Source organism: Misgurnus anguillicaudatus, chromosome 8 (genome assembly GCF_027580225.2).
Source record: "Misgurnus anguillicaudatus chromosome 8, ASM2758022v2, whole genome shotgun sequence".
Lineage (NCBI taxonomy): Eukaryota > Metazoa > Chordata > Actinopteri > Cypriniformes > Cobitidae > Misgurnus > Misgurnus anguillicaudatus.
Window position 1 is genome coordinate 19812494 of NC_073344.2, and position 288358 is coordinate 20100851.

Consider the following 288358-nt stretch of genomic DNA (forward strand, 5'->3'; position numbering starts at 1 on the left):
CCACATTACATTTCCTTTCTCTTAAGCACATGACAGGCAGTACTTATCACATTCATAAAAGATATATGCGTAAGTTCAAATGAAGGACACTGTGGTTGTTTTTAAGTCATCTTATTTTAGACTGGAATATAGCTGTACACTCGAGAACATTTTAAACTCATCAGTTTGTCTGTATAATGAATGTGGCTTTGGGGTTTCTTACTCCAAAACTCATAAAGTAGCATTTCACCCATAGAAACATGAATCTTTATTGGAAGTGCGTCATATTTGTAGTCGAAATGTAACATAAATTTCGAATTTGGTGCCTATTTGACAGAGAAAATGGGTGTTTGTAGTCTCACCCGCTCAACAAAGATATTGGACTTCCTTCTTTCAATGATGCAAAATGTTGATTTTTACATCATTGAAAGAAAGAAGTGCAACACTGAAATCTGTATTTCTCCTGTCTCAGCTGCAACTGAGAAAATTATGCGCGACCATTCGAAAACATGACTGGGTTTCTAACTATACAAAGCTTAATGCAAATGGGTGAAAGTGTCCCCTTAAAATAAGGGGTAAGGATATTCAAAGGAGATATGAGGTACTAACCAGATAGGCCTACTGACTGGTTTTCAGACCCCCCAAAACATTAAAAGTGCACATTTTATAGTGGCCTTTTATTGCGGCCAGCCTAAGGCTCACCTGTGCAATAGTCATGCTGTCTGATATGCCACACCTGTGAAGTGGATGGATTATTCTGACAAAGGAAAAGTGCTCACTAATACAGATTTAGACAGTTTTATGAACAATATTTGAGGTCTTGTCCACACGGACATAGGTATTTTTTATAACCGTGACTTTTTTTACGCGGTTCAGCCGTTCGTCCACACGGAGACGCAGTATCAGGGCAATGAAACGAACATTTTTGAAAACCCCTGCCAGGGTAAGGATTTTAAGGTGTAGGCAATAAAACCGGGTTTTTTGCCTTGCGACGTCACTTTTGTTAGGCTTCTGATTGACCAAGGTGACTTTACGATTTGGGTATGATTTGGGTTTCGCCGCCTGCTAGTGTGGCATGCTCTTGACAGGGCTTGATAGCGTGTTTTTGCTTTTTCGTGTGGATGGAGATTTCTTTAAAACCGAGCATGTGTGGACAGGATATTTTGGGAGTAAAAACTCTGGTTTTAAAAATACCCGTGTTCATGTGGACTAGGCCTGAGAGAAATAGGCCTTGTTTACATTGAAAAAGTCTTAGATCTTTGAGTTCAGCTTATGAAAAAAGGCATCCCCATCATACCGATGTCTCACATCTCACCATCACGCCATGCATTGCCATAACCTCTATAATTGTGTCATTTCTCAATTTTGTCATGATGCTCTGCTGTCATTTCATTTACAATGTTACGTGACCAATGAAGCACCTTCAGTGTAAAGGTTGCATAACGCGGTTTCACAGACATACATCCATCACTGATAATAAGGACAAATACTGTACCATTCATCTTCCCTGATACATGCATAGCTAAGAAAGGTTATATTGCTTAAAATATTGTGTTTCTTTGCATTACAATGCCAAATTCTTGTGACTGTAATGGAAAAAAATCATACTCATCGCTATTTTGTGAAAATATAAATAATTATTTCAATTGTAAATAATGTTTAGATCACAAAGTATTGATTGTATTTGAATAATGAGAATCAGTTGAAAAATACAGGAATTCCAAACAAATGCTGTACATTATGATAATGCAAATTTCATAGGAATCCAACCCATGGCCTTGGTGTTAGAAGTATATGTACTATTTGAGCTAGGAATGCACTTTAAAACACAGCACAGACTATTTTTTTTAATGGACCAACAGTGGACAACAGCAAAAGAGGATTGATTGTTTCATGCAGGGCAAGAGGTATCGGGGTGGGTCTTGTTTATGATGCTGGTAGAATGTCTGTGGTCATTAGAGGTGAACACTAATGTACTGTGTATCATCCTTGAGCCAAAGCAATCACTGACCCCATTGATTATTCCTCCCATCTGCTTCTTATGGAAGTGGGAAGCCAGCGCAGGTCTGATAAAGTCATAACAACACTGCAATAACCATATGGAACCCTTTTATGAGTGAAACCTAATGGAGACTGAAAACAGCGGAGGCAAATTCTCGCCATTACTGAACCGAAAAATGACAATGCGAGCCAATTCCAGAAAATAGATATTCGTGCAATATCACATCCAATCTACGTTTCATCAAAACCTTTGAGTTTTAGCATCTACAAACAAATAATGATCCACGTTTTCTCCAAATTAAAGGCGGGATGCATGATCTCTGAAAGCCTAAACAATCATGCCCCTATACCCAATAGAATCTGGAACTACTTTTGATAGACCCGCCCCACACATACGCAACCCAGGCAACAATGTTGGTTAGTAGACATGCAGGGTAGACATGACTCAGCCCGACTCCTTTTTCCAAAGTGTTTTCAAAAATCATGCACCCCGCCATTAACTTTAGAAATGCAGTTATTTTTAGCTGACTGCTCCCCAAATCATCTTTAGCATGAAATCAGTTTATCGTACCTGTTATGCATGAACTTTTCAGCCATTCTAAAATATGTTCTGGTCAAGCTCAGAAATTTAAACTTTTTATATTATAATTCAGTTAACAGGATGGATAACAAGATGAAAACTACAGTAAAAGAAAGAAAATAAAGAGCTATTGCTCAGATGGATTTTACTTGTCTTAAAATAATAATAATGATGATGATGATGATGATGATAATAATGATCATGATCATGATAATAATAATAATAATAATAATAATAATAATAATAATAATAATAATAATAATAATAATAATAATAATAATAATAATAATAATAATGATAATAATAATGATGATAACGATTATGATTATGATAATAATGATAATGATAATAATAATAATTATTATTATATTCATAATAATAATAATAATAATAATAATAATAATAATAATAATAATAATAATAATAATTGTTATTATTATTAATTATAATATTACAATTATAACAGTTATTATTGTTATTATTATTATTATTATTATTATTATTATATTACAATTATTAATTATAATTATTTATAATTGTTAATAATAATAATAGTAATAACAATAATAACAAATAATAATATTAATGATAATAATAATAATAATAATAATAATAATAATAATAATTATTATTATTATTATTATTATTATTATTATTATTATTATATTACAATTATTAATTATAATTAATTATAATTGTTAATAATAATAATAATTATAATAATCATAATAATAATCTTAATCATAATAATAATTACAATGATTCTACTGTAAAAGTACAATAGCACAATATAAAATATAAAGAAAAGCTAAACAACAATGAATTAAATAAGGTATGAAACAAGCCAATTGAAGACCTTTTTAAATATTTAAAGCTTAACAAATTTCTTAAAACACTCTAGACTTGGAGCATTTGTCATTTTAATGGGATTGGCAATCCATAATAGGAGCTTTAACAGACTTAATTTTAATAGAAAAGCAAGTGCATTAGCAGAATGGTGAGTACATTCCGTAAAGGAGAGATCATACACTAAGATACACATTTAAAATCAGAATTTATTGAATCTATTGCTTATATCTACTGACCCAAACTGCAGACAACTCTGGGCCAGATCTGCACCGGATTCACACCAGAGCTGCTACCTTCCTACACAAATGCTGGGTTGTTTCAACTCATGTTTGGGTAAAATATGAACAAACCCCATCCGCTGGGTTTAAATCAACCTAAGATGGGCTGATTCAACCCATGTTTGGGTCAAAGATGGATGTTTTCTAGGTTAATTAAACCAGAGTTTGGGTTTGTCCATATTTTACAGCTGAAACAATTTTTTTTTAGTGAAAAAAACTGATTTTTGTTAGTTATAAGATATCAAATAAATTTTTGTTTATTTGGTGGTTTGCCCAAATAGTCAGGCAATTTAATATCAAAAGTGCCAAGGGATATAGCAAAAAGCAACATCTAATCACACCAAAATTGACTTCTTTCAATTCAAACTTAATTAAATCTGTTTTAGCTTTTCTTTCAAATAAATGCTGCTTGGTTTATTATATCCATGTATTGGACTTTTTTTAATCCACCAGGGGGCGCCGTTCTTCCGTAAAGCAGAGCGCCGGATCTCCCTTGGGTTTCGCACTGATGCTTGAAGCGCTGAACACTGGAGATGCGCGGAGTCTTGCGCTCTCAACCCAACACAGCGGGCATCCACATCCTTAACTCATGACTGCAGCAGCTGAAACCCTTTCTCTTTACCCATATGACACGGCTGTGATGGATCAAAGGATTTTGCACATCTGAACCCTTTGCGACAAGAATTGCAACACGAGATCTCACCACCAGTATCCAAGTGTTCTCCAGCGCGCAAAGTTCACGCGCATCTGAAGGAACTTTGGAGCGTGGGAATCCGGACTAATTTTAGACTTTGTAACCTGGCACAATTTCCTCTCCAGGAATCCCTTTTCCAGTTGATTTACACTGTGTTCTCTCAGTAGGTGATGCTTTTCTCGGGCTCGTTTTGGCGCAAAGGGAAATTATCCGCGCCCGGGTGTTATTTCTCACAATGAGAAGCAAATGAGAACGTTATCCCATCACTTTTATTGACAGCACAACGACAGGTAAGTCCTGGATTATTTTACACGAGAAAGTATGCTTGGTGAGATATATAAACACCGCGCAAACATTCTTGAGTTTAAAAAAGACAAAATGTTAAAGCGATCGGATGTTTTATATTAAGATGCGCATTTGTTATGATATTGTTTGGAAACAGATTAAGGGGAAATGCTATTTATAAACAGTTCAGAAATACACAACAGTTAAAACATGTGTAGCTTAAAGCATAATTAAGTTTCAGTATGAACCCACATCAGGTGTGAATCCCCATCAGATGTGTATTGATGATGTTGCGGTGGATCATCAGTGTAAGTCTGATTTTCATGATTTATTATATCTATTGTGCAGTATTTCCTAACTGGTTTGCAATTTTGGAGATGATAAAGAGGATGGTGATGATGGTGGTGGCATATCAGAGCCTTTATAATGTAATTTTTGCTTAAAGATCTCCCTTAAGGATAAGGGAGAATCTGACTGTGACGATCAGGATGTGGTTGTTAAGTAATATAGTGCCATTTAAAGTTGGTGAAACAATGGTTATGGCTGGTCATCAAGCTGGTTTCCACTGGTCAGGCCGGTCTAGTTTGATGGTCTCAGAAGGGTTTTGTCAGGCATTCAGATTGAGACCAGATAAAAACCAGCTTTGCAGTTGGTCTAAGGTGGTCTTAGGGATCTATATCAATGCAGAATGGTACATCAGCAGGATCCGAAATATTGCTGATTTTGGTTGAAAGTCAATGTTACAGTATTACTGAACACCACAGCTTTATTTCAGGCCAAATTGCAAAGGGGGTCTATTCGAAACCCCCCCAAAATCAGGCAGTATGCGATGCTACTATTCAAGCACGTCTAAATCTTGCTTACGTCTTACTTACTTAATACATCTTGGTTTTATTGTACATTATTGATTGGTTTATTCCCAAGAAAGAACTGTTTGTCTTTGTAATATGTAATAACTCTGAACAACTTTCCTTTTTGGCTGACATCACCCTTCACTTCTTTCCATGACTTAATCAGTTCCCATTGGATAAAATAAAGTCCCAGCCCACTTTCTGGTTGGATGTCGGCCAATCCGATTTGTTTCGTGTCCCATTTTGTTTTTTGACACGCCTCCAACTCAAAGAAAATCCTATCTGTCGAGTTTCCCACTGCTGATTACGTCATCGTGGAGCCTGTTATGCGCATCCATCTTGTAAATACAATCATTACTCGAAGGCCACAGTTTGAAACTAGCATGCATACTTTATACAAAATGATAACAGCATGATAGCAGATGATTATCTATATGTTTGAATTGGTATATATCCAAATATAGTCGCCTATAATGTCAGCAGGGCCGAGAGTGACTTCACACAACTTCTCTCTTCATCCTTTTCCTCTGCCCTTCGTCTTCCTCTTTCACGTCTTGTGTGCGGTCAGCTGTTTTTTTGCAATTAGCGCCATCATCGCATTTCATCCAGCGGAACAGTGGCGGTAATAACCTTACGGCTTTTGTTGCATGCTGATACTATTGGCTGTTGATTAATTGCGCTCCCGGGAGAGCAACCGGAGAGCCGCCGTACATCTTCCCTTTCACGCCCCGTGACAAGTGACCCATTACTGTTCTTTATAGATCGCCATCAGCAGCCTTTGAAAACGCCTGTGGGCCTGTTGGGCGATGATTTTATTGTGCCGTGTTATTTGTGGCAATTGCTGACAGACGGACCAAAGGGCAGCTACGGATTTTTTTTTTTTGGAGGGGGGGTCGCAGCGCTGCTGTGTTAGTTTAACAGAACGTGTCTGGCGGGCAACTTGAATTGGTTATGATCTGCGGGTCAGGCAAACAAAGGTCACCGCTCCGCAATCTGTCTCACATCTCAGAGCATCAGTTCACGTGAGTTGATGACAGATTAAGGCGCATTAGGACGATCGGTTTTATTCGCGTATTGACATTTTAATTCATTTTCTTCAGCTCCATTAAGATCATTTGTTACTTCTGTCAATAAAGGACTAGCTCAACCATAAATTAACATTTTTATGATTTATGATTTTTGGATGAACTATTCCTTTAACAGGTCGCAGCATTTTTCATTTATTTTGACATCCAAGCATTTGATTTCTGCGCAATGCAGTGCCCTAAGGTGACCACATTTAAAGTGCATTAAACTAATAATACTGCACATAATTTCTCCAAAAATGACACTTTACTCCTCTCTTCATCCTACCAAAATGACTTAAACAGATGTTTTTCATTTGTGACCCTGATCAAGCTCAGGTACAATCCATTAGAGAGAGTGTGACCTTACGTTCGGTGATATATAGAAAGATAGCACCGAAGCTCGTAGGAGGAGTTTATGCTGTCTCTTGAAGGCAGGTCAATGCACCAATCGTTAGCCGTAATAGGATGACAAGATAGTTTTTTGCAGACGTTTGTGCTGCAATTAAACAGGACTTAACATTTGCTTTTAAGGTCAGGAGCATTAGTACGAGATTAATGCACAAGCGAAGCACGGATGATGCATGTCTTTATCACATTTAGTCTCTCGGCTCAACTATACGTATGTGTGGAAAGCAGGTGCATGAATCATCATCTCGCCATTGCACGGATAGAGGCTTCTGGAAAGCAGGTGGTGCCGACTTTAGCACCAAACTGCCTTTTTAACCGCCACTGCTTGATTATGGTTCTGGGTTATGGAGGGAAAAATGCAACTAACCCATATAGTTGTGTATGGTTAGGTTAGGCTTGCAAAATATATGGGCTAATTAACTTTGAAAAGGAGAAAATAATGGCATCATATATCTACTCTTGTTCCATCTAACCAAACTCTCTTTTTTGGTGCAAATGTATATTATTTGTTAGGACAGGTTGCATGATATGTTTAACACAATATAATGTATTACACAACCCAGAATGATTATTTATTGCTTTACATGAGGATAAACAAGGTTGATGCCAAGTGTTTGCTGTTGAGAGCAAAGAAATTGGAGAGATGTTTAGGACTGCACAAAATTGGAGAAACCGACGTGATATTTTGCTTTCTGCGATTTACACAGTGGCGGCTCGCGACTGCTCTTAAGAGGGGCGCAAATTCATGTGTTCGGAGTGTCACGTGTGTTGCTCGTGTTTTCAAAGTGTGTGTTTGTTGCGTCATGTGAACCATGTGCATCATGTGTTTTGTCAAAATAAGTGCCTGCTGCACACACGTCAAAACCGTTTATGATAAAAGAGACGCTCACGTTCATAAAATACACGCAAGACACTCCCTTAACATTAAACTCTTTTTAGATTATGCAAGTATCTGGCAAACGCGAGCGTCTCTTCAGATGCGTATGCAGCAGGCATTTATTTTGACAAGACACGTAGTGCACATAGGATTCTCGACGCGCAGAACACATATTTTGAAATTACGAACCACACACATGACGGGATACATGATGTGACAAACTTTGCATCGAGCGCGCTCAAAAAAGAAGTCACCGGCCGCCACTGAATTTACAGTGCGATATTAGAAATTCGGGATGATTTTGTCAGATGACTTGAAAAGTTCTGTTTGAGAGGAATTAACTTCTGCTTTGCATTTCTTGTATAGTTGTGGGATACCATGTGTGAAGCGACCAGATTGTGTTATTAAAATCTTCTATTTAAGCGAAATAATTTAGCACCACATATTTCAGGATGTGTTACTTCTGTGATTTCTCTCTGGAGTTTGAAAGCGTTCTGCGATGTGACTATTGTAGGTGTGCATATTGCGGTGTCTGTACTGAAGCGATATGTTGTGCAGCCCCCACTATATCTCATGGCAATTTGTGCATATTTTACGAGATGGCTTATTTGTATTAATTCGTACGACCACATTCGTACATTTTTGTACGATTTGCCTTGACCCCTGTGGTGTTGGGATTAGGGGTGGGGTTGTGTTATTGTTTTTTTATGATAATCCTACATTTTTGCACGATTAACTTCGTACAAATTCATATAAATTATCCAACTCATAAAATATCGGCCTGGTGCAACCCTATGTCACGTTCTGTACTATATAATTTAAAGTAGGGATGCACTGATAGGATTTTTTTGGGCCAATACTGATACCGATTTAAACAGACAACTTCTGGCCGATACCGATATTAAACACTTGTATACAATACTATACAGTTGGTCTATTAGCTAGTTTATTTCTGCATCAACTGAAGATGCGATTGGATCTAATTAACATTCAACTGACCAACATAATAAGAGAGGCACAAATTAAGCTAAAACAAATATAATAAGACAGCATGACAACCTTCAAAGGTGGTTTTTGCTATTCAGCATTTATTTTATTAAAAACATTATTATTTTTTTTACATATAATAGATTTCTTTATGCCGTTAATTAATAAACAATCGGTATCGGCCTTTCTTGTGCTATTGCCGATATGCCGATGGTTTCAAATTCATCAAAAATCGGCAGATAAATATCGGCAGCTGATACATCGGTGCATCACTAATTTAGAGCTATTTTTAAGAATTTTGCTTGTGTATAATAATTTTGCATACAGATTTTATTAAAATCATTATAAGACACTACATAAAATATTTGCATTTTTGCAAAAAAAAAAAAAAAAACCCATACATTAATTTTAAGCGTCACCCCACCCTATTGAGTTAAGTCTACACTCTTGGAGCTTTCAAACAATATACAGTTTGTCATGATTAGATAAGAATTCATATGCAAACATTGAAGTAAATGTAGGTGTCCTGCTGGTGGGACAGTGACATTTAGCAGAAAATACATTTTTTGAGGCACACTCTCTTCATAAATGAATCAATTACTCTCCCTACATAATTTATTTTATAAAACACTGTTGAAATGTCTATTTTGGAGGCTTAGACCTTTCCAACAATATATAGTTTGTAGTTATAGATTAAAATTTACATCAACAATATTAATGCAAACTTAGGTGTCACGTATTCGGGACGGCGACGCTTAACAGTTTAACATTTAGACACTTTAATCCAATGCAACTTACAGGAGCTACGTATATACTTTTCGGTAGCAGTATCAAAGCCCCGACCTTTGCGTTGCTAATGCAAAGCTTTACCAGTTGCGCGTCGTATATTCAATTTAGTAGTTGACAATAAAATATTTGTTGACAAAAAGTCAATTAACAACCTTCTTACATGTCTAAAAAATGCTGGGTTATTTTCAACCCCAAAAGGGATGAACCCAGGGTTGCCAGATTTTCACAGCAAAACCTGCCCAATCATCTGCCCAATTCATCTGCAAAAATTTACATTCCCGGGGCTAAATATCACATTATTGAGGTTGCTTCAACCCGTGGACACGAAAAACAGCCTGTGGCAACAATATTAGTAATACAAATACAAATTTTGGGGAAAATGGTTGACTTGGCAACCCTGGATGAAACCAAACCGTTGGGTTAATTTAACATAGGACGGGTTGTTTTATTCCAAAATAATGGATTGTTTTAACCTATTGTTCTGTCGGATATCAACATTTTCTGTGTTAATTTACTCCCAAAGTTGGGTTTGTCCCTTAACGGACATTTTTTTAATTACATGTTTGTCCGGTGGCAGCTACCGTAGCTTCTCTGCGTTTCAAAAGCAAGGGGTGAGCAGTGGACTAAAGCCGTTGGTTGTAATTCGCAACCTCACCGCTAGATGCTGCTTATATTTACACACTGCACCTTTAAAATCTATGTACACCTTTTCTTTACTTTTTTACTCTTGATGTCCACTGTCTGACTCCTTCGGTGAAACCATTTGAGATCCACCAATTTTTTCTCCTTCCATTATGCCTACGCTTCCAGGCACGGTGCCTGATGGTAGCTCATCTTTCGGGGGAACTTTCTCTCAGAGTCAGGGTGTTTAAGATTACTTCACATGCATGAGATGGCTGGTGATTTATTGCTGAGGCGAGGCAGAAATACAAGAGCCCCTTCCACTTGTTTAGTTTTTTCTGAGGAGCAGACTGTTGTAATCGTGTCCTCAGCCTTTGGCCTGTAGTATTGTAAAGGCAGTAATTTGTAGATATTGCTTTGCATCCTTGCGAGAGGAAAGCGCAACCAATGCGGGATGGATTTGCTATTGTCTCTGTGCCTCGGAGATGAGTCTCCGCTCCTCGCAATCGCACCATTGCTGTGTCAAATTGAAATCACGCAAGCGCTCTGGTCGGTGTAAGCTAAGCATCCGAATGGGTGAAGAGCGTGGCCGAACCATCTTAGAGAGACAGTGTTTTGTTCATTTCTTCAAGTCTGGATGATTTTTATGTTCTCATGCAGGGCCAGCATAGGAAGTGAAGCGATGCTGGTAATGTTTCCTCCATTGAATCCTAATGGTTTGGTTTGTAATTAAAGATACTAAAGCGGTCTCAGAACAGCATGCTTGAATTACCTATTTAGAGCAAATATAGCAGCTACGCAAAACATTAAGATGGATGTCACACTCTTTGTAACGCTTCCAAAGCTCGGTTGCATAGCCAATTGAGGAAGCTGTGACGGCTCATCTGAGTCGCGGCTTATCTTTGCATCTGTGTGCGCAGAACGATGACAAAGCATCAACAAAATAGCAATAAACAGCCAGGCGACACAGCACAGACTATGAGTGTAAAGAGAAGTACATGTAACAGAACCCATAAGAAAAATAACAGAGGAGATCTCTTTTTACTCTGTGAGCATCTTTTTAAGACAATTTTGAAGACACTTGACTTGGACTGTAAATAGATTATGATAATTAATCACTATTTGAATCCAGTCGCGGCCTGTAACTTCTTTTTTTGTAACATGTATTTAGCCCGTTGTGTGTGTGGCTCGCCATTTCAAAATATGTGTTCACCGTGTCATGTAAACATATGTGCATCATGTGTCATGTCAAAATACGAGCCTGCTGCAGATGCTTCAGAGGATTTATGATAAAAGAGACGCTCGCGTTTGCCAGATACTCGCTTAAAGAATTAGTCAATTTTCTTTAAAAAAATCCAGACAATTTACTCACCATGTCATCCAAAATGTTGATGGTCTTTCTTTGTTCAGTCGAGAAGAAATTATTATGTTTTTTGAGGAAAACATTCCAGGATTTTTCTGATTTTGATGGACTTTGGTGGACCCCAATACTTGGCAGTTTTAGTGCAGTTTAAAATTGCAGCTTCAAAGGACTCTAAACGATCCCAAACGAGGCATAAGGGTCTTATCTAGCGAAACAATTGTCATTTTTGGCAAGAAAAATAAAAAATATGCACTTTTAAACTACAATTTCTGTGTGACGAGCCAGCGCGACCTCATGTAATTGCTTAATGCCGTGGAAAGGTCACGTGTTACATATATGAAACGCACATTTGCGGACCATTTTAAACAATAAACTTGACACAAAGACATTAATTAGTATCATTCCACATACAACAACGTCGAAACGGTCCTCTTTCTCCACAGTTGTAAACACGGGGGCGTAGTTTCGATACGTCATCCGTGACCTCTTGACGTGACGTTTTAAACTGCATTAAAACTGTTAAGTCCATTAAAGTCCATTAAAACAAGAAAAATCCTGGAATGTTTTCCTCAAAAAATATAATTTCTTCTCGACTAAACAAAGAAAGACATCAACATTTTGGATGACATGGTGGTGGTGAGTTAATTATCTGGATTTTTTAGTCCAAGAAAATTGACTAATCCTTTAATCTCATGTGTAATCAGAGTTTCCTATTGAAAAATCTAGCATAAACTGGTGAGCTTGTTTTAGCTGGTCTCCCAGCTTGGTTTTAGCTGGTTTTGCTGGTGTAGCAAGCTGGTCTAGCTGTGTTTTGGTCACTTTTTAAGCTGGTCTAGCTGTGTTTTGGTCACTTTTTAAGCTGGTCTAGCTGTGTTTTGGTCATTTTTTAAGCTGGTCTAGCTGGCCTAAGATGGTAAGACTGGAAGACTAGCTGACCCACGAGCTTGACCAGCTTTGCCAGGCTGGGAGGACCAGCTTAAACCAGCTACTGCCACCTTAAACCAGCTAAAAATCCTTTCGATTTGTGTGCAGCATGTATTTTGATAAGTTGCATGATGCACATGGTTCAAATGACGCAACAAACACATATTTTGACATAATGAGCAACGCACATGTTGGGCTAAATACATGTTTCGACGAGCTTTGCATCGCGTGCCCTTGAAAAAAATTCACCGGACACCACTGCTGGTAACAGTTTTACTTTTCATTGGACAGTCGTTCACAAAACTCTGGCAGGCTCTGACCCATACGTCAGAAAATATATATATTTTTAAAGAGCACCTACACTCTGATTCACGTTTTTAAATTTCCTTTGGTGTGTAAATATGTATTAGTACATATGTTAACGATATGCAAAAGGTACAAACCCCAAAGTAAACAATGACACAAGTTATCGTCTCCAACGTAAATCTCTTTTCTTGGACTACAACAAACACACGGATTGTAGGCAACAGTTTACAGTTTACATCCTGGAATTGGTGATGTAGACAAGACCGACATTATCATAATTCCTCCCGCTTCGAAGTTCGGACTCAGCCTGTAAGTTAACTCCTGTTAGCAACCGAATCTTTCACACATGGTAAGGAGCATCACATTTCCGGCTGATGTCAGAGGTATTCAGGCCAATCACAACGTATAGATTAGCTGACCAATCAGGGACACAGCGCTTTTGAGATTTGTGTGTTTCAGGAAGAGAGTGAAATCTGGAGGTACAAAAATGTACGGTATGTGAAAAATAATGTGTTTTTTAAACATAAACCACGCAAATACACTCTTAGAACGAATGTGTTAAACACAACACATTAGTGTTGATTCTGGGACAACACACTAAATGTGTTGTCCCAGAATTCACCCATCACTGTGTTATTATTGAAACAACACATTTTGTGTTACTTTTAACACAACTTGTGTTATATTTTAACACAAAATCAACACAAAATGACACATAATGTGTTAAAATTACACATAATGTGTTAAAAGCTTAACGCACAAAGATGTGTAAAAAATTAACACATTCTTTCTAATTGTATTATACAAAATACACAAAATAACGTTTTTTTAGCAATGAATAAGGTGCACTTTAATATATTTTGGAAAAATATATTTTTCACCAATATAGTTTAGGCCAGTGGTCTCCAACATGGTGCCCGCATGGAGTCTGTGAGTTGCCAGCCAAAGCACATTCTATTAATAGCCTTTGTTTATTTATTTATTACATATTTTTATATTAGCTTAATTGGCTTCTTTTATATACGTTAACATTTTGAACAAGTTAAATAAAACAGTTTTAAGTAGACTATATAAATAAAGTAGCCCCTGCATTGTGGTAGACACTTGCTCACAAAAGGTTGGAGACCCCTGGTTTAGGCCATGCATATTTTAAAAAATCTATATTAAAAAATACTATATTTTAAAGCATTTAAAAATATATTTCAGTCCAAGGAAATATTTTCATGTCACATTACAAGAAAATCTTTGTTTATGTTACAAACCTGTTAACATAAGAAGTTTAAAATTAAATATATTTTTAACAACAAAAATATACTTTATAAAATTAACTTGCATTTAGAATATATTTAAATTATATTTTGGCCAAGAATACATGGGTTGTAAATTTAGAAATGTATTTGCTTGCCCTTGAAATACATTGTGAAATATATGTTGATATATGTAGGTTAAAACTATAAAATATATTTTCAAATTCAAATACATATTAAATTAAGTTTAAATCTACAAAATGTATTTGGCATATATTTAAAAATATTTTTGGACAGATAAATGTTTATTTTTTCTGCATGGGTCTGATTTACATACAGAGTAATGGGTGTATAACAATGGCAATTAGGGATGCAAAAATGTGACAAAAAAATCATAATTGTAGATTATTCACATTAATATTGTAATTGCGATTACTTTTTTCATTTTACATTTAAGTTTTGAAATGTTTTATAACTTTTTGTGAAACAGCTGCATTGTAAATTCTAAACATCCAAAACTAAATAATATAACAAATAAATATGGGAGTTATGTTTTTAGTAAAAAAACTAAACGAATGGCACAAAGATACGTCAACTTATCACTTTTAAAATCTCTGATTTACCGCTGTATTTGGTGCTCAAACATACTGGCGAAACGTACAGACATGAGCACAAATGTACAGCTGTGATTGAGGCTTTTGCCGATTATGTAATAATTTTACCGTAATTGTAATCACGATTAGTTTTTCGATTAATTATGCATCCTTAATAGCAATAACAATAATACTAATGAAATAATTATTTTAAAACAGCAACATCTTTGCAATTCCGGTCACATACTGTAGCTTGCACACTGCCGTGTCATTATTTACATAATTTATGTAGCTGCAAATATTTAATCTGATTTTCAGACACGCTTTACGAGTCTATATAGAGGAATGAGCTTGTTTAACAGGGGAAAGCCTCAGCCTACACAAACCCTTTATGAGTTTTTTGTTACAATTAATGATCACGCTTTATTTCATTGCATCACAAAACCCCATAAAAAGCTAGCTGGCAATCGTTACGCTAAACTCCCATAGCACATATTACGCAACGCAGTAACCTTGCAGATATTTTGCAAGCGATTATTCCCCGCGCCGACTTGCTCTTTGTTGAACGCGGCTCCGTGTGTGATTGGATTTAGCAGAGAGCGGGGAGGCTTTGTGAGAGCTGAGATTGCGAGTGGGCATCCTGGAAGCATCTGTGCCGCCGCATAATGCTTGACGGATGTTACGGGTGAGAGACAAAGAAAGACGAAAAGAGAGAGGAAAGAAATAAAGGGACACGGAGTGAAGAAGATACAGATATGTGCGTGAGAGCGATGGGGAAGATGGAGGAGTGGGGTGGCATGTTTTATAGATGCCATTTAAAAGAGCGTGCTGGAGTGGAGGCAGGCTGCAATGAACTGTAACCAAGACAAAACACCAAGTCAATAAACAAACAAATTGGTTGCCTGGGAGTCATCAGTGTTCCCGGCCTTGCTTCCACAGGCGCGAGAAGATCCCCGAATACCGCACGGCATGCTCCTTTGAGATGAAACTTGAAAATTCATTTTAGTTTGATTCTTTCTTTCTATTTGTTTGTCACCACTGGAAAATGGTTTTGCTCTTTCATCACTCTTGATATTCTCGGTTAGTTGTTAAGTTTTGTCTTAGGTGTTTCTGCTAAAACTAAAACTTTATCGAATTGATGTTCACCTAAAAATTATATATGGCCACCAGTGTCAATGTATAAACAACCCACACCTGACCAATGTTTTCAGCTGACCCGCCCGCAACTCGGACCACAATTTTTTTTTACCCAACCACTTCCTGGCCCGCATTTTTAAAAGTAGTAATTGTTTAAAATAGTTAATTGGCATCTTTATTTCAATCAACTCGACCGGCCGCGACCCGAAAATTGTTACAAATATTTTTGGATACGGTTGGCCACTATACCATTGGAAAACCAGCAGTGGCACGGTGACCACTTTTGGACAATGTAGCCTACTAAACATATACTATAATTACATAGGTATTCCTCTAGGCTACATTGTCTAAAAGGGGCCACCATGCCACCGTTGGTGTTCCAATGGTATCAGTAGGCTAATAATTACCTGAAATGACTCAAATTAATTTATACCCCAACTTGCATATATTTTTTATTAAAAGAAAGAACAAACTGAGACAAACATGAGAAAATTAGACACGATTCCGACTTTGGCAACTTCTTTTAGCCGACTGGACCCGAATGTAAATGGCACCGACGTGTGTGCAGTCAGACAGAAAGAAACCCCGGTGGGATCGCAACCCATTTTGCCCGCTGCTCCATTTATTTTACTTTGTTATCTGACCACGACACCAAGGTAAACGCTGAAATGTACAATGTACAAAATTTAAAATTTAAAAGGTGTGTGAGTCTTTTCTGGGTCATGGTGCTGCGTACCCATGTCTTCAAAAGACGCAAGGCGGAGAAAGCGGTAGATGGGTAGGCACATACACGTAATGAAATTAAAATCCAAAATACACGTAATAACCGACGTGTGTCAAAAATTATTTCCTAAAATATTCATAAGTAATATATAAATTGTGCAAAATATTTTTACTTAAAAAAAAATCTCCCTCTCGCCAACAGGGGGTGCTGCACTTCCCGCGGGCATGGATTGACAGGTCTGTCTCAACGAAAATTAACTCATTCGCCGATAGCCTTTTTTTAAAAAGTTGCCCGCCAGCATTTTTTTTTAATTTTTACAAAAATTTCCAAAAAAACCTTCCAGGAAATTTCTAAAAATATATAAACATACAAATATATCAAATAAAAAAGAACAGAGCCTCTGCTTTCAAACAAACAATTAACAAATAAACAAAAAGGGGAAAAAACGTTTCTTTCTATCTATATTTTATTCTCTGCTTATAAACTCTTAAAGGTGCAGTGTGTAAAATTTTTGCGGCATCTAGTGGTGAGGTTGCGCATTGCAACCAACGGCTCAGTCCACTGCTCACCCCTCGCTTTAGAAGCGCATAGAGAACCCACGTTCCCCGCCACCAGACAAACATGTCATCGTATGGGACAACTTAGTAAAAAAGTTTGTCCGTTAAGGGCTTCTGTAGAAACATGGCGGGACAAAATGACGACTTCCATGTAAGGGTACCCTCGGTGTATGTAGATAAAAACGTCTTATTCTAAGGTAATAAAAACATAAATGTTCATTATGAAAGGTCTTTATACACCACTAATAATGTAGTTTTGTATAATATTTAGCATTTATGTCATGAGATCCTTCTAAAAATTACACACTGCACCTTTAAATATGGGTATTTTTCTTAAAAAATATTTTTTAGCAAAAAAAGCTGAAATAATTGCATTTTTGTGAATGAATTTTGTTAGATATCAGAACGATTATCAAAACATAAACGCAGCGTTTAATAAAAAAAAATTTGCTTCAGTTTTTTATAAATTAGGGAATCTAGTGGATAATCGCGGTATTACAGATTACCCTAAAAACTCATCAGGAACAGTTTATTTATGCAAATGTTTTCTCTTAAATTAGGAGATATCTCGTCAATGGCGGGAAAGAGTTAACCTACTAACCTCGATGCACACATCCAAGATTGTTCAGGTCGTCTTGGGTCCAACTGACAAAAGCACATTCAATTTTTAGCAACCCGATGCCTTCCAGAAAATTTTTCTCCTAAAATTATTTAAACATACAAATCAAATAAAAAAGAACAGAGCCTCTGCTTTCAAACAAACAATTAACAAACAAACAAAACGGGAAAACAGTTTCTTTCTATCTATATTTTTTCTTTGTTTATTTTTTCTTTGTTTATAAACTCTTAAATATATTTGTCTTAAAAAATATTTTTTTTTTTAGCAAAAAAGCTGAAATAATTGCATTTTTGTGGATGAATTTGTTAGAGATCAGATTCAGAACGATTATCAAAACATAAACACAGTGTTTAAAAAAAATTGCTTCAGTTTTTTATAAGTTAGGAAATCTAGTGGATAATCGTGGTATTACAGATTACCCTAAAAACTCACCAGGAACAGTTTTTTATGCAAATGTTTTCTTTTAAATGACGAGATATCTCATCAATGGCGGGGAAAGAGTTAACCTACCAACAGACACACGATGTCAAGGAGGGGTTGGAAAAGGACTCGATGCACACACGCAAGATAGTTTGGGTCGTCTTGGGCCAATTGGCAAAAAAACATTCAATTGAGACCCGATGACTTCCAGGAAATTTTCTCCTAAAAATATATAAACATACAAATATATGAAATGAAAGAACAGACTCTCTACTTTCAAACAACAATTAACAAACAAAACAGGAAAAACGTTTCATCCGATCTTTATTTTTTCTCTGTTTATAAACTCTTAAATATGTTTTTTTTCCTTCAAAAATAATTTTTTTTTAGAAAAAAAAAAACCCTGAAATAATTGCATTTTTTGGGAAGTAATTTTGTTAGAGCTCAGATTCAGAACGATTATCAAAACATAAACGCAGTGTAAAATAAAAAAATATATATTATTTTTTATAAATTAGGGAAGTGGATTATCTAGTGGATAATTGTGGTATTACAGATAACCCTAAAACCAGTAACACCAGTAAGCAGTAATTTTTTCACTTAAATGAGAGATATCTCGGCGGGGAAAGAGTTAACCTACTGCCAGACACATGATGTCAAGGAGGGGTTGGAAAAGGACTCGATGCACACACGCAAGATAGTTTGGGTCGTCTTGGGTCCAATTGGCCACTATTATACCCAACCCATGTCCGAGGCACACGTGAAACTTTTAGACCCGAACCCACTTGGTCTCTGGTCGCACCTCAGGTTTTTAGATCTTAGTGGACATGTGGAGACCTCTAACATATACACAAAATGTCATTTCATACATACTTGTTTACTGTAATAGCCACTGTATGTTACATTGTCATGAATGTTATTCCTTTAGTTCTGTACCGTAGCTGGCCACTGATTGCCCTGGGCTTCATCACACCGAGTTTATGTGGCAGCGTTGTTGTGAGACGCTGTGTAAACAGAGTGAAATTGCTCAGGGCCGGATTCTTCTCCCCGCACTCCCTTTTCGATCCCGCCAGACTTATTTTCAATATGCCACTCTCAAAGCAAACCACATTACCATAAGCTCTCTCAATATAGCAGGGGTTTGCAGAAAAATATCGTCCCAGACTGAAATTTTGATGATGAGCTTAGCGGGACTTTTTCAATTTTCCGTGCACCCACCTGATTTCCGATCGAAGCTTCATTAGTTTATGGTTTGCTCGCATATTCAAAAGGCACAGATGGACAAATTGAGATGCCATCGACATTTAGGTGTCAAATAAGTTTCTGGTAGAGTCGGGTTGTTTCGATTGGTGGATCGAACGGCTGAGTGACTTACTGCCCCCAAACCCATGATGCCAAATAGATTTGTTCATTTGTTAAATTAGGCTACACAGATTTCATTCTTACTGTAAAACAAGATAAACCATCGCAATGAAGACTGTTAGATATACTGTACAATTACACAATATGCATTGTGAAGAGTGCTATACAAATAAATTTGAATCGAATCTTTGCAAATGGAGGCCTTAAGCTTTAAAGGTTTTCTTCATCAGTAAGTTCCAGATGTATGGCCCATGATCCTGACAGCAGCAGTAAACTCTGCCCTCCCTTTCTGTAGCTTCTCTTGTGCCACACAGCCATGCTACGCTTGTTGTAGCGTGTCGCCGTTTGGCAGCTTTATACTTCTGCTTTTTGTTTTCCAGAATCTCCATTATCTCCAATGCCGCAGAACGTCCTGGGGCCTTTACCGTCACCCCTCGCCGCGGCTCTGAGAGCTCCGCTTCGCTTTGCGTTTTTTAGATAAAGTAAGAGTTGCGCAAAGCGACAAAGCTGAGAAAGTTGTAATTGAATGTTTTTTCAATTTTAGGGCAGTTTTGGCCCTGCAGACTTTTAGGACTGAAGCACACTTTTTCCACTATATACTTGCAGCGTATATTTATACATCACTTTTTTGTCTTTTCTTCTAAACATCACAGAATAATGTCATCTCCATGAAATAGCATTTTTGCGACAAAATGACTTGTTAACTTTGAACTTTATTAAGCTTTATATATTTACTGTAACTTTTGTTTAACTTTTATACAGTATTGCCCAAAAGTGAAAATTTGTGCAATATTTGCTTTTACGTAATGCCTCATCTGGTTTAATAACACCATCAAAATATGAGGTGTATCATGGTACAAAATAGACAAAATGTTTAACTTTAAATAATTATTAGACAAAATAATTTGTCAAAAAATTAAACTACAGCGTATTACACTGTAAAAAGTGAAAGCTGCTCTACTCTACTTAAAGGCGGGGTGCATGATTTTTGAAAAACGCTTTGAAAAAGGGAGTTGGGCCAACTACCAAAACACACCTGTAGCCAATCAGCAGTAAGGGGCGTGACTAATAACCAACATCATTGCCTGGGTTACGTAATTGTGGGGCGGGTCTATCAAAAGATGTTCCAGATTCTATTGGGGTAGGGGCGTGTTTGTTTAGGTGATTTCAAATATCAACATTGACTTTCAGAGATCGTGCATCCTGCCTTTAAAAAACATACCTTAATTAGTAACACCTAAAAAAGTTACGTTTTTTAAACTTAATTTTTTTCACTTACAGTTAAAAATTTTAAGGAATAGTATTTACTCAAATGTTGTTATAAACCTGTATACATTTATTTGCTCTGATAAACAAGAATGAAGATATTTTGAGGAAACAAATCAGGGGCCCCATTGACTTCCATAGTATTCTTTATTTATACTATAGAAGTCACTGGGGCCTCTGATTGGTTTGGTTCCAAACATTCTTCAAAATATCTTCATTTGTGTTCATCAGAAATGTATACAGGTATGTACCAACATGAGATTAAGTAAATCATTTTTGGGTAAACTATCCCTTTAAAGAGTAGTCCACTTTTAAGATGGGGTCCTTTTCATAGTAGGAAAAAATACCTTTAAGGTAATACCTAAAATATTTAAACAATTTTAACTTAAGATTTTTACTTAAAATAAAAACATTTAAGTTGAAAATACTTTTAGGTATTACCAATTGAATATTTTTTTTAAGTTGATCCAACTTTTACTTTTTACAGTGTAGAGAATCTGGATTTTATTAGAATCTACAAATACAAAAAAATACATAGAAAAGTTTGTAATAAAGCATACATTAACTGCAATTTTATCTGTTATTAATATTTGTTGATTATGTTTTTTTGGTAATATTTTGTAGTCAATGTACTGGGCTGTGTCTAATGTGTTATTTGTAAGTTTTTTTTGCCAAGCACCCTTAATTTTTTCTCAAAGCTATAGCAGTTTATATTCTTTTTTATGCATTTTTATTAAAATATTTGATGTGAATTGTTAAAGTTATAATAATAAAACTATTAGCACTGAAAAAAAATATCATAAAGCAAATTTGTAATTTGTGTAAACGTCACATTAATTTTTTTTTTTACATAAATATAGATTTTTTTCAGTCTAGCTTTTTCAGATTATTAGTTTTAAAAATGTATCACGTATTATCATTTAAGATTAAAAATTCTGGCATTTATTCATTTACCAGCCGTAATGTACACATAAAAGCACATACATTTTTTAAAAGCTAAATGTTTTAAAACATTAAAATCCATCAGTTTTTATCATAGACTGTAAAAAATATGGACGTAGTGTCCGTGACGTCACCCATTGGTTTGTGAAGAGCATTTTTGAAGCTTAAAGTAGGCGTTTCCTGCCATCGCCATCTTGGCCGCGCGTCACCATGCATCACCCGCGGATAACCGAGAATGGGTAAAGAGGCGCAACGTGGGTGAAGCTGAGGTAGCTAGTTGCTTAAACCACGCCCGCCTAGCTCGATTTTAGTGACAGTAGTGGCTGTTTAACCGTCACTCAAGTGGCCACGCCCTTAACTATTCAGATCTTTAAGACTTAATATAATTTAAAGGATAAGTTACAAAAAAATTCACCCCCTTCAAAATTAGCTATACAGACCAAAAACACTTTTGTACCAGGCTGTAAACATATTTCTTTCTACTGTAAAGTTGGCCATTTTAACATGGAGGTCTATGGGAATTGACTCCCTTTTGGAGACGAATTGCAGTTTAAATCACTTCCGTATTGTCTTCATCAGAAAAATCGGAAGGTTGCCCCTCGGTTTTCATACCAAAATTGAAACACCCCTTTGCTCTTTACCTCCCGTTGCTCTGCTCGGCACGCGCTCAGTGTCTCCATCTTTCTCCCTCTCAAGCAACGTTTTTGCTCCCAGCGCCCTCTTCCAGGTCCGCCCCACGCCTGTAATCATTAGGTTGCAATTTGAGCCTGAAAATCACAATTATAGGCTACGGCAATCGGTTGTTATTTTTTTGTGATGCTTGTTATTTCTTTGTCGGAGCTGAAAGGGCCGCTCTCTGATTGTAATTAGAGGAATTCGAGACAATAAAGCACACAATTACGGTAAATGTTTCACATTTGGCGCTTTTCACAGAGGTCTGTGGGCGGGATTCCCCGGGCAGAACCTGGAACAGTAAGCAGTTGACAGATTAAAATAGGAGCCTCCGGCAGTTTTTGACCCTCTCATGTCTAATAAATAAGCTGGCAGAGGAGAGATCGAAAGCTCAAAAAAGGAAAAGCCTCTTTCTTTTTCACCGCCTGCTATAGGGCACTTTTTTATCTGACCTAACATAGAAAGTCTTCAAGTTACTCATTCTTAAACAATTCTTTGAAAGAACGCGAGAACATCAAAGCAGGCCTCTCATCACAAATTCATTGCACGGAGCCTTGTCTTGGCCTTGATCTATGACAAAGAATATGAAACAGATATCGGAATATTCGGTTTTTGTTATCCCCACCCACGTGTTGGAGTTGGCTGAAGGGCAGCTTTGGGCACACGCTCTTTTGATCAAGCTGTTATATGTACTGTATATTTAAATATGCTTGCTACGTGCAAAGATAAGACTTGATGTGATCGAAGTGATTCGCCTGTATTGAAATGGAGCTGTTCCATATCGCTGGCACGTATTGTGAGGGAGGGAGGTCAAATGCGTTACGGCTGAATCAGTCGATATAAGCAGGCAGATGCAAGATTAGACATGATAAGAAGTTCTAGAAAAGATTAGAAGTTGCGGGTCAAAATAGAAAATATTCAAATTAAATGAAGTATCCTTTTATTTGCACAATGCTTTGAAATCTGTGAATTGCAACCAATGGCTCAGTCCACAGCACACCCGTCCCTTTCGAAGCCACAGGACAAACACACCATCGTCTGAGACAATGTAGTGACAAAATGCGCTCTATTGAATAGTTTGTCAATTTGGGGCTTTATATTGGAAAGACGTTTTATCTTATTAAAATGTCTGCACCTGCTATCTTTAGCATTTTTTGACAATTGACTCTTGAACTTTACACATTTTTAATAACTTGATGTATTAAATCACACATTCCAGTTTTCTGTGTTAGATTTTTTTTTCGTAAAACAGAGCAGCTTACAGGAAAGCACTGAATAATCTCACCTAGAAATATGTGTTTACCTGCTATGCCTTAAAAATAAAAGTATTTTGTCAACATATTCTTGTTAGTTGTGCTTGATGGGGACGTTGTACTGTTATAATGCATGCTAATTTTTAGAGTACAATCCTAGTATTGCGTAATGTTTTTTCATGGTGAATGGTAGCATAGGAGAAAAACCCATACAGTAAATAGGCTTACATATGAGATTTAAGTCTCAGGGAAGCAATTGTGGGTTGACTTTTTTAACCTTTCTAGAATTTTCCTGAAACCTCAAGAACACCCTTGCAACCTGAAGACTTAAAATTTAGTCTTTTATTATTAAATTTATTCTTTTATTAAAATGTATTATTTTAATATGATTTTATTATTATATATTATGTATCTTATTATTATTCTTTATATTCATAATCAGTTGTGTTATCTTATGGAGTGTTAAATGCATGTGTTTGAATGCATGAGACTATAGATAATATGGATCACATGTCAGGGGATTGAAAGAGGGTAATACACTTCAATGATATGACATGTCAGACATGTACAGTTTGCAAAGCACCACAGAAGTATACACTAAGAATAGTATCTTAATATAGGAGTGGACTGTGCCATGTGTTAGCATGACATATATGTTCTATATTTGAGATGCTTAAGCAACATGTTTTTCTACCTTACAAGGAAGTCTTTCTGTGATGTATAAAAGCTCAAACCTTACTGTACCACCCCAGAGAAACTGAGGGATGACGGGGTGAAAGGAAGGAGAATCAAAGAAATGTATAGGCTGTCATAAATAGAACATCTTTACTGGTTTCTCTCCTGACATATATATATATTAAAGATTTTTTCTTGGCAAGACAATTGGTGTCCGGATCCATGAATCAAATAATAAAGGGGAAAAGGCTTAATTCCAAGTCTACAATTTGGCGTCACGAACAGGATTGCATCTTCAGGCATTTGTCTCAATCATTTCAGGTAAGACTTTATTTTATTTCAAAATAATTATAAGTCTGCCTGATGATTGGACTTTGACTGAAACTGCTTAAAAGAACTGTGTCATTTAAACATCAGTTGTGTTGCCAATGAATATATATGTCAGTAATAGGAAAATAATTTAAATAATATAAATTTGATGTGGCTTATTTGAGTTGCTCTGATCAGTAAACCTCTAAAAAATATTGAATGAAGCTGGGGTAGTCTTTTCTATGTTTGAAAAGGCTTATAAAAAAGTGGATCTTTTTTAGAAAGAAGACCATTTAGTCAATATATTGGGATAGCTGTAAGGCGATTTAGCAATCAGCTGTCATGACTGGGAGGTGGTTGGAATATGGCGAGACTGTAAAAACGATGGCAGAGTAATCTCTAAAATATTTCCAACACACCGAAGAATCGTTTCAGAAGGAAACGAGGATAGTGTGACAGTGGTGATTTATTGCGATTTAAAGTGGCGGGTCTGTGCTCCGAGTTAGTGCAGTGCAGTATAGAAGATACGAAGAAACCCTAAAACGTTTAAATACGCTGGGAATTGAACCCTTAGAAGAAGGGAATCAATTAAAAGGAGCTAGAATCGCGTGCATTTCAAATTTGACAATGAAGCTGTTCAGTGTTTAAGGAGGAGACTGATCTGAGAGCAACTTGGAAAAATTTTAATAAAATAAAATAAGGAAAAAATAGAAGAAAAAGGAAATATAAAATTGATTTAGTTACTTATAAATAATTAGTTAATTTTATTTTGTTTTTTTTATTTCCCCCTTCTTTGTTCCTCGAGTAAACTAGAGCAGGTTAGAGAGAAGAGAAGCAGAGAGAAGCTGAGAGGCTCCCCTGAAATTCACACACACGCACACACACATATAAATAGCCTTGCTGCTGTTGGGGCCTCCCTTGGAATTCACACACACACACACACACACACACACACACACACACACACACACACACACACACACACACACACACACACACACACACACACAAATAGTCCTGCTGTTTTGAACACACAAGAGACTGAGAGACAAATAATTTTGCAAGATGGCAAGTGCCTGTAACAGCAAAATGATATCTGTTTGGTATTTGGATAAAAAGAAGAAGAAGCAAACTAAGTTTTTAAAAAAGGGACTGGATATCAACGCATCTATGGATGTGCAGCTAAGCTGGTTCGAGTCGCAAAAAGACTCTATCAAGACAAAAGTATTCCCAATACTGGCTGCTAGTTGGATTGTGAAACAAGGAGGAATTTGTTGTGGCATTAATGGGTGTCCAGTTTCACTTGTTGAAGCAATGAAGCCTCAAGTTGAAGCATATAACAAGTTGAATAAAATCATGTCTATTAAATGTTCAGTTAAAGAAGATGATGATGATTCATTTGATCCAGATTGGACAAATATAATAACTGAAGCCGAAAGGAAATATTCACAAACACCAGAAAAATCCACAATAACTGTAACATCTCCTCCTTACAACCCAACTTATCCAACATTGCCTGAACAATATAGAAGTTCTTCTAAACCTCTGATGCAGCCTCAGGCTTCAAGATCAAATGAAGGTCCAGTTGACAAAATGTATATTGCATCTGCACAAGCAGCTCCAATAATAATGAGATCTAAATCAGCCCAGCCAAATAGAGACATGCTACGATGTACACCAGCTCGTGATAATGGATCTGACTGGAGTGATGAGACAAGAGATGATGACATGATCACAATTGATAAAATCGGTCCTGAAAGTTCTTCACCTGCAATTAAAAGAGAAGAATCTGAAATGATGACAGAAGAGAGACCATTCACACCAGGAGAACGTCAAGCCATTCTCACAGCCCTGCCTCCTTTAAAGAGACAAGATCCAAACACAGAGTTTTGGAGAGAATTAGACTCTCTGGTTGAAGCACATCAAATGACATTAAGAGATATACACACTATTGTTAAAGCTAAGATTCCAAGAGACAGATGGGAACGCTTGCCAGCTTCGATAACAACAGCCCAATGGATGGATTTGTGGGTTGATGGCCAGGGACGACCCCTGGGTCTTTGGCAAGCATTAGATGGGTTCCGAAAAGAAATCCAAGAAATCTTAGGAAGCGGCAAAATTCCTTTCACGTCAGTGACATTGATTAAGCAAAAGGATGATGAATCTCCAGATGAATATGCTCTGCGTAAGTGGAATGCTTATGAGAGATGGGCACTTTGTGCTAAGAAACAACCTGACAGAGATGATGTACAGTTTACCGACACACTTGTGGATGGACTGAGCGCAAAATACCAACAAGCCTTGTCACTTGGAGTCAACCCAGGTGAGACATTTGACCAAATTATGCAATGGGCTGGCCGCCTAGAGATGGCTATGAGATCAAACAAGGAAGAAGGAAACAAGTCATATCGAAGAGGAGTGGCGACAGCTCAATACAACATGGACACAAAGAAAAAGCTGATTGTTTGTCTCAATTGTGGAAAGCCTGGCCACGTTAGAGAAGATTGCTGGGCTAAAGGAGGTGGATCAGAAGGTCAAGGTCCATCATTTAAACAGGTCAGTGCGAAAAATTATGATGAAAACTCTCAAGGGAAGACATGGACTGAAGCACAAGTTCGTCAGCTCATTGAGGGAATTATGCGTCCGCAATAGCAACCAGCGGCCCCCTGTATTAATAAGAAAAGAGACAATCGCCTTTTCATCAATGCATTACTAGGGGGCCACCCATGTGACATTTTGGTCGACACAGGAGCAGCAATTTCAATAACAGATCTGAACCTACCTACAACAGATGAAACTATGGAAGTTGAAGGAGTTGGAGGTGGTATCACAAAATTTCGCAAAAGTATACAAGTTCCTCTGCAAATACACGAAGATGAAGTTTTATGGACATCTTTCTGGGTGGGACCGAATTCACAAGGAAGCCTTATTGGCATGGACATCCTTCCATTGTTAAACATGATCATATTCACTGACAGCCGTCAAATCACTACAACAGCTGGGATAATACCACATGAAGATCGTACTTGTAATCTATGGACTGTTGGTACAGCAAAGCCAATTATTAGAGACTGGGGAAAAGACGGTGTGTGGGGTCTTCTGTGCAGTTTATATCCAGATGTTTGGGCTAAACACAAATTGGATTGTGGCAAAGCCAACATTGACCCCATTGTTATTAAAGGACCAATACATGCCCCTCATAAACAGTACCCCATCCGACCTGATGCAAGACAAGCCGTGGAAGAGATAGTGGCAGACTTGGAAGCTGAAGGAATTATCAGGCAGGCTTCATCAACCACTAATAGTCCTGTATGGCCTGTCAAGAAATCAGACAACTCATGGCGATTAACCATCGATTACACGAGACTTAACAGTGTAACACCAAAACCGCATCCTATTGTAGCCAATCCTGCCACCATTCTAAATGATATTCCAGGAAATGATGCTTTAGGCCTGGTCCACGACTATCTAGCCCTGTGGAAAAGACGTGGACTTATCACTAGCAGTGGAAGCGAAATACAGCATGCTTCCATAATTCGTCGCTTGATTGCAGCTTGTCACTTACCTAGAGAAGCAGCCGTGATCAAAGTAAAATCACATCAATCTGACAAGTCCAAAGAAAGTCAGGGTAACACGGCAGCAGATGCAGCAGCTAGAGAAGCAGCTCTACTTCCTCTTACTCCTGTTACCTTGGTAAAGGAAAACAGCAAAGATAATCTTGAGCTCCACCTTCTGTCATATCAAATGGAGACAGATGAAGAGAAAGAACACTGGATAAAAGCAGGAGCAAAAGAAGATGATCAAGGTATTTGGAGAATTCCAACAGGACAAGTGGTAATGCCTATCGGAACAAGAAGAGAACTAATGCAGCTGTATCATGGAAAAGTGCACGCTGGAGCAAAAGCAATGAAAGCTCAAATCAGTGAGACTTGGTGGTGGCCACGAATGATGAGAGACATTGATGATTACTGTAGAAGATGCTTGATCTGCATAAAAGCAAATGTGGGAAAATCTGTAAAGGTGCGAATGTCACATGCACCTAGACCTACAGGTCCATGGACACATCTGCAAATCGATTTCACAGGACCTTTATCACCCAGTGGAGGGTACCACTATATTCTAGTAATTTTGGACAGGTTTACTAGGTGGGTTGAAGCATTCCCTACGAAAACTTGCACGGCTGAAGCAGCAGCACGAGTAATGGTGGAGGAAGTCTTTCCCCGCTGGGGTCTTCCATATGAACTTGATTCTGACAATGGAACTCACTTCACTGGAAAACTGATGAAGGAAGCAATGAAGTTGATGGGGATTAAACAGAAATTCCACATTCCATATCATCCACAAAGTTCAGGAATGGTAGAACGAATGAACCGATCACTGAAAACATCTCTAACCAAGGCTATTCTGCAAACTGGCCAAGGTTGGCATAAACTATTACCTGCTATTTTGTGGAATTTGAGAGCAACTCCAAACAGAGTTACAGGACTAACACCTTTTGAATTAATGACTGGAAGAGCAATGGTTCTACCTCCTGATGCTCCACCACCTGCGGGAACAGGAGGAGATTCTACTTTGTTCCAAGAAAAGTTACGACGCTATCTCGCAATGCTGGACAAAGCTATTAAAGACAATAATAAGAAAGTGCGAGAAGCTCAACAGCAATGGGACGCAAAACACACCACTACTGATATTCCACATATTCCCGAGTTAGGCAGTTTTGTTATGGTCAAACGCATTGCTAGGAAAGGTTTAGAGCCTAGATGGGAGGGACCATATGAGATACTCTTAACAACTGATACAAGTGTTTGCCTCAAAGGGAAGGGTGTAGGGACAGATAGATGGTATCATTGGTCACAAGTTAAACCTTGCTTAGTGAATGAACAAAATGATGATAATGTCTTATGGCCTGAGATTGAGCAATGTTCGTCCATAAGCTTTAAAGAATGGGAACAAAGAATTGATGTTTAATTATTTCTCTATTTCCGTTTCAGGAATCAATTCCATTGACATTGATTAGAGATGGTTGGAAATAGGAGATTTTACACATACTACACAACCACGTAACAATGCACACTCGCTTACTGATTTTCAACCCTAAGGAATAGGATGATTGGGGTTCATTTTAAATGCTTACACATAGTCGTTAATTGACACATAGTATACGGGGACATACCATGGGTTGGGGTTCTTTGTTTTGTTTTCCTTTCCTTTCTTTTCCTATTCTTCTGTCCTTTCTGACTATCTCTTGGTCTGCAATTTCTTCTCCTCACTATAACTTCAATAGGTTGGCCACCTGAGAGTAATGGTGTGGAACTGACGGCCGTAGTTCCAGTGGAGGGAGATGAAGACTTAAAATTTAGTCTTTTATTATTAAATTTATTCTTTTATTAAAATGTATTATTTTAATATGATTTTATTATTATATATTATGTATCTTATTATTATTCTTTATATTCATAATCAGTTGTGTTATCTTATGGAGTGTTAAATGCATGTGTTTGAATGCATGAGACTATAGATAATATGGATCACATGTCAGGGGATTGAAAGAGGGTAATACACTTCAATGATATGACATGTCAGACATGTACAGTTTGCAAAGCACCACAGAAGTATACACTAAGAATAGTATCTTAATATAGGAGTGGACTGTGCCATGTGTTAGCATGACATATATGTTCTATATTTGAGATGCTTAAGCAACATGTTTTTCTACCTTACAAGGAAGTCTTTCTGTGATGTATAAAAGCTCAAACCTTACTGTACCACCCCAGAGAAACTGAGGGATGACGGGGTGAAAGGAAGGAGAATTAAAGAAATGTATTGGCTGTCATAAATAGAACATCTTTACTGGTTTCTCTCCTGACATATATATATATTAAAGATTTTTTCTTGGCAAGACAATTGGTGTCCGGATCCATGAATCAAATAATAAAGGGGAAAAGGCTTAATTCCAAGTCTACACAACCTTTCAGAATAATGACACAGACTCATATAACACCCTAACAACCATCCAGAATATCCCTACAACCTCACAGAACACCCTAGCAACCATTTAGAATATTTCTGCAACTGCACAGGACTACCTAGCAACCACACAGAATATCCCTTCGACCTCACTGAACTCCATAGCAACCACCCAGAATGTTTCTGAAACCACAAAGACACCATAAAAACCATCCACAATATCCATACAACCTCATAGAGCACCCTAGCAACCATTCAGAATATCCATACAACTTCAGAGAACACCACAGAAACCATTCAGAACATCACTACAACCTCAAGAACACCATAGCAACCATCCGAAATATCACTACAGCCTCAAGAACACCCCATTAACCAACCAGAATATTCATACAACCTCAGAGAACACCATATAAACCATACAGAACTTTACTACAACCTCACAGAACACCCTACCAACTATTTTGAATATCCATACAACATCACAGAACACTCTAGCAACCATCCAAAATATACATACAACCTCACAGAACACCCTAACAATTATTTTAAATATCCATACAACCTCACAGAACACCCAGCTACCATTAAGAATATCATCTGACCTCGCAGAACACCCTAACAACCATCCATAATATCACTACAGCTTCAAGAACACCATAGCAACCATCCAGAACACCACTACAACCTCAAAGAACACCCTAATGACAATTTTGAATATCCATACAACCTTACAGAACACCCTAGCAACCATTCAGAATATCCATACAACTTCAGAAAACACCATAGCAACCACCCTAAATATCACTACAGCCTCAAAACACCCTAGCAACCATCCAGAATATTCATACAACCTCAGAGAACACCATAGAAACCATACAGAACACCACTACAACCTCACAGAACACCCTACCGACTATTTTGAATATCCACACAACATCACAGAACACCCTAGCAACCATCCAAAATATCCATACAACATCAGAGAATACACTAACAACTATTTTAAATATCCATACAACCTCACAGAACACCCTAGCTACCATTCAGAATATCATCCGACCTCACAGAACACCCTAACAACCATCCAAAATATCACTACAGCCTCAAGAACACCATAGCAACCATCCAGAACACCACTACAACCTCACAGAACACCATAGCAACCATCCAAAATATCACTAAAGCCTCAAGAACACCATAGCAACCATCCAGAACACCACTACAACCTCACAGAACACCCTAACAACAATTTTGAATATCCATACTACCACATTACAGAACACCCTAGCAACCATTCAGAATATCTATACAACTTCAGAGAATACCACAGAAACCATTCAGAACATCACTACAACCTCAAGAACACCTTAACATCCATTCTAAAAATCTCTGAAACCTCAAGAACACCCTAGCAACCATCTAGAATATCCATGAAACTTCAAGAAAACCTAGCAACCATCCTGAATATCACTACAGCCTCAAGATCACCATAGCAACCATTCAGAACACCACTACAACCTCACAGAACACCATAGCAACCATCCAGAACACCACTACAACCTTACAGAACACCCTAGCAACCATTCAGAATATCCATACAACTTCAGAAAACACAACAGAAACCATTCAGAACATCACTACAACCTCAAGAACACCTTAACATCCATTCTAAAAATCTCTGAAACCTCAAGAACACCCTAGCAACCATCTAGAATATCCATGAAACTTCAAGAAAACCTAGCAACCATCCTGAATATCACTACAGCCTCAAGATCACCATAGCAACCATTCAGAACACCACTACAACCTCACAGAACACCATAGCAACCATCCAGAACACCACTACAACCTTACAGAACACCCTAGCAACCATTCAGAATATCCATACAACTTCAGAAAACACAACAGAAACCATTCAGAACATCACTACAACCTCAAGAACACCTTAACATCCATTCTAAAAATCTCTGAAACCTCAAGAACACCCTAGCAACCATCTAGAATATCCATGAAACTTCAAGAAAACCTAGCAACCATCCTGAATATCACTACAGCCTCAAGATCACCATAGCAACCATTCAGAACACCACTACAACCTCACAGAACACCATAGCAACCATCCAGAACACCACTACAACCTTACAGAACACCCTAGCAACCATTCAGAATATCCATACAACTTCAGAAAACACAACAGAAACCATTCAGAACATCACTACAACCTCAAGAACACCTTAACATCCATTCTAAAAATCTCTGAAACCTCAAGAACACCCTGGCAACCATCTAGAATATCCATGAAACTTCAAGAAAACCTAGCAACCATCCTGAATATCACTACAGCCTCAAGATCACCATAGCAACCATTCAGAACACCACTACAACCTCACAGAACACCATAGCAACCATCCAGAACACCACTACAACCTTACAGAACACCCTAGCAACCATTCAGAATATCCATACAACTTCAGAAAACACAACAGAAACCATTCAGAACATCACTACAACCTCAAGAACACCTTAACATCCATTCTAAAAATCTCTGAAACCTCAAGAACACCCTAGCAACCATCTAGAATATCCATGAAACTTCAAGAAAACATAGCAACCATCCTGAATATCACTACAGCCTCAAGATCACCATAGCAACCATTCAGAACACCACTACAACCTCACAGAACACCATAGCAACCATCCAGAACACCACTACAACCTTACAGAACACCCTAGCAACCATTCAGAATATCCATACAACTTCAGAAAACACAACAGAAACCATTCAGAACATCACTACAACCTCAAGAACACCTTAACATCCATTCTAAAAATCTCTGAAACCTCAAGAACACCCTGGCAACCATCTAGAATATCCATGAAACTTCAAGAAAACCTAGCAACCATCCTGAATATCACTACAGCCTCAAGATCACCATAGCAACCATTCAGAACACCACTACAACCTCACAGAACACCATAGCAACCATCCAGAACACCACTACAACCTTACAGAACACCCTAGCAACCATTCAGAATATCCATACAACTTCAGAAAACACAACAGAAACCATTCAGAACATCACTACAACCTCAAGAACACCTTAACATCCATTCTAAAAATCTCTGAAACCTCAAGAACACCCTGGCAACCATCTAGAATATCCATGAAACTTCAAGAAAACCTAGCAACCATCCTGAATATCACTACAGCCTCAAGATCACCATAGCAACCATTCAGAACACCACTACAACCTCACAGAACACCATAGCAACCATCCAGAACACCACTACAACCTTACAGAACACCCTAGCAACCATTCAGAATATCCATACAACTTCAGAAAACACAACAGAAACCATTCAGAACATCACTACAACCTCAAGAACACCTTAACATCCATTCTAAAAATCTCTGAAACCTCAAGAACACCCTAGCAACCATCTAGAATATCCATGAAACTTCGAGAAAACCCTAGCAACCATCCAACATATCTGTATAACATCAAGAACCCCTTTAGCAATCATTCTGAACTTCTCACTCTGACAGACAACCAGAAACCAAACAATATCAAATGTAAATGTCACCTGTGTCATTCCCAATTTAGCTTCTAGAAGAACTCCAGCAAAGTCCCACAGTTTTTTTTTTTGGGAATGATTGGGTATGATTTCGAGCCAACACACATTTTCAGACCCCGTCAAGAATGATTATGTAAGGAGACAAAAGCCAATGTCTTATCTTTTGTGTATGCGTGGAGGTGACTAATTTCTCCAAGATATGAAAGCATCACCTAGTGAGTTGAGAAGAAAAACTGATACTGATTGGTTGAGCTCTGCTCTTCTTTTCACAGGAAGGAAGAGCTTCCCACATCACTGCGATTTGACTCGCTTTCTTTTTCCACCCTCCGCATATCCGTGGCCTCCTGTCTGTTTGACAGGCTGATCCATGTTACTTTCGTACAGAAGCTTTGGAGAAATCATAGATGGCCACTAACGCCCCCTCTTCCTCTCCTTCAATCTTTTTCTCTGTGTGTGTGTTAAGAAAGCCCACCGTAATGTTCTCTCTCTCTCTATCTCTCTCTCTCTGCCATATTTCCACTTTCTCAGTGCATGTCAGCCAAGCGAAAAAGACCTGTCAATCAAAAACAGCATGTACACATGTGCACGTCTCGCTGTTTCCTGCAAAATTCTGGTTTTGCAGAAACTTCCTCTCAACCTTAGTGACAACCTATTGGTCTTAGGAAAGTGCAAATATTATTAGTATCAATATTTTTTTAAATATGTATTTTAAATGAATAGTTTAACAAAATATTAAAATTCTTGCATGACTTCCTTTCTTCATTACATTCTTCATTCAATTTCATATTAAAATAATGTCATGTTATCTTCTTATTTGGGGGTCAACATCCCATGGCAAAGCTCTATCCATCATTAAAAAGAATCCATTAATGGCTTAATTTATGATTTCCGAACTGAAACGAAATGTTTTAAGAGAAATCAATTAATATTTCAAGCTTTTTTATTGAATGATACATTACATATTCATGGAAACTCACAGATCTGCAAGAAATATTCAAATATGGCGGTACGTCGATAATGCCGAATCTCACTGATTCATATGAATTGTCATACAGTATGCGTTTTTCGTCACGAGACACAACAACACATGCAGATCTTCAAAACATTTGAAGTTTGTCAACAGTTAGATGTTGTTGATGTTGACTCGTGCTCTCATCTTAACTTGCTCTCTTGAACGCACACAAAACCCATTAAACAAAACGTTCTTGACAATATCTCTCCGGAAGGGCCAGAATTTAACATCAGACACTCGTAAGTACCCATCCATCATGATGGAAAGCTAATTACTTTTATTACACATAAAAAGTTTTGTCGGATTTAATTGAAAACACTCAGAGCAAACACGCAGAGATAAACATAAAGGACACCTTGTGTTTAATGACTACTGCGATGAAGGTTTCTGACATCAATTTGGCAGCAAAGGTGTACAATCTGATTAAATTGCCACTTACGGGTTTTTTAGTGAGCAAAACCCTAAATTAGCTTTTGAACACCTACATCTCCACTGCCATAATCCAATGACATCAAAGCAATGGTTGGGAATTGGTGCTTCATTTCTCTGTGCGTTTCCGAACAGCTCCTGTTGAAGGATGGATATTTTCTACGGCTGTGTCCGAAAGCTTAGGAGGCTGACTTGTTGCCTCTCTGCCTCATGAGGCAATGACTTCGGAGCCATGAAGGTAGCTCCGAGAAACGCATTCGGACAGATTTCATATAGGCAGAAAAATTAAATTCTGTTTGAAATATAAACAGAGAGCTCCTTTGTAAAAACGAATCCCATATTTGAAAACGACAATACTATTTTCTCACTATAAATGCAATTAAAAGGTGTAAAAAGTCAAAATATAACTTTATTTACATTAAATTTGTGCTCCAGCTGCTTTCTTGGCGGCCATTTTATTTTTTGAACTCGACCAGGCTCGACCAATCACATTCTCCATGCATGCCCGCGCATAGAATTGTGGGACAGGACAATGAAGGTATCTCAGGAGACAAGAAGTAAACCGGATCGGATTGGATGCCTCACGAAGGCAGCATTTTATAGCTTTCGCAGTACAATAACTTATTCTTATTCTTAAACTGATTAATCCAGGTGTACCTGATTATTGTTGTTGTGATTACTGTCAGGCACACATGGATTAATCAGTTTGTCCAATAATGGCAGACAGGAAACCAGGAGCTGGCTGAAGTTCAGGAAGTAGTGCAGCTGGGCATAAAGCCTATTGACATAAAATTGCCATCAAGTGCCTTCTGGCTGGATGCAAACACGTCCTAGAATTGATCCTTGGATCACTCCTGGAATAGGGATCTAACAAGATATTTTAAAAAGTCAAATGGATTTTTAAAAACTCATAGCATTGTCATATATCGCATATTATCATGAATCCTTACCGTCTAGGACAGGGGTCTCCAACCTTTTTTGTAAGCGAGGTGCGGGGACCCTATTGTTCTCCAAAGAGTTATTATTAACTTTTTGTTTTTACTTGCTTATTTTATTTTATTTTATTTTATTTTATTTTATTTTATTTTATTTTATTTTATTTTATTTTATTTTATTTTATTTTATTTTATTTATTTTATTTATTTTATTTTATTTTATTTTATTTTATTTTATTTTATTTTATTTTATTTTATTTTATTTTATTTTACATGTCGATATGTTTTATCATTGTTTAAAATGTTAACATACATGAAAGAAGCTAAGCTAATATAAAAAATATATAATAAATAAATATAACAATTGAGAGTTTATAGAATGTGCTTTGGCGGGCAACTCACAGACTCTGTGCAGGCAACCAGCCCCCGGGCACCATGTTGGAGACCACTGGTCTAAGATAAATCACTGTTTCCCTCACTTTTTCTTTAGATAAAAACACATGTTAATGTAATGTATTGAACCTGAACTGAGTCTTTTTAGTGAGTCTCTGATGAATGAAATGCTCACCACTAGTTTCTGCACGTGCGGCTACACACACACACACGCACGGACAGACATGCAAAACAAACATCTTGGTGTTTATTTAACCTTAAAAGCACTATTGTCCATTATTTATACCGCTGCGCATCAGGTTTACAGTGCAGGCAACAGAAAAGTGTTTGTGTGTGCGTTTTTGAATGCAGGTGTGTGTGTGTGGATGATCATTAATGGCTGTGAGGGATCCCGAGCTTCCTAATGCACTTTCATACCTTGTTCTTTTCTCGTCCAAACTCGACCTCTGCCTTCCTCTGACAGCACAGAGCTGCCACTCAACGCGGGTGTGATGCTCGACAGACAATTTAGCTGGTTTCTTTTCTTCAACCTCTTTTCCCCTTCGCTCTCTCGGGTCCCAGGGAGCGCCGCCTCCGCAAGACAGAGGGATGAAGCGGGCGGGAGAGTGGATAAAAAGACCCCTATTCTTTTTCATTCCTGTCTTTTCCATCCGTATTCCTGCCAGATTTTTCTCTGGCTGGCCTGGTTTCTGGTTCTCCAGAGTCGGGGCCTATATACGGCCGGCTCGGTGTGGGCCCGAGGCTCCGAATCTTCGGCTTAATCAACATTCAGTGGACTGGTAAAGCTTAAAGTGAAATTCAAAGCTTTGCTATCTGGTTTATTTTTTATTCCGTTGTGGTCGACCAACGTGTGGTCGATTATAGAGATATGTTCATTTAGAGAGATCACTTTTTTAATTTTAATAAAAGCAAATGAGTAAATTTACATAAACTACTGAAAGGTTTAGACAAATTTGTATGACATACTGATAATCTTCACCAGAAACTTTATTCTCTGACAATCAAATTGTTTCTTAGTAAAGATGCAGCGATATATCGACCTATAATCGGTTTGTATAAGCCGATTGTTTTAAAACACCCAATGATCAGGACAAATTATGGGTACAAATCCAGTTTGTACAAGTTGCTGTGCATTTGTATGATTTCATGAGATAATAATTTGAAAACTACCGATAACTATCTGTGAAATGTTATATCGTATCATAGCTCTTACCATGGTTCCCACGGTAAAGTTTGTGAATCTGGGGGGAAAATTCAAGGCCCTGGGAAGTTTTTGAAAATATACATACATCGATACAAGTCATTGAAAGTGCTTGAATCTACTTTATGCAAGAAGTTTTCTGAAAAAAAAAATCCATATTATTCCCTGTATACTGTAGTTGTGTAACTGTTATTCCCTAAAAAGGGAACGAGGCGCTGAGTCTCCTTTGCCATATTTCCTGCATCCCTGTAACGCCGTATTTCAGATAGCGATATACTTCCTGGCTCCCGTGTCACCCTGTCTTTGTCGTTAAGCCTCACCATTGGTTAAATTTGATATATACATTCAGACGCACTCACCCTTGGAGACGTCCCCAAAGTGTCACCGCAGTGACGCAGCGCGAGTTCCCTCGAATGGGAACTGTAACAATGTATCTTAAAAGGTAACACGATGTAACCTTGCTCTCACTTGAAATGTGTCCCCACATTTAGATTTTGAATTTGAGGGTATTGGACCTGGAAAGTTCTTGAATTTGAAGTTAACTAAGGTGTCGTACACAGATGTGTCTTGTTGTAAGGATGCTTGGATATCTATGCTTATTCATAACAGTTGTTAATAATTGATAATCATACTGGCTGCTATTCCTCTGCTGTGTGCAATAATATTTCATGCAGTGACTCCTTGAACCTTTATGTGCATTTACCTTTATGCATTTGGCAAGCACATTTATCCAAAGCGACTTACAGTGCATTCAAATTAAAATTTTATCTATATGTTTACTCCCTGGAAATTGAATCCATGACCGCTGCAATGCCGGCAATGATTTTTTATTAAGAAACTTTTTTATTAACACCACCATGATCGAATTGTGTACGCCTGCAGCCCCAATTATTTGTTAAATGACAATAAAATAAACAAAAGAGCGAAATGACGACTATTGTCGTCTGACTAATAAAATCTTCCTCAGGTCTGGCCCCCGTAATGAGGCTCGGGCTTACATAAGCCTTTTGTAAACTCCTGTAAGTATGTAAATGGAATAAATCCGAGGACTGCCGCACAATGGCTGTCAGCAAAGTCTGCAGCGAGAACTGTATTAAACTTGCACGGGAAAATCAATTCGGAAAATATAGAGGCAATTATTTTGTCTCCCACACAGCCTGACAAAATAAGTGCCAAGCAAAGCTGGGAGGAGAAATAAATAATGAAAAAGAGAGAATGAGAGCGAGCAGTGAGGAGACTCAACTAACATGAGACAGATTATGATTCCCGAAGCCACCCGCAGTCACTCCAACCCAAACAGTTTTACACGTCGAAGATTGTTACTTTTGAAAGTAAAGCGTTACATTGTGGGACACGGTAAAAAGGTTGCAGATAAAGTGGTTTAGGTGTAGCGCCCCCTGTTGGTGGAATAATAAAATTATTATTAATAAAACATTATTTAGATTCTGTTGTTTTGTTCTTAAAGAGTAGATTATGTATTAGTGATGTACACCTCCCACAGTTCATTTCTTTGTGTTTTTGATGCCTGACTTGGATACTTTCTGGATTTTATTTGTTGGGGTAAGAGATGTTTGGCAGATGTTGCTGTCTGGAGGAAAGATTGAATGCTGGTGGGCTTTCCGGGGCAAATAACATTTAATAAGTTGATCAGGGTAGTTGGACCGTCTGTTACTCACAGCGTGGTGTAGACTTGGCAGTGCATACAAGTCAGCTGACATCTATTATAAATTATTCAATGAGTTTTCACACTGCGTCATACTGCTAATATTTTGATTTATAATTTTTTGATCTGCTATAATAGTTTTAGATGTTTTATGTCTCTCGTAGCACCCTGCATTCTACTTTCTTCTGGCATATTAAGATAATTTTTGTATTTAATATATTATACAGTCTACCAGTTTTTTGCAAAATAAATATTATAATACACAAAAACATAAATATACACCAGCCAGCTTATCCGGAATATATTTATATTAGTGCTGGCAAATCAATCGTTTTTTGATTTACAAATTCAATTTAAAAATTTCAATTTGAATTTCAATTACAAACAGAAGATTATGAAGGTAAAAAAGATATACACTCACCTAAAGGTTGTTAGGAACACCATACTAATACTGTGTTTGACCCCCTTTCGCCTTCAGAACCGCCTTAATTCTACGTGGCATTGATTCAACAAGGTGCTGTAAGCATTCTTTAGAAATGTTGGCCCATATTGATACGATGGCATCTTTCAGTTGATGGAGATTTGTGGGATGCACATCCAGGGCACGAAGCTCCTGTTCTACCACATCCCAAAGATGCTCTATTGGGTTGATCTGGTGCCTGTGGGGGCCATTTTAGTACAGTGAACTCATTGTCATGTTCAAGAAACCAATTTGAAATCATTCAAGCTTTGTGACATGATGCAATATCCTGCTGGAAGTAGCTATCAGAGGATGGGTCCATGGTGGTCATAAAGGGATGGACATGGTCAGAAAAAATACTAAGGTAGGCCGTGGCATTTAAACGATGCCCAATTGGCACTAAGGGGCCTAAAGTGTGTCAAGAAACATCCCCTACGCCATTACACCACCACCACCAGCCTGCACAGTGGTAACAAAGCATGATGGATACATGTTCTTATTCTGTTAACGCCAAATTCTGACTCTACCATCTGAATGTCTCAATAGAAGTCGAGCCTCATCAGACCAGGCAACCTTTTTTCCAGTCTTCAACTGTCCAATTTTGGTGGGCTCGTGCAAATTGTATCCTATTTTTCCTGTTTGCAGTGGAGATGAGTGGTACCCAGTGGGGTCTTTTGCTGTTGTAGCCCATCCACCTCAAGGTTGTGCGTGTTGTGGCTTCACAAATGCTTTGCTGCATACCTCGGTTGTAACAAGGGGTTATTTCAGTCAAAGTTGCTCTTTTATCAGCTTGAATCAGTCGGCCCATTCTCCTCTGACCTCTAGCATCAACAAGGCATTTTCGCCCACAGGACTGCCACATACTGGATGTTTTGAAAACCAAATGGTTGTGCGTGAAAATCCCAGTAACTAAGCAAATTGTGAAATACTCAGACCGGCCCGTCTGGCACCAACAACCATGCCATGCTCAAAATTGCTTAAATCTACACCCCTAAATGCATTGAAGCAACTGCCATGTGATTGGTTGATGAATTACATTAATGACAAACTGAACAGGTGTTCCTAATAATCCTTTAGGTGAGTGTATAATTTTTTATATAAAAATTATACAAATATATAAATATTATATCACATTTTTAGCCTCCTTGATGGTGTATCGGCCCTTTGATAACTGCAAGCACATTACATGTATATGGACGAAAGGTGCAGCATGGGGGTGTGGCTAACACTCAAGCCCCTCCCCTTTACACCCTTTCTGTCGATTTCTCCGGGCTGATGTAACTGGGTGACAGAGCTGTGAGGATGGAAATAAGAGAGGATGTTGTGATGAATTTGTCATAGGAGGAGTGTGAGATCGTGAGGACATGAAGACACCATGTGGGAAGATCTTTTACAGGACGTCTGATTAGACCGGGAAATCACGACGGCAATTCCCTAGGGCTCGACTGCCTCTTCTGCTTTTTTTAGCCTTGTACGAACGCCAAGGAATGAAGCCTCAGTTTTGGCAGATGTGTCACTTGCAGTGACTTAGAGGTTGTAGTATTTGACTGACAAGCCATTCAGACAATCAGAGACAAAACCAAAGTAGTTATACCTCTTAGTATTTACTATTTACTGACCACCAATCCAGCTTAACCATATATGAAGCATATACAGTTCTTTATTTATTTTTTTAATATATTTTCCATTTATCATAGTACCAGTTATTAATTAAATAATGATGATAAAGTTTTGATACGCGATTATGATAAAGTTTTAATATTTTAAGACCTGTCTTAGGTACCGTATGTCATATTGTGGTAGTCCTATAGACTTGCAAGACCATGTTTTTTGCATGTCTTCTTCTGTTTTTTACCAGTTGCTACCTGTATAGTTATGGCATCTACTGGCAGCTAACTGACCATGACTAACCAGCCAAACTTTGATCATTTGACTGCAATAAAGAACTATAGCAGCCCCCTCCACTCAGGCAAGTTGACACGTCCGCTTTCTTCATATCCGCAGGACTGATCTTATTTTGTGTTATTTGATTTTGAGTGAGGTCTCTTTACACTAAAATGATACGGTGTGTTTTCGTGAAGGTTGTTATTTGATTTAATAGCCAGTATGTCAGTGAGCTTTGAAATATTCATATTGCGTGATTTGACAGCCCTGAGAGGTGTAATAGAGGCGCGCGGGTTCTTACGACAGCTGACGGCGAGATAATAACGAAGTCGACAGAAAGGGAGGAAAAGTCGGTCAATTTTGTGCCATTGAGTGACTTTCATTTATTTATTTACTTATTTATTTATTTACTTATTTATTGCTGTTGCTTATACTGTAGGTGGTATACGCTGCATGCATCAGAACGTAGAGTAGGCCTTCAGGCACAATAATATATCCATATTTTTAAGCCATTTGAAATAGCTTTTCATATTTTTGTATTTCTTCAAACTAAGTGTCGTTTTCTTTGGTTAAAGGAACCACCTTCCACACAGCAACTTCTCTGTGATTTTGCAATTGAAAGACATCTAATAGCCGTATAAGGAAAGTCCAGACATCTAGGCTTAAACAAGGCAAAATTTTAATACTTAACTATAGCACAAAATAAATAAATAAATAAATAAGGAAGCCAAACACCTTGTTATTACTGTTGACTTTGCTTACATACTGGAATATCATACATCTCACAAGTTATTTTGGCATGCAACGACGTGCAACCAAATTCAAGCTTAGTTTGGCAAGAAGTGGGTAACTCATTGCCAAACTTAATTGGGTCTATTGTTAACCTAGACGGTGAAATGACGGCTATTGCTTGCTGGGTTGTTAGAAAGTAGAATCATAAAATCTACTTAAAAATAATGAATGGATGTTTTCCACACAATTTTTGTCCACACTATTAAAGTTGAGTAAATAAAAATATAAATCTTATTCCTAGTTACTTTCAAATTAAAAAAGCAAACAAAAATAAAATTGTATATACAAACATCTTCTTAATGATAGAACTACAGATATATTGCACATGAAAAAACATGTTGTGACACCATAGTGCAAGTTTTAGACATTCAAGTTCAATTAACATATGTTAGCATTTAGAAAATTAAATTAACAGTGCAAAATTTTACTTCTGTTTAATTAACACTATCATACGGCGGAGGGAAACTGTGTTTTTGTATGTATTCAGCAGGCAGTATCAAAACCTGAATCAAACTTCATGACATACAACAACTCAAAAGCAAAAAGCATGTCACATATCTTTAAAAAGCTATGTGTAGTTTCACAGTAAATCCATGATCTTGCAGGTATTTTATGTAAGTAATAGTTAAGCCCACCTGATATAAAGTATGAAGCATTTTTCAAAAATTCATTTTTTCTTAATTTTTGTAATCTAAAGCACCTTTTTACTACAAAGAGCCTTTTGTGAAACAGAAAGGGTCTTCAAATGGTTAAGGGGGTCTTTATGGAACCGTTCTTCTATGGCATTGTGATGCATCTTCATTTTTTATTTTAGTTTATATATATCCTGAAAGAGGAGATATCATGAAAATATGACTTTTCCATGTTTAAGTGCTATAATTGGGTCTCCAGTGCTTCTATTAACCTAAAAAGTGAAAAATATCAACCCAGTAACTTAGTTTTAGTAAACCATTCACTGTAAGCATGTGAAAAAATAGGTCATTGAAATTTGGCTGCCCTTGTGATGTCAGAAGGGGATAACACCGCCCCTTAATCTGCACTATCCAACCACAGCACTGCAATTTAGTGCAGAACTCATTTTTACTTACTCATTTTTCGCATTTTTACTTACACCTACAGAGTGGCAAATTTAACATGCTATAATAAATTATCTATATGGTATTTTGAGCTAGAACTTCACATATTTACTCTGGGGACACCAAAGATTTATTTTACATTGTAGAAAAGTCTTGTGAAATGTCCCCTTTACGCCTAACATATTTATACTAAAAGAAAAAAAGTTTGATTTTAATTTCATGGGGACTTTAATGATGTGCCATTAGATTGCGTAAAGCTGTGTTCATTCCTCATTCCTGTGTTTTGTTTTCTTCCTGTACTTTTTAAAAAAAAGCGGATACATATTAAGCTACCAAGGCTAATCAAGGCTAAAAACCTAAAGAATGACTTCTCAGGTTTGATTCGGCCACTTCTGTATCTGGTGGGAACTGAACATTATCCTTAAACTGTATGTACACAGGACCAGTTTTGCCATCAATCCTTTTTTTTGCCCTTTCTCTTTTGTTTACTAAACTAAGCACTGACTTTAAAGGCCATCAATACATGGCTATAGGATTTTCTCTCTTTCTCTTTCTCTTCTTTCTCTCTGTCTCTCTTGAGACATCTCAGTATAATAATGACTTTATTAACATCATTTAAGTAGCTTAACAAAGCCCTTGTAGAGACCAAATATCCAAAACCAAAATATCACATTTTTGTGCAGCCTTTTGAATGGTTTCTAGTATAAATCTTCATTTAATTTATATCCCTGAAATAGTTTAAGAGAGTTAATTTATGTCAAACAGTCAACTCATTGTAACCGAATTCTTTCATATTGCCTTGAAATCATTCTGAACATATTATGAATATTCATTATCATCCCATGTTAGACTGGATTGTGGGTTGTGACTAAGGGACAACCATGTTAAAATGCCCAACTTTACAGCAGAAATAAATGTGTTTACGCCCTGTTACAAAAAGGGTTTTTGGTCTAATTTTGCCCTTCATGACAACTGTTAGGGGGGTGAATTGTTTTGTAACCCATCTGTTTAAATTATATTAAGCCTTAAAGTTCTGCATAATTATGGGCGTGACCACTTGAGTGACGGGTGAACTGTCACTACAGCCAAACTAGGCGGGTGTGGTTTAGCAACGAGCCACTTCAGCTTCACCCAAGTCCCGCCTCTTTACCCATTTTCAGTTTTCCGCAAAGGCGGGGTCCATGATCTATGAAAGCCAATGTTGACATTTGAAATCACCTAAAAATACATGCCCCTAACCCATTAGAATTTGGACCTTGATTTGATAGACCCGCCCCACACATACGCAACCTAGGCAACTATGTCAGTTAGTAGACACCCCCCTTACTGCTGATTGGCTACAAGTGTTCAATTCAATTTTATTTATAAAGCGCTTTTCACAATTGTTTAATTGTTTCAAAGCAGCTTTACATTAACAGATGCAGGAACAAAAACACATAAAAGTCATAAATCATAAGCAGCAACAATGTGAGTTTTGGTAGTCGGCCCAACTCAAAAATCACGCACCCTGCCTTTAACTCATTTCCTGCCAGCATTTTTTGTGATTTTACCAAAAGTTTCACAAAATGCCTTCCTTCTAAAAATATATAAACATACAAATATATCAAATGAAAGAACAGACCCTCTGCTTTCAAACAAATAATAAACAAACAAACAAAACGGGAAAAAAACTTGCATCCTATATTTTGTTCCTCTACTTAAAAACTCTTAAATATGGGTATTTTTCTTTAAAAATATTTTTTTTAGCAAAAAGCTGAAATAATTGCATTTTTGTGAAGGAATTTTGTTAGAGATCAGATGCAGAACGATTATCAAAACATACACAGAGTTCAAAATTAGTAACTAAAGTTTTGGCTTTAAATAACGTATTGCAAATTCTTTTAATTGACGAGATAATTCGGAAATGGTGGGAAAAGAGTTACGTGATGCACGTTGACACAATGCCAAGATGGCGATGGCAGGCTCTGCCAATTATTGTCTTCAAAAAACCTCTTCACAAACCTATGAGTGACATCACGCACACTACGTCCATATTTTTTTACAGACGTTGGTTGTGACGTTTCAAATTACGATTTATAAGTCGAGAGTTATGCAGAACCGCGTGGCTTTACTAAAGTAGGTTTTTACTCAAAGGCCTTTCAAGTCACTTCTATCTAAAATGTTCACGCTAGACCGGCTAAAGCATTTCCAATATAAAGATGGAGCTGTAGGATGACATTCTGCTTTTGTTGAGATGGTGGTTGCCTCCCTATAGGTTTGATCCATTTGAGAACCTGTCTTGCTCCCGTTCTCCGTGGTTGAATTGAAACTGCTCGGCGTCCCCAAAGCGAGACGCTTGCGGATCAAGCTATCTCACCTCTGTCTCTATAGCAGGTTTGGTCTCTTTTAGGATGCTTTGACTCGACGGTGCCACAGTGTTGTTTGTACCTGGCTTGTCAAAGGACTAAACCTTTCTATTGTTGCGTATGAATGCAGATCGTGCTGCTGTGATGCCATCCATTGTCTGACCTTCTGCCCAGGCATCTGTTGTGCTTTTTGCTAATAAATTGCCTTTTTCGTAATTAGGAATGCCACGTTCCACTCGCTGACAGCTAATAAATAAAGCGTACCCACGCAGAAAAGCAAGGGGTCTTCTGTATTAGAGAACAGATGCTTGCCGGGTTGCATCTTGCTGTATTTGGCGGAAGGCTGTGAGGAACGCTGCCAGACGATTAACAGCTTCGTTTGGCAGATTCGTTGTTTTCACGCCTTCCGATGTGAAACAAAAGCGGATGTATGACATCACACAGCGCTTGACAGGAACATTCAGAGCTCTCGCCTGTCTTCTTGTGAGTTGTCCTATCAAGCCACTACACGATACGAAGAAAGTGTAAAGCAACGCAAGCCTGTTCGTTAAACTTTATCGATCAGTCACTAACCGGAGAAAGAAAAGCAGGTTTGGGCTCGGAGCTCACCTCCAAACCTCATCAAAACCACCGGCATCGTCTCGTCTACCGTTAACATTCGCCTCACTGCCAGTTCAAACCCGAAAGCTGACAGATCATAGGCTAACTGTGAGTTAAAGATTTGTTTCCCTGCAAGGAATGAGTTTCTCTTTTCAAACTAATGAGAGGGGCTCACGGCATTCTTGCCCTGAAGAAACATCTCAACATGCTCATTCAAAAATATCTCTGTGCGCTCGGTCTAAGGGCTTTCCTGAAGGTGCCTGTAGTGAAAGCATTGATGAACCGATTACGGTGCCACAGGAACTTCAGAGTTGTGATAAATAAGGAGGGTTCTGGAAAACTCTGTTCTTTGTCTTCCCTGCTAAGAGAATCGCGGAATCACAGGATCATGGTGTTGGATTCCTGAAAAGATAAATGTCATGTGGTGAACAACTTGTGCTAGGACTGCACAATTGTGACAAAGCTTATTATACTGTATCAATGGTAGATACAGCATGCAAAATCTCCTGTTAAAGGGATAGTTCACCCAAAAATTAAAATTCTGTAATAATGTCTCATGTCTCATAACCGGTGTAATTTTTTCCAAACATAAATTTATTTTATTTTGAAGCATGTTTGTTAACGAGGCGATCTGGGGCACCATTGACTTCCGTAGTAGGGAAAAATAATACTATGGAAGGTAATGGTGCCCCAGATCTGTTTGGTCAAAGTATTTTATTTTGAAATGTATGCAGGTTTGTAACAACATGAGGGTGGGTAAATAATGAGAGAATTTTGATTTTTGATTGAACTATCCCTTTAACATCATGGTAACACTTTACAATAAGGTTCATTAGTTAACATTAACTTATAATGAACTGCACTTATACAGCATTTATTAATCTTTGTTAATGTTAATTTCAACATTTACTAATACTTTATTAAAATCTTGTTAACGTTAGTTAATGCACTCTGAACTAACATGAACAAGCAATTAAAAGCTTTATTTATATTAACTAACATTAACAAAGATTAATAAATACTGTAACACATGTATTGCTCATGGTTTGTTCATGTAAGTTAATATATTAACTAATGTTAACTAACGAACCTTATTGTAAAGTGTTACCAACATAATTTTAAAAGTAATTGAAAGTATTGACCCGGTTTCGCAGACAAGACTTAAAGGGATAGTTCACAGAAAAATGAAAATTCTCTAATACTTGATTCACCATCGTGTTGTTCTAAACCTGTATACATTTCTTTGTTCTGCTGAACACATAAAGATATTTTGACCAAACAGATCTGGGGCACCATTCACTTCCATAGTATTATTTGTCCCTACCAGATGCGGCTCGTGACTGCTCTTCCAACGTGCGCAAATTCAAAATAAGTGTTCGGAGTGTCATGTGTGTTGCTCATGTTTTCAAAATGTGTGTTTGTTGCGTCATGTAAACCATCTTGTGTTTTGTCAAAATAAGTGCCTGCTGCATAGGCGTCAAAACCGTTTATGATAAAAATGACTCTCACATTCAAAAAAGTACACGCAGACACTCCCTTAACACTAATCTCTGATTACGCATGCGATTATGAGAGTATCTGGCAAACACAAGCGTCTCTTTTATCATAAACCCTTTAGATGCGTCTGCAGCAGGCACTTATTTTGACAAGACACATGATGCACATAGGATCACTCGACGCGCAAATATTTTGAAATTACGAACCACACACATGACGGGCTACATACATCTTGTGATGAACTTCGCATCGTGCCCCTTGAAAAAAGAAGTCACCGTCCGCCACTAGTCCCTACTGCGGAGGTCGATGGTGCCCCAGATCTTCTTGGTTACAAACATGCTTCAAAATATCTTTGTTTGTGTTCAGCAGAACAAAGAAATTCATATAAGTTTGGAACAATTTGAGGTTTGAATTTAAATTTTTCTTTGAATTATACCTTTCATTTTTGTCCCAGACTAAAATGCACATTTAATGTGCCTTGACATGTTTTAAAATATTTATACATTAACATTTATAAAAGCTACTGAAATGTCCTAATTTAAAGGTGGGGTGCATGATTTTTGAAAAACAATTTGGAAAAGGGAGTTGGGCAAACTATCAAAACACACTTGTAGCCAATTAGCAGTAAGGGGCGTGTCTACTAATCAACATCATTGCCTAGGTTGCATATGTGTGGGCCGGGTCTATCAAAAGAAGATCCAGATTCTATTGGGGTAGGGGCGTGTTTGTTTAGGTGATTTCAAATATCAACATTGGCTTTCAGAGATCATGCACCCCGCCTTTAATATAAGCCTCGTCTGTGAAACCAGGCCTATATTTTGTATTAGAATTTTGTATGCTATAGGCTGTACATCCAGAAAAACAAGCTAAGAGGCATTTGCATTGTTACAATACTATAGATCATGCCGACCCGGTTATATTTACAGATTGCGGTTAAGTGTATTTTATTATAAATGAGCTGTCTGCATCGCAAACAACACACTGCGTTGTAGTTTTGTCCACATTGTTAACGAGTGATGCAACATCTATCTAGCTAATCCAAAAGTTTGGTTCGTTTTAAACGCTCCTTTCTATAAGCAAGAACAAACTATGTTAACAATATATTACTTTAAGACATCAATCAGATTAATTGGAAAACGAATGAAAATGTTTGCTAAAGTGTCTGTTTCTCCTGAGAAATGACCCAGAAATCGATTTTGATACAAACTCAAACATTTCTCATAAACAGATTTTTTATTTTACCTATAATTCTACATAAATTTGTTTTTATTTTATTTCACTTAAGCAGTTTTAGTACAAACATCTGTGAGTAAGTTTATACTTAAATAAAACTGAGATTCAAATCTCCTGAGCAACATCTGAGCAATACAGTTTTCGTCTGGGTTTGAGTAATAATACATGTTCAGCCTTAGGTCATGCCTCAATACCTCAGATCTAGATTGAAATGTACGTTACATAGTGTGCTTGATGTTCTAGTCAAGGTTTCTTTTTATTATTTGACAGCTGCTGATGATTTGGTGGCTTGAACTCAGATTTTTTATCTCAATAACAGCACGGCAAAGCAGGGGAAAGATAGTAATTATGCTAAAAACGAACCCATGGCACACAAAGCGTTCACTGTGGGAGCGTACTAAATCTGCTGCATTCTTTTGTTTGTTTGATCCATCAGCTTTCAAGAAAAAGCTTTGGAAATAAGCTGTGAATTTCGTTGCCGTACACGGCTACGTTATGTTTTTGCCTCCAATTCCAAAGCTCAAGATGCTTCCCCCGATACATTCTAATGTTAGCATGCTAATATGCTTTACGTTTGTCGCTGTCAGGAAATGAAAAACAGTCGGTCAGATGCCGAACTCTTTCTCTCACCTTATCTCCAAACCCGGCCACAATACGGGAATGAAAACCGCAGGCTGTTCCTTTCAAAGCTCTGCTTTCTTAGGGTGATAAGGTAGATGTGAATACAATGTGAAGGGCTAATGGATAAAGATGTCCAATAGGTTCATGCTGTCATGCAGCGGAATTAAATAATGCCACCATAAATCAAGAAAAGCTGCCACGCAACTATAAATCTCTGTCATTTCGCTAACACACTCGCACTGCTAGCATTTTTCTGCATTGTTTTGCGTGTGCACGTTTGTTCTTGATGGAAATACACAAAGCTTTTCCCTCAGGCTATTAAAAGTGTTATTATTCTTTTTAGGATTTTATTATATTTATTAAGAAGAGACTGGGTCTGGTTACCACACTTTCTCTGTAGTGTATCCTATAAGGAAAGGTTTATACGTCTGTGCTAGATACATAAATAAATTAGATTTAAATTGACACATTTGATACAAAATGACATGTCAATGAAAATGTCCATTATTATTGCTTAAAAAAGTTCATTAAACACACGTTGAACCTTTGTGGCAATGTATCCTGATAGTGGGGCATGTTGTCACACTATAATGTGTCGTAAGTCGCCAAACTTTGTGTAATTGTACCTTTACACTTATAGTCTACTACACTGTCAGACAAAAAGGTTCAAAACGGTACATTTTCTGTCGCTGGGGTGGTACCCCCAAAAGTTCATTTTTGTATCTTTATGGATATACAACACATTGAAATGTTGTACTTTTTAGGGTACGATATTATACCCTAAGGAACTATTGTGTATCCTAATGCACAATTTTTTACCAGTTAAAATTTAGGGGTACTAAACTGTAAGTGTACATTTAAAGGTAGACAAAACATCTTGAAAGGAATTAACCACAGTTTTTCAATATTTTACCATGTTCTTACCTCAACTTAGACTAACTAATACATACATATTTTTATCCAATGCATGCACTTAATCTTTGTACAGCGCGTCATGAATGTGTTAGCATTTAGCCTAGCCCCATTCATTCCTTAGGATCCAAACAGGGATGAATTTAGAAGCCACCAAACACTTTAATGTTTTTCCTATTTAAAGACTGTTACATAAGTATGTGGCACAAAACAAAATATGGCGAGGTCGAAGTGATGCAAACTTCTCATTAGTTCTCCTTTTATATCCGCTTAAAATATCGCCCTGTTTTATTTTGTGCCACCATTCCTTGCTCGTGTAACTACTCATGCAACAGTCTTTAAATAGGGAAAACATGGAAGTGTTTGGTGCCTTCTAAATTTATCCCTGTTTGGATCCTAAGGAATGAATGGGGCTAGGCTAAATGCTAACACATTCACGACACGCTGTACAAAGATTAAAGGAACAGTATGTAGAATTGTGGCCAAAACTGGTATTGCAATAACAAAACTTGAGCCTAAAACTGGAACACCAATCACACAACAAGTGCCCAATAGACAAAATGACAACATAAATATCAGTTGAGGGCTGCAACTCCACTTTTTAAATGACAATATCCTGACCAGACCACTGTTGTCAGTGATATAAGTATTTGAAATGAAAATGATTTCTTAATGTCTAGTGACATATCACGGCCATTTTGTGATTAATTGATATAAATTTCTTACATACTGTTCCTTTAAGTGCACGCATTAAAAAAAGATAGGTATGTATTAATTAGTCTAAGTTGAGGAAAGAACATAGTAAAAAATTGAAAAACTGTGGTGTGGTTCTTTAAGGTACAGTGATGTACCCCAAAAGGTACAACATTGTATTATGTTTAGTATACCTGTAAAGGTACAAAATGAAAGCTTAGGGTATCACCCCAGCGTCAGAAAAGGTACAGTTTTGTACCTTTTTTGACAGTGTAGATGGATTAGACAGTTTACAGCTCTACATTATATAAACGTATACCATATATTATATGATTATGGCCAATATTTGTTAAAATAGGTGCAGGACTAGCAAGTACAGTATTTCTAGTACTTTTTACTTTGAAGTTTGCTCTTGTATGACCTGATCTCAACGAATGACATTTAAAAATTGAACCATGAATAAAATTGAGCCGTGTTACACAAATAACATTTGCCTGCTGTTATTGCATTACAGACACGGCCGACATCAATGTCTCTGCATGCCACACAGTGGAGAAAGAGAAATCATTGCGTTTATACAAATGGAGACTAAATTGCTTTAGATTTAGTTTCATTCGTACAGTAATAAAAATTAAATAGAGTAGTATGCATTTATTTACTTTTTGCTTTATCCATCTGTTTTGTTCAACCTATACTGTATAGATCTTAACTAGGTTTAACTTTGTCAATAAGAATGATATTTGTGCTATTTTGAGCATTTGATTTGGGGATTCAATGAAATTCATTTACTTTATCTCACGGATGGTAGGGCTTATCATTTTCACATTAAATGTAAAATCTGATAAGCCCTGTGGAAATAAATCTGCGGAGAGCAAATTATACTTATGGATTTTCTGAACAATTTATACCTTCTGCCAGCACCAAGAGGAATTTAAGTATTTATTCTAGTAAATATTTGCCTGTACTGTTTCATAATAGCCAGCTTGCTGTGTTCGGTTTAATTGCAGTGATGTTATCATCTGACTTTTTCCATGTATAAGTGCTATAATTGGGTCCTTAGTGCTTCTATCAACCTAGAAAATGTGAAAACGAACAACCCAGTAACTTCATATTGGTAAACCATTCTCTGCAAGCATGTGGACAAATAGGTCTCCTTGTGATGTCAGAAGGGGATAATACCGCCCCTTAATCTGCACTATCCAACCACAGCACTGCCATTTAGTTCGGAGATCAGCTCATTTGCATTTTAAAGACCACACCCAAAAAACTGCACATTTTTGCTCACACCTACAAAGTGGCAATTTTAACATGCTATAATAAATTATCTATTTTGAGCTAAAACTTCACATATGTACTCTGGGGACACCAAAGATTTATTAGAAATCTTTAAAAAGTCTTGTGAAATGTCCCCTTTAAAAGGTATCTCTATCGCCCCCTTGAGTACTGAGGTTTACCACAGTACATTAACACACATCCATCTTTAACTTTTGCTCTTAATGCATGTAAGCTTTAATGCTGATGTGCATTAGCCGGACACTGCTTAAACCCATAATAAACTATCTGTTTGTTAAGTCTGACATCAAATTCTGTGTCAAAATGCCTTAAAGGATTAGTCCATTTTCTTTTAAAAAATCCAGATAATTTACTCACCACCATGTCATCCAAAATGTTGATGTCTTTCTTTGTTCAGAGAAGAAATTATGTTTTTTGAGGAAAACATTGCAAGATTGTTCTCATTTTAATGGACTTTAATAGAGCCCAACAGTTAATCCTTAATTCAACACTTAACAGTTTTTTTCAACGAAGTTTCAAAGGACTATAAACGATCCCAAACAAGGCATTAGGGTCTTATCTAGTGAAACGATTGTCATTTTTGACAAGAAAAATAAAAAATATGCACTTTTAAACCACATCTTCTTGTCTAGGTCCGGTCCTAAAAAGCGCCAGCGCGACCTCACGTAAATGCGTAGTGACGTGGAGAGGTCACGTGTTACATATATGAAACGCACATTTGCGGATCATTTTAAGTGTTGAATTAAGTATTAAGTGTTGGGCTCTATTAAAGTCCATTAAAATGAGAAAAATCTTGCAATGTTTTCTTAAAAATACATAATTTCTTCTCGACTGAACAAAGACAGACATCAACATTTTGATGACATGGTGGTGAGTAAATTATCTGGATTTTTTTTAAGAAAATGGACTTATCCTTTAAACAAATAACAAACTGTACTAATAAACCCTCACAGTGCAGTGTAATCGTGATCCTGCCTTTATCTCCAAATCCCATATGGCCAGAAAGTAATGAATCTTTTATGAATGATTGTCTGGAACGTTCTGAGCTTGGAGAATGGCGTGTACACCGCGAGTTTATAAAAATATAGCTTATTATGTGTGAAATGAATAAATATTGCTCATAAATGCTGTTGAGATTGTTGTCTCATATGAAGCAAGCGGAGGCTTAGACCAATAAACGGTATTTTTACCTCATCACTTACTGTAACAAGCAGATAGGCGCACAGACGAAATTTCAATGCTGCTGTGTTTGAGTTTTATGATATTAAAAATGTCAAATCCATCTGGGAGTGAGAAAGTGTTTTAAAATAACGCTCAGGACTACAGACAGCACACAGCAAATTTTACTTTGAGATGATGCTTTTATATAAGATTTGTAATGAATTCAAGCTTTACATTTTATTCAGAAGTACATGCTCTCTGTAGCTGCGTTCCCCCTACCATTTAACTCTTTCCCCGCCAGCATTTTTTATGATTTTCACAAAAGTTTAATGCCTCCCAGAAAACTTCTTTAAATATGTAAACATACAATATATTAAATGAAAGAAACTCTGCTTAAAAAAAAGTTTCATCGTACCTTCATTAGTTCTCTTTTTATCACCTCTCAAATATGGGTAGGTTTCTTCAAAAACACCAAATTTTGAGGAAAAAGCTGAGATAATTCCATTTCTGTAAAGGACTTTTGATAGAAATCAGATGCAGAGTGATCCTCAAAACTTAGACGGACATACAGCTTTTTGCCCTAGGCCGATACTTCCGGGTTTTATAAGTTGCGTAAGTGCACCTGGTGGATAACAGCGGTATTACGGATTGACGCTTACCTGCCTCCTATCCCTACCATATCTATACATATAAATATATATTAATTTCTCCCAAGGGTTTTTGTCTTTCTAAGAGTTTTTCCCAATGGGTTTTCTCCTAGGGGTTTTTTTCGTCCCAGGGAGAGTCAGCCAACTTTGGCTTAACTTAGCACTTTACTGTATACGTTACATTATTAATACACTCGCTTGTACGGTCTAACCTTAGCCGCTATATTCTACTTCTTATATTATATATCTATTGATTTTCTGTGTTCTCCTCTACATCTACTCATGCAAAGCTGCTTTGCAACAATTAACAAAAAATTGAATTGAATTGAATTGAACGAGATAACTCATCAATGGCGGGGAAAGAGTGAAATTGCGCAAATTTACATTGCGGATTGAAAACACGTCAATTTTGCAGTATATCTCAAAAAATCTTAGGTGGTTTTTCAGGCAATTCTGAAAAGGTGCATTTCGCAAAACTGCAATGGAAACAGTGTATTCGCATTTTCAGTTCACCTGATGTAAGTAAGTCACATAATTATTATTTGGAGATGACGCAGTATCCCAGAAAACACCTCAATACGTATTATCTCCCAAGTATAAGAGGCTTTCTTGCCCGAAATGTTTGAATAACACTCCTACATCTCTTTTGATTTAAAATAATGCACTATTACATCCAAAAAACACCTATACATTGCCGCTACTAAGTATAAGAGACTTTCCTTGGCATTAATGTAAGGATAATACTCTTACGTCTCCTTCGGTTTAAAATATTGCCTAGTTCGTTGTATGTGATCTTAGAAAACTTACCAACATCAGTCGACATAATGTTTTGAAGGACTTATCGCAAGAGGAAAACTATGTTTCAGTCGCATATAATCGATTAACGGAAATGCTGTCATTTCGCAATAATCTTCTGCCAACATTTAGAAAATAACAATTAAGTTAAATAAAGTGTCTTTCTATCTCTTTCTCTCTTTCTCTCTCTCATTCTCTCTCTCTCTCTCTCTCTCTCTCTCTCTCTCTCTATATATATATATATATATATATATATATATATATATATATATATATATATATATATATATATATATATATATATATATATATATATATATATATATATATATATCCCTTGGGACCATCCTCTACCAGTTGAACCACAAGAGCAAAGCAGCACTCAATTCCAATACTGTAGGCACTGCATATTAAAAGCTGTGTTAAAGCTGTATTAAAGTACTGTGGTAATTCTACAGAATTATTAAATTAGGAACAAATGGTGTATAATTTTAAATAGTCAGTCTAGCAGTGGTACTTACGTTTAATGTTGTACTAAGGCTTCGTTGGTGCTGGCATGCAGTGGAGCTAACACAGAGATCTCAGTAACTGAGACGCAAACATGCGATACATTACCTCAGTCCACATTATGTGTGTTACATATTAACATGTGGCTTTTAGATACAGTAGATGCTTACACCAGGGATGTGCATAGGTTTAGATACGTAGATACTTAGACTTGGCTAATCTGTCCAAAAATTAACATCAAATAAAAAATGGAAATACAAGATATCTCAATAAAGTATTTTTAACCTCTTTCATCTTTTTTGTAGATTAGATTAACTCATTCACCGCCAGCCTTTTTGAGAAAAGTTGCCCACCTGCATTTTTGTGATTTTAACAAAATTTTCACAAAATTCCTTGCAGGAAAAATTATTTTCTATAAATATATAAACATACAAATTATATAAAATTAAAGAACACACCCTCTGCTTTCAAACAAACAATAAACAAACAAACAAACAAACAAAATGGGGAAAAAACGTTTCATTATATATTTACTTTTTCTACTTAATTTAACCACTGAAATATGGATATTTCTATTCAAAAATACAACATTTTGAGCAAAAAGCTTAAAAATTGCGTTTTTGTAAAGGAATTTATGTTAGACATCAGACTCAGAATGACTATCAAACATAAAGGCAGTTAAAATAAATCATTAAGTCTTTTTAACTTCCGTTTTTGATAAATTCGATTTGGCGCCATCTGGTGGATAAAAGCGGTATTACACTTTCACTTTGAAATTCGTCTAGAAAGGCTTATTTATTAGTAAAATATGAACTCATAAATGACGAGATAACTCGTCAATGGCGGTGAATGAGTTAACAATTGATCTGTGACTAATCCTCAGTTTAAACAAAATAATCACGATGTAGTAGTTTTATAGTAGGCTTACTGTATGTGAGGTAAAACATGAAGTAATTAAAAAAATCATCACAATCTTTCCTCAAAGAGTTAATATATGCAGTGAAAAAATATGTTAATTGTTCATTATTATGTTAACAGGAATATTCTGGGACTACCGCAGGCAAAATTTGACTTGTCCTTCAGTTTGTAAAAATGACTGTAAGTTATGCATGCAGTAATGCAATGAGAGTCTATAGCAAGGCATTCTTGAGATTTGTTGATTTCTTTCAAGCCAAAAAATGTCTTGTTTTCTACTCCTAAGAATTCCAGTTTTCCAGTTTTTCTCCATCGTAATCTGTTTCTGGTAACCAACAATTATTTTGTGAAAGTATCCGAGTTATAACAGCATAGACACAAGACATATAATGCTCTGACTTATGACAAATTTATTTATCTCAAAATTGCAGTGTGTATACTGAAGACCTTCATTTTAAGTGCATTACTGTTTTGTTTTGTTTTTGCGCATTAGGGGGTCAAAATCCCAGAAAAGATACAAGAACGTACAAAAGTTGTCACTGGGGACGTACCTTTTCAAAAAGTAAACTTTTGTACATAAAACAGCATATTGGTACTTCAAACATACACATTGGTAACTTAAGCCAGGAGTTTTTTTTACGTGTATGCGAACGCACGCGTATGGTTGAACGCACAGCCTTGCAAAGTATAGTTTACTGGTACGTGTACACAGTCGTTGACGCATGCGCATTGCGACAAAATGCAACGCATCTCCAGGGCAACATACTACGTTTCTTCGGTAGGCGCATGCATGACCTACGCGTACAATGAAAAATTTGGTGTAGCACGTACAGTACGCACGTACAGAACATTATCTTCTGATGACGAAAATTGCATCACGCAAACTGTATGGCAGTGTTGGGGGATACGCATTACAAATAACATGCATTATGTAATATTTTTACTCTTCTGAAGTAACGAGTAAAGTAACACATTACTTTATAAATGTACACATTAATATTCAAGTTACTTTTTCAAAAAAGTAATTCAAGTTACTTTTTTAGTTTAATTAATTCGATTTGAATAAATATGTAGGCCTATTATGCACGCTATGCGTACACGGCTGTGTAATAACAGTTTGAGTCAAAAACTGAGATGGCTCGACATTTTTGTGATGAAATATACAATTTCTGAATGCACCACTTTTCAGTCATAAAAAACATCTGCAAGACCTGAAAGAGATCAAGCCTCAGCCAAGAAAAAGTATCGCAAAAGTAACTAAAAAGTAACATAAGCATTACTTTCCATGAAAAGTAACTTAAGTAACGCAATTAGTTACTTTTTTAGAAGTAACTTATTATTGTAATGCATTACTTTTAAAAGTAACTTTCTCCAACACTGCTGTTAACTTAGTTAAATAAACTTCATATGTTGTTGTTCCTAAAAGTCGAAAAGGTACAGAGAACTAGACAAGGCTTGATATTTAGCGAAAGAAAGAGTACACGGTGACATACAGAGAAATAATGAGAGAACAAGAGTATAATCTCGCCCTCACCTGGGCCACCTCTGGGCTACGCCCCCAAATTCCCTTCTCTGAAACTGCAATTGCGGAGGCAGCGCCCTGCCCTGGGCTACCCGAAAGGGGTTAAATGGCAATTATGTCTGTTTAATGCGATGTCAAAAGCATCTACTCACAGGCGATGAGAACGATTGTTCCCCCTCCTCACCCCCAGCCCTTTTCTCTGTTCATTTCACACATAAGCAAGCACATACTCGTGCAGATGGCTTGCCGACAGCAGAATCCCTCAGTAAGTCTTTGAAAAGAATAAATTTGTCCAAAAAAAAAGTATTAGCAAGTGGTTGTTTTTATAGTTAAAAAGAAGTGCACAGTGATGAATCCTTTTAAGATACGATTGATGTGTATGTTGTGGGACAGACGAAATCTCAAAGATCCTTTGTGCCTTTTTGTATAAATTGTTTATCTGCTATACTGTAGCGTGACAACTAACCCCCCTCTATAATTTCTCTATCGACGCAGCTTCTTTGCAACTGCAGTTGCCCTAATTGAATTATGAATAATATATGAAAGCAATGTATATTACTCTAGTAATGTGTTTTATTTGTGAAGTTATGTATATAGGCAATGATAACAGCCAAACATTTTGCGTTTCATATAACAGCCGTGCCGTACACAGCTTTACGTAACGGTTTGATTTTGTAATATGCTTTATGATGATATCCAGTCGCGATTTCCATAATACTGCGGGGGAGTTCGCATTTGCTTTAACAAAGCTATAGTCAAAATATATAAATAACTGCAAACGCTTTAGATATTTCATATTTGTGCATTGTGAAAATGAAACAGAGGAGGAATGAGTGCTATATAACAACTCAGCAATAGACACAGTGTGGGGCCAAACAAGGGCCACAAATATTTTAAAGGAACCTTAGGAAGGGAAATTCAAACATGCCTTTTCTTTATTATCATTTATGAAAATCATCATATGCACATGCACACACAGTTTTTGGAGTTACAAATGACTCTTGCACCTGAACGCACTGATCGTAACAGATTTACGTGCCGTGGGTCGCAGCGACTTCATTTTGGTTTATATGGGGATTCGTTCATGCGGTGGTCCGGCTGAGGCGTTGGCTTTTGTAAGCTGATCTGTATTCACCAGGAGTGCCCCTTGAAAACTCCTCCTGTGTAATGATTTTAAAGAATTCAGGATTGCGGTATGCTAATAACCGAAATAAAGGAATAAAGGCTGGAAACTGCTCTGAGAATTAGCTTGTCCAAACATGCCAGAGAACTCAATTACTTGTATAATTAATGTCAGCGGCGTCTCACAAGGGTAAGAGCCGTGGCAATTTTATTAGCTGCCCTCAAACGAAATTTCACATTTTGCAAACAAGCAAATACGTCGTGCCAGTTCGGTACAAACTAATGTCATCCAGAAGGCTTCACAGATGCGATTGTCTGTTGTCTTGAATTGCATTCCCTTAATCTATGAAGTACCGAAAATTGGTGGTGGTTGTTGTGAGGCTTTACAAAACTCATCCCGAACAGTTTATGTGCTGTGAACGTAAATTCTTAATCGAATATGCTTCTTGATGAGATATTATTCAGACATACAGTAAGTTTGAATCAATGAAAACAAATCAATTAAAAATTGCATTAAAGGAGTCACAGGGCTCCAGACTGCCCCCAAATGGTGGCATTTTGCCCCTAAAATTTGAGAGTGTGCCACTGAATTTTACATCCAGTCGCACATGTGCAACCAGTAAATTTGACCTTATTTTCCAAAAGTGCACAATAAAATGTGACACTGAATTTGAAACAGCACATTGTATTTTCTGCATCTATCATCAAGTATTTATTAGTAATACAGTGGAAATTAAAAGAATTGTGAATATTTGGTTAGCATGTTGATTTACAGTGTGTGCCCCTAAATTTTCTGGTTGTGCCCCTAAAATTTTCAGTTGGGGGCCACTGTGCTCCTAGTGAAAAAAGTTAGTCTGGAGCCCTGAGTCATACTGTAGCGAATCTCTAGGGTCCTGAATGTTATAGATTCAAATTTGGCCCCATCACTTACTGTAGCATCCACTGAGAACACACTAGCATCTCCACAGGAACATACCAAAAACTCTCAAGATACCTTAGCAACCACATAGCAATGCCATGGCAGCCATCTTTTTAGAAAGAAAGGACCACAATAATCTGGGATTGGTTTAATTTTATAGCACTCTTACGGTACGTTTGACGAAGGCGTGTCTGAAGCTTTGGCGCTTGAAAAGTTGAGAAATGTTAAAATTCTGCTGCGAGCAACGGCAGTCGCAACGTTGACGGATCCACAATTCAGTTCGGCAAAGCATGAAGTCACCCATTAATAGTAAATAAGAAGCATTAATGCTGCGTTCACACCAGCTGCGGGAGAGGCATCAAGCGCAAGTGATTTCAATGTTAAGTCAATGTGAAGACCGGCACTAATGTGACGTTTAGCGTGGCGCTGTAGACGTGATTCCACCTCATTCGTGCATCTAGTTTGCCCGAAAGCTGCAAAATGAGCGTTGCCATGAGAAAGGCGCGAGTTGAAAAATGTAAACTTTGCCGGAAAAACGCACTGTGTTAACCAATCTGGAGCTTGCTCTAGTAGTGACGTGATTACAGGAAGCGAGTGGTGTCGCAGGAGCCCCTCCCATGACGTGAATTTCCACGTTAATGTCTCGATGACTAGAATGTCAAGCGCGGCTTTTACACCTGAATGAAGCAAGTAAACGCAAAATGTTCAGGCTGCAAACTTAGACGCGGTAGACGCGAATTTGATGCCTCAAACGCGGCTGGTGTGAACCCACAATAACTCTTACCCCCCATGTGAATGTACTGTCACACTTTACTCAACTATTCTGTCTTTAAAGTTATAAAAGTCAATGGGGCCATGAACCGAGGAAGAAAAATTTGATGCTGCACAAAAACTAAAAATGCATCAAAGCCAATGTTTTTTACTGATGTTTGACATGGCCAAGACTGTAAAAAAAGATTACAAAAAATTCCAGTCCACAATTTTTTTATTGAAAGTCTGCCATTTTGTGTTTTTTCTCCCATATCAGCGACACAAAACTGACAATACTTATTTTTTAATGTAATATTGCAGTGTTTATTATAAACAATTTATTCAATCAATTCATGAATATGCCCTTATAAACCTCAATCAAAATCTGAAAATATACTTCCGCACTCTTATAAAAAGTTTCTCAATTAAGAGAAAACATTTGCATAAAAATGTGTCCCTGATGAGGTTTAATGTTAATCTGTAATACCACAATTATCCACAAGATGGTGCACTTACCCAATTTATAAAACAATTATTTACTAATTTTAAACTCTGTAAATGTTTTTAAAATCGTTCTGAATATGATCTCTAACAAAATTCCTTTACAAAAATGCAATTATTGTTAGCTTTTTGCTAAGAAATTTGTATTCTTTTAAGAAAAATATAACCCATATAAGCAGAAAAGAAAATATAGATAGGATGAAAAGTTTTTTCCCCTGTTTTGTTTGTTTGTTTGAAAGCAGAGGATCTTTTCTTTCACTTGATATATTTGTATGTTTTTTTGAAGAAAATTTCCCTGGAAGGCATTTTATGAAACTTTTGTGAAAATCTGAAAAAAAGTTGGCGGGCACCTTTTCAAAAAATGGCTTGCGGGTAATAAGTTACGGAAGTTGCACCACTCAGCGGCCATTTTTGCGACTTATTTCAGTCATGCAAGACTAAAGTGTATCTATATTTGAGTAAAATATAGTGTATATACTCTAAAATCGTGTGCTAAAATTACAATTAAACAACATATTTCTAAACAACAAGCAAATTGTGCTAAAAACGCCTCATTTCGTCTACTGCGCATGTGCACAGCTTGCAAGTGCCCGGTGACTGTACAGAGCTCCACCCCCAGAGAATCATAAGTCTTTTTTGATTGGTTCTTTTAATTGAAAGGCGGAACTTGCGGCACCAGAGCGGCCATATTAAACAATTGCATTGTCCCCTATTCATAGAAATAGGAGTTCTCAATCTTGGCAATCCAATATATTTGCTTAAAAATACGACTTGCATTATCTTTAAATTGTAAATGTAGAAATGTTTAATTTTTGGCTTCAGGTCACTAAACTGTTTTTTTGATTATTTTCTGGTGAGGATGTAGGCCAATAAACTAAATTAGGGTAACACACACACAAAAAAAAAACCATAAATATGAAGAGTCCTTTCCCAGTTAAACTGTTTATTCCAACAACAAAATAATCACAATGTGTTATTTTTTAGTTTTAATGTTTCTTTGTTCCATGTGCTTACTCGTCACTTGACACATTTATTGCTTCTTTAAACTCAGATTATCCTGCTTTACCCCTTTGTAGACTCTCCTGTCTCTCTTTCTTATCTTGTCTGGGTTTCCTTTGCAAGCAGCATTGGTCAGTGATGTAAGACTTCATGCGTACTGCTTCCTGACAGCAGGCCAGTAAATGGAGCAGCCAAACCTGTCTGCCGCTTCTGTGAATAATGCAAGGAGGTGGTTCACCAGGCACCGCTGTTTCAGGGACGCGTCGTCTTTTCACGGCTTGCTGACTAAGAATAATGCCAAAAGAAACGCTTCTGATCCTAGATCAGCATTCTTCCTTTCCAGAGCTTCACAGCGGGTGATGTAAAGAGGACTATTAGCAGAGTCAAAGCAGTCGCTGGGGTCTCTGCATGCACCTTTGCTTTCGTTTGTGTTTCCCTCTTTTGTTCTTCACGAGTTTCTCTTCCACTCCTTTCAACCCATTCATTTAAATCATTTGTTTACTTACTTAAAGGTTAGTGCGTCATAAAAGTAGTTAATAGCAGCGGTCGACTGATCTCTAGAGAACACCAATATGGCTAATTCTTCAATCCTGTCATTGTAGCTTTTAACAATAGACAATAGCATCTATAAATGGTTTTATTGTATTTCTCTAATTACTTTCTTAGACGGTGTGTTTAATGGTTAAAGCTGCAATCCCTATCTTTTTTCGTTTAAATATGTGAAAAATCAGTACATAAAAAACTTTCTACAAGATTGAAAAAAAGATAAGCTTTTAATAATGATTACGGCTATCAAGCGATTAATCGCATGCAAAATAAAAGTTTGTGTTTGCATAATTTAACCCAGTAACTTAGTTTTAATAAACCATTCTCTGTAAACATGTGAAAAATAGGTAACATCCCCTTTAATCCCCCTGTGATGTCAGAAGGGGATAATATTGCCCTTTAATCCGCACTACCCACCATTTAGTGAGAACAGCTCATTTGCATGAGTAAAAATGGCACATTTTGCTCACACCTACTAAGTGGCAATTTAAACATGCTATAATAAATTATCCATATGGTATTTTGAGCTATAACTTCCCATACGTACTCTGGGGACACCAAAGATTTATTTTACATCTTAAAAAAGTCTTTTGAAATGTCCCTTTTAAGCAGTGTTCGAGTTATGTCAAAGCTTATTGGGGGGTCCCCTACCTAAGCCCCACCCCCTGGCCAAGCCCCACCCCCCTCATTATAGGGTCACTTTGATTTGACAAAGTAAGATGTGATTCTGGATCAACAATCATCTGATCCTGGTTTTAATCAAAGAAACCCCAAATAACCCTTAACTCAAACCCTAAACGTTTTTAACCCCTCAAATTAGTGTGAAACACTGCAAGGCCAGAAATTTTCAACAGAATAAGGGTGAAATACGGTGGACTTCATTCTTAAATTACATAATTTTACTATATAGTAGTGGTTAAATGGATTACATTGCGTTTTTTAAATCATAGATCGAATAATTTTCGGAACAGCAAAACTGGGGCTAGGAAAATAAAATTAGAACAAATTAAGAAATTATGAGCATATAAAAATAGAAAAGAACAAAGTTACAAATAAAGTAAGATCTAACAGTAGTATTTAAGTATAAATAGAATCAAATAAACATTAACACTGTCTTCTTTATTATATAAATTAAAAATAATTAATCTTTTTATATTTATTTTAGACTGAAATCATTTGAATTAGTTTATTGCAAAATCGCTTTGTGACAGCGCAACATGAGAATTTTAAATGTTGTATTTTAATTTTTATAAAAACCAGGGGACCCCCCTAATTTATATTTTTGTGGTTTATGGGGGGTCCCTCGAGGCTTATAGCAGGTCCGGGACCCCCCCAGACCCCCTTCAATTCGAACACTGCTTTTAAGTGTTGCAATAGACTACTATGTCAAAACAATGGTGTTTTTACATTGTTTAAATCAAAAATTAAAATAGAAAATCCAAAACGATTAATTGCACAGCCCTACTAATACTTTGACTTAATGCATGCTGTTGTGTTTTGACATTGGAATGCACAAATATAAAATACATACTGTAAACAGGTAGACACGGCAATATGCTGTAAATTGGCTGTGGGAATCTGAGGATGTTTCATACATGTCATTTATTGCATCATTCTGCGGTATACAGAAAAAAAACGTTGCTGTTATTTTCTGCACAGATGACATGTGTGGCATGCCAGACAGAAAAACACAATTATCGATCAAACGCTCAGTCGTAGACTGAAGATCACAAGACATCAAGCTGTTCAAGTACTTCTCTGATACAAACAAACTCTGCAGTGTCCATATGAATTTCATGGTGGTCTGCTTGTGAAGCCCTTCAATAAGGAGGATGTATTATGCACTGATCTGATGGTAATAAACAGTGAAAAATACTTGTTTATGCCAGTAAGAGGAAGGCAGGAGGTGCTTGACATTTCCAAGTACAGAATATATGATGTTGTACTGTATGCCTCTTAAAATAACAATGGACAATGTTTATGGTATTGAGTACCTTATTAGGGCCAATGCATTTTGTGTATTGGCCCTACCCAGACGAGCATTGTATTGCATAGATGTTGGACTTTCATGTCTCAGATGTAATGCAATTTTCAAATGAATATCAAACTTCAGACTTACTATGATTTTGGTGATCATTATGTTCCCGGTATCAAACCCATGACCTTTGTGTTGTTAGCACAATGCCCTACCACTTGAGCTGCAAAGGTTTTCTTTTGAAAGTGTTTATAAAAGATAGAAATGGACACAGATGAGACATTAGTTGAGTTACAGTAAGAAAGCTATAAAATAGTTGCATAGCTCAGATATTTTGCTCTTAGAAATTATTAATTAAGAATTTTTGTATTGATTTGAGCTGAAATGTTTCCGAAAGAGATCTCATTTATGTTTTCTTGCAGGGTATTCCCGATAGCACACCATGTTTATTTTCTTGACATGTTTATTCAATGTAGTACATGGGGCTTGCTAAAACGTTCCCTCTGAAATATTTGAATGGTATTCAGCAGGTGTTTTTGTTTATGATATTTTTGCGGCTTTTATAAAGGTTCATCAGATGTTTGCACACAAGCGTGATGTTAAAAATAGACCACGGCGCTATCCAGACAATCTGCTCTTTCACAGACCCAGTCTGAAAGCATGAGTAACTCTTAAATAGATATCCATTTAAGGATAATGCTAATACTTACATAGCATTTCAGTTTGCATTTACAGTATAGATTTGAGTGTTAAGATGTTTAACTTATTTATTTCAACTACCCAGAATGCACGTCATCACCACATTTTACAGTTGTGCATTTGGCAGACATATTTGTGAACCTGGACCACAAAACCAGTCATAAGTAGCACAGGCATAATAGCCAACGATACATTGTATGGGTCAAAATTATCTATTTTTTATGCTAAAAAACCATTAGGATACTATAGATCATGTTTCTTAAAGATATTTTGTCAATTTTCTACTGTAAATATATCAAAAATGTATTTATCATTAGTAATATGTGTTGCTAAGGACTTCATTTGGACAACTTTAAAGGCGATTTTCTTAATATTTAAATTTTTTTGTACCCTCAGATTCCAGATTTTCAAATAGATGTTTCTAAGCCAAATATTGTCCTATTCTAACAAACCATTTGAAGAGTTTGGTTCCAATACGCGATAAACGCCATGTAAAAAAAATGAGTGACCACCAAAATCAGTATTGTATCAGGTCAGTATTAAAAAGTAAATTCTTCATTTTACGCAAAATCCAATAGCTGCCTTGTTATTCTGTTCGCCAGTCTTCATTCTCTGCAGAATGCAATAAATCCGCTCAACAAATCACAGCGCACCATTCCACGCACTGTAAACAACAATGGCAGCGCTTTGAATTCACACGAAATCGTAGTTTTCCTAAAATATGGAAAACTTTCCAGTATTTTACTCAAAGTCAACGAAAATCGAGCAGGACCAAAACATTTTACAGCTGATCGCCGTCAAAAAAGTTCAGCGACGACGTCCCAAGGATGACTGCAGCAAAGACAAAGTGTTTTGATTAATGCCATTAATGTTTATTTTTTTAATCAGTGTATACCACTAGTCAACTAAATTAATATAACATGGCAAAGATGAATGCACATTTATATATTGATTCAATAGATTTATAGCATTTTGGAAAAAAATAATGGATTTATTGCATTTTGCGGAAAAAATAATACGTTTTTATAATAAATAAAAAAATCTAATTATGGGTTTTAATGTTATTATAACCTAAAGATCCTACGTTAAAGTTTGTAACAGAAAATAGTGCTTTTCATCTTGTCACTTTCTTGGTATAGAAAACACGTTTTTACCGAAATGAGTCAAAATGGATTTATTGCGTTTTTGAACCAAACTCTTCATATATACATCAATAGAAACCTTTATTCAGCTTTCGTATGATTTATAAATCTCAATTTCAAAAAATTATAACTGGTTTCGTGGTCCAGGGTCACATTTATTCTAAGCCAATTACAGTGCATTCTTGTTTTGTTTTATCAGTATGTGGGATTAAATCCATGACCTCTGCGTTGTTAACACAATACTTTACCAATTAAGCTACATTTGTCTAGTATTGTCTACCAAACACTACAATGTAAACACTGTTGTGTGTATTACAATTTAGAATCGTATACACATCTTCATCTGGAGTTTATTGGCTCTAAGCAAGTATTTATTTCAATTCCTGGCTCTAGCTAATGCCAATTTGTGTGGTCTATTATCAGTATCAGAGCTATAAGACTCCAGGGTCTGCATTCAGGAGGAGGAGTATTTGTCTTATGACTGACAAAACAGAGGCATAATTTTGTACTCGGCTAAGACACAGTGTCAGTGAAGGGAAAGCCTGCAGATCTGCTCAGTATGCCTTTGATCGCATTAAAGCTCCTCTGGCCTTCAATGCTTTCAATTTGTGTCAGATTTCCCCCTCGTGCTTTTAGCATTAGCATTTAGCAATCATCTGCTTGAGTGAAATCTCGCTCGGTGGAGGAAAGTGATTGGGCTCCTTTGATAAAAAAAAATGCTGGTAGTTTGCAAACAGGGAAGTCGAGAAGCCAAATTTTCAGATCAAAGACACATTTAAAAACACTCAGGCCAGCATGCCGATTGCTTTGGTTATTTCAAAAATTCACTTTGCTTGCGTCCTGGAGACTTTTGCCCTGAAGATGAACTAGATGATGCTCCGAGATGAAGTTAAAGGTGATGTGTGTTTTCAGCCTAACAATATTTCTGTCGAATATGTCAAAACCTCTGCCAGTGTCCCAAAATGGTCGGATCCTAGGGAGTTAACTTAATGTTGCAGTGCTAGTACGTGGACAAGTACAATGCTAAATACGGCTGCTCTCTAGTGAATGAAGTCCCGCCATCCACTTCCAAAAAGATCCAGTCATGAATTGTTGAAGACTGGTGATTCTCTAGGGGTGTACAGAGTGTTGGAAACCTTTGCGCAGGAACTAAACCTGGAATAAAGTGTTGGTTTAGTGACTTGAGAAACTAAATTTATGGTACAGTTTGTCAGGTTGGTCAAGAATGTGGTTTCATTGTGACATGAACAAGCAATTTTAAAGATATCAGTCTTCCCCCATTCAGGTAAACTTTGTCCTGTATAACTGAAATAGCTCCCATAGACATTGGAAATATGCAATGTGTTTTAAGATATCTTAAACATATCCCAGGCTATCATATCGCTTAAGATTTTAAAACATCTGTCTTACCTTATTCAATAAATAGGACTTGGTCTTGTATGATTGAAATTGCTCCCAGAGACGTTGCAAATATGCATTTTCTTTTAAGATATCTTAAACATATCTCAAGCTATCTTATCACTTAAGATTTTAAAACATCTGTCTTACCTTATTCAGATAAATAGGACTTAGTCTTATATGATTGAAATTGCCACCAGAGTAAAATATGTGACTTCTTTTAAGATATCTTAAACATATCTCAAGCTATCCTATCGTTTAAGATAGCTTGAGTAAGACATCTGTCTTACCTTATTCAAGTAAATAGGACTTGATCTTGTATGACTAAAATTGCTCCTAGAGACGTAGCCAATATGAATTTTCTTTTAAGAAATCTTAAACATATCTCAAGCTATCTTATCGCTTAAGATTTTAAAACATCTGTCTTACCTAAGTTATTTAAGTAAATAGGACTTGGTCTTGTATGATTGAAATTGCTCCAAGAGACGTTACAAATATGCAACTCGTTTTAAGATATCTTAAACATATCTCAAGCTATCTTATCGCTTAAGATTTAAAAATATCTGTCTTTCCTTATTCATATCAATAGGACTTAGTCTTATATGATTGAAATTGCCACAAGTAAAATATGCAACTTCTTTTAAGATATCTTAAACATATCTCAAGCTATCTTATCGCTTAAGATTTTAAAATATCTGTCTTTCCTTATTCATATTAATAGGACTTAGTCTTATATGATTGAAATTGACACCAGAGTAAAATATGCAACTTCTTTTAAGATATCTTAAACATATCTCAAGCTATACTATCGCTTAAGATTTTAAAATATCTGTCTTACCTTATTCAAGTAAATAGGACTTGGTCTTATATGATTGAAATTGCTCCCAGAAAGGTTGCAAATATGCATTTTCTTTTAAGATATCTTAAACATATCTCAAGTTATCCGATCGCTTTAAGATTTGAAACATCTGTCTTACCTTATTTAAGTAAATAGGACTTGGTCATATATGACTGAAATTGCCACCGGAGACGTTGCAAATATGCAACTTCTTTTAAGATATCTTAAACATATCTCAAGCTATCTTATTGCTTAAGATTTTAAAACATCTGTCTTACCTTATTTAAGTAAATAGTACTTGGTCTTATATTATTGAAATTGCTCCCAGAGACGTTGCAAATATGCAACTTGTTTTAAGATATCTGAAACATATCTCAAGCTATCTCATCGCTTAAGATTTAAAAAAAATCTGTCTTTCCTTTTTCATATTAATAGGACTTAGTCTTATATGATTGAAATTGCCACCAGAGTAAAATATGCAACTTCTTTTAAGATATCTTAAACATATCTCAAGCTATCATATCCCTTAAGATTTTAAAACATCCATCTTACTTTATTCAAGAAAATAGGACTTGGTCTTATATGATTGAAATAGCTCTCAGAGACGTTGCAAATATGCATTTTCTTTTAAAATATCTTAAACATATCTCAAGCTTTTAAAACATCTGTCATGTTGGTGCTTGGCCTTCACATCATCACAATAATGACAATGACAATGTGCACCATGGGCACATCATTCTTAGGCAAGATAAAGATTTTATCCAAGTGCCTGAATGCAGACGTGATGCAATGCAGGATGCAACATGCACTTGAAAGCATCTTGCATAGAGTGTGTTTCTTTTTTAGTTAAACTGATGATGTCTGGTAAGCACTTTTTTCGGTTTGAATGAGTATTGCGAGTGAGGCATCTGAGTAGAGCACCATCTTATGTCTTTAAGCATTTCTGCTGATGTTCAGATGAATGCTGAATGTTTTCACCGAGTGTCTGTTAACTACGGGAAGCCAAACACATCAAACGAGGAACGGCGCAGCGTAACTGGCGCAGCAGAGCTCATGGCATGTGAGAAGCAGATAAAATAACAAGACGCTGTGCATTTATATGAAGCCAAATGGGTCATACTTCACATACACCGTATTAAGGTTTAAGCGAGGTAAAGATGTTGTCTCTGCTGACTTACTTATTTGACTGTCAGATTTTGGGTTTGCTAGGTAGAGCAGGTGGCGGTAGGCATGCAGTGAATTTGTATTCTAATCTTGCAAAATAATTGATGTACTGTTCTGGTTCATTTAGACATTAAAAAAGATCCAGTGCAGTCAGATTAGTCTAAATTAAATTCTGTGTGGCTGAATAGTATTTAAGGACAACAAAAACCAAATTTTTACTGAAAAAGCAGGTTTGGGATTATCAGACATAAGAAATTGCATGCTTTCACTGTAAAAAAAAGTTCCTCCTTACCATCTTTGATGTATTTTGCTAATTAAATGATCTGACTTGCCGTATATTCCTAACATTCTGTAAAGGACGTTGGGAATCAGATTTCCACGATAGATTTTGTTGAAAAGATCGTGGCACTTTTTTCGGTAGATGATGGTAAATGCAAAATCTAAATTTGTATGCATGTGTATGTACATGGTTGAAATAATAATAGTACTAATTTGCAAAACTGCAGAATTTATAGTACAATTTAATTTAATAAGGTTTAAGGATAATTACTCATGCTTATTTAATGTATTGGTTAGTTAAACAAAATTATAGAAAATTAAACAAAATTAAGATTGAACATAATCGTATGGTTTGATTCCTATATAGGAAGTACATTTCTTCCAACAATGTTTTTTGTCATTTAAAGCAGTGGTTCTCACACTTTGTCAGCATTCGGCCCCCCTTGTGCCCTTCGTTACCCCAAGAAAATATATGACATAAAACATTCATAAAACAATAAAAAATTTGAATCAAACAAAACTTATTAAGTTATTACAAAATTTATGATAAAGGAATCTATTTTATAAAATGTCGTAAAACTGGGCCCCCCGGCACAATCTTGGGGCCCCCCAGTTAGAGAATCACTGATTTAAAGGGACTGTTCACCCAAAAATGAAAATCTGTCATCATTTACTCACCCTCATGTTGTTTTTAACCTGTATGTGTTTCTTTATTCTGTTAAACAGAATTGAAGATATTTTAATAAATAATGGTAAGCACACAGTTGAAGGTACCCATTGACTTCCATAGTAGAAAAAAAAATACTATCGAAGTCAGTGGGTACTATCAACTTACCACAGTTTATGAAAATATCTAGGGATGCACCGAATATTCGGCCACCTACAATTTTCGGCCGAAAATGGCTAAAGGAGCATTTTCGGTTTTTGGCCGAAAGACTTTTATCACTGAAACAATACGGCTGAAATGTGTCTTGTGTCTTATACTGCAGTCAATTATCATACATTTGGCGAATAAAGCAATATAAAACAATATAATGTATTTATGTGGAGCGACTGTTTATGCTGCGCTGTTTGGGATTCGCCCTCTGTCTCTGTGTGCGTGCGCGTTTAAGTGCACTCAGTAGTGCAAACACGGAGAGACGCGTTTCAAAAAGCAAGCAAACATAAAATCTTTCTGTTATTGACAGGGCACATACAAACAAAATGTTCTCCACAGTATTCTTTTTCTAATAAAAAATGTGATTATTTGGTCTTAAAGAGACAGTAACCTCAATTAACCTACTTAAGTCTGTGTCATTAATGTTAATCAAACCACCCAAGACAAAGAGAAAATCACCTCTGAAGCTCTAAAAATAACAATAATTATATTTAATTTATTCAATAAAGACTTTATTTCTGTAATGCTAATTTCAGACCTTACTTAATGTTCAACTTAGTTGTTTTTTATAAATGTTTGCAATTTCTTTTTGTGTTTTTCCCACCCCCTTTTTGCTTTTAGTTTTGGAGAACTATCCCTTTAATTTTTGTCATCATTTATACAATATCTCCAATTTTAAATCTTATCAAAATAACCATAAAAAACAAATTGATCAAAATAATGCTTTTGATTTGTTCAAAATATATTTTTACCCAAAGCATAAAGTAGTCTGACCTAACATCAAATTTGACATATTTTTCTCAAATCCTCTTGGTAGTAGTGTGCCAGTGCATTTCTTAACCTTTGACTTTCGTCTCTCAGTGGAAATCATGAGAAACCGGCATGAGTCAGACACACTCACAGATCCACCCGAGACGAGTGAAGCAAAGCATGACAATTGTGTGTGTACTTGTGTTAAATACGCTCTAAACAGATGAAACGATCTTAAACTGGATCATGGAGATGAGGTGAGACTCGATAAATACTAACATGTCCCATTTCGCATCTGTACAGCAACAGCAGTAAAATCACCCTCGCATACGCTTTCATTCCATCCACACGTTTGCAGGGAGACTAAGAAAAGGTTTGCAGTTGCATACAGAGTGTTGTTGCAGAGTCATTCACCTGGAACAGTACAAGAATATTTGCGAAGGGTTTCCGCTGTGCTGTAAAGTGAAAAGACCACCTGGAAAATGTACGAGGAAACCCCTGTGTGTTCTTGACTTGAAATGTATGGAATATATTTTGCTAGCCTCCTCGGTATTGTAACCTCTGCTGGAAGAGATGTACAGGACTCGAATTCATATAACGAAATCTCTTTTTGTGACTACAAAGCGTTCGGTTAGCTTAGAACAAATTGTTCTGTTCTGTCAATTCATACTGTACACGCCTGCCAGTAAAGCCGCTTTTCACTCTGAACTTTCCAATCCTTTAAATCAATATTTCATGTCTACTTATTTATTCATCTAGTTATCTGAGCAGTATGAGATAATGTACAGTCACTTGGTTTTGGGTTTGCATAATAATCAGCTGAACATACGTTATTTCTTACGCACAAATGTTTGAGTGACCGTGAAAGTCAGATGACAAGTTAATGTATTTTCATGTGGAGCTAAATATATGCCTGCAAACAACGGTCGTCTGATGAGGTAACCATAGCAACAGTACATGTTATGCATTTAATGTGAAAAAAGCTAAAACTTTGAAAAGTACACTCTTAAAGGGATAGTTCACCCAAAATGAAAATTCTGTCTTTATTTTCTAATCATCATGTTGTTTAAAACCTGTAGGAATTTCTATATTTTTTTAAACACAAAAGAAGATTTTGATAAATATCTTGATGGTAAGCACACAGTCGACATTACTTATTGACTTCCATAGTATTTGTTTTTCCTACTATGGAGTCAATGGGTGGTTACCATCATTTAGCAAAATACTGTATCTTTTTTTATTTGTGTTCAACAGAATTAAGAACCTCATTTAAGTGGGTGGCTGGGTAAATAATGACAGAATTTTCATTTTTGGGTCAACTTTCCCTTTAACTCATTCCCCACCAGCCATTTTTTGAAAAAATGCCCGCCAGCATCTTTTTTTTTTTAATTATATAAACATACAAATATATCAAATGAAAGAACAGACCCTCTGCTTTTAAACAAACAGTAAACAAACAAACAAACAAAATGGGGAAAAACTTTCATACTATCTATATTTTTTCTCTGCTTATAAACTCATTTTTATCAAACTGCATTTTTGTGAAGGAATTTTGTTGGAGATCAGATTCAGAACGATTATCAAAACATACACAGAGTTTAAAATTTGTAAAAACAAATTGCTTTAGTTTTTTTTATAAATTGGCCATCTAGTGGATAATCACGGTATTACAGATTAACATAAAACCTCATCAGGAACATGTTTTGTTATGCAAATGTTTTCTTTTAATTGACAAAGAGTTGAAAAAAGGCTCTATGGGCTTTATTTGCAGCGATGCCATAGGAGAACCATTTTTTGTTCCCCAAAGAAATGATCTGTCAAAGTTCTTGAAAGAACTACGTCTTTCTTAAATTCTTATATAGTCTGAAAAACTTTTTTCACTATCAAAAACTTTTGTATAAGGAGCCCCTAAGGCAGGGGTGGGCATCGAGGGCCACAGTCCTGCAGAGTTTAGCTTCAACCTTAATTAAACACACCTGAATGTCATTTCCAGACAGTCCTGAAGACTTCAATTAGATTTTTCAGCTGTGTTTGATTAGGGTTGGAGCTAAACTCTGCAGGGACACTGGCCCTCAGGACCAGGAGTTGCCCACCCCTGCCCTAAGGGGACATGAAGCAAAAATTAAATAAAGTTTAGTTTCACGTGCGCATGTGAAACTAGGCCTGTCACGATAACAAATTTTGCTAGGCGATAAATTGCCTCGGAATTTATCGCGATAGACGATAACATTGATGCTCCGGGACCATTATAATAATGCAGATACACCTTTTCAAAGATCTATAAACTTTTGTTTCTAAACAATAAGTAATACTGGAACTGGAAGACATTTTAAATATCCACAAGAAATGAACAAAATAACAGGATGATTGCGTTTTAGGTGCATATGCATGTTTGTCGTGTTGCCACTTTTAAGTGCTACGTTTTTACCACAAATGCGACAAAACGGCTCGTTCAGGTTTAGTGGTTCACCTCGGTCATTAGGTTTAAATCCAAAGTACTCCCACACTGCAGCTGTAGCGTTTGGTTTTGAAACTTGGCTGTTTACACGTGGTATAAGTGGACGAGAGAGACATATCACGTTTACACCTGGTATTTAAATCCGTCTCTTTTGTCCACTTTCGACCGCTTCTGTCCTGAATACTGTGAAGGGGTGGTCTGTCGAGACGGTGGGCGAGTCTCTCTGCTGTCATTTAAACGCCAGCGGGAGTAATTATGAGTTTATACGGACCCAAACTAATATTATGTCCACTGCTTGTTTAGCAAGTAAACATGCTGCACAGTATTTTCTACATGTATATGTTAGAGCTTTCTCTGAATTTTCAGCACAATTGATGAAATAAGATCGCGCAACTTTCACACGCTTGCAAAATGAAACTGCGGAGATCACCCGCTTTAGTTTATCAATGAAAGGCTAAAAATAGCACTGTTCACCTTGTGTCAGAAAAGACGTAAAACATTGTGATCTGATCGATGAAAACGCATGTTAATGACAAGGGTAAACAGCCTCTAGTAAATCCATCTTTTTCTCCAACTCTCGTCTCAACTAGTGTTTTCTCCTGCTACACTCCTCACACGGCGCTCATCCTCCTCAGTACGCCTAGTGTGATAGGCTACGCCAGGAGTCCCCCCTCCCCACACAGATCATGCGACTGACAAATGACTGACGAGGGTTCACTCCTTGTCACTCGTTGCACGGAGCGGTCATCCAGTCTCTTTGGTAGAGAGAGAGAGAGACAAGGAAAACAAACAAGCATGCAAATGTGAATTATCGCGGCCTAAAAAAATGATCGAGCTCATTTTATTTACCGTGCGATTAATCGATTTATCGTTTATCGCGACAGGCCTATGTGAAACTATCGCATGCTCACATGAAACTTTCGCGTGCACACGTAAAACTACTGCGTTTAGTTTCGCGTGCTCACGTGAAACTTTCGCGTGCGCGCATGAAACTATTGAGTGCGCACGTGAAACTTTCGCTTTTACGTGTGCGTGGACTAGTTTCAAGTGCGCGCGATAGTTTTCACGTCCACGCGTGATAGTTTCACGCGAGCACGCAAAACAAAATTAAAAAAAATAATTTAAAATTCTGCACATGAAAGTTTCACATGAGCACATGAAACTAAACTTTTGATTTTTTTTACTCCAATGTCACCTTAGAGGCTCAGTATTTGTAAAACAGAAAGTATCTGTGTGTTAAAGGGAGACTTCACCCAAAAATGAAAATTCGGACATTATTTTCTTATCCTTATGTTGTTATAAACTGGTATGAATTTCTTTTATCTGATGAACACAAAAGAAGATATTTTGATAAATGATGGTAAGCACACAGCTATTTGTAACCATTGACTTCCATAGTAGGAAAAACAAATACGATGGAATTCAATGGGTACCGTTAACTGTGTTTTAGGGTTCCTTATGGATATCATGCAGCTCAAAAATTAACATTTCGGGAACCTTTTTTTAAAGAGTGTATATACTTGATGTGTTGGTTTCAATCCAGCGTTGGGTGAAAAAGGGACAAACCCAGCCGTCGGCTTAAATGTTTATATTTGACCCAACAATGGGTTAAAACATCCCGGCATAGGTTAAATTACAACCCAACAGTTTGGGTTAATCCCTTTTGGACCCAACGCTGCATTAAAAATCCCAGCCTTTTTGTGTATGAACCATCATAATTGGGTATTCATCACACTTCCGTATTCCCTGCTTTAGTTGACATTGATTTTACCAACTCTTTTATTTTATTGAATCTGGAAATGATTCATTGTTTTGAAGGTGCCATATTGGTTAGCATCAGAATTCATCATAAGGTTTGAACCAAAGGTCTCTTTTGATGCATTTGACAGTGCCATACAAAGTGTTCTGATAGCTTGCCCACCATATGTAGACGTATTCATTTCAATACAACCATATGTGTTGATGTTTTTTTATCAGTCTTATTGTTAAGTCAATGGTACGCTCACGTGTGTTGTTTGTTTACAACATTTTTGTTTAGGGCATCTTGAAACCAAAGAGCGTTTGAAGATGATTTGTAGTAAAAAAGTTTGTGCGCAAGCTTCTGTTTTCCCTCCTGGTTTTCTCTCATCAAGGCCCATCAGTGATGCTTTGGACCCGTAACTGCACCTGAGGCACGCGCATCCCTCCCTTCTCATTCTCTTCCATCTTTCCCTTCTTCATCTCAAACCTCCTCCTTCTTTGATTCCCCATTTCACCCAACAGATGTTCCGAATCTTAAGTTGGCAGATGCGAGCCTCGAGCGCCCGGTTCCTTGAGTCCCGTGGGGAGGCGCGCACATACCTGTGCACCCCAGTCTCTTGTTCTTGCGTATTAGCGCAGTTACATCCACGCAGCAAGGTCAAGCAAGCCCGGAGAGCTTGTCTACATCTGCGAGATGAGATGCTTTTTCCGTCTCTATTCGTACGAGGTGGGTGAGCGTGAGAAGTGGAGAAAGGAGAGAAGGACCAAAATAAATATGTCAGACATCTTGCCATCTGCATGAGGGGCGTTCCAATGGGACTAATTAGCCAGACGCAGTGGGCTGGATTGCTCGTTTTGAAAGCATTTCTTTCTTTGACGGTAAAACAGGTGGAGGAGAGTTACTTTTTTGTCACACTTTATTGCATTTGAGTGCTTTGCCAATTGCTCCTTTTCTCTTAGAGCTTGTTTGTCTCTGAATATATCTTAAAGACCTTTATTTCTATCTTTAACATCATTAGTCACTTGCTGCTGTGGCGTGTAGAGTTTTACAGATGATGCAGAGAGTCATAGGAGAGTCAAATTTTGTTGTTTCCCAGATGATCTACTACATTTATTACAATGTACAGTTTATTATAGCATAACATTGTTGTATTATTTAGCCCTATTCTTTATTCTATTCTATTCTATTCTATTCTATTCTATTCTATTCTATTCTATTCTATTCTATTCTATTCTATTCTATTCTATTCTATTCTATTCTACTGTATATCCTATCCTATCTATTCCTATTCTTGTTTTGTTCTATTCTATTCTATTCTATTCTATTCTATTCTATTCTATTCTATTCTATTCTATTCTATTCTATTCTATTCTATTCTATTCTATTGTATATCCTATCCTATCTATTCCTATTCTGTTCTATTTTTTATTCTATTCTATTCTATTTTTTATTCTATTCTATTCTATTTTTTATTCTATTCTACTCTACTCTACTCTAAACTTTTCTTTATTCTTTATTCTATTTATTCCATTCTCTATTCTATTCTATTCTATTCTATTCTATTCTATTCTATTCTATTCTATTCTATTCTATTCTATTCTATTCTATTCTATTCTACTGTATATCCTTTCCTATCTATTCCTATTCTTGTTTTGTTCTATTCTATTCTATTCTATTCTATTCTATTCTATTCTATTCTATTCTATTCTATTCTATTCTATTCTATTCTATTCTATTCTATTGTATATCCTATCCTATCTATTCTTATTCTGTTCTATTTTTTATTCTATTCTATTCTATTTTTTATTCTATTCTACTCTACTCTACTCTAAACTTTTCTTTATTCTATTCTTTATTCTATTTATTCCATTCTCTATTCTATTCTATTCTATTCTATTCTATTCTATTCTATTCTATTCTATTCTATTCTATTCTATTCTACTGTATATCCTATCCTATCTATTCCTATTCTTGTTTTGTTTTGTTCTATTCTATTCTATTCTATTCTATTCTATTCTATTCTACTGTATATCCTATCCTATCTATTCCTATTCTTGTTTTGTTTTGTTCTATTCTATTCTATTCTATTCTGTTCTATTCTATTCTATTCTATTCTATTCTATTCTATTCTATTCTATTCTATTCTATTCTATTGTATATCCTATCCTATCTATTCCGATTCTGTTCTATTTTTTATTCTATTATATTCTATTTTTTTATTCTATTCTACTCTACTCTACTCTACTCTAAACTTTTTTTTATTCTATTCTTTATTCTATATATTCCATTCTCTATTCTATTCTATTCTATTCTATTCTATTCTATTCTATTCTATTCTATTCTATTCTATTCTATTCTATTCTATTCTATTCTACACTTTTCTTTATTCTATTCTTTATTCTATTTATTCCATTCTCTATTCTATTCTATTCTATTCTATTCTATTCTATTCTGTTCTAATTCTATTCTATTCTATTGTATATCCTATCTATTCCTATTCTGTTCTATTTTTTATTCTATTATATTCTATTTTTTATTCTATTCTACTCTACTCTACTATACTCTAAACTTTTCTTTATTCTATTCTTTATTCTATTTATTCCATTCTCTATTCTATTCTATTCTATTCTATTCTATTCTATTCTATTCTATTCTATTCTATTGTATATCCTATCTATTCCGATTCTGTTCTATTTTTTATTCTATTCTATTCTATTTTTTTATTCTATTATATTCTATTTTTTATTCTATTCTACTCTACTCTACTATACTCTAAACTTTTCTTTATTCTATTCTTTATTCTATTTATTCCATTCTCTATTCTATTCTATTCGATTCGATTCGATTCGATTCTACTCTACTCTACTCTAAACTTTTCTTTATTCTATTCTTTATTCTATTCTTTATTCTATTTATTCCATTCTCTATTCTATTCTATTCTTTTCTATTCTATTCTATTCTATTCTATTGTATATCCTATCCTATCTATTCCGATTCTGTTCTATTTTTTATTCTATTATATTCTATTTTTTATTCTATTCTACTCTACTCTGCTCTACTCTAAACTTTTCTTTATTCTATTCTTTATTCTATTTATTCCATTCTCTATTCTATTCTATTCTATTCTATTCTATTCTATTCTATTCTATTCTATTCTATTCTATTCTATTCTATTCTATTCTATTCTATCCTATTCTATTCTATTCTATTCTATTGTATATCCTATCCTATCTATTTCGATTCTGTTCTATTTTTTATTCTATTATATTCTTTTTTTATTCTATTCTACTCCACTCTACTCTACTCTAAACTTTTCTTTATTCTATTCTTTATTCTATTTATTCCATTCTCTATTCTATTCTATTCTATTCTATTCTATTCTATTCTATTCTATTCTATCCTATTCTATTCTATTCTATTCTATTCTATTCTATTCTATTGTATATCCTATCCTATCTATTTCGATTCTGTTCTATTTTTTATTCTATTATATTCTTTTTTTTTATTCTATTCTACTCCACTCTACTCTACTCTAAACTTTTCTTTATTCTATTCTTTATTCTATATATTCCATTCTCTATTCTATTCTATTCTATTCTATTCTATTCTATTCTATTCTATTCTATTCTATTCTATTGTATATCCTATCCTATCTATTCCTATTCTGTTCTATTTTTTATTCTATTATATTCTATTTTTTATTCTATTCTACTCTACTCTGCTCTACTCTAAACTTTTCTTTATTCTATTCTTTATTCTATTTATTCCATTCTCTATTCTATTCTATTCTATTCTATTCTATTCTATTCTATTGTATATCCTATCCTATCTATTCCGATTCTGTTCTATTTTTTATTCTATTATATTCTATTTTTTATTCTATTCTACTCTACTCTGCTCTACTCTAAACTTTTCTTTATTCTATTCTTTATTCTATTTATTCCATTCTCTATTCTATTCTATTCTATTCTATTCTATTCTTTTCTTTTCTATTCTATTCTATTCTATTCTATTCTATTCTATTCTATTCTATTCTATTCTATTGTATATCCTATCCTATCTATTCCGATTCTGTTCTATTTTTTATTCTATTATATTCTATTTTTTATTCTATTCTACTCTACTCTGCTCTACTCTAAACTTTTCTTTATTCTATTCTTTATTCTATTTATTCCATTCTCTATTCTATTCTATTCTATTCTATTCTATTCTATTCTATTCTATTCTATTCTATTCTATTCTATTCTATTCTATTCTATTCTATCCTATTCTATTCTATTCTATTCTATTCTATTGTATATCCTATCCTATCTATTTCGATTCTGTTCTATTTTTTATTCTATTATATTCTTTTTTTTTATTCTATTCTACTCCACTCTACTCTACTCTAAACTTTTCTTTATTCTATTCTTTATTCTATATATTCCATTCTCTATTCTATTCTATTCTATTCTATTCTATTCTATTCTATTCTATTCTATTCTATTCTATTCTATTCTATTCTATTCTATTCTATTCTACTCTACTCTACTCTACTCTACTCTACTCTACACTTTTCTTTATTCTATTCTTTATTCTATTTATTCCATTCTCTATTCTATTCTATTCTATTCTATTCTATTCTATTCTATTCTATTCTATTCTATTGTATATCCTATCCTATCTATTCCTATTCTGTTCTATTTTTTATTCTATTATATTCTATTTTTATTCTATTCTACTCTACTCTGCTCTACTCTAAACTTTTCTTTATTCTATTCTTTATTCTATTTATTCCATTTTCTATTCTATTCTATTCTATTCTATTCTATTCTATTCTATTCTATTCTATTCTATTCTATTCTATTCTACTCTACTCTACTCTACTCTACTCTAAACTTTTCTTTATTCTATTCTTTATTCTATTTATTCCATTCTCTATTCTATTCTATTCTATTCTATTCTATTCTATTCTATTCTATTCTATTCTATTCTATTCTATTCTATTCTATTCTATTGTATATCCTATCCTATCTATTCCTATTCTGTTCTATTTTTTATTCTATTATATTCTATTTTTTATTCTATTCTACTCTACTCTGCTCTACTCTAAACTTTTCTTTATTCTATTCTTTATTCTATTTATTCCATTTTCTATTCTATTCTATTCTATTCTATTCTATTCTATTCTATTCTATTCTATTCTATTGTATATCCTATCCTATCTATTCCGATTCTGTTCTATTTTTTATTCTATTATATTCTATTTTTTATTCTATTCTACTTTACTCTGCTCTACTCTAAACTTTTCTTTATTCTATTCTTTATTCTATTTATTCCATTCTCTATTCTATTCTATTCTATTCTATTCTATTCTATTCTATTCTTTTCTTTTCTATTCTATTCTATTCTATTCTATTCTATTGTATATCCTATCCTATCTATTCCGATTCTGTTCTATTTTTTATTCTATTATATTCTATTTTTTATTCTATTCTACTCTACTCTGCTCTACTCTAAACTTTTCTTTATTCTATTCTTTATTCTATTTATTCCATTCTCTATTCTATTCTATTCTATTCTATTCTATTCTATTCTATTCTATCCTATTCTATTCTATTCTATTCTATTCTATTCTATTCTATTCTATTCTATTCTATTCTATTCTATTGTATATCCTATCCTATCTATTTCGATTCTGTTCTATTTTTTATTCTATTATATTCTTTTTTTTATTTTATTCTACTCCACTCTACTCTACTCTAAACTTTTCTTTATTCTATTCTTTATTCTATATATTCCATTCTCTATTCTATTCTATTCTATTCTATTCTATTCTATTCTATTCTATTCTATTCTATTCTATTCTACTCTACTCTACTCTACTCTACTCTACACTTTTCTTTATTCTATTCTTTATTCTATTTATTCCATTCTCTATTCTATTCTATTCTATTCTATTCTATTCTATTCTATTCTATTCTATTCTATTCTACTCTACTCTACTCTAAACTTTTCTTTATTCTATTCTTTATTCTATTCTTTATTCTATTTATTCCATTCTCTATTCTATTTATTCCATTCTCTATTCTATTCTATTCTATTCTATTCTATTCTATTCTATTCTATTCTACTCTACTCTACTCTACTCTACTCTACTCTACTCTACTCTACTCTACTCTACTCTTTTCTTTATTCTTTTTTTGTTATTTTCTTGATTCTATTCTATTCTATTCTATTTATTCTATTCATTATTCTATACTATCCTATTCTACTCTACTCTACACTACTCTATTCTTTTCTTTGTTCTTTTCTTGATTCTGTTCTATTCTATTCTATTCTATTCTATTCTATTCTATTCTATTCTATTCTATTCTATTCTATTCTATTCTATTCTATTCTATTCTTTATTCTATTTATTCTATTCATTATTCTACTCTACTCTACTCTACTCTACTCTACTCTACTCTACTCTACTCTATTCTATTCTACTCTACTCTACTCTACTCTACTCTACTCTACTCTACTCTACTCTACTCTACTCTACTCTACACTACTCTTTTCTTTATTCTATTCTTTATTCTATTCTATTCTATTCTATTCTATTCTATTCTATCGTATATAAGTCTATATTCTATTCTATTTTTGGGGACTAATGTATCCCACAATGCAATGTGCCCGGCTTGACCTTCCATTTCGAATGTAATGAATGAACAATACTGACAGTTCAATTACCAGTGAACTCGCTGGCCATATGTTACACCCTAAATCAGGTCATGTACTGTATGTTGCAGCTAAGGATTTGATTGGGCAACAGCGATGGCTTGTCATTGTTTGTTTCCTAAACTGTCAAAAGCTACACTATTGAAGGTTTGTTCTGCCCCCAAACCAAAACATGCCCACTTGGACAAGCTAAAAAACATTCTGACCTCTTTGGCTCCTATTTACCCATGTCTGTTTTTAATCGATACGTGCAAGCCCTTTGGGTGCATGAAGGGCGACATCAGCTATTTATTGTGTGTGTTTTCAATACCTGAACTACAGTAACTTGTCAACGACCTCATAAGCTCATGAACCCCATCGGCTTTGCGCGGTTATTGCGGGCAGAGAGGCTAATTGTGCTTATGGGGTTGAAAGAGAGCAAGAGAGAGCGCGATTAAAAAGCTGTGGTTCAGTCAACTTAGGATTTTTGATGTATGTTGTTTATATAATTTTAGGTAAAAAAGTTGCTTTTACAAACCTAAAGTATTATCATATTGCATATCATATATACATTTTTTTAGCAGGTTATATTGATTTTTTTTAATATCATGCAGCCCTACTATAGAGTTGTGTGTTTGAAGTCCCTTTTCTTCAATACTACTGATTCAGAAATGCCTAGCATATCAAAACCTCAAACCGGGTTATTTAAATGTTGTTGCCTTGAACGAATGTTTTTGTAGTTTTGTGTAATGAAGGACGGGGAAGTCTCCAGAGTCTAAGTTACTGCTGATCATATTGCTTTTGTGTGTTATGTTTTCGCCAAAGCTCAGTCAAAGACTGAGAAGGAAACGCTGGCCGGCAGCATTTTGATAGTATATCAAGATTACTGTGTTTTCAAGACATGAACAAACCACCGTGAAAGAATGAGATTGTGTCAATCGTTTGAGGGATGGGTGATATTTGAGAAAATTAATGGCTGTTCGGATCTCTGTCCTTTAGCTTGTGATCTTGTGTTTTCCAGGTCATGCTATTATTTGCAGGTGCTTGTTCCCACAGGAAGATTTTATTGTTCAGAGTTGCCTTTCATAGATCTCTCTGTCATAGAGTCCTCAACTAAGATGTTTCTCCTGAAATTGCTTAGGGGAAATTAAAATAGACACAAATAAGACATTTGTTAAAATGCTGGATTTGGGTAAATTTGATGAAAAAATGTTTATGAAATATTCATGTTGATTTTGATTGAAAACTTGAGCCCATCTTGTGACATCATTGGCATCTCTTCAAAAAGTCTTATGAAAACATTTCTGGGTCTTTTTCTCAGGAGACTTAAAGGTGCATTGTGCCATTTTTAAGGGCTTTTTTACACTGAGCTTAACCCTGGGTTATCTTCATTCTAAACCCCGCTTTTAACCCTAAGTTAAGGAGCGTTTCACACATGCAATTTAGAAACAGGGTTAACCCTGCTTTTGTGGGGTTAACCCCACGTTGTGGTGCCAAACGCATGCAGTGTGAAACGAAGTGGGGTTAGGATGTTGTGACTCGATGCTTAGCAACAGACAGCCAATCAGAAACTAACAAGCATGTACCTCATATCACAATCTGTGTACTAAAACACTTAAATTAGAGTAAAAATGACATCCCAGAGGCTTTAAACAGCCTAGAGAGATTTACTTTGCGCCCTGTTCTGTCAGTGATGTGGAAGCCTGAGACAAACGGTTATTTAAAGCGGCAGCGCGCTATTTTAATTCAGTCAGTTTGACATACGTTTTTATCCAATCATGACTGTTGACAACGCAAATATGCAAATGAAAACGTTCACTCATAATTTAGGAACGGTCAGTGTAAAACCTCAGATTATGAATACCAAGGGTTATCTCTTAAAGGTGCAGTGTGTACATTTTAGTGGCATCTAGTGGTGAGGTTGCGAATTGCAACCAACGGCTCAGTCCACTGCTCACCTAGCTATGGTAGCCGCCACCGGACAAACATGTCATCGTTGGAGACAACTTAGTAAAAAAGTTTCTCCGTTAAGGGCTTCTGTAGAAACATGGCTGCACAAAATGGCGGCTTCCATGTAAGGGGACCCGCTGTGTATGTAGATAAAACGTCTCATTCTAAGGCAATAAACACATAAAGGTTCATTATGAAAGGTCTTTATACAACCCCTGATAATATAGTTTTGTATATTATTTTGCATTTATGTCAAGAGATCCTTCTAAAAATTACACACTGCACCCTTAACTTTTTTACTAAGTTGTCTCCAACGATGAAATGTTTGTCCGGTGGTGGCTATCGTAGTTTCTTTATGCGTTTAAAAAGCGAGGGTTGGGCAGTAGGCTGGTTGCAATTTGCAACTTCACCACTAGATGCCGCTAAAATGTACACACTGCACCTTTAAGATACAAACAGAAAATACAGGAAATATGTACAAAAAATAAATAAATCATTTTCAGGACTAAATGTCTTCTTTGGGCTTTGTCTGTGTTTAGTGTGACCTCTCTTGGCACTAAACACATCTTGAGCGTTTTTGAGCAGAATGAAGTAAAAAGACTTATTTCTTTAAAATTTGAAATTAGGATTTAAATTATTTAAATAAATTTATTGTATAAAAACATTTAAACTCCTTTAAATAAATAGTAATTTTGATATTATAAAGACAGCGTATTGTTTCCAAATATTTTTTGGGGTCCCTTTAGAGCCTGTTTAAAAAAACCTTGCTTAAAACACCATATCATATTATTTAAAATACAGTACAGCTGAAATACAGTATTACCATATAACGTGAAATACAGTAAAATCATATTATATATTATTATTATATGATTATATATATATATATATATATATATATATATATATATATATATATATATATATATATATATATATATATATATATATATATATATATATATATATACCGTCAAGCAATGTTTAGCTTTATTCTTGTACTCAAACAATACTATGGTAATATGGTCAACAATATCTTTGTACATGCAGGAATCTTTACGATAAATGAGCTATTTACTGTGTGTTTTTGTCGTAGATCATTCAATGTCATAATAACTAAGTTTAATTGTGTTTTTCTGTGTGTTTGTAGGATGAAAGAGAGGGAGCTGCAGTGTGTGGGCAGGAGATTGTTGCTTTTGGGCATCTGTCTGCTGTCTCTTTGGGGTCAGCTGAGTCTGGCATCAACACACCGCAGTCATATTGGTAAGTCACCAGTAAACATATACAAAGTGTTATGTGGCAGGTGTTAGAGGACTCAGAGATCGTTCACTTTACTGCTGTATTTAGCTTCGAGTTAGCCTGACCTCCAGTTTCGTTTCGCCGGGAATCTAGGGACTACAACCAGCTTATGTTGTTTCAGAAGTAGAGTAACCTTGCACCGTTCAGTTTCAAAAAGATCTCTCTGACCCAAGAAAGAAAGAGCATTCCTGTTGAATTGAGTTAAAACTATTTTAAAGAACGAAAATGAAATGTCGAAATGTCCATGCCTACTTTAATGAAGGATTATACTAATAATACTCAAATGAAAACATTAATGACATCAAAGGTTCTCCTTTCAATCTCCAAAGACACTTTTAAGGCCTTAGTTATGTTTCTTTAAAGTTTCAAACTTGAAAAGAGACGCACGTGGGTTTTCTGAGACACCAAACTCCCTATCTGATCTGTATGTAATCTCACTGCTGTCGAGGAAAAACAATCGAGATTAAAGCAATCTGATTTGTATTTTTCCCTATGGGTGATAAATCCTAGCCAAATACTGGGCTGTGTTGGATAATGAAACGGCATTCATGAAAAATGGAGAAACGTATAAACATTCATTATTTTCACAAGTTGAATAATATGAATAAAGTCTGAGGTTTTAGTCTTGATGGAGGAGGGCAGCGCTGCGTCGTTGGACCCCAGCTTCAGGCCCGCAGGGATGCCAAAGGTCAAGGTGTCAAACTTGTCACAGAAATCGCATTAAAAAAATAAAAAAGAATGAAGTGAAATAAAACCTAAAGCGAAAGGTGGAAGATATGAATACACATTGCAATAATGAGAATCATCCACAGGGGCCGAGTGGCAAACAGCGGCGGTTCGTGAGCCGAAGAGGGAAAATAATGTTTGAGCAACCCAACCCGAGGCAAACACACACACACAACCGTTCGCCAGTATCCTGGTGAGGTTGCGTCTACCCCTTCTGTGTTCAGAAAGCCACAAGGACCCAGTGGGGGCGAAGGAAAGTAGCAGCGACAATTAATCTCCTGTTATCGAGCCAAAGGCCCGCGCTAAATAAAATCATGCTGCTTTTCGGGCACCGAGACAAAGATAGCGACAAGTTTGGAGACCCCCATCCTTTTTCCCTGCGGGTGTGTACGTGCGGCATGTTGCCGGTAGAAAGGGTGATTGATTACAGGAAAGCCCCCCGATAACTCGTCCCATGGTGCGAGGGGAGAGAGCGGATTTCTAAGCGATGCAGGTTGCACAGCTTCAGGCGAGCACAAAGCTAATCACAGTTACTCCCGATGGCTCCAAGAGGTCAGTCCAAGGTGTTACCCAGTAAACAAACCTCTTTAGCCCCAATGTTAAAGAGGAGTGGAGGCCTCCTGCTGTGTTGGATACTCAGCAAACCCCTTAAGAGGGCAGAGGCGGATCAACCCAATAACACCGGGAGGGGAACAGAACTGCCAGGACTCATTAGTTAATCACGAGAAAGAGACATGGCAGGAAAAATGAAAGCAGAGCACAAATAATGTTAGATTGTTGTTCAAGCTCCAGTCTTGTTTTAGGATTTGTTTCTATGAAATTGAATAAGGTCATGTCCAAGATTAAAAATCAATGATTCGAATCAAACTTTGATAATCTTTTCCCAAAATTAGATTATGAGACGTTAACTTGGATTTTACAGACAGGGTCTCTATTGTGCTTTTTTGATTTCAACATTTTGATCCTTAAGGGGGTCGCACACCAGACCCGCAGCTCAGGGCCTGGCCGTTCTAAAAAAAAATCGAACACATTGTTTTCTACGAGTATACGCACACCGGCGCCGACCGGTGGCGCCTCTCCGCGGTGCCCAGCTACGACTCAGGAAGTTGCGCAAATCCCTGTCGCGCAACAGAGCGCCACATAGTTTAACATTAAATAACATCATAATTTTCCCAAATCATTAACGATTAACATTGGCTGCTAACGTATATTTAGCAATTTGAAGTAGACGCTATCTGACTAAGTTCGCGCTATTTAATGTGCACTTTTAGTGTATGATACCTCCGAGTTGTCCAAGACGCGGCGCTGAGCTGCGTATCCGGTGTGCGACCCCCTTTAGAAAGTCACCAGCCTGGTTTTCGCAAAACTTTTGCAATATTTTCTAAAAACTATTAATAGCGTGATGACAGTGTTTCCATTTACCGATGTTATGCGACTAACGAGTAATTTTGTTCTGTCACGAAAACAATTTCCAAAAATATGCCGACTTAGTCGCATATGCTGACATGCGGACAACATCAAAATAGAGCAAGAATGATTAGAAAGCATATAGAGCAAACGATACTCTCGAATCGCTATCGCTGTGTTTTAAATCATGTGCTTGTTGGTTCTTGCGATGCCACATAAAGTTGAACACACGTCTTCTGCTTGGTCCTCCAACCAAACATACCTCACCATATTTAACAAATGATCTTTCATGAACATCATTGACCTGCAAATGCGAAAAAACATTGCAATTTTGCGATATATTCCTTTTTCGAATATTTGGGAGTTTTTGCGAAATGTAGGTGTTTCCATTGGGCGCATTTTTAATTTGTTATTTCAGTTTGTGCAATATGAAAAGTAATGGAAACAAGGAGTGTAAATTTCTTTGATGCAATTACGATTCGATTTGAATAGTTTATCGATACTTTAATATTACGAGACTATTTACGCAGTGACATTTTTAATAACTCACGAATGCAACCAAAATATATAACATGAACGTTTAATTAAACTCTTTAAAAAAGGCAAAATCTCTGTCCCAATTGGGACATTTACAACAACAAACTAAGAAAAAAATACACTTTAAAAAAAAAAGTGATATAAAATCAAGCTTTAGTCTTTAGCGTTTTAGCTGGTGCTGGCAAGGTTTTCTGCCAATCTGTTAGTCCAATCCATTTTCCAAATACAGAATATTTCCAAACCCACGACTTGCGTCCGATAGCAGTCACAACGCCTTCTGCCTTTTTCAATGTGTTTTCGCTGACCTGCAACCGCATTCACATGCTAAAACTAGCGCACGACAATAAGCGTAAATGCGCACTTTGGCAGAAATGCGTGGATTGAAGTTACGTCAAGGAATGAGGATGTGGAGAGTGTCAAAATAAAGCTACCACAAATTGATTTTTTATTTGTGGCATTGATGCATCGTATTGTAAAAAAAAGTAATCGCTGCATCGATCCATGTCAATGTAATATTACACTCCTAATGGAAACGCGAATAGTGGGATTCACGAGTTCGCATTAACACGTAAATATTGTTATTTTAGCATGCTGTCCGAGGAGGAGAGCTCTGAGCTCGAAATTTCTGCCCGAACCCAGAGCTCCCTCCCCTCTTTAACTGGCATAGATGTATTGGCAAGGCAATGGGGTGAAGTTGGGATGCTGTAAAAACGTGACAGAGGTGAGGGACGGCTATATAATAAACACCTCTTCGCTTTGATTGGTTGGATTACATGACCATACTCCTTTTTAAAATTTAGTTAAATAAACTTCATATAATGTTAAATCTCGTAATATGTTCTTGCAGGCCGATGAGATTATCTCTTGTTAATTGGATGAAGTATTTCTCTCCTCTTCTCTATAAATAGACGCGTCTGCGTATTAATAAACAGCAATCAAGCATTTTCAGATTTGTTAGTGTGTAGCTGCAGGGAGCGATTCAGCAATTCACGGTGGAATAAAGGAGCCGTGAAAATCACATCGCATGAGCTGATTATCAGATCTCATCTGACAGCTGCTCTCTTGTCTTATAAGTGATATACTGTGCAGGTCAAAGTAGGTACTGCATTTTAACAATTAATTATTTCAGACCTAAACAATCATTAAAACAAATATGTGACAGAAATCAGTTTGCACACACTTTCTGTTTTAAATATTGTACTTACCAGCCTAAACTTTAACACTTACAGTACACTATTATCTACTTTTGCAGTAGAAATAAACATTTGGGTGCTTCGAAAACGTTTTTAGACGTATTTGACATTTTTCAATATCATATCAATAGATTACAGAATATCAAATATATTTTTGTTTAATTTATGTCATGTTCCTGCACTAATATGAACTCTTTAGTTGCAAAGGTGTACTTTTTAAATGGTAATGCCCCAGTGACAGATAGGGACCATTTTTTTTCTGATAGCATGTAGCTCAATTGGTAGGGCATTGCATTAGCTGCACAAAACTTCATTGGTTCCAATTAGGGTTGCATACCGATTAATTGCAATTAATCTATTGCAGAATAATTGTTTTTGTTTATATCGTATGTGTGTGTGTATTGTGTATAATAACTTTGCATAAATGCATGCATGTATATATTTAAGAAATGTTTACATGTGTATATACATTTGTATATTTATGTATAATTTATATTATATACAAATATAAATACTTAATATTTTAATTAAAATTATACATGCATGTGTGCATATTTATATATACATAATTATTATTCACAGTTCACACAAATATATGATGTAAACCTTTATTCTGCAATAGATTGATCGCAATTAATCGTTATGCAACCCTAGTTCCAATGAAAACATCCTGTATACTGACTAAATGTAATGCACTAGTTGTTTAGGATAAATGCATCAAAATAAATGACATGTAAATTAAAAATGGCAAGTGATAGTGTCGAGTATGAAACTCATACTCAGAATGTGACCTCTGCATTTAACCCATGCCAGTAAGGAGGGCTGGGACCACAAATCATGCGATTTTGATTGCTATGCTTCTGAATGAATTACATGCCGCTACATCCAAAAGCCAGAGGGCGCTCTTGTGCAAAAAGTCAATATGCGCCGCAGAAGAAGTACCATTTACACACGCAGCTCCATGAAATGGCTATAAGCATATTTATGTGTACTGATCAAAGAGCCATTATATATAACATATATAACATTGCCTTTGCGATTCAGACATCGATATCAGACAGGCATTAATAGTATGCATCACGATTAATCATCCCAGCCCTACCAGTAAGTGAACACACGTACTGCAATTCGTGCACACATACACACGGAGACAGAGAGAGAGAAAGCAGTGGGCAGCTATACCTACCGCACCCAGAGAGCAATTGGGGTTAAGGTCCCTTGCTTAAGGGCACCTCAGTCGCAACCTGCCGGCCATGAGACTCGAACAGGAAACTTGAACTGGCCAGACTCTCTAAAAAATAAGCTATGACTGCCAAATAATGTTGAACTGCACCTGATGGACTAAACTTTTTGAACGTTCACGGAAAAGTCGGACCATGGGATCAGCTGGTTATTCCAAAATTCTAGAAACAGCAAAGTGAAGCAAGAAAATGCCTCGCATGCTCCACATTTATTGAATTGTGCCTGTAATGTTCAGATCTTTTTTGGGCCATTGTGGGCTTGAGAATTATGTTAGGCTTTTTGCTGCTGATTCTCAGTTAAATTCAGCTGTAAGGTTATTTCCATATTCATTACTTGTGTGCCGAATTGACTTCTGATTTTCAGCCTGGAGTGAGTTTTTATGTCTACTAGGGACACAATGTATTCTTCAGTGCACTTCAAATAGAACAGCACATTGTAGATATAGATTGTGTGTGTGTGTGAGAGAGAGAGAGAGAGAGAGAGAGAGAGAGAGAGAGAGAGAGAGAGAGAGAGAGAGAGAGAGACATAACTGTGACATTATAGTGTCTTTATAGTGTCTGCAGGACAGGTCATTTTTTCCTATGGGACATATGTGACACATTTCTCAGCATACAGTATTACTGTGAAGACAAAGTGTAACAGGTAACACTTTACAATAAGCAATATAGTTTTTCAGCATTTATTAATCTTTGTTAATGTTAGTTAATTCCCATACAATAGTTTATGTTTGTTTATTCTGCATTTACTAATGTTAACAGTTACAATTTATTATTTTAAAAATGTATTCATAAATGCTGAAATTAACATGAATGAAGATTAAAGCGTCCATAACACACGTTGTATCTGATTTTTATCTGGAGTATAAAGAGTAGTATTAAATCTTTCATATCTCCAAAGAGTCTTTAGTTTTATCAGATTTATAAAAGACAGATTAGCTTTACCGATCCTTTCCAATAACATACAAAATTCGGAAGGAGGAGTTACGAGCTGCGGGAGGAGCGAGTCACGAGTCAACACTTTATACAACACTGACTAGATTCACTACGTTCATGTCGTTTATATAATATGCACTTATGCACCCTTTCCAACACAGACGTCTTACCAAGTCGTGCCATTTTTGAGTTTTGATATAAAACAAAGCTGTCGCATGAAGTGATGCCTGTGATGCGTCCTCGGTTCTCGTGCCCATAAAAAGAAGTGATACGTATAGCTTACCCCTGAAACGTCACCCGTATTAGAAAAAAAAACTTTCCCAAACTTGTACGAACCCTGGCGAATACTCTGTAACACGTCCAACTGCTTTTTGACACTTTGCCTATTTTTAGCATGAGGAAACCAACTCTTAAACAGTGTTAATAAGCCAGAATGCATGAAATATCGTTGAACCGTTTTGGTTGAAACGTTCCCCTAATGTACATTTTTGGTTTCCAGAATGTTTTTTCCAAGGTTTGATTTTGGTTAGCTGGGAAAGTTTTCTTTACGAAAATCGCGATTTATGGTTCCAAAAAATAACTATTAAAGAACATTCTGTATATGTTATTTTAAGGCTATTTAAAAATAACCACCCTGCAACATTATGGGTACGTTATTTTATGGTTGCAAAAATAAAACCTAAAAAAAAAACATTCCCAGAACAATATTATTTGGTTCCCAAAAATATCCAAAAATTACCCAAAAACTACATTAGAGGAATGTTTTGTGATTGCTGGGAAATGCTGTAAAAGTATTGTTCACTGTTTGTTTATGCATTTACTAATGTTAACAAATAACCTTATTGTGAAGTGTTACCATGTAACATTTAAAGAGGTTATTAAACACACTGTAAAAAAATTCCGTAGAAATTCTGTAAAGATAAAGACTTGTTAATATTTAAAATTTATTCAACTTTGAACAAACTCTTGCCAGTAAATAACATATATTTAAATACGGTAATTTACCGGCAACCGAGCTGCAATACCATTTTTTTTTACAGTGCACAAACAATACTGTAGACACAGAAATAATGAATGATAGATAGATAGATACTGTAGATCAGTGGATGGATGGCTTAATAAATGTATACACAAGCTAAAACAATTCAGCCATGTGTTTGCATAATCAGTTTTATATACTTTTTATTAAATTGCTTCATTTGACATTTAATATGAGTAATAATTGTTTCATTTATCATATTATAAATGGCATTTGCCTATGGTGATGTTTGACCTGAAACGTATGATTGTGCATTCATCAGGATAGTGCCATATATTTGAGAAAACGTTAGTACTAGTAATGTAATATTAATAATAATTAGGACCCTAGGTGACCCCTCTTGAAGTGAATGCGGAGCTAATCGGAGAAACTTTAATTTGAAAAAGCAGAAAAATGTGTAGGTTTTCATACTCCTATGATATTCATGTAGCTTAATTGGTAGAGAATTACTCTAGGAGGGCAAAAGGTCATGGGTTCGAGCCCCAACAAACCAATACTGCATACTATTTTGTATAAAATGGCTGCATTTTGTAATTTATTTCATTTTGTAATTACAGAGTTTAATATTAATCCAAAAATATTTTATTGATACTGTATATATATACTGTAAAAAGTGAAAAGTTTGATCAACTTTAAAAAAAACGTACAGTACTTCAATTGGTAACACTTAAAAAAATTATGTTTTTTCAACCTAAAAGTTCACTTTAGTTTCACTTAAGGAGAAATATATAAGTTGAAACAACTTAATTTTTTAGGTGTTACCAATTAAAGTAATTTTATAAGTTGATCCAACTTTTCATAGGTTGTCTACACTTACAAATCAGTGGCGGAGTGGCAGTCGGGAAAGTCGGGACTTTTCCCGGTGGGCTGGTAGTGTTTTGAGGCCGTGAGGGCCGGTCTGATAATAGTTTTACATTGCGAGTTGTATAGCAACCCCGTCTGGCGGCCTGATGTGCGGCAGCTTCCTACCCCTCGCTGGTCAAACTCTGCAGCCTCTTTGCTCAACACAGTATATAAAAGTGTGTTCGGGAGGTCCAACCATGTCTAGGTTTTTTTTTAATATAGGGGGATTAGTGAGCGGTCCTCCCCAAATGGCATAGCCTGTCGGCCTTTGTAAAAACGGCTGTTTATTGCAGAACGTATGCGGTCTGATCCGTCACGCGGATAGACTATTCGATAGACAAGTAAAGGTGGATTACGGATGTTTAAAATCTCTAGCCTGGTGGTCAGGACATGAATGGATCAAATCAGCAGATTTGCAAAGGTTTATTTATCTCCACATAGGCTATATCATAAATAAAAAATAGAATGGTAACTTTGCAGCATCACATTATATATTTCCTAATATGTGATTTCTATATTATAGACAAGAGTTTTCAACGGCAATATCTTCACAACATTATTTTTTCTCAAAACTTTGACAAAAATATTTTGAAATGAACTACTATACTACTTCTGATGTAGCCATTTTTTGATTAAAAGCTTTTATACATTTATCAGGAGTGCCTCATTTTTTCTTTTTTATTAATGTTATTATAGGCCCGTTTTTGAAGAGCACCCTGGATTGTTTATACATTATTTATATTTTTTTGACCCAGAGAAGCATTCCTTTTTCTTTTTTCTGAACTATATTCTTACAGTTATTCAAAGATGCACACATTATTCCGCATATGATTTGAATATTAGATGAGAGTATTACAAGTCTATATAAGCAATAACAGTGGAAAAAACATTATTATCTCTCAAAATTTATGACAAAAATTATATTTAAAGGAAATATTCTTACAGTTATTCAAAGATGCCCACATTATTCCATATATTATTTCCTGTTTAAGGGCAGGTTCGTCTCTGGCCTCGCTCTGTTATTTCAAACAGGTATCCTTTTGTATAGTTGATCATTTAGGAAAATTAGCCATGATTTTATGATTTCATTATTATTATGAAAATAATAATTATCATGTTTCTTGGCAGAATGATTACAATTTGTTTTACCCTAGTTTTACTACAAATATAAGATACTTAGTATTTAATTTTTATTTGACCGTGGAGGGCCGGTGGTCTATGAAATTTCCCCTGTCACAAATAAAGCTGTCACTGGGGTGGTACCCTTTCATAAGAGTGCATGTTAGTACCTGAATATTAGTATACATACTGTATCTGTGCCAAAATGGTAAGTTTTACTAGCAATTAGCTTAGCCCCATTCATTCAATTGTACCTTTTAGAGATAAAGTTAGAAGTGTCCAAACACATCAACGTTTTTCCTATTTAAGACGAGTAGTTATACGAGCAAGTTTGGTGGTATAAAATAAAACGTAGCGCTTTTCTAAGCGGATTTAAAAGAGGAACTATATTTTATGGCGTAATAGCACTTTTGGGAGTACTTCGACTCGCCTGAAAAGTCCGCTCCCCTTCTCACTCTCATAATGGGAGAGGGAGGGTGTTACTGCGCCGAGTCGAAGTACTCCCAAAAGTGCTATTACGCCATAAATCCGCTTAGAAAAGCGCTACGTTTTATTTTGTACCACCAAACTTGCTCGTATAACTACTCATCTTAAATAGGAAAAATGTTGATGTGTTTGGTCACTTCTAACTTTATCTCTAAATGGTACAATTGAATGAATGGGGCTAAGCTAAATGCTATCGAAGCGTCGCAGCGTGCTCCAGCGCTTACGTGCACGCACACAGATGATAGAGGGATGTATCAACAGTTCTTAGTTAAGGTAATAACATATTTTAATATTGAAAATGAGTAGACTATTCCTTTAAGATGCGTGTCATGCAATATCCACTTCTCACGACATGGTTGTAGTATTTTTTACTAAATACTACAATAAAAACGTGAAGAAGGACCACCGGAAGCATTTCATATTTTGAGCTTTCAGTCGTGAGGTGTTTTTATTTTTATTGTACATGGGAATTTCTGCTCTAATCACGTGATAAATTTTGAGCTTTTTTTGTCATGATACCTAGTATTAGGGCCTTTTTAAATGGTACCAGCTTTTGTACAATTTTATTCAGAGAGCAGAGCATAGTTTCAAATCACAAATAATCTGTGAGCGAGCCAGTAGCTCTTGTTTCCTGATTAAACCCGTCTGACTTTTACATATAAATCACAGCTCAAACAGCCCACCATTACTCATCACCAGCATCTCATTAGTAGCCATTGAGACGTCCTGGCGGCCAGCCTGCGACATGGGCTTTTCTATTTTGGGTGAAATAAAAGAGGATCATAACGATTTTAACTGATGGAGGCAATTAGCAGAGAAACGCTGACACCGGTCCAGCGGTCAGCGCCGAGAATGCGGTGTTAATATCTCCATCGTGAAGCTCTCAAAATGACTTAATGCATTTTTTCAAAGGCTTATATTTGTAAAGCTGCAGGACCCAGCAATTATAGCAACAGTTTTGAGAGACCGTGACAGATTTTTTATTACTTGAACACTCAAAATAAAATGAATAGTAGTGAAGGTTGAAGTTTGTCAGTGTGCTAAAAGCTTGCGCTTTTGTTGTGCTTGTTCAATTAAAAGGCATGATTCTAATTAAAGACTATTTTTTATGGACAGTGTATAAATGCTTTTGCACAATAAGGTTGAGAAGAATTTGTTTTTATAGTAAATATTCAATACACATACTGTATACTGTACTGTATATTGTCACAAAATGGTGGACCTGCGTATGTAAATTTAATCATAGTTTTAGATTTCTCCATGGCACTACGATAATGAAGACTATTTTTTCTCGCGGTTGGTTTTACGCACCTCCGGTAGAGTCGCATTTCATGGTTGGAGCACAGTTATATTTTCAGTGGGCTGAGGATTTGTCAGGAAACTCAATATCTCTTTCTCAACTCTAATAAGTAATTCCTCGCTGTTATTACTGGAACAGATGGATGGCCCTAGATCGTAAATTAAAGATATTTGCTTTAATAACTGTCCCTTTGAAACTACCCACTCAATAAGTGCAAGTAATAATAGGATATCAATCCTGGAAGACATTTACGAGCATGCATCTTTGGCAGAAGGGGCAGAGGAATACAGCGTGAGGAGAGTTTGTGGCTTTTTCACTGCTTGTTGTTCACTGTACAGACAGTTCGGGTGAAATGGTTTGTTTTAAATGAGACTGGAATAGATGGTACAGTCCTTTACACTGTTAGAAACAATGGTCAAAATACGTACCCCAGCTGTAACTGGGGCAGTAGCCTTTAAAAGGGTCCTAATATGTACCATTAGGTACAGATACAGTATGTATACATCTGGTACCAATATGTATATGTATTTTTGAGGTACTAATAAGCTCTCTTTGGTACCAATAATATATGTATCTCTGAGGTGCTACTTTGAACTCTTTAGGTGCAAATGGTACAGCCCTAGTGACATATTTTGTCCATAGGCAATACATAACATATAATATAATGCACATCCACTTCACGTCGTGCCATATTACCACCTTGGGTGTGCGTTATTTTCTAATAATTCAACGGCTCGTCGTTGTCATGATGGATCCACTGAGATGAGACGAAGTTTAGATCCAAGTGCAGTTTATTAACCAAAACAGGAACAAACACAAAACATGGCGTGACAAAACCCTACAGCAGATACTTGTACACAATGTTCCCTCTAATTTTTTTCAGCACTGAGCAAATTCTTTTTTTTTCTGAGCGCACATTTCAGTACTGTGAGCAATTCGCAACCACACGACCTGCCGAAAAGGACCACGAGCCTGAGTTAACCATAGCAGATTCAAAGAGATGACAGTGTAGCGTGTAACGGGGTTTAGTGTATACACACGTATAATGTTCAATGTGGGCCTGTGTATAAATCCCAATACATGTCAGTGTTTCCCCTAGGTTTACATCTTTGGGGGGGGGCATAATATGCTACCCCAAAAGACTTAATTATCAAGAAAAGGTACAAGGTACACACAGTACTGTACCATCAACATGTCTTAGAAATTAGCCATAGAGATTCCCTATGCTGGTCAGCAGCTAGTAAAACAATCACTATAGGTTTGATTTGTGTAATCAAAATACATTATTTTACTAAACTATACAATGAGTTATATCCAGTGTTATCCAATTAACATACTGTAATTAGATGAATGACATACATACTTTAGTCTTCTATTAAGTTCTCTCAACGTGGGCACCATTCTTACCTCTCTCTTTCTCTCTCTCTCGCTCTTTCTCTCCTCTACAATGTCAAAAGATCCTGCGTGCTCGTTCTTGAAGCTGCTCTGAGTTTTTTCGCTTGAGCTGCATATTTTCAACTTGCGCGAAGACGTGTTTAAAGGGAAAAGCGCGTGTTTTCGCGGCAATTGCGCCGCCCGATTCGCGTCATTCACAAATTCAGAAATATGACAGCATACAATGTTACTGTTACACAGAGTTACTACAAAACACGTGCGCGCCGCGGTCATGTATAGCATGAGAGAGGGAGATAATGCGCGCGTGTGTGTGGGAAAGTTATGATAAACTCGATCAGTCGTCTTCTCTGTCAGTAACATCCGTGACTGTTGATGTTTACGCAGAAAAATAAAGTATACGGAGGCGGACTTTCAAAACACAGTCACCAGTTATGGGAGAGAGAGGCGCGCGCTGCACAGAGAGAGAGCATGCGCAGTAAATTAAGCCCAACAGTAAAATATAAATGTGCGCACTCAATTGGATAATTGTAAGTAAACGCGCAAACACTGACAGAATCATGCCATCGTGGAAATAAGATAAATAACATATTACTTGAGGGCTGTTTAGTTTGTTTAATGAAATAACAAATTGTTCTCTGGCACTTCAAAGATAATCAAATCAAATTTACTTGACCTTCAAGGGGGGCGGGTGAAGCCGTAAGGAGGGCGGGGCGCCCCCCTAATATAATGGTAGGGGAAACACTGCATGTAATTAACACTCTCTTTGAATTTACCAGGTACCTGGGTTTAGCAGATTGAACCGTTCAACTCAAGCCGAAAATCTGTTCTCATATACTACAGTGCAAATAAATAAATAAATAAATAAAATACTTGTTTCATTTTGTTTGTAATCCAAATTCTTGATTCACTTAAATGACTCAGTTGGGTTGAATTCATGAATCAATTGATTCGGTTCAAAGGACCGTTTGTTTCTTTAAATAGTTCGAATAGTTCAGTTCAAAGTCAGTGTCCTTTAAAGAAAATCCAAGAAAATACGGAAAATGAAGTTTCAGCGAATTCACGTCCTAGTAGTTGTCCGAAACAAAAAGAAAAAAATATCCTCCTACCAGTTCTGATGAGTTCAAAGCACAGTTCTGGTTGGCTCGCCTTTTTGTATACACCTTCAGTATATACTTAATTGTCTCGCGTGTCCAAGATGGAGCAGGAGAACTTCACAGATGTTCGCAATTCTCACAAAAAAAACCCAGCCTTGTAAAAACACAAGGCAGAACAGTAATTAATCTTCAATTCAACAGATTTATCAATAAGCATCATGTAAACATTTCAAATAACAACATAACTCAGGGTTTCAACACTTATTGAACATATTGACACTTAAAATGTTATTTTTTAATCACATTTACGTTACTTGACTGTTAACTTTCAAATGTAAATAAGTTAGCTTTGGCTCGTTCGTTATATACCAACGGCCAATGTAAACAAACTAATAAAACTCATTGTTTGCTGCCAAATTTGCAACACTTATGCCATAATGTCAAGTTAATATTTAGAATATAACTCACCAAAGCATCAATTTTAACTTCTTATTTAAAAGAAGAAGTTCATTCGCAGTGTTTTGATGCTCTGTGATTCTGCATCTGCCTCCGTTATAATTCTCTATTTTGCTCTCTTCTCACTCTAGCGACATCTTTTCCAAGTTATTGCATCACTTCAGGAATCCAATAATTTGTTTTAAATCACTGTTTTGAATCACTTTTTCCTCTTCATAAATATTTTAGTTTCTTGAGATCGCCCCGTGCAGCTGCTCATCTGACTCGCTCTCACTCTGTGCTGTGTGAACTGAATGCGCTGCTACCATTGGCTCATAAAAGTGTCTGTCACCGTAGCAAGATCAGCGATTGGTTGAAAGTTTCTTCTCCTTCTAGAACACTCGCTTTCTCTCTCTCTTAATTCTTTTACAACAGCAAATGCATCAATGTTTATGTGCGGTCTGAAAAATGTGCGCGGTCTGACAAATCTATTGCGCGACCACTTTGACTGGCCTGCGCGATTGCGCGTGCGCGCAGCTTAGAGGGAACATTGCTTGTACATATAAACAAAGCTTGACAAGGACATTGCTAAACAAGAGGGCTTTTATACAGACAGGGAACCAACCAGAACATGACACATCAGGGAAAGGGAAACAAAAGACAACCATGACAGTGAACACTTCAAAATAAAAGACACGACTATCGAACAATAAACTTCAAAATAAAACAACTGTTACAGTCGTCAATTATTTATTACGTATTAATGGTCCTTTACGATAACCATAACATTAATGATAACCATACCACTATGTTAGTGACCACACCAGGGGACTGTAACTTTGTTGATGTTATGTATACCTTATATATATATATTAATATGCCATCAGCATGCTGTGATTTGCGAATCTTTAGACAGTGAATCTAGTTTGTGCTTTCTCATCATTTTATCTATTGGTGTCAATTTAGTATAAAAAACAACGTGGTAGATTTTACTGTAACAGCATTGAATACCTGAGGTGATTTATGTTATTGACTTCACAGATGAGCTTTTCCACAGTGTTTTCTGCTATTTGAAATCTGCAAGCGCTTAACTCTTTCACTAGCGTTTTAAAAAAAGTTTCAGCCATTTTTTATGATTTTCACCAAAGTTTAATGCCTTCCAGAAAATGTTCTTCTTTAAACATACAAATATATCAAATGTAAGAACAGACCCTCTGCTTTCAAAAAAAGTTTCATCATCTCAAATACTGTATAGGTTTCTTTAAAAATACCAAATTTTGAGCAAAAAGCTGAGAAAATTGCATTTTTGTGAAGGACATTTGATAGAGATCAGATTCAGAGTGATTATCAAAACATACATGTAGTTTGAACTGTTTGCCCTAAGGGAATACTTTTGGTTTTTATAAGTTGGGAAGTGCGTCACCTGGAGGATAATAGCGGAAATGCGGATTGCCAGGAAAAACTCGTCATTGGCAGGTAGATGTTATTGGCTGTCAATGATTTATTGTTCATGATTCAGAAAAATATCACTATGAAAGAGATCCAGATAATACAGTTCGTTGTATCTTAAGTGTTATAGATGTGCTTTGAGATTTTAAACGTAGGACACTTAAAGGAATAGTCTACTCATTTTCAATATTAAAATATGTTATTAACTTAACTAAGAATTGTTGATACATCCCTCTATCATCTGTGTGCGTGCACGTAAGCGCTGGAGTGCGCTGCGACGCTTCGATAGCATTTAGCTTAGCCCCATTCATTCAATGGTACCATTTAAGTTAGAAGTGACCAAACACATCAACGTTTTTCCTATTTAAGACGAGTAGTTATACGAGCAAGTTTGGTGGTACAAAATAAAACATAGCGCTTTTCTAAGCGGATTTAAAAGAGGAACTATATTTTATGGTGTAATAGCACTTTTGGGAGTACTTCGACTCGCCTGAAAAGTCCGCTCCCCTTCTCACTCTCATAATGGGAGAGGGAGGGTGTTACTGCGGCGAGTCGAAGTACTCCCAAAAGTGCTATTACGCCATAAAATATAGTTCCTCTTTTAAATCCGCTTAGAAAAGCGCTTTGTTTTATTTTGTACCACCAAACTTGCTCGTATAACTACTCGTCTTAAATAGGAAAAACGTTGATGTGTTTGGTCACTTCTAACTTTATCTCTAAATGGTACCATTGAATGAATAGGGCTAAGCTAAATGCTATCGAAGCGTCGCAGCGCGCTCCAGCGCTTACGTGCACGCACACAGATGATAGAGGGATGTATCAACAATTCTTAGTTAAGGTTTTATAACATATTTTAATATTGAAAATGAGTAGACTATTCCTTTAAGGCAACGTTACCAGTTGCTCTCTATTTAATCTCATTGCTTTCTAAGAGAAACAACTGAAATTAAAGAGATGTCATCTGTTATTTTTATGATATTTCATTTACTAATTGAATTGCATAGTCTGAATCATATCTACTGGGTTGTGGGTACAAAATTTAGTATGTTTTACATGCATTTTATTTCGCTGACTGCGTGTTTACATACAGTATAGTGCAAAGCTACTGAGACAATAAAGAGACTTTATGATGGTTTCAATAGCAACTATCACATGCCTAGAAGTGAAAAGAAGTCACATGTTTAGTGACTAATTTAGTGTTCATATTTTACACGTTCAAATCAGTGCCTTGTGACCCAGAATGACCAGTGATACTCTGAGAAAACTGACACTGGTTAAATTATGACTAACAATGTGTTAGAGAGCAATGTGCTGTTTTGCTAAATTATGAATTAATTATGACCAGCAGCTAACATATAGCAGGTTAATGACTCTTGAACAGACCTCTGGTAAAGTCATTTAGACTGTTAAGAATTAATAATTGTAATATTTCACCTTCGTCTGGCGGCAGATTTGCTCACCGCTCGCTGTAATTTGGCCAATTAACAATTAATACTTGCAATATTTCACCTTGACCAAAAATGATGTAGTTGAATGATGAAGTCAGAGGGTTTCACATGCATCTCTGTGTTAAGATTTAATTGTTTACCTACAGTAATCTGGACTTTAAAGGATTAGTTCAGCCAAGAATAAAAAATTGTTTTTTGTTTACTCAACCTCAGCCTTTAAATTTCTTGATCTTAAAATTCTTTTGATCTGAAGGGATATGCTTGAATGTTTTAAATTATATTAGTAATTTAATAATAATAATAATAATTTAATTATTAAAGAAACATTTTGTTTAGTAAAAATGTTTTTGAAATGCATGACAAAGTATACTGTAAAAAATATTAGTTGTTTCAACTTAAAAAAGTGTTTGTGCTGCTTTAATTTTTTTTAAGCCTGTTTTATTGATAAAATAAATATTTACTATTATTATATATTATTAATATACCTTATTAATACCTACATTTTGAGTTAATTCAACTTAAAAATATTAGTTGAGTCCAAATTTCTTTCTCAATTTTTTTTTGAGATAACAAATATTGTTAAGTTGAATTAACTCAAAATTTTAAGGCAGCACCAAAACATACTTTTTTAAGTTGAAACAACAAATCTTTTTTTACAGTGTAATGAATTAAAAACCAATATAAATGCTGAATAGATGGGTAAACTTTAAAAAGCATCTTAGTGCCCCTGCCTGTCTGTCTGTCTGTCTGTCTGTCTGTCTATATATCTATCTATCGATCGATCGATCGATCTATTGATCTATCTATTAATAATAATATAGTAATAGTAAATATTTTTTATAATAAAACAGGCTACACTTATATAGATCGTGGTTATATGTCATACAGTTGTAGTTTGTGAGAAAGTTTTGTTCACATGGTTGCTTTCAGTCTCGCTATGAACATGACAGAGCAGGAAGCTGATTGGTGTTGTTTGTTACCACGGCAGCAAGTGTGATGACATCCTTGGTGTCAGACATGGTTTGTAGGCTTAGAACGGTGTGTATGTGTGTGCGGGCGCGCGTCCATGCGTTTGTGTGACATAAAACATTCTTGGCACTTTTAGGGTGGGGACAGCATGGTATTTAGAGCAAACATGACTTCAGCAAGTATGTATATGAAATTAAAGAAGATGCAGAAGATGAACATGGCCATCTGATTGTTTTCACATTTTGTTGTGATGTTTAAAAAAAGAGGATGCTTATTATTTATTGCTCTAATGAAGGTCTAAACGGAGATATATTTATTAAAAACTATCAATTCGGTTTTAGAGGTTTCTTTTAACACTTCTAAGAGAAAATCAATAAAAAGTAATCAATTGTTGACATACAGGACTGTAAAAGTACAGTGATATAAAATAAATATGTATAGCATTACACGGCATCTTTTTTTGCAATTTAAAGCATCGTTGAGATATTATATAAAACTCAGAGAGGACATAACATTTCTGGTGTAGTTTTCTCAGATGAGACATCTCCTTTTGATTGCATTTCTGTCTAGGAGAAATAATTGATCGCTTTTATTTCTCGGGTATAGTAAACAAGTTTATAGGAATGGTTTTAACTGGAAGAGACGTTAAAGCATCGATCTTTGAAAGTAATGGCAGTTATAATGATTATTACACCCATGGTAGACAAGATATTAATGATCATAATTTAACAGCTTTGGGATTTGTGGATAAACATCAACAGAACTTGAACACGGAATACACTGAAAAGGGCATAATATTAAACATTTTGTCTTTTTAAGATGTTTTCTAAGAATCACATTTTTGTTTTTTTACCCAAACTTACTTGTTTTCAGGATATTTAGGTACTTGGATGTTGATGGTATGCAAGATGACGGTGAGCTTTTAATGGGTGTGAAAAGTCACAAAATATTGAAGCTATCATCTTAAAAGCTCTTCAGAGTACTCACAAAAACACTCTGACCGTCAGGTGTAAAAAAATGAGAAAAGAGCACCTCAGTCCCCAAATAAACTACATGGCAGTGGCGTACAACTTAAAGATGCTTTTTTAATGTATAATTAAAAACCAATGTTAAGCTCCAGAAATCACATATCTTCAGTCTAGAATATATTTATCTTATGAATGTAAAGGTTTTCATATATTGTTACATTCATCAGGTATAACTATTCTGATTTTGCAGTATGAGTTTTATAAATGTAACAACATTTAGCTTAATATTTCAAGTTGCAGATTTAATTATTAATGTCTGCTAGTACTGTATGTTCTAGTATGTAGCTAGTATATACATTTAAATGGCACCTATTATGCAATATGTTTATGTTTGGACATAAATGTGTGTTGGCAGAATGCAATGGAGGACGGTGACTTCTTTCTCGAGGGCGCACCAATGCGAAGGTCATCAAAACATGTATTTAGCCCATCATGTGTGTGGCTCGTCATGTCAAAATATGTGTTCGGCATTATGTGAACCTATGTGCATCATGTGCAGTGTTTCCCACAGGATTTTGAGGAGACTGTGGTGGTGATGACGTCACCCGCTAATTAGCATATATGTGATGTCATCATGTCATGTTTGCGTTTGATCTGTGTTGGCACCTGAAATATGTTTCACTTCTACTCTTTGATCTGTATCTGTATTTGATATGTATTATATATCAAATTATATTTTATGCCGAATTAAGCTGTTTTAAATAGTGAAATAAAAATGTAAATGGGAATCATGAAAATTCAATTTGTGGGGGCCAGTGTTGATTCTGTGGTGGGCCACCACAAATAAATCAATGTATGGGAAACACTGACGTGTCATGTCAAAATACATGCCTGCTGCAGATGCTTCAAAGGGGTTTATGATAAAAGAGATGCTCGGGTGATTCTCACGTAATCCAGATTTAGAAAGTGTCCAGCATCAGATTTTTTTAAAAAGCCCTTTTTTATGGTCTGAACTTACTATAACCATTATTTTTAGAGGATTTAAAAAATATTATATAGAATTATTTACATTTTTTAGATTATCGTTATCAAAAATTATCATTACCGCAACATGATATTACATTAAATATATTTCCAAACTCATGTTTCGGTAATGAGAACTAAAAAGTTGTCTTTGACAAAAAAAATTCAACTTTTTCTGGAGAGAAAAATAAGAACTGCTTACCTGGTAGCCATCTTGAGTGTCACAGTCAATTATGTCCCTTCCAACATTTTTTTGGGTGAAAATTTTAGTTCATTGAGGGCTCAAACAATGATTGAAAATTGTTGCGGAGGATGAGAAAAATTTTCTTGGACACATTTATATTCCTTATTATTATTTACCAATGATCACCAAATACCACATGTTTCTTCACTGTTAATGTTTATAGTATAACATGCACTGAAGTTTTTTATTTTTTAGATTTTTTACTTATAAATATTTTCCATGTCAAAGAACCCAAATCCAGTCATGGACACACTGCGGTAATGAAAATTTTCACATTAACTCTTTCCCCACCATTGACGAGATATCTCGTCAATCAAGAGAAAACGCTTCCCCGCCAATGACGAGTATTTCTGGCTTTCCGCAACACCGCTATTATCCACTAGGTGGATTCCTTCCGCAACTTTTTAAAACCGGAAGTATTGCCCTATGGCAAGCTGCTGCATGTCCGTGTCTGTTTTAAAGATCGCTCTGAATGGGATCTCTATGAAAAGTCAGTCACAAAAATGGAATTATCTCTGCTTTTTGCTCAAAATGTGGTGTTTTTGCAGAAATCTACTCATATTCAAAAGCTGATTACAAAAGAACTACTGAAGGTAGGATGAAACATTTTTTTTTTTTTTTTTTGAAAGCAGAGGGTCTGTTCTTTCATTTGGTATATATATATATCATGAAAAACGCTGGCCCTGGCTGGCAACTTTTTTTAAAAACGCTGGCGGTGAAAGACTTAAATGTGAAAAAAAAATGGTTTGTATGATGTCATTTGAAATCATTTTGATACTCTTACTTTGCATTTACTTTTTTATCAAAATGTTTCATGACACCTTATAAGTCTAATTTCGCGAGAATCACCCGCTCGCGTTTACCAGATACTCGCTTAATCTCATGCGTAATCAGAATTTAGTGTTAAGTTAGTGCTTGTTAGTATTTCGTGAACGTGAGTGCATCTTTTATCATAAACCTTTTTGACGCGTGTGCAGCAGGCACGTATTTTGGCATGATGCACATAGGTTGCACCGAACACATATTTTGACATGAGAAGCCACACACATGACACATCATATACATATTTGAATCCCCATAAAACCAAAACGTTTTTATTCTCTTGTTAATGTGACATCACACTGATAAAGTTCCGCCCACGGCCACTGACTGGCAGTTCTGTATTATTACAGTCCGCCATATCTCAATAGTGAGGTACTGTTGTCTCACACTGTATTCACAGGAATCTATTTTTGAAAGTAACTCATTTGCATTTAAAGGTACACACACGAAAAAAGGCACGTTTTTGCTCATGCCCAAATAGGGGGATTTTGGACATTCTATATTATATTATCACGATATTGTATGCTTAAACTTCACAGACACATTCTGGGCACACCTAAGACTTATATTACATCTTGTAAAAATGAGCATAATAGGTGCCCTTTAAAGATTTAGGATTATCATTATTTAAATATATATACAGCAGTATATTACTTATAGTCTTTACAGAGCATGATTTTTATAGTCTGTAATTACAGCTCGCTTTGAATCTCTTTGGACCTAATACTATTGCAATGATGTTAGCAATGTTCTTCAACTTTTCCTTCATCTGCCATTTGCCAAGCGGGCGTCAAACAGTGACACCGACTCTATTAGTTTCGGGGTGTTGCTCTTTTTCACGACAACCGAAATGTAATAACATTCAGAGACCATTGACTGAGATGTGTGTGCGATTCCTCAGGGGAGAGACATTGATCAGAGGCAGCCATTAATGGTGCTATGTGGAGATGGATGGTGTTGGACTAAGGTTCATTTGAGCCTTTGGCCCATGTGTTCTGAATCTGTCGGCTACAGCAATCTGTCTCCAAATCTTTGGCTTGACCAAAATGTGCACCCTGGTGTCTGGAATAGGATACAGCGATGGAGAGAGAGAAGCAAGCCGGAGAGATCCTTCAAATGGATAGCGCTATGATAAATGATATTTACAGTAGGGGAATGGTAAGCAATGGTCCTTGGTCTATTTTGGAATCACTAGCCTTGCCTCATTAAGCATTATGGTAATGTGCTGACCCAAATTGCAAATATAATTTTTCTGAATCTGTTTAAGTGTTCGCGTGAATGCAGATTTGTCGATTATCGCATAATGATGATCTTGCATATTAGGGAGATATTGTAGTTTTTTATGACAAACAATCAAGCGATTAGAAACAATAGCACCAGAAAATGACTCTTTTAGTGTAAATCTTAATGATGTCACTAGTTTCTTCATTGCCGTGAGTTCATGAGGTTCAATCAGGTTTTTATTTGCAGTAAGACGTTCTTTTTAAAATAGCAATGACCTTGGATTTGCATGTAATAAAAACAAGGAATCTGTGTTATTGACCATGTTGAAAATGTGTATCCTAGTGAGATTATACATACAAGCTCATACTTGGAGGTAAACAAGTTAACATTTAACCTGCAAACCAATGCAATTCTGATTTACAGTTTGCATTTTTGGTTTGTTTTTGTGCGACTGCTCACGTGATCTTATAAACTGGACTGTACTGCTATTGCCATTGTTTAAAGAAAGTACCACAACTGCACCCTTACAAAATAAGCATACTTTATTCATGTAATTAAGTATACTAAGTAAAGTGTAAAGTATATTTTATGTAGTAAGTACAGTAATTATAGTGTACTAATAGTATATACTTAACTATATAATAGTATATACTGTGCTAAGTATACTGTACTATTTTACTGTAAGTGTACTATTTCAATCAGGGGCAAACTTAGTGATTTGGGGGCCCTAACAGTCAAACTTTGAACTCAAAACACTTTTTGTAGGGCTGTCAAAAGATTAACAATGATTAATTGCATACAAAAGAAAAGTTTGTGTTTGCATAATATATTTGTGTGTGTATTTTGTGTAATTATTATATATACAAATACATATATTGAAAAATGATATTTATGTATATATTTTAATTTATATATCATATAAATACATACATACATACAACACATGTGTGTATTTATATATTCAAAATAATCACAGTACACACAGTGCACACACATATATTATGCAAAAACAAACTTTTATTTTGTATGTGATTAATCGCGATTAATCTTTTGACAGCCCTACTTTCTCTATATATGAAAGTTTTTGTTTGCATAATATATTTGTGTGTGTATTTTGTGTAATTATTATATATACAAATACATACATGTATAAATTCAAAAATGATATTTATGTATATATTTTAATTTATATATCATATAAATACATACATACAACACATGTGTGTATATATATATTTAAAATAATCACAGTGCACACACATATATTATGCAAAAACAAACTTTTATTTTGTATGTGATTAATCGCGACTTTTTTACCTACTTTCTCTATATATGAAAGTTTTTGTTTGCATAATATATTTGTGTGTGTATTGTGTGTAATTATTATGTATATACAAATACAGACATACATGTATAAATGTAAGAAAAAAATTATTTATGTATTTATTTTTTTATTTATATATAATATAAAATATATCAAAATCTAAACATATATATATGTAATTGTTTCTTAAATAAAGAATAATTACACACAGTGCACACACATATATTCTATAACTATAACTTTTATTTTGTATGCGATTATTCGCAATTAATCTTTTGACAGCCCTACTTTTTAAAGAGTTCAGATGCAAAAGCAGCTAAATGCCACCTTTGTCAAAAATAAAAAAAATATGATAATGCGTTTCGACCAGAAAGCAGAATCATCACTCATTAAAATTAAATATATACTTCAATATATAGTTAAGTTGATACTATAGTTTACTATTTATATATCATTTTTGAATTTTAAGTTTATCAAGGATTAAAGATAAATAGGCAAACTTTTTACATAATTTTAAGTATACTTGTCGGAGCCGATGGTGTAGTGGGCAGAGCTCGACATGTGGTACTTTCGCACTCTCTGCGACACGAGGTCGATTCCCGGCTCGTGGTCATTTGCCGTTTCCATACCCTTCTCTCCTCCCTGCACTTTCCTGTTGTCTCGTCTATCTATCACCGTTTAAATAAAGGCAAAAATGGCCAAAAAATATAACTTTAAAAATAATTTAAAGTATACTTCTGTGAAGTCCATAAAAAGTAGAAGAGATTAAAACTTTTATATTAAAAGAAGTATACGAATAGCACACTTGAATAAACTTCTTATTTTGTACGGGTAGCCCAGATCAGAATTGAACATGTTGTGATTTTTGCGGATCACATTATCATTAAAAAAACATCATGTCAAAAGGAAAAAAATTAGCTAAAGATTCTTAGACTTGACAGCAGTCAGCATACAGTACAACTGCATAGGTCTTAGCATCAAAAGCAAGCATTTATCATTTACCCGTGTGTGCTACTATTGTGTACTTTTCAATTTATGTTTACACCAGCACAAGATTTTGGACCTCTGCCCAGACTCGCTTTTGTTTTGGGAGTGTTGACTTCATATTAGCCTTTGCTAACCACAAAGGTACTTTAGACTGGTGTGTGTGCGCTTTTTAGCGGGACCTCAGCGGCCGTATCCTGCAGGCGAAAATGTGGTGCGAGAGCCAGAGCCCGCGCTTTCATGGCTTGAGTCGGGTAAAAACTCAGCATATTTGTAGAGCTGACCTGGTAAAAGGTATTAAATGTGACATCTATTCATTTAGACTTTTAATAGACAATCTCACCCTGCCACACAAACACCCAAAAATCTCTGATCAGGTAAGTGGTGCGCCGTTGAAAGAGCGTGCAGAGTCGAAATGTTTGATCTTCCATTTCCGCAGACCGCAGATGGCTAGCTCTCCTATCGCCTTCATAACAATTTCATAAGTGACTCGCTGTAAATTGGCAAAGCGATGCTATGGTAATTGGCTTGCCACTCCGCTTCAATTTCTGTGCCTGGTCAAAGAGAGAAGTATTTCTCTTTCTGTACACTACAGTCACACTGAGTAATGAGTGTTAGGACAGGAGAGGTAAAAGTTTGATCAGAGAATCGCAGATAAAAGATGAGACTTGAGAAGGTGCTACTAATGTGCTACTCAATACAGTTCTGTTGAATTGAGCTTACCAACGTTTCTTGTACTAACACGAACACGGACCACAACCAGTCACATGTTGCTTGTGAAGCAATAGCAAACAGTAATTTGGGTAGCACTTTATTTTACAGTACGTGTACTTACCTTGTACATATATGGTAAATAAGTTGTACTTATGTGTGGTACTTAATTTTCGGTATCTACATGGTAATTAACTGGTATCAGTACTGTACTTACCAGTGGTACATACTTGGTAGATATTATGTAACTCTAGATAAGTACTGGGTAATAACAGATACATACTTATAGTGTAGGTATACTGTAACTAACGAGAAACATTAAATAAATGTACAATATAATTATTTAATATTTACAGGCAAGTTAGGACTGTAAAACTAAAGGACTGTAAAATAAAGTGCTGCTTTTTACACAGTTTTTACATAGGACCTACCACCTAAGATATAGCATCACATGTCACTGTGAGGCAAACCCAACCATTGACTATAATCTGCATTATCTACTGGGTACATTCACTAGTACACACTTATTGTGTATATACAATTTGTAAGTACAGTAGTGTTTGATATTAGTTATTATATATGTACACTATAAATACCTGTCATTTACCCTAACTTGCCTGTAAATACTAAATACTTATATTGTACATTTATTTGTAAGTACAGTAATGTGTCTCGTTAGTTATAGTATACCTACACTAGAAGTATGTATCTGTTATTACTCAGTACTTATCTAAAGTTAGATAATAACTACCAACTACTGGAAGGACAGTAACGATACCAATAAATTACCATGTAGATACCGAAAAGTAAGTACCACACATTTGTCGGTAAGTACAACTTATTGACCATATATGTACAAGGTAAGTACACGTACTGTAAAATAAAGTGCTACCATAATTTGTATGTGTCAAAATTATCACCAAAAATCATTAAAATATTAGGTAAAGATCATGATCCATGAAGATATTTTGTACATTTCCTACCATAAATCAAAAAAAAAAAAAAATTATTAGTAATATGTGTTACTAAGGACTTAAAGGTATAGCGGATGATTTTCTCGAATTTTAGAAAAGAACCGCCTTCTCCACTTTTTTAAAAAATGCAATTGCACAACACTCTTGATTGACAACTAGGAGGACCAATAGTCTTGATGATCCACCTGGAAATAGAAAATCCTCCGCAATACCTTTAATTTGGGCAAATTTAATGGCGATTTTCTCAATATTTTGATTTATTTTGCACCCCAGATTCCAGATCCATACATAAATGGAAAGCTTATTTATTCAGCTTTCAGATGATGTATAAATCTCAATTTAAAAAAATTGACCCTCATGACTTATGATTTTGTGGTCCAGGATCACATACGGATGGTAATAACTCCTTGATTCCTTTACTAATGCTATAAGGACCCAGATTAAATTTAGCATTTACATTTTTATATTTTTTTATTTAGAAAAGTGGGCATGTGACTGTATTAAAATATATATTTACATAATGTTATTTACAACAATAGCTTTTGCATGAAAATGCATTATATAATCTTAAAAAGCTGGGTTATTTTTAACCCAGCATTAGGTCAAAAAGGGACAAACCCAACCCACTGGGATGTAATTGAACTTTTAAATAAAAACAATTTCTGGGTTAATTTACCCAACATTTTGATCCAACGCTGGGTTGAAAATAACCCAGCATTTGTGTATGTGTGTGTGTGAATATATTTATATTTTTTATTGGCATGCATATATTCTGTATGTAAACTGGTAATATTGTTTATCTAATACATTTTTTCAAGATTTTTTTATTACTTTTCAATAAGCATATAGATTGCATTGTGGAAGCAACGCTTGCATTTCATTACTGTGGTACACGACTTGATTTTCAACTATGCTTACAACACAGTTAAAGTGTGACTTCTGTCTTTTTAGATTTTAAAGTTTCGACATATTGTGCAGTCACAATTGGTGACACGAGTTTGATTACTGGCAAGTGGTCCTTTGTCGATCCCGTACCCCATCCTGTACTTTCCTGTCCAAATAAAGGCAAAATGACCCCAAAAATAACTTAAAAATGAAATCAAAGGTGTTCTGTGGATGTGCTAGTGTGATCTGGTCAGTGCACCTTTAATGAATACTTCATGATGTTTTTTAACTCTCGGTTGACTAAATCAATATTACCCTTCCTCCTCATTGAACATAGATGGGAGAACAGATGATTCTGCTGTTAGGAGTCTGTCTATCTTAAACGTATCACACACACACAGACTCTCTTTCTCTCTCACACACACACACACACACACACACACACACACACACACACACACACACACACACACACTCGCACGCACACACACACACACACACACACACACACACACACACACACACACACACACACGCGCGCGCGCACGCACACACACACACACACACACGGTTCCTGCTCCATTGAACTGCTGAGGTTGATATTGTCTGTCAACCCCTTGAGTTTAAGAGTTTGACTGCTGAGGATATGTGGCAGTGATGTTGTGTTTGGTTGCAAACTGAATTTACTGACTTCACTACTTAAACTTGGATCCCCATTGATGTCTGTTCGTGATCTTATATGTTTATTTGGAAGATAATAAAATAGGATTAAGACATGTTATAGGCAAGACTTGAACCATTTAGGCCCTGTTTAGAATGCTCGAGGGTGAAAACGTAAACATATTTTATCAGATGTGCCTTTCGTTTACAAGGCCACAGCGTTTTTGGGGCTAAAAACGCAAAAAAGTGAAACAACCCTCCAGAGTGGAAAATTTAAAAACGCTCTAGCGTCGCGTTCCCGTTAAGGGTAAAACGCAAAAGTCTACTCATGGTGGTTCTCGTCGCTTATACGTTTACGTCACAGGCATGCGCCAGTTCAGGAAAATAAAAACAAACATGTCCGATGACCTTCAAGTTGCCATAGCAGCTCTGATAAATATACAAGAATCTTGCCAGCATGTGTCAAGATATTTACAGCTAGTATTACTGATCAGAGAAGGTGCATTAAGTACTTCTATCAAATTGTTGATGCGGCAATTTGTCGGAAGCAAACCAGACGGCTTTGGACAAGACCTGGGAGAACAAGGAAGAAGGTTGTACGCGTGGACTTGGTGTTGTTGTGTGTCAGTGCTTCACATTGCCACCTAGCCGCCTGGAGTGCATACTACATCGAATATCACACACTTTTGCGTCACCATATGCACGCAGATTTCCCCCCCAAAACGCTCGTATAAATGCGGAATAAAAAGTGATAATGCAACGCCACGTTTTTTCTTCAGACCGTTTCCGTGTAAACGTAGTCTTATACATTGGCACGATGTCAAAATGTAATCAATTGAAATTTCATTCATTTTCAAGTGTGGTTTCTCATAACATATATTTCAAAATATACAAAAATGGGAAAAAATATACGTAATAAAATATATTATGAAATGTTTACAAAAATGTATTTTTCTATATATTTTTTGTATATTTTAAAATATATTTAAAATAAATATAAAATAATATAACAAAGCATTTATTTTCATGTCGCATTGAAAAAAAAACTTTCTATGTTACAAACCTGTAAATACAGAAATTTCATTCATTTTCAAGTGTGGTTTCTTATAACAAATATTTCAAAATATACAAAAATGGGCAAAAATATACTGTGGCGATATAAAAAACCCAAGCTGTATACATTTTTTTTTAAAATGCATATTAAATGTATACCTTTTTTTACTTGCCACTAAATGGCGGAAGTTATGAAAAACGAAGTTTGAAAGAATGAAAACGGAAGTTCTAGGTCTGACATCATGACTAGTGTACGACAAGACTCATTGGTCAGGTTCCCGGCCTGTACTTTTAATTTGAAGTCAAGTTCAAGTCCGTGATGATGCATCAATAGAGCGACAACGGCGGGGTGAATCCAGAGCTCGCCACTCTGTAACTGAGGTCTCGTGGCTCGTTTCGGAGCTCTCTTAATGTGTGCGAGAGAAAGTGATCAACGGGGTGACGGATTTATGCTTTGCTATCCTTGCCGAATGCGGAATGTGCAGGCAACTATGACTGGTTGTTGAATTGCCGAGGAGATTCGCTATATCGGATGCAGGACTGTTCCGGAGGGTTTCGTTTGTCGCAAGTACTTTGTTACACACACACACACGCACACACTCAAGTTCACGCTACACATGCATTCTCTTTTAAGAGCGAGTCCCGCTGAAGAGAATCTTTACTTTGTTTCTTTTTTTTGTGTGTGACATTGAACTTTGAACATTATAAACTAAAAATTGTCTTTAAATGAGTTCGAGACGAGCAACTTTGTTTCATTTGCTCATAAAGTGAACTGATGGACAAAACTTTTTTTGTTTTTTTTTGTTTTTCTTATTCAAATTCCTTTTGAAGGTGTTTTGAATTTATGTGTAAAGGAACAATTGCAGGGCAACACGGTTGCTGATGCCTTTGGATTTAAATGAACAATTGTTTGAAAGTATAAAATGTCTGTGATTCGTATGGGTTTATTCATTGTTTGCTCTTTCATGAGTTTTCTTTAATATAAAATCTGTGAATGAATTGAATGAATACTTCATTGTGTTTCGGTGGCACTGTCTGATGTTATCCGGGAACTAAATAACTTTTTTAATATTTTGACTTGGCAATTTTTTCCAAGTCTGGCGCCCGAACTAAATAAATAAGTTCCATTTTCTTATTCTTTATATTATGCGTTCGGGGTGGCACCGTTACATAAGTGGCGCCCGAACAGGGACCTGAAACATTACAGTTGTAAAAACTCATAAACCTGAACTGAAAACGAAAACCCTCAGATTGTGGGGGAAAGAACTATCGAATTGTGTATTACATGATTTATTATTTTTTATTTTTGAAAAAAAAAAAAAAAAATTTGATTATAAATGTGTGAATGTGTGAACTAGAAAGCTATTTTTCCTGCTAATTTTTTTTTGGTGTGGAACTAATGTTGTTTTTTGTTTGTGAACCTCATTTATTTGTGAACCCAGAACATTATGGAAGGTGGTTGGGACAAAAACTAATGATTGTGTGGATTTTGTGCGTGTTTGTACTTCTGTGATTTAATCTGATTAATTGGGTTAATATAAGCGGTGCAAATTGTAATAACCTGCAACTGTGGTAATTGATTGCTTAATTGAACCAAGTGATGACTGTTGGGGAAAGTCAATAGACTTATTCAAACCACATTGGGTTGTTATTCTGTTTACTTTTGTTATTGAGAAATTTTCAAATTCTTTTTCATCTTTATTTCATACATTGACATTTATTTTGTGCATTTTACACACTGCACAACATTTGCAAACAAATATGGCTGCCACACCCTCATATTCTCCATCGACATTTGTGGAAATGGAACCACCCCCTGATATTGCTACTCCTCTCTGGCATTCTGCATTTCGTCCACACATTGTACCCCCTGCTCCCATTCATACTCCTCAGCACCCAAGTTTTATACAAGCTAGCAGTGTTAACACCCTAGTTGATAGTAATCCAGTTCAAACTCTCACATGGGAACCAGCAATGCCTGTGGACAACATGCAGATATGTACATCACCAGAGCCTTCCCCTTTATCTTCAGTATGTCAACAGGACTTGCCAAGAACCTTACCTACTCCTAGGAAGGAACTGCAACAACTAACCCACCAAGTGCAAGGGAATTGGGATATATTGGTGAACCACATACAAACAAATGAGAACACGGTGGATGCACTTACACAGGAACTCAAAACAACATCTGCACACCATGGTACCCTGATTTCTCAACTCAAGGATCAAGTAGAGAATAACCAGCAAAAAGTACTTGGCTGCATATTTGAAACTAAGCAGTTTGTTAAAGGAGAGGTAGATCAACTAGCTAAAACTGTTTCATTGATGTCTACAGAACTTCAAAAAGATCAAATTACCTTTGTGTCTGAGGTACGGTTTATGATGGAACAACTTCAGAATGAACTTAAACAGGATATTAAGTCCTACCTTGTCACCTTTCAGCAAAATCATGACCAAATGTCTTCAACCCTTACTAAAACCACTCAAACTACTGAAACACTGTGTACAGTTGTCATAGAATTACAAACCGAAATTATGAAGAATTTCGAAAATCAAAAAAAACAACTGTCTGATTTCATGCAGAAAGAACCTTTCTTGTCACCTGTATCAACTCCTGAATTACCTGCCATTCCCAACAATGATCTCTCTTCCCAACCCTCTGCTGTTACAAAGAGCGATCACCTTAAGCTTACTTTCCCTACTTTTGGTAAACCGTCAGATGATCCTGACCCACTGTTATATCTCGCCCGCTGCCAAGATTTCTTGGTGGTTCATCCACTTACAGATGCTGATATCATGGCCACATTTCGCTCTGTTCTGTATGGCACTGCCCGGGATTGGTGGGAAGTTGCACGAACATCTGTAAAAACGTGGAGTCAGTTTGAATCTGCTTTCCTTTCTGCCTTCCTTTCAGAAGATTACGAGGATGAACTCGCAGAAAGAGTACGAACCAGAACTCAAGGTGAAAAGGAAAGTATCAGAGACTTTGCATTCACTTACAGAGCACTCTGCAGGAGATGGAACTCAACTTTAACTGACAGTGAACTAGTGAAAATGATCCTAAAAAATGTAAAGCCATTCCTCGCTAGTCAACTTCGCAGTCGAGTCAACACAGTTGACGAACTGGTAAAATTAGGCCAACAACTTGAGAAAGATTTTCAACATCAGCAACACTATGAAAAACAGACAGGTTTGAAGCAAGTTTCCCCACCTCAAAGAACCATACCCAACCGCCCGACAGAACGAGTGAACCAACCTTCAGCACAATGTTGGAGATGTAAAGGCCATCACTCACCTGGGGCCTGTCCTCGTTTTATGACTGCTCAGTCATTTCAAAGTTCCCCTCAGTCCCATTCTTCTAACAACTCTCCACAAACCACGTTTCCAAGTTCTAAAGCCAGTGGACCCCCTACAAATCATTCGGTTACTGCTTTCACTAAAAAGACCTCAGCAAACAAGAAAACTCAACTATCTGTATCTGTTCCACAACAGTTAGTTGTACCTTTAAGCATTGGCTCCTGGAACGGAAAAGCCATTGTGGATACGGGGGCAAGCTACACACTGCTACACGAAAATCTCTGTAAAGAGATTAGTGCACAAAAGCTTCTTCCTTGGACTCGAGGTCCTCTTTACTTAGCCAATGGAAAGGCAGAGATGCCTCTAGGATGGATAAATGTTTCAATCTCTCTTCATAAGAAAATTTTCTCCATATCTACTGTTGTTCTTCCTGCCAAAGCCTTAACTTATGCTGTTGTACTAGGGTTGGATTTTATTTTTTCTAGTGGCCTGCAGATGAATGTGGCAGATCATAAATATTCCTTTAAATCTCACCCTACTGAAAATTATCCTTTCCAGCCTGGAAATGCCAGTCTGCCTGGCACTAATGACTCCCAACACCAAAAAGGGAAGACAGAAGGAACAGATTCCAGTCTTACCCTACTAAGTTCTGTTCCTACTCCTCAATGTGCTATACCTCAACCATCCACCTGCCTTGATGATAAGACATTGATAGACATTGCTGGAGATACGGCCTACTTACCTCCTGAAGACAAGCAACGGCTACGGCAAATTCTGGAATTAAACCCTCAAGTGTGTACACTTCGTCCAGGACGTACTGAAGTCTTCAAACATAAGATTTATACCACGCACCAAGTGCCTATAAAGCAACGACCATATCGCACCACCCCTGCAAAACAAGCGGTCATAAACGAGCAGCTGGAGGAGATGTTGACCTCTGGAATCGTGGAACCATCACATTCTGGATGGGCCTCACCAGTTGTATTAGTACCCAAAAAGGACGGAAGCCTTCGATTTTGTGTGGATTACAGGAAGGTTAATGCTGTTACTGAAAACGATGCCTACCCTCTACCAAATATTACAGAACTCCTGGAATCTCTCTCTGGAGCTTCCATCTTTTCCACCATTGACCTTAATTGTGGTTATTGGCAGGTAAGCATGGAGCCAGAAAGTAAAGCTAAAACTGCTTTTATTACCCCTACTGGACTATTCCAATTTAACACAATGCCCTTTGGATTAAAAAATGGACCCGCCACCTTTCAAAGGATGATGGAGACCATATTGGGAGAATTGCGTGGAAGTATATGTTTCGTCTATATCGATGACATCATCATTTACTCCCCCTCTGTAGACCAGCATTTCATCGACCTTCAGGTTGTCCTCCACAAACTACAAATAGCAGGACTAACAGTCAATCTCAAGAAAAGTAGATTCTGCTTGCCAGAAATAACTTTTTTGGGGCATGTCGTCAGTGGTAAAGGAGTCGCTGCAGACCCAAACAAAGTGAAAGCCATACATTCCTACCCAGTGCCCACCAACATCAAAGAGGTCCAACGCTTTTTGGGGTTAGCCGGTTGGTACCATCGGTTTGTACCTGATTTCTCAGGGATTGCTGAACCTCTAAATGCACTGAAGAAGAAGGGATGCAACTTTCACTGGACTCCTCAATGTCAAACCGCCTTTGAACATCTTAAATCATGCCTTATCTCTCCTCCTATTCTTGGTCATCCTGACTTACAGTTTCCATTTACAGTCTACACAGATGCCAGTGATACTGGATTGGGTGCGGTGCTGACCCAAAGAAAGGACCAGGGACTGGAACAAGTGATTGCATATGCCAGCCGAACCTTAAACCGTGCAGAAGCCAATTATTCGACCACAGAGAAAGAGTGTTTAGCTGTAATTTGGGCTTTGGAAAAATGGCAGCACTATCTAGAGTATAAATTGTTCACTGTGGTTACAGATCACTCAGCACTTCAATGGGTGATGTCCTCCACTAAAACCACTAGCCGTCTAATCAGATGGGCTCTAAGGCTTCAGAGATTTGATTTCATCCTTGAATACCGGAAAGGAAAATTAAACATGGCACCTGATGCCCTGTCCCGAATCCATACTGGTTATGGTCTCTACACCAGTAGTCAAGAGAAGTTGGAACTTCCTATTTCCCCAGCTGTCATCTGGAAGGAACAGCACAATGACCCTGCAATCATCACCATACTGCAATCTTTAGCAGAAATTGACAAAGATCCTGCTCTAAAGGACCGATATGAAGTAATTGAGGATACCCTTTACCACAAAACTTACCACCAAAACCATCAAGCCCATTACAGACTATACATACCTGAGAATCTTAAACTGCCTATCTTACACCACTATCATGCAAGTCCTTGGAGTGGTCATGTAGGCATATACAAGACTTACAAACGAATACACGATGTGGCATTCTGGCCTGGAATGTGGATGGACGTTAAACGTCACGTGAAGAGGTGCGTTAAATGTCAAACCCTAAAAGGCGAGAATCAAAAACCTGCGGGCAAACTGCAACAAACCGTCACTACTCGACCAAATGAAATGGTTGGTGTAGACCTTATGGGACCACTACCACGGAGCACTCAACAAAATGAGTATCTTCTAGTCTTCGTAGACTACTTTTCGCGTTGGGTGGAATTCTTTCCTCTACGTAAAGCAAATGCTCAAACTGTTGCAGCCCTTCTTCGGAAAGAAATCTTGACACGATGGGGAGTGCCGGACTTTATCTTGTCTGATAGGGGTGCACAGTTTATTTCTTCAGTGTTCCAAGAAGTATGTCAAAAATGGGGTGTGGAATCGAAGCTTACTACATCCTACCATCCACAAACGAATATGACTGAGCGAGTAAATCGCACGCTTAAATGTATGATTTCTGCATTTGTGGATGATAATCACCGGAAATGGGATCAATACCTACCGGAACTTCGTTTCGCCATTAATTCCGCGGTTCAAGAAACTGTCGGAATGACTCCGGCCGAACTTCAGTTAGGAAGGAAACTTCAAAGCCCCATGGATAAGGTGCTACATGGCACTAACTTGACTCCAGACTGTTCCTCATATGATACAGTTCATCATCTGGCTGAGCTTCGAACCAGAGCCATGGAATGCTGCCAAAAAGCACAAAAGAGACAACTTCGAAATTACAACAAAGATAAACGGGATGTTACCTACAAGGAACAAGACCGGGTATGGATACGAACATTTCCACAGTCTAGTGCTCCACACCACTTTACTGCTAAACTAGCAAAGAAATGGAAAGGGCCGTACCGTATTTTGAAACAATTGGGACCCCTAAATTATCGCATCTCCCTAGAATCCAACGGTGAGGACGTCCGCACCGTACACGTGACAAACATAAAACCTTGCTTCCCCACTGCAAACGAACTAGCACAACAAGAAAAGGAAAGGATCAAGGAAATATTTGATGAATCTTCAGAAGAAGAGGAGTTCCTTGGATTTTAAGTCTCTCTTTCACAACCATAGGTTGTTTTTTTCAGAGGGGGAAGAGTGTGGCGATATAAAAAACCCAAGCTGTATACATTTTTTTTTAAAATGCATATTAAATGTATACCTTTTTTTTACTTGCCACTAAATGGCGGAAGTTATGAAAAACGAAGTTTGAAAGAATGAAAACGGAAGTTCTAGGTCTGACATCATGACTAGTGTACGACAAGACTCATTGGTCAGGTTCCCGGCCTGTACTTTTAATTTGAAGTCAAGTTCAAGTCCGTGATGATGCATCAATAGAGCGACAACGGCGGGGTGAATCCAGAGCTCGCCACTCTGTAACTGAGGTCTCGTGGCTCGTTTCGGAGCTCTCTTAATGTGTGCGAGAGAAAGTGATCAACGGGGTGACGGATTTATGCTTTGCTATCCTTGCCGAATGCGGAATGTGCAGGCAACTATGACTGGTTGTTGAATTGCCGAGGAGATTCGCTATATCGGATGCAGGACTGTTCCGGAGGGTTTCGTTTGTCGCAAGTACTTTGTTACACACACACACACGCACACACTCAAGTTCACGCTACACATGCATTCTCTTTTAAGAGCGAGTCCCGCTGAAGAGAATCTTTACTTTGTTTCTGTTTTTTGTGTGTGACATTGAACTTTGAACATTATAAACTAAAAATTGTCTTTAAATGAGTTCGAGACGAGCAACTTTGTTTCATTTGCTCATAAAGTGAACTGATGGACAAAACTTTTTTTGTTTTTTTTTTTTGTTTTTCTAATTCAAATTCCTTTTGAAGGTGTTTTGAATTTATGTGTAAAGGAACAATTGCAGGGCAACACGGTTGCTGATGCCTTTGGATTTAAATGAACAATTGTTTGAAAGTATAAAATGTCTGTGATTCGTATGGGTTTATTCATTGTTTGCTCTTTCATGAGTTTTCTTTAATATAAAATCTGTGAATGAATTGAATGAATACTTCATTGTGTTTCGGTGGCACTATCTGATGTTATCCGGGAACTAAATAACTTTTTTAATATTTTGACTTGGCAATTTTTTCCAAGTCTGGCGCCCGAACTAAATAAATAAGTTCCATTTTCTTATTCTTTATATTATGCGTTCGGGGTGGCACCGTTACAATACGTAATCAAATATATTATGAAATGTTTACAAAAATGTATTTTTCTATATATTTTTTGTATATTTTAAATTTTAAAATAAATATAAAATAATATAAAATAAAAAGCATTAATTTTCATGTCGTATTGGAAAAAAACTTTCTATGTTACAAACCTGTAAATATAAAAATTAAATATATTTTCAACTGCAAAATTATACTTAGAATTTTATATTTTATACATAGTTATACATTTTATACTTATATATAGATTTAATACAAACTTGAATATTTTGGCCAGGAAAATATATTTTGCTGCATGGGTTGTAAAAGTAGAAATGTATTTGTTGCCACTGAAATACATTTTGAAATATATATTCATATATTAAGGTAAAAACTAAATATATTTCAAAAAAAACTTTTACTTTTTACAAAATTTATTTAAAGTTATTATTATTTTTTTTGCCATTTTTGCCTTTAATTAACATTAAGTTGAGGACAGGAAAGTACAGGGAGGACAGAGGGATATGGGATCAGCAAATGACCACGAGCCGGGAATCGAACTCGGGTCGCCGAAAGTGCGAAAGCACCACATGTTTTTGACACAAAATGTATTTAGAATATATTTAAAACATTTTATTGCCATATAGTTACTATACAATAAGTGTACTACTGAACTCACTGGTGCAAAAAATAGTACAACAGCTGCTGGGACGGTACCCTTTAAAAGGTCCTAATATGTGTCATTTAGGTACAGTACAGATATGTATACATTTGGCACCAATATGTACCTTTGAGGTACTAATATGCACTCTTTGGGTACAAATGTGTACTTTTGAAAGGATACCACCCCAGTGACAACTTCTGGGACTTACAGGTTTTAATCTGTCCTGCGATATTTAATGCCGATTAAATAGAGAAACTCTCATTGTAGGTTTGAGCTTTAAGGCTACAAACAAAGCTTTGTGTTCAAAACACTCAAGCAGAGTTAAGAGAGATGAAGAGGCTCGACACAGGCAATGAATTCACATTGAACCTTTAATGATAGCCCTTTATGTTTCTGTCTGCATGGCAACATAATAACCACGTTGATGTGCCCTCGCTAATGATGGTTTACTAATTTGTTTACCGCATTTTGTCTGAACTATATAGTGATATTTAGACATCCTTTACTTTAACGGTTAAGTACCTTGCACTTATATTCTCATTCGGCCTCTTTATCAGGGTGTTACTACTAGGTGGAAAAACAACCTTTGAATAACAATTTTGTGCGCACAAAGTCTGTCATCTCCCTCTCTCGCCGCTAAGCAGAGGGCGGCTGTGTTATGCTAATACCACAGGAACTAAGAAGGAACATTTTAGATATTTTTTTATTCGTCAATAGCGCTCGCTATTTGAAGAAAAAAGACCTCTTAGCTCCTAAAAGCCTATCAATGGCAAGCTGAAAAAGCACAAGGCATGAGGTGAAAAAATATGCTTGTATAAAGCTCATACTTGCATCTGAGGAAGCAATCTGTTCGGTTTTATTTTTAAATGGCCTTCACCCTCGCGGAGAACATCACACATCCCAATGTTAGATGATTTTACCCTTCAACTTGCATTAATAAGAAACTGCATGGAGACTTAGATCCTAAATACTTCTGACAAGCGCCAGAAACATTTGCGAACCCTGTGAAATACCCATATGCTTGTCATTGCTTGACAGAAATTTTTGCCGGCTGGAAAAACATATGTTTATTTTATACTTATGTTTACTTTTTGCTTTATTTAGTTTGGAAGGGTGGGCAATTTTGCGGTCATATACTATCTCACCATGAACAGTTAATGACTTGATGGGTATAATTACAGTTTAATACAAAATAATACAGCTTTGGTCTTAAATATGAAATTATATGAAGGATACTAAAAGTATGCAGACTTATAGTAAGTGTGCACTATAAAGTATGCAGAACTGCAGTAGGTGCACATTGTGAAGTATGCAGACCTGCATTAAGTGCACAGTGTGAAGTATGCAGACCTGGATTTGGTGCACAGTGTGAAGTATGCAGACCTGCATTAAGTGCGTAGTGTGAAGTATGCAGACCTGCATTAGGTGCACAGTGTGAAGTATGCAGACCTGCACACTGTAAAAAAATGCAGCATTTTTGTCAAATTCAACATATTTTTATGTTAATTTAACCCAAAAAATGAAGTTAAACAATTCCAACTTGTTTTTATAGGTTGTGTCAACATATAACATAGGTACAAACTTAAAATAGTAGGTTGAATTGACTTTCAAAACCAAGATGTTTTAACTTTTTTTTACAGTGCAGTAAGTGCACAGTGTGAAGTATGCAGACCTGCAGTAAATGCACTTGTGAAGTATGCAGACCTGCAGTAAGTGCACAGTGTGAAGTATGCAGAACTGCAGTTAGTGCACAGTGTAAAGTGTGCAGACCTGCAGTAAGTGCACAGTGTGAAGTATGCAGACCTGCTTTAGGTGCACAGTGTGAAGTGTGCAGACCTGCATTAGGTGCACAGTGTGAAGTATGCAGACCTGCTTTAGGTGCACAGTGTGAAGTATGCAGACCTGCATTAAGTGCACAGTGTGAAGTATGCAGACCTGCATTAGGTGCACAGTGTGAAGTATGCAGACCTGCAGGTGGGTGTGCAATGTGAAGTGCGCGCACCCAGAAGTGTATATATTTTTATGTTACTTTAACTTAAAAAAATTAAGTTAAACAATTGCAACTTGTTTTTTTAGTTTATGTCAACTTATCATAGGTACAAACTTAAAATAGTAGGTTGAATTGACTTTCAAAACCAAGTTGTTTAAAAAAAATTATAGTGCAGTAAGTGCACAGTGTGAAGTATGCAGACCTGCAGTAAGTGCACAGTGTGAAGTATGCAGACCTGCAGTAAGTGCACAGGGTGAAGTATGCAGACTTGCAGTAAGTGCACAGTGTGAAGTATGCAGACTTAAAGTAAGAGTGCATTATAAAGTATGCAGAACTGCAGTAAGTGCACATTGTGAAGTATGCAGACCTGCATTAAGTGCACAATGTGAAGTATGCAGACCTGCAGTAAGTGCACAGTGTAAAGTATGCAGACCTGCAGTAAGTGCACAGTGTGAAGTAAGCAGACCTGCAGTTAGTGCATAGTGCGAAGTATGCAGACCTGCAGTAAGTGCACAGTGTAAAGTATGCAGACCTGCAGTAAGTGCACAGGGTGAAGTATGCAGACTTGCAGTAAGTGCACAGTGTGAAGTAAGCAGAGTTACAGTACGAGTGCATTATAAAGTATGCGGAATTGCAGTAAGTGCACAGTGTGAAGTATGCAGACCTGCAGTAAGTGCACAGTGTGAAGTATGAAGACCTGCAGTTAGTGCATAGTGCGAAGTATGCAGACCTGCAGTAAGTGCACAGTGTGCACAACTTATCATAGGTACAAACTTAAAATAGTAGGTTGAATTGACTTTCAAAACCGAGTTGTTTAAAAAAAATTATAGTGCAGTTAGTGCACAGTGTGAAGTATGCAGCCCTGCATTAAGTGCTCAGTGCGAAGTATGCAGACCTGGATTTGGTGCACAGTGTGAAGTATGCAGACCTGCAGTAAGTGCACAGTGTGGAGTGTGCAGACTTACAGTAAGAGTGCATTATAAAGTATGCAGAACTGCAGTAAGTGCACATTGTGAAGTATGCAGACCTGCATTAAGTGCTGCATAAAGTATGCAGACCTGCAGTAAGTGCACAGGGTGAAGTATGCAGACCTGCAGTAAGTGTGCAGTGTGGAATATGCAGACCTGCAGGTGGTGTGCAGTGTGGAAACCAGCAATAGTATGCACTGTGGGGCATGCAGACCTGCAGTAAGTGTGCTCTGTGAAGCGTGCAGATTTGCAGTAAGTGCACAGTGTGGAGTATGCAGGCCTCCAGTAAGTGTGCATTGTGTAGACCTGCATCAGTGTGCAGGGTAAACTGCAGTAAATGTGCATCGTGTACCATGCAGACCTCCACAGAGTGTACAGTGTGGAGCACGCAAACCTGCAATAAGTGCGCTGGATGGAGCATGCCGAAATCAAGACTGGGCAAAGGGTGGCTATTTAAAAAAAAATATGAGAGTTTTGTTCGGTTTCAGAGTGTTCAAGAGCATTGTATGTTGTTTTATATCTTATGTTAAAATTTTAAATTGGATTGAAGTCTTCATGCTTTGTCCATTGCAACTCGTCCTCTTCATGCATTTATTTGCATGATGGTATGTGTCAATCTGAAATCAATGGTTGTTGTTATGCTGTTGTTGAAAGCAGTGCCTAAGAGCAGTGCCATCTCCCATCATTGTTAGCGCCCAGATCAGGCCCTTCCTGCTGTTACGGCAGACATTCCCAGACTCCACCGAACGACCTGCCCAAGCACCTTAAGTGAAGCGTATTGATCACAGCTATTGCGAGCCTGCTAAAATTTTGCACAGATGTCCAGAGAAAGAAAAAGGTCTTGGTACGTACACAGATCCATGAAGTATCAGTTTAATTCTCTTTGTTAGGCCCGGAGCACTGCCTCTGTAGCTACAGCTACAAACTCATCAAATGTTAGTGTATACTATAAAACCCAGTTTTCAAGCAGACTATCCCATCTCGTTGAATTGCCCACCCGAGTTTGTTATAGATTTTTACAAGCGCCGCGGTTTGAAAATACACAAGCACATCGAATTTGTCAAAGCAATCATTTTCTATAAGCTGTTGGAACAAACTCCACCATTGAATATTCAATTTGCATTCGCTCAAACTTTCGAAATTAACTTTGGCCCGCAGCGCGCACGGGCTGTGAGATAATCACACAAAAGGCGTTCAGCCCTTCACCCGGCAGCCCTTGCATCGGTAAATCTCTGTTTTCTTTTCCGAGCCCTCAATCGGCCTGCCGCTCGACAGACCCTTTTGTGTGCATGTTAAAGGCTCTTTATTGATCGGAGGCAAAATGTTTTTAATGTTGTTGATGAGATTTTCAGATTGGCCAGCTAATGGGAAAATGGAGGCCTCTTTTTCAATCAATTTTTAACTCGAGTCTTAAATTGAAAATCTTTACCAATGCAATTAAGGCTGTTTTGAAAGGTACACTAAAACTTTCAAAATGTTTTCATACTTTTCTACTTTGATCAAGTTCTCAGTTTGGGGCTTCAATGCGTAGACACCAGGAAATGTTCCTCCCTGTTTGATTAATACCGTCTGAGACAATAGTATTTAGTGGACTGAGTACAACTCGCTGAGGGTGGAAACTATGGTAATGCAGGGCTGTTAGTGGGTGTGACCTCACACTGATAAGAAAATCAAAACGGCATCTATAATGAGACTGCTTTGGTTTAACGGGGATTCAAGAACAAGGAGCGGGTGGATTTTTTCCATCGTAGGGTGGTTGTGTTCACACACTGCCAACACACATTGGGTCCTATTTTAACGATCTAAGCGCATTGTCTAAAGCGCATGGTCTAAACGGTGTGTCCGATTCCACTTTTGCTAATTTAAGGACAGGAAAAAATTGTTTATGCGCCAAGCGCATGGCCTAAATTGGTTGTTCCTATTCTCGTAATGAGTGATGGTTGTGTTTTGGGCGTAACATGCAATAAAACAATGAGAGTCTCAGCTCTCATCCTCTTTAAAAGCAAGTTGCGCCTGGTGCCATGCCTAATCCCTATTTAGGAAGCAGAATTTGTAAACTGAAAAACTAAGCGAAGCAAGAAGACGACCAGTTTAAGATAGATATAAAAAAATTGCATTATTTTCATTTGTATTGAAACTGTTATTTTTTGGTGTCAAAACCTTTAAAAGATGTTTTCTTTCAGTCATGTAAGTAAAATTAGCAGGCTTTTCATTGCTGTAAATGTATGGATAGCCTTCATGATCTGTGTTATCTCAAAAATAATTTACAAATATGCAAAAAGGTTTGTACTCTAAAAATACTTTATATTTGTAACAAACAAGAGATAAAGAATTTACAAACTTGTGGAGAGCCTTCAGCACTCGGACAGCACCAAGATTGCTTTGAAAAGCATTACTTAAAAAAGGTTCTCCTCATATCCACATGTACAAAGTCATCATACGCAATAAATCCGTGGGTAGCATTTAAAAAAATATAATTGAAACAATTATGCAATATTTGCTTTTGTTTAAAGCAAACCATTTAATTACTTATCAGGCTACAGGTGAAGCAGCACTTTGCGCCTTCTAAAGTCTCATAATCAGTCCTCATTTATGTCCAAGAGACTCAATAATAATCTTTTACATTTTAATCCTTTGATTTTTCATATTTTAAAACGTTTATGTGCTGCTGCGCATCCATGTGATAAGCAAACGCCTGTTGTCGCACCCATTTATAGGCGCACAATATTACTAACGCGCTCATTAAATAACAAAAACAATATTGCGTAGTATATTTTAGTTGCTTCAAAATAGCAACGCGCCAACAATGGGCCTAACATACTTCGTTTTCACACAAGAACACCCATGGTTACAAAATTGGGCAGAAATTTATTTGCTATTTTAACAATGTGGTGCTAAACGTGAAAATGATAATTGCACTGTGTTGAAACTAGCAAAAGAAACTTGCGTTGCGCATTGCGCTGTATTGCGCCGGGAGTATGATAGAGCCTAAACATTTTGTAAAAGTGGATTTTGCATAATAAGTGCCCTTTAAGACCTGCATTCAAAAATGTATACTTTATACACTATGGCTGTGTCCAAAACCGCTCTCTATCTCCCTATATAAAGTGCACAATATCTGGCATCCGCCATTTTGTAGCGGTGCCCAAAACCTGAGTGAACAACTTTATTTCCTACATTCATTTACCACTTTTTATCCACAATGCACTCTGACTTTGAGGGTCCATTCGATGTAAACTCACTCACTTACTGTTTACCATGATAAAACGGGATACAACCACGTAACTGGAATCAACTAAAGGATAATGACATATTTATTCAAAATATAATACTAACTTGATTAGCAGTTTCAGGTGTGTTTGATTGGGGTTGGAACTGAAATCTGCAAGACAGGTGCCCAAACTCTTTATACGAAAGTGAAACATACTATATAACAATCTACAGAATATCTAGTACTATATACTGCTGTGACCTGTGATAATTCAAACTGCATGCATTTGCACAAATGAAATTGCATTCACTGCAGAGTATGCATTCGAGCTTTGATGTATCCAGCGCAGGCGAGGGAAGGTTGAAACAGCTGGTTGATTTTAATAGACTCGGTGTCCTTGTTGTTTTTCCTCAGTGCACGTCAAAGCAGGAACCTGTGAGGTCATCGCAGCCCACCGCTGCTGCAACAAGAATAAAATTGAGGAACGTTCCCAAACTGTCAAGTGTTCTTGCTTCCCCGGGCAGGTCGCTGGGACGACAAGAGCAGCTCCCTCCTGTGTGGATGGTAAGACTGTGTGTTTTTTGTACTGCGTTTGGGGAATTACCGTATATAAAACAGAATGGTTTATGTTTTTTAAGTAAAAAATGTATATATTTATATAAATATGTTTGTTTGTGTTACATTTACATTTAAGCATTTAGCAACAGCCTTTATCCTTAGTGGGCTTTCACACTGGCAGTTCACACAGGGGCTTTCGGTGCATGGCCCTTCCCCTAAAACAATGCGAGCATTCATTCAGGTTGAAGAGGTATTCGAAAGTTAAAAGTGAAGCCTGCGTCCAATTAACCACACTTACGGTCTTTGCACTTGACCGCTTGAATACTTACATGACGTATTTCCTGTATTTTGCCCAAGTGGGCTTGAAGATCCCAAACGTGCATGTAAAAATTTTTCACCTGATGGGACACACTTAACAAGTGTTAAAATGTCAATCCAAGTTATGGCAGCAATTTGCACCGAAACATATTCATTTTAAAGACATGGGACAGTCTTGCGCCCTTACTTCCTGTCGCATACACGCGCTCTCAAGTGGCCAAGACCGCAAGTGGGGTTATTTGGACGCAGCCTGACCCCCCAGTCACATTAGCTACAAGAGACAGAGACAGAGCGACAGGCTACAATTCATTTTCAATGGAAGTGGCCGTTTGCCAGCGACAAGCGACGAGCTCGGCGCTGCGCGAGCAAGGTGGGGCCAAAACAGACAAGCAGGCTATTTTATGCAAATGCTGAGCAATGCGACAAAGCGACTGCCAATCGGAGTGAAGGAGCAGCGTGACGTAGGTCTGTGGTCGAGTCTGAGAAAATAATTCAAGATGGCGGAAAATGCGTATTTATGCATATATCTGATAAGTTTGGCATTTTATCTCATATGTTTTGTTACTTTTATCGAGAAATACATACTTTTAAATCCAAAAACACCGTTCTTGTAACTCAACAAGACCTCTAAAGTGACTTTTGATACCGCTTTTAGAAACTAGCCAAGGGACGCCCATCAAGCGAGTGCGTGTCGCTCGGTGTCGCTCACTTTTGTAGCTAATGTGACTGTAGGGTAAGGCAGCTTTCCTTCAAGTGGGCGTGGTTTCAGCACAGACAGCAGACACGCCCCCAGCATTTGTCCTAGTTTTTGTTGGCGATTTTTTTTTTAATCATTCAAATTTGGCTGGGTGGTAAATAAAACATTTTTCTGTGGCGTGACAAACTGAGAACACATTTAATATCAGACTTTACACGGACTTTGTGAATCGGAGCTTGATGAGAATTGGTCTGGTTTCACACTCACTCAATGCTGCGGGGGCGCAGAGGAACAATCGCACTTGGGCTCGGACCACAGCAAATGAGCCCAGTGTAAAAATGCCCCTAAAATAGTAAGGAAAACTATACGATGATTCATCTTAAAAATGCAATAAGATGTGCAATACATTTTAAATAATAATAGCTTATAAATGTTTTAAAAAAAATTGTTTTCTTTAACAATTACATTACCATATGTGTCAAATAAGACCTTTGGACTCATACCATGTATTTTTGAAGCACATAAACTATGGTAGGCCATTAAAAACATCCGAAATTTTTTTTTTATATCATGCCCAAAAATCTTTTAAACAAGATACATTTTTAATGTAAATAACACAAACATTGCCAACTCTGTGTTTTTGTCTTTTATTTTGTCTTTTTTAAAGGGGACATATCATGAAAATCTGACTTTTTCCATGTTTAAGTGCTATAATTGGGTCCCCAGTGTTTCTATCATCAGAAAATGTGAAAAAGATCAACCCAGTAACTTAGTTTTGGTAAACTTTGCAAGCATGTCATTGAAATTTGGCTCCCCTTGTGATGTCAGAAGGGGATAATAGCGCCCCTAAATCTGCACTATTCAACGACAGCACTGCCATTTAGTGCAGAGATCAGCTCATTTGCACTAAAAAGGACACCCAAAACGATACATTTTGCTCACACCTACAAAGTGCCAATTTTAACATGTTATAATAAATTATCTCTATATATTATTTTGAGCTTAAACTTCACTTAGGGACTCTGGGGACACTTAAGATTTATTTGACATCTTAATAAAGTCTTGTGAAATGTCCCCTTTAAAAGAATGAATGCTGAATCAAGAGATATCTGCCCACATTTCCATGCGTCTGGTCTGTCAGTTCAGAGTCAGGGGTCTGTTTGAATGTGACATCGTCATCCTGCTGTTCGCTGAAGTGCAGCGTGGGCCGCTTGTCTAATAACATGTCAACAGCTTTCCTCGCTAGACGGGTCAATCGATCCTGATCTTCTTTTCTGCCCTCTAATGCATCTGACAGGCCCTCGTAACCCCTTACTGAGAGCCAAGACAACAGCAAAAACCCACCAGATCTGAAGCTGAACGTAATTTTAGCTCACTGTTTTCTGCGTTTATGCTTGTGTGTGTAAAAATGTATAAAAAGTCAAAAGACACCAGTGGCGGCTCGTGACTTCTTTATCGATGAGGCACTAATAGGGAAACTCGTCAAAACATCATGATGTGTGTGTGTGTGTGTGTGGATCGTCCATGTGTCATGTGAACCAATGTGCATTGTGCGTCATGTCAAAATATGTGCCTGCTACAGACCCTTCAAGGGTTTATGATAAAATATATATAGCTAGATAATCGCTTAATCTTAATCTTAAGTGTAATCACGGTTTAGTGTTTAAAAGAATAGTCTATCCTTTTTCCATATTAAACTAAGTTATTACCTTAACTAAGAAGAGTTGATACATACCTCTATCATCTTAGTGCATGCACTTCATCGCTGTGGCGCGCGGCGACACTTTGATAGCATTTAGCTTAGCCCCATTCATTCAATGGTACCAAACAGAGATAAAGTTAGAAGTGAACAAACACATTAACGTTTTCCTATTTGAGACGAGTGGTTGTGCGAGCAAGTTTGGTGGCACAAAATAGGGCGTGGCGCTTTTCTGAGCGGATTTAAAAGGGTAACTATATTGTATGACGTAATAGCACTTTTGGGAGTACTTCGACTCGGCGCAGTAACACTCTCCCTCTCATTATGAGTTTCAAAGTAAGTTTAAAATGGAAAAAGGATAGACTATTCCTTTAAGTAAGACATGAGCATCTCTTTAATCATGAACCCTTTTGACGCATATGCAGCAGGCACGTATTTTGATATGAAACACGCAATGCACATAGGTTCCCATGACGCATCGAAAACGTTTTGACATGATGAGCCACACATATGACACCCAGAACACATATTTTGTTTCCGAGGAAGCACCAACCACCACTTAAAGACATTGAAATGAACGACGTAAGCCTTTTGTCTATACAGTTTACAAGATTGGCTGGACATAATGGGTGGCATTTTTATGCATATGTGACCCAGTACCCATACGGCAAAAAAAAAAAAAAAATTAAATACATTTTTAAATATATTTTTAAATATTTTGCTAAAATATAATTTTGAATATTTTTACAAAAATATATATTTAATTTATATTTATATTTATATTTATATTTATATTTATATTTATATTTATATTTATATTTATATTTATATTTATATTTTTGGCAATTTTTTATATTTTAAAATATATTTCAAAAGTAAATACATTTTAAAGCTTTGAAATATTCCAATATTTTTTTTAAATCCAAGGAATTTATACAAGTCGCATTGGAAGAAAAACTTAACATAACAGTTTTAAAAAGGTTCAAATGAAATATTTTTAACTTAAAAATATACTTTATAAAATTAACTTGTATTTAGCATATATTTAGGCAAAAAAAATGTTTGCCCTTGAAATACATTTTGATATATGAATGTTAAAACTAAATATATTTCCAAATTCAAAAATATATTCAAGTCAGCAACCCATTCTAAAACAATTATTTAGCCTATATTTAAAATATATTTTTGGCCAGAGAAATTTATTTACACTGTAAAAAATACTTTGCTGCCTTAAAATACCTTGCCGAATCAACTCGGATCTACAAGTAATTTCAACTTGCTATTATTTATCTTGACTAGAGATGAGTTGTTATAACTACACTGCCCTACAAAGCCAAAGCGCAGTAACTACGCATTTGGTCAAAATTGAGTTAAGGGTTAAAATGGGCTTTGTGAGATCTGTTGTGTCTTGTGACAAAGTCTCCTGGTTAAATTTTGTCCCAATTCAGAGAAATGTGTGTGCCAAAATTGCAGTAACATGTTTGACTGGCTGGTGTAAAAAACTTTAAAGCCGTTTTTCTCAGTTTCAGTGTTTGCGTAGATACTGCACATAGCCTTTGGAGGGCAGTACAGGTGAGTTGTTATAACTTATAAAATTAAGTTGACTTTTCTCAACTATATTTTATAAGTTATGACAACTCATCTTTGTTGACATGACTTGTAAATCTTAGTTAATTTAACAAAAAAAATTAAGGCAGCAAAGTTTTTTTTACAGTGTATTTATTTATTGCCGTATGGGTCTGTAAAATTCAGGCTAAAGTCCCTCAATCTAATTATGAGATTAAGATAATTGACGTTTTTTTTCCACATTGATTTCAATCTTTGTCATGACCTTACTCAGACAATATTAAAGATATTAAGGTTATATTTTACCAAATGTTTTTTTTATATTATGTATGACCTTATTTGAATCGTATAGGTACTCCATCCGTCTTTCTCCTTGGCCTAAATTAAAAATCGAGGCCTAAAGCTTGACTACATCTAACTTCTGCCCAACCTCTATCATCTTGACATAAAGGTAGACCGTTCTCCCTAAAGATATACTGTACGGTACAGCGAGCTCACAATGGATTGATTGATTCAAACTGTCGGCATGGAATCAAACATCCTTCTGCCGCATCAGAGTTTTTGGGAAAAAGAGAAGGAAAGACATACTGTAGGTTTATTTCTTTTGACGTGGATGAGGGTCAGACCTTCTAAGCTTTCTTTTGCTCTCAATTTTCACTTCCTCATCCTTCAACATATCGGATGGGTGGCGATTCAGGATTCCTCAGAGTGAGTGGTGTATTAAGATCTCTTTTTCTCTTTCTCTCTCTCCTCTTCCTCCTCCTCCCTTTCTTTCTCTCCATACAGCTTCTATAGTAGCACAGAAATGGTGGTGTCAGATGCAGCCTTGTATGGAGGGCGAGGAGTGTAAAGTTCTGCCCGATCTGAAGGGCTGGAGCTGCAGCACGGGAAACAAAGTCAAGACAACCAAGGTGAGAGAAGACGTGAATTCAATTTCATTTCATTAACTCAATTATAGGGCGCTTTTCACAGTACACACTCTAAAAAACGCGGGGGATTTTCAACCCAACGTGGGGTCAGAAAGGGACAAACACAGTTGTTAGGTTAGATTAACCCAGAATTTTTTTTTATTTGACCCAACCCAACATAGGTTCAATTACAACCCAACATGTTGGGTTAATCCCTTTTTGACCCAACGCTAGGTTGAATATAACCCTGCATTATATTGTTCCGATATACAGTAACTCCACAAAATCAATTTAATCAGTGGCGGCTCGTGACTGCTCATACGAGGGGCGCAAATTCAAAATATGTGTTCGGAGTGTGTGTTGCTCGTGTTTTCAAAGTATGTGTTTGTTGTGTCATGTGAACCATGTGCATCACGAGTTTTGTCAAAATAAGTGCCTGCTGCATACGCGTCAAAACCGTTTATGATAAAAGAGACGCTCACGTTCACAAAATACACGCAAGACACTCTCTTAACAGTAAACTCTGATTACGCATGAGATTATGCGAGTATCTGGCAAAAGCGAGCGTCTCTTTTATCATAAACCCTTTAGACGCGTCTGCAGCAGGCACTTATTTTAACAAGACACGTGATGCACATACTCACTCGACGTGCAGAACACATATTTCTAAAGTACAAACTACACACATGACGAGCTACATACATGTTGTGACAAACTTCACATCGAGCGCCCTCGAAAAAAAAAAGTCACCGGCCGTTTACTGCATTTAATGATGGCACAGTTCCTAAAAGTCATAGAAAAATAAATATTTATATACCTCTGCTATAGCAGTCAAGCTATATAACTCAAATATAAGGATTTAAAGGCCTAACCTAACATGAATAGGTACCATAATTCCCTTGTGACAACATAAATTATAGACTGGGGCTACGTCTGAGGTCTAAAAATACTGCCTAAAACGTGTGCTGTTACACATTCAAAAGACTTGAGGTTTCAGATCAGTTTTGTGCCAAGCAATTGCCTTTGATGAACTGTCAGTGTTTAAAGGGGTCATGTGACGTTGCTAAAAAAATCAGTTTTTGGTGTAATGCAAATTATTTTCCACATACACTGTAAAAATGATTTTGTGGCTAAATAAAATGAGTAAATTATTTTACAAATATCATTATTGTTTTTTTTTTAATAAAAAATAACACAAAAAAGGTAAGGTAATTCTAAATGAACACATTATTTAGTAAATTCAACTAAATTTTATCACATAAATTTGTAAGAAGGAAATTAAATTAATAATTTTGGGTTGAAACTACTAAATTATTTTAGTAAATATAACTAAGCAGGCAGTGGACTAAAAATAATACACTGGATTTACTTAAAAATATAGTTAATCACAATTGCTTAATTGCTTAAAATGTCATGTAAAACTTACTTTAAAAATTGCAATTGTTTAAATTGCTTACAAATTCCATGTAAAACTTACTTACAACATTGCAATTGCTTTAAATTTCATCTAAAACGTACTTTAAAAATTGCAATTGCTAAATTGCCTACAAATTCCATGTAAAACCTACTTAAAAAATTGCACTTGCTTAAATTGCTTACAAATTCCATGTAAAACTTACTTAAAAAAGTGGATGCAAAAATGATGCACTATATTTTAATATTTTTTCAGTGTACCACATTATTGTTACACCTCTATGCCGCGCCTTTCTGAAATGCTTTGATTTTTACAAAGCTCTGATTGGCCAGCTATACAGGGCATTGTGACTGGCCGAATACCTCAAGCGTGTGACGGAAATGATACGCCCCTTACCATATTTGGAACATCAGCTCCTAAAGCACAGCATCTCCACAACATGGCCACAGCGAGAATAAAATATATGCCTTCTGTCTTTGTGTATACATTTGGGCGGTGTTATGCAAATAGTGACAATATCACACAGTGACATGGATATGTGGGGGCGTGTTTGAATGAGGTGGTTTAGGAAGGCGTGGATAAAAATGGCCAATAGTAAAAAATGAGCAAACATCATTTGATTTATAATATGAGAGGCACAAGATATTTCTTAGTTCCTGACTGCTTCCGTTCTTGTGCCCTAGTTTTCAGCCTGTCAGGTTTTCAGCTTATTAGGTGAACAGTCTTGCATCTGACATTGCCTTTAAATAAAACACAACCTGGGACCCCCGTACAACTTTTGTTGCGAGAAAAAAAGGCCATGCAAAAGCAACACAACCCGACATTACATTTACGAAAGTCAACGTAGGGCACCGATGCGCTTCCCCAGGTTAATTCGAGTTATTGTTTTGATGTTTGCCGCCACGTGTTCGCGAACGCCTCTGTATGTTTCGTTGACACACTGGGCTTGTAGCCATCCATCAGACTGAGTTTGACTCACCAAATGCTTGCGCTCCAGTCGGGTTCTCCATTATTCATGGGGAGCGAGGGCCTGTGTGAGGCAGACCTTTTTTACTTTAGCCTTGTTAATAATTCATGGCGCTGCACTCACGTCAACAGCAGGCAGACCTCGGAGGTGTCGAGAGCTTCTTTTAAACCCCCGGCTTGATTTTGGAGCCCTCTGGGTCATCGGCCGTGCACACAGGCGTGCAAACACCTGCAAGCTGGAGATCCCAAAAAGTGCTGGGGCAGGATGGTATTGATGTACAGTAAAAACCGATGATGACATCAGGTCTTTGAAAACTGATTCATGGGTAATTTTTAAAGGGGTTCATTCAATCAAACAGTGAAGGGGTTTTTAAAAGACATTAGATTCCCAATCTTTATCCTGTCTTAAATACTTAAGATTATAAGTTTTTATAATGTAAATTTTATGCACATAATATTTACTTTAATTCATCTTTTACAGAAGTGATATAGGCCTACTAATAAATAAAACTGTATGCGCAAAATTACTTTTTTTGAGAGTTTTAATTTAAACAGTCCATTACTAATATTTTTTTTTATTAAAAGTTTAGCATTTTTCTACTGAATTCTATTTTAATAATTATAGTCATAATTTGACTGAAAGAAATTGAATACATATTATATATGATTGTCTCTAATGGCAGCTGACATTAACTTCATGTTCTGGTGATCTATGTTATCCCATCATGATTGAAGAATATATATGTTTATTAAAGTGCATGTTTGTTTATTAATGCAGGCAAGGAAGCCTGACCTTTTGTAAGGAGTAAAAAAATGAAAGGTGTTCTGGTTTAATATGCATATACAGAAATGTCTAGTGAGCATGTCTGGTTACTACAGAAACAGAAATTTTTAGGTCATTCCTAAGTGGATTTCCCTAAAGGCCGAAACATTGTGGCGATGTTGAGCACCACAACCAGCCTGATGCTGTGTGCACACTACCGCTGTGTGTCGCCCGTCTCTTTGTGAATAAATGAATGCGTTTTTGCCGAATGGGCCCGAGACGACCCAAACTATCTTGCATGTGTGCGCCGAGTCCTTTTCCAACCCCTGCTTTGTTGGCCAAGAACGCTAGCGACATTGTATGGCTAGCGGTAGAGTAATTTTTGTTGAGACACACCTGTCGATCAATTTTAAATGTACATTTTAGCATTTACCTTGGTGTTGTCATCAAATAACAAAGTAAAATTGAGCAACGGGCCACATTGGTTGCGAGGCCACCGGGGATCTTTGTGTTTGACTGGTGCGTGTGGAGCTGCAGACTGCACACAAATCGGTGCCATTTACATTCATGTCCAGTCGGGTTAAAAAAAATTGGCACTGGTTCGGGTCGGATTCGGGTCTAATTTTCTCGGGTTTGTCTCGGGTTGGTTTTTCTTAAAAAAAAAAAAAAAGTGTGCACGTTTGGGTAAAAAGTGATTCGGGTACATTTCTTTGGACCCGAGAAGACCTCTAGTTTATGGGGCATTAATAAATGTTAAAAGTTATGCTTGATTTTATAAATGTATTAGTAATGCCGAAACTTACATGAGCTAACAGCAATAAATTCTTTAGAAGTATTGCTCATTGTTAGTTCATGTTAGCTAATGCATTAACTAATTGTTAACAAATACAACCTTATTGTAAAGTGTTACCCGTATTGTTTATTGTTATTCTGCATACACATCAAATGCGAAGCATTGTGTTCCTCGCTCTAGATCAGTCGCGGGATTTAACTTTGTGCCATGCAAATTTTCAAAATTTGGTGTGCATATTTTCATTTTGCGCGGAAGACGCATTTGAGACGAGTAGCGTGTGTTCGCGGCAATCGCGCTAACCAATTAGTGCCATTCAGATTGCCCCATGCCTATTTGCGTCTATTCACATCTTTGAATTGACTTTGTATGTAATATATTTGCGCAAATAGTTAAAATCACTTCTGGTGTGTACGCCCCATTAGTTAATGTAAGCTAATGCAAAAAAACAACATGATCTCTTGGAAAGTTGTGTTATATTCACGCAAAATTTTATAAATTTATTTGTGTCCTTGGCACGAAATTCAGATTTTTTACGTGCCTTGAGCACCACTTTCTTTTTCGTGTCATTTTGTGTATTGTTTTCTCCTTTTTTCCCCCTATTTTTAAATCATTGTTGCTTGGGGTTATATTTGGCGTTTAGGTTAGGATACTTTTATGTATTGGTTTCTACATGTTTTTCTTCCGCTATTAAAACTATTCTCGCCTGGAGTTGGGGCGGTTTGGGTTAGGATGTCTTACAATGTAACAGAAAGTGATTCTAACCACAAGCGACAATGATAAGAAAATAGGAAAAAAACAATACATAAAATGAAATGAAAAATCGTGCAATGCACACAAAAAAAACTATTTATAGAAATTTGTCACGAAAAAGACATTCATAATAAAGCAAAATTTCGTGCCATAGACACAAATAAATTGCTACAATTTTGTGTGACTATAACACGACTTTCCGTGAGATCAGTCTGCAAAAAAACTACGTATAGACGGTTTCAGCAGTTACAACATAAACAAACAGCTTTGTGGAACAAACTAAACTTTCTGTAAACTTCCATAAAGAATCAATAACATCAAATTCGTTTTAGAGTAGTTTATTTCTGATAACAAGTAAAATAAATAACAAGTAGATTACTTTTGTTTAAATCATAGCTATAGCATATCAAAAACTACATTGAGCTTACGGTACTGTGTAAAATGAATGTATCGTCGCTGTCCGATGAAAACCACGTATGTCCATTTTGCCGATTTTGATATTTTTCGACGGATTAAATGTCCAGGTTTTTTTCCGTATACAGTATGCTTTACATAACTAAATGGTATATCCATTTGGTGTCAAAGCTGTCAATCACGCCGCGTATCTCCCGCCCTGTGGAAGCATCTCACCGGTCTCATGAAGTTTCATCGAAGCTCAGCACTGGATAGCCGAATAAACATAGCCTGGTGAGACAATGACTTTCCTTCATCGAGGTAAACGTTTCCCCCCTGACGCCAGACGTACGTCTAGGAGTGACAAAATTACGGTAGGACTGTGCCAACCAAATATCTGTCTAGCATTACCATGTCAGTGTATTGATTCATTGTCCCTTCATAGTTTGCAAGAGACAATAATTAAACCAAGACGTAGGCTCACATAGCTCCCTTTACATGATCACAATCTCTCGTCTTTAGGAAACCAAAACATTTGTTATTTTCGACGAGGTATTTGTTTAATAGTTTTAGTTTAGCCACTAGCCAGAAAATTAAACAAACAAAGACCGGAAGTTCAGTTTCGTCCAGACAGACGCTTAACCACGACAACCTGTGTGCTACTGAAGAAACGTCTACACAAAAATCCCAGACTTTCACTTCATCATACATCTCTATATTATGTTGCACATTTGCTCAGGTCTGAACTTGCCCGCCCTAAAATTTCTATCAAATTACCAAGTCTAGTCATGCCAACGCACTACATTTCTGAACCAAATAGAGGAAAGGTGTCCAGAACAGATTCAAAATCCTCTGTGTGTCCTCTGGCTGCCTGCTGGCAATGACCTGGAGGTGTAGATTAGACTGCGCTCCCCTTAGCTGCCTGCCAGTTTGGTCTCATTCGCGGCCATGGAGACCTGCCCTATCCCGGCCTCTGATCCCGGAGCCATGCTTTTTGTGTTAGAGAGCTGGAGCAGGACCAGACTTGCATGCTAAACCCTTCGGATCCAGAGGAACTAACAGTTTTGTTCCCCTAGCGTGCTGCCGGTCTATTTCCGGCTCGCGACCGCTGAGTTCATACTGGTGGTGTGGTTAATGACACTTGTAGGTGACAGTACATCATGCATGTGTCAATCCCCGCACCAACACCTTTTGCCTTAGAGGAAACTTCAGATTTTTCTATTTTTATATTGCTTGGAAAGTATACGAGATAATTAGTTAGCACTCTGTGCTGGTTGCCATTGCGTTTTGCTGACTTACGTTGCGGTATTGCGGTCTAATTCAGTCGACACAGCAATTTAAACATTTCTAACATCCTGAAAGCTGGGTGGGTCGTGGGTGGTATGAGTCTGAATATTATGCCATGTTAATGCTACACTCTCAAAAAAAAAATGGTACCCTTTCAAAAGGTACACCTAAAGTGTGCGCAATGGTACATAAGAGACATACTGCATTGGTACCACAAAGGTAGATATCTGAATATAAATGGTACATATAAAGATCTTTTTAAAGGATACTGACAGCCTTTATTTATTTTTATTTCTAACTGTGTACAGTATTTACTGTATATTATTAGAGTTATTATACTGGGAATTCAATGGACTAAATGATGTATATTATATGACCATACTGTATGGCAATGCCTAGTTTTGTATTAGGCCTATTCATAGATTTTAATACTTCGCAAATGCAGGCAAATTTATCTTATTTATTTCTCTTTCCATTTTCGATTTAATGCACAAACCAAATAACAGGAGATTCATAACAGATTTATGAATCATAAATCTGGCATTAGTGCAAAACAGTTTCACATTATGTAACACTTGCGTTAAAAGACTCAAAACAATAAAAGTTAATATTATATAACAGATATTTCTAATTCTAGTTTCATTTAAAGTGGATTTCATTCAGACCGCATATAATTCAGTTGAATTCAGTATCATTGCATTTTTGCTTATCGATATTTTAAAGGGATAGTTCACCCCAAAATTTAAATTCTGTCATCATTTACTCACCTTTAAGTCATTACAGGCCTGTATAAATTTCAAAGGAAGATATTTTGAGCTAGGTTTGTAAAAAATACATTTTTGAGCACCATTGACTTCCATAGTATTTGTTTTTCCTACTATGGAAGTCAATGGAGCTCCTTTTTTTTTTTGCTTGATTACAAATATCTTCCTTTGTGTTCAGCAGAATCTTATAGAGGTCTGTAACAACTTGAAGGTGAGTAAATGATGACATAATTTAAAATTTTGCGTGAACTATCACTTTAAAGGGATAGTCCATTTAAAAATGAAAAATTTCTCATCATTTTCACATCCTTTACGTTGTTACAGACCTGTATACATTTCTCTGTTCTGATGAACATGAAGGAAGATATGAGCAAGGTTTGCTAATAAAACATTTTTGAGCACCATTGACTTCCATAGTATTTGTTTTTCATACTATGGAAGTCAATGGTGCTCTTGTTTATTTGCTTGATGACAAATATCTTCCTTTTTGTTCAGCAGAATCTTATACAGGTCTGTAACAACTTGGAGGTTAGTAAATAATGACATAATTTTCATTTTTGCGTGAACTATCACTTTAAATTTCATTCAGACCGCGTATCAGTTGAATTCAGTATAAGTGCAAAAGTGCATTTTTGCCTACCGATATTTTAAACGGACAGTTCATCCCAAAATTAAAATGTTCTCATCATTTTCACATCCTTTACGTTGTTACAGACCTGTATACATTTCTCTGTTCTGATGAACATAAAGGAAGATATGAGCAAGGTTTGTAAAAAAACATTTTTGAGCACCATTGACTTCCATAGTATTTGTTTTTCATACTATGGAAGTCAATGGTGCCCCTGTTTTTTTTTTGTTGTTGTTGTTTTTTTTGCTTGTTTACAAATATCTTCCTTTATGTTGAGCAGAATCTTATACATGTCTGTAACGAGTTGAAGGTGAGTAAATAATGACATCATTTAAATTTTTGCATGAACTATCACTTTAAAGGGATAGTCCACTTAAAAAATTTAAATTTTCTCATCATTTTCTCACCTTTAAGTTATTACAGACCTGTATACATTTCTCTTTTCTAATGAACATAAAGGAAGATAGGAGCAAGGTTTGTAAAAAAAAAACATTTTTGAGCACAATTGACTTCCATTGTATTTGTTTTTCCTACTATGGAAGTCAATGATGCTCCTGTTTTTTTTTTTTTTTTTGCTTGATTACAAATATCTTCCTTTGTGTTGAGCAGAATCTTATACATGTCTGTAATGAGTTGAAGGTGAGTAAATAATGACATCATTTAAATTTTTGCATGAACTATCACTTTAAAGGGTTAGTCCACTTAAAAATGAAAATTTTCTCATTTTCTCACCTTTAAGTTATTACAGACCTGTATACATTTCTTTGTTCTGATGAATATGAAGGAAGATATTGTAAAGAATGTTTGTAACCAAATCGATCATGAGCCCCATTCACTTCAATAGTAGGAATAAAGAATACTATGGAAGTGAATGGATGGTTTGTTTCAGAATATCTTCCTTTGTGTTCATCAGAACAAAAAAATAATAATACAGGTTTGTAACAATACGAGAGTGAGTAAATGATGACAGAATTTATATTTTTGGGTGAACTATCCATTTAATAGATATGGAGAATAATGATATACTAAATAATACATTTTCTTTTTCAGGTCACACGATAGTTTGGGATCAATATGCATTTGGGATTAGCAGTGTTTTTTGGATCAAAGAAATGGATATGAAGACACATTGACTTCAGTGTACTTCACAACTATTTGAACTTGGACGTTGGATGATGAATACTAATATTCCTCGGAATGGACCATTTGAACACATGGAAAAACGTTTCTCTTCCCCCTCTATTTTTGGTCTGCCGAACTCCTGTTTTTTGTTTTATATGACATTGTTGGACAAGATTCTCATGCATTATGTAAAGTAAATATTTCATAAGATCATCAAGACACCGTTCGACAACTTCACAGCAATGGATTACATTTCTCCGACGCAAATGTGGACTTAAAAGGTTCACTTACTACTTGAATCATGTGTGTTTCAGGAGCACCGCTATTCAGTTCCCTGTCTTTTACCAGTATTTTCTTCTATGGGCAGATCTGTTGATCAGCGTGGGTGTTTGATTTTTGGATATGCTTGTGGGACACTCGGCCCTATTTCGAAATGGACTTGTGCAGGCGAGAGGCGAGTATAAAAATAAGAATTACAGTTATTAATAATGGATGAAAAGCCGTAGTGGTCTAGTGGACCGGTGAAAATGAAGATAGCAAAAAGATTTATTGTTTGTTTTTAAAAGCTTTGGTGGCCGCTATTGAGTAACAGTGTCAGTATTATCTCCAATAAAAGTATCTCTATGGGAAATCTCGTCCAGTCGTAACTTTGGAGAATGGGTACCTCTCTATCATACAAAAAAAATGCTTTTTATGGCAGGTAAGGAGCAACACACATCATTTTTACATCGCTCATACCTCATATCTCAACTGTAACATAGTAATAATAACGATAATAGTCTAAATAAGCTACAGGTTTTTATTAAAGGGATAGTTCACCCCAAAATGAAAATGATTCTGTCATCATTTATTCCCCATCATGTTGTTCTAAATCTGTATGAGTTTCTTTTTTTCTGTTGAACACAAAGATGTTTTGATAAATGATGGTAAGCACACAGCTGACCCATTGACTTCCATAGTAGGTAAAATAAATACTATGGGCAAAAAATAGTGAGCATTTAAAGGTGCAGTCTGGGATTTTAGCGGCATCTAGGGGTGAGACTGTTAATTGCATCCAACGGCTCAGGTCTAAGGTCACCCGTCCTTTTCGAAACGCATAGTAAAGCTATGCTAGCCACCACAGGACAAACACGTCATCGTCTGAGACAACGTATTGACAAAACGCGCCATGTATGTGGTTCCTTTTTTCAAAATATGTGTTCTGCGCATCGAGAGATCCGATGTGCATCAAGTGTCTTGTCAAAATAAGTGTCTGCTGCAGACGCGTCTAAAGAGTTTATGATAAAAGAGACGCTCACGTTTGCCAGATACTCACATAATCTCATGCGTAATCAAAGTTTACTGTTAAGAGAGTCTCTTGCGTCTATTTTGTGAACATAAACGTCTCTTTTATCACAAACCGTCCTGACGCGTGTGCAGCAGGCACCCACCTTGACAAAACACGCGATGCACATGGTCCACACGACGCAACAAACACATATTTTGAAAACGCAAGCAACACACCACACTCCGAACACTTATTTTTAATTAGCGCCCTTCGGATGAGCAGTCACGAGCCGCCACTGGTAAGAAACATGACGCGACTTCTAAGGGGGCCCGCAGTGTATGTAGATAAAAATGGCTCTTTCTAAGGTAATAAAAACAATGCAGTTCATTATATAAGGTCTTTACACACCACAACAAACATAGTTATGTATATTATATTCCATTTCTGTCAATAGATCCTTTAAAGCACCTTTAAAGATTTATCCAAGCATCTGAAATAATATAGTTCAAGTTCTTGCACCTACACTGTATGTTCAAACAACACAAACAAACAGCCTACGTCTACCGCAACAGATTCAAATCATCACAGGTATCAAGATCAGATTTTCATTGAAATTGACACAAAGTCTTATTTTTATACACATTTCTGCACAGACGCCGCATTATTAGCATGCAGTCTGTGAGACAGATTGTGCTTATGCAGCTGTCACTGAATGCTTCAGACTGACTCGTATAGGGCAGGGCTAATGTTATGAACATGACAGTATTTGCCAGTGATATTGTCTGGCTAATTCACTATTAACAACATCAACAGCAGAACAAGCAGAGACTGAGGCTAGTCAAGATGTCATTTACTTTGAAGATGTCAAGACCAGCTCAATGAAATAATGGAGCATTCATAACTACGAGCTAATGCATTAATGCGTTTATTGAATCAAAGAGAATGAGCACGCGTTCATCTGAAGTGTCGAGTGGGAGATGAAAGCATTGAGAATTGTGTGTGTAAATCAAAAGGTTATAGATGCGGTTAAGGTTTCATACTGTACAGCGGGGTGTCAAACATACGTCCCGTGGGCCGAACACGTCCCACAAAGGTGTCCAATCAGGCCCGCATGATGATTTATTATTAAATACAAATTTTAAAGAACACATTTCATTGCTAAAAATTAACGTGTGTATTTGGTATAATACAATGTGTTTGCATGGTTTATGGATTAAAAAACACATACCGTACATTTTTGTGGCTCCGGATTTCACTCTCTTCCCGAAACGCACAGATTTGAAAAGCTCTGTGTTCCTGATTGGCCAGCTAATCTGTACGTTGTGATTGGACTGAATACCTGTGACGCTCCTTACCATGTTTGAAAGATTCGGTCACAATGCAATGCTAACGGGATTTAATTTACAGGCTGTGAGTCAAAGCGGGAGGAATTATGATAATGGTGGTCTTGTCTACATCATCAATCCCAGGAAGTAAACTGTTGCCTACAATCCGTGTGTTTGTTTTAGTCCTAGAAAAGAGATTTACGTTGGAGATGATAACTCGCGTCATCGTTTACTTTGGGGTATGTACCTTTTGCATATCGTTAACATGTACTAATACACACTTACACACCAAAGGAAATGTTCAAAAAGTTATCCGGCCATCACATGGTGATGTTGTTTACCATCCGGCCCTCAACCTAAAATGAGTTTGACACCCCTGCTGTACAGTATGCATTCAGTACATTGTGCTAAAGGTTATGACATTTGTGTGAACAGTCAGTCCTTACTTGCACCAACTGGTATTGCTGCGCTTTCAATGTCAAGGTTAAAAAATTAGACCTTGAATACACTTTTATATAGTGTCTGGCAAATGCATACATATAATATATAGTCATAAAAGTAAAGGTGCTAAATGAAGGTTCTTAGCAACAATGCCAAAGAAGAACCAATTTTATTCTCTGAAGACCTTTTTAATATGAAAGAATTTTGCAAGAATAATTAAAAGAGTATATTAAACCCAACTGTGAAGCGTGATGAGCTGTTTCAAGCTGGGAACAATAGCAGACGCAGGACAGAGATGATACCTCACAGAGGAACCAGGATTAAGCCGGCATTGCCATGCTGGGACTCTCCACCATTAATCCATCCGGGCCAAGGGCAGACGCAGCAGTCCCAAAATTCACAGGGCCTTCCAGAAGATCCAGAATGAGCCCCTATGAATCATCACACCAGGGATCCTTATCTACATGCGATGCTTGCTCAGGCCACTATAGAGGACTCTGCGAGGGGGGATTTAGCGTGCAGGTGTATCTGCTCAAAGACACAGGTGAGAATCTGTTTATTTGCTCAATGTCACCTCATACCTATCACTGGTTTCATCTTCTCTACCCACATCTGAATGTTAATGAAGTTTATAGTAAACTTTGGAGGAACGCCATAGCGTGTAATCCTAGAGTTTAATTGCAACACCATAGCAGACGACTCTGGGCCAAATCCTGCGGTGCAGATCAGGTCTGAATCCGTCCTGCGGTCGTCTGCTGTCTCATGGAAACCAAATGGATCAAATCTATAGTGAATGCACTGTAAAGTCACTTTGGATAAAAGCATCTGCTAAATGCATAAATTATGCCTAAATGTGTGTGCAACAAGTCAGGAGATGGAGAGAAAATGGCAATATTGCATTTGAATTAATTTTCAGTGTCTGCTGCCCCATTAGGTTCTGAGAATCTGAAGTAATTGAGACATGGATTTGCATAATAATGATCATAAACCTCAATTAGGTCAATGGATGTTGTGGAAAGGGTTGTGATGTAGATCAAGATGTGGACACTTGCTGCATTTTCTTCGCGACCTCTCAGTGGCACCATATGAGACGAGAGGGAAGAATCTTAAGATGGAAGGGTAGAAATTTATGTAAATGATTATTACCATATTCCATGTTTATAAAGTAGCATCTAGAGCTTCCCATCAATTCCAAGATCCCAGAAAAGATTGCGTTGATGTGTGTTTAAATGGTGTGCTGCGTGTATCCACGCCTCTTAATTAAACTTGAAAATGGTTGATAAACGAGAGTTATTATAATATTTTCTTGAGAGTTATTATATTAATGTTTTTTTCAGTATTATATTTATATTATTTACTCACTTTTATTTACAACTAATTGTTATATTTATTATTTACTTGATCCAAATAAGCTTGTAACATTTGAATAATGTTTTTTTTTATTATTCAGTTTATATTATTTACTTACCGTAAAAATTTTTTAATTGTTATATTTATATTATTATTTGCTTGAACCAAATTGAAAGCTTCTCTAAATAGTTGATTATTGAAAGTTATTATTATAGTAATGTTTTATATTATTAAAGTGATATATTTACTCACCTGATAGTTAAAGATAGTAATGTTTTTTATTGTTATATTTATATTACCATTTACTTAAACCAGCCTTTATAGAAAACTTTTCCTTTAAATAAACATTCAATAATTGTTTATAATTATAATATTACTTAATCAAATAAGAGTTACATCATTTTTTAATATCATATTTAGTTTAATATTCATACTTAGTTTTAATTATATCATATTTACTCTATTGGGAGTTATTTTGTTGTTGTTTTTATTATTATATTTATAATTTTCTTACCCTTGTTTCATTCCAAATCCCTTAGTTTTTTTTATACTTATTTTATTATTCACTAACCTTGCATCATTCAAAACTTTTATGCACTGTAAAAATTCAGCTTTTACTGTAATTACTGTTACTGTAATTTAACAAATTAAGTAGTGCTGGGCAAAGATTAATCGCGATTAATCGCATACAAAATAAAAGTGATTTTTTTGCATAATATATGTGCGTGTACTGTGTCTAATTATTATGTATATTTAACCACACACACAGTCATATATTCATTTCAGAATTGTTTTATTTATATATCATTTTTTTATTAAAAATATAAATAAATATATATAAACATGTAAATGTTTCTTAAATACATACATGAATGTGTGTATATATATTTATACATAATAATTAGACACAGCACACACTCATATATTATACCAATAATCACTTTTATTTTGTATGCGATTAATCGCGATTAATCTTTGCCCAGCACTAAAATTAAGTTAAACAATTCTAACTTGTTTTGTAAGTTATGTTAACTTAAAATTTAGAATAGTAGGTTTAATTGACTAAGTAGTCGTTTTAACTTCATGCTGCATTTTTTACAGTGTGCTGTTATTTTCCTCAATGAGGCAAAACCTTCACAAAAAAATCAAAAGTTTAGTTTCATGTGCTCACGTGAAACTTTCATGTGCTCACGCAAAACCTTCATTTGCAGAACTTTTTTAAGTGTAGTTTCGCGTGCTCACGTGAAACTTTCGTACGCGCACGTGGAACTATCGCGTGCGCACGTGAACGCGAAAGTTTCATGTGAGCATGCGAAACTAAGCGCGGTAGTTTCACGTGCAAATGCGATAGTTTCACGTGCGGACGCGAAAGTTTCACGTGAGCACGCGATAGTTCCACGTGAGCACGCGATAGGTTCACGTGAGCATGCGAAAGTTTTCACATGCACACGTGAAACTAACGTGAAAGCGAAAGTTTCACGTGAAAGCGAAAGTTTCACGTGAAAGCGAAAGTTTCACGTGAAAGCGAAAGTTTCACGTGAAAGCGAAAGTTTCATGTGAGCACGCGAAACTAAGTGCGGTAGTTTCACGTGCACATGCGATAGTTTCACATGCGGACGCGAAAGTTTCACGTGAGCACGCGGTAAATTCACGTGAGCACGCGAAAGTTTCACATGCGCACGCGAAACTAAACTTTATTTAATTTTTGCTCCTTGTCCCCTTAGGGGCTCCGTAGAAACACCTGTAAAGCTCCAAATAAAAAAATTTGGTCACTATCAATGTAGGGAAAAAACTAAGGAATTAAAGTGAAGATTCCCCAAAAATGTTTGTGTTTTACTGAAACCTGCATATTGGTGAACAAAAAATGACAAAAGTTTTTTTTTTGTTGTGTAAAGTTCTGTCTTTATAACACAACATTATGTTAGATCAAACAGACAGAGTAGAGACACGTGCTGCAATTTGGCTCTTATATAAATGCTATCTGTTGACATTTCCCTCTGAACATGACAAGGCATTGATAATCATATCAGCATTATGCTTTGAATATGAATTCACGCATTAGAATGAAGGCTACACAGTAGATGTTTCATAATCCTCTGACATCCTGATTGAAATGCGAATGCTGTCATTTGAAGGGTACATGGCAACTAATATAATCTATTGGAGCTGTCAGACAGTATCTGTGTAGCCTTATAGTCCAAATTAAGCCACCCTCATAGTGTTTCGAACCTCATGCTTAATTGTTATCCAAATCCCCTTATAATCCTTACATTTTTATATCATATCACATTTACAAAGATAAGCAATGTTTCATGGAAGCTGCCTTCTTTTCACGAGCCCTTTGAAGTGAAACATGTAGTAAAGAATTGGATAATGTTTCTCTTATCAATGAAATGACTCAGTGGCTCAGTAAATCAAAGCTTTCATTTCAGTACTTAAAAATTCTGTTTTGTAGGAACAATCTTTCTTTTTATTATACAGAAGAGCTCACAAACCAGTAAACGGCTAAGTCTGTAACAAAATATTGGCTATACTATTATGCATCTATTCATATAGGAAAACTGAATAGTGAGGACACTAACTATTAAAAATTTAGCTATAGGCCTACACTAGTATTACCATTGCATTAGCAGCGCAAAAGCTAATGGGTTTGAATACCAGCGTACACACATACTGATAAAAATGTATACCCTTTGTCACTTTGGATTAAAGCATCTGCCAGTTTCATAAATATATAAATGTAAAATAAAGTTTGTAATTCATAAACACGGCCACTGTAGGTGTCTATACGAGCGTTCGTCAGACCTTTTCGGCATTGTTATGTCAATTTTGCCGTCGTAATTGAAACTGTGCTTTCACCACAGGGTAGTCGTGATAACGAACATAATTAATTAAGTAGAAATTAAGGAGACATACTCCCAAAGATCAGCCCCTCGGGATGCAGGGGAGGAGGCTTTGGGTTACGCTCAGTAATCTACACTGCAGTCTTGTTTGGTTTAAAGTCATTAAATTACAGTAATGACTAATTTCTTATTCGTGCAACTCACCAGAGACCACTGTGGGTTTTTAATAAAGGAACGAGGCTGAATGCGAAACGTTGCGATGCGGCGTGCGAGTAAAGAGAGAGAGAGTTTGCAATTGTGTGAAGTAATTCAAAGGCGCATTAATAAAACAATACAGAAACATTCTGAAATCGCTCGAGATAAAGTACATTTGCATAATTCATTAAGATTAATCAGACAGCAATATATTATGCTACCTCTTGGTGGAAAGGGCAAACATGGGAAGAACATTCCCAAGAAAGTCGTCTTAAATCTACAAACAATGATGCGAATCTAGCCTTGCATAGCAGAATTAACCTTATGACCCCATTAGTTTAGTTGGACATACATTTAGTGCTTTACTTTTACAGTGGGGCAAAAAAGTATCCAGTCAACCGCCAACTGTGCAAGCCCTCCCACTCAAAAAGACGAGAGGGGCCCGCAACCTTCATCACAGGCACACCTCAACTATGAGAGACAAAATGAGGAAAAAAATCCAGAAAATCACATTGTCTGATTTTTTAAGAATTTATTTGCAATTTATGGTGGAAAATAAGTATTTGGTCAATAACAAAAAAGCAAGATTTCTTTCTCTCACAGACCTGTAACTTCTTCTTTAAGAGGATCCTCTGTCCTCCACTTGTTACCTGTATTAATGGCACCTGTTTGAACTTGTTAGCAGTATAAAAGACACCTGTCCACAAAATAAAACAGTCAGAATGAAAACTAAACTATGGCCAAGACCAAAGAGCTGTCAAAGGACACCAGAAACAAAAATGTAGACCTGCACCAGGCTGGGAAGACTGAAGCTGCAAGAGGTAAGCAGCTGGGTGTGAAGAAATCAACTGTGAGAGCAATTATTAGAAAATGTAAGACATACAAGAACACTGATAATCTCCCTCGATCTGGTGCTCCACTCAAGATCTCATCCCGTAGGGTAAAAATTATCACCAGAATGGTGAGCAAAAATCCCAGAACCACAAGGGAGGACCTAGTGAATAACCTGCAGAGAGCTGGGACCAAAGTAACAAAGGCTACCATCCGTAACACACTATGCAGCCAGGGACTCAATTCCTGCAGTGACAGATGTGTCCACCTGCTTATCCCAGAACAGGGACTGACCCGTCTGAAGTTTGCTACACAGCATTTGCATTATCCAGTAGAAGAGTGCGAGAATGTCATATGGTCAGATGAAACCAAAACATAACTTTTTGGTAGAAACTGAACTTCTTGTGTTTGGAGGAGAAAGATGCTGAGTTGCATCCAAAGAACACCATACCTACTGTGAAGCATGGGGGTGGAAACCTCATGCTTTGGGGCTGTTTTTCTGCAAAGGGACCAGGACGACTGATCCGAGTTAAGGAAAGAATGAATGGGGCCATGTATCGTGAGATTTTGACTCAAAACCTCCTTTCGTCAGCAAGGGCATTGAAGATGAAACGTGGCTGGGTCTTTCAGTATGGCAGTGATCCCAAACATACCGCCCGGGCGAAGAAGGAGTGGTTTCGTAAGAATAATTTCAAGGTCCTGGAGTGGCCTAGCCAGTCTCCAGATCTCAACCCCATAGAAAATCTTTGGAGGGAGTTGAAAATCTGAGTTGCCCAGCGACAGCCCTAAAACATCACTGCTCTAGAGGAGATCTGCATGGAGGAATGGGCCAAACTACCAGCAACAGTGTGTAAAAACCTTGTGGAGACTTACAGAAAACGTTTGATCTCTGTCATTGCCAACAAAGGGTATATAACAAAGTATTGACATAAACTTTTGTTATTGACCAAATACTTATTTTTCACCATAATTTACAAATAAATTTTTAAAAAATCAGACAATGTGATTTTCTGGATTTTTTTTCTCATTTTGTCTCTCATAGTTGACGTGTACCTTTGACAAAAATTACAGGCCTCTCTCATCTTTTTAAGTGTGAGAACTTGAACAATTGGTAGCTGACTAAATACTTTTTTGCCCCACTGTATATCTATATTATATTAATATTAAACAGGATCATACACTTTGTCATTTTCCTATACCTTCGGATTAAACTGTCTGCTACATGCAGGGTTCCCACGGGTCCTTGAAATCCTTAAAAGACTGTAAATCTGGGGGGAAAAATTCAAGGCCCTGGGAAGTTTTTGAAAAGATACATACATAGATACAGGTCATTAAAAGTGCTTAAATCTATTTTATGCAAGAAGTTTTCTGGAAAAAATCCATATTATTTCCTGTGTAGTGCAGGATAATAATTCTAAACTGTTCACTTTAAATGCTTATATCTATGCGAATGTTGATTCATGCCAAAATGCTTTAACACATGAAAACGTCTCGGGTTACGTATGTAACTGTTGTTCCCTGAGAAGGGAACGAGACGCTGCGTCTCCCTTGCCATACTTCCTGCATCCCTGAAACTCTGTCTTTGGCAATATTTCAGATAGCGATATACTTCCTGGCTCCTGCATAAACCTGTCTTTGTCGTTAAGCCTCACCATTGGTTGAATTTGATATACACATTCAGACGCACTTACCACTGGAGGCGTCCCCAAAGTGTCATCACAGTGACGCAGCCGAGTTCCCTCGAAAGTGAACAGTAACAATGTATCTTAAAAAGTAACACAATGTAACCTTGCTCTTACTTGAAATGTGTCCCCACATTTAGTCCTTGAATTTGAGGGTATTAAACATGAAAATCTTTGAAAGTTCCTTGAATTTGAACTTAACTAAGGTGTGGAAACCCTGTACATGCCTAAATGTACTAAACTTTTACTTCATATCACTTTCTTTAGATCTAGTCAAAGAAGTTGAAAGAAAATTAAAGAGAACATATGCAAAATCCACTTTTTTAATCCACATTAAACCAAAGCAGTCTTATTAGAGATGCTGTTTTGATTCTCTTGTTAATGTGACATCACACTGATAAAGCTCCGCCCACAACCACTGAGTGACTTGTTAATTTTGCGCAAAAGCTTGTTTGTCTAAATGCCAGATTGTATTCACATGAATCAGATCTAGTTTTAACCAAACTCGCTCACTGTTTGTGGTAAGGTAGTATGGTAGTAGCTCATTTGGATTTTGAAAAAGCGCTTTTTGCTCCCACACAAATAGGGGCATTTTGGACATGCTATAATAAATGATCTGTTGCGTATTTTAAGCTAAAACTTCACAGATACATTTTAGGCACATCTGAGACTTATATTACATCTAAAAATGGGCATAATACTGTATGTGTCCTTTAAGACCACACTGTCCAAAAATATGGTTTAAAAATTTAGTACCCTTTATAAACCTCCTAATACTGTATGTACCATTTATCAACAGATATGTATACACTTGGTACCAGTATGTACTTTTGAGGTACTAATAGGTGCAAAGGTGTACTTGACAGGTGACAACTAGGGACCAACTAGGGACCATTTGGCCATTAGAAAAGGCCATTAAGAATATATAAAAAACTGATTTTTTATATATTGTTGCTTCCTCTTATTTCTAGACTAACCGAGCATAGAATCAAAAAGTGACAAACTTAGCCGTTGGGTTAAATTAATATAGAAAATCTTTAGATTTGACCCAACGTTAGCTTAAAATAACCCAGCAATTTGGGTTGAAATAACAACTCAACAGGTTGGGTTTGTTCCTTTTTGACTCAACACTGGGTTGAAAATAACTTTTTTATAGCACTGAAAAGGCATTTACAAATTCTCTAGTTTTCAAGTGGTATGTTGAGGCCTCTAGAACAATTCAACAACATTTGTTTGATGATTTGCTTTGAGCCATGAAATAAGATTGAGCGATTATTGTAAAAAGGAAAACAGAATTCTTGAAGACCGATTTTTTAAGGTAATAGTGCCCTTTAAGAAAGTGAGCATGTAGTTGGGTTTCATCTTACACAAACACCATCTGGTGGGCTTGTCGAGCCTGCACCTTGACAAGATGAATTAGTTTGAAATACTGTCAGATACACAGAACAAAATTAGATTTTCCAGTTCGTAATGAAACCTGACAGAGCCTAATAAAAAAGCATTGGATCCGGAGAACTGGGTAAAAGTCGGCACAAGAACTTTGGCATCGTGTTGATCTAATTGCCCGGCTCGCTCACTTTTCAATATCCAGATAGCGTTTATCTTCAAATTGTGTTATAATTTGGTTTTGGGGGAAATCATTTTTGAATGTTGTTTTGGTTGTATGTCTTTGCCTATGTGCAGAGAAGAGAGCTCTATTACATATACTGTGACGTACAACAAAATAAGCTCTTGAAAGAGACATCTCGATCAAAACCATCTGTAACCTCACCTTTGCATCATTTTCCCAGTGACTCACGGATTGCTCTTTTAGACTATAATAATATAATATTCCCACACGTATACAGAGAGAAAGGTGTTATTGTTGACACTGTTCTGAGTGTCTCGAAAAAATACTTTGTTGCCTTTGTCGGAAAAAGTGAAAGATATTTGTCATACCTCTCTCTTTGTGATAGGATTTGGTGAATTTTGACTGCAGATGTGCGACAGGATCTAAATTCCCAACCAAAAAGCCACTGACTTAAAGAGACACCACTTTATTTGAAAATATGCTACTCTAGAGTTAAACATTTGATTTTTGCCGTTTTGGAATCCATTCGGCTTGTCTCCGGGTCTGGCGGTACCACTTTTGGCATGGCTTGGTGTGGTCCATTGGGTCTGATTGGACCATTGGCATCGCGCTAAAAAATAACCAAAGAGTTTTCTATTTTTTTCCTATTTAAAACTTGACTCTTCTATAGTTACTTTGTGTACTAAGACCGACGGAAAATGTTGCGATTTTCTAGGCAGATATGGCTAGGAACTATCCTCTCATTCTGGCGTAATAATCAAGGACTTTGCTGCCTTAACATGACTGCAGTAGGCGCAATGATATTAGGCAGTGTCTGAAAATAGTCCCCTGGTATTGAAAGTTACCAAGGGGACTATTTTCGGGCAGTCCGTAAGTCTTAGTACACGATGTAACTACAGAAGAGTCAAGTTTTAGATAGGAAAAATATCGAAAGTCTTTGGTTATTTTTTAGCGCAATGCTAATGGTCTAATCAGATTCAATGGATTATGCTAAGCTATGCTAAAAGTGGTACCGCCAGACCCGGAGATCGGCTGAATGGATTCCAAAACGGTAAAAATCAAATGTTTAACCCTAGGGGAGCTGGAAATGAGCATATTTTTAAAAAAAGTCGAGTGTCCCTTTAACCTGATAAGGAACACTGTGCTGTACACGGTACACCCCCTCCCTTGCACGTGAGGCTGCATTACGTCATTATAACTTTGAAGCATTAAATTTTCAAAATATACGGTCATGCGGCACATCGTTGTAAAGCTTAGACTTTCGGGATTCCATTAAGCGCACACACAAAGCATAATATGATTTTTAGCAGTCATAAAACTGTAATCTAGTTGTTAGTTACCTGAACCGGGCGGCGCCGATTTAGGATATACTTACCTTCAAAATCTTCCCTTTATCCGCTTCGGTGAAATTGTCCAAAACAAATTGTTCATAAATCCCCAAAAGTCCAAGGAAATGAAATATCCAAGCCTTTTAATCCAAAACGATTTGTTCATCTCACAATCTTGACGTTTCTGACCGAATTACGATATAAATAGTGTATACAATTAGTTCACTAACACACATTCGTTCGAATCTCACTTTTCATTCATGATTTATAATGAATATATTCAGATGTCACGCTTATTGTGCAACGTTTGAGGAACAAATACGCCCCCTTGTGGAATTTCTGCCGTTCCATAAAGGGCTACAGGGAAAAATTGTATCAAATGTCCATGTTTTTAATTTCAGATTTATTTCTGAAAAACTGTATTGTGTGTTGGTTAATGTATGATACCATGCAGTCTACAAAAATCACACAAATGGGGGTGGGGTTATGAGTGGGGCTTTATTATAATTTTTTCCAATAATTATACGCTTAATACAATTCGCTTCGTACGAATTCAAATTAATTAGCTAACCAGCAAAATACGTATGGTTTCCAGTGAGATCTGGTTGGAACTTAATGTACTGCAGACACCTTTTGCGTGTGATGCAAATTTTGTCATCAGAATAGTTTGTGAACGCATACGAGTTGAATAAACTATGCACACGTAAAAATTACCTATAGGGCCTATAGGTTTAAGTACCCAGAAATACTCTTATTTCCTCTTCGATTCCTCTCTCTCAGCTTTATTTCCATCTGTAATGAATGCAATGTTTTGTGAGGTTTGTCCAGGCTGCCTAAGGAAGTTATCCTCAGAACCTTATTCTCCGCTTCCTCTCTCCATTGCCTCAATGCCCAGGGGTCAGCTGAGGGGGCCGCAGTCATTTGAAAAGGAAATTATCTTTTGTGATTCTTACTAAAAGAGATGGAGAGCGAGACCGAGAATAAGGAGGAGCGATAGGGTGTCTGGCAGAAAGAGAGAGAGAAAGAAATGCTTCCTTTCCGTGCAACCTGTGAACAGGTTAATGGGAGCTAGTTCTGGAATGAGTTGATACCAATCTGCTCTTTGAGGGAAAGAGAGAGAGATAGAGAGAGAGACAAACAGAATGACTATTTGATGGCTTCCTAACAGCTTCTTTCTCCTTGGCCCCATTTCCTGATGTGTGCGCATTTATTTATTTTTTTCTGCTGTGGTAAATAGCTTCTTGGGGAGAGAGCCAATTTTGCCTAATGGGCAAGTTTCCATAAGGTGGGTCAGAACATTGATAGCAAGGCTGATGAGTTGGCAGGAAAGGTGAGCGCTCTCATTCGACAACCCTCTCATTATAAGGCTCCCTCTAGAGAAGATGTTGATGCATTGTGCAAAGCGGGATGGTACATTGGGATGAGACTATACCTTTTTGATGCCTGTCAAGCATGTTTGGTTTTAAATTTGTCTTAAAGGCGGAGTGCACAATGTTTGAAAGCCAATGATGACATTTGAAATCACCTAAACATACAAACCCCTATCCCAACAAAATCTGGACCTTCTTTTGATAGACCCGCCCCACACATAAGCAACCCCAGCAAAGATGTTGGTTAGTAGACACGCCCCTTACTGCTGATTGGCTACAAGTGTGTTTTGGTAGTCGGCCCGTCTCCTTTTCCAAATCATTTTTCAAACATTGTGCACTCCGTCTTTAATGACAAGGGTCTTTGCATCTTATTATGTTTATAATAAACCATGTTTCCTTAGTGTGTGTACACACACGCACACACACGCACGCACGCGCACACACACACACACACACACACACACACACATATATTCTGTGCATTACATCAGTTAAGAGGGATAGTTAACTCACAAGTTGTATTTTTATTTAACACGGTTAAAAATAACGGTGCTACTAAGGAGAATTTTGGTTTTCCAAAGAACCATTTCTAAACCATAACTACCAACGCTATCTCACAAGAAATCGTAAATATTTTACGAGTAGGTTAATTCGTATTAATCTACATGACCACATTAGTAAGTTTTGGTACGATTTGCCCTGACCCCTGTGATATTGGGGTTAGGGGTTTAGTTCGTTGTTGTTTTATTTCTTGAAAATCGTACAATTTTGAACGGTTAACTTCGTATGAATTGATACGAATTAGCCAACTCGTATATGTACGATTTCTTGTGAGATCAGTCAATACCAAGGTTATTTGTATATTTAAGGATCTTTATAGAACCATAAAGCCCAAAATGGTTCTGCTATGGCATTGTGTAGTACCTTTATTTGCACAATGATTTGTTTAATCTCGTAATCAGAATTTTCAATGCTTTCCCCTACTGTATGTAAGTCGGCTTGGTTAAAAGCATCTGCGAAATGTATAAATGTTAATGTAATGTAAATGTCTTTTGCAAAAACAAAAAAAACATCATAAATGTATACAATATGTATTGTGCTATAGATGGAAATCAGTCATGTGACCTTTTACGTCATGCCGCCATCTTGAGGACCTACCGAGTATCACCAAACCACTGACAAGCATTGGCTAGCTTGATACGATTTACGGATTTCTTATCTTTTATGAAAAGGGAAAGGGCTACGAAAGACAACATGTTGCATCTCGACTGTCATGAAAAGAAACGCTACTTTAAAATATATCTTGGTTAGGGTGTGATGCCTACTTGATCCCTGATGCGTTCTTCCAGCCGCTGTCCGCTGCTACCGAACTACCACTATTTTACAACATAAGAAGGCACAACACAACACGAAACTTTGCTCGAAGTATCACCTGGATCTCTACGCATAAACGCGAGCATTGAGAACATTGTTTATGTACACAGAGTTTACTAAAAAGAAAGGTTTTGTACAACTGACTTTGGCTGTTATGGTGTCCGCTCGTCATCTCTGCCAGACGTAAATAATCGATTTCCCAATGCGAATGAATGAATCTCATAAGAGGCTCCTTTTTCAACTAGAAGGTCAATATTGCTTTTCACTTGCGACAAAACAACGAATTATGCGTGCATTTTTATGGAAGTATGCTTTAGGAGCTATCCATCTTTACTCTCCTCCCTCCTTACGTCGCAATTGGAGATCGATACATCTAGACTGGGAAGGGGGCGGCGAGCGGACCAAAATCATCCAAAGTCAGTTGTTCAAAACCTTCTTATTAGTTAACTCTGTGTTCACAAACAATGTTCTCAATGTTCAAGTTCACGTGTAGAGACACAGGCGATACTTCGAGCAAAATATAATGTTGTGTTGAGCCTTCTTAGTGTTGTAAAAATAGCGATTTTGATGCTCACGGCATATTGAAGGCATAGCTTGTAGTTCTTTTGCGACCACTTCAGGTCCTCAAAATGGCGGAAGACAAGTGAGTGACGTCAGCTGATTTTCATGTATACTTCATTTATTTTTTGTGTGCGCGTAAAGAACAGGATAAAAGTTATTATGGTGGGTAAACTATTCCTATAAACTATACATTTTATGTTTAAAAGCAAAGCAGAAAGTGTTGGAGTCATGCCCTGGTAAGCTCATGCTCAAAACACATTACATGATGGTCACTTGGATGAGGCAGGTTCAACAATGTGGTTGAGAATTACTGCATAAAATAAATAAATATATAATATATAATAAGTATATATAACCCCCTAAAATATATTTTTTACTTAACCCGAAGTGCTACAGATGTGTCTTCTAAAACAGGGGTTTTAAACTGGGATCTGGACCCTAAGAGGTCCCCCAGAAGGCTCCAAGAATCTGTGTAGTCAATTATTTAAAGGGACACTCCACTTTTTTTGGAAAATATGCTTATTTTCCAGTTCCACTAGAGTTTGATTTTACCGTTTTGGAATCAACCTGATCTCACGAATTTCCATGGCATAGTCACGGAATTTTGTGCTCATTTTTCCGTGGCATTCTCACGGATCTCCGCATTTTTCCGTGGCCCTGCTACGGACTGTCTTTTTCCGTGGCATTGTCACAGATTGGTTACTCAACTGTTTTGTCCTATTTTCTTACCATTTTCGCTTCGGTTTAGGGTTAGATTTACATGAAATGACATCTCTACCCAAACCCAACGCTAACCCCAACGCCAGGCGATAATTGTTTAAAGTTTAGAAAATATAAAAGAATAAATCAGAAAAAAATAGTATAGACCAATAGTTAAAGTGACATACTAATGCAAACACTAAATCTAACCCTAAACCGAAGCGAAAATGGTTTGAAAACAGGAAAAAGCAGTTGAGTAACCAATCCGGGAGAATGCCACGGAAAAAGACAGTCCGTAGCAGGGCCACGGAAAAATGCGGAGATCCGTGAGAATGCCAAGGAAAAATGAGCACAAAATTCCGTGACTATCCCACGGAACTTTGTGAGATCATGTTGTTTGGAATCCATTCAGCTGATCTCTGTAGCTGGCGGTGCCACTTTTAGCATAGCTTAGCGTAATCCATTGAATCTGATTAGACCATTAGCATTGCGCTAAAAATAACCAAAGAATTTCGATATTTTTCCAATTTAAAACTTTGACTCTTCTGTAGCTATGTACTAAGACTGACGGAAAATTAAAAGTTGCGATTTTCTAGCCTGATATAACACCGAAATATACTCTCATTCTGGCGTAATAATCAAGAACTTTGCTGCCGTAACATGGCTGCAACAGGCGCAATGATATTACGCAGCGCCTGAAATAGTCCCCTTGGTAACTTTCAATAACAGAGGATATTTTCGGGCACTGCGTAATATCATTGCGCCTCTTGCAGCAATGATATCACAATAACTGTTTATCTAACACGGTTTCAATGTTTCGTTATACAAAATTAAATATAAATGGATATATATTTTAAGAAAATGGGTCCCTTAGAAACATTTCATCATAATTAGGGGTCCCTGTCATCATAAATAAAAAATAAAAACCTTTTCTAAGACACACTGCCCTACATACTCTCTGCATAAGGAAGGTGTGTAACTGTACTACAAGACTGAACTTGATCCGTATTCGTTACCATAATCACCATCCAGTTCCCCAACAGGCAATGCAGCGCAATTCATCATCCTAAGCAATAAAGGCTACAGAATCCGCTGAAACCCAGAGGCTTATTCAAGCTCTCAAAGCCCTCTGCGTTTGGAGGAACCTTCTAGAACAGATGCTCCTCACTAATTATATGTTGTAGCAGAGTACCCTAATGCCCACTGCTGTCTCCTTGCGAGAGACCTGGTCATCCATGTCTCATATGCTGTCTCCACTTACTGTAGGGCACTTGCATCCATCTGTGTGAGACCAGACGAGTGTCAGTGGAGGTATCGAGCCTAGCCGAACTAGTGCAGCCGGGGATTCTCCTATAAGCCCAGGGCATTTGGTATAGGAAAGGGAATGACTGTTAACATTTATGGGTAATTAACAGATGAGATTCCCATGCCTGAAGTAGCAAAATCACTGCTGGCACATGCTTCTCATTAACATGTTTTGCCTGTTGTGACATTGGGCTAAAGTGTCAATAAATAATTCATTTTCATATTTTTTACATGTTAACAAAAATGACAATACTGTACATTCACCTTTTTTGTTGTAACTAAGACTTACATTAATTTATATTGATTTGCTATTGATTGGGTATTTTAAGAACACTCAATCAATAAGTAATCAATTATTTCACAAATCCTTTTCTGGTCTGCTTAAGCCAATAAACCCAAAGTACAAAATACTGGGACTTAATAATGCACATTATTTACACATTTGGCAGACACTTTTATCCAACGCAACTTACTGTGTCTTCAATCTATACATTTATCATCATGTGTGTTCCCTGGGATTAAAGCCATGACATTTGCATTGCTAATTGCTAATTTTGTTACAAAAAAAATTGTCAGAACTTTTTAATGATGCTGCATCCATAGTAATATCTAAAATGTAAATCTTGAGCATTAACATTATTTTGAGCAGCTAAATTGTTCAAAATTGGGCTTGGGTTTCTTATAACACATTTAAAATACTTCGGCAGGCAATCTTAATCCCTTGCTCATCACCACTAATGGTGACCTTTGAACCATAATTATATATTTACATGTTTATCAGATAATTTAATGGAAAATAATTGTATTTTGTAATTTATAAATGCATCCCTTACGAAAATTAACCATGTTTTTTGTGGGAAAGGTGTAGTAACAATGTTCTTTTGGTGTATTGATTACTATTGGCAAAACCATGGTTTTACTAATGGTTAAAAATTGTTAATTTTCGTAAGGGATGTAATAAAAATGTACTATCCCTGTATCCAAAGTGCTAATGAAAATTGAAATCAGTATAGCAAATTGTAGTACGATGAAATGAGTAGCTTATCCTTATTGTTAAGAAAAACTTTTTGCATGTGGGTTAAAGGCACACCGCTGAACTCTTTGGTCACTAGGGGGCGCTAGACATGTATTTTTCACGCCTAGCGCCCCTGGAGGCCGCAAGCGCTGCAGCACTGTCGCAAAGGAAAAGAACTGGCCAACCTTAAAACTAAACTAAAAACTAAACATTTAAAACGCTAAACGATCAACATTTTGAGGCATCAGGGAGAAACGCAGTCATGTTACAACTTTCTGATGAGGAACTCGTCGTGGCAGAAGCCATTTCTCAATCTGAAGGTTGCAGCCTCCGGATGTCATATTTCTAAGCTGCATACGTCATCAAGACTGTCTTATTTCAGAATATTAGCAATTATAAAGTTGACTATTATACTTAGTTAATCGTAAATTGTTGCAGTATGCTTATGCGAATGTAATGCTCAGTTTACCTTAATAAACCAGGCTTGATGACGTATGCAGCCTGCATATTTGACCTCCGGAGGCTGCAGCAATTGAGAAACGACTAGAAGTATTTCCTTGTCTTTTACGAAACAAATATTGTTGCATCGTCTCTCTCTCCCTCGCCACCAGGATTTTCCACAATGGCGCTCGTTTTTCCTCTCTTTTGTGTGAAAATTGTCGCTCCAAATCCAAGTAAACCGATGTGTTTAGGTCTGCCGCTTTGTGACAGTGGAACGCAGCAAATGAGGAAGAGAGAAGAGAGAAACGCTCGGATCTGATTGGTGAATGCATAGGGTTTGGTTTTACACTGTGTGAGTTTGAGCAAGTTTGACTGCTACAGCATCCTGGATTGTAATGTAAATACCATAGACAGTAAAAGAAAGGTAAATACGTGAACAATTGAATGCAGCATCTGAATACAGGGAACTATATGCAAGATAATCGCCGTCATTTATAAAAAAGATCGCATTTATGTATGAATCAAGTGAGTTTATATAAAAAATTGCCTTAAAGGGGAATCAATCCCGGGTCGCCTGTGTCATAGGTCCGTGACACTAACACGATGCCACAGAGTCACATAATAGAAGCTGCTCTCTACACTCCTTCAGTAGCCTCTAGCAAAATTCACATTAAAAAAATGTGTGGAGGAAGTGACGTATGCCGTAAAGCAGTCGAATTTTGTAGGTTTTTTTTTGTGCTCTGGTTACTACCCGAAACCCTAAGTTTTAAAGTACGAGTAAAAGCGATACAGACCCTGTCAGGCTATGGTAGACATGTCATTCAACCTATTTAAAGTCGATGTACTATCACAAGGATCTTGAAAATGTATTATGAAGGTTGAAAAACTACATGGCGTCGCTTTAAAGTCGACAAAGAACAATCCAATGAACTTGAAATATCCTGGATACGTTTTCGTCTCATTATTTCAAAATACAGGTATGTCGTTCATTTTGATCTTTTTTTGTTTTGGTGTAAACTTCTCCTGACACATATTGGTATATAAAAATCACCATAATGCTACTTTTATCGCAAAATATTAAAGGTACGCCTTAACGATCATACTGTAACTTACGCGTGCACATGTGGGTTTGTTCTGTAACATAACGTGTCATGTTTTGATAGAGCACATGTGTACGGGAAACACATCATCCAATCCAAAGATAAAGCATTAAGTAAGTCTGCGGCGCTGTCAGCATATTGTTAAATGAAATAAACTAAATTCGCAATGCTGTCCCTGTTGATGTAGCTAAAATAGAAATCTGAATTTAAATCTAACACCTGCTTTTTCTGCCCTAAACACTTCGCCAAGCTGTTAACTTGGTTAAAGTTGTGAATAATTTAAGGGGGAAAAATGACATTTACTTCCTCAGCAGCTTGGTGGAGAGAGTAGGCTTATGTTTTGAACTTGAGGAGGATCAAGCAAGCGATGGGCGGGGGTTGTGGATTGTGAGTTTGTGTTTACTTGCCCAAAAATAATGTATTAACTAAACTATCAGTGGAAGGGAAGCATGCGGGTGTTATAAGATGTTTAAGGGGACTTCATGCGGCGCTGCGCTGACCGATTGGTGTATGACATCACAGTACCATGAGAGCAATTCGAAGAGCGCTCTCTCGCGACACCTTGATGTCATATACTGAACAGTCTGCGCAACACCGCATGAAGTCGAAAATAGGCTTGTTCGACTTCATGCGGCGCCGCAAGAACCGACAGCCAGATGACGTCAAAGAACCGCGAGAGCGAGACAAAATGAGACTTTGTATGATTTCTCGAATCGTTCTCGCGGTACTTTGACGTCATCCGGCTGTTGGTTCTTGCGGCGCCGCATTCAGACAGCCAGCGACCAGCAGTAGCAGAGCGACGCGATCTCATTCATTTCAATGGAAACCTGGCGACATCCGGCGACACCAGCGAAAGTGACCGTTGTCCAGCGACGCAAGAAAATTAAGAAAAGTTTAACTTTATGCAAATGTTGAGCGAATTTTGGGAGCGACTACCAATGAGAACGAAGCAGTGGAGTCCACGTCATTCTTCTCTCATCATTTACTGGAGTGGATGGTACTAATTTGTTTATGACAAGCAGATCGCGTTGCTCGCTCTAGATTACTCGCGGGATTTAAGTTTGTGTCATGCGAATTTTTCCCTCAAGTTGAACATTTTCAACTTGGGCGAAGAAGCGTTTGAGGCGAATAGCGGGTGTTTTCGCGGCAAACGCGCCACCCATATCGCATCATTCGCATCGCCCCATGCAAGGACGCGTCTAATTGCGTCTTTGCATTGATTTTGTATGTAATCTATTCACGCAAATCGTTGAACTCGCGTCTGGTGTAAACCCACAGTAATATCTCTTGTCTTTAGTCATATAGAAGTCAGGTGGTGAGCGAGATATCTTGTTTTTGTGATTTTTTTTTCACTCACTCTTAGTGCCTGTAAAGAGGTTTTCAAGTTTGTGTGTTTTTACGCTGTCCATGCATAGGGTGGCAAATAATTTAGGTTCTTTGTTAACAAAGAAGGTCCTTTAACCTCAGACAACGTTGTTCCCTCCCCTTTTATTTATTGGTTTTGTAATTTTTGTTATTTTCTAGCATTAAACATTAGTTTACATTTTTTTTAAATTAAAAAGCTCATTTACAATATGTTAATAGTTTTAAAAAATATTATTACTTTTATATGATTGTAACTCTTATTTTAAGAATAAACTGGTTGGATGTGAGAGATTTGACATTGGTTCCAGGATGCCTAGCTATATAGCTATTTTTCATGCTGTTTATTTCATGTCAGATAATAGTTAACCTACCCGTACCATATGCATATTTCCATTTTTGTGCATCCTTAAGTGTTGCCCAATTTGCACACAATTTGCCTCAATCAGTTCAAGCTGGAGCACATGTAGCATGACAGTATGCCTTGTACTGTCAGTTGTTAGTGAGAAATCCTAATACAAACAGAATGTCCTGCAATGCACATAATGCTAAATTTCTGGTAAACACATACTAGTTTGACAAGGCTGTCTGCCATTTTGTAGAATACCTATTATCCTAACAGGGCGCTTGGCATTTTCAGATGTTCACCACTCCTTTGTCATGTCCGTCCGGAGCACTAGTTGCAGCCTTTGGTGACATCATCTTTCTTTCACTGTTATAATGATCCAATCACTCATTAAATCAGATATTTTATCATAATGTCAAATATCAACGTGATCCAAATGATGATTAGTAGAATATTTCTTAAATGTCTTCTTGCATCATGGCATGCATGTGACATTCAGTTTATCAGGCTGAAACATATGACACAAGGTCTATAATGAGCGGAGGCCAGGGCTGTAGAGACCTGGAGAAAATAAAATGATGTATGTGCTTTCAAAGTCTCAAATCTATGTGACCAGACTGGGATCCCACGCTGCCGAATGGCTGCTGCTGTATCTAATCGTATCCTGTGGGACAACATAGACAGAAGGAAAGTGTGGATGTGTGTGTGTATTTGTGTGTGAAAGAGATAGAGGTATCTTTCTGTGTGCACGCGCGTATGTGTGTGTGTCTTTGAATTTTTTTTTTTTGAAATGGCTGTGGCAGACGCCTCACTCTTGCTTGGCACGATTCAGTATCGGTAACCATTTTTAATTTCCCATCAGACCCTTTGCTGAGATCGATTTGTGCTCTGTACGTAACTCATTAATTAGCTTTGATGCATTTGTGACTGTGAGGAAAGGCCAAATGGTGGCTTTACAGAAATATATGTATATTCACAGAAGAACAGATGGTAGCGAGCAAAAACCAATTTTTGTCAGGGGAAGTGTGTGGGGGAATGTATGTGCCCATGGTGATCAGGATGCAGAGAAACACTTCCCATCATCTTATTCATATTGTGCATCATAACATAACTCTATGTAGTCTGAAATGTTGTAAAGGAAAGAAATCAATGAGAACAGTATCGTTCTTTGCCAATAAAAGGTGGGTTTACATTACAGGTTAATTTGATAAGAAACTATATTTTATTTGTATTATTAACCATTTTTTGTTTTCCACACGTTTCATCTTGAGCATGCTTTTCACTTCCACTTCAGTTTCCTTGGTAACCAAGTACAACTTTTGAAAAACTTTTTTTTGGTGGTTTACAGGTTGTTGTGGTGAAATTGAAGCCATTTCTGAGGGACCTGGCCCATCTGTAATATTTAATTTGGGTGATTTACATACTGTTGCATCAGATTAAAAAAGGTGAGGGTCAAACTACATTTATGCATTATTCAAAGCGACTTGTAAAATGTATAACTTAAATGCAATGTATACGTGTTTCCTTTTAAAATCAAACCCATGACCTTTGCGCCGCTAGCACAAAGCTCTACAAGTTAAGCTATAGAAAACTTGTTGGTGCCAGACAGTCTGAGTATTTCACAATCAGCTCAGTTACTGGGATTTTCACGCACAACCATTTCTAAGGTTTACAAAGAATGGTGTGAAAAGGAAAAACATCCAGTATGTGGCAAAAATGCCTTGTTGATGCTAGAGGTCAGATAAGAATGGACCGAATGATTCAAGCTGATAGAAGAGCAACTTTGACTGAAATAACCACTCGTTACAGACGAGGTATGCAGCAAAGCATTTGTGAAGCCACAACACGCACAATCTTGAGGCGGATGGGCTAAAACAGCAGAAGACCCCACCGGGTACCACTCATCTCCACTACAAATAGGAAAAAGTGGCTACAATTTGCACGAGCTCACCAAAATTGGACAGTAGAAGAATGGAAAAATGTTACTTGATCTGATGAGTCTCGATTTCTGTTGAGACATTCAGATGGTAGAGTCAGAATTTGGCGTAAACAGAATGAGCATGGATCCATCATGCCTTGTTACCACTTTGCAGGCTGCTGGTGGTGGTGTAATGGTGTGGGGGATGTTTTCTTGGCACACTTTATGCCCCTTAGTGCCAATTGGGCATCGTTTAAATGCCACTGCCTACCTACCATGTACCCATCCTCTGATGGCTACTTCCAGCAGGATAATGCACTATGTCACAAAGCTCGAATCATTTCAAATTGGTTTCTTGAACATGACAATGAGTTCACTGTGCTAAAATGGCCCCCACAGTCACCAGATCTCAACCCAATAGAGCATCTTTGGGATGTGGTGGAACGGGAGCTTCGTGACCTGGATGTGCATCCCACAAATCTCCATCAACTGCAAGATGCTATCCTATCAATATGCGCCAACTTTTCTAAAGAATGCTTTCAGCACCTTGTTGAATCAATGCCATGTAGAATTAAGGCAGTTCTGAAGGCAAAAGGGGGTTAAACACAGTATTAGTATGGTGTTCCTCATAATCCTTTAGGTGAGTGTATATTTTATCAATATGCGTTTTCCCTCTGACTCAAACCCATGACCTTTTGTGCTGCGAATGAAATGCTTTTCCAGTTGAGCTACAGAAACACTATATTAGTGCATTCTTTCATTGACTAAGTTACCCACTAATTTAGCACATGCCGATTGTTAATGGGCCTATACAGGTGCACATTCTGTTTCTACACCCCGATTCAATGATATTACAACTTCATGAATAGAGGAGCACAAGATAAGCTGCATGCATTACAAACCAGACCTCTCCATCGCATGGCTCAACACCACTAACAATTATGTTGACTATTGACTTTTCTCTCCGAAGGTGTGATCAATTGCCGTGAAAGTAATGACATCGCTTGTTGTTGTGACCCGTTCAGTGAGCAGGCAATTTATTTTTGGTGACAGAGGACTCATGAGAGACGACAGGTCGTCAGAGGTTTGGCAGCGATCACAGAACAGAGAAATCTCCCGGGCTGAGCGTTGAGGCGCACCTATTAGACGCAATTACTTCTTCTGATTGACTTGCAAAAGTGCCTCTTCCAAGCACAGCCATTAAACACAAGACTATTCGCATCTCTCGGTGAACAGACAGTGTGGTATCGCATATCAGCAATTAAGAACGCGTCCTCTTTTTTATTTACGGCTGGCGGGGCCAGATGAAAGGTGAAGGACCAAATAAACGAGTGGCTTGTCTCGAATGCCAAGCTAATGGTGCAATGACCTCCATATTGTTTTGGGAAAAATCTTTTTTCTCTGTTCTTCGAGTTTAGATTTGTAATAATAAATCCTGTATGTCACTCCAAATTCAAGGGCACCATATTGGTTGGTTGAGGTCTGCGTCTCATAGATTCAATGGTGCTGCTGTGTATCTTCTATTATGGGTCAGTATTGCAGCCATCTTCATGTCCTGCTTGTTTTGCTAGCCTCCTTAAGCTTTTTTGGGGCTGTCACTTTTAATTTATTGGAAATATACATGAATGTATATATTAGGGGTGGGCGATAAATCGCCTGCGATTCTCATGGTAATGCTGGTTTTGTGATTAGTAGTAAAGCGCCATCGCCTGCTTTCAAATGGAGTGGCATTTACTACATAGAGCCGTATTTCACAGAGAAGCAGAAGGCAGAATCGCATTCATAATCGTGGACAAATCACCTCTGATAATGCATGCGATTTGGCCGAGCTTCTCTGTGAAATACGGCTCTTGGGTTAGTCCACCCAAGAATAAAAATTGATTGCTCATTAATCACCCATCCTTATGTCATTCCTCACCCATAAGCCCTTTGTTCATCTTCGGAAAACAATATAGCTTTCAGAGCCCTCATAGACAGCAACACAAGGCCCAGAAAAGGCAGTAAAACATCGTTAAAATAGTCCATGTGACTAAATGGTTTAATCTTCATTTCATAATGTGACCAGAGTAATTATTGTGCTCTTAAATTCAGTCACTGATGTGTATTCACAAAGCAGCGCACGCATGCGTTAAACAGTAGCATTGTGTGTCAGCCATAGACATATATATACATAGATGCCTCATTTGACTACTCTATCGATGGAAAGTGTTAACTGGGCATGTGTGTGTGTGTGTGTGTGTGTGTGTGTGTGTGTGTGTGTGTGTTGGTGGTGGGGGAAAAATCACATATAAATCGCGATTCGGTCTTCTAGCATCTCTAGTGCTGAGTCCTAATTCGCATACTATCCGTCCTAAATAGTATTCGAAACTAGAATTAGTACGTCCCAAATCGTAGTATGTTGAAATGAGTATCCCAAAGATACACGGATGGTCTACTATTTCCGGTTAGAATTCGAAGTGCAGATAAATGCACACTCTAACGGCTACTATTGCCCACAACCCATTACGTGCGGGAGGGAGAAGTTTAACCACACTGACCCTCTTGTGTATTTGTAGTTATACTGTGGCTGTACAAATGTTAACTTTATTAGTCCAACGAAAGAAACATGGTTACTACACTTTTACTATAGTAAAAGCATGGTTCATTTTCATCTGGGTATTTTTGAGTTATATACGTATAAAATTAAGTATAAAATACGTTAAACAATAGTTATACTCTAAACTTTAAATATTTTGATTTTAAAATAAGTAGCTTATGAACGTCAGAACCAGCTGCCTCCCAGACGACCTGCGTTTGGGTCTAATGACACTCTGCTTCACCCCTCAACTTGGTAGAACACATTGTAAAATGTATTGTTGGAAAAAAACGATGAAAAAAAAGATGGGAATAGTAAATAAAATTCTATTGGACATACGTTATAAGATTGAATGAAATATTGTAAACAGTCGTGGTGTGCGTAACTAGGCAACCACGTTTTCGTTCACGTTGCATGACGTCATCGAAGTATGCATACTCTTTTGCTACACACTCAAAAGTATGTACGTTTTCCTCACAAAAACAGTACATACTTTTAGGTCGTAGTATAAGTAGGCGAATTGGGACGTTATACGTGAACGTGACGCGCGCTACGTGTGCTGCATTAGATAAATACATTAATACTGCCAAAAGCATTGCTTTTCACGGATGTGTTTAATGATGATGATGATGATCAGACCATGTGGCAAGTGGTGGAGGTTACTGGTCGAACTAATGAGCCGCATTTAATTACTATTTTTTACTTGCAGATTCAATGGATTATGCTAAGCTATGCTAAAAGTGGTACCGCCAGACCCGGAGATCAGCTGAATGGATTCCAAAACTGTAAAAATCAAATGTTTAACTCTAGGGGAGCTGGAAAATTTACATATTTTCAAAAAAAGTGTCCTTTAAGTGCAAATATGATGTAATGGCGTCACTAATATGCCAATTAGTACGTCAAGAATCGATTCTGAATGGAATCGGGACCCTGATAATCGATTCAAGAAAACGGCGCATGATTCCTACACCTAGTGTGTGTGTATTTGTGTTTATATATGTGCCTGATGCATGGCGCAGGTGTTTAACACATCTTTTGTGAATGCACTTTCTGAAGAAGCAGTAAAGAAATTAGACAATCTAAAGGCTTATAACAACAACGAAAACACAGATTAAAGATAATAATACAGTAATGCAGCCCACTTACTTGACCACAAAAAGGGTTGAGTAGGCGAAAAACACGTTTTTTTTTTATCAGGAGATATTGTATTTCTTCGATAACCCGGCAGAGTAAGCTGGATAATAGATTAGATTGATGAGTGCTGAGATACGGAGTTTCCTTGCTACGAATCGCTCTAAAATGAACTCTTTCCTCCCTCACATCTGCGTCGGGCTGTGACACAGATGAATAGGGTGGTTTAGGGCGGCAGAAAAAAGGTCTCTCTTAGTTCCAGAGAACAGCAAACAATTCGTCTCTGTGTTCACTCTCATTGCCAGCTTTGTTCAAACAAACATTTCAGTTCTCCATTTTTTTTCTTCTCACTTTCCACCTTGCAACTTTTGGAACTATTTTTTCGATGTGGTCAATATTACAGTAAATTACTTTTAATTCATGTGCATGGCTGAATTTGCATATTTTTGCTTGCACACTTGAAATCTCTGTTTGAATACTACTGTACATACTTGCTGTACATCATAACTCGCATGAGTGACAGATTTGGAATGCTGTAAAAATTCATCTTTTGCTAAGTGAATTTTGTGAGCTATATTCAAATGTACCATTGTAAAGGCATTTTCTTTGGGGGAAGTATTGTATTATTTGTTTAATACTTTGGAGACTCAGTGTTTGGTTCTGATGTTTTACTGCATAAAATATCTATTACTATTCCTTTTGTCCCATAGTTTTGGCATTTTACTTTATTACTCACCAATTACTGTAAAATTCATTTCTTTGGCTTGCATTTGAAAAAAAAGCTTGCATAGTCTTTTTATGAACCTGGCACTAGCAATACCATATCCAATACCAATAAGATGTGTAGGTTTAATGCACTTTAAAGGGGACATATCATGAAAATATGACTTTTTCCATGTTTAAGTGTTATAAATGGGTCCCTGGTGCGTCTATTAACATAGAAAATGTATAAAAACAACAACACAGTAACCATTCTCTGCAAGCATTTGAAAAAAAAATTGTCATTGAAATTTGGCTCCCCTTGTGATGTCAAAAGGGGATCTTTTTATAATAGTACCGCCCCTTAATCTGCACTTTCCAATCACGGCACCGCCATTTAACGCAGAGAGAGAGAGAAAAAAAATTGACAGCAAAATTGAGTTTTAATTTAAACAAACCATTATTATGGTGATCTGTGTTTGCATTAGCAATTAAAAGGACATAAACAGCACAGTTGAGCTTATACCCACAAATTGGCCATTTTAACATGTTATAATAAATTATCTATAAAGTATTTTGAGCTAAAACTTCACATACGTATTCTGGGGACACCAAATATTTATTTTACATCTTAAAAAAGTCTTGTGACATGTCCCCTTTAAATCATAAAAATGTATAAAACTCTTAATAAATCACATAAAAGCGACAACCAAACTGCATAAATGTCTGTCATATAAAAATAGTTTCTACACTATGACTTTTCACAATCTTATAGCATCTTAAAGTATGACGACATGCTCTGTTTTCATCATCAGCTACGTGTGGGCACACAGGAAAAGAGAGAAGTCTCACCGTACAATGTTTTTATTTTAATTAGACATCACGAAGGTGCAATATGCTAAACGGTAGAGGGTGAAAGAAGGGTGCTGGCATTAAAAAAAGCACAGAGAGAGGAAAAAAGGGAATTTTGTTAATTCCAAAGCTGTCTGCTTACATTTTTATCCTCATTACTCTGTGTAAGAATACATGAGCGCTCGCCCTGTTGTCTTCACGAGCTGACGGAATATTTCGGGTGAGAACGTGATGGTTTGTGTGCCACTGCAGAAATTGCAGATGCCGTGCTGGTGGGCCGACAGAACGAAAGAGAGAGAGAAGCGGCATGCTTCCAGAATGCTAAAGACACCTTGCCTCACCCTCCTCCGAATGTTTCAAAACAAAAAAGAAGAGTATGCGGCACTTTGGAACATCAGCAAAGGAATTGAAATGAATGGTTCGCCCCAGAGCTCTTAAGCTTGTGACCTTCAGTATTCCGTCATGTTCCGTTCACACGAGACGGCCTTTTGAATTCCTATATATGAGAATAAAGTATTGCGGACTCTGAATAAAAATAAGGGAAGACAAAAATTCTGAAGTTTACAATTTCATTTTTTTAGGTTGTTTGACCTTGTTGTACTGTTAAAGACATGAAGTGTAGTTTGGATTTTATAGTATTTGTTTACAAATGGTACAAAATTGCTGTCATAATTTGGTGCGCTGTAAAACTTCATTAGCTTGACCTGCCCGGAGAAGAACAGTACCCATGGGGTGCCACCCGCATTACCTGCCAGAGGGACAACACCAAAGCAGGGAGAACACAAAGGCATCTACCTCCAGCAGATTTGTCGATACATCACGTGCACATGCCCATACGTGCACACTCTCACCGTGCCCAAGGGGATGGCCGCAGCGCTGGACCCAGCTGTCACCTCTCCACCATTAATCCACTGCTCTGGCTGACAAAATCCATCTCCCTCTAGCAGGGGTTTGACAGAGGGTAAAAGCGCCGCTGAGATAGCCGGGTACGGATCAATCGCTTCGATCCCAGCTCCTGTGCCAAGACCCATTCATCAGCCTCTGGTTGTTGTTGTTGTTTGTTTCTTGCATTCTTCAACAACTCGTCTCTTGAGTTTTAGAAAGCGGCAGGTTCAGGGACAGAGACCCAATATCAACGCTAGCTTCTGAGCGTTCCCTTCAAAGGCTGTATTTTAAAGGATTTACATTTATGCACGCAGAGCGTCTTAAAGCGCATTCAAGATACTGTGTATATATACGTTGAGTCTGTATGTGCAGTCATTCTGAATCAAACCCATGACCTTGGTATTGTTTGCGCTTATCTTGGGAGCCATGGGGCCTGGTTCAGTCTCTGCATTTCAATTCATCCCAAAGGCATTCAGTGGGGTATAGGTCTGGGCTTTGTGCCGATCAGTCAAGTTCTTCTACACCAGACTCTGTAAATCATTTCTTTGTGGACCTCACAGAGGTATTGTCATGCTTGAAGCATTAGAGGGCTCTGCCCAAACTGTTCCAACAAAATTGAAGCACACAATTCCCTAGAAAATTTGTCTTGGTGCTTTTTTGTTAGTTTAAGGGGCTTGTCCTTTTTTTTTGTGCGCCCCCACCCCATTCTAGGGCAGGTGTCTCCAATCCTGCTCCGGGTGAAGTACCATCCAACCCAGCTCCAATACACCTGTCTGTAATTATCAAGCAACCCTAAACACATTTTTTATTTGCTTTCGCTTTGTTTGATTGGGGTTGGAGCTAAAATCTGCAGGACAGTCCAAGACGAGGGTTGGAGACTCCTGTGCTGCGTCCAAAACCACCTACTTCCATACTAAATAGTAGGTGAAAATCAATAGGCGAGGCAAGTATACTGTAGTATGTCCGAATACATAGTATTCCAAAAACAGTATACGAAAAGTACCCGGATGACCTACTACTTTGGTTAGATTTTGAAGTGTGCATAGGATGGGTTAGTATGTCACTTTAACTATTGGTTTATACTATTTTTTTCTGATTTATTCTTTTATATTTTCTAAACTTTAAACAATTGTCGCCTGGCGTTGGGGTTAGAGTTGGGTTTGGGTACGGATGTCATTTCATGTAAATCTAACCCTAAACCGAAGCGAAAATGGTAAGAAAATAGGACAAAACAGTTGAGTAACCAATCCGTGAGAATGCCACGGAAAAAGACAGTCCGTAGCAGGGCCACGGAAAAATGCGGAGATCTGTGAGAATGCCACGGAAAAATGAGCACAAAATTCCGTGACTATGCCACGGAAATTCGTGAGATCAGGTTGGATGGACACTTCAATATCCTATGATGCCCCAGGAGCGGAGTTATCCAACGAAGAAGAAGAGGCGATGCGGCTGTTTTCACGCTGGTATGACATGACGTGATGACGGATCATGTAGTACGTCCGAATCTCATTCATACTACCAGGATTCATACTATAGAGTACAGTACCTACTGTTTTAACGTTCAGTAAGTAGGTACTTTATCTCATTCAGTACGTACTGTACAGTATGCGGTTTCGGACGCAGCCCTGTTCTAGGGTGCACCCTTTCTCGCCGCCCCAAGACAATTGATTTTCAATCCATAAACATTTTTCATTTCCTTATCAGAAGAATTATACACATACCCATGGATTAACTAACAACTACTGTAGGGTTGTTATCCGTTACTCTAGTTGTGAATACTTCAAAGTTGGAGTTACAATTTGGAGTTTTTCAGCAGAGACAAACACCATTAATCAAGAACTAACATTGTATGTTGGCCTCCAAAATCCATTTTCTTAGGATTAGTGTAGATCCCACTGTCCCACCTTTACATCGTCTTCTTTCTACAAACAAAATGTTTGGTTGATCTTGTAGCTCCTGTTGTGTGGGCTTCAACAGGATCATTCTTCAATGTTTTCCTGAGCTCCAGCGTGCTGCAGTCTTGGCAATTGGAAACCAAGCTGATGAGAGTCTTGGCTGAAGTCTTTGGCAGGAAATCGTATGTTGGGGATCGGTTGACGTGCCAATTCGGCGCTAAACAATGAACTAGCACAGCCACTTCGCGCAAGGTTAACGTTACTTACAGTTAATGAGGAATTCAAAAACAAGTGCTGTGCAGAGAGTGATTTGTGTATTGTTTCTGAGGCGTCTGTTCACGGTTAAGGGAACGTGTTAGGCATTCATTTCTTCCCTCTCCGAGGAAAGTTAAAAGAGTAGCGCTCCTTTACTCTATCTTGGTGTGCTTTTCCAATTGTAACTTTTTTAAGACATAGTTAAACACCAGAACAGAAGGAATATAAAAACCGAGAATATATTACAGATAAGAGTAACGATTAGACTTTGATCTGAATATTGGTGCTGCTGATAAATGAACACTGAGCAATGGCAAGTCATTGAGGTCAAGGGAAATACAGTTAGGCGGCAGGATGCACATCTTCTCTTTTCTCATTCATTTATATGCTAAGTGTGTTTCCCTAGGGCCTACGTCTTCTCTTTTTTTTAATTTTACTTATCTTTTTTTAATCAATTTTTCTTTTATCTCAAAAGTTATTTGAACGTTGCAACGTCTCATTTCTTTCTCTGCAAGAGTGCATGGGATATCAATTATTCAATGAAGGCAAAATATGGTAACATTGATGAAATGTGCTTTGCACCTTCGATTGAATTTTGGGTAAAGCAGGGGAGAAAAATTGTGTGCGTTTGTAGCTCTGTTACCTGCCTAGACAGCATTTTTAGAAATACTGTAGCTCACCCAAATACAAAAAAATCTCAATTTACTCACCCTCATGCCACCTTATGTATATATATATGACTTTTTTCTTCAGGTTAATACAAATTAATAATCCTACAGTATGTAAAATGCCATGTTATCTTCTAACATGATGCTCAACGCCACAAAAGTTCAAAAAAGCACAAACATACATCAAAGTAATCCAAATGTCTCCAAAGGGTTAAAGGGATAGTTCACTTAAAAATGCAAATTTTGTCATCATTTATTCATCCTTATGTTGTTACTGTCAACTGTGTGGCTACCTTAATTTATCAAAATATCTTTTGTGTTCATAAAAAAAGAAACTCATAGCAGATTTTTGGGTGAACTACCCCTTTAATATATGTCTTCTGAAGCAAAACAAAACATTTAATTACCATAATTTGAGCTTATTTTGCAAATAATATGTAGTGTATCAATGTAAACAAACAGGTATGAGTGCTGAATTCAATGGCGACATGTCTATAACGTTATATACATACATACATACAAGACAGGAAGTCATATACATTTGGGATTACATAAAGGTGAATAAATTGAGAGATTTTTTATATTCAATACACTATTCTGTTAAAATAATTTCAATTTTGTATCTGCGCTATTCCTTTAAAACTCTTTGTTTATACTTTGTCCTGGCTCTGCAATGCAAGCCTGACCGGAAACTTAAAGACGAGACGTTGATACACTTGCTGGTGACACAGAGTAATCGGGTCAACATCCAACACAAAGTAGTGAATAGTAGAATGCGTGCAAGAATGCAAAGTTACAAAAAATGCCATGTGTAGCACCACAAAAACCCGCATCTTACAGTACTTAAACACTCACAACCACACTGCAAAAATATAGAGACAGATAAATCTCTTTAATAATTCACGCAAAAAACATGATTCACACATGCGTAGACAATTTCACATGCATGAAATCGAATTCACATACACAAAAATATATATATTCGCAATATATATATATATATATATATATATATATATATATATATATATATATATATATATATATATATATATATATATATATATATATATATATATATATATATTCATGTTTTTTGCGTGATTTATTAATGAGATTAATCTATCTCCATACAAAAATGACTTTCTTACTTTGTATCTTTGTCTTGTTTTCAGTACACAGCAGGGTTGTGCAATATTACGATATTTAATCGTGAACAATTCAAATGTCTTCCCTATCTATTTCCTTAGTGTAATTTTTGTAGTGGAGTGTATTGTCTCAATACTTTCTCTCGCATGCGCTGTTGTACGCGTACTGTCCGTGCACTGTTTCCGCATATGTTGTTACCTTGTAGGACTGTTTTTTTTAAATGAGGGCAGTATGGCTGTATTAAGACTCAGTAATAGCACAATAGTCTTTAAAAAACCAACATGAAAAAGAACTGTGATAAAATTGTGAAATCGTGATTTTCCTAGAACAATCGTGATATGATATTTTTTCCCATATCGCCCACCACTAACATACAGTATCTGAAAATTCAAGATGTATTTGAAGAGTTTGGTTTCAAAACGAGATAAAACTTTTTTTATTTTTAAGAAATCTCGTTTTTTTATGGTGAATTCCAATTACTATCAATTAAACTGCAGTTGGTTTGCTTTGATATAAGCCTTCATAACTAAAAAATACAACTAAGTAGTACAATAAAACACAATAAAACATAATAACATAATAATAAACATGTTTGTTGTGTAATTAAAAATTAAAACAGTTATCTCGTTTTGGAACCAAACTCTTTAATTTCTTGATGAGCAAAATGACGAAAACTTTTTAGACAAGAAAACATGAAATTTAAGTGAATTTGTGGTTAAAACAAGCAAAATAATCTGTCAGTGGGGTAAGAAACTTTTTCTGGAATTATGGGGCGGTTTCCCAGACAGGGTTTAGGTTAATTCAGGACTAGGCCTTATTAATATTAGGTCATTTAAGAAGTTTTTACAAACATACCTTACAAAAACACGACAGGTGTGCATCTTAAGACAAAACAATGTGAATGAAAAATGTTACAATTAAACAGAACAAGGTGTTTTTAAATTAAAGCAGCTCAAACATGCATTTTAGTCCGGGACTAGTACAGTATAAGCCCTGTCCGGGAAACTGCCCCTAAGTGTTTAAGGAAAAAGTTACATTTTTTGCTTATTTTAAAGAGCACCAATTTCATTGCTAAAAAAAAACGTTATTTTGTGTATTTGGTATGATAAAATGTGTTTGCCTGCTTTATGGTTAAAAAACATAAATATTTTTAACATACCGTACAATTTTGTAGCTCCAGATTTCACTCTCTTCCTGAAACGCAGGGATTTAAAAAGCTATGTGTCCCTGATTGGGCAGCTAATCTGTATTTTATCAAGAAAATGCTTCTTAATTTAAGAATTTTTACATATTTGTACTGAAAACAAGACAAAAATACTAAGTAAGAATAATTTTTTGCCGTGCACACACACTCCACAATAATGTCATTTTCGCCGCACACATGACACGTTCATGCGGCAGTGTCAATTATAAACCAGGCTTTGCTGTACATACCAACACCAAATTTGAGGAGTCCTGATTGTGTGATGTTGCCCATGAAGAGTCCTTTATGAGGTAATATTGTTAAGGTTGCTGTCTTCAGAGGTAGCTGTCTTATAGTCGTCAAATTAGTTCACAAGGATTTGGAACAAAGCATACAGTACAGTGTAGTCCTTTTATGTTCTGTAAAGGAACGCGTTAAGCCCTTTTGAAGTCTTTTTTACAATTAGCTGCATATTATAAAGCAATTTCTCGCTTTGTTTGATCGAGGGCTGTACAGTGGTCTAATCACGTTTAATGACAGTACACAGGGGGCTAATACTGCAGGCCTTAGGGACGAGATTTCTCTAGAAAGCTTTCATCATCCTGCAACCTCGTCTTCTGCATCTTTTCCCTCGTATCTCTCTCCGGACATCTCCACAATCAACATTATTTATTTAGCTCATTTCATTTATTTATCATAACATATGCTCACCCCCGCAGCGATGAAATCGGTTTCATTAATAATCCTGTCCTCGCTGGGTGTTTTTTATCTCTCAAAGTCTGAACACACATCCACATACAAGTGTTTTGTCACTGCGGCGGCGTCCGTGTCCTCTAAAGTGACAAAGTGAAATGCTGTACTGAATCGAAAACACATATTTCCTTATTTTTTATATTTTATAAATGAACCTGTCATGTCTAAAGAGCTCAAATTTGACATTTAATGAAGAAAATATAATAGATTTTTTTCTGTAGCGCAATACATTTCTTTTCACAATACATTTTGTACCAACGCGGCCTTGTAAAGAATAGCGCCTTACAAAGCCCCGAGTGAGCAGGTCAAGCCATTATGACCATGTTATTTGTCAACCACCCATACACACAAAGATACAAAGAAAAGTTACATTAGACCACTGCACCCAAAATGACTTCCATCCAGACAGAGATTGAACCTCATGCTTCATTAAAGCTCCTCTGACAAACAGCTCTGTCTGTCTGAGCTCGGGGCATGCTTATTAAACTGAGAGAGTCCTGCAATGGCAATCAAAATGAATTGTGTAAAAACATCTAATGACTCTGAAATGACAGCTGAACTTGTAAGTAGGATTCAATTGGGTGTTTACAACGAATGCGCTTGGTTTCTTACCACCGCGTCTCGCAATACGCTTCGAATTAAGACCGGCCAAGGGCTTTACAAATGGAGATCTCTGTCAAAATAAAGATCCTGCAGACAGAGCTTCGTTATGTAGTGGTGGAAGAGCTTGAACGCTTTTTACTGACCCCAGATCAGCAGCCTAGAGCCGGAGGAAGACTAACTACTCTTCTGAGGTGAATACAGATCAGACAGTCCTGAATTCAGGGCCTGTCTACAAAACCGTGTCTGGGGTCTTATCGCAGGTGGTCCGGTTTCAGGACGCACTTCAGCTGAATTTCGAATTATTGGGAGTGTTTTATATAGCGATTATACAATTTCAAGCCACATTAATTCATCAGCAAGCACAATTGCGCAGTAAAACACGGCTAATTCGCATATTCATATCTATGGTCAGAGCTGTGTGGTTGAGTAGAGGCGGAGACTAATTTGCATATTCATAGATCTGCATAGTAAATGAGGAAATTACATTCAAGCAGTTTTAAAGCATGTTGATATTATAGGGAGACTTTAATCTTTAGCTTAGTGTGCGTGCATGTGTGGCTACAGTCAGCTAGTAGCAAGTGGGTCCACCCGCCCCAAACGCAGAACAGCCTCAAAATGTTGTCAGTGTAGACGTATGGTGCATGGTTGTAATACATTTTCTTGGAAATGTACAAGCAAATATGCCGACAGAGAAAGAGAAGCTGAAGCTGTCAGAAAGTGATAAAAGCAGGTGCATGTTATGAATTGCGCATTTTGCTGGTAGAATGCCAACCTACTTAAAACTAGGCCAAAAATGTGTAATTTTGGTAAGTGCCCTTAGTTTTTAATCACCTAGCACTGGACATGATCACTTAAGTTTTTAAAAAGTACCATTAGGAGGAACCTTGATGCCTAGTGGCCCCTGAAAACATTAGGACACTAATGCCAAACTTAAAAATGTATGAATGTTATTGCATTACATAACAAAGTATGAACTGCAGCCATTGCATTTATTTTAAAGAAATATAGTGCAAGGCACACTTTTTAAAGGTTGTAAATTTTAAACTAGATTTGCATTTCACTGAGGTAAAAACCGGTCCTGGCGAGGCAGCGGATAAATATCATTAACGTTTTAGGTAATCATAGGTCAAAATGATGTACAAATATATTGTTTGATATATTACGCCTATAGTTAATGTAAATAACCACAGCTCTGGATACTCTCCTAGGACACGGCTATGACTTTATACATCCACAAAATATCACCTTGGGATCGATTGGGTTTTAAAGAAACGCAAAACTGTCTCCGAAAAGTGAGGCATGATTTGTTTGCTGTTGCCACATGGTTTAATACCATGTTTCCAATCAAATGCAGTGCATATGTTTTAGATTTTGACGAAAGGAATAAAATAATTGGCAATTGCCTCTTAAGGGGGACACTCCACTTTTTTGAAAATATGCTTATTTTCCAGCTCCACTAGCATTAATCATTTGGTTTTTACTGTTTTGGAATCCATTCAGCTGATTCCCGGTGTCATGAGCAATTCGGTCCCCCCTGGCAATTCGGCCTCCCCTAGGACCCCCGCGTGATTCCATTGGCTGAAAAACTCCTCATGGGTAGTTTTCTAAGCGCCTTATTACAATTCCTACAAAATCACGTTATGATTTACGTAGTTAGAACGTTTTTAAAATTACAATTGATGTCTTTTAAATTATATGTTTCATATAGTAGTATATAAATAAGGCTATAGGTGGGAGATCTACAGATTGCTTGTGTCATTTTATTATTTAGATTATTATACTGTACCCTTTCCACTTTTGTACTGTGTAAAGTTAATAAATTACTTATACAAAACACTACATAGCTGAATCACACATTAAAATTATAATTTATAAGCCATGATTACTACACTTTTACTATTAAAAATAATGCATTTTGTAAGGTATGTTAATAATTTACAAAAAGTATTGTTTTTGTAAAGCAGATGATGACACAAAAATACTGACGTGTGTGCAACATGAATATTAGTTTATTATATTATTTTTTGTTAACTTTTTTTTTAAATTTGTATGCTTCTAAATTTGTACAACGTAATTAGCTTGCTAGTCCGCTAACGCAGATGAGATATCGCAATGACACATTTTTGAACAGGCATTAGTACTAGGTACCAATCGGGGTCCTAGGGGAGACCGAATTGCCAGGGGGGACCGAATTGCTCATGACACCGGGTCTGGCGGTACCACTTTTAGCATAGCTTAGCATAATTCATTGAATCTGATTAGACCATAAGCATTGGGCTAAAAAATAACCAAAGAATTTCAATGTTTTTCCTATTTAAAACTTTCTAACTATTTTGTAGTTACATTGTGTACTAAGACCGACAGAAAATGAAAAGTTGTGATTTTCTAGCCAGATATGGCTAGGAACTATACTCTCATTCTGGCGTAATAATCAAAGACTTTGCTGCCGTAACATGGCTGCAGTAGGCGCAATGATATTACATAGTGCCTGAAAATAGTCCCCTGCTATTGAAAGTAACCAAGGGAACTACTTTTATAACTTTCGTACGACAGCAAAGCCAGAATGAGAGTATAGTTCCTAGCCATATCGGCCCAGAAAATCACAACTTTTAATTTTCCGTCAGTCCCAGCACACAATGCAACTACAGAAGAGTCAAGTTTCAAATAGGAAAAACATCAAAACTCTTCGGCTATTTTTGAGTGCGATGCTAATGGTCTAATCAGATTCAATGGATTGTGCTAAGCTATGCTAAAAGTGGTACCGCCAAATCTGGAGATCGGCTGAATGGATTCCAAAACGGTAAAAATCAAATATTTAACTCTAGGGGAGCTGGAAAATCCTAGGTGCATATGAGTATGTGTATGATTACAAGACAATAATCATCTTGCGTAAAGACATAAGCCACCATTTTTAAGATCATATAAGATCAATAAATAATTTTTTCTCTCAAACGTATCGTTTCACTTCATTAGACATACTGTATACCCACCAGCGTCGTGATGATCTGATGATGGATGGACTTCAAAAAATGACCCATTACAAGGCTTTGAAGAGTGTGGATGTTTAACATAACTCTAAATGTGTTTGCCCGGAGATAGGAAGTCATATACACCTAGGATGGCATAAAGGCGAGTAAATTATGAGGTGATTTTCAGTTATTCTTTTAAACATCCAAGAACTCTTATGCACACAGATACACACCGAGGTTGTTGGCACAGTCTGATCTCTGTCTTTGACACGGTTAAAGGTCTCATGCAAATGCTTGTGCCTCGGGCCCTCGGCTTTCTGGCTCTCCAGTCGGCGTCACAGTATTGAGACATCCCTCTGCACCGAGCAGTCATAACACTCAACATAAATGTCAAGTGCCAACCTTTGAGTTGGGGCTGTATATAACAGCAGATAAATCGTTAGAGTGGTAGATGTTATATAGATGTGACAAAAGCATCATTGCCGTGTCCCACCACCTATCTATAATTCATCCGAGGAGAGAGTGAGTATCAGTGCGTTTGTGTAAGAGATAGAGAGAAAGAGAGAGAGTGAGAGAGAGAGAGTAGAGTGTCTCCATACATGACAGGTGTCATTTCGATAATGTATCCCATAAATTCCTGTCTCCTAAGAGTGATATGTTTAACATTAAGTCAAAATACAGATCCTAGTACAGTTATTGTGCAACTCTTGGCTTGAGTGTGTATGTATTATGTTATAAACTGCACAGACTATATATTTGTTTGTGTGTGTGTTTGTGTATATAAATGTATAAAGTCATTTCATAGAAATGTATTGGTGAAACACATTGCAAAGACTGAACTATGTACTAAAGAATAGTGGAGTTACTGGACGTTCACACCAGAAGCGGTAGAGGTGTCAAGTCCGAGTGATTTACATGTTAAGTCAATGCAAAGACGCGAATAGGCATCCTGCGGTGCGGAAGGCGCAGGGATGGCGCGTTCCGTGCAAATTGGGTGTTGCCGCGGGAAACGAGTTGAAAAATCTGAACTTTGGCAGATTTCTGCGCCGCGTTAACCAATCAGGACCTTGCTGTAGTAGTGACCTGATTACAGGAAGCAAGCGGAGTCTCAGCGGAGTCGAAGAAGCCCCTCCCATGATGCAAATTTCCATGTGAACGGCTTGAATGACTAGAATTTCACACACGGCTCTCATGCGCGAATGAAGCGAGTAAACTCAAAATGTTCAAGCGCCCAACTACGCGCGAATAGCGCATTTTTGCCGCCTCTATCACGGCTGGTGTGAACGCACTATTACACCAGTTTTTCCACATTTCTATGTCCCGGATTATTTGGGCGGGGGTAAAACAGTGGCTCTGTGATGCACTGGAGCCACCGAGCATGGCCCCGCCCCTATCACAATTGTCAGGTTACAGCAGTATTGAAAGTTGAGAGAGATGGAAGCTTTTGCATAAGTGGGCGTGGTTTCGGCACAGAAAGGCCCAAGTGTTTGAGAGCAGAGAATCCTTCCTGTTTTTCCAAGATTTTGATAACTTATTTTATTTATTTGGTGTCTTTTATGCTCCAAATTTGGCCAGGTGGTTAATATCAAATTTTTTTGTGGTGTGACAAACTGAGAACAAATTTTTCATGGACTTTTGTTTTGAGTGATCTGAAGAAGAATATTTTTGCGCTGAAGGTATGTGACTATCGCAAAAGTGTTTCGAGAGCGGCAGCACAGAGTTCTGATGACAACACCGCTTTTCGTGATTGGTCGCCTTACTGATGACAGTTTTCATGTTTAATCCAAACAGCTCCACTAATAAATTCATGTTTTATAACAGGTAAAACTCCTTAATATCAGTGGTGGCTCGTGACTGCTCTTCCGAGGGGCGCAAATTCAAAATAAGTGTTTGAAGTGTCATGTGTGTTGCTCCAGCCTGATCTCACGAATTTCCGTGGGATAGTCAAGGAATTTTTTGCAAATTTTTCCGTGGCATTCTCACGGATTGGTTACTCAACTGTTTTGTCCTATTTTCTTACCATTTCGCTTCGGTTTAGGGTTAGATTTACATGAAATGATATCCCTACCCACACCCAACTCTAACCCCAACACCAGGTGACAATTGTTTAAAGTTAAGAAAATATAAAAGAATAAAGCAGAAAATAGTATAAACCAATAGTTAAAATGACATACTAACGCAAACACCAAATTTAACCCTAAACCGAAGCAAAAATGGTTTGAAAATAGGAAAATGCAGTTGAGTAACCAATCCGTGAGAATGCCACGGAAAAGACAGTCCGTTGCAGGGCCACGGAAAAATGCGGAGATCCGTGAGAATGCCACAGAAAAATGCGCAAAAAATTCTGTGACTATCCCACAGAACTTTGTGAGATCAGGTTGGTTGCTTGTATTTTCAAAATATATGTTTGTTGCGTCATGTGAACCATGTGCATCACGTGTTTTGTCAAAATAAGTGCCTGCTGCACACGCGTCAAAACCGTTTATGATAAAAGAGACGCTCACGTTCACAAAATATCCGGAAGACACTTCCTGAACACTAAACTCTGTGAATACGCATGAGATTATGCGAGTATCTGGCAAACGCGAGCATCTCTTTTATCATAAACCCTTTAGATGCGTCTGCAGCAGGCATTTATTTTGACAAGACACGTGATGCGCATAGGTTCACTTGACGCGCCGAACACATATTTTGAAATTACGAACCACACACATGACGGGCTACATACATGTTGTGACGAACTTCGCATTGTGAACAAAGAAGTCACCAGCCTCCACTGCTTAATATGCCTGAATGTGTTATATTGTGCCATGTAAAAAAAATAAAAAGATGAAACTCTATTGGTATTTTAATAATCTAGGCTTATGCATCCCATTATTTTGGGGCAAACAGTATAAACAGCAACTGAAATATTCAGTATAAATGGTTTCTGGTTTGCAACTTTTATTAAAAGATTTGTTTTTATGTCACTACGGCAAGCAGCAGGTGTCCCACTTAAACTCCTCCCTCGACTGCAAACGGCAAACGTCACTGATCGGTCTGGCAGCGCTGCGTGAACACTAACACACCTGATATCTCTTTACTTCCGATCATATGGTATGGCAGGTTTGGCGGGGTCCGGGAAAAGATCGCAACGATTAGCAATTATCCACACGACCCAACTACAAATGATCCAATCAGTTTTCGATGGACGTATCGAAATCCAGCCCTTACTTATTTCATTTCAGCTGTTTCACTCGACATAAGACAATCGCGACTCCAATTCATGGCAACTTTAATAGAAATTTTTACAATGTCCCATTTAAAAGAACAAAATGAAAAATCCTGGCACCATTTCCTATGAATTACCACATAAAAAACATTTTTAATGAACTTTCAATCTTTTACAGCTTTGAAGCCTTTAAAACCCCACAAATGCACATTAACTGTGTCAGAAACATTGTTGCTTTGTTTTTTTTTCTTTGGTTTATTTAATAGGAACCGTGACCAATTCAGTAGCTGCACCAGAGTTATGCAGATAGCCAATTTACATGTGTATTCCCTGGACAAAAAGCACATTAAAATACATCACAACCGAGCACAATGAAGACTATGCCAGACAACAGCACAGAAAAGCCAATTCAAAGCAAATTCCACGTAATGCAAGTAACAAGGGAAATGAAAATACACGTGTACAATTGAATATTTGGTTACGACAAGCTATGTCAAGGGTAAGACAAATGCACCTTTTAGGTTTACAGGATTTTAACACCGTAAAGCGTTTGGCTTTATTTTCCTTTTAACTTGACCGTAGATGCCATTTATCCAGGGCTTTCATCCTAAACTACACTAATGGTTTCAAACTGATGCCATGCTTTCTTAAACAGTAGCTTTAGCTTTCCACAAACCTTTGTACAATTCCCATAATGGTGTTTAAAAACCCAGTAAGGTCTTTGCTTGAGATCAATAAACCTTTCAAATCTTTAGCGAAACACCAATTGTCAAACTTACTGTGCAATAAATTATATTCAGTTATACTGTAATCTGTTTAAGATAGCAAAAGCCAAGCAAGAGAACATCAAAAAGAAGATCACTCCTATAGAAATCCAGTATCTGCAAACCAGACACAAAATTTCATTAGATCCTCAATATAGTCAAATAAGAAGTCATGTGGATCACCTACAAATTTACAGGGAAAACCGAGGCACCAAATGCTAAGCAAGCCCGAAGAGATGCCTGTGCCCTTTCACGTTATAGCAAGCCTCCTGCCTCGCCTCTCTGCCCCGCTCTAAAGATGTTGTGATAACACCGCTGTTGTCTTCTAAGCCTTAGGACGGCCAGGGTCCCTGGAGACAAGTTTGTGCCGTACATTTGAATGAGATAAAGAAAAGGCCTCTGGGGTTTTCGATTTAAAGGTTTCTCTTTTCCAACGAATTTGTTTCAGCTTGGCATGAAGCTCGGTGTGGTCCACAATCGAAGTATGAATAATATGTATGCTTGTTCAATGAAGTAACATGTAATATTAATAAGTTTTCGGCAGTGGAAAATACTGCTTGGGTTTTATATTTGGCTGGCTGCATTTAATAATGAACATGTGCAGTGTAAAGGCGACTATAAATGGCTAAATTTATGCAAATGGAGGTAAAGGAATAATTCATCAAAAAATTCAAGTGATCCTCTAATTTACTCTCCCTCATGCCATCCCAGGTGTATATGACTTTCTATATTTAATATAACTCAAACTGTGTTCAGCTAAAGAAAGAAAGTCTTATACACTTGGGATGGCATTCAAGATTATGGGGAAATTAAAGGATCATTTTCCGGTAAATTCCTTTAAAAAGGAATACCAATTGGAATTTTGGCCACATTTACACTGCCAGGTCTGGGTAACTATTTGACAGAACAAATTTCTGGGTTAAAATGACCCAAATAATGGGTTGTTTTTACCCAACTGCTGGGTTATTATTGGGTCATTTTAACCCAGAAATGTGTTCTGTCCAATAGTTACCCAGCCCTGGGTTAAAAACAACCCAATATATGTGTAGTGATTTAATTGACCCTTTGCTAAGCCACACCCATGACCACCACAGGTTTAGCAACCGTAACTAGGCGAGGGAGGTCTGTCAAGCATTCGAGTAAGAGGAAACATGACGAAGCGTTTTGCGTATGGATTGTGAAAATCTGATACACGGTATCCTAATGGTGCATTCACACCAGCTGCGGTAGAGGCGGCAAAACATGCTATTTGCGCGTAGTTGGACGCTTGAACATTTGAGTTTACTCGCTTCATTCGCGCGTGAAATTCTAGTCATTCGAGACATTCACACGGAAAATCGCGTCATTGGAGGGGCTTCTGCGACTCCGCTGAGACTCCACTCGCTTTCTGTAATCACGTCACTACTACAGCAAGGTCCTGATTGTTTAAAGCAACACCAAAGAGGGTTTTTTTACCTCAAAATAATATTTCATTCATCCACTCGAAACAGGGTGAACGGCACTTTCACATTCACTTTGCAGCCCTCTCGGCCAAAACCGCACTAAAGAAGTTTCCAAACGTCGGGTCGCGACCTGTAGTTTGAGTGAAAACTACAAAAACTTGCTTTACGGCAGACCTACTATCCAATCAGAGCCAGCTTTGCTGCAGTAGGCTAAATTATTTATGATAGTGGTAATGGACAATTCCGCTTTCAACCTGTAGGGGGAGCAAAGAGCAAAAAGTCTTTAGTGTTGCTTTAACGCGGCGCAGAAATACGCCAAAGTTCAGATTTTTCAACTCGCGTGGAAGCCGCGGGATGCCTAATCGCGTCTTTGCATTGACATGTAAATCACTCGCGCTTGCCACCTCTACCGTGTCTGTTGTAAACCCTGCATTAAAGTTTAGAAAGCGTGGTGGAATTTTTTCCCTTCCTGAAACCTAAAACCCAAGGGGAGAAATGCCAGACGTGGATCAAGCAGTGTGGAAGGCCTCATTTACAACTAAACATTTACAGGATTAACAAAAACGCCTATGCTAGCTAGCTAACTCAGCACATCATTGCTTGGAAATAGACGGTTCTTTGTTCATAATGCATATATTTTAACGTAAAATAAGATGATTAAAGGCAAGACAATGATCTCCTTGGGAATGTCTGACACCGGTGCATAAATACTGTAATAGACTTGCGAAAGCTTGACAGGCGTAGCAACAGTAACTAAGGAGGGCGGGGCTTAGCGAAGAGTCAATTCTGATTTTTCTCCCCTTAAGTGGCACAGATCGGATATGACCCAAGGATTAGATTCCGATTGGTTTCAGGCCACATTCATATGTGGAATAATTCGGATATGAATCGGATACATGCATTCGTATCTGCAATGTAAGCGGACAAATAGGATATTCCCATCTTAAACTGCGATGGTGGCAAATGATGTCAGCTCAGGTGGACACCACCCGCGATCACATGACTTTTCCTAGCAGCGCAATGGAGGAAGCTCTGTAATCTAATATAATAATTTTACATTTACCGTTTAAGCTGTTCCGGGTCAGTATGCCCACCTTGAATTGTTTTGCTAAGTGTTAAGTGTAAATGCTGATATTGGATACGAGTCGCTTTTAAAAGATGATGTAAGCAGGGCATCAAAAAAATCAGATAAAGGCAACAAATTGAAATTGGGCATCAAGATCTGCAGTGTAAATCCTTACATGCAAGAACGCCTTAGTATGCAAGAATTATGGTACATTGTAGAGCACTACACTAAATGCAATTTAGTATACAAAGTATATATATACAGTATTGATTTGAGTTGAAAAACTTTTATTAGCTTTTAAAGACAATCCCAACGACAAGCGCAGCTAATGGATAGGTTTCCGGGATGAGGGATCAGTTATACAACAATGCTGTAAATCAGCAAACTACCAGATACTCCAATTGACCAATCAGAATCCAGAAAGCCATTTAATAAGTTTTGTTACTGTATGCTTTATGTAAATGAACATTGAGTAATCACTTGAAGCCAGATTTCCTTCATGTGGAGGAACGGAGCACGGCAGTTTGTAAACCTGATTACCCTGATATTAAATTCCTATTCAGCAATCATTTCAGCATCCCTACATGGTCTTTAACTGAAGTGCAAAGCTAAAGAAACACACCCTCGCATGCATAATTCCTTCTGTTGGTGTTGCTAAATTTAGGTCTGAACTGGTTGCATGACGGTCTTCAGCCTTTGGCAAAACTGGGAATATTAAAGCTAGTCTCTAGTTTTACTTTTATTGAGTTTGTGGTTGTATGTGATGCCAGAACAATAACTGCGTTATTTGATTATTGTGCGTTATGCATTGCTCATTTGAATAATCTGACAATAGATGGCCCTTGACTCTTGTTTTATCCATTTGATGCCTTGCAGATATTACGCGAGAGATAAGATTCTGCTAATGCTGACTGATGGTGTTGTATCTGTAGCTGTGTTTCATTACAGTAGGCTGCGTCCTACAGAGGTCGCATTCAAAGGCTGCATACGTCAGAAGTCTCATTTCAGAAAAGCAAGACACTACGATTGCAGTTAAAATAAAATTATTTCCACATACTGTACATTTTTGTAGCTTCAGATATCCTGCTTTCCTCAAACGCTATGATTTTGTACAAAACTTATCGATCTGAACAGCACTGTGTGACTGATTGGTCAGCTAATCTGTACGTTGTGATTGGCCTGAATACCTCTGACGTCAGCTGGAAATATGACGCTCCGCACCATGTTTGAAAGATTTTCTTACAATGCAGTGCTACAGGAGTTAATGTACAGGCTGTGAGTCCGAAGCGGGAGGAATTATGAGAATGTCGGTCTTGACTACATCACCAATCCTAGGAAGTAAACTGTTGCCTACAATCCGTGTGTTTGTTGTAGTCCAAGAAAAGAGATTTTACGTTGGAGAAGATAACTCGTGCCATTGTTTACTTTGAGGTATGTACCAAAGGAAATGTGAAATTGTGAATAGGACCATAGTTGCTCTTTAAACTGTTTAATAGGCAGTTAACATTTAAGATATTGTCATTTTAAAGTTACAAATAGTTAAAAGTTAAAGGTGCAGTGTGTAAATTTAAGCAGCATCTAGCAGTTAGATTGTGAATTGCCACCAACGGCTCAGTCCACCATTCACTGAAACGCATAGAGAAGCTACGGTTGCCGCAACAGGACCAACATGTCATTGTCGGGGAAATTTTAATAAAAAAGTTTGTCCGTTAAGGGCTTCTGTAGAAACATGGTGCCACAAAATGGCGACTTCCATGTAAGGAGACCCTCTGTGTATGTAGATAAAAACATCTCATTCTAAGGTAATAAAAACTTAACAATCCATTATAAAAGGTCCACTGATAATATAGTTTTGTATATTATATTGCATTTCTGTCAAGAGAGCCTTCTAAAAGTTACACACTGCACCTTTAAAGGGATAGTTTGCACAAAAATCACTTGCTCTCATGTTGTTACAAACCTGTATACATTTTTTTGGAGGTAGATATTTTGAGAATTGTTTAACCAAACCAATCAGAAGCACCATTCACTTCCATAGTATTCTTTTTTCCTACTATGGAAGTCAATGGTGCTTCTGATGAACACAAAGGAAGATAATAAAGGAATGCTTGTAACCAAACCGATTAGTACAAAGAAATTATGCGTGATTAAATGAGGACCGATTTTTTTTTAAAGGGACATATTTTTTGAAAAATATCCCCTAGAGTTAAACATTTGATTCTTACCATTTTGGAATCCATTCAGCTGATCTCCGGGTCTAGCGCTAGCATTTTTAGCATAGCTTAACACAATCCATTGAATCTGATTAGACCACATGAGTTTCGATATTTTTCCTTTAAACTCTTCTTACATCCGTCGGTCTTAGTACACGATTTAACTACAGAAGAGTCCAAATTTAAATAGGAAAAATATCGAAAGTCTTTGGTTATTTTTTTAGCGTGATGCTAATGGTCTAATCAGATTTAATGGATTGTGCTAAGCTATGCTAAAAGTGCTAGCACCATTCCCAGAGATCAGCTAAATGGATTCCAAAACGGTAAAAATCAAATATTTACCTCTAGGGGAGCTGAAAAATGAGCATACCGGTATTTTCAAAAAAAGTGGAGTGTCCCTTTAAGTGTTTTAACTTAACACTTTTTAAAGCTGTTATTTTATAATGTGTATTTCAACTTATGGGTTTATACAACACTAAGGAGTAAATATCCTTTCAAAAATGCTTCTTTATGCTTTATTGTTCTAGAGTTTTAAGTATATTGTACAAACTTAATTATAATACTCAACTTAAATCTGCTCTCTTGCGGCCTAATAAGTCTTGGCTTGTCTGTTTGCCAAGTGAAAGTTTAGTGTATATACACACATGCTGTCTTAGAGATTGATTACAGATAACTCTATGTATAGTAAGCAGTGGTAAATAGACTGCTGGTGGAAGTCATTTATATGTTTCCTTGATGTATAGCGAAATGGCCGGCCCTCTGTGCGTAATTCAGGCGTTTATGCGTTTGTCTCTGAAACGAGACGTAATTGTCATCATTTATCATAGACACAGACAGAAATATTACACGTAAAGACATTTCAATGATGTTTCCTTGTGCTGATCGTATTCAACCGAATGCAAAGAAACAACATATACTGTAGTTCATGCTGTGAGGCAATAATCAGGCGCGGAGCTATGGGCGGGCCTGGGCGGGCCTGGGCCCGCCCAGATTGACAGCTGGCCCGCCCAATCAGAAATGTAAAAAATACTAATCTGTATAGTTAGACATGTATACTACTTTATGTGTTGTAATATATCTATTGCATGTTATGTTAAAAACAGTAAAATTATAAGTAAGCCTGATAACTATTTAAAAACTATTAAAGCAGTTGAATGTTGCGTTATAATGAAATATTCCCAAGCAGCTTTCAGCCATGATCACTTTGAGAACTTTTTTTGCAAGCAAGTAGAAAACGTATTTTGAATAACAACACGTTATAAATATGTCCTGCGCGCTTTCCTCTCAATAACATAAACACACAACAAATATGACAGCGGGGTAAAAAAATTGAAAGAAAACATCTGATCACAGTGATGTTGTTTGATATAGCGATATAGCAGCACTATAAGTCACGCCACGTTTATTGCTACACTTTATACAATATAGCCTATTGCTTTTAAGCAACAAATAGCCTATCATAACAACCTATAAGCCTACTGTGTAATTGAGACATTAATTTAAGAAATGCATTAAAGCAGAAAGACGTAGGCTGCGGAAATATAGTGGGTTCACTTCAATCCACACCACAGACGTTCTTGGTTTGCTTCTTATTTATTAAATCGAGGCAATTGTTTAATCAAACATTGATTCATATTAAGATACAATTTATACAAAACGAAATTCACTTTAAAGAAAGTCTTTCTACAAAACAAACCTCGCAAAATCGCTTGCCCGACGTCCATTACGGGCTATGGCGAATTCCTGTCGGGCTAAAAAAAATGATGCGCCTTGGCCATCGGGCGGAGGAAAAAATATTGTAATGTGTTTGCATTCTCTCAGATTTAGTTAGGTAATTATGTTGTATGTAATTCGGCGTCATCTTGTTAGCCATTACTATCCTCACTAACAAGTGAAACTGTCAGAAAATGAAGTGAAAGCATGAAATCCATTATTCCTTTCGTTCACGTCTGATATGCGCGCTCCTCGGCTCCGCTCTTCATGTACTGTAGGCTTGCTCTTGTGCTCATCAAAAAGTATATTAAATGTTTATTTATTTGTCATTTCGTTTAACCCCAGAGTCTAACATTATTCTAGCAATTCCCGTTTTCTTTCTTTATTTAGTAAGTTAACTTAAATATGTGAGAACGAAAATATATTTTTAGTGATTTGCATGAAGAGAATATGATGTTAGGAGCTTCATTTTAAGCATTTAGTAGCCGTATTTATTTAAACACTTTAATAGGTTATTTAAAAAAGTATAAGTTTTTTTTGGGTTCATTTATATTTCCTGTCACTGTGTGCAGGTTCTTTTTTGTAGGCTATGAGAGCCCAATATTTTTTTTACCAAAAAGGCTTAATAAATGTCACGTTGCATTACAATTTAAAGTATCAATAATGTCAAAAATGTGACGTGCAGTTCGGGTGTGTGTGTATATGCTGTTTAAATTAGTGTTCTGAAGTTTTGACGAATTTCTTACTCAAAAGTGACACCCATAGATTCAGGCCCACCCGGACTTAATCCATGCCCACCCATATGTCACGTTCTGCATCCGCCACTGCAATACATTAGAGAAGTGTTTGGATTCAACCGCCATCACCACAGTGGGGGTGACACGGTTTTTAAATAAAAATTCAGAAAGACATCTTCACAATAACTGTCCAAGAACAAGATGTTAATGTTTTCTAAAGATTATGTGAATAGTGCTTTTCTATGATTATAGGTTTTCGGGTGTTTATCGAGAATTGCTTTGTGGTTGCTAGGAATGAGTTGGTTGCTGAGAGATATCTAAAGTAGGTTGGATGAACCTATCCCAAAAACATATTTTGCTGGATATGTAAATCTACTCAATCTTCCACCTGTTTTTATCTTACGTTTTACCATCTAAATGCTTGGAAAAGCACACTTTTCCATGTTTTTGAGCTATTATTTATGTCTGTGTCACAAACAAGATAAGTCACACGTTGGAGTTTGATTAAAATTAAAGTCCCCAGGAATCGGAAGTTGCGATCGACTTTACAACCACGTTGTGATGTATTTCCGAGTGAAACGGAATATCACGTGAGTAAAATAGTGGGTCGTGGCTTGTGTTTTCTTTTGTGTTTTCGCTTTAAAGGCGCTCTAAGCGAATCTGTGTGACGTTACTTTTTGTTGATGTTTAAACTGTCCCTTCCGTGCTTTCATTAACGCGCCTAATCCCCACCCTCAAATCCTTCTTGTCGTTTATTGGCTGGAACACTTTGTTATCGTTTCTGATGGTAGGTTTGGCCACTTTGTTGTTATTGCAGTTTGTAGAGCCTGGGCTGTCTACAGAGATTGCGTTTTTTTACAGTTTGATCAGCGTACAGGCAGCAAGCAGATAGTGAGGAGATGTTTGCTGTTTGTAACAAAAATTTTTATGGTCTAAAATGCGTGAATTCGCTTAGAGCACCTTTAATTGGATATAGGCATTAAAAAATTGAACTTGCAGCAGACTCGGCAGCTAGAGGGGGCGGGGTTAACGAATGACAACGCCCAAGCCGTCTACCTGACATTATGAGAGAATGATCGCCACCACAAGAGTGCAGAATACATTTTCAGGTTTGATTGAAGTTTATGAGAGCACATTCATAAAAATAAAATAAAAAATGTTTTTTTTTATAATAAACACTAAAATATTACATCACAAAATAAAAATGATCAAATTTGGTTTCATTGGGACTTTAAACTTCAATCTTGCCCTCCTAAGCAGGTGCAGCTACTAACCAATTCTTGCACCTCAGCAGGAATTGTGTTTTTTTTTATTCCAAAGTGAATTCTTAACTTTTTTACAAAGTGAAAGTGATTGTACAAAAACTCACGATTTTAGATAAAGAAAAAACTAAAGCCCCTCCCCTAAATCCAACAAAACTGGGGGAAAGCATATCGTACAAAAACGTAAGGTCAACCGCCCAACTAGGTTTACAAAAAGCACAAATTTCCTCTGTTAAAGGCATAGTTCACCCAAAAATGAAAATAATTTCATTAATAACTCACCCTCATGTCGTTCCATGTCGTGTTGAAGCAACAAAAAAATATTTTGGTCCAAAAATAACAAAAATTACGACTTTTCAAAACTTACAGCATGTGTCTCCCTCAGCCTGTAAATGAAGCCTGGGTGCACAAAAAAAAAACAGCTGGGGCGGACCAGATAACACGTCAGCTGCGTCGTATGTCATCTGCAGTCATGTGACTTTAGTCTTGCGCATGCGCTTCACAACAGACGCGGAAGAGAAGACAATGCTGAATAAAGTTTTAATTTTTGGATCAAAATGTATTTTCGATGCTTTAACACATTCTAACTGACTCACTGATGATGTCACATGGACTACTTTGATGATGTTTTTATTACCTTTCTGGACATGGACAGTATAGGCCTACCGTACATAGATTTTCAATGAAGGATCAACAAGCTCTAAGACTAAATATAAAACATCTTAAACTGTGTTTCCGAAGATGAACGGATGTCTTACAAGTTTGGAACGACATAAGGGTGAGACATTAATGACATTATTTTCTTTTTAGGGTGAACTATCCCTTTAAGTAATGCACAGAATAAACAAGAATGTTGATCAAGGTGGCATAAGGAGGAGTTGAGAAATAGGGAAACATGGTTGACAAAGACCCTGAAGTCTCGCAGGCAATCTGCTCGGTTGAGATGAAGAGAGAAAGAGAGAGAGAGACAGCAAACAGCTCATAAATCCATCATCTAGCATGTTCAATGGAGTAAAATAAAGACAAAGTAGTGCAGATGTCCCTGGAGTGACACCAGCATGACTGATTTGGCATTCCAGGGTTTCTCGCACACTGCGAGACTGAATAATTAGATATTGCCACATGTCTCTGCCAAATTCTCAAGTACAAAGTACGACACGCTGATAAATGCAAGCATTAGTGAATCACTAAATTGAAATAATGTAACTTGCATATAGGGACATTATCATAATTGCGGCCATGATTAGGCAAACCATAAAAGCATTCATAGTGATTTATGATGCGTTCGCGAATACATTCAGTTCCTTAATGATTTGTATATGCTCTATTTATTAGAATAGGAATATCAGATGCTTGGCGTACTTCAATTGCAGTAGCGATCTGTAACAGTCACAGAGAAAAACAAAATGTATTGAAGATAGATGTTACAAGGGGGTTAGGGGTTCATAGTCAAAGTATTCATTTACAGGGTATTTCATATAAGTATATTATATCCCATTGTGAAAACTTAACCTATATACAGTATTGCAAAAACATGCTTCGTTATTGGTAAAATTTTTGTTAAACGATCTGTTTCTTTCATACTAAGCAACATTGTGAGAATGAAAATGTATAGTTTTAATGTAGCTAAGACTTTAAAGGAACAGTGGCCAAAACTGGTATTGCAATAACAAAACTAGTGGCTAAAACTGGTACTGCAATCATACAACTGGTGGGCAATACACAAAATGACAACATAAACATCAGTTGAGGGCTGCAACTTTAAATGACAATATCCTGGCCAAACCACTGTTGTCAGTGATATAAGTATTTCAAATGAAAATTATTTCTTAATGTCTAGTGACATATCAGGGACATTTTATGATTAATTGATATAAATTTCTTACATACTGTTTCTTTAAAGGGATAGTTCACCCTACAGTTAATGAAGAAAAATTAACCCATTTACTCGTTTTACTCACCCTTAAAGGGATAGTTTACCCAAAAATGAAAATAATGTCATTAATGACTCGCTCTCATGTCGATCCAAACTCGTAAGACATCCGTTCATCTTCGGAACACAGTTTAAAATGTTTTAGATTTAGTCCGAGAGCTTTCTGACCCTCTATTGAAAATCTAGTAACGGTATACTGATGGTATGTCCAGAAAGGTATAAAAACATCATCAAGTAGTCCATGTGACATCAGTGGGTCAGTTAGAATGTGTTGAAGCACTGAAAATACATTTTAGTCCAAAAATAACAAAAATTACGACTTTATTCTGCATTTTCTTCTCTTCCTGGTGTAAAGGAGACTAAAGTCACGTGACTGCAGTGACGCAGATGACGTGTTTTCCTCAGACATGTTTGCAAAGTTTTTTTCAAACTTACAGCGTGCGTCTCTGTCAGACTTTAAACAACGCCTGGGTGCACAAAAAAAGCAAAAAAAAAAATTTAAAAACTGCTGGGGCGCACCAGATAACCTACAAACACTCATAATTCCACATCATCCGCGTCACTGCAGTCACGTGACTTTAGTCTCACGCATGCGCTTCACAATAGGAAGAGAAGACAATGCTGAATAAAGTCCATATTTTTCTTATTTTTAAGCTTATAAGACGCTTGTCTTTCAGCCGAACATTATCACTCCTGACTACTTTACCCTCTCTCTCAAACTTCCGTCAATATTACTGCGCCCGAGGTCGAAGTGCTGCAAACTAAGTGCTCTTTCACCATACAATATAGTTCTCATTTGTTATCTGCTTAAAAAATCACGTTTTATTTTGTGCCACCATACTTACTCGTGTTCTCATGTAACAGTCTTTAAATAGGTGGCTTCTAAATTCATCCCTGTTTGGATCCTAAGGAATGAATGGGGCTAGGCTAAATGCTAACACATTCATGATGCGCTGTACAAATATTAAGTGCATGCATTGAAAAAAGATTGGTATGTGTTAATTCATACAGGTTGAGGTAAGAACATAGTAAAATATTGAAAAAAGGTGGTGTTTTCCTTTAAAATTGCCACTTTGTAGGTATGAGCAAAAATTTGTGGTTTTTGGGTGTGTCCTTTAAATGCAAATGAGCTGTTCATCCGAACTAAATGGCAGTGCTGTGGTTGAATAGTGCAGATTAAGGGGCGGTATTATCCTCTCCTGACATCACAAGGAGAGCCAAATTTCAATGATCTATATTTTCACATGTTTGCAGAGAAAAGTTTACCAAAACTAAGTTACTGGGGGTTAAACGCCTTTTTACATTTTCAAGAATTAAATAGAAGCACTGGGGACCCAATTATAGCACTTAAACATGGAAACAGTAAGATTTTCATGATATGTCCCCTTTAATAAAATGTGTAAATGAATTAAACTACAGTCAAGCTCCTTTCTTTCGCACAGCCAAGTCTGTTAGTATTCACTTTCACAACCAGTTAAAGCCTTCTGACTCATAACAAACCTTAACCCCCATCAGTTAGCCAAGACCATCTCTTTCCCTGGTTGTGCAAATAAAAGGGAGATTTTCGCAAGCATCGGGCCTTAACTCGGTGCCCTGATATCAACAAAATCAGAGACGCGACGCAAGGGGTCGAGGAGGTTTTCATGGCAACACGTTCCGCGATTACCTTCCCACCCGCAAAGGGCCACCCGCCACGGATCATCAATATTACAAACCTGCAGGGGAGGACGTGGCCCGTAAATCCTCACTATAATTACATTAAATATCATACACACAGTACAAACACTGATCAAAGCCTGGAATTACAAGGCAGAGGAGTCATGGCAGGAGGGGAGGAGAAACGAGAGAGAGAGAAAGAAAGAGAAAAATTTCCCATCTGTGGGCTCCTAGGGAGCAGGTTCTTCAGTTCCCATTGCTCTCCTTTGCTTTTCGGATGGTAGGCTGCCTTGCTATTCACTAAATACCGGGGCTAGTTGTCACACAGGGAATTTTGTTTTGTCTAGAAAGTGTGAGTTTTTCTAGCAGTGATTTGGTGTGCTGGTTTAAACCCTATTAAAATACCTCCAAGTCTTGAAATCTATCTTAAGACTTTAATTTACAAGTCAGTAGCACACATAGGAAGTTGAGTGTTTTAGAAAAGCTAAACTGTGATGTTGGCTGAAAGTGCAATAGGCTGAAAAGCCTATTGTAAGTTATTTAATTGCAGTTACTGTTGTGAACAATTACACAATTTTCATGTTGGCTCACCTTTTATTGTGATTTGGCATGTTGTCACAAAAGAACAGTATGTTACTGTATTCAGTCATTGAGAAATAATGGTGGACATGTTCAAAAGCTTATTTGTTGTTCACTGCCTTGGCCCCTATACAGTATACTGCAGGGGTCTCCAACCTTTTTTCACTGGAGAGCTACTTTCTAAAAAATAAAAGTGGTCGAGAGCTACTTGTGTCACGTATATTAGTGAGTTAATAGACACCTATCTATTAACTCACTGTGATTTGAACTTTATCCCCGCCAGCATTTTGTTTTAAAAGTTGCCAGCCAGTGCCAGCATTTTTTTCCCCACAAAATTTTAATACCTTCCAGAAAATGCTTTTCTTTAAACATAAACATACGGTACATCAAATGAAAGAACCTTTTTAGACAACAACAAAAAACTTTCATGTTGTCTTTATTTATACTTTTTATCACCTCTTAGATATGGGTAGGATTCTTCAAAAAAAAAAACACGTTTTGAATAAAAAATAATTTATTAAAGATCAGATTTTGAAAGATGATCCAAACATACACAGAATATTTACTGCTTTTGGATTCATAATAATAGGGATGTGCATGTATGTCATTTTTAGGGATGCACCGAATATTCGGCCACCGAAAATTTTCGGCCGAAAATGGCCCAAAAGTGGTTTTTCGGTTTTCGGCCGAAAGACTTTTATCACCGAAAAAATACGGCCGAAATAATATGATGACGCAAACAGAAACGCGACCTGCACGTGCTTGTCTGAAGTAACATATCTGCGGTGTGGACTAGATTTCTCTCAAACCCGCGTCCGCCGAATTTCTGACCAGGATCTCCGCAACCTGTGAGTTTCACTCCCGCCCACGACCGTAATGTTTGTGTCCAAACCCGCGGAGTTTCTCTGGGCATTTGTGTACAGTTTTCACAAGCTCCGACTAAACATTCGTTCAGATTAACATCCAGAATAACAGACATTTAACATGATTGCTTTTAAAATTAGGGATGTGCACGAATGGTCAAATATTCGATCTGCAATAATAATTAGAATGGGGAAAAAATGATATTGAAATGTTTTTAATCCGCCACGGCAGCATTACGGCTACTGCTCATTGAATCATTTTTCACTTCACATGTACGGTCTTTTACAGACTTTAATATAAAATATACATGGAAATTAATATGTATGTATTTCTGATTGTTTTGGTAATTCAGATTGCAGACTCATTTAAGTGTTTAGAGTTTTAATGCCGGGTGTTAGACGTGCTTCGCCGCCGCCGCATCAGCGTGCATGATGAGAGATTTGTTCGCTTCCTTATATAGCCTAGTTTATTTTGTTAAAACGACACGAGACACGCATGGAAAGCGAAACGGAGAACGTTTATTTTATCTGTGGATATGGTTATAACAAACCCAATAACTGCAAATGCCGTAACAGCAAACAATAGCTCCGTTTTGTGAAGTGTTGTTAAATTAAGCTCGTAACTTTGCACCCTCAGCAATAATGTATCAAGCCAGCTTGCGTTATTTGTAACATAATATTAAATTCAGATATATTTGTTAGATCCGTTTGTTGTTCTCACTGGATAACAGAGCAGAGTTTTTTCTGCAGCTGGCATTAATGAGAAAAACGGGTTTCACCGGAGAAGGTATGCTAAATATGATTTTCTTTTTAAACAAAAACATGTCAGACTAAATAAAGAAGATATTCATATTTGACTGAGCCTTCGACCCATTCGGGGTTTTAACGTGCATTAAAATGCCATAATTTTTTATCAGCATTTTGTAACATTAACGTTAGAACAAAACCACAACTAGCACAGCTCAGTTTTTAAATGTATACTGCATGGCAAACAAGCACCAAAGGATTAATCAAACAAATCCTTCAGCCTATATAACTGAAGTTGGGTTTGTTTATGCCACATGCTGTTTGGCTTATTTTTCTTCTCAAATTGTGTGTGTTGACTCCATTTCTATTACACACAAAAATACCATAAGTGCAATGGTAGTACTAATAATTGGCATAATTTCTTTCGGTGTTTCGGCTTTCGGTTTTCGGCCTTGGTTTCCTCTTTTTCGGTTTTCGGTTTCGGCCAAGAATTTTCATTTCGGTGCATCCCTAGTCATTTTTTCATTTCGATTAATCCATAGGTCTGAAAAACGAGTACTGGATTAACTGAGGGGCGGGGCAGTAAAAAGGAATGAAAATATTTTTTATTAAAAACACTCAAATAAAACTTAATTTTGAAGAAACTATGACAGAAAAATGAACCCATACTAGATTATTAATGAAATAAATGTTTTTTTTAACAGAAACCTCTAACAGGAAAAGATGGGTGATGAAGTGAAACTAAAGGGTTATAAAAAAACAGACTGATGCGCTTTACATAATGTTAAGCCTTAATACAACATAAATGTATTATACAACGTGCATCTGCACAAAATGCAAGACTTAAACTAAGTTATGTACTGGACAGAAAGTTTAACTCCTGTTGTGGATGCGCATCATCAGCATGCTTTTAAACACGTCCAGTCAAAGCACAAGCTTCATAATATTAAGCAGCTTTAAGTCTTTTGCTATCATTTTAGCGATTAACCATAGCTGTGTCATGTCGTACTCTCACCTGTTCTCAGTCAAGATGTAATGCTCGTATGGCTCTCTTGGTATCTCTTGACATTTGATGTTTAAATATGAGATGATAACCCATTGAACTTGTGATGACGACTGTATTTTCGTTTTATCAAAAGTGAATCCGAAAACCACGGCATCCTTTTTAACTATAGTGCCTCGACTCGAGGTGTGTCAGGCTTAACAGCGTTGCGCGGATCGTCCGGTTCCCGTGGCGCGGGCTTCACAGCATTGGGCGGATCGGCCAGTAGCCGCGCGCGGGCTTCAAAGCGTTGCGCGAATCGGCAAGTTGCAGCGGCGCCGGTGCGCGGACTTATCTATTTGTTTTTGAATCATACATGTTAAATTACTGATGTCATATGATACGCCGGTCTGTACCGCTCAACGCGACATCAAACACGCACCCAGTCTTTACTACCACAGGCGCTTGTAACACTAGACATCCAAATGCGTCATAAGAACCACAGAAAATAAATAAACCCACGAGCGAGCTACCTGCAATTAAGAGACGAGCTACCAGTAGCTCCCGAGCGACGTGTTGGAGACCCCTGGTATACTGCATGCAATTATTTTATTTCCAAAGCAACAACCAAAGGTTGTCCAGTGTACATAAAATAACCACATACATATAAATAATAAGTAAAACATTTAGGAAAACAAGACATTTAAACTTGTAATGTAAAAGGAGATGACAAAGTTGCTTTTTAGATGTGTTTACACGGAAATTGTTCCATATTTGGACTGGCAATTGCAAAAGCATGGTCATCGTGGTCTTTCAATCTGGACCTAGGGATGGATAACATACTTAAATATCCCGATCTAAGCTGTCTCGCTGATTTGTGCGGGTGCAACGACTCGGTGAAAGAGTCCGGTGCAAGACTGTGTAGAGCTGTATCCAAACTTAACATTTTAAAATCCACTATAAGTTTAACTGACAGCCACTGCAAGGATATTAAGATGGGAGTGATGTGTGCTGATTTTTACATTTGCCAGTTAAAAGCCTGGCTGCTGCATTTTGAACCATATGAAGTTGCTACATAGACGACCGATTGATCCCATAGCAAAGCGAAATTTGAAAAAAAAAACATCTTAACTTTAGCCAGGCGTTGAAGACTTATTATTTTGCTTATCAAACATAAACTGGAATCCAACTAAATTCCTATTTTTTGCACATGTTGTGACCCATTAGGTTAAAGATGCAATGTGTACATTTAAGTGACATCTAGCGATGCGTTTGTGAATTGCAACCAAGTGGTTAGTCCATCACTCATCCCTCCCTTTCGATGCACATAGAGAAACTAAGGTGATCGACACAGGACAACAAGTTGTCGTCTGAGAGCAAAGAGTAGTTAGGGGCTGTTTACACCTGGTATTAAGATGTGTTTTCATCGATCGGATCCAATGTGGACAACGCTAAAGACGCGTGTAAACCTTGTTCAAAACGTTGTGAGCTCGTCCACTTTCGACCACATTCAGAGGTAGTCGAAAACACTTGCATGTAGTCGAAAGTGTTCGAGCAGCCACAAAAGACCGCCTACTGTCCGGCTATTTATCTAATGTGATGTACCAAGGACAATACATAGTTTCTGACTTCTAGCGTGAACACAGTGTACATATTAATCAAACTAAAGCAGCTGCTCTCCACGTCTTTCATTAAAGGAATATTCCATTTTCCCAAAAGAAAAATCCAGATAATCTACTCACCACAATGTCATCCAAAACGTCGATGTCTTTCTTTGTTCGGTCCAGAGGAGGTTGTGTTTTTTGAGGAAAGCATTGCAGGATTTTTCTAGTTTTGGTGGATTTTGATGGAGCCCAACATTTGATACTTGGCTCAGCACTTGACGGTTTTTTTCAACGGAGTTTCAAAGGACTATAAACAATCCCAAACGAGGCATAAGGATCTTATCTAGCGAAAAGATTGTCATTTTTGACAAGAAAAATAACAAATATGTACTTTTAAACCACAACGTTTTGTCTAGGTCCGGTCCAGCGCGACCTAACGTAAATGCGTAGTGACGTAGGGAGGTCACGTGTTACATATATAAAACGAACATTTACGGACCATTTTAAACAATAAACTGACACAAAGACATTAATTAGTATCAGTTGACATACAACAACGTCGGAACGGTCCTCTTTCAAGACACTTGTAAACACTGGGGCGGAGTTTCGCGTTCGTCCTCTGTGACCTCTTGACGTCATGACATATTGCGTGGGGTCAGCTGGCGCATCACGACCGGATCTACATGACGAAAAGTTGTGCTTTAAAAGTGTATATTTGTTATTTTTATTGTCAAAAATGGCAATCATTTTGCTAGATAAGACCCTTATGCCTCGTTTGGGATTGTTTATAGTCCTTTGAAACTCTGTTGAAAAAAACTGTTAAGTGTTGAGTTAAGTATTAAATGTTGGGCTCTATTAAAGTCCATTAAAATGAGAAAAATCCTGCAATGTTTTCCTCAAAAAACATAATTTCTTCTGGACTGAACAAAGAAAGACATCAACATTTTGGATGACATGGTGGTGAGTAAATTATCGATTTTCTTTTAAGAAAATGGACTTATCCTTTAATTTCATATTTACCCTATCGGTTTCGCTCACTTCCTTTTTCAGTTTTTTAGTTTGAGTCTTATATAGTATATCTCAGACTGTTCAACAAGGTAATCTGCTGTTAGTTTGTTCCTGTGGTTCAAGTTAATGATAAATACATTGTGGCGTGTTTATGAACGATGAAGTGAAAGTACTTTAGATTCTTTCCAGGTCGACAGTCATCTGTTTTTCAAGCACCATCTAAAATGTGATTATTTGTGTAACAATAGCAATTCGGCGTTTATAATTTTAATATTTTATATTATTTTCCATACACTGGCATTGTTCATTGTGTTCATTGTGACAACATAGAGATCACAATGACCACTGATCAATCTTTTAATAGGGTGAATTAATTTTTATACAACCATAGCTACCGTATGTTCACTGTAGGCCACTGTACTCACACTCCCGGTTTACTGCGTCAGCACAATCCTTGAGCCTTCACAAACTTTTTCCTTCTACATCAAGGTCACACCTGTCAATTGCAAGTCGCCATTGTTAAGGGATGGAGGGACCGACCCAAAATAGAAGTGATTTCTGTACTTTGTCAAGCCAACCATCTCCATTTCCCTGTGGTTCGGCCTGCGATACTGATCTAAGAGGCAGCGCGGTGATAAAGATCACACATCGAGCGGGAAACCTCCCTCAGGAGTTAATTGAAGTCAAAGCGAGTCACACCATCTTAGATCTGGCAGATGACCCATGCCGCTCTCTATTGTCTTTCTGCCGTCCTTTCCCGTTTTGATCAACGATTTACCCCCACTTTAACGTTAAATAAGCAATAGCCAGGGGATGCCTCTCAATGTCAACGACAACACTTGAGTCTCGGCACTACGGGTCACCTTCCAGACTGCTGATAGTTACCTGGCAAAGCCTTGCGATAAAAGCAGGTGCCGGCATTTATACTATTATTTCGGGATACTTAGGAAAGCTTAATGCTCTGTAATGTACAGTAAAATGATGCACTATAATGCACTTTAGGAAAGGAAATTTGTGATGTAAGCATTCTCACATCTAGTGAAGGTGTTATAACCAGAAAATATACAGATGCACAACATGCAAAGATGCATCTCTCATGTTTATCGAACCTGGAAAGCAGGTTTTTGCTCTGAAATGCAGAGCACACAAAAGCATCACAGCAGTGAGTCCATTTCTAAATTATACATTTGTCGTTTACTCAACTTCCTCCGTAACAATACACGATTCGATCTACGCATCCTAATGTACCAGTGACATGTGCTGAGGGCTGTCTTTGAGGAAGGGGATGTTATCAGATTGATGTCCTTCCTCGAATTCTGGACGGTTGTGCCGTGGAGCTTCATGCACCAGTAATGACATATGATGGAAGCCCCTGTCAGGATGTCACCTTTAAAAAATGAAGATGGATAGAAAGATGGATGGAAAGTGATTTTGTTGAGCTGGAAGTTAAGAGACACTGGCGCAGTAATAGGCGAGTCTGATTACCGCCTGCAGTGCCGATGAATGTACACAGCTCTTTTAGTCCGATTTATCAGCGAGCTATCAAACACTGGTACCTTTGTGAGAATATTCATTTTGGAGATTTTTTTAGGAGATTTAAATATATGATAGACTCTGCACGGGGTATATTTTTAAGTAGACCTGTTACGCAGGTTAAACGAAGGCATTAATCTCTGAGAGATTCTGTAAATTTCGTCTAATGAATTCATTTGGATGAAAGTGTTTTGCTCCGGCCAGAGGGTTGGGGAGGGGTGTCGTGCAACTTAATTAAAATTACTCCGCTGTAGCCAGACAGACTGTATATATAACCTCCAGTCATACTCGAATCTGGAGTGGGTCCTTGAATTGGCTCCTTACCATTTAAGTTAATACTCTAGATTCTTAATTATAAAATCTGATTGGATGAGCCTCGTTCAACTGTGCACACCTGTTATCATATACAGTATATGCTGTATCAATATGCCAAGTTGTTACTGGCAACGGCAAATGACCTAAAGTTAGACTTGCAATTATATAAATTGGCATATAGTTAATATTGCATATATTACGTATTTTCTATAAGAAAATTGTGCTTAACTGTAAAATTCTACTAGCGTGCTGCCCTGCCATGCAGGCTATTGCAATGTGGATGCTTAGGATGTTTTTATATGACAAGACTAAGCAGTTTTACTGATCCCTACAAATGCCTTTGGTCTTTTCCTTTACGAAAGCAATAAGGATGCACTTACTATTGTAAATATACCTCTGCTTTACATCATAACCCTCTATGGCAGAGTTGCCAAGTCCACGGTTTTCATACGTAATTGGGATACTTTAACATCGTTACCACTAGCTGTTTTTCATATCCGTGGGTTAAAGCGTCCCCAATAATGTGATGGGACCGCCCATTGAAATGCTATTGGGATAGTTTTTAGTTAGTTTTGAGTGGGTTTTACTGTGAAAACCTGGCAACCCTGCTTGACGGTGATAAAACTACTAATGCAAAGCAAGATTTATTTAAAACAACCACAATAATGTGTCAGGACCTCCTCTTGAAATGCTATCAGGCTAGTTTTGTGCTAGTTTTAAGTAGTAATTGGGTGGATTTTGCTATGAAAACCTGGCAACCCCAAATTACTAATGCAATGCAAGATTTATTGAATGCGACCCCAAAAATGTGTCAGGACCTCCCTTTAAAATGCTATTGGCCTAGTTTTGTGCTAGTTTTGAGCTAGTTTTGAGTGTGTTTTGCTGAGAAAACCTGGGAACCCTGCTTGACGGTGATAAAACTACTACTGCAATGCAAGATTTATTTAAAGCGGCCCCAGTAATGTAACAGGACCTCCCCTTGAAATGCTATTGGGCTAGTTTTGAGCTAGTTTTGAGTAGTAATTGGGTGGGTTTTGCTGTGAAATCCTGCCAACCCTGCTTGACAGTGATAAAACTAGTAATGCAATGCAAGATTTATTGAAAGTGACCCCAATAATGTGACAGGACCTCCCATTGAAATGCTACTGGGCTAGTTTTGTGCTACTTTTAAGTAGCAATTGGGTGGATTTCGCTGTGAAAACCTGGCAACCCTGCTTGACAGTGATAAAACTAGTAATGCAATGCAAGATTTATTGAAAGTGACCCCAATAATGTGACAGGACCTCCCCCCAAAATGCTACTGGGCTAGTTTTGTGCTAGTTTTAAGTAGCAATTGGGTGGGTTTTTACTATGAAAACCTGGCAACCCTGCTTGATGGTGAAAAAACTACTAATGCAATGCAAGATTAATTGAAAGCGACCCCAATAATGTGACAGGACCTCCCCTTGAAATGCTTTTGGACTAGTTTTGTGCTAGTTTTGAGTAGGAATTGGGTGGGTTTTGCTATGAAAACCTGGCAACCCTGCTTGATAGTGATGAAACTACTAATGCAATGCAAGATTTATTGAAAGCGACCCCAATAATGTGACAGGACCTCCCCTTGAAATGCTATTGGACTAGTTTTGTGCTAGTTTTGAGTAGCATTTGGGTGGGTTTTGCTATGAAAACCTGGCAACCCTGCTTGATAGTGATGAAACTACTAATGCAATGCAAGATTTATTGAAAGCGACCCCAATAATGTGAAAGGACATCCCCTTCAAATGCTATTGGGCTAGTTTTGTGCTAGTTTTGAGTAGCAATTAGGTGGGTTTTGCTATGAAAACCTGGCAACCCTGCTTGATAGTGATGAAACTACTAATGCAATGCAAGATTTATTGAAAGCGACCCCAATAATGTGACAGGACCTCCCCTTGAAATGCTATTGGACTAGTTTTGTGCTAGTTTTAAGTAGCATTTGGGTGGGTTTTGCTATGAAAACCTGGCAACCCTGCTTGATAGTGATGAGACTACTAATGCAATGCAAGATTTATTGAATGCGACCCCAATAATGTGACAGGACCTCCCCTTGAAATGCTATTGGACTAGTTTTGTGCTAGTTTTGAGTAGCAATTGGGTGGGTTTTGCTATGAAAACCTGGCAACCCTGCTTGATAGTGATGAAACTACTAATGCAATGCAAGATTTATTGAAAGCGACCCCAATAATGTGACAGGACCTCCCCTCTAAAATGCTATTGGGCTAGTTTTAAGCTAGTTTTGAGTAAAAATTTGATGGGTTTTGCTGTGAAAACGCGGCAACCCTGCTTGACTGTGATCAAACTACTAATGCAATGCAAGATTTATTTTAAGCTACCCCAATAATGTGACAGGACCTCCCCTTGAAATGCTATTGGACTAGATTTGTGCTAGTTTTGAGTAGCAATTGAGTGGGTGTTGCTATGAAAACCTGGCAACCCTGCTTGACGGTGATAAAACTACTAATGCAATGCAAGATTTATTGAATGCGACCCCAATAATGTGTCAGGACCTCCCTTTAAAATGCTATTGGCCTAGTTTTGTGCTAGTTTTGAGTGTGTTTTGCTGAGAAAACCTGGCAACCCTGCTTGACGGTGATAAAACTACTAATGCAATGCAAGATTTATTTAAAGCGACCCCAGTAATGTAACAGGACCTCCCCTCGAAATGCTATTGGGCTAGTTTTTAGCTAGTTTTGAGTAGTAATTGGGTGGGGTTTGCTGTGAAAACCTGGCAATTGGGTGGGTTTTTACTGTGAAAACCTGGCAACCCTGCTTGATGGTGATAAAAACTACTAATGCAATGCAAGATTTATTTAAAGTGAACCCAATAATGTGATGGGGACCCCCCTTGAAATGCTACTGGGCTAGTTTTGTGCTAGTTTTGAGTAGTAATTGGGTGGGTTTTGCTATGAAAACCTGGCAACCCTGCTTGACGGTGATCAACTACTAATGCAATGCAAGATTTATTTGATTGAATCAACAATAAACCTTTAGCATAGCAAGGAAATTTGCAGTGGTGTTTGTTTTTGAATGAGATGAGTGAATGAGTAAAATCTGATCCTAAATAGTCAACATTTTCTTTATGCAAAATATTATTTGACCCCCATTTTGGGTTTTAGCCTGGTTTTGTGAGATAATGTTACTTTAAGCTGAGCACTGTTGTTGATTTTTTATGTGGTCTGATGGAAGGAGACTCTTGCTATCTGTTGTTACAGGACTGGAGGGGCTGATAAGTCATGTCACCTGTCTAAAAGTGTTTTTTCAAGTAGAGACCACGTCGCCTCCTTCAACGTGGATAATATAGAAACCTGCAACCGCATTGCGCAACACGTTTTCTGAAACGGTGACATGACGAGGACAGAAATGTGCATTGCAGTAATGATTGACACATGAGTGTCATTTGTCAGACCAGCTTTTAAACTCAATTGAGTATATTTCAAACTTTAACTATACAGTACGTCTAGCCTGTAGTTTCATTCTCACTCTTTGTGTGAATTTGTAGCTGGCAACCGATGTATCTTGAGCCCCTAAAGAAATAAATCAGAGAAAGGGGACGACTAGGAGACAAATGGGTTAAATCGAAGCTTTGCTGGTTAAAGATGTCTGTCAAAACATTTCAACCTTTTAAAAGTAGTGTTTGACCACAGAAACGCATCATGAATGACCACGTCTAATGAAGGGGATATGGTGAACTAAAAAAAAACACCCTGATTGGTCGACTTGTCATTCATTTTGATAATACATCCCAAGTAAAGAACAAGCGAATAAATCTCTCGTTTTTCCTCTCTCATCCTCGTGTTCTCTCTCTCTATTTTACATCTCCACACACACACACGTTTAAAGGCCGTTAACCTGAGCTCCAGGTGATTTTAATTTGTCAAAACTGTTTACCAGTACTGGGCCAGGCTATTACCACTATGTCATCTCGGGAATCTACAGGTAATGAAAGATAGACCAAAAAAAGAGAGAAACAGACATAGGAGGGGCGATGGTAGAGGGGTTAATTTGAAGAGATGCTGTGAAGGGAAAAATAAAGAGCAGGCACTCATTCATTATTCCATCTTTTCTTTCCCAAATCAATTATGCTTGCATGCAAATCAGAGCAGTTTTCCATTAGCGATGAATTATTCAAATATTTACTATGTGAGAGAGGATGTGTTTGACCGTGTCAATTAAACACACCGTGTTTTACAATTTACTGTAGGTTTAGTGCATAAATCTTACATACTTCTTAAGGTACATTCACATGATGTTGCGTGTCTCATTCAAAAGAGGCGTTTCTATATCATTAACAAATGAGTAACGTCCGCTCCAGTAACTGACGAGATGCGGATGACGTGAACACCACTGTTTTGTTCTCATTGGTAGTCGCTCTCACTCATAATTTGCATAAAGTTAAACATTTCTCAACTTTGACGCGCAACTGGACACGCCCATCCAGCCGTCAACGGTCACTATCGCTCGTGTCGCCGAATGCCGACGAGCTTCCATTGAAATCAATGAGAACGCGTCGCTCTTCTACTCCTAGTCTATTATAATGTGAATGTACCTTTACACTACAGCCCTATCTGCACACATTCTGTTTGTGAAGGAAGTTGCAGAGGAATGATGCAAGTGTTACTTATGAAACATTTGAAACAAATTCCTAATTTTCTATATTATCCAAGTTATATAGAGATAAATAGAGTTTATATTATCCAAAAATAAACTACCTGCATGTGACAATTTCAGCTGTTAATGTGGTTTGGCTGTGTTGTGTGTGCGGGATTGCGACCAATAAGGTGATTTGATTTGATTCTTATTGGTACGGCTTCGATTCAATATCGATTCGATTATCCACATTTTCTTTACAAAAAAGTTTTGTTTTGCAGACATGGTATCAATATTTTAATATAAATGCTGGTAACTTAAACCCTCCCACTTAGCTATGTCACTGAAATACCAATGCTATCTCACGGGAATTCGTACTTATTTTACGAGGTGGCCAATTGGTATGACCCATAGACTGTATAAAAAGATGGACGATGCGACGTTGCTTCCTTCCATTTTAATGAATTGAAGGCAAAATGTCCGACCATGGGCACTGCCATGTTACGCAAAAATTTCAGTTTGGAGCCGGGGCATGCGCAGAACAGATCGTCAATGGAGCCAGAAGGCCAATTTAAGCATGCCCCTTGAACGTCTCATTTGACTAGCTTGATAAAATAAGGTTAAATAAAACTCCTTTTATCAGTGAAATAACACAGATATCGAAAATGGATAGTTCGTTTTATCTTCATAAGAAAAAAAAACTCTGAAGCTCAGAGAGTCTGAAGGTCCGAGAGTCAGCTCAGAGAAGTTGTCAATCACAAATGTCAATCATAACGACACGCCCCGTTTCTATAGCATAAAATTACTAGCTAAAATGAAACTTTTCACAAAAATGAACAATTAAACATATATCAGCGTTATAACGACTACCTTAAAGGAATAGTCTACTCATTTTCAATATTAAAATATGTTATTACCTTAACTAAGAATTGTTGATACATCTCTCTATCATCTGTGTGCGTGCACGTAAGCTCTGGAGCGCGCTGCGACGCTTCGACAGCATTTAGCTTAGCCCCATTCATTTAATGGTACCATTTAGAGATAAAGTTACATTCAACGTTTTTCCTATTTAAGACGAGTAGTTATACGAGCAAGTTTGGTGGTACAAAATAAAACGTAGCGCTTTTCTAAGCGGATTTAAAAGAGGAACTATATTTTCTGGCGTAATAGCACTTTTGGGGGTACTACGACTCGCCTGAAAAGTCCGCTCCCCTTCTCACTCTCATAATGGTAGAGGGAGGGTGTTACTGCGCCGAGTCAAAGTACTCCCAAAAGTGCTATTACGCCATACAATATAGTTCCTCTTTTAAATCCGCTTAGAAAAGCGCTACGTTTTATTTTGTACCACCAAACTTGCTCGTATAACTACTCGTCTTAAATAGGAAAAACGTTGATGTGTTTGGTCACTTCTAACTTTATCTCTAAATGGTACCATTGAATGAATGGGGCTAAGCTACATGCTATCGAAGCGTCGCAGCGCGCTCCAGCGCTTACGTGCACGCACACAGATGATAGAGGGATGTATCAACAATTCTTAGTTAAGGTAATAACATATTTTAATATTGAAAATGAGTAGACTATTCCTTTAAAGGACCAAAACCATCTATCGGAAAATTTTATTAGAAGTGTCATTTTTTTTACCTGAATCCCGTTCGTTTGCATGTAGAGGGCAGGGTTTATGATTTGTTCTGCAGCCAGCCACCAGGGGGCGATCAAATAGCCAGCAGCTTCACGTTTCAGGATGTACGAGGCACACTTGGTACGGCCACATTTTTACTTTTGTGTATGATTTGAGTGGGATTTGAGAGGTGGGGTTTTGTTATTGTAAACAAAAAATATTGTTATTTGCACGATTAACTTTATAAAAATTTATACGAATTAGCCAACTCGTAAAATATGTACGAATTCTCGTAAGATCAGGCTTGAAATACACATTTACATTAAAAATAGGCACACAATTGTTCAATTACTTTTTACTTTGAGTCCAAACAATTGTAACCATAAATATGCACATAAAGGCGCAAACTTATGTACAAGTGAACAATGCAAGTTAGTGTAAAAGAAAGAAAAACATGTAAATGCACAACAGAGAAATTCATTAATACCTTGAAACATGAATTAAATCAGTTTTCAAAATTCAGAACCTGTTCAAAACAAGCCTTTGTCTGGACAATGCGTTTACAAAACAATTAAATGTAATATATTTAATATAAATTGTAGTAATTTACAGCATATACAGTATACATATATATTTTTTTAATATATAATTTCAAAATGTCAACTAAACTTTGATTTCTCACAATATGAACCATATAATATATAATAAAATGTAAAACATAAAACCTTTCACTATAGTCAGTGACATCACAACATTGTTTTGACACTGTCCCATAACGTGTTATGATTTTCAAGTCTTTTTCTCTCCTCGTCTTTTTATACAGCAAATCATGTTCCCCCAGACCGAAACTCACAATGACTTTGACAATTTTCACAACCCGACCCGTCAGCTCCTGGGCCCGGTGCCCAACAAGACTTGTCATGCCTCGCTGGCCTCTAGGACGCCAGGGAATCAATTGCCGTCCCTTATTCATAATCCATACTTCACTGTACAACGGGCAGGCGTTTAAGCCCCCATTTGTCCTCGTCGTCACGGAGGTGAAGAGTTTATGAATAAGGAATTATTTGGAATCGCTCCTTCACGCACGAGTCTGCAGTGATGTGCTGTTTTTTGACAGTAGCATAATAAGCCGGTGAATTCTGTCATTTGTCATTGAAAGTGCCGCAAATCTGGGGCAGTGAAATGTTAAAGCTATGATCGTTTTCGTAAGGATGTGTTATAAGGGTGTCTTGTGAATTTAGTGTTATATTTGTAGGCAGATGTTGTGAGTTGTTGATACAGTGACCTTTGAGGATTGTCAGAAAACAGCTTTTGCATTTGTGAGACTCTGTGTTTACTGTGAACAAATTCGCTGCTGTTTTGCAAATTTTGGAGATTGTGAAGGATTACGTTGTCATGGGGCAGTTGTCATTTGGTTTACTGAAGTCTGTTTAATTGCCTTAAATTAATTTTAATCTCTAAAATATTTTGATATTTTGTTTGTGTATAAAAGATTTTTAGAATGCTAATACTACTGTAGCTTCTCTATGGTCAAAATATGTACCTAATATGTACCAAAGGTATATATTGGTACCAACCCATATGACAAAAAATAAATTTCTATGGGCAAAAATATGTTTTAAATAATGCTAAATACATTTTGTAGAAAGTAAAGCTTAATTAAATATATTTTTAAAAATTAGAAAATATATTTAGTTTTAACCTTTATATGTTAACATATATTTCAAAATGTATTTCAGGGGCAAAAAATTAATTTCAAATTTTACAACCCATATGGCAAAAAATATATATTTCCTTGCAAAAATATAAAAGTTTGTATAAAGTTGTATTATAAGTATGTATAAAATATTAAATTATAAGTATATTTTTGCAGTTGAAAATATATTTAATCTTAATCTTTTCAAACCTGTTATGTTTACAAGTTTTCCAACATTCAAAGGTTTTCTTCCAATGTGACATACATATAAATGCTTTAAAGGTGCAGTGTGTAAATTTTAGCGGCATCTAGTGGTGAGGTTGTGAATTCCAACCAACGGCTCAGTACACTGCTCACCGCTTGCTTTTGAAACACATAGGGAAGCTACGGTAGCCACCACTGGACAAACATGTCATCGTTGGAGACAACTTAGTAAAAAAGTTTGTCTGTTAAGGGCTTCTGTAGAAACATGGCTGCACAAAATGGTGGCTTCCATGTAAGGGGACCCTCTGTGTATGTAGATAAAACGTCTCATTCTAAGGCAATAATCACATGATAATGTTTATTATAAAAAGGTCTTTATACACCCCTGATAATATAGTTTTGTATATTATTTTGCATTTCTGTCAAGAGATCTTTCTAAAAATTACGCGCTGCACCTTTAAAATATATTTATTTTTAAAATATACAAAAAATGGCCAAAAAATACATAGGTGAAAAATGCATTTTTGTAAACATATTTCAAAATATATTTATATATATTTTTGAATATATTTAATATTATACATATCTGTACCTAATGGTGACGGTGACAGCTGAGGTACATATTTTGACTCAAAAAGGCTTGTGTAAATTTGTGTGATATCAACTGTTCCCAAACTTCTAAGACGTACGACATACCTTTTGATTTCAAGCATTCTGCCTGGTTTTACTCAATCTGACAAACATACAAGACTGTAAAAACACACTGTGTGGATGTGCCTTTAGACAGCTAGTTAATCCAAGGTCACACGCTTCCCAGACCAGCTGAATAGTCAACATCTGCTCTGTCCAAACACACAGTATAAACTACAGCACAGGTTTTGACATTCAAAGCTAATGAGACCGTAATAAACTAATGAGACCCCCAAAGGGCCCTCGGCTAACTCAGACGCAAATAAACAAGTCGCAGGAAATGTCAGCAAGTTCTGTTTAAAAACAAGTCTCATTGACGTTAATCTGGATGCATCCCTATTGCATAAAAAATACGTAGCGTAATTATCACATGCAATTATCCTAAAACGGATCCATCTTACAGAGATCACAAATGCCGTCCAGTTGAAGGACAGGTCTACATGGAGATACTGTGGATGTGTCAAAGTATTACTTTGATTTAACCTAAAATCATGTGGAGCCCCATATGGCAAAAATATATATTTTCAAATATAATTTAAAATTATTCAAAAAATGGCCAAAATATATGTAATGAAATATATTTTTAATTATGTTTACAAAAATATATTTTTCACCAATATATTTTTGGTCATTTTTGTATATTTTGAAATATATTTTAAAAATACATATATTTTAAAGCATTCATATTCCCGAAACATCACAAATGCCGTCCAGTTGAAGGACAAGTCTACATGGAGATACTGTAGATGTGTCAAAGTAATACTTTGATTTAACCTAAAATCAAACCTCAAATGGCATATTTGGCGTTTTTCATGAGGAGCCCCATATGGCAAAAATATATATTTTCAAATATAATTTAAAATTATTCAAAAAATGGCCAAAAAATATATGTAAGAAAATATATTTTGTATTATGTTTACAAAAATGTATTTTTCACCAATATATTTTTGGCCATTTTTGTATATTTTGAAATATATTTTAAAAATACATATATTTTAAAGCATTCATATTCCCGAAACATCACAAATGCCGTCCAGTTGAAGGGCAAGTCTACATGGAGATACTGTAGATGTGTCAAAGTAATACTTTGATTTAACTTAAAATCAAAACATAAATGGCATATTTGGCACTTTTTATGTGGACCCACATAAGGCAAAAAATATATTTTCAAATATAATTTCAAATTATTCAAAAAATGGCCAAAAAATATATGTACGAAAATATATTTTGTATTATGTTTACAAAAATGTATTTTTCACCAATATATTTTTGGCCATTTTTGTATATTTTGAGAAATATTTTAAAAATACATATATTTTAAAGCATTCATATTCACGAAACATTGGAAGAAAAACTGTAAACATAACAGGTTTAAAAAGGTTCAAATTAAATATATTTTCAACTGCAAAAATATACTTGTAATTTTATATTTTATAGATAATTATACATTTTATACTTAATACATTTTATAAAAACGTATATATTTTAGCCAGGAAAATATATTTCTGCTTTATGGGTTGTAAAATTAGAAATGTATTTGTTGCCCCTGAAATACATTTTGAAATACATCTTAATATATGAAGGTTAAAACTAAATATATTTATAAATAAAAAATATATTTAATTAAGCTTTACTTCCTACAAAATGTATTTAGCATATATTTTAAAATATATTTTTGGCCAAAGAAATTAATTTTTTTGCCATATGGAGCAAAAAATGGAGCCTGTGTTGGGTGAAAAAAGGTAAAACCCACTAGGTTGTAATATAACCTATGTTTGGTTGTTTCGACCCAAAATGCCCTTTTTAACCCATTATTGGGTCAAATATAAAAACTGGGCTTAATTTAACTCAACGGCTGGGTTTGTCCCTCTTTTTTCGAGTGTAAGTTCTACATAACCCAGCAATCCTTTAACAGCACATATGCGGTCTGCCCAGTGGGAATTTGTTTGTATTTCACACTGACAGGTCCTTTGATGGCCCGCCTTCTAATTTTAAGAGGGTGAGAAGAGACAGCAAAGGTCCTTTCTGAGAAAGAGACACATCTGACAAGGACACGCTTCCTTTTCTGTCCTCCTTAAATACCATGGAGAAGGCCACCGCATGGAGTCAACCTTCATTAGCATCACCCGCTGTTACTGAGGGGAATTAATTGCACACCTTTAATGACAGGGCAGACTAATGCCTAATGATGATAGCCATCTGCGTTTAAGTTCACGTTGGGATCACACTATGTGTGAAACATCAAATCTGTCTCTGTAGACGCTGCCGGTGTATGTTTACTCTCAGATGTTGGGACACGATAAGTAATGAGGAGCAAATGAACACAACAGGTTGGGTTATATTGTTGTTGAATACACACAGGTGATTGGCCAATAATGAAGAAAGAATTAAAGTTCAATCTTTGCTCAGCTTGAAAGACATGACACGCATTGCAAGCATTAGCTAATGTTTGTCCTGAATACGGTCAATGAGGCAGTTGTTTAAAGGTGTCATAGAATGCATTGAATTAATAAGTTAAATTGTTCTCTGATATCTACATAGAAGGTATGTGGCTTTATTAAAGGAAGAGTATTTAAGAAATATAAATTAATCATAAAATGGCCCTGATATGTCACTAGACATTAAGAAATCATTTTCATTTAAAAAGTGGAGTTGCAGCCCTCAACTGATGTTTATTTCATGTTGTCATGTTGTGTATTGGCCACCCAGTTGTGTGATTGCAGTACCAGTTTTAGCCACAAGTTTTGTGATTGCAGTACCAGTTTTGGCCACAATCCTACATACTGTTCCTTTAAGTACAAAAATTACCCAGAGAAAGTTTTAAATGTCCATTTACAACCCTAGGATTTGACTTTAGAATGAAATGGTCTATTATTGCCTTATTTGAAAGGTTCACAAATAATAATGTTGAACTCTGATCTGATTGGTTGTATCTCAGAGCAGCTCATTTCAGTAGCTCTGTGTGTGTGACTTTATATGTTTGAGCCGAAGATACAGAATTTGAGGAATAATAATAAATAGTTTGGAGATTGTTAATGGACATTTCTGAGTGGTAAGTTTTTTTTTTTTTCAGTATGGACCTGCAAATGTAACCATATGGGTGACCATACGTGCCATTTTTTCCAGAAGCGTCCTGGCCAGGATTTCGGTGCGTCTTCCGGAAGACGTATTTTTGACCGCATACGCCATTCAGTTAAAAACACAAGACATACAATCGTAGTTTCATTCTTACCTTAAAATGTAACGGTTGCTTTTCTGTAATAATAATCCTCTATGACGTATGCGGTCGACAAATACGACTTCCGGAAGACGAACCTGAAATCCTGGCCAGGATGCGTCCAGGAAGAATGGCACGTATGGTCACCCTACGTAACGTCAATAGTAGAACTTTAGCCTAAATGTAAGCATATAGCATTGATTAGCATATAGAGCTAACTCAGCAGGCACAACTTTGTTTTTAGCATTGTACTTAAAGGGATACTTCACAGATTAAACATTCAGCTTTGTATCAGTAGAAACCCGCAGTATTTCTAAATGACTGTGTCCCTCTGAGAGGAGAGATATCTGTACAGTATTTTGGTTCTGGAAAAAAGTCCTCCGATGACGCAAAATGACGATCATCTGAGGACTTTTTGGCCAGAGGCGAAGACTACAGTCAGTAGTAGAAGCTATTTCTGCATGTTTTCAACCCGCCCATAGGGGTTGGACTGCCGAGTCCATTCGGAAAAGTATGAATCAAAACGAGAGTCAGACATTTTGAATCTTCGCTAAGGCTCTCTCTTTTCAGCAGTAAATATTTATAACAACAGGCAATATACTGTGTCAGCTATCTTAGTTTTGAAGACGATATGGCAAAAGGGGATTTTGAAGATCTAGTGCGCAAATCCAATGCTCGTGGCTAGACGTACGAGCCGCAATACAGCGAGAAACAAGAGGGTGCCGGAGAGGGTGCCTAAGCCGAGGAGCGAGCCTTGCCTGGCGGTCAGGAAGAATGGCCAGAGCCCAGGCAGACTCGAGCTGGGGCGTACTGATTATTTTATACTAAATCCGATGGAATATAAATATTTCTCATATGTAATACGTTGAATAATACACAAATTAATGTTATATTGTGAACGCTTAGCATGGACATTTCAGCAACGCAAACTCGCCTTTGGTTACGACAGGAATGTCTTTTTATGAACTAGTGCAGTGCTGTGGATAATCTGTTTCTGTGTGTGTTTTTAGTAATTGTCGGTTTGGTGTGTTTGAGTGCTCATTGTTAAAATTTCAGTGACATTTTTATTTGTGCATGGTAGAAAGAAAATACTGATACTGACATAATGATATACACTCTCAGAAATAAAGGTACAAAGGTTGTCACTGGGACAGTACCCTTTCAAAAAGGTACACCTTTGTACCCAAAGAGTGCATATTAGTACTTTAAACTGCCAAAATGTACCTTTAAAGGTACATATTTGTACCTAAATGGTACATATTAGGACCTTTTTTAAAGGGTACTGCCCCAGTGACAGCTTCGTACCTTTATTTTTGACAGTGTACAAAAAAAGGGGAAACGGAGGCCAGAGTATAAAGTGAGTATTTTGTTGGTTTTTCATGTCCGTCAGCTGAGCTATGGTTGTTATATTTACATCTATAAACCGTCAAAACCGGCAAATGATGGAAACTTACTGCTTGTTCTTTCCTGGTTTTGACTGTACATCCCGGTACAAAGCAACTTATCACAATTTCGATGGAAAAAAGGTAGTATTTAAAATAATCTATCAACTAACTCGTCACAAAGACTCACGTTAACCGGTGTCATTTCAGTTTTCTAATCAACTTGCTAGTAGCTAGCCCAGTTGAATGTCCCTCCCTCCTGCCCTCTCGAACTGGTAGGCGTGGCCTCGTAGAGCAGCGAAGCAATGCATTCTGGGATTTGGTGTTTTTCATCCACATCAGCCAAAAACCCATTTTTCTGGCTTTTCTCGGCCTAAAAGGCACCAATTTCTAAAAAAACTTCACATTTCTACTAAATAGGTGACTCAATTTAATAATATATTCATATTTAAATTGGGTGAAGAATTCCTTTAATTTAGTTGTGTAATTTAATGTTGGGGACGTACATGTCGGTGTTATATTGAGATTTTCCAGTGGTCTTTTACATGCACAAGGTTTACATAAGGAGGAAACAAACACGTTTGAGGCTCACGATATGTCATTACCATGTACAGAGCTCGTATTATTCATCTGTGCCTAGGAAAATACAGTATTTTGCTTCTACATAAACTTTTCAGCCCCAGTCTATTGTACAAGTGTTTTGTTTCTTTATCTGGTTACATTGTCAGTGCTACGCATGCTGGTCACGTTTTCAGTCGCTGTCAATCAGTAGTCAACTTTTAAGCATATAGCGCAAGGTTTCTGCAATAGCAATTCTTGTTTAAAAGACAGTTATTATGCCGTCTACATCCAAAATGTCTGCATTAATTTTTCTTTTTGTGACAGACAGAGTTCGCTTTTGTGCTTCTTTGGCACTTTTATTTATATATGGCTTTAGTGCACTTTAAGCATAAAAGAAAAACTATTCCTTTTATGCCTAAAAGTCAAATTGGTTATGTTGTACTGTGCCCTTTTTTCAAGTAACCTTGGGTACAATTGCCTGCCAACTAAGAAATGTAAAGGTACATTTTTTATTGGTCACCACGGTCCAGAAGACCAAAAGGGAGAGCGGTTTAAACGCCTTTGTTTAGATAATGCAGCAGACCGCTGATCGCATATTGCACACAAAACTGGGGACGTTTTTTTATTTAAAGCACTAATCTGATTTTATGCATGTCTGTGAGTAAAGGTACACAGTTTTAAGTAATGTACTTGGAGTACAATACAAAATGTTCCACTTCTTTTTTTAAAAGCATTAATTGTTCACTTTATAATTTTTGTGACACATCTAATATAACCCGCCCCCTAAATGACACCTGAAAACAAAATGAATTGTTATTGGTCAATCATTTGGCTTTTTCTCTTTTTCAAGTGGCTCTGTTAGGAACTACACAACACGGGAATCCCAGAGCAGAGGGTTTTTTAATGAAGAACAATCAGTGGGTATGTATAATCAATAACAGTCAATGTCTTCATGTATAGTGTGTATGTGTATGTGTAAGTGCAAAAGTCTCAAAGTGGGAAACACTGTTGGACATCCACTTGACAATAACTTGCTGAATTCCTCACAGGGCACAGAGAGGGAATCCTGAAGGGTGAGAGAGAGAGGTCAGAATCTTCAGCAGAGCGAGCGCTGGACAGCGCACGGCGGTAGTCAGGGAGCCGAGCAGAATTACGCGCAAGAGCGCACTGCGGCTGTCAGCGTCTTCAGCAGAATTACGCGCTATTGAGCGCACTGCGGCTGGACAGCGAACGGAGTAGATAATCGCTAAGAGTGTCTTCTGACCGGGAGTATCCGACTTGACAGATGCCACACCAATCGGGTAGACTGACAGCTGGGCAGGAAATCTAACGAGGCAAAAGGCAGCAGAGAGCACGGTGAAAATAAACTTGAAAGAACTAAGACACAATCAGAACTAGACTCGACAAGAACTAGACAGAGCTAGCGGGCAGGAACACACAAAGACGAACTTGCAAAGAACAAAGGAAACGAGGGGAATTTAAATCAAACCGGATTGGACAATAATGAGAATCAGGTGCGGGTCGCAGGTGAGAGAAGTCAGAGGTAATGATATCACCCGGTGGAAGACGCGCACGTGTGGAGCTGTCAAAACAAAAACACAACACATAGAAAAACAAAGACAAAGCAGCCAATAAGACCGAAATCATAACAGGACTCCCCCCCCACGACCGCCACCGGGCGGTCCATGAGGAGGCTCACCCCGTCGCCGGCGGAGATCCTCTATCAGCCCAGGGTCCAGAATGTCCCGGGCCGGTACCCAACACCTCTCCTCCGGACCATATCCTTCCCAGTCTACGAGATATTGAAATCCCCTACCCCGGCGACGCACATCCAGTAAAGACTTCACTGAATACACAGGGGCACCATCTATAAGCTGAGGGGTGGGAGGGGTGGGGGCAGAGGGAACAGGATTAAGGTGGGAAAAATACACAGGCTTCAGTTTAGACACATGAAAAACTGGGTGAACCCGACCGAGTGCTGGAGGCAATCTGAGCCTGACCGTCACGGGATTAATGACCTTAACAATGCTGTATGGCCCAAGGAATCGTGGAGCCAGCTTGCGAGAAGGCTCACGGAGAGGTAAATCCTTGGTCGAAAGCCATACCTTCTGCCCACAGATAAAGCGGGGCGCGGTTCGACGGTGACGATCGGCCGCGGCTTTGGTTCGTCTGGAAACCTGACGTAATGTAAATCTAGCTTTTCTCCAGGTGCGTTTGCAACGACGGACAAAAGCAAGAGCAGACGGAACCACCGCATCAGGTTCTTGTGACGGGAATAAAGGGGGCTGAAACCCCATGGACGCCTCAAAAGGGGACATGTTAAGGGAAGAAACAGGGAGAGAATTATGGGCGTATTCAACCCAGGGTAACTGTTGGCACCAGGAGCTCGGATATTGCGATGTCAGACAGCGGAGAGCTCTACCTAAATCTTGGTTAGCCCGTTCACATTGCCCGTTGGTCTGAGGATGATACCCTGAAGACAAGCTAGCTGTGGAGCCTATCTGTCTACAAAATTCCTGCCAGAAACGAGAAATAAACTGAGGACCCCTATCTGAAACAACGTCTGTGGGCAGACCATGTAAGCGAAAGACGTGTTCGATCATTACCTGGGCAGTTTCCTTGGCAGTGGGTAATTTGGGCAAAGGGACAAAATGAACCGCCTTGGAGAAGCAGTCCACAATGGTCAAAACAACAGTGTTTCCCTTAGAACTAGGCAAATTGGTTACAAAATCGATGGCGATATGTGACCAAGGACGAGAGGGGATGGGTAACGGTTTAAGCAGACCAATAGGGGCTTGATGAGAGGCCTTATTGCGGGCACAAACCTGACAGGCTAACACAAACTGTCTGACATCGGGACCCATAGAGGGCCACCAGAAACGCTGACGTACGGTAGCCAACGTTCTCCGAACCCCCGGATGGCAAACAAACTTGGACTCGTGACCCCACCGGATGACCTCGGAGCGAAGCGCATTCGGCACCCACAATCGACCCGCTGGGCACCCCTCTGGCACTTCCCCCTCCCGGCCGGCCCGTCTCACCCGTTGTTCTATTCCCCAGCGCAGGGCACCCACCACCCGCCCCTCAGGGAGGATGGTTTCGTCCCTATCAGAACCGGGACTTTCGAACAAACGAGAGAGAGCGTCGGGTTTGGTATTCTTTGAACCGGGCCGGTACGAGAGGGTGAAGTTAAATCTGTCAAAGAAGAGTGCCCAACGAGCCTGACGAGAAGATAACCTCCTGGCTGAACGGATGTATTCGAGATTCTTATGATCCGTCCAGACCAGGAAGGGCTCCGAGGTCCCCTCCAACCAGTGACGCCACTCACCCAAAGCCAGTCTGACCGCCAGCAGCTCCCGATTACCTATGTCATAATTTCGCTCTGCTGGGTTTAACCGATGGGAGAAAAAGGCACAGGGATGCACCTTGCCATCCTTAGCAGACCGCTGAGACAAAACGGCGCCTACCCCGACATCCGAAGCATCCACCTCCACAATAAACTGAGCAGCCGGATCTGGAATAGAGAGAACAGGAGCAGAGATAAACCGGGACCTTAAATTATCAAAGGCGTCCTGAGCACTAGAATTCCAGACAAACCTCTCCTTAGTGGAAGTGAGAGCAGTAAGAGGCTGAGCAACCTGACCATAATTTCTGATAAATCGCCGGTAAAAATTGGCGAAGCCCAGAAATCTTAATAAATCCTTACGGGACTCGGGGACTGGCCATTCGGCAACCGCTTTGATCTTGGCTGGGTCGGGACGGATCTCACCTGGGGCAACAACAAAACCCAAAAACGAAACTGACTTACGATGGAATTCGCACTTCTCCGCCTTAACAAACAACTTATTCTCTAACAACCGGCGTAAGACTCGGCGGACATGCTGAGTGTGTTCCTGCATAGAGGGGGAAAAGATGAGAATATCATCTATGTACACAAAGACAAACTTGTTAATCATGTCTCTCAGCACATCATTCACCAGAGTTTGGAAGACTGAGGGAGCGTTACAAAACCCAAAAGGCAGAACGCAGTACTCAAAGTGTCCAGTAGGGGTATTAAATGCTGTCTTCCACTCATCTCCCTCTCTTATACGCACCAGATGATAGGCATTGCGTAGATCTAGTTTAGTAAAGACCTGCGCTCCCTGCAAAAGCTCAAACGCAGTAGACATTAAAGGAAGGGGGTACCTATTCTTAACAGTAATGTCATTTAATCCCCTATAGTCAATACAAGGACGCAGGGAGCCGTCCTTCTTTTCAACAAAGAAAAACCCCGCCCCTGCGGGCGAGGTGGAGGGACGGATGAGACCGGCACGCAGAGCATCATTAATATACTGGTCCATAGCCTCTCTCTCAGGACTCGACAAAGAATAAAGTCTACCTTTAGGCGGAGAAGTGCCGGGGAGGAGATCAATAGCGCAATCATATGGCCGGTGAGGAGGAAGGGAGGTGGCCCGGGCTTTACTAAACACCTGAGCGATATCCGCATACTCCGCCGGGACCCCGGTCAAATCGACCGCCGGAACCTGAGGAAGAGAAAGAACAGAACCAGAAACAGCAGAACCAAGACATGACACATGACAAGACTGAGACCAAGACAAGATAATACTATTCTGCCAATCAACGTGAGGGTTGTGTTGCGCTAACCATCCATGCCCCAAAATAATAGGAGATAGAGAAGCATGAAGGATATGCAACACAATCTCCTCACGATGATTACCAGACACAGAGAGACTCACAGGAGAAGTGCAGTGTGTAATCCGCGCCATCTGCTGCCCCTTAAGGGACCAGACATCCAAAGGGGATTGGAGAGGGACAACCGGGACATTCCAGGCGCGAACCAGCGCTTCATCAATGAAGTTGCCCTCCGCGCCAGAGTCGAGAAGGGCGGTGGACGGATGATCACGCCCAGCGAAGGACAACACGACGGGGAGTTGGGTACTGGAAACAGAGGAAAGCTTAGAGGAAGTGGCGCCCACCAGGACTCCCGTATTCACAGATGGGCAGCGGCCTTTTAACGGGCAGGTCTTAGCAAAATGTCCGGATCTCCCGCAATACAAACACAGGGCCTTCTGCAAGCGTCTCTCTCTCTCTCTCTGAGGCAGACGCATGCGCCCCAGCTGCATGGACTCAGGCACGGCAGAGGGTAAAGATGATGAAGAGGGGGAAGTGGTGGTCTTGTCCGAAAACGCTCGCTGGCGAATGGAGCGTCGCTGATCGCGAAGCAATCTCCGGGCTTCGATCCGAAGAGCGAGGTCAATGATGGCATCAAGTGAGGGAGGAAGATCATGGACAGCGATCTCGTCCTGGAGCTCATCTGACAACCCCTCGACAAACTGCGCTCGGAGAGCCGCTTCATTCCATTGGCAGGTAGCCGCAAGGGTCTTAAACTCAATGGCGTACTCGGTGATAGTGTGTCTTCCCTGAACCAGATGTGCCAACCGAGCCGCAGCGGCGTCCCCACGCACCGAACGGTCGAAGAGCTTCTCCATCTCCTCACGAAACTCATGAAACGACCGACAGCAAGGATCGCGGGCATCCCACACGGCCGTAGCCCACTCGCGCGCCTTGCCAATCAGCAGGGTGATCACAAACGCAACCCGGGTGATCTCTGAGAAATAGCGGCGGGGCTGGAGGGCAAAAACCAAAGAACATTGAGTGAGAAAAGCCCGACAGGAGGTAGGATTACCATCGTATGGAGGTGGGGCTGAAACATAAGGCTCCGTCTGCGATGGCAGGCTGAGTTGGGTGGCATCGGCACTGAGCTGGTCCAAACGTGAGGAAAGATCCGACAAACGGGCAGATAAGTCCTCAACCTCCGCGGGATCCATTGTGCAAGTTCGTCCTGTTAGGAACTACACAACACGGGAATCCCAGAGCAGAGGGTTTTTTAATGAAGAACAATCAGTGGGTATGTATAATCAATAACAGTCAATGTCTTCATGTATAGTGTGTATGTGTATGTGTAAGTGCAAAAGTCTCAAAGTGGGAAACACTGTTGGACATCCACTTGACAATAACTTGCTGAATTCCTCACAGGGCACAGAGAGGGAATCCTGAAGGGAGAGAGAGAGAGGTCAGAATCTTCAGCAGAGCGAGCGCTGGACAGCGCACGGCGGTAGTCAGGGAGCCGAGCAGAATTACGCGCAAGAGCGCACTGCGGCTGTCAGCGTCTTCAGCAGAATTACGCGCTATTGAGCGCACTGCGGCTGGACAGCGAACGGAGTAGATAATCGCTAAGAGTGTCCTCTGACCGGGAGTATCCGACTTGACAGATGCCACACCAATCGGGAAGACTGACAGCTGGGCAGGAAATCTAACGAGGCAAAGGCAGCAGAGAGCACGGTGAAAATAAACTTGAAAGAACTAAGACACAATCAGAACTAGACTCGACAAGAACTAGACAGAGCTAGCGGGCAGGAACACACAAAGACGAACTTGCAAAGAACAAAGGAAACGAGGGGAATTTAAATCAAACCGGATTGGACAATAATGAGAATCAGGTGCGGGTCGCAGGTGAGAGAAGTCAGAGGTAATGATATCACCCGGTGGAAGACGCGCACGTGTGGAGCTGTCAAAACAAAAACACAACACATAGAAAAACAAAGACAAAGCAGCCAATAAGACCGAAATCATAACAGGCTCTTCCTCTTTAAGTCACCACCTGCTGTGGTGACAATGAAACACTATTGATCTCATTTTGTCATGTGGAGGGGTCTTGTTTGCTTCCAGTGTGAGGTAATTAAATATAATCTGTGTGTCTGAAGTTATGATACAGTGTGCTCATTTGGTTGTAGACCACCAAGGATGTTAGGACCGGGGTGTTTGTCGCTTATAGGATGAACCAGCCCTGTCTTATTACAGTTGTAGCAACATTATTTTGTGTATTTGGTGTAATGCAATGTATTTGCATGGTTTATGGTTAAAAAAGCACATTATTTCCACATACTGTACATCAATTTTGTACAGAGCTTATCGTTCTGAAAGGCATGGTGTGCTCCGATTGGCCAGCTATCCAGTGCGTTGTGATTGGCTGAATACCTCAAGCGTCTGGTGGAAATGTAATACTCCTTACCATTTTTTGAAGATTAGCTCCCAATGCAATACTGCCAGCAGTTAATATCGTTGTAGACAGTGGGATTTGTAACTTTGCGTATCGTTAACATGTACTAACATGAACTTACACACCAAAAGAAATGTAAAACCATGAAAAGGAAAATAGGGGCTCTTTAAAGGGGACATATCATGAAAATCAGACTTTTTCCATGTTTAGGTGTTATAATTGGGTCCTTAGTGCTTGTATTAAAGCAACACTATGTAGTTTCCGTGTAAAAATGACTTACAGCTCCCCCATGTGGTTGAAAAGCGCAACAGTGCCTGGTATCAGACACTCTTCTGCAAGCAGGGGGAGGGGCGGGGCTGTGTTTCCTACCCTCCACCTGCCACTTACAGAGTGTGCTTGTAGCAGCTAGGAGGCTGCTTAGGTTGCAGCAACAGTACAGTTTGTCCAGTTAAAAGTTGTTCTATCAATGAAATAATTTTAGAGACATTATTTAAAAGGTAAAAAAACTACATAGTGTTGCTTTAACCTAGAAAATGTGTAAAAGATCAACCTAGTAACTTTTCTCTGCAAGCATGTGAATACATAGCTCATTGAAATTTGGCTCCCCTTGTGATGTCAAAAGGGGATAATACCGCCTCTTAATCTGCACTATCCAACCACGGCACTGCCATTTAGTGCAGTAATCAGTTCATTTGCATTTTAAAGGATACCCAAAACGGCACATTTTTGCTCACACCTACAAAGGGCCAATTTTAACATATTATAATAAATTATCTATGGGGAATTTTGAGCTAGAACTTCACATACATCTGAGGACACCAAAGATTTATTTTACATCTTAAAAAAGTCTTGTGAAATGTCCCTTTTAAATCATATTATTATACAGATAATAATTGTGTGTGTGTGTGTGTGTGTGTGTGTCCGACTTGTCATATTACAAGTTGAAAAATGTCCATAATTTGCAAGACGGGATGCAGTGTTTTTGTTCGCTTACATTATGAAGCAATGCACAGAGAAGTACTTGATGATGCAATTTCGGCACTATAATGCTGCAGAAACTTACCGACTTTATCAAAGCCAAGCGCAGACATCTGAAATAAGTTTTCGGGCAGAGTCAACGTGCGCTGAAAAGTGGGAGGAAGAGAACGATGACGGCGAGGTTAATGAGAAAAGAGAAACGGAGAGGGGCAGTGGCTTCGCTTGATCCGGCTCTTTAGCTGTGAACCAGCAGTCGGTTAATCAGGTCACGTAGAGCAATCTGATATTCCCAAGGCCTCCGCATAAAAGAAGAGGCTAACTCGACGCTGGCAGGGAGAGAGAGATGAATCGGAGAGATGATGCTTTTGAGATATCGCCTCTCAGTCGTTTGCTGGAAGTATCTCGCTCGCTCTTCCTTTAGCATGGATGCATACGGGGTGAAGCTACATATAGGCCATTTTGATCCTTCAGATTCCAAGCTTTGGTTTCAATCTTATTAGAAAAATCAAAGCGTTCTTTGATAGTGCATCATGAAACACAATTTAAAGGGGCAACGTGCACAGCCGAACCAGTGTAAATAATGTAGTAGAAATGATCTCAGAATCCAGAGTCCAGCTGTGTAAAATGATCAAATACTGTAGGATTAGGAAATTCACACTTTTTATAATTTTTCAAATAAAGCAAGTAGGCACAGAATAGAGATTGTATTTATTTTTTTAATTTCATATAAGCATTTTACAAAGTGCATTTTAGTACGATTTACTTTCACCCTGTGACATTTCGGGTGCGTATTTGTACCCTGTACAATTCACATGGTACGAAATATCAACCTCGTAATATTCTTATCGATTCCTGTGAGATTAATTCAGTTTAATTCAATTTTATTTATATAGCGCTTTTTTTATTTTGCATAATATTCATGCAATATTCTCTTAATTAAAAAAAATTTAATGGGGTAAAAATTGTAGTGAGGTAAATAATTACTTCTTCTTTAATCTAACAAAAGATTAGATAACATGTATAATTGATGCCAAAACAGTAATTAATTACAAATAAATTAACATTTTGAGTTTATTCGCTTCATTCGCACGTGAAATTCTAGTCAAAAATTTGCGTCATGGGAGGGGCTTCTGTGACTCCTGTAATCATGTCACTACTAGAGCAAGCTCCTGATTGGTTAACGCGGCATGTTTTTCCGCCAAAGTTCACATTTTTCAACTCGTGTGTTTGCCGCGGCAATGGTCAAATCACACCATTGAGGCAGAATCGCATCTACCGCGCCACGCTCAACGCCTCAGTCGCACCGCGATACCTCCAGATGCGCGTCAACACGTCTTTACATTGACTTAAATTATTAAAATATGTTATTACCTTAACTAAGATTTGTTGATACATCCCTCTATCATCTGTGTGCGTGCACGTAAGCGCTGGAGCGCGCTGCGACGCTTCGATAGCATTTAGCTTAGCCCCATTCATTCAATGGTACCATTTAGAGATAAAGTTAGAAGTGACCAAACACATCAACGTTTTTCCTATTTAAGACGAGTAGTTATACGAGCAAGTTTTCTAAGCGGATTTAAAAGAGGAACTATATTTTATGGCGTAATAGCACTTTTGGGAGAAAAATTTTTACTTGGGGCTGAGCCCCCCTAAAATGAAAATCCTAGATTCGCCCCTGCTGTCACACCCAGATTTTAGGCCTCACTAGTGATGTGAATGTCTGCGTGTGTTTGTTCCTATACAAATGCGCATCTGTGATTCAGCCTGTATTTTCAGCCATCACAGTGAATCAGTAAGAGTGAGGTGAAGGATGAGATGTGCCCTTCCACCTCAGCGGTCATGAAAGTGTGAGATTGCAGACGAATAAGATGCTTCTAGCTGTGTTTGAGGGATGTCAAGGTGTCAGAACACGGCCGGGCAGAGTCCAGCCGAAATGTGCGGTGTGAAGATGCTCCCCGGGGCTATGGTAAAGGGACGAGCTCTCAAATGTCAACTGTTGACTCTTTCCTTCTGTAATAACCACACCATACGCTGATAAAAACAACCATAATGCTCTTAGACAAGTTACGTATAGAATCGTCTAAACGAATTTCCCAAATAGAAAGAAGTGGTGTTTGTTTGAGTGGTGAAGAACCACAGAGCGCTGCTGAGAAAGCCAGTATAAGCTGGTTATTATCTGGTGTAAGCTGGTTATTATCCGGTCGACCAGACACTGTTTTCCAAAATCTAGCATGTACAATTTAAGCTGGTATGACCGTCAGGTGGCTGGTTGGCTGCTGGTGTAAATAATGCACTAACTTTTACTGGATATAAAACACCTGCTGCTGAGTTTAAGTGCTATAGTTTGTTTAAAATTTTTGTTTAAGTATACTTTAACTCTTTCCCCGCCATTGACAAATTATCTTGTCAATTAAGAGAAAATATTTGCATTAAAAAGTGTTCCTGATGACATTTTATGTTAATCTGCAATACCGCTATTATCCACTAGATCCACTTATCCAATTTATGAAAAAAATGATGCCAAAATGTTATTTACTAATTTTAAACTCTGTGTATGTTTTGATAATCGTTCTGAATCTGACAAAATTATTTCACAAAAAAGCAATTATTTCAGCTTTTTGCTAAACAATTTGTATTTTAAAAGAAAAATATCCATATTTAAAAGTTTATAAGCAGAGAAAAAATATAGATAAGATGAAACACTTTTTTCCCTTTTTTGTTTGTTAGTTTATTGTTTGTTTGAAAGCAAATGGTGTATATATATATATATATATATATATGTATATATATATATATATATATATATATATATATATATATATATATATATATATATATATATATATATATATATATATTGATAAAATTTTTCCTGCAAGGCATTTTGTGAAAATCACAAAAAAATGCTGGCGGGCAACTTAAAAAAATGGCTGGCAGGGAATGAGTTAAAGTCCCCATGAAATCAGAACTGACTATAGACCCCTTCACGGTTCACGTCACAGGCAGTTTCCACTGCGCATGTCAGGGTCAGAAAAGCCATTACAGCAGATAGAGTTGCGTATTATTCGGTATCGTCAAAAATGCCTACTTACGTCGTGGGCTGTGAAAATTGCACCAGGTCTTAAGTTAAGTTTTCGCGATTCATGCAGAATCTCAAAAACAAAAAATACAACATCTGCAGCTGCAAGCAATTAACGTGCAGACTGGAACAATGCAAATATCAAAGAGGCTTGTGTTTGTAGTGCTCACTTCATTTGAGGTAAGTCATCATTTTTCAACCCTGTTAGATTACATTATAAAGCCTGGATGGTATGAACAGTTTGACCCCATGCTGCGCGCGCACCCGATAGTCATTCAATGTTTACAAACTTTGAAGGGGTCTATACCGACTATTTTAATGGAATATTGCAGTGTTCATTATAAGCAATTTATCCATCTGGGTCATTTCCTTTTCAAAATTCATGTGCCCTTATAAACTTTAATCAAAGTCGCCAAAGGCGTGGACGTCGCCATTTTGTGCCACAACGTTTCTACAGAAGCCCTTAACGGACAAACATTTTTGTCTGGGGTGAGCAGTGGGCTGAGCCGCTGGTTGCAATTCATAACCTCACCACTAGATGCCGCTAAAATTTACACACTGCACCTTTAAAGATTTTGTACATTTAGTAAATTCATAAAAATAGATTTAATGTACTAAGTTGTAATTGCATTTACATTTGTAATTTAATATTTTTTTTATATTCTCTCTTTTGTTGTTGTTTCTATTTTAGGTTAGCAAAAGCATTTTTATAGCTAGACTAGTTTTATTTACTAGAAATTTTCATGACTATTTTGTTTAAAGATAATAATCTCGCTGCTGAGCCTTTGCAAGTTCTCAAAGCATGCGTTCTTTTAAAATGAACTAAAATACAAGCAGTTCAGACTATTCAGGTACAAGTGCCACGGCGGAGAGAGGGGAGAAGATAAGCCAAAGATTGCCAGCGAGAATTTCATAAAGAGGCACCATGCTGTTCGCAAGAAATTGAGAGGGGAGACACTGAATGTGGCGTCATGCTGTAACAATCTCGGATGTGTTAGGCCATTTACAAGAAGAGCGACACATTTGGGGTGGCTTATGCAGCCGGGCGCAGATGAGCGTGCTCCATCCCAGCAGGAAAAGGCATTGAATTCGGGATATAATTGAACCCTAGAGCTAACTGGAAGCTTCTCGCTGCTATCTTTCCTAATTAATCATGACTTAAAAAACCCCAAAAGTCCAAATACAAAGGGAAACAAGATAATGCAAGATATGAGGTTGTTTTATGATCTGCTTGTATAAGCAGATGGATAATACAGACCCCGGGACTCTTGTCATCTAATCAACACAGTGTATTCAGTGACATTTGGAGCTCCGGGTTTGGTACCACTAGGGCCTGACTTTGCATTGGTGACATTTAGATTGAAAGGAAAACTTTGAATGCTAGGTAGTGTGCTTTACATCGCATGACATCAATCAAAAACGAAATGTGGGTTTGAAAACTATAGGATTTTATTTAATGAAATAACTCTGGGGTCATGGAGGATAAACAGAAAGATATACACCCTTATTTTATGCGATTGTGTAAGAAAAATATCCATATGTCAAACTTTATGAACCAAAATAGCTAGCTTCCGTAAAGGCGCCATCTTGGATTCACTCGAGAGTTTTAGCGTAGCGAGCGTTCGGTGCCATGAGTATGTTGCGCGGTGACTAACTTGAATCACGTGGTGTCATTACCGGAAGCAATTTACTATATTTTAACTCATTCCCCGCCAGCATTTTTTTAAAAGTTGCCCGCTAGCATTTTTGTGATTTTCACAAAAGTTTCACAGAGAAATGTTTTCCAGGAAAATGTTCTTCTAATGTTCTTTCCATGGTTACTCATAACAGATCACTGCGTCAAAATAAAAGTCCCTCAGGAAAATTTTATTTAAAAGTCATTTTGGATACATTTGGCAATCTTTAAAGACATGTTTACTGATTACGTTGTATTTGGGTTTGGGGCTTGGTGCCAAAAACTGTTAAATTTCAGTAAAGAGGACGTTTTCAGTTTTGAAACTTGCAAGATGTTCATTAAAGTATGATGACCTCTTATATAACAAATTATCAAGTTAAAATTGATTGCTTGATTCACCGATCCTTTAAAAATATTTTTTAGCAAAAAGCTTAAATAATTGTATTTTTGTGAAGGAATTTAGTTAGAGATCAGATTCAAAATGATTATCGAAACATACACAGAGTTTAAAATAAGTAAATAACTTTTTCGCTTCAGTTTTCTTATAAATTGGGTAAGTGTGCCATGCAGTGGATAATCGCGGTATTATCGATTAACATAAAAAATTCATAGGAACACGTTTTTTTTTTTAATGCAAATGTTTTCTCTCAATTGACGAGATAACTCTTCAATGGCAGGGAAAGAGTTAAAAAGTTTAAAATATGGATATTTCTTACAATAGCGCATTGATTACCCACAAAAGACCTTTATTAACCCCTTGGAGCCGTGTGGATTACCTCTGTGAAGCACGGAGGAAATTTTGTGTTCTCTAATCCCTGTTTTCTCCCATTATAAACTTGGAAAAAACAAGGACATTTACTGAGATAACTCCGAATGTGTTCGGATGGAAGATTTTTTATGTTGAAAGACAGGTATCTCGGATTGCTTGAGGGTGAGTAAATCGTGGGGAAATTTTTATATTTGGCTGGAGTACCGCTTAATTGATCGAATTGTCATTTGGGTGTATTTTATCTCTTTCAATAACCTACACTGTAAAAAAAAATCCGTAAAAAAACTGTAAATCTCTGGCAACAAAGTCGCCAGAGAAATTCCGTCAAATTACGGTAAAAAAATTGTTTTTCAAAATTACATACAAAAACTGTAAAAATACAGAGAATCTTTTACAGTCCTAATTCATTAAATTACAGAATATTACTGTTAATAATTGTTATAAAACTGTAGAAAAACAGATAAATTATGTGAAAATACATGAAATACGGCTTTTATTAGTTATTTTATTAAATTGCTCTGTATTTATACAGTAATGTTATTTTAAAATACAGTTTATCTTTGTAAAATAACTAAAAACACCTGTATAAAAACGTATTAAGTATGTGAAAATACATAAAAGAAACATTTCTAGGTCATACGTTTGATTCAAACACATGTACTGTTAATGCACAATTCAAAAGCTGCCAAATGTATTTATATATTCTGTTATGGAAATCTTAAAACACAACAGCAGCATAAAATCTCCTATGCCACTGTGCATGCAACTGCTATACATTTAAAATCTGCTCGCTTCAAGATTATAGCATCTCAGCAGCATGCTAATGTCACCTCTTTCCATTTGAAGGGTACGACACGGAGTAGGTCAGGACACGCGCCACTTTCACAAAACACCAAACCTCAGGTGCACAGAGCTTTAAATAGGCTTTATCATATCATATGCCTACAGACACGGTACATGCCTCAGTCTACGACCAGCCATTTTGACCTTTTTGAGTATTCATTCCCCAATCGCATCGACCAATCATAGGATGCGGAAATCGCAGGTCAGCGTAACCACTTCAAAAGAGAGACGATGGAGTGGGTGGAAGGAGGTCAGCGACCTTTGAGGGGATGCCGGGGTTTATCTGACAGACGAAATGAGATGCGATTTCCCAGTGAGGGGTAGTAGGAAGGGCGGTCGAGAAAATGCCCCGTCCTCAAACAAGCTTTAATGTCAAGTAATCTCATTGTGTGGGGAAATCGTGTTGTGGGTGTTGTTAGAAAGAGGCAAGAACATAACACAGAGGCGAAAGGGTGGTAAATATGAGGCGCGAGACTGACATCACCTATTCGCCTGACTTACCTGTATACTGAGATCAACAGAGAATTGAGGTGAGGATGCACAAGTTGCACATGTTTATTGAAACACTTTTTTTACACATACTGTTTCATCTTAAAGGAGTAGTTCACTCAATACGTTTTATATTATCACACAATTTCTTAGTCAAAATGAGATCTTAGGCAGAATATCTGAGCCTGTTTGTAACCAAGCTGATCAAAGGTCCCATTGACTTCCACAGTATTCTTGTTTCCTACTATGGACGTCAATTAGGCCTCTGATCGGTTTAGCTACAAACAAAGAAATGTATGTCAATGAAGTGACGTTCATTATTTTGGGTCCGTATAGATAAATTAAATGTAAAAGGGTTGAAATTTCAAAATAAATTTGCAGACTACTTGATAAATTTTCTTTTTTGAGGACCAAGTCTAAAATTTCTGGTTTTATTTCATTTTGAAAGAATATTTGCGGGATAATTGCAAAAATGTCAATGTGGTGTAACCGGTCTGTGTCAATTGGTATAACTAGTATTTTTTTTAAATGAAAATATAAATATATTTATAACAAATGACTTCCATAGTATTCTTTTTCCTACTATGGACGTCAATGGGGCCTCTAATCGATTTAGCTACAAACAAAGAAATGTATGGGTCAATGACGTGACGTTAATTATTTTGTGTCCGTATAGATAAATTAAATGTAAAAGGGTTAAAATTTCAAAATGAACTTGCAGATTACTTGCATACATTTTATTTTTTTAAGGACCAAGTCTAAAATTCTGGTTTATTTCATTTTGAAAGAATATTTGGGGGATCATTGCAAAAATGTCAATGTGGTGTAACTGGTCTGTGTCAATTGGTATAAGTAGTATTTGTTTTTAAATGAAAATATAAATATATTCATAAAAAATGACTTCCATAGTATTCTTTTTTTCCTACTATGGACCTCAATGGGGCCTCTAATCGATTTAGTTACAAACAAAGAAATGTATGGGTCAATGACGTGACGTTAATTATTATGGTTCCGTATGGATACATTTAATGTAAAATGGTTAAAATTTCAAAATAAATTTGCAGGTAACTTACATACATTTTGTTTTTTGAGGACCAAGTCTAAAATTCTGGTTTTATTTCATTTTGAAAGAATATTTGGGGGATCATTGCAAAAATGTCAATGTGGTGTAACTGGTGTGTGTCAATTGGTGTGACTAGTATTTGTTTTTTAAATGAAAATATAAATATATTCATAAAAAATGACTTCCATAGTATTATTTTTTCCTTCTATGGACCTCAATGGGGCCTCTGATCGGTTTAGTTACAAACAAAGAAATGAATGGGTCAATGACGTGACGTTAATTATTTTGGTTCCGTATGGATAAATTTAATGTAAAATTGTTAAAATTTCAAAATAAATTTGCAGATAACTTACATATATTTTGTTTTTTGAGGACCAAGTCTAAAATTCTGGTTTAATTTCATTTTTAAAAGAATATTTGGGGGATCATTGCAAAAATGTCAATGTGATGTAACTAGTCTGTGTCAATTGGTGTGACTAGTATTTGTTTTTTAAATGAAAATATAAATATATTCATAAAAAATGACTTCCATAGTATTATTTTCTCCTACTATGGACCTCAATGGGGCCTCTGATCGGTTTAGCTACAAACAAAGAAATGTATGGGTCAATGACGTGACGTTAATTATTTTAGGTCCGTACAGATAAATTACATGTAAAACAGTTAAAATTTCAAAATGAGTTGCAGATTACTTGCATACATTTTCTTTTTTTGTGGACCAAGTCTAAAATTTCTGGTTTAATTTCATTTTGAAAGAATATTTGGGGGATAATTGCAAAAAATGTCAATGTGGTGTAACCGGTCTGTGTCAATTGGTGTAACTACTAGTATTTTTTTACATTAAAACAAAAAATATTCATAAAAAAATATATATTCATCTAGTTTAGTTTAATATGATTTTTTACATAAATTTTTACATAATTTGTCAAAGATTATTTAGAAAACAGAGCTGTTTTAAGCATATGTCAGGACAAATATTACAAAAACGCATTAAAATTTACATTTAGAAATAACTAATAAAATTATATTTTAAAATTATTTTTTAAATGATTATGCTTACATGCCATCAAGGTGGATAAAATATTTAATATTTCTCATTCTTTGGGACAATTGGCGGTTACACCATTTGACTTTTACAGGTTCATTCAGTCTTTACTTTCATAAACAAATTGTAAATGTAATTTTTTTACTGCATAAAATGAACATAAATACACAGTGCATTTAAATAAATAAGATGGGTGCCTTTAAAGCAAGTAAAAAAGTCTCATCTTGCCAAACCGTTTTTGTCTCTGACCCTTATACAGGTTTGTAACAAACATGAAAGTGAGTAAATGATGACAAAATTGTCATTTTTTGGTGAACTATCTCTTAAAATTTTGCATTGTTTTAACTTAGACGTCTGCATTTGGACAGCTTAGATGTTTTATTTAAACACAAAATTGCTTGCTGGGCATTCAGGTTGAAGGTTTTTATGCTGGTTCAGTCAAGTTCTGCCAGACTCCATGAAATTCCTGTTTAGACACAAGTAAACTTACTATAAGAAGTGTCAAAATAACAAAAACCCAAGAGGAGCAGAAACGGCAGAGCTTAAATGACCCTTGTCCAAGGCATCACATCACGTGTCACACACAGGTGAAGATGGCAGATGGTATTTGTCTGTTAGGTTGGCTTTATTATAGTCAAGGTTAAAGGTTGCCTGCAGGGCTGGATCGATATGGGGAGTGAGCCGAGTCAAGGGCTCCCTACAGATACATACATGTTAAAGGACATGTATGTGTGTGTGATACTGAGATGGTGGTACAGTAGGAGTTTACTTTGACCTTTAAGACACATGAAGCTGGTCATCCGATGGCACTTTACATTTCAGTTTATTAACATTGTGCATTTGTCCAAAGCAACTTACAGTGCATTTAAGTTATAATTTTTTCTTTTTACTCAGCATTAAGTGTTCCCGGGGAATCGAACCCTTGACCTTTGCGTTGCCAGCACAATGCTCTATTATTCATGCTCAGATGCAGCATGTGATTTGCAAAACTATTATAAAACATACCGTTTTAGATTTACTTTTTTATTGAAGATCATATCACACGCATACTTTTGATGACTAAAATGTCAACTAAGTAGTCGTTTTACTAAAATTATGAACTCTCTATTTGTTTTAAATAGTCTTAAAAGTTGACTGTTCAACACCCAGAGGAAAGTTTTTTTGATTTAAGAGGTTGCTTTTCATAGCTCAGGAGATTTGATTTGTAAGTTGATTTGTAAGATATCATCTTTGTCTCTAAAATTTTTCCTGAAATAGGTTTGGAGAAAAATAGAAACAGAACTCATGAAATATAGAGTATTAAAAAAATGTACACTGTCAAGCCAAAATAATTGAGTTTTGGATAAATGTGATGAGAAATTTGATGAAAGGTCAAGTGTAGTGACCTTATAGTGCAGGCTTGGCAAATCTGAACCCGGTTACTGACATTGTTGAGATCTATTTTGCTAGTGAAGACATACTTGAGATATCCGGGTTGTCTGAGATGCAGAAAATTCAAGCAAAGGTTTTCATTGGGCTTTGTTTAATCATATTGCTGTCGAAAATAAAAACAGATATATAAATTGAGAGAGAGATTTTGTCTGTGTTTTTCTTTCTTGGTCGTATCTATTGCAAAACAAGCCAGAAATGAGAAGGAAACAAAAAATGAGCCGATGCAAAATAAATGTCAGCTTATGTTTTGTCTTTTGAATTGCTTTTTAATATGCATTCAAATCCGACATGAATATAAAGTAAAAATAAACTCGAAGCGGTTATTTGCCCCAAAGTTTTAGGAAATAACCTCTGCATCTCACAGAGAGTGTTTGCAAACCAAACACTTTAGCAGCCGTTTGTATCCCGAGTCCTCTGAGACCGCCACATATGAAGCGAGCCCTCGTTTTGAATTTCAAATACATTTTAGCAATTCTCAAAATTCATCTATAACCTGGTCTCTCGGGGACAAAGCAGTTGCTTTGCAACATTGCAAACCGCCCCATATGCTAAATATGAATCGTGCAATGGAAATGTTAATGCTCAAAGGTGAAACCGTAGGATTTTATTTAAAACGAAACGTTTACTGTTACTTTAAGAGGTCAGATGATAAACACATAAAAAAGAGCTATGTAACTTCAATAGCCCTCATTATATAGTTTCATGCTAAATTGACGGCATTTATCTCTTCATTCCTCTTATTTTCACGTTCACCATTTCAGAGGACTATTCAAAGCCGTACCAAACAAATCAATACATTAAATTGGAATAATGCTCTTAATGGCTCCCATTCAATGCTTTCCATTTGGTTTCAGTGGGGAGGCAGGGTGGGCCTGCTTAGCTTCACAAACACAAATGAATAGGACCCAAATTGAAAAATCCATTGTGAGCTTTTCAAACGTCTTCGCTATTATTTTCGTCCAACACACCCTTTGTGGTATGCGTCTTAATTTAACTCGTATGAATGAAGCGGGGTATCAGTGTATGCTGTTATTTTACTGGAATTTGTTGGCATTTGAGATCTTTTGAAACCAGTTTTTTCTCACAGATTGCATTCTGGGTTTTGTGAAAAAGAATTACATTTGTATAGCTAGACTAAAAGTACCAGACTTGCCCCAAATGCCAACAAGAAGTTACAGGATTCTGATGAAGTGTTATTTTAAGTCAATATTTTTTGTGCTAATAATAGAGTTGGTTGAACCTTTATAGAAATGGCATATAACATTTATGTATTTAAGCCACATACAGAGCATTTCCCTATAGACTTTTGGGTTATCGAAAAAATAAGGTATGTGTTTAACATAAGTTTATGACTCTTGTTTGTCCAACAAACATTTGGTTTGTTTAACAAGATGATCTATAAACACAACTTTTATAAAATTTTGAAGTCTACATGTTTATTAGAAATAAAAAATATTATAAAACATAGTTGACATTTTAGGCATTGAAAGTATGCTTGTGATATGATTTTCAATAAAAACCTGTTTGTTATTAAATAATTTTAATCAAGAGCTCAGGAGATTTGATTTGTAACTTGTGTTTCATTTAGATATCACCTTTGTCTTTAAAGTTTCTCCTGAAATAGAAACAGAACAGCTCATGAAATATACTGTAGAGAGAGTATTAAAGAAAATGTACACTGTCAAGCCAAAATAATTGAGTTTTGGATAAATGTGATGAGAAATTTAATGAAAGGTCAGGTGTAGTGATCATACAGTGCAGGTTTGGCAAATCTGAACCCGGTTACTGACATTGTTGAGATCTATTTTGAAGCTAGTGAAGACATACTCGAGATATCCAGGTTGTCTGAGATGCAGAAAATTCAAGCAAAGGTTTTCATTGCGCTTTGTTTAATCATATTGCTGTCTGAGAATAAAAACAGTGTACACAGATGTTGTCTGTGTTTTTCTTTCTTGGTCGTATCTACTGCAGAACAAACCAGAAATAAGAAGGAAACAAAAAATGAGCGGCCCGGGTGCAAAATAAATGTCAACTTTTGTTTTGTCTTTTGTATTGCTTTTTAATATGCATAAACAATGCATTTAGATGCATTTAGACAAAATTCATAAAAGTGGACAAATTGTGTAATAGGGCGTACACACCAAACACGAAGCGCGCGCCATCTTTCGCATTGCCCCGCCCGAATTCGCATTGACTTTATATGTAATCTACTTGTGCAAACCGTTGAATTTGCGTTTGGTGTGTACGCCCCAAAAATGTCACACCAGAGCTTATTTTTTTAGATAATCCACAGGTCTATGCAAAAAATGAATGGGATTTTAGTGAGGAAACCAGTGTCCCGCTAACTTCCAAGGTTGACCTACAAAAATATGTCATCCTGCGACACTCTATGGGAAGCTTTGTATTTTTCTCAACAAAATCAAATACAAAATAAAAGTTAACCGAAAAAAAAAAGATTAGCTAAGTAACCACATGTTGGTATTGTATATATTTAAATTTTTTTGTAGCTGATGACTCTAGCTAAAAACTCCATTAGCCTCCTGAGCTTAAAGGCACACCATGGAACTTTTTGGCCACTAGGGGGTGCTAGACATGTATTTTTCACGTCTAGCGCCCCTAGAGGCCACAAGCACCGCAGCACTGTCGCAAAGGAAATGAAGACAACTCTTTAGGTCACAAAGTGTGACTTCCAGCATGTCATCATGTGTCATATAATATAATTTCATGGATTTACTTTTTTTCAAACTCCAAAAGATAGCGTAGCTCACGTTTACAAGCCAGTTGTTACGGTGGTCGCTTGTTTAAAGTTTATATTTAAAAAAATATTGGATCACCCGCGTCGTAGGTCCATGACGCCACCACGGCGCCACAATGTCACGTGATATAAGTCTCTCTCTAAACTCTCCAAGTAGCCTCAATTAAAAGTCACGTAAAAAGCAGTGTTTGGGAGCCAGACAGGACTTATATATGCAAGCAATATAACATTACTTACTAGTACAAAAGCATGAGGGCCAAGTCAGCATCGGTCAGAAACCCTCCTCCTTCTTTAGTTCATGCCAGCGAGCGAACGCTGGCCCAATATAATTTCCTCGTCCTTCTTTTTATTCTGTCACTCTCCCCCTTTCTTTTTCTGGTCTCCTCTGACAAATCCTTGTGTTTCTTTTTCTTAGTTGCAGCTTCGGCCATGACAAAAACATCAGGAAAATAAATAGTTCTCACGTCTCACGTTGAGGAAGTGGAGGAAGTTATGTATGCCGTAAAGCAGATTTTTTTGTTTTGTGCTCTTGTTACTACCCGAAACCCCAAGTTTAAAAGTATGAGTAAAAATGATACAGACCCCGTCAGGCTATGGTTGACATGTCATTCAACCTATTTTAAGTTGATCTACCATCAAAGGGTCTTGAAAATATATTATGAAGGTTGAAAAACTACAAAGTGTCACTTTAAATGGAGCAACCTACGAGCCATAAACTCTTTTAAACCAAATATCAACTTTTATATCAGACTCCGTCAAAAACTCAGACACGATAAATGAACTTAAGAACTCTAGCAGAGCCGTGACAGCCTGCAGACCCTTTGCTACTTCCCAATGAGAAATCACTTACACTTATCAAAACATTGCCTCATTAACACTACCCTACACTGCTTTCACACGTTTGATTGCTTGAACCCAACTTTAATTCCACACGAATTCAAAAAGAAGCTTTAACACCAAACAAATGAACAGACCTCCGATGTCAAACGCGCTCCAACAGATCACATAGCCTGAAACTCTCCAGCCTTAAATGTCATATTGACGTATTGATCGGCAATCTATAAAAATGTATTGATGTTGTAATCCCTGCCGGGAGCCGTACAGCAGTCGAATTGGTGGGTGAAAGTGGCAAGGCTAAAATCTGACACCACTGAAGTGCTCACAAAGGAAGAGAGCTGTGATTAAGAGGTCCTTAGTGAAGTGTCAGGAGGCTACGGGACGCACATTCGCCCCGAATGCTTGGACCTCTCTCCCGTAACCCCGCGAGAGTGACAGTGAGTGTTGGTAGTGGCCGCTAATTCTCTTTTTCTCCTATCTCTACACTCAATCATCCAATCAATCTTGCCTTTGACAAAGGCTCCTCTGATAAAACATCTCTCGCAGCAATCTCTTCTCCATCTCTGCTGCCATCCGGCCTACGGGAAAAGAGAGATAGAAAAAAGAAGTGTGTGGAGGGGGTCTTAATCTACTCATTCAGTTTCTGCCAATGCTTATCTCTCACTCTTTCTCTCTGTCTGTATGTCTATCTCCTTCCCTCCCACTCACTCTTTCTCTCCCTTTCTTTCTGTTTCAAAGGACAAATGGAGCATGCAGCCAAAAAAAGAGCACAACCAAATTACATTGTCTCTTCAGAGTTCTCTTTCCTTCTTTCTTTCTGTCTTCCCCTCTCTGTCGCTTTCCACCCCCAGCCTCTCCATCTGAAAATGAAGCTCTTTGAATTGGTCTCTGATGTACGGATCCCTGTGAGATGTGGACGGGCTCACCACGAGAGCCTTGATTTGATGCAATGAGCTCTTTGCTTTCAAGATGTCATTTTCTCCCCGTTCCTCCCTTCTTTCTTTCTCATCTCATAAGATATCTCGCCCACTTGTTTCCCCTTGTCTCGGTCGGTTATGTATGCGCAGTCACTGGCGTGCCAAATGCGCAAACATTCATTCAATATTATATTTGCACAATTACGACATAAATCCTCGTGGGGTTTCCAAAACGAATGGTGCACCTAAAAATGAACATTTTCTCATTGTTTACCTAACCACCATCGACTGTTTGTCTTCCACAGAACACAAAAGATGATTTTTTTAAGTATATACTGACCACACACTATTTATTCAGTGTCGGTATATGTAAAATACCAGAAAATATTTTCCATTAGTTTCATCTTTTGTTATATATATAGTTGTGGAAAAAGATTGAGGAAAAAGCTGTAAAAATAAATCTACAATGTTTCTCTATTTGAGCTTTGATGACAAAAATTCACAAAAATTTAATGGTTCATTCACGAAAAATATTTGAAATAGGGAGGAAATCACATCATAAAAAAGTGTTTTTCTCAAATACACGTTGGTCACAATAAATGACCCCCCACCCTCATGTAAAACTATGTCCTACCTCCATTTGCAAGGATAATAGCTTTGGGTTTTTAATTATAATGTCCGATGAGGTTGAAAAATTAATGGCAAGTGATTTCAGATTATTCTTCCATACAGAATTTCTCCAGACCCTTCAAATGTTGCTGCTCTCTCCTCTTCAGTCATTTTCTGTATGGTTCAGGTCGGGCAACTGTGATGGCTATGGCAGAACCTTGATTTTATGCTCAGTGACCCATTTTTTTGTTGATTTTGATGTTTGTTTTGAACCAATGTCTTGATGGAAGATTTAAAGGGACACTCTGATTTTTACCATTTTGGAATCCATTTAGGCGATTTCCTGGTCTGGCGGTACCACTTTTGGCATAGCTTAGCACAATCCATTGAATCTGATTAGACCATTAGCATTGCGCTAAAAATAACCAAAAAGTTTTCGATATTTTTCCTATTTAAAACTCGACTCTTCTGTAGTTACATCGCGTACTAAGAGCGACTGAAAATTAAAAGTAATATCATTGCGCCTGCTGCAGCCATGGTACGGTAGCAAAGTCCTTGATTATTACGCCGGGATGAGAGTATAGTTCCTAGCCATATCGGCCTAGAAAATTGTTAAAAAAAATAATTGTTCGTCGATCTTAGTACACAATGTAACGTCAGAAGAGTTCCGTTTTAAATAGGGAAAAATATTGAAACTCTTTGGATATTTTTTAGCACGATGCTAATGGTCTAATCAGATTCAATGGATTGTGCTAAGCTATGCTAAAAGTGGTACCGCTAGACCCAGAGATCGGCTGAATGGATTCCAAAACGGTAAAAATCAAATGTTTAACTCTAGGGGAGCTGGAAAAATGCATATTTTTTAAAGGGGGGGGTCAATGGTTTTTCAAGCATTCTGACTTATTAACACGGTTATAGAGTTGTTTCCTCATGCTAAACGTAGGCAAAGTGTCAAAAAAGTATTTTACAGAGTATTTCTGTGCCAAATGCACTTCGCCAGGGTTCGTACAAGTTTCGGAAAGTTTTTTCGAATACAGGTCCAACTAACGTTTCAGGGGTTTTCTATACGTATCACTTCTTTATATGGGCACTTCCCCCGGAAAACCCCGCCCACCCGTTAATCAGCGGGAGACGCTACAACTTGCAAACATCTTATCACGCGACAGCTTGGTTTAATTTCAAAACTCAACAATGGCACGAAAGAAGAAGTGTGTTTTTGGATGTAAGGAGAAGAAAGACAGCATTATGGAAACAATGGATGTAGTTTATTATCCGGGGTAGCGGCAGAGTTTTGCTTGTGTGTTTGATTTTCCCAACCGGGTCATGACGAGTTGCACGCATTAAGACTTCTGTCTTATGTTGGAAATAGGCGCGTGCATATTATATAAATGACACGAACATGTAGTGAATCATAAGTTATAAGTGTTGTATAGTGTTGCATGATCCACCCGCGGCAGTAACTCCTCCTTCTTAATTTTTTCGTACGTTATCGGAAAGATTCGGTAAAGCTAATCTTTCTTTTATAAATCTGATTAAACTAAAGACTCTTCTGAGATATAAAGGATATCATACTACTCTACAGGTACTCTAGATTAACATCAGAAATGCAGAAACAGCGTGTTACGTGAGCTTTAAGAAATTGAAGTGTCCCTTTAACCACAATCCATAATAAGATTTCTAGCAGAGCAAGTCAGGTTTTTACTTTTTTATCTGTTGGTATTTGATATAATCCATGATGCCATGTATCTAAATAAGATGTCCAGGGCTTTTTGTACAAAAGTATGTTCACAACAATAAAGATTTGGAGGTATATTTAACTGCAGACATGGTGCACTTTTTAATCCCTGTGTGCACCAAAGCCATCTTGTGTTCTTGCTACAAATATTTTTTTTCATTCCATGTGGCTGCAGAACTTAGTCCTGTTTAAAGGCCCAGTACAGCAAAAGAATATGCCGGAGTTTGTTTTTGCATAAGAGCAGAGGATTTGTATCTTAAACTGTGTCCCAAACATCTTGTGGTGATGGTGGTGCTATTTTCCTTTATTTTATTTTTTTAAGCTTTCTGACCCCAAGATTCAACTGATTTCAAAAGTTCTCCATCTATGATCCTTGAAGAGTCTTTGGCCACTTAAATTATTCTCCTTACTGAGCATCAAAACAATATTGACACACGTCCTCTCTTTCAGGCACATTTGCAACATCTTCAGTCAATTTAAACGTCTTCATTACTGCCCTGATTGTGGAAATAGATGTTTTGTGATTTTAATGATTTCCTTAAAGCCACTTTCTACTTTGTGTAGCTCAACAATCTTTTTGGTAAACATCAGAACTATAGCCTTTGGTTTTACCCATTGTGTTGAATGATTAAGGGGATTTGGGCTTTGTCTTACTTAATACTTTTTCTCCTGTGAAACAGGAAGACATGACTGGACGACATCACTTTTAGTCACCTTGGTGTGCTAAGAAAATGATAATATCAGTGGGAATATATTTCAGAGATTTTTTACTCATAAAAATTATAAAGGTCCCAATTATTGTGTCCAGTGTGTATTAGAGAAAAAACATTCATTTAATCATGCAATTCCAATTGCAACCCCCCCAAACAGAATTTTTGTGATTTATTTTAAATTAAAGCTCAAAAGGAGAAAAATTGTACATTTATTTTTACAGCTTTTTTGCTTTTATTTACAGGCGTGCCAATTACCCCTAATTATCTGATAGCTCTGATAAATGCCGATATACACTAAAAAAACGTGGCCGATAACTATTCTGAATCGCACATCCAATATTATTCACAGCTATTTCATGTACTACGGCTTTTGATCAGTAAGTCCTTATTGTCACTGTTAGTTTGACCGCAATATAAATATATCCTTAAGCTATTTCCTGCGTGTCATAGCTGTGTGTGTATGGTTCTTCGTCTGCACACATATTGAGTTTCTGCACGAGAGCGCCCTCTGGCTTTTGGATGTAACAGCGTTTCACCGTATTTCATTGAGAAGCATAGCAAGCATCATTGGCCGATCGATCGTAGCATCCCTAGTGCCAATATTTTTGTTCACAACTGTATGTGACTTTGACCCAAACATGTGGGTTATCAGCAAAGCACATCATCTCAGAATGATCGCAGAAGAAGCACATTGTAAGAAATACTGTCTGGGTTTATGTTCAGATTAAAGTGCTTGTGTCAGATTAAAATGATTGGAAAGAAGGTAAAAAATACAGCAAAGAACTAAAGCAAAGGAAAGTCCTTACAAATCAACATGGCTTGAACATGACATGACTATCAGATGGGCCGTTCGCATTCCAAACACCTGCCATTGACGTAAACAAGAATACTAATGGATATATCTTGGATATAATACTAATTTACTTCAGGAATTAAAGACCTTTGTGGGAAAGTGTGTCTTTTATCTAGTAACCCTGGCTGACCGCCGCTGTCCATTGTGCTGAAAAAGCCGCTGTCCACGGTGCTGAAAGTGCTGCTGTCCACGGCGCTGAAGGCTTTAAAGGTAAAACACTTGAGGGAACCTGCAATACCAGACTATTTTCAGACTATTGTATCAGCCCGGCTCATATCGAATGCAGCAAGCATTTCCATTTTAATGTGTGATAATGCAAAATTCTGGGTTTCCTCGGGGCGTGACAACCTCATTTTGCAATAAGAGACAGGAACGTTCTATGCAAAACGTTTGGGGTAAATTCTCTCATATCCACTCATTCATTGTACTGTTTAACAAGTAATGTTCACAAAGAAATGGCAATCAGCTCCCGAATAACGGCATGCAGCGGGAGCAGACGTTAAATTTGAAGCTAATCGTCTGCTCTGAGTGAGATGAGGCACTGCTATTAATCGCTTTCATCATATTCTATATTTACTGCCCTATTTTACTGTCACAACTGACATCATCTCACATCTCGTCTCAGGTGAGAGGTGAGAGAGGAGTGCTAAATTTAGAGCGAGGTGGAAAATATCAGCATATGCATATTGTCAGGAAGCTAATTTTTATACTGGAGCCTGAGCTGCATTTAGTGACTTCATTGCTTTCTTTGTCGATTTATTTTCTCATCGTAATGATTTTAAGTCGTGTAAATTGCATCAATGGATGTGAAGCTTTGAGCAGTGACAAATATTGGAAAGCACATGACTAATTGCTGTAAACTTTTGATGCATTTTTTCAAGGCCAGTCGAGATGCTACATTAAAATGCCTTCAAATAAAATCCAATATTATAATCACAACAAATACATTTGTGCTTTCCACTGAAAAATAAGCATATATGGGTCTTGACACAACACAAGGATAATTAAAATAATACAAATGTGCTTAAAAGGTTCTTCATAGCGATGCCATATACTCATATACTAATAAAGGTGTTTCACGATACCATAGAAGAACCATTTTTGGCTAAGTGGTTTAATAAAGAACCTTTCCATTTCGGATTATAAAAAGGTAATAAAGAAATGGTTCTTTGACTAAATGGTGTTTTGAGGAACCACAAATGATCCTTCACTGTGAAGAACCTTTTAAGCACATTTAAGAGTGTAGAAGAACTACTTTTGGTTCCTCAAAGAACCACTCAAATGTTTTTAGAAGAACCATTACAAAATGTGCAGGACGGGGTTTTCCTAAATGCTTATTTTTTGCTTGAAATGTACATTCAAAAAAATAAAAAGTTGGATTTACTTAAAAAAAACTTCGTCAAGTGGGTTCCACATAGCTTTGTTAAGTAATGTCAATGTAAATAAAATGTAAGTTGTATTTACTAAAAAAGTTTGTGTAAAATTGACAATTTAAATTGAAGTTGCATGGACTAAAGAAATCCCAGTAAAGTAACTATTATGAAACTACTAATTAAAAATAATGATTTAATAACTCCATAACAACGAATCAATCAATCAGAGTGCAGCTGCTCAATACAACCTTTATTTAATTACAGTTTATCAAACATATCACAAACATATTTGAAATGCAATGTAACATTTCAAACCGTTTGTTGGTTTGTTTTGTTCTAAAATATATCAGAACAAGTTAAATAACTTATACTTGGCCACTTATTACTCAGGTACCTATCTAATCGTGCTACACTTCTGCAAGAGGGTACAACAATTCTGCCAGAACAACAATTTACCCATAATACACTGCAGCATCATCAGCCAATGAGATGCAAGTGTGTATTGGTTTTATTAATCTGTTACTTTTACGCAACAATGTTATATTGGCTGAACAAATAATTTGAAGTAAACCTGACAAGACACAGTCTTTTGTTGAAATTACTAAGTTAAATTAATCATATGCCGTTACTTTTGTTTGTTAAGTTAAGTGAACAAGAAATTATTTAGTAAAACTGACTCCAACCAAGTTCATTTTTTTGAGTGTAGTCTCATGGCTGGCAGGTTGTGACTGAGGTGCCCTTAAGCAAGGCACCTGTCCCCCATTGCTCCCCGGGCACTGCAGTGATAGCTGCTAACTGGATCACATTTCAAGTATGGGTTGCTATACATTGGTAATTATGTCACTTTCACTTCATGGCATCATAAGACATGGTCTTACTAATATAAAATAAGTCACTTTTATCATATAATTAAATAAAAGCTGCAGCACTATACTTTCCAGTCTTAATATACAGCCTACTTGACATATACAATACAACTGTTTTCTAAACATATTTCTTTATTGTTTCAAATGTATGTGTGTTTACACTTCAGTTTCATCTTGTGTTGTCCAGCTTCCGAAACTTCTCCATTTACTATAAATGTAATTAGGAACTTTTGACCCAGCTAAGCTGATGACTGTTCCGAAATAAATCCCTCTGGATTACACACTGGTTTTTGGCACAGCTAAAGAGAAAGCGTGTGTCCCACTGTGAAGAACTCTCATCTTCAAATGCAACGTAAGCTGTTTAGCAGAATTAAGTGGAACAAGGACTTTGGTGAAACAGACTACAACAAATAGTAGAGTTGCTCTGAAATGTATTATTGGTGCTCTTACTACACTCTAGATAACATTGGGTTAATTAAAAATAACCTAAATTGGGTTGTTTTTAGCCCAACGGCTGGGTAAATATAGGACAACACATGCTGGGCTAACTTGACCAAGCAAATGGGTTTTTTTTAACCCAAAGGGGTAATTCTCATGAAATGCAGATTTAGAAGGTGTCCAACAAAGCCCTTGAAACCATTTTTTGACGCTGTCCGATGAAAACCACGTATGTCCATTTTGCCGATTTTTAGGTTTTTTTTGACGAATTGAATGTCCAGGTTAATTTCCGTATACAGTATGCTTTACATATCTTAATGGCCAATGAAAGTTGTGAAATCATGTCATCTGATCTTCACGTATATCCAATTGGTGTCATAGCTGTCAAACACGTCGCGTATCTCCCGCCCTGTGGAATCATCTCGCCGGTCTCGTGAAGTTTCATCGAAGCTCAGCACTGGATAGCTGAATAAACACAGCCTGGTGAGACAATGACTTTTCTTCATTGAGGTAAGGGTTTCCCCCCTGACGCTAAACGTACGTCTAGGAGTGACAAAATTACGGTAGGACTGTGCAAACAAAGTATCTGTCTAGCATTACCATGTCAGTGTATTGATTCATTGTCCCTTCATAGTTTGCAAGAGACATTTAATACATTTATAATTAATATTAAATAAACTAAGCGTATTTAATAAACTAAGACGTAGGCTATTAAATAAACTGAGCATTTTGGACATACGTGAGTTTCATCGAGCAGCAACGACATATAAGATTAAGGTCTGAACTTCCTATAGCCATTATTTTTAGAGGATTTAAAAATATTTCCTATAGAATTATTTACCTTTTTTTAGATTATCATTATCAAAAATTATCATTACCGCAACATATTACATTAAATATATGGATTTACAAACTCATGTTTCGGTAATGAGAACTAAAAAGTTCAATATTTCAACTTTTATCTGGAGAGAAAAATAAGAACTGCTTACCTGGCAGCCATCTTGAGTGTCACAGTCAATTATGTCCCTTCCAACATTTTTTTTAAATGTTAGTTCCTTGAGGGCTTAAAGGCGGAGTCCACGATGTTTGAAAAACGCGTTGGAAAAGGAGACAGGCCGACTACCAAAACACACTTATAGCCAATCAAATCAAATCAAATGCTGGGTTGCGTATGTGTGGGGCGGGTCTATCAACAGAAGGTCCAGATTCTATTGGGGTAGGGGCGTGTTTGTTTAGGTGATTTCAAATATCAACATTGGCTTTCAAACATCATGGACTCCCCCTTTAAACAATGATTGAAAATTTTTGCGGAGGATGAGAAAATTGGTCTTGGACACATTTATATTCCTTATTATTGTCTCTACATTTACCAATGATCACCAAATACCACATGTTTCTTTACTGTAAATGTTTATAGTATAACATGCACTGAAGCTTTTTATTTTTTAGATTTTTTTAATTATAAATATTTCCATGTCAAAGAACCCAAATCCAGTCATGGACACGTTGCGGTAATGACAAATTTTTAAATGTGGAAAAACAACTAAATTTGTTTGTAGGATGTCATTTGAAATCATGTGCACAATTGTACATGAAAATATGTTTGTAACTGTATGCTTCTTATTTTGAAACTCTTACTTTGCATTTAATTTTTTTATCAAAATGTTTCATGACACCTCATAAGTCTAATTTCGCGAGAATCACCCAAAAAAGGATGGTTTTATTTTTAATTAAACATTTGGTTGATTTTACTTAATAAATGGGTTAATATTATTTAAATTTTATCTGATTTCTTTGCTTTATTCTACATTTCAAATACATCACATAAAAACACATACAAACTAAATGCTCTTCCGCCATACAATATAATTCTCATTTTTATCTGCTTAAAAAATTGCCACGCTTTAATTTTGTTCCACCATACTTACTCGTGTAACTACTCATGTAACAGTCTATAAATAGGGAAAACATGGTGGCGTCTAAATTCAACCCGTTTGGAGTGCATTGATTGATAAAAGATAGGTATGTATTAATTTGTTTAAGTTGAGGTAAGAACATAGTAAAAACGTTTTCCTTTAAGGTTGAAACAAACCAGCATAAGTTAAATTACAACCTAATGAGTTGCCTTAGTCCCTTTTTGACCCAACGCTGGATTGACCCCCCCCCCCCCCACAGCATTTTTAAGAGTGTAGGTACTAAACTTCACATCTGCGTTATTTTTAGTTATTTTAGTGCATTTTACAAACATACTATTTCGGTTATTTAAAGCTTTCAAAGCTCAATAGCTCTTGGCCATCAAAGACCATGTGTTTGAAAAGCACTGACAATCCAATTTGTCCATTGTTCCGAGAAAAGCACCGTGGCTCCCGTCAGGGTTTGACCAATCGGAGTCCTCCAAACCTCGGTGACTCAATAAAGAGAGAAGACCAAGTGTAACTCCCACAAGCCCCTGTTTGACAAATGGTGGAGTCCTTGAGCTGAAGCGGCCAGGATTAGCAAGCTACTGTATCTTGCTCCCACAGCTGAAGACTCGACCAGGAGCCGCTCCAGTGGCTTTTCTGAGCGATCTTGCAATGTTGCAAAAGATGTTAATAAGAAACTGGATGTCAGGGTAGAAAGAAATACAGCTGGTGAAAGAGATGATGGAGCGGTGGGGCTGTAGTTAAGTAAAAATGGCCTTTGAATGTCTCTATAAAGAAGGAGATATTTTGTCATGGGCAGGTGAAAAGCTTTTTGTGTAGGATAGCAGTCTCGCATCACCAGACCTTTGACTAAACAAGCAACAGAGCAACATTTTCTGGTTGGTTTTGTTAACAATTCATTTTATGCGTGTGTGTCATTACTCATGAAACTTGAGAAAAGACAGCCAGTCAGAAGGGAGCATGCCGGAGATAGAAAGTGCTTTCTAGTTTTGTAAGAAATATGCATTAGCCGGTCAGCAGGTGCATCCGTGAGGCTGCCATCTGGCATCTCACCAGAAAGCTTGGCTAGTTCCTTGCGTTTTCTTTTATATTGTTTTTCTTGTCAATTTTAAAACAAATCTGGCAATTATTGGAGACGAGATGAGTCCAAGGGTGGTCACCTGATTAACCGGACATTGGCGCACCAGATTCAGACCGTCCCACTAGGCCGTAAAGGTGATTATTTGTCAAGCAGACCAGGCACCAGATGGACTTTGGCTTTACTATTATCATTTCGCGTCTGCTTGTTTAGAGAAAAACCCCAGAGGCATCACCTGCACCGAATTAACTCCCAACATCCAAAGCAAAATATCACACGCACAGTAACGGCTATAAATAATATGTCCGTATCAATTGAGACGAAGCGTGTTGACAAAGCGCCCCGCGATGCAAATTCCCCAAGATGTGCGCTCGACCCGTTCGCTGCTGTCGAGTATGCGGCTTGGAGCCTTCAGGCACCATTCGAGGATAAAATTTGCACGCTTCCCACAAATTTTTGTAGGCTGTAGTCAAAATGTTTTATGTGCACGGTACATGTGTAAGTCTTGCCACAAATTGGCAAGCGAAAACCTAAGAGAGGGCGCTCCAATGAAAGCTGTCGCTCAAGATGACTGACAGCTATCTGCCTCGGGTCAGTTTTGTTCTCTGTGGTTGCTCTGCCTCGCTGCCTAACAACATAGAGGAAGATGCAGAAGTCGAGTTGTGACAAGCTAAAATCGACAATGGAGCTCTTCTGCGTCTTTGTCGGATATCGCACTAAGTGAAATGTTACATGAGGAAGAGACGCTCATTAAATTTCTACCCCAATGCGCAGGGTGTCATTGAAATGACAGCACGCCCACTAGTTTACTTTCAAGAAAAGTTTTTAATTAATTAAAGCATAGTCGCAACTCAATACGCTTTGTCGTGATGGATAACACAAAAAAAACTGCACTATACTTGCTGGGCTCTTTTTTTAATCCAACATTGGGTCAAAAAGGGACGAACCCAAGCCATTGATTTGTTACTGAATGCATGCTGTGTTGTTTCAACCCAAAATGGTGGGTTGTTTTAACCCATTGTTGAGTCAACTATAGGCATTTTCTGAGGTGATTTAACAACTTTGTAAACAAAAAACAGCATTTTTCTTTTGCAGCCATACAATAGCTTTTAAAAACTAAACAAAATCTGTAGCTTAAATGATTGCATTTTATAACATCATTATAGGATGAATTTCTGAGAGATGATCAAGGTGACCCTCGTTTCCTCTGGAATTACTTGCATGGCTCTTTTGGGATCTGGCATCCTGAATAAATCCCCGAAGTCCCATAAGCATATCCCATAGGAACCCTGCCAACCAGGAAAATCCCTGAAATCTGCTACCTGGTGCTCTTTAGACAGTCAGATGGGAGGAGATATTCCTTAAACAGACAGCTAGCTGCCTGCTACCTATCAGGTATGGGACAGAAGAAACAGATGTACATAAACTGTTCCTGTATTTGCACATGGAAGATGTGTGATACACTAAACCAATCGTCATTAAAATGATATTATAGTCTCAGATTTGGGCATATTTACACTTGCAGACCAGTTCACATGTATGCATGCTCAAATGATATTTGTGAACCACAATAATGGTAAATTTGAAATTTTTATGTTTATAGAAATTTGTGTTACTATTAAAACATTTAAACATGCAATCCTAACTTTTTATAACTTTTTGAGTTATTTTGGGTTGTGTAAGTGGGTTGAAGTCAAACTGACTTTTCCTTTAAAATCGTACTCACAGATGCGTTTCTTACAAAGTTAACTTTATGGCAAACAAATAATTGATAGAATTGTGTGGTGCGGTATTTCTCTTAATTTTTTACACATCGCTACAGCATGAAAACTTGTATTTTAGTAGTTAAATAGTACAGATGATAGTCCAAGGGACTACAGGTGGAAATAAGCAATTGTTGCTATAACCTGGCCCAAGACATATTTCCTTGTTTAACAAGTTTATTTGTGCATTGTCCCTGTTTCAAATAAAAATAATTAATCAGATAAAAACTGCATCTGATCAAGACAAGGCAATTGAATATTTTTACCTGTAATGGTAAAGATATTTTCCTTGAGAAAACACGCAGCACACTGAATGAATGTCTTATTTAGTATTATTGTCTTGTTTTGCAGTATACTGTAAATATCTAATAATTATTCAGTTGAGATACATTTACTTGGTAAGCAAAGTGGTTTAAAGTCTTGTTTACTGAAATAAATTATGAAAATCAAGATGTTTATACTTAAAACAAATAAACATATCTGCCATTTAAATTAAGTTTAATGAATTAAGTTGAAACTGGATTTTTTTTTACTGTACTTGTTTTAAAGCATAATCCAAGCATAAGTGGGTGGTGATGGTGCAGTGGATAAAACACTCGGCTTTGGGTTCGAATCCACTGTGACACACCATTGTGTCCCTGAGCAAAACACTTAAAGGAATATTCCATTTTCTTAAAAGAAAAATCCAGATAATTTACTCACCACCATGTCATCCAAAATGTTGATGTCTTTCTTTGTTCAGTCGAGAAGAGGTTGTGTTTTTTGAGGGGAACATTGCAGGATTTTTCTCATTTTGGTGGACTTTGGTGGAGCCCAGCATTTGATACTTAACTCAACACGTAACAGTTTTTTTCAACAGAGTTTCAAAGGACTATAAACAATCCCAAACGAGGCCATAAGGGTCTTATTTAGCAAAACGATTGTCATTTTTGACAAGAAAAATAACATATATACACTTTTAAAGCACAACTTCTTGTCTAGGTCTGGTCCAGCGCGACCTAACGTAAATGCGTAGTGAGGTAGGGAGGTCACGTGTTACATATATAAAACGCACATTTGCGGACCATTGTAAACAATAAACTGACACAAAAACATTAATTAGTTGCAGTTGACATTAGGGGTGTGACGAGACACTTAATCCACGAGACGAGACAAAACACGAGATTGGGTTCACGAGAACGAGACGAGACAATATTTTTAAGAAACCCTCAATGATAAAATAAATGAATAAGAAACTGAAATCATGTTATTTTTAAATGTTTTAACTAATCAAGGACTGTCCCTAACAATTATTTTACTAACTGATAATGACGTCATTTGTTATTTTTGGGTAATAAAAATAGACCCAAGTGAGCAGTAGCCTTTAAAATTACATAATAACGAAGATGCAATAATAATTGGTTCAAATAAAGTATTAAAACCAAGTTACATTAAACAACATTACATTAACAAACACATTACATTTGTGGTCTATAAATAAAATGCATTATGTATATATTATAACAAATGCCTGCAGGGGGAGATAGTTGACTCGTCTCGCGGACGCTATCTTTACTTTCACTTTAGACGGAGAGAAACGCTTATTTTTTAGCCAAACAGTTTAAATCCATTTGAATATTTAATATACGTCCATTTCTTTATAATAGAAATGAACATGCAGACATTAAATCATGTAAACTCTGTGATGGTTTAATCTGCTGAGACGTCACATCTGACACTGATCACCAGACAAACACAATACGTCTCAGACTTCATACGAGCTCCCAACGAACATTATTGGAAACCCAAACAAAAAAGCAAATGCAGTAAAAGACAGAATATAATGCATGCACTGTAAGAGGCTAATTACACCAACCATGCTTTAAACGCTTGGAAACGCAAGGTGCGACGCACTGCCTTTTTTAAAAAAAGAGCAGTGCGAGTCGACGCGGCTTTTAATATTGCTAAGCAACCACCTAGTCAGCTGTCTTGTCAATCAAATATTGAAGCGTGAGCGCTCTTTTGCTGTTAACTGTCATATTAGCAGAAACTGTAAAAAGATGACGCTTGCTCTGACCTTGTTTGAGGGTGAGAGGTGCACAAACACGCAGGAGAGAGTGAGCGAGTGGAGTCCGCTTCTTCAAAGCAACTGTAAACTTCCCTCACCACAACGTAAGGCCCGCCCGCATCTCCCCTCATTCGAGTGGACAATGGAAAGACGCGAATGATGTCGGGCGCTTCTCCGCTCTCAGCGTTCCTTCAAAGGCGCGTGCTGCGGCCGCCGGCAAAAACCGCATGGCGCTCAGCGCGCATAAACAGCGCGCAAACGCTCCATGCCCATAGAATATCATTTAAAAAAGGCGCCTGCAACTGCCATAAACGCTTTTGATGTAACTGGCCCCTAAAAGGGTCAAACAGGAAGCTGCATCCTCCGGAGGTCGCATATGCAGGCTGCATACGTCATTAAGGTTTATTTCAGATCATTAACTGAGCATTACATTCGCAAGTCGTGAGCATATTACAACAATTTGCGATTAACTAAATTATTAGTAAACTTTATAATTGTTAGTAGTCTCTAATAAGACAGTCTTTATGAAGTAAATGCAGTTTAAAAATGCGACCTCCGAAGGATGCAGTCTTTTATTTGAGAAACGGCCAGAATTTCACCTACACAAGAAATCTCGCGAGACACACTTAATCTCGCGATACATATTTAATCTCGCGAGATCTCGTCATACAACATACAACAACGTCGGTACGGTCCTCTTTCTCAACACTTGTAAAAACTGGGGCGGAGTTTCGCATTCGTCCTCTGTGACCTCTTGGCGTCATGACGTATTGCGTGGGGTCACGCTGGCGCATCACAACCAGATCTAGACGAGAAGTTGTGCTTTAAAAGTGCATATATGTTATTTTTATTGTCAAAAATGAAAATCGTTTTGCTAGATAAGACCCTTATGCCTCGTTTGGGATTGTTTATAGTCCTTTGAAACTCTGTTGAAAAAAACTGTTACGTGTTGAGTTAAGTGTTAATTGTTGGTGTCTATTAAAGTCCATTAAAATGAGAAAAATCCTGCAATGTTTTCCTCAAAAAACATCATTTCTTCTCGACTGAGCAAAGAAAGACATCAACATTTTGGATGACATGGTGGTGAGTAAATTATCTGGATTTTTCTTTTAAGAAAATGGAATATTCCTTTAACCCCTAGTTGCTCCAGAGGTGTGCGACCTCTGACATATATAGCAATTGTAAGTCGCTTTGGATAAAAGCATCAGCTAAATGCATAAGTAAGTAATCTTCTTAAATTTCATTTTTTTTTTTCAGTTAACAAGACTTAAAATCTTAAGCCACTTTGCTTATCAAGTAAATGCATCTCAATTTACATTTTATATATATATATATTTTTTGTCTTGTTTTCCAGTATACATATCTAAGACATAAATTCTTTGCAGTGCACCATTGCTTGTGATCATGAGCTGTTAGATGTCCCTCAGTAAATTACAGTGGCAATTTTCATGTTAACATTGGCGAGGGATTTATGGGCCTGCATGGTGACGTGGTTATGTTCCTAATTTATTTATGGGTCACCTCTGGTTTAAAGACATTTTTACTGCATGTGCCCTTGATCGGAATAATAGTAGTCACTATACTGCAAAAATAGCAAGTCTTGTTTTCCAGCAAAAAATATCTAAGTGTTTTTAAACAAGGTCAATTTACTTGAGAGGGAAATTGTGGAAGATAAAAGACTTATTTTTTAAGGGACTATGTCATGAATAAACTTATGAACTTAAATCGTGACCCTGGACCAAATTTGTAACAATAGGCAACAGTACATTGTATGGGTCAAAATTATCGATTTGTTATGCTAAAAATGAAGCGTTTGGTTCCGAAACGAGATAATTAAGTTTTAAAATTTTTGTCAAAACATGTTTATTATTATGTTATCATGTTTTTCTTGTGATTATTGGGCTACTTAGCTGTATTTTTTTAGTTATGAAAGCTTAAATCAAAACAAAAAGCAACTGCATTGGAATGCACAAATTAGATTTTTGAAAAAAAAGTTATTTTGTTTTGGAACCAAACTCCTCAAATTATTAGGAAAATAAATAAAAATCATGGTCCATAAAGATATTTTGTATATTTTTCAAATATTGTCCTACACTCAAAAAATGTCTGGGTTAGTCTTGACCCATAAATGTTAAATATTGGACAGAACAAATTGCGGGTTCTGCAACCATGGGGTATAATAACCCAACAGTTGGGTTAAAACAGCCCAGCATTGGGTCAATTTTAACCCAGCGGTGTGTTCTGTTCAACATTTACCCATTATGGGTCAAAAATAACCCAAACATTTTTAGAGAGTATCCTAACAAACCATACATCAATGGAAAACTTATTTATTCAGCTTTCAGATGATGTATAAATCTCAATTAAAAGAAAATTACACTTTGACTGGTTTTGTGGTCCAGGGAAATGTATATTAGTAGAGGATTGCATTAGCAGCTCAAATATCATGGGTTTGATTCCCATGAAACACGCATAAAAATGTACAGCTTGAAAGTTACTTTGGATAAAAACGTCTACTAAATACATTCATGTAAATAAATTCCCTGAAAAGCCTTATTAATGAATATTTTTATGCTGTTGTTAAAGAGCACCAATTGTCCGATTCACGATTTTACATTTTCTTTGGTGTGTAAGAGTGTACAGTACTATTACATGTTAACGATATGCAAAATTTACATACTCCAAAGTAAACGATGTCGACATTATCATAATTCCTCCCGCTTTGACTCACAGCCTGTAAGTTAACTCCTGTTAGCATTGCATTGTGAGCGAATCTTTCAAACATGGTAAGGAGCGTCACATTTCCTCTTGACGTCAGAGGTATTCAGGCCAATCGCAACATACAGATTAGCTGGCCAATCAGGGACACAGCGCTTTTCAGACTGATGAGCTTTGTACAAAATCAGAGCGTTTCAGGAAGGGGGTTATATGGAGCTACAAAAATATATGGTATGTGGAAAATAATGTTTTTTGAACCATAAACCACGTGAACACATTATATTAGGCAAGGCAAGGCAAGGCAAGTTTATTTGTATAGCACATTTCATACACAGAGGTCATTCAAAGTGCTTTACATAGAAATGAGAAAACAATATATAAAAGAGAAAAAAGAAAATGTAAAAATAATAGATACACAATAAAATCACAATAAAAAACAAAGATACATGAGAATAACAATTAAAGAAAATAAATGTGATTTTAATAAAAACAGTTTAAAATGTTAAAAAGAATAAAACAGGAGTAAAAGTTTACCAAATACACAAAATAACATTGTTTTTTAGCAATGAAATAGATGCCCTTTAAATAGTTTCTCTTAAAGCTGCAATTCATAAGTTTTGCCTCTCTATCGCCATCTCTGTCTGACACATAAAATTGCAGGTTCCTTTACATTTTTGTTACGTGGCTTGAAGCTAATCAAACTGACATTATCTATTAATTTGTACCAGACAGCTTGAATTATAAGTCATTATTATAACCTTACCGTTGCAAACTGGAGTAAGGTAAAACATGTTTTTTATTGCTCAGTAGCTGATTTTTAACCAAAAAGTAGTTGCAGTTATTCTAAAACAAACATAAACTATCTGCCAGTGAACTAAGTAATAGAAACTTAATTCTGGGTATGTCTCTGAAATATCATCTTGCTTATAAATTTTTTACTGATAAACAAGACCAAATATTGACACTGAAATCATTTTTTACAGTATATTGATTAATAGATATGTGCAGTATTTCATTTTAAGGAAATCTGGCGAGCTGGCTGTCCAACAAGATAGGAGTGAGGGCTTTGACAGATGCATTTCGCTTGGTTGGGAATAGTTTCTCTTGGGGATATTGGAAAGGTTTATCTCCCCGGAAAGATACTCTGGAAAGCCCATCGGAGCATACGTCTTGTAGATACATCGTGTAAAAGGTGAAGATTCGGATTGTGCTGTATTAAAGAAAGGAGATTCATTTGTTTTCTGTTTACCTGCAGCACGGGACTCTGGGAAAGAAAGCCCGGTTTTGGACATGCTGCTCGGCTGAACTAATGGAAAACTGAGAGGAATTCAATTTACTTTTTATGGAAGGCTGTAGTACTGAAGCTGAGCTTCTTGGAGAATATGGTCTGCGTGAGCCATTAGAATCGTCCAGGGAATCTCGGAAGACCGTGGAATGTTGTACATAAATTTTTTATGGATGATGAAAATTAAATGCGATTTCAATGCCATTTTTACACAAAAATGCACTGTTTGTATACATGACCATAAACACAGAAGTGCAGCAGAGTAGACAGCACAATGCCAAAATATTTTTTTTTCTCTTTCTGAGCACTGCATTCATTATTTTTGGATGTCAATATATTATTTGGTTTATGGTCAATGATATGGAAATATCTGGCTTACAGTTCACAGCTATTTATACTTTTACGCATTTGGAGTTCCTGGGACTCAAACCCATGACCTTTGCATTGCAAGTGCAATGCCCTACGAATTGAGCTAATACTAAAGAATATAAAACCAAATTTGAATTATCTATTAGCATTGTAATGTTGGTCGTAATCGTTCTTCTTTAAATAAGCCTGGATCCTGTCCCACAGACTCTTCGAAAGCTCTCTGGTCTCCGTCTACCCGAGCCTGGAGACGGCCATTGCAGCTAGCGTTTCGGCCCCTGCGGAGCATCGGGAACTCCACAAAATGAATTTCCATTACTGAGCAGTGACTGGCTGAAATAAATCATCATAAAAGTGCTTCTCTGGACTGTCATCTTCCGGGGAGCAGCAGAGACTTGTGGGACCGTGAAGGGACCTCGCCCATCACATGACTCAGTGAAGCAGAGACAATGGAGAGGAGCGTTTGGGGAGGTTGCCTGCGCCCGAGGCGAGAGCCAAGTAGGTATCTCAGAATGATTAAAACACATTGAAAGTCTCCACTCCAGGCTTGTTTTATATGCGTCTTCGCATAACCGTAGTGATTAATAATAGGTGCGTAGGAGTTACTGTAGATCCATGTTATGAACTTGATGGTTATCATAAAACCGTTTTCCATTATCACATTTATATTGCAAGGTACAGCTCTCTTCGGAGATTGCGGTCCTGGGCATTATGAAGAAATATATAAAGTTTAAGCGACAAATTCTGATCCACTGTTTTCTTCCACTGTGAAATGGCAATGTCTGGTTATCTGAAGCTTTAAATAAGTAAACATCCATTTAGTTACAACTTAACAACCACATATCATGCATAAGTGACCACTTTAACCACAGACTTTCATAGTAGGAAAAACAAAAACGATGAAATTCAACAGGTACTGTCAACTGTGTGTTACCATCTTTAACAAAATATCGTCTTCATCATTTTTCACAATAGTTCCATAATATTTGTTTTCCTACTATGGAAGTCAATGGTTACAGCATCTGTGTGCTTTTCATCATTTCTTAAAATATGAAGAGTTTGGTTCCAAAATGCAATAAATACATTTTGACTAATTTAGTTAAAACGTGTTTTCTATAACAAGAAAGTGACACGATGAAAACCACTATTTTCTGTCACAAACCTTCACATAGCATCTTTAGGTTATAATAACATAAAAAATTCAAATCCATAATTTGATTTTCAAAGATTTATTATAAAAACTGATATTTGTCATATTAAAAACACTGTCATTGCTGTGGTCCTCCTTGGGACGTCATCGCTGAACTTTTTGACAGCGATCAGCTGTAAAAAAAATTGGTCCTACTCGATTTTCGTTGACTTTGAGTAAAATAATGGAAAGTTTTTACTAAGATCGCCTAGTGTCAATGGCTATGTTCACATGCACACAACTTTGTCAATCGATTGAATTTAATACGATTGAAGGTTACGACGATACAGTTTACATGCACCCTAAACATTGCAATCTGATTTAAATGTTCGTTTACATGTACATTCTATAGAATCCAAACCGAACATCTGCGCAAGCGCAGGGTTGCCAGATTCGCGTATCAGAACCATCCCAAATGGACATATAAAACTAGCCCCAAAGCATCCCATTGACTATTCACAGCCCAAATACCAATAACTAATGAACGAAATACTTTCATCTTTAACCCACAGAAAAAAAACTGGTGGAAACAGTTTAAACAGTAGCTCAAATCTATAGATAGTTTATAAACTCGAAAAAAGCAGAGGACTTGGCAACGCACATTGCAGACAGCGTCTCTCGTCGAGTTCAGGCTTTATCTCTGGATTAAAGTCAAAGCAGAGTTGGAGAAAGTTGTTCTTAAGAAGTTTTCAGATATAGGTGATGGAAACACACTTTTCAAAAGTCACAATGCTATTTATTGCTTTAAATAGCCTGATGTTTTAAAAGTACACAAACTCGGCAGAATGTAACGTTACATCGCTTGACCCCAGTAACCTTACCTTAAAGGATTAGTCAATTTTCTTAAAAGAAAAATCCAGATAATTTACTCACCACCATGTCATCCAAAATTTTGATGTCTTTCTTTGTTCAGTCGAGAAGAAATTATGTTTTTTGAGGAAAACATTGCAGGATTTTTCTCATTTTAATGGACTTTAATAGAGCCCAACACTTAATACTCAACTCAACACTTAACAGTTTTTTCAACGGGGTTTCAAAGGACTATAAACGATCCCAAACGAGGGATAAGGGTCTTATCTAGGGAAACGATTGTCATTTTTGACAATAAAAATAACAAATATACACTTTTAAACCACAATTTCTCGTCTAGGTCCGGTCCTGAAAGCGTCAGCGTGACCTCACGCAATACGTCATCACGTCAAGAGGTCACAGAAGACGAACGCGAAACTCCACCCCAGTGTTTGCAACCCATTCTCACTCCCCAAGGCGTCAAAATCTGAAGCATGTTCAAACGCCTTCAGCGTCAGTATGAAGAAGCGAAGGGTGCACCTATGCGTCACTATATCGACGAAATGGGAACTCCGTTGCTTTCATGCTAATCCCTCAGCGTCCCGGAAGGTGATGCCGTCACGTTATGCGACGATCGGCAGGATCATGCCGCTTCTGGACGGTAACTACTCAATTTTTGTTTCAAATTTTTTACCATTGTCGCTTGGGGTTGGGGTTAGAACCACTTTCTGTTACAGTACATAAAATTACATCCTAACCCAAACCGGAACTCTAACCCCAACCCCAAGCAACAGTGGCTTAATAATCAGAAGACAAAAAGAATAAACAAACTGACATCCAAACCCCAAATCTAACCCCAACCCCAAGCGACAATGGTTTAAAAATTGGAAAAAAATTCTATATCCTAAGTCTATATCCTAAGTATATATCCGGCGCTGAGGGATTAGCATGAAAGCAACGGAGTTCCCATTTCGTCGATATAGTGACGCATAGGGGCACCCTTCGCTTCTTCATACTGACGCTGAAGGCGTTTCAACATGCTTCAGATTTTGACGCCTTGGGAAGTCAGAATGTGTTGGTGTTTGCAAGTGTGTTGAAAGAGGACCGTTCCTACGTTGTTGTATGTGGAATGATACTAATTAATGTCTTTGTGTCAGTTCATTGTTTAAAATGGTCCCCAAATGTGTGTTTAACACGTGACCTCCCTACGTCACTACGCATTTACGTTAGGTCGCGCTGGACCGGACCTAGACGAAAAGTTGTGGTTTAAAAGGGCATTTTTTTTCTTGTCAAAAATGACAATCGTTTTGCTAGATAAGACCCTTATGCCTCGTTTGGGATTGTTTATAGTCCTTTGAAACTCAGTTGAAAAAAACTGTTAGTGTTGAGTTAACTATTTAGTGTTGGGCTCTATTAAAGTCCATTAAAATGAGAAAAATCCTGGAATGTTTTCCTCAAAAAACATAATTTCTTCTCGACTGAACAAGGAAAGACATCAACATTTTGGATGACATGGTGGTGAGTAAATTATCTGGATTTTTCTTTTAAGAAAATGGACTATTCCTTTAATAATGCGTGATGCCACTGCCTTGCTATTGCGTGTTTCTGTGACGATAAGCATGTGATATAAGAGTTTAATATAAGACATGAACTTGAGCACAATTGTTCTGTGCATGTGCATCCGATTGAGGAAATGTTCAATTCACGCGTTTACATGCGTACTTTTCTCCTGCGGATCGGATCACAGATCGGAGTACACCACCCCCTTCAATACGATCCAAATTTGCATCCGATCGTCCTCGATTGGATTGATTAAGGCGTTTACATGAAGGCTTTTCCGTACGATTGAGCCATCAATACGATTACAAACGGATTATTTGGTTGCATGTAAACGTACCTAATGTGTTAGCATGACAGAAGCTTGATGCTGTCGTGTGAGTACAAGCAACAGCCGGCATTTTTCCGTTGCCCTAGTGGCTTACGTTTCTTCCCCGCTACAGAACACCATCACAGGTTTATCAATGCCATCAAGGTATTATTTTGTTTTTGTTTATTTTGTTGATCACGAAGTACAAAGTAGATGAGGAAAACTAGGATTCCATGTGTATTCAACGCGCCGCCATTGATGTTTACAATGCGTGGAATGGTGCGCTGTGATTTGTTGAGCGGATTTATTGCATTCAGCAGAGAAGGAAGACGTTTATTGCGTTTTGGGAAAAAAGTAGAAAAGATGACTGAATAACATGGCGGATATCGGATTTTGCATAAAATTTAAGAATTTTCTTTTTGATACTGACCTGATACAATACTGATTTTGGTGGTAAAAAATTTTTTAATGCCGTTTATTGGTACCAAACTCTTCATGTCTTTTTTTGTGTTCATCAGAAAAAACTAATTCATACAGGTTTACAACAACATGATGATAAGAAAGTTATGACACAATTTTAATTTTTTGGTTAACTATCCCTTTAACCCCCAGTTTCACAGATAAGGCTTAAGGCAAGTCCTGCTCTAAAACACGTGTTTGAGCTGTCTCAATTAAAAATAACAGATCTTAAAATATGTTGGTGTCATTGATTTGTCTCAAGATACACACCAGTATCGTCCTTTTATGTTTATAAAAGATGCTTAAACATCTCAATTTAACTAAGGCCTAGTCCTGGCTTTAGCTAAGCCTTGTCTTTAAAACCAGGCCTAAATGTTGCCAGAAACACTCAGAATTGTGTATCTTTTGATAAATCTGTATTTGATCATAGGCTGACATCAGAGAAGACATCATAGATGAAATATTCACTCCGTCTGCAAACTCTGAACACTTATAATTTTGAATATGCATTTTATTCTGTACGTCAGGAATGAGGTGTAACAAAAGAAAAGAGCACTTTCAAGGTGCATCTCACACATCAAACATCTCTCCCTCCATCTGAGACGAATGCACGAATATTTCATAACCTTGACACGTCGGCGTGTTATTGTTTTTCCGATGTGACATCAATTATTCACGCTGATGACAAAAAGAGAAACAAATCGCGGCCCTGCAGGTCCCTCCGTCGGAGCATTTCAAGCTATTCCTGCTCATCCAGTCAAACACAACATTATGTTCCTCTGCAGATCAGTGACACCAGGAAGTCCTCGGTGTCACATTTACCAAAACAGGCGTTTGATAGCACCCACAGGAGAAATAGATTTTCATCATAATGTTGCGAGGATATTCGCATATTATTACAAGCTGCGCATTTGAGACGGGCATGTAATCTTGACACGAAATAAGGATTTCCTTTTCTTCCCTTTCTTTGGGTGAATGATTGTTTTTCCATCTTTCACTCCACATATCAGTCAGGCAAATGCAATAACGCTGTCTTGCGTGCATGTGTCTTTGTGTGTATATGTGCTGACGGTCTAGATTTGGGCGAGATTGAGCTCATAACATTTCATTTATCAGATGTGGCGACAACACAATGCACTGAATACTGACATTGACCCAGCGCTTGCAGTATCATACAGCAACGGTGTATTTCTAATATAATAAAGAAAGATGACCATTAGAGCTACGTAATAGCTGGCCGCAGTGATCAATATGTACCATGGATCATTTAGCACGGCCTCTAGGAATGGTAATTAGAGACGGTCGTGGCTGTGCCCACTATTGTTTTGCAAATAACCAAATATTCTCTGGACGTTTTTCATTAAAACAATCGTTGCAAAGCCTCATTTTTATTTAAGATCTGCAAAGGCAGGCAGTGCATGAACTAGATTTCTGCTTGCCTTTTAAAGTCTCATCGCCATGATGCTTGAATGTTGTGGGTGGTTGCCAGTGTGTTGCCAAATGGTTGCTAAGGTGCTCATCTTGGGTGTTTTAATTGGTTGCTAGGTAACTGCATACTGTCCCGACTCCCAAGTGTCTGGGATATTCTGGTCTCTAGATTTGCATTGATGCATTTGGCATTATCAAAAGCAACTTACATCACATTCAGTCTATACGTTTTACTTTGTAACCGAACGCATGGCACTGTTGCCTTACAGTAAGAAGGTCTCCAGTTCAAGCACCAGCTGGGTCTTTCTGTGTGAATTTTGTACGTTCTGCCGTGGGTTTACTCCGGGTATTCCAGTTTCCTCCCACAGTCCAAATACATGCAGGTTAGGTGAACTGGAGATGCCAAATTGTCCTTTCCCAACTTGTGTGTAAATAAACCAGTTTTTCGCCATGAATAGAGCCCTGGATGCTAGAATGGCGTTAAGAAATAAATAAACCAAAAAACAGTGACCAAACCAATGACCTTGGCGCTACTAACTCAGTGCTCTACCAATTGTGACTCTGGACCCCAAAACCAGTTATAAGGGTCAATTTTTCTAAATTATGATAATTAGTATGATATGGAAAGTATGAATGAATTCAGAATCAGACGTACTACATCCGCTATGTCGATACATCACATAACATACGTCAAAGTTAGTCGTTAACTGGAATGACGTTAAACAAGTGTAATTTAAACATAAGGGACAGCTGTTTAATATATGTATTTGCATTTAAATAGTCGCGTTACTGCTTTCTGACATTTTTTTATAAAATGACGCCCCTCCGTCGTCTTTGTTGCATAACTTCTCTCCTGGAGGATCACGGGATAGCAAAGTGTCCATCCAATGAACACTTTGGGATCTTTCCGGAAGTAGTAGGTCATTTGGTTACTTTTCGCCTACTGTTTTTTTAATACTATGAATTCAGACATACTACTCGCCTAGCCAACTGCGTTTGGCCTACTATATAGTATAGTTTCGGACGCAGCCTATGTCTTGGTAAAATAACAGCACGTCTCTCCATATAGCCACACAATGTATTATCACTTGGGATCCAGGGGTTTGTCTAAATTGAAATCTATACATCATCTGAAAGCTGAATACATAAGCTTTCAATACATTGATCTATGGTTTGTTAGGATAGGACAATATTTGGCGGAGATAAAACTATTTAAAAAAAATAGAATCTGAGGGTGCAAAAAAATCTAAATATTGAGAAAATCGCCTTTTAAAGTTGTCCAAATGAAGTCCTTAGCAAAACATATTAAAAAATATCTTCATGTAAAGTGATTTTTATGTCCAGTAATATCCTGATTTTGGCATAAAAGAAAAATCTATAATTTTAACCAATACCATGTATTTTTGGCGTTTGCTACAAATATACCCATGAGACGTATGTTTGGTTTTGTGGTCCAGGGTCACAGTTGAGCTATAAGAACACTAGATGTGGTTTAGGTTCCTTATTTACTTACAATGGGTGCCGCAGGTCTCATTTCCCGTGCTATTGTATTGTATAGGTTTAATATAAATATTTTTACTAATACTATTTCTTTTTTCAGTAATAGTAAAGTAATACTATTATTATTGTATGTTTATAATTAATTTGGATCATACAATAGTTGCTACAGTACCGCTGATGACCATTAGAAGTCATGGGTTTGAGTCCCAGGGAACTCCAAATGCGTAAATGTAAATGACTGCTAAATAAATAGCTGTGTAGTGTAAGCCACTTATTTTGATTTTTTTCATATCATTGACCATGAACCAAACCCACGGTAACAACTACTGTATGGCTGCGTACCTACTCATTGATTGTTAAAACAGCAGGTACTAAATAGTGTGAGTATGGAAAGCCTGATCTCACGAGAAATCATACATATTTTACGAGTTGGCTAATTTGTATCAATTCAAACAAAGTTAGTTGTGAAAAATCTACGATTCTCATGAAAAAACAACAATGAAACCAAACCCCTTACTCCGCACCTAACCCCGCACCTAACCCCAACGTCACCGGGGTAAAGGCAAATCGTACCAAAACTTACGAATGTGGTCGTATGAATTGATACGAATTAGCCAAGTCGTAAAATATGTACGAATTCTCGTGAGATACCGTTGGTATGAATGAATTCAGACGTACTACATCCGCCATGTCGATACATCATGTGACATACTTTGTCATAACAACAAGTTGGTCATTAATTGGAATGACGTTAAACAAACGCAATTTATACACAAAAGGGACAGCTGTTTAATATATGTATTTGCATTTAAATAAAGCTGCGTTACCGCTTTCGGGCATTTTTTAATAAAACAACTCCCCTCCGTCTAACTCCCTTTCCTGGGGGATTACGGGATGTCCATCAAATTAACACTTTGGAATCATGCAGGAAGTAGTTGGTCATCCGGGTACTTTTCACCTACTGTTTTTTAATACTATAATACTATGAATTCGAAAATACTACTCGCCTAGCCTACTGCGTTTGGCCTACTATATAGTATGGAAGTAGGCGGTTTCGGACATCTTGGCAAAATAACAGCACGTCTCTTCATATAGCCACACAATGTGTTATCACTTCGGATTCAGGGGTTTGTTCAAATCCTTGACCCTAAGTATAAACAATAATAATAGTAATACCTCAAAAGCACCAGTAATGACACAACCGTTCTACTGTGAACCAGAGTTTTTCAAAAACAAGTTCCTGTAACCAGCAATTACATCTGACACAAGTAACTGCGGTATGCAATTAGATGTAAGCATGTTTCTCTATAATGTTAATGGAAGTCAGGGTATGTAATAAATGCTTTGGCGGCTCTGTCGTTTATGCAAAAAACATTGCATTAGTTTGTGTGTGTTTGTGTATATGTGAGGGTGGATTGAGTAGGTCTGTTACAAGAGCTCATTAGAGATTCAACATTCAATATTAAAGCTTCTGTAGGCCATTTACTTGCAGCATGTGGAAATCCTGCTCACTTGACCTTATCAGCTTTTAAAGCATTGAAAACGGCAGATTAGGATGATGTTGGTATACTGTGAATAATCCTGTACTGTAGAAATGCTACAGTAAAACTGTACTGTACTGTAAATACAGTTACAGTTGTATGCAGAAAATAGGACATGTCGGCATTTGAGAGTCTCGTGAAGTCACTAACACGACAAGTTATGCACCAAAGTTTCATATTTAAGAGTTAGGAGTTTGTTTTTAAAAGAAACAAGCAACATGACAATACGTTTATGCTAACTGCAGATGTGATAAAGTGAGCACTCGAGGCTAGACAATCTTATTAAATGATAAAATGAAGAACATTTGCATACTGAATTACAGAAGTACTTGGATTGGGCGAGAAGGGATGTGAATGCAACTATCGTGTTTTATACAGGTGTTAAGCAAACAGATGTTTTAAAAATGTGCACATGGTTGCTGCTTGCTTCTGTGATATTTACATTTTTAAACTGTAATTATACGAAATGTTTGTGTACTAATAAGATCTCAGTGGCAGTTACCACTTATCAGTTGAAGCCGACTGCAAGCACGGCAGCTGTTATAGAAGAAAGCGTAAAGAATACAGCAATTATCGCAGACAAACTAAATCTCGGGTCTTAGGAGGTTAAATTAAAGCAAAACCAAAGAGGTTTTTTTTTACCTTAAATTAACATTTCCAAAAAGGTTTCAGTCGTTCATCCACTCGAAACAGTGTGAACGGCACTTTCACATTAGCTTTGCAGCCCTCTACTGGCCAAAACCGCACTAAAGAAGTTTCCAACCGTCGGGTCGCGGTCCTGTAGTTCGAGTGAAAACTAAAAAAAAACTTGCTTTACGGCAGACCTACAATCCAATCAGAGCCAGCTATGCTGCAGTATTTACGACAGTGGTAATGGACAATTACGCTTCTAACCTGTAGGGGGAGCAAAGAGCCAAAACTCTTTAGTTTTGCTTTAAATTGAGATAAAAGGTCAAATCTAAAACAAGAAACACTGATGCATCTTCTCGTTGAGGAAAGCGGCGCTTCAAATGCATGCGATGTGTTGTCTGTACCTTTAACACATTTAGCTCCGCCCCTTTTGCTACATAAAGAATGCATAAACTGTCAGAAAAAGAGTGCATGCAGTTACAAAAGTCACTGAGGCGGTACCTTTTCAAAAAATACACTTTTATACATGTGCATATTGGTACCTCCAAAGTACATATCTGTACCAATAGTACATATTAGGACCTTTTTAAAAGTCCCAGTGACAACTTTTGTACCTTTTAGGGCGCACTCATATTATAGCTCTGAGGTCTTCAACCTTTTTCAGACCAAGGACCCCTTAAATTGATAGAAAGGAGGAGCAGGGAAACCCAGTAACAAATTAAGACTGGATTTACATATGATTGTTACATTACAAAAATATTAAAGGTCCCGTTCTTTCTGTGTTTTTATAGCTTTGATTGTGTTTACAGTGCACAATATAACATATGTTCATGATCAGACTGCATAACACTATAAATTAACTTGATTTATTAAAGCAACATTATGTAGTTTCCATGTAAAAATGACTTACAGCTCCCCCATGTGGTTGAAAAGCGCAACAGTGCCTGGTATCAGACACTCTTCTGCAGGCAGGGGGAGGGGCGGGGCTGTGTGCTGTACCCTCCCCCGCCACTTTCAGAGTGTGATTGTAGCAGGGGCGTAGCCACGAGGGGGCCTGGGTGGGCCTTGGCCCCCTCATTGACATGTCCGGCCCCCTCAGATTTCCAATGGCTTAAAATAAAATAAGGAAATGTTGATTTCTTAGTCTGATTGATAGACTGACCAATCAAAATACTGCACTGTAAAATGTAGCTATTTTCGAACTTGATTGGATTAGCTCATGTCACGCATTGTTGTGCGTAACTTAGGCTGTCATCTTCGCATGAGAGTTCATTTATATTCGGTGACAATGTGCCATCTACATCATATATATATATATATATATATATATATATATATATATATATATATATATATATATATATATATATATATATATATATATATATATATATATATATATATTGAGTTGCCCCCTCATTTTAGGATAGGACCCCCAATAACAAAATTCTGGCTACGCCCCTGGATTGTTGCAGCTAGGAGGCTGCTCAGGTTGCAGCAACAGTACAATTTGTCCAGTTAAAAGTTGTTCTATCACTGAAATAATTTTAGAGACATTATTTAACGGTAAAAAACTACATAGTGTTGCTTTAATGCATTTTTGTTTTATGCCTAAATTCATTTTTTCAAAACTGATATATTTCGCATTCAAACCATATTTGGAGGACCCCCAGAAATACCACCACGGACCCCCAAGGGGGGTTGTTGTGATATTGTCCCACCCCACCTTCACTGTGATTGGGTGGCCGAGTGAGAACTGACATTGGGGAGCTGAATGTTTCACCCAAGTTGAACAGTTTTCAATGTTCGGCGCTCACCGCTGAGTGCAGGCACTCAGTGCGGACAAAATGCGCTAGTTTTTGAAATTGAAAACCATATTGAAAACATACGCTTGCTGCCGGTGTAAACCCCTTGGTGTGCACGCCCCTTCTCACATACCCCTCATCATATTGCTTAGTTGATCTGTCGAATGAACCAGGGTATGGGGGTCCAACGTGCTTGGGCGCTGTTTGGATAATGTGAGCATGCATTTGCTCTGAGAGTGTACTGTGTTTTTTGAACAAGTATGACTTTTAACTTGCTTTGAACTCCAGAACAACCCCCGACCTCGTCCTATGACAAGTCGTACAACTTCTTTCCACTTCAAAGCCAAATGAGGTTGAACAAATAAAACCGTTTTCAAGCATGAACTTCAGTCACCTGTTATTGCTTAGATCCATGCTTAAACAGTCAGAGAGATATAAAGTAAAGAAGAGACAGAGAGAGACCGAGAGAGAAAGGTCTTTCTCCTCAAGTTGCCGTGAAAGAGGCAGAGATTTTCCTGGCTGATCCGTGTGTTGAGCCCCTTTGCTTAGGAAACTCTTTGATTTGTGAGCTGGTTAATCTCTCTGGATGCCACGTCTTCATCTTCCCATCCGTGTGCCCTTTTATTAACCTTTGACTCCTCCCAGCTCCTTGTTTGAAGAAGCCAGCGTTTCATTGGCTTTTCAACCTCGAAACAGAGACGTCTGGTTCTTTTCCCAAGCCCTGTGTTTGGAAGCACCCCTGGGGCCCGGGTAGGGGTAGTTTGTTGACGGGTCAGATTTTAGTTCTACTTGTTGAGTCCTCCACAGTCACCTGTTGGCTGATTGGTGTGTTGGTATTACGGTTTAGCAGTTTAATTCCCCGCATTAGGTCACCACGTTGGCGAGGAGTAATTAAGAGATGCTCTCCGCTCAGGAAATAAGGAGCTTTAGGCGTCTTTGGAAAGAGAGAGAGAGTGAATTATTTCCCTGGTGATCGGGGAGAGCTTGATTATGCTCTCTGCTGTTTGTAATCCCTCTTATTGCACTGAGGTCAGCTGGATAATTCCCCTAATAAAGCACTTCTCATTTCCGCATGTCCATGTATATCTGTTTGGACAAAAGAGCCATTTTGGGTGCAAACATCAAATCCCTAAGAAAAGCACTTGATCTTTTTTACCTTGTGCATACTAACATACTATTCAGCTGCGGACGACACAGAAATTAATGTGGATATGTCAGCTTTTAGATTTTTGTATCATTTGATGTGCAATTTTTATATACAATAGCCTGACCTGCAGGTGGTTGCCAGGGCATTGCTTAAGAGTGCTTGTTAGCGCACTTCTCTAGTTGCTAGGGAATTCTGGGTAATCGCTAAGTGGTTACTTATTACCCCTTCCCAAAATAGCCCACCCCAAAGTCACTTTCCAGTCCCTGGATATGACTCAAGTCCTCCCTTCAATTGAACTCTATAAGGTTATTTCATCACAGATGGAAACCAATCACAGAAAAGTAATATCACACCTCTCCTTTACAATTCACGTGATTTGAGGTATCACTTATGTCCTTGGCCGAAAAGGTGTGGAAGAGTTAAGTTTAAGATTCATTTCGGTTTAAATAAGTCTGAGGAATTCAAATGGTATATGGAAAAAATATATATTTTTTAAATATATAAAAAACATATTTGCTGAAATATATTTTGCAATATGTTTAAAAATATATTTTTTTCACCAACATATTTTAAAAATATATTTTAAAAATAAATATATTTTAAAGCATTTAAAATATATATTTAGCCCTTCATATATTTCAAACCAGGAAATATATTTACATCGCACTGGAGGAAAAAACGTTGTTTATGTTACAAACATGTAAACAGGTTTGAAAAGGTAAAATTAAATATATTTTCAACTTAAAAAATATACTTAAATATATTCAAATATTTAAAATTAAGAATACATTTCTTACCATATGGGTTGTAAAATTAGAAATGTATTTGCTTGCATTTAAAAATAAATATATTTTAAAGCATTTAAAATATATATTTAGCCACAAGTTAAAACAATATATATATATATATATATATATATATATATATATATATATATATATATATATATATATATATATATATATATATATATATATATATATATATATATATATATATGAAGAGTTTGGTTCCAAAACGCAATAAACGCCATTTTTGAAAAAAATGAGTTACTGCCAAAATCAGTATTATATCAGGTCAGTAGTTAAAAGTAAATTCTTAATTTTACGCAAAATCCAATATCCGCCGTGTTATTCTGTCATCTTGTCTCCCTTTTTTCCCAAAATGCGACAAACGCCACTCCCACTTTTTTACAGAATGCAATAAATCCATTTCTGATATTACATCCCACCGTTCACGCAATGTAAACAAACATGGCGGCGCGCTGAGTACATGGAGTCCTAGTTTTCCTCATCTACTTTGTACTTCGTGATCAACAAACAAAACAAAATAATACTTTAATTGCATTGATAAACCTGTGATGGTTTTCTGTGATGGGAAAGAAACGTAAGCCATCAGCATCTAATATTTTCTCTGAGAGGCACTCGGGAGACGGGTGCTTGTTCTCCCGACAGCATCAAGCTTCTCATGCTAACACATTGACCCCAGAGGATCTTATGAAAAACTGTACATAATTTTACTCAAAGTCAACGAAAATCGAGCAGGACCAAAAACATTTTACAGTCGATCGCTGTGAAAGACGTTAAGCGAAGACGTCAAGTAACCGCAATGACAGGGTTCTTAATATGACAAAGTAAGTGTTTTGATTAATAACATTAATGTTTCTATTTTTAATAAGTGTGTACAACTAGTCAACTAAATGAATATAACATGGCAAAGATGAATGCACATTTATATAGGCTATTGATTCAATAGATTTATAGCATTTTGAATAAAAACTTGTCATGGATTTATTGCATTTTGTGGAAAAAATAATCCGTTTTTATAATAAATCTTTGAAAATCAACTTATGGATTTGAATTTTTTATGTTTTTATAACCAAAAGATGCTGTGTGAAAGTTTGTAACAGAAAATAGTTGTTTTCATCTTGTCACTTTCTTGGTATAGAAAACACGTTTTTACCAAAATTTGTCAAAATGGATTTATTGCGTTTTGGAACCAAACTCTTCATATATAGTTAAAACAAAATATATTTTAAAATTCAAAAATATTTTTAATTAGGCTTCACTTTCTACAATACGTATGAAGCATATATTTAAAGGGCACCTATTTAATTGTTAAAATACAACAATATAACAATGTTATTTTGTGTATTTTGTATAATACAATGTGTTCACGTGGTTTATGCTTGAAAATACATTATTTTCCACAAACCGTACATTTTTGTAGCTCCTGATATTCCTGTCTTCCTGAAACACACTGATTTTGTACAAAACTCATCGATTTGAAAAGTGCTGTGTCCTGATTGGCCAGCTAATCTGTACATTGTGATTTGGTCTGAATACTTCTGATGTCAGCCGGAAATTTGACACTCCTTACAGTACCAAGTTTGAATGATTCGCTCACAATGCAATGCTAACAGGAGTTAACTTACAAGCTGTGAGTCAAAGCGGGAGGAATTATGATAATGTCGGTTTTGTCTACATCACCAATCCTAGGAAGTAATCTGTTGTCTACAATTTGTGTGTTTGTTGTAGTCCAAGAAAAGATATCTATGTATAACTTGCGTCATCGTTTACTTTGGGGTTTGTACCTTTTGCATATCATTACTTATACGCACGTACACATCAAAGGAAATGTAAAATCGTGAATCAGAAGATAGGTGCTCTTTAAAATATATATTTTTGGCCAGAGAAATTACTTTTTTTTGCCATATGGGGTTCTAGAAAAGGCCCCCTCCCAAAAAATCCCCAAAAACCTTTCAGTCAAAGGTTCTTGTAAAAAATGCCTACCTTTCTGACAATTTTTTAACCCTTTTGTGCAACAGAAAAGTTCTTTAGATGTTAAATGTTTATTATACAGGCCGACAAACAACCTCTATTTCCAAGAGTGTGATGTTGGATCTGGCAAGCACTACTAATAAACAGACTGTACCTTTTAAATATTGAAAGCATTTTTCTAAATGTTTACAGTAATGGCATTATAATGTGCACAGAGGGAGAGTGTGCATACCTAAGAGAATGAGACGTAATTACTTGCATTAAAAACACAATGCTATACAACAACAATGCAAAGCGAACTGAGCGCTATAAACCCCAACAGGGCTGAAACTCATTCTGATTATAGTGCACACTGAAACTCTGAGTTTGAACCTAAAGGCTATCAACTTCTTCTCTGAAATAAGGAACAAATCTCTGTGGCACATGCCATTCTTCAGGTCTTAAAAACCGAATTGAAGTTTCACTCAAAATGGGCTCCAGTGGGTTACCAAAATCCCTCACCCATAATAGGCTGAATCCCTAGAAAACCTGTCTAGGTCACATTTCAAATGAATTCAAAAGGAACAAAAGTTTTTTCCTTGTCATTTCCAATGATGATTATAACTAGATTTTTACTTTATTTCATATTTTGGTAACACTTTTTAAAATAAGTTTGTATCAGTAAACATTATGACATCATGAACAAATAATGTACAATATAGGTTTTCAGCATGTATTAAAGGAATAGTCTACTCATTTTCAATATTAAAATATGTTATTACCTTAACGAAAATTGTTGATACATCCCTCTATCATCTGTGTGTGTGCACGTAAGCGCTGGAGCGCGCTGGGACGCTTCGGTGGCGTTTGGCTTGGCCCCATTCGTTCAATGGTACCATTTAGAGATAAAGTTAGAAGCGACCAAACACATCAACGTTTTTCCTATTTAAGACGAGCAAGTTTGGTGGTACAAAATAAAACGTAGCACTTTTCTAAGCGGATTTAAAAGAGGAACTATATTTTATGGCGTAATAGCACTTTTGGGAGTACTTCGACTCGCCTGAAAAGTCCGATCCCCTTCTTCCTCTCATAATGGGTGTTACTGCGCGGAGTTGAAGTGCTCCCAGGAGTGCTGTTGCGCCGTGGAATGTGGTTCCTCTTTTGAATCCGCTTGGAAGAGCGCTGCGTTTTGTTTTGTGCCACCAAACCTGCTCGTATAACTACTCGTCTTAAATAGGAAAAACGTTGATGTGTTTGGTCACTTCTAACTTTATCTCTAAATGGTACAATTGAATGAATGGGGCTAAGCTAAATGCTATCGAAGCGTCGCAGCGCGCTCCAGCGCTTACGTGCACGCACACAGATGATAGAGGGATGTATCAACAATTCTTAGTTAAGGTAATAACATATTTTAATATTGAAAATGAGTAGACTATTCCTTTAATTCTTGTTAGTTCATGTCAATGGAGTTATTCATGTTAGTTCATGGTGCGTTACTTAATGTTTCCAGTTACAAACCTTGATTTTAGTAATGCTAGTAAATGCCAAAATTAAATTGAACAAAGATAAACCCTTTCCCTGCCAGCGTTTTTATTGTTTGTTTTTTTGTGATTTTCACAAAAAGTTGCCCGCTAGCATTTTTTTTGATTTTCACAATCAAATAAGTGTGTTGTTTTTCACTTGTATTGAAATTGTTATTTTTTTATTAAAACCTTTATTAAAAGCAGGCTTTTAATTGCTTTAAATGTATGGCTATCCAATATCATCAAAAAATAATTTACAAGTATGTCTGAAAAGGTTTGTACTGTAAAAATACTTTATTTGTAACAAACAGGAGATAAAGAATTTACAAACGGCTCTCCGCACGTTTCAGCACTTGGACAGCGTCAGTTTTTTAAGCATTACTTAAAAATGTTTCTCATCTCACCATATCCACAGGTATAGAGTCATCATATACAATAAATCCATTTGAAAACACTTAAAAATAGATGCATTTGTTTAAAGCAAAGCATTTATTTACTTACCAGGCTACAAGTGAAGCAGCTCTTTGTGCCTTCTAACGTCTCATAATTAGTCCTCATTTATGCCCAAGAGACTCAATAATAATCTTTTACATTCAATCCTTTAATCCTTTCATATTTAAAAGCGTTTTTGTGCTGCTGCGCATTCATGTATGTGTTTAGCAAACCCGCCTTATTGTCCCGTTTATAGGTGCATATTACTAATGCGTTCTTTAAATAACAAAAAAACATATTGCGCCATTGACTTTAGACTTTAGACCAGGTTTTTGTTGGTCAATGGCGTATATTTTAGTTGCCTCCAAATAGGAATGCGCCTGAACACACCTCGTTTTCTGACCAGAACGTCCATGGGCGCAAAAGGTTGGCGCAAATGCATTTGCTATTTAAACAACATGGCGCTAAACGTGAAAATGATAAATGCGCAGAGTGGAAACTAGCAAAAGACACTTGCGTCGCGCATTGTGCTGCATTGCGCCGGGTGTAAGATAGAGCCCATGAAGTTGTTCCCTGATACCTGTTTTCTTTCTTTATAAACCTTGGAAGAGCAAGGACATTTACTAAAATAACTCCATGTTTTCATCTAAAAGATGATGGACATGTGTATCTCGGATTGCTTGAGGGTGAGTAAATGATGGGGTAATTTTGATATTTGGCAGGAGTATACCCTAAGCAAAACACAATTTCCTATTTCATTCGATTCAGTTACGGGGATGAAATAATGACCAAAGATCCACTCAATAACACCTCCAACCAGCGATTTCCCAGCAGCATATTCCCAGTTTCATAATCATTTGAATAGTTAAATCACAGGGAAACTAATATGCTCCTTGCATTATGATGTCGAGGTAGGCGTGCAGTAATCTGTACTAATCCTTCATGAGCTGCGCGCTAATGGAAATGTGCAGAAGGAACAGCGTAATGTGCAATCTCTGTGGTCTTCAGACCCCCATAGATACTCCTCAAGGGGAATTATATTACTCTGACACGTAGTGCATATGTTCATAAATCAAATCCGACCTATGGAGAACACTTTTTTTCCGAGTTTTCTCTTCCCCTCCTGAGATTGTGCTCATTTAATAAAACTGAAGTTAATCAGCATGCTCATTAAAGATCAGATTACCCAGGTAACATTGCAGGTTGTCAAGGGTGCAGTGATTTTTACACCTTTCTTTCTAGCTCTTGCGATGCATGACTTTTTGCAACTTTTTGCGCAGTGAGGTTCGGGCGATCGCTCGGATCATTATCGCTTAGTGTAGGTGTAGCAAAATGTTTCTGGTTATACATTGTAATATTATTACATGTAATTGCTGTTAATTTAATATCTGATTACCTCCTCCATAATGGAGTGCATTGCATGCTGGGATACACAGTTGTTTGAAATTCATTATCATGCAAATGATTGGATCACTGAAAGTCTGTGGACTCCTCAGTTGCAAGCAATTACATTCTGCTTTATGTGACCGAGGTTCATAATGGACACACACGCACGTTTAACCTCGTCTTATCATTCCCCTCACAATGTGTCATTCTGCCGTTTTCCATCCCCTGTATGCTATCGCAGAGGTCACCTTAACAGAGCGGCAAAAGAAAGATTAACACATTTGAACACGTTTATAGATTAGCTTTTCATTTACATGCCTATTAACAAGGCCATCGACGGTTTTTAATTTACCTTGAATCTCATTTCCGTGATGTTTTACCGAACCTTTGAACACTTTTGGAGCACTGTGTTTCTTCTCCTTTCCACTTTACCATCAAAATTGGTCACATTTTCTCTTTCAAACAGCCCTCGCCGTGGTTGTATTCCGATCATGTTCAGCGTGAGAGTTCAAAGAAGACTATGAATGCATTTGTAATGAGCGCGCCCGCTAATCACGCCATAGCATAACGCGCCTCTGAGGAGAAGCCGGAGAACATCCTGCTAGCTGCTTCAAAGCTCGGCGCTTAAGCATACCGCTATCCTCCAGGGCAAACTTTTGTTGGGCATATCAATACCGAAGGTGGCCCGAAGGCCTTTGTTTACTGATTTGCAAACCATTTGATGAGAAGAATGACTCCTTTATAAGTAAAATGTACGTTATTATTACTTTTTCATGCATTATGTGTTATGTACAATTAAAAGGTTACATTATTGCTTTTGGTTATTTTAATAAGCTATGTAATATTTACTTTTTATTGTTTTGCTCACAGGTAACATAATGTTTTTTATACACAAAATTGCTAACTGGGTTATGCTATTGCTTCTGGTTAGTTTAATAAGTTATATAATATTTACTTTTATGGTTTACTTCACAGGTTACATCATGGTGAAAATTACTGTATGCCTGAATGTAGTGTAATGAGTTAGGCGTTTATTACTTATTGTTAAAAAGTGCCAAAAATAAAGATGTTAAATTATGTATGTGGCTTTATTAAGTGCAAAAATGATCTAGAAACATTTTTAAATGTCCATTTGCAACCCTAGGATTTGCCTTTAGAATGAAATTGTCTGTTATTACCTTATTTGAAAGAGTCATGAATAATAATGTTGAGCTCAGCTCTGATTGGCTGTTTCTCAGAGCAGTTCAATTCAGTAGCTCTGTGTGTGTGTGTGTAAACAAGGCATTTTGTGGTATAGTCATGAAATATTTGTTTTATTTATATGTGTCTTTTTCATGTCACTCTGCACAAATTTCTATAAATTGTTTTTCGTGTCCCCAAGCATGACTTTTTCATGTCATTTTATGTATTGGTAAATTTTTTACCATTGTCGATTGGGGTTAGGGTTAAAATGACTTTCTGTTACATTTCAGAAAACCTAACCCAAACTCCAATCCTAACCCCAAGTGACATTATAGTTTAAAAATGGAAAGAAAAAAAGGTACAAATTAAAACATAAAATGACATCCTAACCCAAACTCCTTAAAAATAGAAGAAAAAATGGAAAAAACAATACATAAAATGAAATGAAAAAGAAAGTTGTGCTCGGAGACATGGAAAACAATTGATAGAAATTCGTGCTGAGTACACTCGTGCTCAATGACACAAAAAAAGAGGAAAAATGTGTCCATGAACACGAATAAATAAATAAAATATTTTGTTACCATACCACGAGATGCCTTGCGTTAGGGTTGCAACAGACCTTATGTTTAAACAGCTGCGCTTGAGGCGTCAAAATTGCGTCTACCGCGTCTAGTTTGCCGCTTGAACATATTGAGTTTACTCGCTTCATTCGCGCATGAAATTCTTGTCATTGAGACATTCATGCGGAAATTCGCGTTATGGGAGGGGCTTCTGCGACTCTGCTCGCTTTCTGTAATCATGTCACTACTACAGCAACCTCCTGATTGGTTAACACAGCGGGTTTTTCCACCATAGTTCAAAATGTTCAACTCGAGCGTTTGCCGCGGCAACGCTCAATTCGTGCCATTCGCGCTAACTAGAAGCGCGAATGAGGCGGAATTGTGTCTACCGCGCCAAACACTTCATTCGCACCGCGAGACCTCCAGACGCGCGTCAGCGCATCTTCACATTGCCTTAACATTGAAATCACTCACGCTTGACGCCTCTACCACGGCTGGTGTTAACGCAGCATAAGCCTGTATCTGATGAAGATACAGATTTTAAGGATAAATCAATTGTTTGAAAATTGTTAAAGGACATTTTTGAGTGGTAAGTTTGTGTTTTTTTTTTTTTAATGGACCTGCAAAATATAACTGTAACATCAGTAGTAGAACTTCAGCCTAAACGCTAGCATACTGTATAGCATTAACTAGCATATAGCACTAACTTAGGAGTCACAACTTTTTTTGTTTTTAGCATTGTAACAACATTGTAATTAATGTGTAAAAAGATTGTTTCCTCCTCTTTATGTAAACCTCATGCATGCAAAACACAGATTCAAAACAGGCCAATCTCAACATGAAGTTACAGTCTTGATGTACAGCCCAACATTAAATTACACATTAAATTTATTACAATGTTTTGCTTAAAACTAAGTTGTGACTTCTGAGTTTTTGCTATATGCTAGTTAATGCTATATGCTAACGTTTAGGCTGAAGTTCTATTATTGACATTACAGTTACATTTTGCATGTCCATACTGATAAAAACGTTAAGTTGTGAGAGCGACACAGTAAATCCATTTATATAATACAGACACAGAAATTCATGAATGAGTGCCGACACGTTTTCAATACAATCGGTTCGAGCATGACAGTCAAACAGGCTGGCCGTGGTTCTTATTTCTCTGGTCTAGATGCTACAGCAGTATTGCATCCATAGATCACGTAAAATTAGCAGCAGGGGCGCCGTCAGGTCCGACATTGGCACTTAATCTTAGGTTTTTGGCAGAGTGTTGCCATAACGGGTCAAGTGGTGGCCATTAATCAAACGTCCCAGGTGCAACGATAGCGGGCGTGTGGGAGGGAATTATGTAGTGCGGGAGGGGCGTCTCAGAACGTTACGGAAACCTCTGTGGGAATTAAGGCCGCTCGTAAAAACTTACCCGAGGAAATAATCCAGTCTATTCCATAAAAGATTAAACCCCTTAAAGGAGATGGATAGCCTTTTTTACTTTATCAAGCAGGTGTAATTCCTAGATTATTGAAGGACAACTTGAAGTAGAGAATCTGGAAAATGTGTAGGGCCTGTGGAGAACGTCCTTGTGGGGTTTAGAGGATGTGTGTGTTATATAGTAAGAGAAATTCATTCATAAATTATATGAAATTTTATGTTTGTAGAGTAAAGTGGCAAAAGTAAGAGCATAACAGGAATACATAAATTTCCTTAAAATCAAACCCATGATCTTTGCATTGCATTTTGCATTATGTACCCCAGCTGTTACTCGTGCAATATCCTTTAAACGTCTCCTAATATCTATGATAAGGTACAGAAATGTATACATTTGGTACCAGTATGTACCCTTGTGGTGTTAAAGGGACACTATGCTCATTTTCCAGCTCCCCTAGTGTTAAACATTTGATTTAGGGCTGTTCAAATTTTTAATCTGATTAATTACAAACTCTGTGATTAATTAATCTAAATTAATCACATTCATAATTTTTGCTAAAGTATTAAATGTTTCAATTTAAATGAATAATGAATAATCAGCATTAGTGACAAGTTAAAAAACTCTTTTATTATTACAGTATTTTCACTGTTCAAATACTGGGCATAACAAATCAACAAAATGACCTACAGTAATATGTTAAGGAAATAAATTCAAAAGTGCGTTAGGAAGATTATTTACCAAAAGTTTAACAGTGATAAATTCATTGATAAAACTAAAGCGGCTGATCTTCGCAGTTTCATTTTGCAAGCGTGTGAAAGTTGCGCGATCCTATTTAATCAATTGCGCTGAAAATTCAGAGAAGGCTCTAACATATACATGTACAAAACACTGTGCAGCATGTTTACTTACAACACAAGCAGCGTACACCGACATAATATTAGTTTGCGTCCATATAAACTTGCCATTACTCCCGTTCGCGTTTAAATGACGGCAGAGAGACTCGCCCACCATCTCGACAGACCACCCCCTCACAGTATTCAGGGCAGAAGTGGTCGAAAGTTGACAAAAGAGATGGATTTAAATACCAGGTGTAAACGTAATGTGTCTCTCTCGTCCAGTGTAAACAGCCCCAATGATCCAGTCACAGCCAGCGCGTTCTCGTCTCCCTCCTTTATTTTACAGTCGAATGGCTAGAACGTTTCCAGGTCAATACGGAATGGATTAAAGGAATAGTCTACTCATTTTCAATATTAAAATATGTTATTACCTTAACTAAGAATTGTTGATACATCCCTCTATCATCTGTGTGCGTGCACGTAAGCGCTGGAGCGCGCTGCGACACTTCGATAGCATTTAGCTTAGCCCCATTCATTCAATGGTACCAATCAGAGATAAAGTTAAAAGTGACCAAACACATCAACATTTTTCCTATTTAAGACGAGTAGTTATACGAGCAAGTCTGGTGGTACAAGATAAAACGTAGCGCTTTTCTAAGCGGATTTAAAAGAGGAACTATATTTAATGGCGTAATAGCACTTTTGGGAGTACTTCGACTCGGCGCAGTAACACCCTCCCTCTCCCATTATGAGAGTGAGAAGGGGAGCGGACTTTTCAGGCGAGTCGAAGTACTCCCAAAAGTGCTATTACACCATAAAATATAGTTCCTCTTTTAAATCCGCTTAGAAAAGCGCTACATTTTATTTTGTACCACCAAACTTGCTCGTATAACTACTCGTCTTAAATAGGAAAAACGTTGATGTGTTTGGTCACTTTTGACTTTGTCTCTGGGTGGTGCCATTGAATGGATGGGGCTAAGCTAAATGCTATCGAAGCGTCGCAGCTTAGTTAAGGTAATAACATATTTTAGTGTTGAAAATGAGTAGACTATTCCTTTAATCTGCGGTATTTTTTTACGCGTTATTTTTTTTCTCAGATTAATTAATCGAAATTAACGCGTTATCCTAATTTGATTCTTACCGTTTTGCAATCCATTCAGCTGATCTCCGGGTCTGGCGCTACCACTTTCAGCATAGCTTAGCACAATCCATTGAATCTGATTAGACCATTAGCATTGCGCTAAAAATAACCATATTTTTCCTATTTAAAACTTGACTCTTCTCTAGGTACATCGTGTAATCACTGACTTTGCTGATGTAACTGCAGCAGGCGGAGTGATATTACGCATTGCCCGAAAATAGTCCCCTTAGTTACTTTCAATAGCAGGGGACTATTTTCGGGCAGTGCATAATATCGCCTGCTGCAGCCATGTTACATCAGCAAAGTCCTTGATTATTACACCAGAATGAGAGTATAGTTCCAAGCATATCTGCCTAGAACACCGCAACTTTTAATTTTATGTCGGCCTTTAGTACAAAATGTAGCTACAGAGGGGTCAAGTTTTGAATGGGAAGAATATCGAGGCTCTTTGGTTAGTTTTTTGCGCGATGCTAGTGGTCTAGTCAGATTCAGTGGATTGTGCTAAGCTATGCTAAAAGTGCTAGCGCCAGACCTGGATATCAGCTGAATGGATTCCAAAACGGTAAGAATCAAATGTTTAACTCTTAGGGAGCTGGAAAATGAGCATATTTTCAAAAAAAGTGGAATGTCCCTTTAATATGCACTCTTTTGTGCTAATATGCACCTCTGAGGTACTAATATGAACTCTCTAGGTGCAAAGCTGTAATTTTTGATAGGGTACTGCCCTAGTGACATCTGGGGTACATAATTTTACAATTTTATTATTATTGCTGTGAATATGCCGTTTACTTCTACAGGTCTTACATAAGCTCCATCAAAATCTACAGCTCTTGGCTTTCTTGCTACCTGCTAAAGAAAGTTGTCAAGTGTGAAGCTCCACCCAGTCTGTGAGTTCATCTCCTTTAGTCTCCAGGATTACGCTTAACTCCTTTAAAATCTTGCCCTGGTGCAACATCAAAAGGCAGTAACACAGGGGAGCATCACGTAACTTATTAGAGCACCGCTGCCTTTTCTCGTTCTGTTTCTCTTTCGATATCAGACGTCTCTTTTTACAGCTCAAGTTGGCAGATTTGAGTTTAAATCCTTCAAAACTCACAAGTAAAGTTTATAATTAAAAAAGGTGAAGTGCTGTAACAGGACCGCAACCAGTAACTTTGAGTCACTTTAATGTGTACGATTTTCATGCACTGTATCTTTTGTTGAATATGTATAACAAAAGACAGCAAAAAAACACTAATTTCTCTCTTTTTACAACTTACTCGGTTACATACTGTATCTCAGTCATTGTGCGATTCCTTTGCCGCTTGAATATTTAGCAGATCATTGATGCATTTATCTCAGCCAGGAAACAAAGTCTAGAAAAGCTGAGATAAGTTAGACACATGAGACAATGTGAAAATAGAAACAGGTGAACAATAGGCAGTCTGTCGGTGCTAAAGGAGTGAGAGAGATAAAGAGAGAGAGAATCTGGGTGGTTGGTGAGCGTTGAGGTTTGGAGAGAGCACCAGCATCACTTATTTAAAGGTTTTGCATGTTTTTTTCAACACGTGCCAATTATCAGATTAAATAAAGCACAGACTGTGTAGAAAGCCTATTCTTTGATTTGTGTCTCTGACAAATGAGAGAAGAAGAAAGCGAGAGAGAGAAAACGAGGGGTGAACAGAATAAGAACTGTGAACCAATACACACTAATTAGTTAAACATCACTTGTGACTTTTATTTTGAACCACCGAAACATCACCCTGCTGCTTTATTTAACTCTGTTCATTTTATAAGTTAAAGCCAAAGTGTCATAGCAAAAGTCCCCCTAAT

At 37.3% G+C, this 288358-nt stretch overlaps 1 protein-coding gene and 1 long non-coding RNA gene across 2 annotated transcripts; one reads left to right on the forward strand and one right to left on the reverse strand.

Annotated features, from left to right (window-relative positions):
* Window positions 1–4189: 4189 nt before the first annotated feature.
* Window positions 4190–145326, forward strand: tafa3a (TAFA chemokine like family member 3a). Its single transcript, XM_055213640.2, has 5 exons — window positions 4190–4671; window positions 86707–86819; window positions 130484–130633; window positions 135694–135818; window positions 144624–145326. The coding sequence occupies exons 2-5, from the start codon at window positions 86708–86710 to the stop codon at window positions 144633–144635; spliced, it is 399 nt and encodes a 132-aa protein (XP_055069615.1). The 5' UTR covers window positions 4190–4671; window position 86707; the 3' UTR covers window positions 144636–145326.
* LOC141365958 (uncharacterized) lies at window positions 99924–106701 on the reverse strand. The gene is made up of 3 exons (XR_012370917.1): window positions 106663–106701; window positions 100637–101156; window positions 99924–100322 (listed from the first exon to the last, which is right to left on the reverse strand). It is a non-coding gene; the product is annotated as an uncharacterized lncRNA (long non-coding RNA).
* Window positions 145327–288358: the final 143032 nt, after the last annotated feature.

Coding starts and splice junctions, on each gene's coding strand:
- tafa3a (XM_055213640.2), top strand. CDS start 86,708: ATGAAAGAGAGGGAGCTGCAGTGTGTGGGCAGGAGATTGTTGCTTTTG. Junction 86,820..130,483: donor AACACACCGCAGTCATATTG/GTAAGTCACCAG, acceptor GTTTTTCCTCAG/TGCACGTCAAAGCAGGAACC. Junction 130,634..135,693: donor AGCTCCCTCCTGTGTGGATG/GTAAGACTGTGT, acceptor CTCTCCATACAG/CTTCTATAGTAGCACAGAAA.